General features: G+C 41.9%; 1 protein-coding gene and 1 pseudogene across 2 annotated transcripts; both read right to left on the minus strand.

Annotated features, from left to right (window-relative positions):
- Positions 1-91,260: 91,260 nt before the first annotated feature.
- LOC145347601 (zinc finger protein 644-like) lies at positions 91,261-219,286 on the minus strand. 2 transcript variants are annotated; one of them, XM_080195198.1, is made up of 8 exons: positions 218,972-219,286; positions 159,290-159,400; positions 131,745-131,843; positions 110,466-113,674; positions 99,070-99,681; positions 95,463-95,585; positions 93,844-93,946; positions 91,261-93,524 (listed from the first exon to the last, which is right to left on the minus strand). In XM_080195198.1, exons 3-8 carry the CDS (start codon positions 131,783-131,785, stop codon positions 93,332-93,334), a joined length of 4,281 nt encoding a protein of 1,426 aa, XP_080051324.1. In that variant the 5' UTR covers positions 131,786-131,843; positions 159,290-159,400; positions 218,972-219,286; the 3' UTR covers positions 91,261-93,331. The 2 variants fall into 2 exon arrangements, with proteins under 2 accessions (XP_080051324.1, XP_080051323.1); XM_080195197.1 differs by having other exon boundaries at positions 159,285-159,400.
- Positions 196,263-196,381, minus strand: LOC145348705 (5S ribosomal RNA; annotated as a pseudogene).
- Positions 219,287-269,669: the final 50,383 nt, after the last annotated feature.

Below are 269,669 nucleotides of genomic sequence, written 5' to 3' on the forward strand. Positions count from 1 at the left end.
AGAAAACTGTCTGGCTGCCTGTGTCTGATTGATCCTGCCGCCCAGTTTCTTGGGGAATTTGAGTGTGTGTGTTGGGTAATAAACCAGGGCCGGACTGGGGGGGACAGGGCAGAACCCCCCCCAAAAAAAATCAAAGTTATTCAGAAAGGCGGGTGGGGAGTGAGGGGGCGTGGGAGAGGGAGGGGGAGGTGTGGGGGAGGTGGAGCTGGGGTGAGGGGGAGGTGGGATGAGGGGGTGAGGGGGAGGTGGAGGTGGGATGAGGGGGAGGTGGGATGAGGGGGTGAGGGGGAGGTGGAGGTGGGATGAGGGGGAGGTGGGATGAGGCGGAGGGGGAGGGGGATGAGGCGGAGGGGGAGGTGGGACGAGGGGGAAGGGGACGAGGGGGAGGGGGAGGGGGACAAGGGGGAGGTGGGGGAGGGGGAGGTGGACAAGGGGGAGGGGGAACAGGAGGTGGGGGAGGTGCGGGAAGGGGAGGTGGGGGGAAGGGGAGGTGGGGGGGAGGGGGAAGGGGAGGTGGGGGGGAGGGGGGAAGGGGAGGTGGGACGGGGGAGGGGGGAAGGGGAGGTGGGACGGGGGAGGGGGGACGGGGGGAGGGGGGGGACGGGGGGAGGGGGGGGACGGGGGGAGATGGGATGGGGGGAGGGGGGGGACGGGGGGAGATGGGATGGGGGGAGGTGGGATGAGGGAGAGGTGGGAGGTGAGGGGGAGGTGGGGGGTGAGGGGGGAGTGGGGGGGTTGAGGGGGGAGTGGGGCAGTAAGCAGGAGGTGGGGGGGTGAAGGGTCACTACAAGAGGACACAGGTTTAAGATGCTGGGGAGTAGGTACAGAGGAGATGACGGGGGTGGTGAGTGAATGGAATTGGCTGCCGTAGGTGGTGGTGGAGGAGGTGGGAGACTTCTGGATGAGTACATGGGATTTAGAGTTATAGATCGGCCTGGTAGATATGGATATGATCGGCGCAACTTGTGGGCCGAAGGGCCTGTTTAAGAACATAAGAAATAGGAGCAGGAGTAGGCCATCTAGCCCTTCGAGCCATTCCAGAGATTCACCACCCTTTGAGTGAAGAAGTTCCTCCTCAACTCCGATCTAAACCACCCCCTTATTTTGAGGCTGTGCCCTCTAGTCCTGCTATCCTTTCTGAGCGGGAATCTCTCTACCTCTACCCTATCCATCCCTTTCATTATCATATACATCTCTATAAGATCCCCCCTCATCCTTCTAAACTCCAGCGAGTACAGACCCAGTCTATTTAGTCTCTTCATAGTCCAACCCCCTCATCTCCAGTTTGTGTTGTAGTGTTCTATGTTCTATAAGGGGTGAGGAGGGATGGGGCGTGGGGGGTGAGGAGGGATGGGGGGTGGGGGGGTGAAGAGAGGTGGGGCGGTGAAGAGGGGTAGGGGTGGGGTGGTGAGGAGGGGTAGGGGTGGGTGGGAGAGGTGAGGTGGTGCGGGGGGTGAGGAGGGCTGGGGGTTGGGGGTGAGGAGGGGTGGGGGGGTGAAGAGAGGTGGGGGGGTGAAGAGGGGTAGGGGTGGGGTGGTGAGGAGGGGTAGGGGTGGGTGGGAGAGGTGAGGTGGTGCGGGGGGTGAGGAGGGCTGGGGGTTGGGGGTGAGGAGGGCTGGGGGTTGGGGGTGAGGAGGGGTGGGGGGGTGAGGACAGCTGAGGGGTGGGGGGTGAGGAGGGCTGGGGGTGGGGGGGTGAGGAGGGCTGGGGGGTGAGGGGGGTTGGGGGTGGGGTGTTGGGGGTGAGGAGGGCTGGGGGGTTGAGGAGGGCTGGAGGGGTTGGGGAGGGGTGGGGCGTGAGGAGGGGTGGGGGTGGGGGGGTGAGGAGGGCTGGGGGGTGAGGGGGGTTGGGGGTGGGGTGTTGGGGGTGAGGAGGGCTGGGGGGTTGAGGAGGGCTGGGGGGGTTGGGGAGGGGTGGGGCGTGAGGAGGGGTGGGGGTGGGGGGGTGAGGAGGGCTGGGGGGTGAGGGGGGTTGGGGGTGGGGTGTTGGGGGTGAGGAGGGCTGGGGGGGTTGAGGAGGGGTGGGGGTGGGGGGGTGAGGAGGGCTGGGGGGTGGGGGGGTGAGGAGGGCTGGGGGTGAGGAAGGCTGGGGTGGGGGGGTGAGGAGGGCTGGGGGGTGGGGGGGTGAGGAGGGCTGGGGGTGAGGAAGGCTGGGGATGGGGGATGAGGAGGGCTGGGGAATGGGGATAGGAGGGGTGGGGGGGTTAGGAGGGATGGGGGTGTGGGAGGATCGGGAAAGCAGTGGGGAGAGTGGGGTGAAGGGGATGAGGGGGTGAAGGGCTTGAGAAGGGGGGTGAGGAGGTGGGGGACGAGGGTTAGGGAGATGAGGGTGGGGGATGGAGGGTTAGGGAGATGAGGGGTGGGGGACGGAGGGTTGGGGGACGAGGGGGTTTAGGGGTAGGGGATGGGGGGGTTAGGGGTGAGGGTGGGGTGGGGGAGTGAGGGTGGATTGGGGGGGTGAGGTGGTGTGGGTAATGTGGTGGAGGGGTCAGCTGGAGGGATGGGGGGTGAGGTGGGGGGGTGAGGTGGAGGGGTGGGGGAGGTGAGGTGGAGGGGTGGGGGAGGTGAGGTGGAGGGGTGGGGGAGGTGAGGTGGAGGGGTGGGGGAGGTGAGGTGGAGGGGTGGGGGAGGTGAGGTGGAGGGGTGGGGGGGGTGAGGTGGAGGGGTGGGGGGGTGAGGTGGAGGGGTGGGGGAGGTGGGGTGGGGGGGTGAGGTGGAGGGGGGGAGTGAGATGGAGCAGGGGGTAAGGTGAGGGGGGAGTGGGGAGGTGAGTGTGTGTTTGGTGAGGTGTGGGGGGGAAGGGGGATGGTGGGGAAGGTGTGTGGGAAACGGAGTTGGGTGCGAGGGGAGTTGGGGGTGAGGGGATGGGGCAGCGAGGTGGGGGCAAGGTGTGGGATGGTGGGGTGAGGTAGTTGTGTGTGTGGGGAAGTGAAGGGGTGGGGTTGGAGGCAGCAATGCAAAATGACACAGAGTGCCTTTCATTCACTCTCTACCCCTGACGACCGCTCACTCCCCCTCCTTTTCCTGCCTGCGCCAGGGAGAATTCCACTTGTGCACCTGTTCTGTACAGAGGGAGCGTTCCCAAGGCCCTACAACGACACTGATTACAATAATTAAACATTATTGACGATCTCATTGTGCTTGATTGAGAATTTCATTAACTGCTCTCACTCTGATAAAGCCTCTCCACTCCAGCAGATCAACAAGGGTAACAACAGCCCCTGCCCTGAGCATGCCTCTCCCCATAAGCAATACTGCCGCAACCTTGAATCGACAGCAAGCATTCTGAGTTGCATTGAAACCATGTTACATGGGTTGCAATACACAGGGAGCATGTATTGTTTTCTTTAGAAAAATAAATCTTTACTCCTTAGGATAAAAATTGGCAAATATTCCAAATAACCTGTAAGCATGCAATAAACACTGAAACATTACCTTCCTGGGAGGCTACATTGATGCCTCCATATGCTTCGAAGAATCCATGCTGCACAAGGGAATGATTTGGAATTTTAGAGTCAGCAATGTTTGGCATATACCATGCATTTGTTTTAAAACACTTGTAGGTATTTTAGCCAAAGGAAGTCTAAACATTTGGGGCTAATTTCTAAATTAGCTACAATTTCCCCCGGGTTCCTAAATGACTATTGAACCTTAAAAGGGGGAATATAATGACCATGTCGCTTGTGTACTGTACTGTACTCAACAACAACTGGCAATTATAAAATGCCTTTAGCAGAGTGCTGTGTTCTCATTAAGGCACTTCACAAGAACTCAGCACCAAGCCACTTCAAGAGATAGGAGGACAATTGCTCAAAACCTTGGTCAAAGAGAAGAAAAGAGAAGTGGAGAGGTTTGGGCAGGGAATCCCAGACTGAGGCAGCTGAAGGCATGTCTGTCAGTGGGTGGGGGGAATTAAAACCTATCAGGCTAAAGACAGATAATGCTGGAAAATCGCAGCAGGTCTGACAACATCTGTGGAGAAAGAATGGAGCCAATGTTTCGAGTGTAGATGACTCTTTGTCAAAGCTAACCTATGAGCGACTGGAATTGAAGAACGCTGTGATCTCAGAGCCCTTGTCGCTGGTTAGAGAATGATGAGGTCTGTGGAGAGTCTGCAGAAGGATCTAGATAGGCTGGGCGAATGGGCCAGGAAATGGCAAATGGAATTTAATGTTGGCAAGTGTGAGGTGGTCCACTTTGGTAGGAAGAATGGTAGGAAGGACTATTACTTACGGGGCGAAAAACTGCAGCAGGCGACGGTGCAGAGGGACCTCGGGGTCCTTGTGCATGAGTCGCAAAAACCCAGCTTGCAGGTGGTCAGGAAGGCGAATGGGATGCTGGCCTTCATAGCGAGGGGGATTGAATATAAAAGTAGGGAGGTCTTGCTGCAGCTGTATAGGGCATTGGTGAGGCCGCAGCTGGAGTACTGTGTGCAGTTTTGGGCGCCGCACCTGCGCAAGGATATTTTGGCCCTGGAGGGAGTGCAGAGGAGGTTTACTAGGCTGATACCAGAGTTGAGGGGATTGAGCTATGAGGAGAGGCTGAATAAACTAGGCTTGTACTCGTTAGAGTTTAGAAGAATGAGGGGAGATCTCATTGAGACGTATAAGATGATGAATGGGATGGATAGGATAGAGGTGGAGAGACTCTTCCCGCTCAAAAAAGACAGTAGGACTAGGGGGCACAGCCTCAAGATAAAGGGGAGGCGGTTTAGAACGGAGTTGAGGAGGAACTTCTTCACTCAAAGGGTGGTGAATCTCTGGAATTCTCTGCCCGTTGAAGTGGTGGAGGCTGCCTCGCTAAATATTTTTAAGAAGCGGGTTGATGGGTTCTTGATAAGAGAGGGGATTAAGGGTTATGGGGAGAGGGCGGGAAAGTGGAACTGAGCCACAACAGATCAGCCATGATCTTATTGAATGGCGGGGCAGGCTCGAAGGGCTAGATGGCCTACTCCTGCTCCTATTTCTTATGTTCTTATGTAGGTCTAGGGGTACAGGTTCATAGCTCCTTGAAAGTCGAGTCACAGGTGGACACAGTGGTGAAGAAAGCAGTCAGCATGTTTTGGTCAGAGCATAGATTACACGAATTGGGACATCTTATTGACGTTGTACAAGACATTGGTAAGGCCACACTTGGAATACTGTGCACAGTTCTGGTCACCCTATTATAGAAAGGATATTATTAAACTAGCAAGAGTGCAGAATAGATTTACTAGGATGCTACTGGGACTTGATGGTTTGAGTTATAAGGGGAGGTTGGATAGACTGGGACTTTTTTCCCTGGCGCGTAGGAGGCTTAGGGGTGATCTTATAGAGATCTACAAAATAACGAGGGGCATAGATCAGCTAGATAGTCAACATCTATTCCCAAAATTAGGGAAGTCTAAAACTAGGGCATAGTTTTAAGGTGAGAGGGGAGAAATACAAAAGGGTCCAGAGGGGCAATTTTTTCACATAGAGCATGGTGAGTGTCTGGAACAAGCTGCCAGAGGTAGTGATAGAGGCGGGTACAATTTTGTCTTTTAAAAAGCATTCAGACAGTTACACGGATAAGATGGGTATAGAGAGATATGGGCCAAATGCAGGCAATTGGGACTAGCTTTGGGGCTTAAAAAAAGGACAGCATTGGACAGGTTGGGCCAAAGGGCCTGTTTCCATGCTGTAAACCTTTATGACTCTATGGCCAGTCAGACCTCACCATGCTCCAATACTGATTTGCTAAGTGCTGAAATTGTATCACTGACTAATTCAACTTTACCTGATATGACCTTTCTGTGGTATTTCCCCCCATGTAGAATCCCACTATCCTCCGCCTGGTATCGTCTCCCTGAAACAACTGGCACTTTCTGGAGATTCCTCGGTACCTAACATACCGCACTTTTGCTCCCTCAGCACCGATTAATCCCAGGTAAAACCGCCTACTCCCATTGCAAAAGCAGACTTTAACCCCTCACCCTGCAATGTACACACAAAAAACTATCAGTCTGAGAATAAATGTTATATAAAAGCTTATTCCGGACTGAAATTCAAATGACATTTTAATCACTCCAATTATTTGTGTATTTTTTCCACTAAGCGCCGCTCCCACTCCAAGCTCTCCTCCCACTGCCCCCCAACCCCCGCCTCCCCCACCAACTCATGATACCATCGCCCACAATTGCACTTTCCATTGAATAAAAATCCCACTCACTGATGGCTGCCATATTGTAAATGTTGTTTGTGGCCAAAACCAGACACTCTCTCTCTTTATAAAAGCAAATTACTGCGGGTGTTGGAATCTGTAAACCAAAAGAGAAAATGCTGGAAAATCTCAGCAGGTCTGGCAGCATCTGTTAGGAGAGAAAAGAGCTGACGTTTCGAGTCCAGATGACCCTTTGTCAAAACTAAAAGGCACAGAAAGTGGGAGATATTTATACTGCAGGGGGAGGGAATGTAAGATGAGTCATAGCCACAGAAACCAGAGGAAAAGAGTAATAGCTATCCACAGACAGAATACAGGGTGTGAATGGCCAAACGGCAGAGAAACTGTAAACTGTGCTAGATGGAGATGTTGGGGGCAGGGGAGGGAATGGATGGGACAGAGGTAAAATTTAGAAAAGCAGAAGCAAAGGGGAAGAACAGGTAAGGGAAGGGAGATAAAGTAAGGGGAAAAAGTCAGGGGGAAGAAAAATGAAGAAAGATAATAAAGAAATAAAAGGTAGAGAACAGTAAAATATTAAATAAAATAGAATGAAAACTAAGGGGCCAAGGTGGGATAGAGCAAATCATCTCAAGTTGTTGAATTCAATGTTGAGGCCAAAAGGCTGTAAAGTACCTAGCTGGAAGATGAGATGCTGTTCCTCCAGTTTGTATCAGCTACACTGGAACATTGCACAGGCCAAGGACAGACATGTGGGCATGGGAGCAGGATCGTGTGTTAAAATATCAAGCAACCGGAAGGTCAGTGCCCTAATTGTGCATAGACCGAAGGTGCTCAGCAAAGCGATCTCCCAGTCTATGCTTTGTCTCTCCAATATAGAGGAGACCACATTGGGAGCAGCAAATGCAATACACCAAATTGAAAGAGATGCAAGTGAAACACTACTTAACCTGGAATGAATGTTTTGGACCTTAGACAATATAAGGTCCAGTATAGCCTGCCGTCTGGATTGACTCCAAAATGTGATGTTCTAAGAAAGTGTCCGGAAAACATTCTATGAACTCTCAACTATGCTACCTTTGCCCACGTGTTTTTTTTCAATCTATGTGTAGATTCAAATCCCCGATGGTTATTGTTGTACGTCTCTGAAAAGAACAAAGAACAGCCCGGGAAACAGGCCCTTCAGCCCAACAAAAAGCTTCCATTGTTTCTTCTCTCAAACTCTGCTAGTTCTGCAACTGTCTTCCCCTCTTTATTCTTCCCCAAACCTATCGTGAAGGCTCCTCAAAGTTGAAATTCCAATCTGGGTTTGTTAGTTTCACAGTTCTAATACTGAAAATATCCTGCCCCATGGGATGGTACAGTGGCACAATGGTTAGCACTGCTGCCTCACAGGAAACTTCAGGCCAGTTAGCGTAACATCTGTCAGGTGGAAAATGTCAGAAGCCATTATTGTTATAGTGGGGCATTTGGAAAAAATCAAGAGAATCGGGCATAGTCAACATGAAAGGGAAATCATGTTTATTGGAGTTCTTTGAAGGAGTCACATGTGCTGTGGATAAAGGGGAACTTGGTGGATGTACTGTACTTAGATTTCCAGAAGGCATTTGATAAGGTGCCACATCAAAGATTATTGCAGAACATAAAAGATCACGGTGTGGGGGGGTAACATATTGGCATGGATAGAATATTAGCTCGCTAACCGGAAACAGAGTAGGTATAAATGGGTCTTGTCTGGTTGGCAGGATGTGATGAGTGTTGTGCCACAGAGATCAGTACTGGGGCCTCAACGTTTTACAATTCATATAAATGATGGAGGGGCTGAAGGTAATGTAGTTAAATTTGTTGATGATAGATTGGGGGAAAGGCAAATTGTGCGGAGGGTGTGGAGAGTCTGCAGAAGGATCTAGATAGGCTGGGCGAATGGGCCAGGAAATGGCAAATGGAATTTAATGTTGGCAAGTGTGAGGTGGTCCACTTTGGTAGGAAGAATGGTAGGAAGGACTATTACTTACGTGGCGAAAAACTGCAGCAGGCGACGGTGCAGAGGGACCTCGGGGTCCTTGTGCATGAGTCGCAAAAACCCAGCCTGCAGGTGCAGCAGGTGGTCAGGAAGGCGAATGGGATGCTGGCCTTCATAGCGAGGGGGATTGAATATAAAAGTAGGGAGGTCTTGCTGCAGCTGTATAGGGCATTGGTGAGGCCGCAGCTGGAGTACTGTGTGCAGTTTTGGGCGCCGCACCTGCGCAAGGATATTTTGGCCTTGGAGGGAGTGCAGAGGAGGTTTACTAGGCTGATACCGGAGTTGAGGGGGTTGAGCTATGAGGAGAGGCTGAATAAACTAGGCTTGTACTCGTTAGAGTTTAGAAGAATGAGGGGAGATCTCATTGAGACGTATAAGATGATGAATGGGATGGATAGGATAGAGGTGGAAAGACTCTTCCCGCTCAAAAAAGACAGTAGGACTAGGGGGCACAGCCTCAAGATAAAGGGGGGGCAGTTCAGAACGGAGTTGAGGAGGAACTTCTTCACTCAAAGGGTGGTGAATCTCTGGAATTCTCTGCCCGTTGAAGTGGTGGAGGCTGCCTCGCTAAATATTTTTAAGAAGCGGGTTGATGGGTTTTTGATAAGAGAGGGGATTAAGGGTTATGGGGAGAGGGCGGGAAAGTGGAACTGAGCCACGACAGATCAGCCATGATCTTATTGAATGGCGGGGCAGGCTCGAAGGGCCAGATGGCCTACTCCTGCTCCTATTTCTTATGAAAGTAAATTGTGAAGAGGGCATAAGGAGGCTACAGGGATATAGGTTAAGTGAGTGTGCAAAAATCTGGCAAATGGACTATAATGTGAGCAAATCTGAAATTGTCCATTTTGGCAGGAAGAATAAAAAAACTTATTATTTACTTGGTGAGAGATTGCAAAGCTCTGAAGTGCAGAGGGATCTGGGTGTCCTAGTGCATGAATCACAAAAGGTTAGTATACAGGTACAGCAAGTAATTAGGAAAGCTCATAAAATGTTATTGTTTATTGTGAGGGGAATTGGTTACAAAAGTAAGGCACTAGTGAGACCATATTGTGTACAGTACTTTTGCCCTTATCTAAGCAAAGATGTAAATTCATTAGAAGCAGTTCAGAGAAACTTCATTAGATTAATACCCAGAATAAGTGAGTTATCTCTTAGGGAAAGGGTGGGCAGGTTAGGTTGGTATCCACTAGAGTTTAGAAGAGTAAGAGGCCACTTGATCAAAGCCTTTAAGCTTCTGAGGTGTATTAAGGGTGGATTTGGAGAGGGTGCTTCCTCTTGTCAGAGAATCTAGAACTAGGGGTTACTATTTAAAAATAAGGAGTCACTCATTTAAAACAGAGATGAGGAGAAATTGTTTGGAACTCCCTCAAAAAGCAGTAGAAGCAGAGTCTTGAGTATTTTTAAGGCAGAGCTAAATCGGTTCTTGATTAAAAGGGGGGGGGTGTGGTGGAAGGTTATTGGGCGGAAGGTGGGTTGAAGTTACAAGCAGGTCAGCCATGGTCTTACTGAATGGTGAAGCAGACTCAAGAGGCTGAGTGGCCAACTCAAGCTCCTTATTTGTATGTTTGCACATGTACCCAAATGCTTTGCGTGGTGAGATAGCCAGAGCCATGCAACCAGTTGGACACCCAAACAGCACGGTTTGGGTGGCACAGTGGTTAACACTGCTGCCTCATAGCACCAAGGACCTGAGTTTGATTCCCAGCTTGGGACACTGTCCATATGGAGTCTGCACATTCTCCCCGTGTCTGCGTGGGTTTCCTCCGGGTGCACTGGTTTCCTCCCACAGTCCGAAAGACCTGCTGGTTAGGTGCATTGGCCATGCTAAATTCTCCCTTGGTGTACCGGAACAGGCGCCAGAGTGTGGTGACTAGGGGATTTTCACAGTAACTGCATTGCAGTGTTAATGTAAGCCTACCTGTGGCATGAATAAACAAACTAAAAAAAAACTCCACTTCAAGAATGCTTGCACGGGAGATGTGAAGGCCCTCAACGTCAATTGTCACACATGGGAGACATCACCTGGTGACAGAGGAAAATGGTGACAGCTCCTTTGGGTTGGCACATTCTGCCAATGGCAGGAGCAGTTTGGCAATAGATGCCAGTGTCAAAAACCCACAATGACACGGCACTTGTGGCAAAACATGTGGCTTGAGAACTAGTCTCCTCTGCCATCAGCAAAGGTGCACCATATGGAAATGCCCCACCAGAAATGGATCTGTGTACCGTGGTTCCATCATCTTTCATAGATGGAAGAAGCTGGAACAAAATCATATCAATCCTTAACTCAATAATCACTTTGAGGTCACTGAATCTATCCTGAACAGAAAATGTTTGTTGCCAAAATATAATGATATTTAATTTGGAAAAAAGAAAATTGAAAGCAACTTCAAATAAAAACAACAGATGTTGTGGCATAACCAATCTGCCATAGATTGACAAATTTTCAATTCACTCGCACGGTCACCATGTTGTGTTGTTAACTTATCGAGACCACCGTGACTTAGTGTGAGTCCTGGAGTGAAAATAACTCTCAGTTCTCCAAAAATGTAATTGTCTATTTGCAGATAAGTTCTGATCAACTGTCCACGATTGAAATGTAGGAGGGGATTTTAACCCAAACAAAATGGGTGGGTTGGTATTGGGTTAGATGTTAGAACTTTTCCACAAAATTCTCCAACCTGACCCTAACCAGCTTCCTAGCAGACTACCTCAGGGGTCATAGTTTGAGGATAAGGGGTAAAGCTTTTAGAACTGAGATACTGAGGTGAGGAGAAATTTCTTCACACAGAGGATGGTGAATGCGTGGAATTCATTACTACAGAATGTAGTTGAGGCCACAACATTGTCTGATTTCAGGAGGAAATTAGATATAAGTCTTGGGGCTAAAGGGATCATGGGATATGGGGGAAAGGAGGGCATCAGGATATTGAATTCAATGATCAGCCATGATCAAAATGAATGGCGGAGGAGGCTTGAAGGGCCGAATGGCCTACTCCTGCTTCTAGGTTCTATGTTTAGAGGCAGTGGATTGCCTATGTCAATGTTATACGTGCCTGCAGTCTCAGATTTAACCTGCTTTGCAGGTGTAATCCAGGTCAGCTGAGTTTTCACACCTGGAGTACTTCTCACAGTTTTGGTGTCCAAAGTTATGGAATGTATACTTGCCTTGTTGACGGTACAGTGGAGATTCACTAGATTGTCCCTGGGACTGGAGAGTTGTCCTAGGATCAGAGATTGAGAAAATTGGACCTGTATTCTCTGGAGTTTAGTAAGAAGTCTCACAACATCAGGTTAAGAGTGCAAAAGGTTTATTTGGCAGCTCTAGCTTTCGGAGTCTCAGGCTCCTTCATCAGCTAGTGTTGCCAAATAAACATGTTGGACTTTAACCTGGTGTTGTGAGACTTCTTACTGCGCTTACTCCCAGTCCAACGCCAGCATCTCCACATCGTGTTTAGAAGAATGACAGGTATCTCATTAAAACTTACAAGATTCTGAAGAGATTTGCCACCATCTTGTGTTTTGCTTGAGTATTGCTTTCCTTGTCCTGGAGTCTCCTTGCCCTTTCGCTGCTCTATGAACTGGACTTTTGGGCTACTCTATTTCATGGTTTAACTTCACCACGCAAAATGGATTGGTTTTCCTGGCAGTCGCCCACTTATGTGACGATTTGGATGGCTTTTTCCAAAGATCTGCCTTAGATTGGAGTACAGCTGAAAGAGTATCATCGGCCATTCCCAATACAATTATGTGTTCTAACTCAAGGTCACCATGGTCACAGTCTTTAGCCAATCACTCATTTATGAGAGAACCTTTGGGTTTTCTGGGCTTTTGGACAGTTAAATTTTGCGCACTCCAAAATTTTATTGCTTCTCAGGTTAAAGGACTCCTTGACTACTTCAAAGTTATCAAAAAAGTAATTTATTCCTTGTCCAATAATTGTGTCATTGTCTATTGTTCCTACTGAATACAATAGAATCGTGTATTCATTTGTTCAGCCTCTGTTTTCTTATTCAAATCTGATGCTATCAAATTTCTTTAAATTCGTAGAAACATAGAAGATAGGAGCAGGAGGAGGCCATTCAGTCCTTCAAGCCTGCTTTGCCATTCATCACCATCATGGCTGATCGTCCAATTCAATAGCTTAATCCTTTATGCTTTTTCCCCATAACCTTTGATCCCATTTGCCCCAAGTGCTATATCCAGCTGCCTCTCAAATACATTCAATGTTTTGGTATCAATTACTTCCTGTGGTAATGAATTTCACAGGCTCACCACTGTTTGAGTGAAGAAATGTCTCCTCACCTCCGTCCAAAATGGTCTACCCCGAATCCTTAGCCTGCGACCCTTGGTTCTGGACACCCCCACCATCAGGAACATCCTTCCTGCATCTACCCTATCTAGTCCCATTAGAATTTTATACATCTCTATGAGATCCCTCCCTCAATCATCTGACCTCCAGCGAAAATAATCCTAACCCAGTCAATTTCTCCTAATACATCAGTCCCGCCATGCTTGGACTATGCCTGGTCTGGCCCTTCCATCTGCCTGAATTGATCCAGCAGTGTTGATTTAGCACCCATGACTGTTTACAGTACAAGAGACTGCAGCTTTAATTTCTTTTTAAAATGATGTTGCTGTTATCATTCATTTCTCTTCCAGTGCTTGTTGGCATTTCCCGTCATGGTTACAGAGACATTTTAAAATTCAGCAGTTCTGCAGAAAATCTTTTGAAGAAATAATTTTGACCAGCTGGTTCTCCTGAGCTCAGAGAATTGAATTAAAACCATTGTTTTGCTCTAGCTTCTCTTTAAAAAATATATTTTCGTTCCTACGTGGTCAGCATGTTACGGTGCAGAGTCTGGGTCTGGGCTTTAGTGTCCTTCAAGCTATGTGTGTTAAAACATTCAGTCTGCCAGTGCTGCCTAATTATTGTGTTGAATTTAAAATTCCAGCTTTTCAGCCTATTTTTGGTGTTTTGACTCATCCTTTTGTGATCTGGCTGGGTCCTTTGCTTTCGACTGAGTCTCGTAACAGACCTCCACATGCTCTTTTTATGATGGATTTCCTTCTACCCTTCAGCCTCCAGGCCTGTACTGGAGCTTCTTAGGCAATTTTCAGCTGTGTCTTAGGTCTCCAATTTAGGTGCACCTTTCTCAGACCGCAGTTTCTTTACTTCATCATTCTTAAGGATTTTGGTGTCCTCCACACCTGCTGCCACCACACTGTTCAGGTTGAATGTTGTCTCACAAAGAGGCTTGTTTATTGAACAATAACTGTGTATTATTAACAGATAACTACACACATATGTAGGATGGTAGGAGTTGAGGGCCTGAAAGCAATTACTCTCACTAGAGAGGCAGTGCTTGATAGACTAACGGGACTGATGGTGGACAAGTCCCCAGGACCGGATGGAATGCATCCCAGGGTTCTAAAGGAAATGGCAGAGGTGATAGTGGATGCCTTAGTAATTATTTACCAAAATTCGCTGGATTCCGGGGAAGTGCTGGAAGATTGGAAAACGGCTAATGTTACGCCGCTGTTTAAAAAAGGTAGCAGACAAAAGGCAGGAAATTATAGGCTGGTTAGTTTAACGTCTGTAGTTGGAAAAATGCTTGAATCCGTCATCAAAGAAGAAATAGCGAGGCACCTGGAAAGGAATGGTTTGATAGAACAGACGCAGCATGGATTCGTTAAGGGGAAGTCGTGTTTGACAAATATATTGGATTTCTATAAGGATGTGACTAGGGCAGAAGACAGAGGGGAACCGGTGGATGTGGTGTTTCTAGATTTTCAAAAGGCATTGATAAGGTGCCTCACAAAAGGTTGCTTCAGAAGGTTAGGGTGCATGGAGTTGGGGGTAAGGTGTTAGCGTGGATAGAGGATTGGTTGTCTAATAGGAGGCAGAGAGTTGGTATCAATGGGTGCTATTCTGATTGGCGGTTGGTGGCTAGTGGAGTGCCGCAGGGATCGGTGCTGGGGCCTCAGCTATTTACCATTTTATATAGACGATCTGGAGGAGCGGGCTGAGTGTAGGGTGACGAAATTTGCTGACGACACAAAGATGAGTGGAAAAGCAAATTGCGCGGAGGGTGTGGAAAGTCTGCAGATGGATCTGGATAGGCTGAGTGAGTAGGCGAGGACCTGGCAGATGGAGTACAATGTTAGCAAGTGTGAGGTTATCCACTTTGGCAGAAATAATAGTGGGAGGGATTACTATTTAAAGGGTGAAAAGCTTTTTTGAAAAGCTGCAGCATGCTACGGTGCAGAGGGACCTGGGGGTCCTTGTGCATGAGTCGCAAAAACCCAGTCTGCAGGTGCAGCAGGTGATCAAGAAGGCGAATGGTATGCTTGCCTTTATAGCAAGGGGGATAGAATATAAAAGCAGAGAGGTCTTGCTGCAACTGTACAGGGCAATGGTGAGGCCGCAGCTGGAGTACTGTGTGCAGTTTTAGTCGCCGCACTTGCGCAAGGATATTTTGGCCTTGGAGGGAGTGCAGAGGAGGTTCGCTAGGCTGATACCGGAGATGCGGGGATTGGACTGTGAAGAGAGACCAAATAGACTGGGTCTGTACTCATTGGAGTTTAGGAGGATGAGGGGGGGATCTTTTAGAGACGTATAAGATAATGAAAGGGATGGATAGGGTAGAGGTAGAGAGATTCTTCCTGCTTAGAAAGGATAGCAGGACTAGAGGGCACAGCCTCAAGATAAGTGGGGGGGCAGTTTAGATTGGAGTTGAGGAGGAACTTCTTCACTCAAAGGGTGGTGAATCTCTGGAATTCTCTGCCCGTTGAAGTGGTGGAGGCTACCTCGCTAAATATATTTAAGTCACGGGTAGATAGGTTTTTGACAGACAAGGGAATTAAGGGTTATGGGGAGAAAGCAGGAAAGTGGAACTGATCCACTTCAGATCAGCCATGATCTTATTGAATGGCGGGGCAGGCTCGAAGGGCTAGATGGCCTACTCCTGCTCCTATTTCTTATGTTCTTCTTATGTTCTTATACATAAAGGATGCAGTCCCAACTAGGTGCTAAATCTGACCTCTGACATATACACTACTGTACTTTACTATGCCTGCGCAACTCTCTACAAAATATCATAATGTGAGTGATACTGTTCCCCAGTCCCACATTAATCCTTACAGTCCCGAACATTCTAGTCCTACAATACACACTTAATACACTGGGTTATTTTCACAGAGCAAAGGCTTGAAAAATTAACTGTAAATTGTCATTTTTCCATTTAAACCCATTTCGCAAGCTCAGCCGGATGCAATTTTTTCAAGGTCAGTTAAAACTTTGTTTTTTAACTGTAGTTTTGAGAGATAGGGTTTCGGATGAGGCCATGGAGGTAAACAAGAGTGTGAAATTTAAATTTGGGGTGGCACGGTGGCACAGTGGTTAGCACTGCTGCTTCACAGCTCCAGAGACCCAGGTTCAATTCCAGCCTCGGGTGACTGCCTATGTGGAGTTTGCACATTCTCCCCGTGTCTGTGTGGGTTTCCTCCAGATGCTCCAGTTTCCTCCCTCAGTCCAAAGATGTGCAGGATAGGCTGATTTGCCATGGTAAATTGCCCCTTAGTGTCAGGGAGATCAGCAGGATAAATATGTAGGATTACGGGTATAGGGCCTGGGTGGGATTCTTGTTGGTGCAGGCTTAATGGGCCGAATGGTCTCCTTCTGCATTGTAGGGATTCTATGAAATCATCTATGGAACCATTGCCAGACAGGAGCCAATGTAGGTCTGACAGCACATGGGCAAAGCAGCCTAACTAGCTGCAGCTCTGGAAAAAGGACAGGAATTTTTATTGAGTTCTTGGGAGATGCAGAAGTTTTCCTCTTAGCTCCACAATCACAGTGCGACTTGCTACTGTCCAAAGTCTGAACTGCCCACTGGCTTAACACAGGGGTTCCTCAGCAACCCCCAAACTAAGGTCACCAATAAATAAATAAAAACATATGCTGAGATTCTACTTCAATTGTTTTTATTGAATCGAACTTCAGAGATTTAGAAATGTTGCATGTTTCTGATGTGCATCAACTGCAACCTGTATTGGCCTGAGAGCTTTAACACAGAGAATCATCCCAAGGGAAACCTATCCAAACAAGGTGACGAAAAGCCTGGGGGGACTTAAAGACGGAGTGACAAAGGTATGTTGGGAGGCAAATCCAAGCTGAAGACCCAAGTGGCTGAAGATGTGCCTCTTTACTCATTGAATCATAGAATCCCTACAGTGCAGAAGGGGGCCATTCAGCCCATCAATTCTGCTCCAACCCAGGTCCTATTCCCATAACCTCTTGTATTTATCCCACTAATCCCCCTAACCTACACATTTTGAGGCACTGAAGGGTAATTTTTAGCACGTCCAATTCATCCAATCTGCACAGCTTTGGACTGTAGCAGGAAACCGGAGCACCTGGAGGAAACCCACTCTGACACGGGGAGAACATGCAAATTCCACACAGGGAGTGGCCAAGGCCAGAATTGAACCTGGGTCCCTGGGGCTGTGAGGTGACAGTGCTGGCCATTGTGCTAGCATGCCATTCTTTAATTCAGCAAAAGTCATAAGTTTCCTCTTCTGAGGAAACTTGTGATTTCACGTAAGCTGAATTTGTGGGTGTGAGTATTCACCCCTGAAATGTGGAACGCTTGCAAAATAAGCACGGGTGAAAGCACTTCTTAAAACATTGGTTTTGTCTGTATTGTGGCACTTGGGGAATGGACTGAGCTGGAGCTAGTTTGTTTTATATTAGCAATTTCCTTGTATCTGACAGAAATAAGGCCATCATAGTCAATAGACATAAGTCATCAGTTCCCAGGGTCACTCTTATGGTATAAATTCAATAGCTAGCCTAAGGCCATTGACAGGAACTTTCATTGAAAAAACATTGCAAAGCATTGAGGAAGTAAATATTGAAACTGAGTGGTTTTTCTTCGTTGAAAAGAGAAAGGTTAAGAGGAGATCTAGTAGAGGTCTTCAGAATGAGACAAAGCTGTGATAAGGTAAACCAGAGAGTCAGCATCAGAGTGCATAAATCTAATATAATTGCCCCGAGAATGAAAAGATAGCGGTCAGGAGAGTTTTCTTTGTACACAGAGCTGTTGGTACAAGGAGTGCTCTACCAGAAACAATAGCAAAAGCAAAATCACTGCAAACCTTTTAAAAAAACAAGGGGCAAAATATGTGGAAAAGGAGTCAAACAAGATACAGGGAAAGGGTTGGACTGTGTGATAAAATTGCAAGTTAATTCATAGACTTGGCATAAGCAGGAGCAATTTAACCTCTTAAAATATAAAATATAAATATAAAATTAATATAAAACTGCATATATAAATGTATTTCATATTCTTTAACAGTGCCAAATTCTAAATATTTGAATTAGCTCAACTCCATTGGTACACCATATCTTCATAAAACACTATTCTATTCACATGCAGCCATTATTCATTATGTCTTGTTAAAAACTAATGTGGATTCCCCAGACTAAGAAGTAAAACCAATGTTCTCTGGTCACTGTACAAGGTCATTATTTTAATTCAGCTCCTGCTAATCCCCAAGGGGACTTATACTGGGTGTGGTAAATCCCCGAAGTACATAGTCACCTCCTCAGTTTGAGTGGATTTGCACCATGAGTGTACAAATGAACCCAGATTTGTGATGGGATTAGAAGCACGTATATGGAGCAAGCAGAAATTCCATCACATTCCAAATCAACCCCCATCCCAAAAATCGCCCACCAGAAATCAAGCTCTGTTATAATCGTTCCACCAACATGACACCCACACACCCAGGTTCCAGAGGTTCAAAACTCCCTCCAGACACAAAATTCTAGACTGGCATATCAGGGCAGCGCTAAGGGAGTGTTGCATTGTCTGGAGGAGCCATCTGTCTGATGAGACTTTAGAGAGCAGGCAAGGTTCTATCTTAAAGATCGCATAAGGAGAGAAGGAGAGATTTTCTTCAGTGTCCTGGCCAATACTCACTTCTCAATCAACATCATAAAAAGCAGATTACTGGGCGTATCACATTTCTGGGAGCATGCTGGGTGCTAATTGATTGCTGCGTTTCAAGGGATTACAAGGGATTCCATTGGTGGGGTCCTCAAGTTGGGAGAGGCACTGTATAAATGCAGTTCTTTCTCTCTATCTTTCAGAGTCATGCATGAAGTATGTGCATATACAGGAAGATGTAAAAGATAATGCTGACAGCCAAGGAACCAAACCTGAGTACCTGCCACTGACTGACATGCAAAAGAAGATAGAGGAAACTAGCAATGATTTCTTCAGGATATCTATCTATTATGTTGTGTTGTGTAGAATAAGTTTGTTATTTCTTAGTGTCACAAGTAGGTTTACATTAACACTGCAGTGAAGTTACCGTGAAAATCCCCTAGCTGCCAGACTCCAGCACCTGTTCGGGTACACTGAGGGAGAATTTAGCACGGCCAATCCACCTAACCAGCACATCTTCAGAACTGTGGGAAGAAACCGGAGCAGCTGAAGGAAACCCACGGAGACACAGGGAAAATGTGCAAACTCCACATTGGCAGTGATCCAAGCCAGAAATCGAATCCGGGTCCCTGGCACTGTGAGACAGCAGTGCTAACCACTGTGGCATCATGCCACCCTCTGTCTAGGTAGAATTGGACTTTAGGGATTCAATGTTTCATACAATAACTTTTTTGCACTAGTTTATTTTATTGGTAGATTTACGCAACCTTAAACCTTCCAAAACATTCTCGCATGGTAACCGTTCACGGTTATTTACAAACATACATTTCACAAAGACATGACGCACTTCTTGTGGAATTTGCTTTACCTTTCTAGATTTAAGCTTATAATTAAGAGCGATATGCAGTGGCAGTATAATATTAACCTGATTTGCACTTTTTAAGATGTGCCCTGTTTATTAATCTATGTTTTACACTGTCGTTGTGGATGTTTGTGGGTCCCACAAGATTATAATTGAGAACTAAAACATGGATTGATAAATAACGCGTATGTCGTAAAAATGTAAAGCAGGTTTGGGGCACACTTCCTCTGTTTAATTGTGATGTTTGCCCAATAAAAAATACCGTTCAAAATTCCACATAGGGAAGTGGTAGATTTCATAGTGGTAGGAAAATATGAATATTATAGCAGACACAATTAATTACTACAATTTTTCCCGAGGACAATATATGATTGATTATCTTACTAAGTCTGGTAACTGTGTTGCTTTCTTAACTTCATGTATTTTAAAACTGCTATTGTTTATCAATTTAAAAAGCTACATTACAGTTTAGCCACTCATTCAGTCCCTGCCTTTATGTTTTATATTCATACTGACATCCTCTCAAAAGTGCAGGAATTAGAAATCCTGACAGTTGGTATAAAATAAGTATCATGTCCTGCCCTCACCCAATGTCCCACACATGCAAAGGGCACAGAATAATGCTCAACCCAGTGGCATAGTGGTTAGCATTGCTGCCTCACAGCGCCAGGGACCCAGGTTCAATTCCAGCCCCAGGTCACTGTCTGTGTGGAGTTTGCATGTTCTCCCAGTGTCTGCATGGGTTTCCTCCAGGTGCTCTGGTTTCCTCCCACAGTCCAAAAAACATGCTGGTTAAATAGAACATAGAACATAGAACACTACAGCACAAAAAGGCCCTTCAGCCCACGAGTTGCGCTGATCACATCAACACCTACCAATCTATAGACCTATCTACAACCCCCAATCCCATTAATGCAATGGCCACTCTAAATTCTCCCTCAGTGTACCCGAACAGATGCCGGGAGCGTGGCGACCAGGGGGATTTTCACAGTAATTTCATTGCAGTGTTAATGTCAGCCTACTTGTGACACTAATAAATATACTTTAAATCTTACAGCCCGTTTTCATCGACCAAGCTGATGGAGTCAAGTTTAGTTTTTCACGAGAGCATTTACCTGCAGGATTAAAAAGTTACTTCCAGTTCAGGAAGGGTGTTTGGAAGTAAAAGCCATTGAAGATGAGGAAACGTTTGGAGAATTTTATTTAGTTAATAACGTATCATTGCTTGGCACTGGAGCTGGTTTCCACTTTGAGGACAGTGAGGCAGGATTCCAGTGCAGGTACACAACAGACCGCAGTGGACAGAATGGGCAGTGGTGTATAACAAGTGACCAATCTGTTGGATATCAGGTAGATTCAGATCCTTGCTAAAGGTGTGTCTTCCCGAGTGATCATGTGAATCACTGGTTAGGCAATGCTAAGCTTGGACTTTCAGATCATTCAGCCCCTCAAGCCTATTCCACTATTCGGTTAGATCATGGTTGAACCTTACCTCAGCTCCATCCTTGCTCCATATCTCTTGCCTAATAAAAATGTTTTGACCTCAGTCTCAAACCATCCCACTCACCCAGCTTTTGGAGAAGAGAATTCCAGATATCCACTACCCATTGTGTGAAGAAGTGCTTCTTGATTTCACTCTGAGATAGCCTAGCTATCTTCTAACATCATGGGTGGGATTTTGCATGCTCTTTCGCCTTGAGACTGGAAAATCCTACCCAATGTCAACAGACATTTCCATTATCCATCCCTTGCCAGCTCTGATTCTACAGCAGGCAGGGTGATAGAACTCCGGTGCGTATCTTCTTGTACAGGACTCCCTCACAAGGGGAACTACTTTTTATTCATTCATGGGACTTGGGCATTGCTGGTTGACCAGCATTTACTGCCCATCTCTAAGTGCCCTTGAAGATCAGTTAAGAATCAAAAACATTGCTGTGGCTGTGGAGTCACATGTAGGCCAGAGCAGGTATGGATGGCAAATTTCATAGAAACTTGGAACATAGAAGATAGAAGCAGGAGGAATCCATTTGGCCCTTTAAGGCTGTTCTGCCATTCATTAAGATCATGGCTGATCATCCAACTTAATAGCCTAATCCTGCTTTTTCCGCATAACCTTTGATCCCATTCATCCCAAGTGCCATATCCAGCGTCTTGAATGCATTCAATGTTTTGTCATCAACTACTTCCTGTGGTAATGAATTCCACAGGCTCACCACTCCTTGGGTGAAGAAATGTCTCCTCACCTCTGTCCTAAATGGTTTACCCTGAATCCTCAGGCCGTGTCCTCTGTTCTGGACTCCCTCGCCACTGGGAATATCCTCTCTGTATCTATCCTGTCTAATCCTGTTAGAATTTTATAAGTCTCTATGAGATCCCTCCTCATTCATCTGAACTCCAATGAAAACAATCCTAACGTAACCAATCTCTCCTCATACATCAGTCCCGCCATCCCCAGAATCAGCCTGGTAAACCTTCGCTGCACTCCCTTGAGAGCAAGAACATCGTTCCTCAGAAAAGGAGACCAAAAATGCACACAATACTCTAGGTGTGGCCTCATTAAGGCTCTGTATAATTGCAGCAATACATCCCTGCTCCTGTAGTTGAAACCCCTCACTATGAGGGCCAACACACCACTTGCCTTCTTTACCACCTGCTGCACCTGCATGCTTACCTTCAGTGACTGGTGTACAAGGATACCCAGGTGCCCGCTGCACACTCCCTTCTCCCAATTTATAGCTATTCAGGTAGTAATCTGCCTTTTTGTTTTTGCTTCCAAAATGAATAACCTCACATTTATCCAAATTATACTGCATCTGCCATTCATTTGCCCACTCACCCAACCTGTCCAAACCATTCTGAAGGATTTCTGCATCCGCATCACCGTTCATCCTCCCACCCAACTTGGTATCATTTCCTTCCCTAAAGGACATTAGTGACCCAGATGGGTTTTTCCAACAATGGTTTCTTGGTCATCAGTAGGTTCTTAATTCCAGATATTTACACCATCTGCTGTGGTGGGATTAGAACCCAGGTCCCCAAAACATTAGCTGAGTTTCTGGACTAGCAGTAAGAAGTCTCACAACACCAGGTTAAAGTCCGTCAGATTTATTTGGAATCACGAGCTCTCAGAGCACTGCTCCTTCATCAGGTGAGTGGAGATTAGTTCCCAACATGACATATATAGCCAAAGACACAATTTCAAGATAATTACAAATAAAAATATGAAGAATGGTTGGAATGCGTGTCTTCACAGGTAATCAAGTCTTTACACGTATGAATAGTGTGCGTGGAGTGAGGGATAATCATAGGTTAAAGACATGTGAATTGTCTCAAGCCAGGGTGGGGGGTGCAAACCATGCAGAGGTCCACTGACCTCAGGTGGGATTTTCCAGTTTTGGGGCAAGTGCGGCTGGAAAATCCTGCCCATCAGGTTTAGTGTCTGAGTAAGCAGTCGGGTTCTGTGGGTCCATGCCTCCTATGAATTAAGGTAGGATTGCTGAACGTCATTTCATGTTAGACCTTTATCTCCACCAGGGAGCAGAATTCCATCCATTCATCCAGAATGTAGTCAAACCTAAGCTGTAAAGAACATTGCTCTCTGCCAACTGCTATCCAGTAATCAGATATGAAAACAAACATTGATCAGGCTACATCATTTCAATTTTCAATTCCCTTTTATTATATTAAAAATGCAGGGCCAGGTTTTCAGTGGAGTTCTCGCGAATTAAAATCAATTTCACGGAGATACCTCTGATGTAATTTCAGAAGCAGCGTAACATATGGGTAAATGCCTTGCAAAATTAATAAATACTTAGCAAAATATTAAAAATTAAAAGCAAATACTGCAACAAGACTGGATGGTATTTTGTTTACATACATTATAATAGTTTTCATTCAATTGTTTATGTAAAATTACTACTGTGACCAGCAAGATCTACTCATTAGTGTGGCTGTATTAGCTACGAGCTTTGATGCTCAACTGCCTTCATAACAGCCCATTGTTAACATTTGCACCAGCATTCTCGATCATCTCACCTTGACACATGAGCACAGTGACCTAGTGGTTATAATCCTGGACTAGCAACCAATGAGTTGAGCCTATGACTTAGAACAAAGAACAAAGAAAATTACAGCACAGGAACAGGCCTTTGGCCCTCCAAGCCTGCCCCGACCATGCTGCCTGACTGAACTAAAACCCCTTATCCTTCTGGGGACCATGTCGCTCTATTCCCATCCTATTCATATAGTTATCAAGATGCCCCTTAAAAATCACTATCATATCTGCTTCCACTAGCTTCCCCCCGGCAGCGAGTTCCAGGCACGCTCCACCAGTTGATACGCCTATCACATCAAGTTGTAAATTTAACCCATTTGACCAGGAGAAGTAAGGTTACAAAAGAACAGTTGACTCACTAATGTCCTTCAGGTAAAAGGAACAACAGCCTGCATATCGGACATTTACTGGGGTAATTTGTTCCAAAATGCTTAATGGGAGCGTTGACAAGCAGATTAAAGCAAATTAGTGTGGATGTGGAATCTGAAACCAAAAGAGAAAATGCTGGAAAATCTCAGCAGGTCTGGCAGCATCTGTAAGGAAAGAAAAGAGCTGATGTTTCGAGTCCAGTTGATTCTCCAGCATTTTCTCTTTTGATTAACAAGCAGAAATTGACACTGAGTCACAAAAGGAAGTTATAGAACGGATGATCAAAAGCTTGGTCATAGAATTAGATTTTAAGGACTATGTTAAGGAGAGAGGTATAGGGAGGGAAACCAAGAGTTTGGGGATCTAGCCATGTTGAAGGCACGTCCCAGAATGATGAAAATCAGGGATGTATAAGATGTCAGGGAAAATTCAAAGCCTGCTTGTGACGAAGACAATGAGACTAGGATGCTTTGAATGTATTTAAGAGGTGACCAGATATAGCACTTGAGGCAAATGGGATCAAAGGTTATGGGGAAAAAGCAGGATTAGGCTATTGAGTTGGATGATCAGCCATGATCGTGATGAATGGCGGAGCAGGCTCGAAGGGCCAAATGGCCTCCTCCTGCTCCTATCTTCTATGTTTCTATGCTTTGACAGAGACTGTATATTGTTCACTTATTTGTCAACTGAAACACAATCTCCTCCCCAATTAATTAACTAAACTAATTAATTGTTTAGTTAATTATCTGAGTATAATTCAGCTACTTGGTATTTAACATCCAACGGAACCTATTAGATAACACAAGAGGTCAGAATTGGAGGACTGCAGATACTTCAGCAGGCTGTAGGGATAAAGGACATTACAAAGACAGGAAGAGCAATGCCATGGAGGGATTTGAAAACAAAGCAGTGAATTTTAAAATCAAGGCAATGCCGGAGTGGGAGCCAATATTGGTCAACAAGCAGAGGGCTGATGGGTGAGTGGGGCTTGGGTACAGACAGCAGAGTTTTGGAAGTCCCCAAGTTATGGAGGACGCAAGATGGGAAGGTAGATAGCGAACATTAGAATGGTCAAGTTTAGAGATAAGAAATGGATGGGTGAGGGTTTCAGCAGCAAGTGAGCTGAGGCTGTTTCATGGCTGGGTAATTTTACAAGGCTTGAAGGAGGTGGTCTTGGTTGTGAAGAGGATATGGGATCAGGCGCTGAGCTCAGGATCAATAAAAGACATCAATGTTGCAGATGATCTAGTTTAGCTTCAGACAGAGGAGGAAAGGGTTTGATGGCTATGGGACAGATTTTGTGGTGGTGACCAAAGACTGAGGGCGGGATTTTCCAGCCACGCTTGCCCCAAAGCTAGTAATTCCTGCCAGAGGAACCTGTCCCAACCAGAATGATTCCCGTGGCAGGCGGGACAGGAAAATTCTGCCCAGACACTTCAATCTCCCCAATACCTCGTTGGAGGAAATTTCTGGTCACCCAGTCCTAGATGTCCAGGGTGACAAATCATACAGTGGAGGGGCTAAGATAGCGAGGCAGAGCTGAGCGTCGCCTGAGAACCTGAGGAAGCTGATAATATTGTCAGTGGCCAACACATAAATATAAATAGGAGAGGACCACGGATATATCCTGATGGGACTCCAGAGTTAAGCATGTGGGAGCAAGAAAATAACCATTGCAGATAATTGTCCTGCTATTAGGACAGATGTCAGGGGTAGGTTCTTTACTCAGAGGGTGGTAAGGGATTGGAATGCCCTGCCTGCTGCAGTTGTAAATGCGCCTAGTTTGGGGGCGTTTAAGAGATCCGTGGATAGGTTTATGGACGAAAAGGGATTGGTTTAGGTTAGTGGGTCATTGTTTTGTAACTGGTCGGTGCAACATCGTGGGCCGAAGGGCCTGTTCTGTGCTGTAATGTTCTATGTTCTATGTTCTATATCTAGATATATAGGAAGGAAATCAGGAGGGGACAATCCCACACAGCTAAACAATGATAGAAAACCATTGGGAGGATGGTGTGACCAATCATGCCAAAAGCTGCAGACAGGTCAAGATGAAGGAAGGAAAGTTTACCATGGTCACAGGCACACAGCATATTGCTTCACGTCTACAAGTGGCTCTGGCTGACTCGGATGTTCTTGAAGTAATAAGGGATGAACAACAAGGGATGCCTTTATGGTATTGACCACACCCAGAAACATTTATCTTTTTTTACTTGCTGCCTTTTGTGGACTAGGAGTGACATTGAGTTCTACAGAAATCCATTCTATGTTCTTTCTCTCACCCTCTTCATAAACAATGCAGATGTGAGAACTTCCTTAAATTCTTACTTAATTCATTATTTTATTCATTATTATTTTATTTGACTATTATTGTCATGTGTATACAGTGAAAAGTATTATTTCTTGCATGCTACAGACAAAGCATACCATTCATAGAGTACATAGGGGAGAAGGAAAGGAGAGGGTGCAGAATGTCATGTTACAGGCATAGCTAGGGGTTAGAGAAAGATCAACTTATTATAAGGTAGGTCCATTCAAAAGTCTGATGGCAGCAGGGAAGAAGCTGTTCTTGAGTCGGTTGGTACGTGACCTCAGATTTTTGTATCTTTTTCCCAATGGAAGAAGGTGGAAGAGGGAATGTCCGGGGTGCGTGGGATCTTTAATGATGCTGGCAGTGGGAAGTGTAGACAGAGTCAATGGATGGGGGGCTAGATTGAGTGATGGACTGGTCTATTTTCACAACCCTTTGTAGCTTCTTGTGGTCTTGGCCAGAGAAGGAGCTGTGATACAATCAGGAAGGATGCTTTCTCTGGTGCATCTGTACAAACCTATCTGGGCTCTGGGCAGTGAACTAGGCCGATGTTTTATCACCTCTCTCAGGCGAGGCTCATAAGACCCCGCCAAGGCCAATGGAGAACTCTGTTCTGCGAGCCCCATCCTCCCCAATTCCAGGGCAGGCGTGCCAGTAAAATTTCGGGATAGTATTCAAAAGAACTGAGACCAATTAAGCGGAGGAACTAAAGAATTCCGGATGGATTTTAACATTGATCTCTACAACACAGCAGCTAACGTGAAACATATGTGATCAGAAAGGATTTCCATTAGCAAAGGTGAACATGTAAAAGTTGAATTTGTGATTATTTTAGCCCCTGTTAAAAGCTTTTACATGATGGTTCCTTTGCTGACACAGATTGCAGAGAAACAAACATTGAGCAGATGAGACTGGTACACATTGCAGAATTTCGGTTGATTTCCCAGAGGAATCAGGTAAATTTTTCAGATCTTCCCTTCATCGAGGTAAAGTAAAGATGACAGGAAACATGATGGGAAGATTGTTTCAGGCAGGATTAATAAATTGAATGAGATTTTCTTGCTCCACTTGGTTTATTTCCAGGAAGGTTTGCGTGATAGGAATCAAGGCACCTAATAACATTCCTCCAACCAGTACACTTCTACCTGTCGTATAGAATCCCTACAGTGTAGAAGGAATCCATTTGGTCCATCAGGTCTGCACTGCCCACAATCCCTCCCAGGTCCTCATAACCCCACCTATTTACCCTGCCAATCCTCCTGACACTCAGGGACAATTTAGCATGGCCAATCCACCTAACCCAAATGTGTGAGGAAACTGGAGCACCCGGAGGAAACCCAGGGTGGATATGCAAATTCCACACAGACAGATACCAGAGTCTGGAACTGAACTCGGGTCCCTGGCGCTGCAAAGCGTCAGTGCTAACCACTGTGCCACCGTGCTGCCCATCGAAATGTGAGGATTTTTGTAAATCAGGTCATTTGGCCCTAGCGCTGACAGGGAATCAATACTCATTATTCCAAAGAAGAGAAACAAGGACAGGATTTTTTTAAGAAGCCGAATGTGTGTTAATTTCGGGAATGCGGATTAAAATGATCCAAGACCCAAATTTGTAGACTTTTTATTTAACCTTTCACACAATGTTGGCATTCTTGGCGATGTTGGCATTTGGTGCTGTAATTGCCCTCAAACTGAGTGACTTGCTCAACCGTTTCAGAGGTCAGTTAAGAGTCAACTACATTGCTGTCGGCCTGGAGTTACAAAAATGGCCGATCTCCTTCCCCGAAGGCCATTAATTAACCATGAGTGGATTTTTACCATCAATGGTAATTTCTTGGTCAGTCCATTGTTACTAAAACGAGCTTTTAATTCCAAATTTAATCGATTGTATTTAAATACCACCAGCTGCCATGGTGGGATTTAAACCCATGTTGCCATTAGCCAGGGCCTCTGGGTTACAAACCCCATGAGATTAGCATTATGCCACTGTCACCCACCCACAGCTACCACATGCCTTGCACCCCTCCTCCCCGCCCCCCCGCAACCGTACCCCCATACCCCATCTCCAACACCTGAACTGATCGGAAAAATTTGTGAGCTCATGTATTACTGTTCACCTTAATAAGCGTGCATTTGATGGGCTGAAGCACTCCAGAGGAAACCCACTCCAGGGAAATGCGGTGGTGATGGCGAGTTGGAAAATAGTTAGTGAAAACAGCACTTGGAAAGAGCAGGAAAGTAGGCCTTGGTTCTCATGTGAAACTATCACTAGTAGAGGTGTAGTGACCAGAATAACTTCCTCCCATGCTGAGATTTCTGTGATACTGCATGCAAAGACTTAACGGTGGAATGGATCAGCTAATTATCTTAAAATCTTTGTTACATTCTTATCAACAGTTCTATCAAAGATTCATAGAATCATAGAATCCTACAGTGTAGAAGGAGGCCATTCAGACAATGGAACACAATCCCACCAGGTCCTCTCCCAATAACCCCATACATTTACCCCAGCTAGTCCCCCTGACACTTAAGGGCAATTTAGCACAACCAATCTACCTAACCTGCACATCTTTGGACTGTGGGAGGAAACCAGAACACCCGGAGGAAACTCATGCAGACACCGGGAAAACACGCAAACTCCACACAGACAGTGGCCGGAGATCAGGAATCGAACACAGCTCCCTGGCGCTGTGAGAACATAAGAACATAAGAAATAGGAGCAGGAGTAGGCCAACTAGACCTTCGAGCCTGCCCCGCCATTCAATAAGATCATGGCTGATCCGTCGTGGCTCAGTTCCACATTCCCGCCCTCTCCCCATAACCCTTAATCCCCTCTCTTATCAAAAACCTATCAACCCGTGTCTTAAAAATATTTAGCGAGGCAGCCTCCACCACTTCAACGGGCAGAGAATTCCAGAGATTCACCACCCTTTGAGTGAAGAAGTTCCTCCTCAACTCCGTTCTAAACCGCACCCCCCTTTATCTTGAGGCTGTGCCCCCTAGTCCTACTATCCTTTCTGAGCGGGAACAGTCTCTCCACCTCTATCCTATCCATCCCATTCATCATCTTATACGTCTCAATGAGATCTCCCCTTATTCTTCTAAACTCTAACGAGTACAAGCCTAATTTATTCAGCCTCTCCTCATAGCTCAACCCCCTCAACTCCGGCATCAGCCCAGTAAACCTCCTCTGCACTCCCTCCAAGGCCAAAATATCCTTGCGTAAGTACGGCGCCCAAAACTGCACACAGTACTCCAGCTGCGGCCTCACCAATGCCCTATACAGTCGCAGCAAGACCTCCCTACTTTTATATTCAATCCCCCTCGCGATGGCAGTGCTAACCGCTGTGCTGCCCATTCTGGAGATTGTTGATCTGTGTTATTATTCCACTAAGTGCATAAAAAGTATACATGTGCTGCATTATAGATCACACACTGTTCAACCTATCATAAGCCCAGAATTTCCACTATAAACATTGATACTGATCATTATACTTTAGCGTTCTGTACTGTGGTCACATGTATTTCAAATTCTAATGAGAGGTATCTTCCTCATGTCTACTACAATCTGTCCCTTCACACAATGCTGGCCAACACCAACTAACTGGTGTTTTTTTGACCATTCCACTTCTCACTTGGTGCCCCAGAGCTCTGTCTGCACTGTAGATTTCTGTATTGATCTTATAAACCAACTTAATTCTAATTAATCAACAGACAAGCTGCGGCACACCAGTCATTATCTCTGGAAACTGCACAAACATCCTTTTTTAAAGGCAGTACCATTTTCCATTGTCATTCCAGCAACTGAACTGATGATGTTTTGAATGTTTCAACATGATAAAGAATATTGTTCAATCTGCAACCAGTCTGTGAGTGTGTTCTGTTCTACACACCGATTCATATTCACCCAAAGATGGCAATGAAATGCAGAAATACATCAAAAACCCACTCAGTGGAGCCACCCTATGACCAGAGATTGCAACTGCATGGCAGCCGATATCAAATTGAATGGGAAATATATTGAGATAGCAATTTGCATGAGTAATTATTGAGAGGAAAACATAACTAAAAATTTTGACAACAGGATGGAAATTATGTGGGCAGGAAAATTGAGTCTCCAGTGTAAGATTTTATTGGGAAATAAGAGGAAATTTCAAAGAATGTGATCAATTTTCCAGCAATGCAGTAACATTGGTTATATAGGTTTAAATATAAGTGAATTAGATTCACTCATTTTAGGAAAGCAGCGTTGACAAGGGGTAGACTACTTTCCTCTTAACTTTATGTTGAATACAGCACAAACAAATAGAACAGAATCACAGAATTGTTCAGGTGCAGGGGGCCATTTGGTCCCTCATGTCTGTACTGGCTTTCCAAATGAACAACTCACCATTTCACAGCCTTCTCCCCGTAACCATGCACATTCTTCCTTTTCAGTTAACAGTCTAAGTTCCCTTTTGAATGCTTTGATTGAACCTGCCTCCAGCACACTCTCAGGCAGTGCCTTCCAGATCCTAATCACTTGCTGAGTAAAAATGTTTCTCCTCCGATCGCGTTTGCTTCTTAGGCCAGTTGCTTTAAATCTGTGTCCTCTCGTTCTTGACCCTTTCACGAGTGGGAACAGTTTCTCCCTGCCTACTTTGTCCAGACCCCTCATGATTTTGAACACCTCAATCAAATCTCCACCCAATCTTCATTTTTCAAAGGAAAGCAGTCCTAACTTCTCCAATCTATCTTCATAACTGAAGTTCCTCATCCTTGGAACCATCCTGAGGAATCTTTTCTGCACTGCAATGACTTCATGTCTTCCTGAAGTGTAGCTCCCAGAATTGGGCGGAGGCTGAATTATTGACTGCATTCTTGTGGAGCATTAACACTGGTACAAACCTATAGGACTGAATGGCTTGTTTTTCTGCTGTAAAATTCACTATAAGTCCACATAAATCGTCACCTTGGTAACTGTACTAAGTACACAAGAAATCCCAATACTGTTCCCAAAGGAGATGGGCAAAATTGCCATTCTATTTCCCACATTTGCCCTTAATTTGATCTTTTTAGGACCACACATTTAAACGGATTGGGAAATGAGAATAGGTCGAACATCATATTCATGAATGAAGGGTTATTATGTGAGATTTGATTTCAGGCACATTGTTGCCTCAATCAGGCCAGTGTGACATACGGCCAAGGAGTGTGTGAAGCAGATTATAAAGTAAAAGGTGCTCATTTTCACAGCACCCTCTCCCTGAATGGACATATAGTAATAAAACACTCATGTACAAATCGTTGATTTTTAATTTACTAAAGAACATAATTGATAGGAATGAGATTGGAGCAATCATGCTACCTAATTTGTCTCAGACACAGTGAGTAGTCTCACACACCAGGTTAAAGTCCAACAGGTTTATTTGGTAGCACGAGCTTTCAGAGCATTGCCCCTTCATCAGGTGAGTGACTCCTGGTGCTGTGAGACTACTTACTGTGCCCACCCCAGTCCAACGCCGGCAACTTCACATCTTGCCTCAGACATTATCAATCTCTTTGTAGCAGGTACAAATAATAATCATAAAGGTGATGAATGTCGGTCTTTTTAAAGTTTAAAGTTTTAAAGTTTATTTATTAGTGTCACATGTAGGCTTACATCAACACTGTTATGCAATTACTGTGAAAATCCCCCAGTCGCCACACTCTGGCGCTTGTTCGGGTACACTGAAGGAGAATTTGGCCTGGCCAACGCACCTAACCAGCTTGTCTTTCAGACTCATCTTATCTCATGGGTTAAGAAATATAAAGGAGTCGAGGTAATGATACAGCCGTATGGAGCTCTGGAGAAGACCTCCCCCGCCAACCTCCCCCCACGCACCCCCGTCTGGAGTACGGATTGCGATTCTGTGCACTCCATATCACATATGATAGATTGCACTTGGTGAGGTGCAGCACGGATTCAGCAGAATCAGATTCAACAGGAGTTAAATAATGAGGAGACAATGCATTAAACTGAATATAGAAGATTCAGGGGTGATCCAATTGAGGTTTTTAAGAGATTGAAGAATTTGACAGGTTGATAAAGAGAAACTATTTTTGTATCCCAGCAATGTGTTTCCATGTTAACGCAATTGATTGATTGCTAGATTGATTGATTTATTATTGTCACAGGTATTGGGATACAGTGAAAAGCATTCTTTCTTGCGCTCTAGACAGACAAAGCATACCGTTCATAGAGTACATGGCGGAGAAGGAAAGGAAAGGGCGCAGAATATAGTGTTGCAATTACCAATAGGGTGAAGAGAAAGATCAGCTTTATGTGTGATAGGACCATTCAAAAGACCAATGGCAGCAGAGAAGAAGCTGTTCTTGAGACGGTTGGTTTATTAGTTCATAGTTAAACAAGTTAATATAACTGCAGTTTCTAATATTTTTTAAAGATGCTTCAGCACAATTGAGTGAGATTGGTATTGGAGAAAAAGGGAAAAAGATGGGGATGATGGGAGCCAGAATAAGTTTTTGTTTTCTGGAATTTTTTGGGGAAATAAGGCTTGGACAGCAAAATGGAGTTGAAGCCTTCGATCAGCGATGATTGCAGTGAATGGTGGAACAGACTCAATGGGGCGTATGACAATTATAAAGGGGGGGGCACAAGTTCAAGGAAAGGGTCAGCAGAGATGTGCGGGGGAAGTGGTGGGGGCCTGGAATGCACCGCCAAAGTGAGGTGATTGTGGCAGACAGGTTAGCGACATTCAAGACATATCTGGGTAGGCACGTGAACAGAAAGAAATCCCACAACACCAGCTTAAAGTCCAACAAGTTTATTTGTAGCCAACGCCCCAAGCTTTCGGAACACATTGTTCCTTCGTCAGGTGGCGGGGGAAAACGTGTTCCGAAAGCTTGTGGCATTTGCTACAAATAAACTCGTTGGACTTTAAGCTGGTGTTGTGGGATTTCTTTCTGTTTTACCCCAGTCCAATGCCGGCATCTCCACATCATAGGCACATGAACAGGCAGAGTATAGGGAGATATAGGCAGTTGGTACAGATAGGACAATGCGATTGGTGCAGGCTTGGTGGGCCGAAGGGCTTGTTCCTACGCTGTACTGTTCTTTGGTCTTTGGTCCTATTCCTCCTTTTCAAGTGTTCTTGTACTTATTTCTTACACTTTTTCCAATTAGTCTTAGAGGACGCGCCAACGTAACGTCTCACACATTGCACCTTAATGCCGTGTTGGCATTAGTATTGAATTTAAGGTCCACAGACACAGCTTACAATCATACTTACTATCCAAAAGAGGAGAACTGCCATTTCATTACTTCAGAGCAACAAAAAAAGCAAATTAAAATATGTGTTAACTTTTGTTCATCTGAATCTGCAATAGGGAAAACCTCACTGAAGCAAATGATTTACTGGCACTGTGACTGGGGAGAGAGGGAGCCTCTTCACATATCACTGGTTGCAGGCTCAAGTCCCAGTGGAAAAGAATACTCCAGTTTTCTTAATATACACTGATGAGTTTCATCAGTTCTTATTTAGACTGTGGGCTGGATCTCTTCCAACTGTAGGAAACACAACACTGGCTGGTGGCCAGAGTCTGCCTTTCTCATATCTGCCTTCAGGTAGGCACGTCTCCTAATGGCTTACTCACAGAGAAGCACTGTCAACAGGGTTGTAGAAGCGCCTGTAGTTTGCTGCAAACCTTGATCACAGCTATATGACTGAAAACACCCAAATAAAGAATTGAGGCACAATCTTTTTGAACAAGCTTAGCAAAACTGAAGCAAAATGAAAACTCCACGGTAGGTGTCTCCCTCCACTTTACTGAACTGGCTTGGTATTGACCTCAAATACATTCTCAGTAATTATTTCGCCTCGCAATTTGGATTTAGAAGGACAGAAAGAACATTGTAATTGCAATTTATATTGCTCCACTTGGTCCTGATAGCTGGTGGTCACCATGTTTACTTCCCGCATCAAATCCCATTTGAGCCTCTTTGGTATCTGACATTCTGAACTGCTTAGCATATTTGTAATAAGGAAAGCGAGAACATGCATTTAGATAGCACCTTTCATGACCTCCAACGTCCCGAAGCACTTTACAGCCAATGAATTACTTTTCAAGTGTAGTCGCTGCTGTAATGCAGGAATTAGATTAAAATTAGATGTAGGGTGCTTAAGATTGGTAGTTAGCCGTTGTGGTCTGTTATGCCAGAGCCAACCTTCTCAAATTAACCAATTTGTGGAGAATCACAGGTACCAAAAGCTGCACAAGAATGTTGATCATCTTACTTTGCTATATTGTGTGCTATGGAATAAAAGTTAATTGAACATAGAGAAAACGTTGAGAGGTTAATAAAGGAGAAATATCAAACATTCTCAATGCATAATGTGAAGAAATATGAATTCAAGACATATCTATATCAACCATGAATTAATATTAGTACCAATAATGACAGTGTTCCCCTCAACTTTACCATTATCCTATCACTTAACATTTAGAAAAAAATAAAGCCCCGTGCATGCACAGAATTCATGCATCCAGAATTCCACCCACTAATATCCCGTTTCTAAAAATAAATTGTAATATTAACAAAATGCCTGCAGTACAGAAGGCTGCCTGCTAACAATACACATATATAAAAGTCAGTTTAGAAAGTTCCACTGGTAACTATCCAATGTTTGTTTCATGTCAGTTGCAATTACACTGCAGTTAATGCAAATCAGAACTGCAGTTTAACACTACCGCCTTGGAGGACTCACATTGCTTGCCCAAATTCAATATACTGTGTATTTTACATCTCTGAAGCCAAGACTGCCTTTCAGCAACATAAATGCGCAACAAAAATAGCTTTTTTTTCCCTTAAACAGTCTCCTACTTTACATAAAAAGCCACTTCATAATATTTTAACAAGTAGAATACTCAACAGTTAAAATAACTGTTAAAGTTGCATTAGCATTAATTCCAAAATATAGCCTCTTTAATTCTATGCTTCTTTTAGTCAATTTTACTTTTATTTCTTTGACATATTTTCTCATTGTTGTTTTTCACATGTAGGCACTTGTGCTCCTTTGTAAGCTTGCTGAATTGCAAATAGATAGAACGTCGTACAGTTGTGAAACTGTCAAATTGTGAGAGGCTGTATTAAAAAATCTTTCTTTATTGCCTGCAAAAGCACATATAATTTAGCTGCCTTCACCACTGGTAACAACATTTGCATCAGCATACCCTATTTTACTCTTGTAACATATGGAAAAGCCAAGAATGCTAATAAACTGCAATACCATGAACTATGTGAAACCTCTATTTTATAGAGTGCTGTATATCACTTGCAGGTTGACCATTAAAGATATTATTAAGATTGGGAAGACTCAGAAGATGGCACATTTATGATCCCGAGAACAGATGGAAGAATACATTTTCCTTGCAAATATTTTTGAAATTGCTCTTCTGGTAGCAGTATAAATGTGATGTACAGATGTAAGAGCCAACAAGGCAAGGACAAGAGGTCCAGATTTACACAGTAAAAGCTTCACATCCACCCTGTCATGTTTGATTGATCTGAATGATACCTTAGAAACTTGTTGACTGGTGGGAAACAGTGCAAATAACTCATTGCAGCAACCCAGATAATTCATACGGCCAATCAGTTGGCTTTACTTTCTACATATGACATATGAGCGCTCCTCGAAAAGATGCATCATTTTCCTGTATGAGTGATATTCAATGTCAGTAAAACGTACTGCTACAGGAAAGGAGAGGGAAGCAGACTAGCAAGGCACTGCACAATAATGTTACAATGATGACAGTTATACCTTTTCACTTCCTAAAACACTGCCGGCAGATATCCCAAACCAATTTTGATTATCATATTGATTGAAATAGTTCATCATGGTGTAATTTTAGCTTTAACGCCAACAGATTGGGAAGGAGCACCAGAATTATCTAACAAAAGCACAACATTCTACCACAGGGACGTTTCCCTGTTCCAGTTCATTGATGGAGTTGATTAAGTTTAAATGAAGCAGACAGTGGATAAAAGTAAGGGTATTGACCAGTGGGCACCGTGCTCTGTGCTTGAAAAGGCCTGATACATGCAGAAAAGCAAGATTTACTAAATGCTCTAATCTTCAATCAAATCTTACATCAATACAGACAAAGTTTGGTAATGAGAGATTCAATGAAGCATGCTGGAGAAAGAATTAATCCTCTTGGTCCAAACGGGGTTCAACTTTGAAGCTTGCTCCTAAGGAAAGACAGTTATCTAAATGCTAAATAAGAAACTTATTGTACTTTTCATGGCATGCTAATCTTTTGTCTATTTCATCCCCATTATTTGTACTCTCATAGATTTCAGTCACCATGGTGATTACCAACTCAAGATAGGGCCAGCCAGGGGGACCTTGCTGGAAATCAACCCTGCATGTAAAACAGACCTCAATAAAATCTCACTCAAAGGACAAGGCCTGACAATTAACCACCCTCTATCCAAGGCCTGAGAGTGACCAGTCCCTCAATATTGTCCTGCCGTGGCGGGTCAACCCCTCCTTTTCTTTCGACTGCCATAAAGCTGCTCGTCGCAGGGACCCTGACCGCTGCTTGCATTAAGAGCAGTAATTTCATTTGCTTTGACAGTCAATATGGTTAATGGGATCATTGTTTTGGAAATGCGATCTTCCAATCGGCGCTGTGATTTCTGTTGCTCCTTTTTTCCATTCTGTGTGCGGACCTCAGGCCCCCCTCCCCTCTCTCTCTTTCTCTCTCTCTAAGCGCCGTGTCCTCTTGGAGGCAAAGCCTTAATAAGTTTTTGATGTGTCGAATCAAACGCTCGCCGGGAGGCGGATAATGGGAAGTGTGATCTGTATATTTTTGAACATTGCGGGAAATACTTTGCACAGTCTGGCCCGTAAGATGTTAGCAACGGGCGGGAAGAGTAATCTCATATCGTGTAGCAAGCTCTCATTCTGCACAGGAAATTGCAAAACCCTAAACCCTAAAATCCACCATAACAACAACAACAAAAAAAGCAACAAATCACAAAGAGCTACATGGGATTGAAACAATGCCGTGCTGCAAGCAAATAAAAAGTACTTTTTTAAAAAAAAACCTTTTCAATAATCCGGTTAGCGTTTTCATTAATTCAGAGTGGCAACAACATAAAGTTTCCTGAATGCTGGTGCTTGTCGCAAAGATTTTTTACAAGAGATTAGATCAGGAAAATGTCCAAATTTGGCGCAGAGAATTAACACCTCAGTTGCATTTTATTGTATGTGTGTGTATATGTCTGTTTAACACACATACACACGTGTACATATATATAGACGAATGATATATGTAGGTATCAGGAAAAAGAGACTGGAACTTTTTGACTGCTCAGAACCAAGTGTTCATTAGGAGTAGAGGACAGAATTGAAGAAAACCCGTAAGCCTCTGGTGACAGGTAGTAAGTAGGATATATAACAGGTGACAAATCCCAGGATGATCATGAAATTTACACGCGTTGTCAGCTTAGAGCTTCCGAATGGGCGGCTCGAGCCCCAGTCAAACAGCCTAGCATTAATCGCAAACCATTATAGTCCAGAGGAAAAAACACACACACACACACACAGCCGCTGCCGAGCACACGGCAATTTGTTTTACTTTACTGCCTTGACTTGCCAACTGGTAATTACAAACAGAGTTTGGGAACGTGACTGAGCAGGAATTGTTTACAGCGGATCCAGATCAAACATTGACAGAATGGATTGAGGAGGGAAATATAATGAGGCGAGTACAGTAACGCGAGAGCGTTTTGTCGACCAATTCATATTTTAATGACACGCTGGATATGCAGAGAGATGGCAGGTGCTGCAACTATCCAGGGTCTTTCTTTCAAATCAAGATCATCTTCTGCTAAACCCACAACACTGGAAGTAACAAAAAAAAGGGTGGGTGGCGGGGGGGGGGGGGTGCCGTTACACTCCGCTCTCTTGTCAAAACAAGTCTTTATAAACACGTTTTCTTGGCGAGAGGGGAAATAAAATGCACTTTTCAAAAGTAGCCAAAATAAAACAGATCTGTTTTTAATCCGTGTACCGCCTTGTTTTGGGTTTGATTCAATTAAAAAGTTGCAAACACAAATGATGTATCTTTTTAAAACAAAAGGTATCTGAAGGAGAAAACATATTTATTTTAAAAATAACACGAGCATCGAAGGAAATGCTCAGTTTTTGGACCAGCTAATATTTTATTAATTATAATGTAATAATTCCATATTTAAAAGCGGCCTCACACAGACACATTTGTAGTCATTTGTACAGTGAGTTTGTCTCGTTTTGATTTAGGTTTCATAGCTAGACATTTAATTATAACATTACCGGCAACATGGTAAATAAGAACAATTGGGACTGACACTGCAGATTAATTTAGAAACTGCCTCCCCCTAATTTTGCGAGGGAGAGTTGTCACACACGGGGTGCTGTGGGTGATATTGGGACTTTCCACTGAAATTAGGGAGTAAAAGGAGGGGAGGGGGGAATGCGTAGGGAATGGGGGGGTGGGGACGGAGGGAACGGGGAACAGTCCCTTCAGATAAATCTCGCAGGCGAACTAGCTGGCTGGCCGCTCAGAGATCAGCCCTGGCGGAACGCAAGCTCACGTTGGAACCAGCGTGGAGAAGGGGGCTCTCTCTCTCTCTCTTACCCCCTCCCCCTTCTCTCGATGAAGCGAATTGGCTCCCGCAATTTGGGAAATATTTATATTAAACTGTAGCCAAATTAAAAGCCGCACAATATTGTGGAAGTCAGGCCAGAAATCTCAAAGCAACCCTCCCCACCTTTCAAATGAATATCCGTTACTAAGGGGTAGCTTTCTGAGGGGAAAAAAATGAACACCCTGGGTTTTTTTGTGCTGCTTACCATGTTTACTGTTACAATCCACGACAAGGAAGCAATTACGCGCCCCCATTCCCTGAGGTTTATCCGAAAAGTTCAGCCAAATAATACTGCTGATCCTACCCTGATAAAAAGCTGTTTGCACTGCATTCTTTTTTGTTCTACAGAATAAATCTCATTTGCCATCAATATTTTTTTTTAGGTCCCAGCTGAATTGCTATATTTTAAACATTTTTAAACCTGTCCGAGAGTAGATTGAAATAAGTGTCCCTATGTGTTAATTATTTAACATTGTCTCCGGTGGAAAATACTCTTGACTGCGGAATGTTACCGCAGACATGGGGGGGGGGGAAAACATTTCAATTATTTTCTTAAACAGGGGTAGGGGAGGGTGAGTGGGTTCTTTTAAGATTGACACTGTGTACAAGGAGAAACTGGAAAATAAAACAAGCTACTTGTCTCGAAAGCTGTGTGTGATTTTGTAAAGTGAGGGCTGCGCCTGTTAGCTTCACATCTACAAGGCTCTTTAATGTGTCAGCCTCATCCACCCAGTTGTCTCTTTCTGCCCAGTCACCGGCTTGCCTGGCTGTCTTATCAACAACAACAACATTTTCAAATCCCTCCATGACTTCACCCTTCTCTCGCTTCCCCCCTCCCCCCCCCCCGGACCCCCACCCCCGCTCCCCCCCCCCCACCCCCCACCCCTCCCCACCCCCAGCCTTCCGAGATATCTGGGCTGTAACTAAGACAAAGAGCTGCACAGGTTGTATTTCCCCTTCATGGCCCCGTTTCCACACCGGGGTGTTACGGAGGGGGGGGGGGGTTAGTGGGAGGGGGGATGGGCTACCTTTGTAAACTGACTGGGTGCCCATCCACCAAATGTATCTTTCAGACTGTGTGCATAGGGAAATGTCCCAACTGCTGAGAGTGGGACAGATTCGGCTGCTTGACTCGTCCCTGCTTCCAAATAATGCGCTTAACATTGAATAAAAGCGTTTTTTTGGGGGGGGGGGGGGGCGAGGTGGGTCGAGAAAAAAAAACAAAAGCCATCAGTGGTTCCGAAAACGCCGGCAAGCGCCCAGAGGCGTTTGCTATTTATTTGGTCTCATGAAAACGATCCCATTAAGAATATTACCAATTATAATCATTGTAATCACATATCCATAACATAGCAAAATAAAGACAGCCAAAGTAATTAGTGTGTGATGTGTTCCCCTGCTCTCTGTGTGGTGGAGTGCCCGTACCTAAATCGGGTCTTCCCATTTCAATTACACGGCGATATTTTTTTTTTAGTAACTTCTTCCGAACACGCTGAACTGGGATATTAAATAAAACATAATAAACATCCACGATAAATGGAGAATACACTCATGTTCTCCAAACCTTTCCTCTTTAAATAAACTCTTCATGTTAATGAATTGATCGCACGAATGCCTCTAAAATCTAATTGTTTAATTCTAATTGTTTTGGTAAATAGACAATGGTGTGTGTGTGTGTGCGTACTTTTCTGGGACATTTCGAGTAAATACATTATGTTTTCGCAATAAAAACATAGAGAACAGTCTTTTAAGACTGATTTTACTAATGATAGTTTCTCTTAGTGTCATATGTTTCCATTAAATGCGACAAAATAGAATAGGTTTCTAGAGCGGTTTTTTGATTTTTCTTAGTACGAAATCCTGCCATCACTCCGAGCTGTTCTTGCCCTAAAAATAATCATGCAAAGTGCTTCCAAGGTCCCGGCCGAGTCCAGATATGAAGCATATAATCGACTTTGGAGAGTGTAAACTTCTTCTTTCCTCCTATATTCTTAACTTAAAACCAAAGTATACAAGAGTCCCGTTAAGTTTTGGGGACCAGTCAGGGTTTCTCTCTCACCTGCTGCGTTCCACACTCTGTCACAGACAAATACTGTCGCTGTACACCAGCGACAAGGTGTACATTTAATGTGAAAGGGAGGATACTTGTTCGTTACTTCCCTCAAATAATCGGAGGGTAGTGAATTGTTTGAGGTCCTTGATATTTCAGCTGGCTGCGAAGGGTGAGAGTTTCTGTCCATTGTCATTATCTACCGTACCCACGAATAATCTACAGCTTCAACGCTTACTTTGAAACCCAGCAATTAAAGGTAAGCGTGACAGGCTGATTAAAAACTACTTCTGCCCTGTTGCCTATTTTCCGAATGAGACAGAGTTGACCGATCACGTGTAAGACACATCGTATTCCAAGCTGGAGGTTCCAGCGTTGCATTGGCTTAACCCAGTGTAGGGGCATCTTGGATGTGAAATTTACTAACATGGAGGAACAGGAGGTGGTCACTCGGCCCCTCGAGCTTTCTCAAATTTAGGCAGATGTTTCAGAAAGCATGCTCTAAGTATCGTTATTAATATAGATAGATATACTGAGTTCAATGGACACATACCCGTATCCGGATAAGAACTCTCCTCGCCAAGTGCCCTTCCTTAACTTTATAAGTATTTACGATCTTTAAAAAAAAGTCTGGGCTATTTCCCTAATGTTCCCCAGAAATGCAGTGGACCTTGGAGATAGATTCGGGGTGATTACGAATTCAGGAGACGACCATTCTGCCCACTGAGGACGTGCTAGCTTCCTGGAGAGCAACCTCGTCCGTAGCATTCCACCCTGTTCCCTCTCCCCCCTCCCCTAAGCCTGCGTCCCAACTCCCTTTGAAGTCATTGACCATCTCCTCTGCCGCCATCCTCCCATGCAGAGTCCCAGCTTGCCAGCACTGAGAGAGATCCACCCTCACCTCCTCTCCTACCCAAATCCTGGAGTCTGTGAACCACCCCCCTCCCCAGTCCAGCCCCCTCCCCCAGTACCATCAGCTGATTTAAAGAGGAAAGGCTTGGACAACATGAGTTTATTCTCCATTTATCGTGAATGTTTATTATGGAAGATTTTTTTCCAGGATGTGGGGTTATAATCAAGGAACCCACGCACCCCGGACATTCTCTCTTCCACCTTCTTCCGTTGGGAAAAAGATACAAAAGTCTGAGATCACGCACCAACCGACCCAAGAACAGCTTCTTCCCTGCTGTTGTCAGACTTTTGAATGGACTTACTTTGCATCAAGTTGATCTTTCTCTACACCCTAGCTATGACTGTAACACTACATTCTGCACCCTCTGTCATTTCCTTCCCTATGAACAGTATGCTTTGTCTGTGTAGCGTGCAAGAAACAATACTTTTCACTATGTGTCAATACATGTGACAATAATAAATCAAATCTGAAAAAAACAAATCTATCTTCCTTCCCATGTCATTGTCAGTCAGTGACAGGTGCTCGGGTTTGGTTTCTTGGCTACCAACATTATCTTTTACATCCTATGTAAATGTACTACACTCGGTGGGAATTTCATGTGTTGCTTTGGCTGCAGCTGAAGACACCATCCGCACTGGTAACTCTGAAAGCTGATGAGAGTACTGGGAATTAGTAAACTGAATCCCACAGAGACTACAAGGTAATGATGTTCCAGCTCATTGACTAGAAGGAAGATCCCCCAACATAAAACACAATGTAAATATGTTGTAAATGTAAATGAGCTGACTGAAAGTCATTGCGAACGGGTCTGGGCCGAAAACCCACCGTGGAGTCTCCCTCTTCCTGAACCCCAGATTCAGTACCCGATGCGACACTGCAATTTAGCGCTCGAACCGTCCCTTCCATTCCTGAGCCGGAAATGCTGGTCTTTCTACTGTTCACAACTCAGTCACAGGGACCCAAAGATTGGCGTGTTAAGTGGGGGGGGCGGGCGCTGGGTAACGGGATTGGCAACTTGATTTCCTGCTATGGCACCGCTATCATAACTCTGGATACCAAACACTGAGGACAATTGTGCAGAAACCCGCCCCAACAATATATAATTACATCCCTTGGGATTCACTCCAGCCACAATAACACAGGACGGCTGCAAAGAAACATTCCTCAAGTTTTCTAGTAGAAGGAACATTCTAAAAGCTTTATATAGTGCGTGCCTCTGTATAAGTTCAGTATATATTTACATAAATACATACAGTGCCGGCGAGTGAGACACTCCCTTTATAATTTGTAAACACTAAAATTTACCACCCAATTGTAATTCTCTAGAGAGACAGAAGCTGTATGCGTTGTATTGACCCAAGTTCCACAAACAACTTTAGGCTCACAACATTCCCAACGGCACATTACTCTAAGCAGGTATGACTCACTAATTAGTAACTAGGTGTGACTGCATCGTAAACTTGTTGCAAATAATTTCTATTTAATATTAAAGTACTACAATAGACACATTGTCGAGTCGTCTAGCCTAACATTGCTACTTATAAACGCCATCTTCAAATCAAATGAGTGCATTTGTCTCTTGAGGACGCTGTTACCAGTTCCGTACTTGGTTCCTCCCTCTCAACTCTGTTGCTTGTCCATTCTCAGGCTGTTTTAAAGAAAATCCCTCGGCGCCTTACATTAATAAAACTAAAATATTTCAGTTTCTGATCCTGGAACAAACAGGGCTAGTTTCACCTACTGCAGCCCTTTATTTAACAACAATGTCGTGAATCAGACCCAACAGACGTTATCTTTTTGATTTTATTTTCCCACCATTTGTATCTTCTTTAGACCACATTCCTTTGCCGGAAATGTGAAGCGTTATCAGGCATCTTACCCGTCACATTTTTCATCCAATTTATGACTAGGCGGCATCGTGCAACGCCAATATTCTGAACTTTCCTTGAAAATGTTAAAGAAAGTTTGAACTGGGCCTAAGCATCTCGTCGGGAAGCAGCACTTAAAGTCACAGCGACTCGGGAGAAAGGTTAGAACTGGCAAAAGAGTACAATCCGTGTGCAATATCTGAGCCTGGATTTCAGATTTAAACACCACATTACAATGTGTCCGAATATAATTTCTTCATCTCTACCTACTGCAAGCTGCCTCCAAAACTCGCACTGAGTAACTGGACCATTGACTGATTCTATCCACACTGTCAGACTTGCTGAGTTTATCCAGCAGTTTCTGTTTTTATTTCAGATTACCAACAACCGCAGCGTTTTGCTTTTAACACAAAGTACCAGTTAGTGAGGAGGCGAGAGACAAGAAACCCCTCCACACCCACACTCCCCCCCCAACACACACCCACACTCCCCCCACACACACCCACACTCCGCCCCCCCCACACACCCACACTCCGCCCCCCACACACACACCCACACTCCCCCCCCACACTCCGCCCCCCACACACACACCCACACTCCCCCCCCACACACACACCCACACTCCCCCCCACACACACACCCACACTCCCCCCCCACACACACACCCACACTCCCCCCCCACACACACACACACACTCCCCCCCTACACACCCACACTGCCCCCCCACACACCCACACTCTCCCCCCACACACCCACACTCTCCCCCCACACACTCCCCCCTCACACACACACACACACACCCCGCCCCCCCACGCCCCCCACACCCCCCACACACAGTTACTCCATGCTTTGACTAGTTTTTTTTAGTTTAATTATCATTGTCACAAGTCAGTTTACATTGACACTGCAATGAAATGTTCTCTTTAATCTCGAGTCCCCTGCACTCCAGGCTCGCGGTACACTGAGGGAAGGTGGAACCTGATGGAGTTTCCACCTTTCATTCTGACACTCAGTGAGAATCCTCCAACTCGGGGATGGAGAGAATGGGACTACTGGCAGGACAGGGGGTATCCTGACTAACAAGAACCCCAGCTAGCAGCAACATCCCCTAATCATCACCTCACTGTTGTCTCTGGCAGCTTCCTGTGTGATCCGGTTACTATTGCTCGCTACCTTATCCCAGTAACTGCATTTCACAAAATACTTCAACAAAAGCAGATTGCGAAGACCCAGAAGAAAGATGGAAAATGCTGGCGTTTGTGATTGGGAAAAAGTTTGTAACAAGTAATGTAACACGTTTAAAACCAGTTCCTCCAATTCTGTCCTGGAAGGGTGGCACGGTGACACAGTGGGGTTAGCACTGCTGCCTCGTAGCGCCAGGGTCTCGGGTTCGAATCCCGGTGTGGGTCACTGTCTGTGCTGAGTCTGCATGTTCCCCCCCCGTGTCTGCATGGGTTTCCTCCCACAGTCCAAAGATGTGTCGGCCAAATTGATCGGGTACGCCAAGTTGCCCCTTAGTGATAGGGGGAACTAGCAGTGTAAATATGTGGCTGTTACAGGGATAGGGCCTGGGTGGGATTGTGGTCGGTGCAGACTCGATGGGCCGAACGGACTCCTGCATTGTAAGATTCTATGGCCTGAACACTGTTTCTCTTTCTCTCTCCACAGACGCTGCCAGGCCTGCCGAGAACTTGCAGCCTTTACTTTAAAACCACCTGTACCCCATTGGTTGTGAAGTTTTGGGGAGTCCTGCAGTGATGGAAGGGAGGATTCAGAAATCTCTCTCAAATGTTTGGGGGGGGGGGTGGTGCGGAGTCATACTTTTGTCAATGTTGAGATGGCTACAAAATGTCTTGAAATTGTAACTCAAAACTGTTCATTTCAGTAACCCTGCTATACTAGGATTGCAGAGAATGGGTCCCTCGCTTTAAGAGGTGGTTTAAAATACATTTGAAAAAGAACAAATATCAAACTGGTTGATATCCAGGTGAGTTAATCGCTCTGCTATTACCAATGTTTCCCAATCGCTTTCACACAATGCTATGGTCTGGGTTTTTTTCGCACTGTCATCTCTTTTCCATTGGCTGCTCGGTGGCAGATTTTGCTGTCAGAAGTGGTAAAAACCCACAAGACCCTTTCCTGAAATCTTGGGAGCCCAACTGACATCTTGACTATTCGGGGGAGGGGGAGGGGGACCGGTGCACTTCAGGCCAGAAGCAGTTCAGGACAATAACACCAGCAATGACTTTCTGAACGGCCTCAGATCAGAAATTACCCCCAGTGCAGCGTCGTGTGTTACAGAGGCAGGTCGGATGAAACCCCGAAGTCAGAGAGAAGCTATTTTTAAAAGTAAGCGGCCCAGTGGTCTTTCCCAGCTCCGAATGTGACAAAGAGATGAATTAACTAAAATAGCTCTGTGGTGTCATTTGTACTTTGTAGACACAAACAGATTATGGTGGGGGATACCAATCAATCTTATTGCTAACTCTCTCCTTAATCATGCTTAATGTATTTGTGGTTTGTCCGTCACTCGGCGCTCTGATCTTTTTTATTTAAAAAACTAAAAAAAAGGTCAATACAATTCTGTCGTTGGGGATAAACTGACTATTTCCACTTCTGGATCAAGCACAGCCTGATTCCCCGTTTATAGAGCGGGCGAGAGGCGAACTGCATTCGCTTGCTCTACACCACAGGTAAACCAAATCAGAATAAGTGTCGCCATTAAATTAGTTGCAAACATATTTGTTACTTACTTTGTCCCTAGGTGCAGTTTATTTGCGGTTAGGCCCCTGGGCAGCGCGCAGAGGTGACAGTAAAATATCCGGGAAGGCACGCACAGAATGGGAGGTGAGTTTTTAACAAACCTCGGGGGTTCTCTAACGGAGCAGCCGAAATCGCGATACTGCATTCACCCTACAAGGAAAGGACAATGAAACACCTTTAAGACAACTGGTTTCTGAAGGAAGAATTGCCACGTGTGGGCAGATGAACGCACATTGAACCGTTATATTTATTCGCGTGTTTCTTTCGAAATAAAATATCTAACAGGTTACAAATCACATCCAAAATCTTTCAGCGAAGACTCGGTCACCACACGGTTAATTCAGTGTGTTTTGTTACTGTGTGTGTGTGTTGAAGATGGGAATGTTTCACTGTAACCGAATTTGTTACAATCCGAAAGGTGTTACAACAGAATTCAGAAATAACCCAGAACATGCTCGCCATTTGTATCTTCCGTATCACTTTGTAGAACTCCAGCACGGTGTGTACATTTGCAAATCTCTCTCTATCTCTCCGCCCCCCACCCCCTCTCAAAACATTGCTTAGATACACACACACACACACACACACGCACAGTTCCTTCCGTGTCAATGGAGGGTGTCCCCTGGCGGCCGACTGCAGATTTGCAAGTCTACTGGCGAATCCTTCTGACAAAGAGAAGGCCGAATACATGTGAAAGTGTAGCAAACGCCAACATGGGATCCACAACTAAAGATATAACTGGGGATGGGAGGAAAACAGAGCTGTGGTGAACTGGGTTTGCTTTGGAGTGATAAGTTAGCACCCCCGCTGTGATGTAAATTGACACCCCATTTCTCACAGGATAGATATTTGTGCAATTAACATGTATGGCGATGGTACTACAAACACATATATATACTATACAAGTGAATATTCCACCGAGCACCAAATGCCGTGTATGTTTTACATAGATCTAGTTGGATAATAAATAGGTGGCTATTTAACACGCTGTGAAAAATAAAACTGACTTGGCATTTCACATGAGTGGACTTTGTGTAGAATGTGTAATTTCGCATAAAGCACTCTCCCTTACAATCAAGAAAATGCATATATCACAACGATTTATTTTTACGCACATCATTGGCAAATATAAAATGTAAATTCTACTCTCTCCCCCACCTCGTGTTTTGTTTGACCACCCTTGAAATGAAGGACAGAAAAGGAGGTCAGGCTTTTGCCTCGGGCTATGTGGGGCAGCTGTGTACTGACCAGCACCCTGTCACACCTATCTCCCTTTCTAAAGGCATGCTTTAGCGAGTAATTAATAGGGAATAATAGTCTCTCGCCAGAGGTGCTGCACGGAGCCAGAATCTAACACAACGCAATCTGCAGAAGTAATCATCATCCTTCGTGGGTTATCACTTGGACGCTGTTGTTACAAGGAGCTTGCTATTTCTACCCTTGTTTAAAACCCGGGTTAAGGAAATTGTTGTACAACCCGAGAGAAAAATTCCCCACAGCGTACATCAGGGCACAGCAAGGTTCTTAAGAAGTCCTCAAAAGACTAGGTCTTCATTTATCATTATAGTGCTCGGATATCTGTGAGTCAACTTAACTCCCGTGGAATTAACATCAGCCACACCATACCATCACGGTTTAAATTATGACAATGTGCAGCTTGTTGGCACGAGGGTCTTTTTTTAAAAAACCCCCGCCATAATATAAAGACGCATTAGGGAAGTGTCACCTCACTGCACTGAATCTAATCCAACTTAACGAACGACTTTCCCTGACTGACGTGGCGAGGGTGGAAAAAAGACAGCCATTTGTTCTTGCAATAATTCATTTACACTGAAAATAAAAATAGAAGGTCAGCATTGTGTAGTCGAACAAGCGGTTTGTTTATCCGCTTTTCGCTGTGATGTTGTTGGTAACTATACTAGACATTTGCCAGATCTAAGCCTAAATGCACTGATTCGCATTATCTCTAGGTTAGAGTCCTGTCATGACACAGAATCAAGTCATCGGCATAGGCAGGCAAAAAAAAATGTATGTTAGTGCTTCCCCTCATACAAACCAATCCACCCCACATGCACTGCAAACACTCCCGGCGAACCGCGGTTTGAGGCAAATTAGAATGGTAAACAGTGAGTACGTTTCAACACTTTGTGTGTTTGTTATTTATTTTACCCGAATTTAGTGCATCAGAAAACACCGACAAACCACAAATGTCAATATATTTAGCCCACTACTAGCATTCTTGCACCCATACTTGTAATAAGAATTGACTCTCATTGAATGTACTTGAACTGATGTCACTGGTGAAACGCAGACATTCCTCGTAACAAAAACCTAATCTTTCATTTAATTCACTTGTGAAGACACGGTCGATGTCCTGCCCCTCGCCTGTAATTTGTAATCAAGAGCACAATTTAGTCATTTTGAAATACTAATTATCTAATCGTCCCAGGGTTTAACAATTGCTGGAGAAATACTTGTCTGCCCAATTAGTTAAGACAATTATTAAATTTCTGAGCCTTAATTATGTCTCAATTTTGTACTGGCAAAATTGTCTTTAATGCAGTAATTAAAATCCTATCTGTACCTCTGCCTTTAGGGCACTGGATGATTAGAACCTGTCAGGGGGTTGCACTCAACCAAGCCAGTGATGCGTGTTGTGCAACATGACCCTGGATTGTTAAATCTGTCAACATATTAACCCGAATTCCCTGCAGTCCCTGTGACCACGATTGGTAGATTAAAAGCAGAATGAGACAGAAAGCATTAAAGCCAAATTTTCAGACACCAATCCATTTAATTCTAGCGGAAGTTAACATATTTAAATAGCAGTTAGTTAGCCCTGCACAATCCTCGTGCTAAAACCCATTATAATGATCCTAATAACAACACCCTAACATATGCGAAACATGAACTACATTGAACATGCTATTTGCTTGTGATTCTGGATTAAGTCAATATGACCATTTAAAATTAGGCGGCAATTTTAAGTAACTGACGTCAAGCAGACCTTTAGCTAGAATTATTTCTGAAAATCATTTTTTAAAAAAAAATTGCAAATAGCCTTTAAATAAAAACAGTCTAATCGGGTGCCAGCCTCGGAAAGAGTTGAAGTGAACTTAGACAGCTGACCTTCAGTGCTATCCTGGCGATGTTGAATTGAAATGTAATTCAGGATCATGGTGCAAGATAAATTGGAGATGTAATTCAGCAAAGTAAGTAAATTATTCACGGAATTTCAATGTGTAATGGAATGTGTTCAGAAAATGGGTTTACAGAAAGAGAGAGAGAAATGTTTATAATCTATAGAGGTTTGGGATAATGCAATACATTTCACAATTACATCACCAGAAATGAATAGGAATGGAGTAAAACGATAGATAAACCAATCCATTTGCTTTTTTTTACCCCGATGATTTGCCAGTCCATGTAAATAATTGATGCTGGTTTGGAAAACGCTGTTTATTTCCTGATCGGAAGGCCAACACTGGAGTGGGCCTTCGATCTGCCCAGTTCTCTCTTGGACTGAGTACGCTCAGCCCTTGTAAATGGCCTTGCTCAGAAGTCTCTGGGCAGAAACTGAAAGTGCAAATCTGTGCCCTGACTTGTTCATACCGGCTGTCAGCATATTATCCTCTTGTCAGCACCGATTGACTGGCCAGGTTCACCTCTGTGCACCACCTCTAACAGCTCATTGACAGACCAGTGACCCACCCGAACCTGATAATGGAAACCCATCGATTTCCTGGGCTCAAGGACTGCGAACTGCCCGGCCGGACTTGTGCCATCGCTTGTGCTGATCTCGAGTAACACTGGATTACAATCTGTTCTCCAGATCATAAAAACCTAATGCACTCCGGTAAATCCCTGAAATGAAAAGAATAACCGAGCCGCCCTTCTACTTCACATATGGCGAGCTGGGATAAAACTAATGGATTTTTTTTAGCCCAATCTGAGAAACACATATGTGAAGTATTGAAATTTACATAACCTACACTTGTTTATAAAGGTAATATATATTGAGATGCTTTACGGGAATATGTAAGGGTTTGATCTGTGTCTGTTTGCTGAATTAAATCGCATGCACATTATTGTCATTCGCAGAGTAGGAAAGAGAGTATTTGCAGACAACAATACTTTCCCAGTGCTCCAGCTTCCATTAAATAAGCATAGTGCTGTCAATTGTTAATACTGTCATCCCTTACAACTTTACTTCAGTCAACTTACTTCGGAGGTTTCTTTTGCGATTGAACCTTTGTGTTTTTTTTAAATCTATTTAATCACACTGAACACTTATTTCAATCTTCTATTGTGCAGCCACTGGGGAAAACTGAAATAAATTAACGCATTCTAAAATCACGGCGGAAGTGAACGAATATTGTCAGAACCTTAAAAATCTAACCTAGATATACATTTTGCAAAAGGTGTCCAGACGTTTTGGCCCTTCTCATCTTCGGGGATTTCTTAGATATACAGTTTTGACTACAGTAAGTTCCCTGAGGAGTAATGTCATTATTTACAGACTAGAGTTTTTTCTATAGTGGCTGTAAGGCCAGACTCCGAGCCAGATGGCTGGTGTACTCATTGCTGAGAGAAATACATCTCTTTAGAGATTTGATTTCTTTCGTGTCTCGGTAACCATGCTGCCTTTAATAGAATTTCGTCATGGTACTTAAATCACATTACATGTTCTTTTATTTAGTTTCCATGTGTTGTTGTCTGGTCACAATACGACTTCTACCCTCATCTGGTCTCTGGTCCTGCTGTCATGTCCTGATACACACGATGCAACTAATGAAGCAGCCAAACAAGGCGATCATTCTGCCTGAAAGGAGTCCTGTGTCACTTAATTAACACTTCCTTTTCTCAACAAGGAAGTTAATATCTAGACAGGCTTCAACGCAAACATCACTTGACACATTGTTCATGCAGGCTGTTGTCCAAAGCTAGTCGTTTTACCGGTTGTGGAGCTTTTCAAACCATTTCTCCTATTTAGCCCTTCTGTATATAAAAAAAATGAAACAAACACGGTTAAAGATTGGCATTTCCCAATGCCATGGCTGTTAGCAATCCCCTTAACCAACATCAACCCAGCAACTTTATAAAACAGGAAAATGAACATTAAAAAGTGCAACATTAAAAAGGGCCTACACCAGCAATGGAGTGGGTAATCTACAGGAAGCGGAGGCACGTATCATCTTCTACTAGAAACTGAGATAATCTCAGAATTCCAATTACTTTCACTACCCTAGTTTCTGACAGGAAAAGAGAGTTTCTTTAAAATTCTTCAAATCATCAGCTGACCACAGCAATTAGCTTCCTAACTTAAACTTTGTTAAATCTACAGACATCCTGGAAACTATCCAGTCTGGATCCATTCAGCACATAGAGAGGGGGTAAAACTTGACCTCCTAAGAAATAAGGACGGCAAGTGACAGAAGTGTCAGTGAGGGATCACTTTGGGACCAATGACTATAATTCCATCAGTTTTAAGATAGCTATGGCGAAAGATAGGTCTGGCCCAAAAGTTAAAATTCTAAATTGGGATAAGGCCAATTTTGATGGTATTAGACAGGAACTTTCAAAAGTTGATTTGGGGAGTCTGTTGGCAGGCAAAGAAACGTCTGGTAAGTGGGAGGCTTTCAAAATTGTGTTAACCAGTGTTCTGGGTAAGCACATTATTTTTGGAGTGAAGAATGGTATAAGTAGGGAGTGACTCGGGATATTGAGGCCCTGGTCAAAAAAAAGAGCCATTTGATATGCATAGGCAACTGGGATCAAGTGGATCCCTTGAAGAGTAGAGAGGTTATCAGAGAGAGTTAAAAGAGAAATCGGGGGGGGTGCAAAAGGGAACATGAAATTGTTTTGGTAGATAAGGCAAAGTAGAATCCAAAGAGCATCTACAAATACATAAAGGGCAAAAGGGTAATTAGGGAGAGAGTAGAGCCTCTGAAGGATCAATAAGGTCATCTATGTGCAGATCCACAAGAGATGGATGAGATCCTAAATGAATATTTTTCATCAGTATTTACTATTGAGAAAGACATGGAATTTAGGGAAATAAATAGTGATGTCTTGAGGAGTGTACATATTACAGAGAAGAAGGTGCTGGAAGTCTTAAAGCACATCAAGGTAGATAAATCCCCAAGACATTGTGGGAGGCTAGGGGGGAAATTGTGGGTTGCCTAGCAGAGATATTTGAATCATTGACAGGTGAGGTGCCTGAAGTTTGGAGGCTGGCAAATGTTGTAACTTTGTTTAAGAAGGGCTGCAGTGAAAAGTCTGGGAACATGAGACCGGTGAGCCTAATGTCTGTAGTGGGTAAATTATTAGAAGGTATTCTGAGAGAGAGGATCTACAGGCATTTAGAGAGGCAGCAACTGGTTAGGGACAGCCAGTGTGGCTTTGAGTGGAAAATCATGTCTCATGAGTTTGATTGAGTTTTTTGAAATGGTAACCAAGAAGGTAGATGAGGGCAGCACAGTCAACATTATCTACATGGACTTTAGCAAGGCCATTAACAAGTGATAGGTTGTTACACAAGGTTAAATCTCACAGGATGCAGGGTGAGTAGCCAATTAGATACAAAATGGTATGATGACAGAAGACAGAGGGTGGTTGTAGAGGGTTGTTTTTTTAAATTGGAGGCCTGTAACTAGCAGTGTGCCTTGGGGATCGGTGCTAGGTCCACTGTTATTTATTATTTATATTAGTGATTTAGATAAGCTAGGAGGCATGGTTAGTAAGTTTGCAGATGACACCAAGATTGGTGGCATAGAGGACAGTGAAAAGGGGATTGCAACGGGATCTTGATCAATTGGGCCATGAATGGCAGATGGAGTTTAATTTAGATAAATGTGAGGTGGTGCATTTTGGTAGATCAAATCGGAGGGGACCTATTCAGTTAATGGTGGGGCTTTGGGGAGAGTTATAGAACAAGGAGATCTTGGAGTACAGGTTGATAGCTCCTTGAAAGTGCAGTCACAGGTGGACAGGGTGATGAAGAAGGCATTCAGCACCCTTGGTTTCATTGATCAGAACACTGAATACAGGAGTTGGGACGTTTTGTTGAAGTTGTACAAGATGTTGTTAAGGCCACACTTGGAATTCTGTGTACAGTTCTGGTCACCCCATTATAGAAAGGATATTACTAAACTAGCAAGAGTGCAGAAAGGATTTACTAGGATGCTACTGGGACTTGAGTTTGAGTTATAAGGAGAGGCTGGATGGACTGCAACCTTTTTACATGGAGAGTAGGAGTTTTAGGGTGATTTTATAGAGCTCTATGAAATAATGAGGGGCATAGACCAGGTAGATAGTCAACACCTTTTCCCAAACGTAGGGGAGTCTAAAACTAGAGGGCATAGATTTAAGGAGAGAGGGAAGGGTCAATTCTTTCATTCAGAGGGTGGTGAGTGTCTGGAACAAGCTGCCAGAGGTAGTAATAGAGACAGGTACGATTTTGTCTCTTTTTCTAAAAAAAAATTTCAACAGTTAAATGGATAAATTGGTGTAGAGAGATATGGGCCAAATGCAGGCAAGTGGGACTAGCTTCGTGGTTTAAAAACTGAATGGCATGGACAGGTTGGGCTGAAGGGCCAGTTTCCATGCTGTAAACCTCTATGATTCTATACTAAGACACATGAAAGGGCCTCTGAATGCACCCCAGACTTCAGTGAACTTGGTGACTACAGAGCTACATTGACATGAACTGTGCCCCAAACCAATGACTTAACACAAAAATGTTTTCACTGATCTTTCTGATATTGGCTTCCTACACTATTGCAACCGAACTCAGATTAAAGTTCAAAAGTTCTCTATCCATGGCACTCTGCAATCCTCAAGATCACACAGCAACTCTCGTTAACTGATTCTCCAATCATCTTCCATTTGAGCAGAAAATATGGAAAATCTCAACAGGTCTGACAGCATTTGTGGAAAGAGAATAGATGATGAGTCATCTGGACTCTCAATGTTGGCTCTATTCTCTCTTCACAGATGCTGTCAGGCATGCTGAGATTTTCCAGCATCTTTTGGTTTTGTTAACACTTTGAGTCCACTTTGACCCTTGTTAAGGTCTGTGGTTCCTAAGAAAATTCAGTTTGTTTTCAAAACGTTAATTGTTTCTCTCTTCACAGATGCTGCTAGACCTGCTGAGTTTTTCCAGCACTTCGTTTTGTTTTTGAGAATGTATGAACACCACCTCCCCCGCGGTGCCCATCTGATCAAATGGACACAGGACACAAAATAGAGTCACAAATGTACTGTTCTGTAACATTAAGGAATTCATTCATCACTTTTAAGGTCATGTTTTGCTTTTCTAAAAGAACCTCAATTTTGTTCAGTTTTCCTGGTGGTTTGTAGTTCTGGTATCATTCTTGGTGCATTTCAATATCATTCCCATTGTGTTTCCTACACTGGTTCCTCATATGGAGACCAAACTGCACATTACTCCAAGTTTGGCCCAACCAGCGTTCCAAATGAGTCCAGCAAAATCTCCCTACTTTTGAACTCTACTCCTCTAGAAATGAAACTGCGTGGCTATGGTTATCAATGTTGTCACTTGTCGAGTAACTAAAGGTTGCAAAATCCAGATAGCATTATAACTCGGGTATTACTACCTTTTTAGAAGTTTGATTTATAATTCCCAACCTTCTATAATGAGAGGTTGGGACTAAGAGACCATGAAGTAGGTATCCTTTTTCATGTCAAATCATAGCCCCTCTGCACTATAGAGATTCTATTTGGCCCATTGAACCTGCACTGACAACATTCTCGCCCAGGTCCTATCCTGGTGATCCCAGGTATTTACCCTGCTAATCTCCCGAACACTAAGGTACAATTGAGCATGACCAATCAAACTAACAAGCACATCTTTGGAATATGGGAGGATTACATTGTTCTATTATTTGATCATTTCATCCAGTGCTTGTGCCTCAGTTGGTTGATGGTTTCGTTTTATTCACAATGAGCAGCAAGGGTCCTTGCCTGACCAGCTAGCGATCAAATGATTTCACTTTCTGCTCCTTGTAGATCCATAATTGCCCTGATTGTTGACTATTTCCTAGCTCTTGTGATGTCTTCCCATTGCTGACTGGTGATGTTTTCTCAGCCTTGAGAAAACATTTTGCAAGGTTCCAGTCCATAAAATTTTCCCATCTTCAGATTCAGAATTGAGTGGATGAAATTCAGATATAGCTTTTAAATGCAAATCTTTGTTACATGTTTCTAAGTGATATGGGGGACAATACAAACGTTATTACTTGCCCTTTCAGTTAGTCAACAGGCATTACAGCTGTCATTAATACTGGATTGAGTGTGAGACTAAGTGTCATCCTTAAGAGTTTTCCAACATGAATATAGTAACACTAGGAGGTGATATCAAAAATAAAATTCCTACACCAGCTGTTAATTATACTAAACATCCAGAGCTGGAGCACCAAATTCAGGAAATGTTGGAATCATTTAGAAGCTCGAGCAAAAAGGCTTTACAGTAAAGCAATATTAATTTATTAATTCAGTTTCAGATAAAGGTTGTGGCCATACAGAATAATTGAGAAGCAGCTTCAAAGGTCCATTATTTTCTTATGTTCTTCCTGTAAAGAGTTTTCTATATATAACATGTTTGACAAATAGCTGGCAACACTTCATGTATATGCCTGTTCCACTCTTTCATTCCTACAACAAAACAAAGAATAATAAATCACAGAAACGGACCCTTTGGCCCACCAAGCCTGCACAAATATGACGTTTCTATCCCTTGTTCACCTCCCTTTTTCATGTGTCTATTAAGATACGTCTTGAATGTTGCTAATGTGTCTGCTTCCATCATTTCCACTGGCAGTGCATTCCAGGAATCCACCACCCTCTGTGTGAAAAACATACCCCACACGTATCCCCTAAATCTACCCCCTCTCACCTTGAACCTGTGCCTTCTTGTAGTTGATCTTTTCACCCTGGGAAAAATGCCTGTAACTATCCACCTTATCTTTACCTCTCAATTTTGTAGACATCTATCAGTCACGCCTCAACCTCTGTCTTTCCAGTGAAAGATCTTTTTCTATAAGTTGTGAGAGGAAGAGATTGAAAGAAAAGGGCGAGAGCTTTCCATCCACCTATTTATTTCGTCTCCTTCACAACTGAGGCTTTGGCATGGGATCCAGTTTTTGGTGCTGAAGGGAATACGTTACAAACAAAACAATAGAATGCTCCTTCCACCCAAATATACATCCAATCATCTACAGCACTGCCAGTTGAATACGTTTCTTTAACTCTTAAATAGAAACATTGGGGCTGGAAAGGTAACAGCATGCTAATGGCGTACGCTGTCCTTGCAAACAATTGTCCTACCGCCAACTTCCTTTGCCTCTCCTTAAACATGCTGTCACCTCCCAAATTCAGGAGAGACATCTTCTCTGGTGCTCCATAGAATCCTTACAGTGCAGAAAGAAGCCGTTCGGCCCATGGAGAGTCAGTGCAGACTCAACCGATGGAGGATGCCATCTAGGCTCTTTCCCGTAACTTGACATATTTACCCTGCTAATCCCCCTAATCTACACATCTTGGGACACTAAGGGGCAATTTGCCATGGCCAATCTATCTAACCTGCACAACTTTGGACTGCTGGAGGAAACCGGAACACTTAAAGTAAACCCACTCAGATGTGGGAAGAATGTGCAAACTCCACACACAGTCATCCATGGCTGGAATCGAATCTGGGTCCTTGGCGTTGTGAGGCAGTAGTGCTAACCATTGTGCCACCCATGTTTGAATCCCTCCAATTCAGCTTCTGCTGCTGTAACAATATCAAGAGTGTTTTTATCAAAGTCACAAATGATGTGACTGTCCCTCATCAATCTTCTTGACCTGTCTGTTTTTTGACACAGTTGAATATTCGATCTTTCTCTAATGCTTGTTGCCAGCTGGATGGAATAACACTCATCTGATTCATTTTTATCTGTCTAATCATAGCTAGAGTATCATTTGTAATGGCTTCCCTTCCTGCTCCTATACATTACCTCTGGTATCCCCCAGTGATCTTCCTTGGACCGCTCCTAATTTTCAAAATTTAATGACATCACCCAAAAATACAGCATTAGTTTTCACATGTACACAGCTATACGTCACAACCATTTTGCTCAACACTTGCACAATTGCTGAATTTCACACTTAGAGCACTGCATACAATTCTGATTGCCCTGTTGTAGGAAAGATATTTTCAAACTGGAAAGGGTGCAAAAGAAGATTTACTAGGATGTTCCCAGGACTGAAAGGTTTGAATTATAAGGAGAGGCAGGGACTTCTCTTCTCTGCGAGGCATGAGGGGCGACCTTATAAAGGTTTATAAGATCATATTGAGCGAGGTCTTTTCCCCAGGGTAGGGGAGTCCAAAACTAGGGGGCATAGGTTTAAGATGAGAGGGGAAAGATTTAAAAGGGACCTGAGGGGCAACTTTTTTAACAGTGGCGCATACATGGAATGAGCTGCCGTAGGTTGTGGTAGAGGCAGGTATAATTTACAATATTTAAAAGACGTTTGGACAGGCACATGGATGGAAAATGTTTTGAGGGATATGGGCCGAACTTAGGCAAATGAGATTAGTTCAGTTTGTGTGACTCTAAGGGGGGGGGGGGAGAAGTTTTCTCGTCTCACCCACCATGGGAATTGTAGCAGTCGGGGTGGACCATGCAAAGGTCTGATGTGCAGACTTCCAATAACATTTGATAATGCCCCAACGAAGTTCTCATGCATCCATTTTGAGAGTCACTTGGAGATGGGGTTAAAACATCAGTGGAAGGATAGAAAACCACAGCAAGTGGGAAAGATGTGAGTGAGATATTCCTTGGACAATGATGGCCCCTTATTGCTTCGCATTTATGTTGCCAACACCAATTCAGAAAATCAAAGTTAATTGGCCAAACGTACGGATGGTACCAAACATAAGAGTATTCTCAACTACAAAATGAATTGGAGAAAATACACAACTGGGAAGAAAAGCAGAAGATAACATTTAAAACAAGTGTTATGATCTCCTTAGAGACCAATAACTTTAAAAAGTAAAATTAAATTTGCTTAACTTAAAGAAATTGCACAAAAAGGTTTTAAGGCTTTTTACTAGAAGAAGTAACTTGAAAGCAACATCAACCCACGCAATAGTTTTAGTCAGAGGGATTAGCGGGTAAATGTGTAGGGATATAAGGGTTGGGACTGGGTGGGATTGTGGTCAGTGCAGACTCTGGGCCAAATGGCCTCTTGCTGCACAGTAGGGATTCTATGATGATTCTATTTACAGAAAAATTCCTTTATTAATGTATTAATACGACTCAAAATTTTCCTCCGCTGTCATACATTACCATATTCTTAAGACACTCCATTCTCCTGGAACCTGTACAATGTAATCCTTAGCTCTTGAGGGCTTGCTTCCCTTCCTTTCCTCTTCCAGCTGGATAACTTCTGGACAATCTAAATTGGCTTTTATGATCAGGGTTACTCTGGATATTCTTTCCTCTAGCCAAAGTCAGGTGAATCTTTCAGTCTCATTTAAATGCTCACAAAAACAGTCTTTTCGATCCAACATGAATTCTCACCACATTCTTGCATGGTGAACAACAGAGGTGTGCTGAGTCTAAATCGTAGCACTCTCTCTCTCTTGGATTTTAGCAGACTGAGACTGGGTCAATGAGGTTCATGTTAAGAAAACACAATGTAAACTAATCCCTCAACAGTTTCTTCTGGACTCTCTCCCTCTCAAAGCCCATCTTCATGGAAATCAAATGGATCTTATATTCAAGTGGAGTACTAATTAGCTATCCTTTAAACTCCTAACTTCATTCCATCTTGAAATTAAATTGACTGCTTAAAGTACAACTGTTTACAAAACCTGTCATCTCTAATGGTGGCACAGTGGTTAGCACTGCTGCCTCACAGTGCCAGGGATATGGGTTCAATTCCTGGCTTGGGTCACTGTCTGTGTGGAGTTTGCACATTCTCCCCATGTTAGCATGGGTTTCCTCCGGGTGCTCTGGTTTTATCCCACAGTCCAAAGATATGCTGGTTAGGTGCATTGGCCATGCTAATTTCTCCCTCAGTGTGCCCAAACAGGCACCAGAGTGTGGTGACTCAGGGATTTTCACAGTAACTTTGTTTCAGTGTTAATGTAAGCCTACTTGTGACACTAATAAATAAACTCAAAGCTTTCTGGAACTTAGAATCATTAGAGGTTTACAGCATGGATACAGGCCCTTCGGCTAACTTGTCCATGCAGCCCTTTTGTTTTTTAAACCCCTAAGCTAATCCCAATTGCCTGCATTTGGCCCATATCCTTCTAATCCATCTTACCCATGTAACTGTCTAAATGTTTTGTAAAAGACAAAATTGTACCCACCTCTACTACCTCTGGCAGCTTGTTCCAGACACTCACCACCCTCTGTGTGGAAAAGCAACCTGTGCCCCCTAACTAAGACAGTTAGTGAAACTGGTAGCCAAGTTCCACACACGTGAGGACGGCCTTAACCGGGATCTTGGGTCCATGTCACACTATCTGTAACCTCCACAACTTGCCTGAGCTTGCAAAATCTCACTACCTGTCCTGGCTAGAGACAATACATAATCTTTTTAACCTGTACTTAACCCTGTCTCCACTGACATTGTCTGTATCTTTAAGACTTGATTACCTGTAAAGACTTGCATTCTAACTATTATCTTGTAAATTGAGTTTGATTCTTTATATGCCCTGTTTGTGAACACAACTCCCTCTCACCTGATGAAGGGGCAGTGCTCCGAAAGCTTGTGCTATCAAATAAACCTGTTGGACTTTAACCTGGTGTTGTGAGACTTCTTACTGTGCTTATCCAGTCCAACACCAGCATCTCCACATCACCAGAATTCACAGCAGGTCATACAACCCCTTTCATTTCTCCACTTTACCCTAAATTGAAGATAGTCCCCAAGCATAATGATCTTATAAAGCGTTGTATTTGTAACACGGATAAATGTAAAGTAATGCAAAGAGGGTGGAAATAATATTTAGTACTCATTGAAAGAGTAAAGTTAAAAGAGATGGAGGCATTTTAGGAGATGCTATGACTAATACATCTAACCACAATGAAGCATCAACCAGCACAGCAAAACAAGTCAGAGGAAGCTTTACTCAAAAGTGCATGACACCGATCACACATTGAGTATTGTGCCTAATTCTGATCACCAAGATACAACGGAGACATCTGAGCTTTGGAGCAAAGCAGACAAAAACAACAAGACTGAGCACCTGTGTCAGAAGATTGAGTTATTGAAGGAGTCTGCAGCAGTTAGTGCTTTCAATGTTGAAAGAATGCAACTCAAGGTGACTTTATACCAGTAGATAAAATAGTGAAATGCATGCAAAAGATAGATTAAGTCAGTTACCCAAGTTAAGCTGTGAGGTAGGACAAGGAGGCACAGGTTCAAAGTAGTAAACAGCCAATTTGACACTGATGTTAGGATTTTCTCCAATGAATGACTGACCAACATAGAGTATGGACTTTCTAGTAGAATAATTAGGTGAAATCTCTGGAATCATTTAGGAAACAATTGAAAGTTGTGCCAAACTAAAATGGGCCGAGTGGTCTTTGTTGTTTACAGCTGAGGTAACAGGCCACACTTGGCTGAATGGTGAAAATTTGGTAAAGTATAAGAAACAAATAGTTTGCTGAATAAAATAATGTATGATTAGAGAGAATAATAGTCACAAAAGCTGATATAAATGGTATAAAAGGCTACAGAGTGACTCCAAATCACAACTTAACAAAGACAAAATAAGGGGTATTCAGTGAGGATCGATTTGAGGACTAAAACTAAGAAATATGGATTAGATTTATTTTTCTTTTAGAAAAAAACAGTTGTTTCTCCCTTGTCTGTAGATTTTAACAGCTATCAATCAAACTAGAAGTTGGTCACAATTTTCCTGCAGACAATTTCATAAAACATTAATTCACCCTGAGAAATGACAAGTAAATCAGCAATCTGTCAGTTTAACATCAATTGTTAGGAACTTACTAAAATCTATCACCACAGACAGTGTGACTGAGCACTTGGACAAGTATCAGCTGATCAAAGAAGTCAGAATAGCTTATGTCTGACCAATCTAGTTGAACTTGTTTGAAGAGGACACTGGCAGGCTGGAAAGGGTTGTGCCTATGGATGTTGTCCGAATGGACTTCCAAAAGGCATTTGATAAGATTCCATGCAAGAGCTTAGCAACAGAAATGAGAGCAATGAGAATTCAGGATTGACATATGACAGTGGCCAGCAATTGATTGGGAGGCAGGAGACAGAATAAAGGGTTCAGTCTCTGATTGCCTGAATGTGTCCAGTGCTTTTCCCTCAGGATCTGTACACGTGCTTCTGGATTATAGAATGGTTGGTCACAAGTACATGAACCCGAAAATACCATCTTTATCTGAAGCATAAAACAATGATGAAATGTATAAAGAACATTCAAAATGCCTACACTTATCCAAATACTGTCTTTTCCATGTTTTCACTCTGAAAAGACCATGTGAAAACAATATCTTGCATTGCTTGGGTCTGCATAAAAAAGTTTGGACAACTGGTTCTGAAACTATAGGTTTCCAGACTGGAGAGGTTAAAGTGTTAGTGAAAATTAGAGAGAGCAGTGTTTGTGTTCCACATCGGCCTCATCCTACTCTTTTTACTTCATCAGACCCTATCAATACCCTTTGCATTCCTTATGTACTTATCTAGCTTTCTCAATAGAGATTAACAGGGAGTTATACAGCCAAGTGGCTGGTGAACTGAATTAGCATGCTCCATAAGTTGTGTGGATGGGAGAGGATTGAACAGCAGGGGTACAGGCAGAGTGAGTGGGCAAACATATGGCAGATGGAACTCCATGTTGGAAAATGTGAGGTCTTTCACTTTGGATCTGAGAAAAAATATTGCAATATTTTCTCAATGGCAAGAGACCAGGAGCTGTGGAGGATTTATGTTTTCATTGATACAAATCACTAACAGCTAGTCCATTGGCACAAGTAAGTATCAAAAAGACTACCACCATGTTGGCCTTTATCTCAGACAGTTTGGAATTTAAAAATTAGGAATGATAGAATCCCTACGGTGTAGAAGGCAGCCATTCAGCCCATCAAGTTTGAACCAAATCTCTGGTAGAATATTTTATCCTGACACTCTCCCCTGCCCTGTAAACCCATACATTTACCATGGCTAATCAGGGTAATCTATGTAATCTACACATCTTGGGACATTAAAGAGCAAGTTACAATGGCCAATCCACCTAACCCGCAGTGTGGGAGAAAACTGGAGCACTTGGAGGAAACCCACGCAGACACAGGGAGAACATGTAGACTCCACAGACAGTAACCCAAGGCCAGAATTGAACTTGGGTCCATGGCACTGTGAGGCAGCAGTGCTAATTACTGTGATACTCCAGTCTTCAAGCCATATTCAAACTTCAATTGGAATGCAGTTTTGGGCATCCAATCCCTAGGAAAGACATAGGAGTCTTGGATTCACCAGAGTAATAGCAGAACTTAAAGGGATAAATTCTGAGGGCAGGTTTGATGAAGTTAGCTTGCATTCCCTTGAGTTTGTATGATTGGAGGCTTACCAATCAAAGCAATTAAAACAATAAAGAAACTCAATAGGATAAACACTGGTAAATTATTTCTGTCAGCAGGGAAAATCCAGAGGAAGAGGGTACTATTCTAAACTTAGGAGCAGGCCATTCAGGAGCAAAATCAGGAGGTACTTTTTCCACACAAGGATTCATGGAAATGTGGAACTCTACACCCAAAAAGGCTATGGGTCAGTGGGAATTTTGAAGCCTGAAATTGTAGATTGTTATTAGGGCAGGGTCAATCAATAGGATATAGATCACAGGTGGTGAAATGGATTTGAAGTTGCGTTCAAGCATGATTCCATCGAATGGTGGAATAGACTGGAGAAGCTGGCTAGTTTCCTACTGTACCTATGTTCCCAATTGCAATGCACCATTAATAACCCTCATCTCACGTAAATCACCATTTAACTGTTTGAAACAGGAACATTTCATTCATTCAGCTGTGGAGCAACTGAGTCCAAGTTCACAAAGCAGATTTACTGATTAGCACATCAGTGACAGTGGAAAATGGTCCTGTTAGTGCTGTAAGGCAACTAATTATCATACAATGCCAGACATTGTAATAGGTAGCGGACTTGGTGAACTCGAGTTCATGCAGTCTGCACCAGGAGGGAAAGTAAGTTTCATGTCATGAGCTTGGGTGGCACATTGGCACAGTGGTTAGCACCGTTGCCTCACAGCACCAGGCACCTGGGATCAATTCCCAGCTTGGGTCACTGTCTGTGTGGAGTCTGCATGTTCTCCCAGTGTCTGCGTGGGTTTCCCCCGGGTGCTCCAGTTTCCTCCCATGGTCCAAAAGATGTGCTGATCAGGTGCATTGGCCATGCTAAATTCTCCCTCAGTGTACCTGAACAGGCACCAGAGTGTGGCAGCTTGAGGATTTTCACAGTAACTTTATTGCAGTGTTAATGTAAGCCTATTTGTGACTAGTAAATACATTTTAAACTTTACAAGGCCACTTGTCACAAGGTGGACTGGTGGCACAGCGCTTTGCACTGTTGCCTCACAACGTCAAAGACCCAAGTTCAATCCCAGCTTTGGGTGACTGTGCAGAGTCTGCACGTTCTCGCCATGTCTGCATGGATTTCCTCTGGGTGGTCCAGTTTCTTTCCAAACTCCATTGATGTGCAGGTTAGGTAGGTTGACCGTGCTAAATTGTCCCTTAGTGTTCAAAGATGTGTAGGTTAGGTGGATTAGCCATGGTAAATGCATGGAGTTAAGGCATGTCTGGGGTGGGGGCCTGGGTAAGATGCTGTCTCGGAGAGTTGTTGCAGACTCAATGGGCTGAATGGCCACCTGCACTGTAGGGATTCTATTGTTGCAAAACATCAAGATAGAATTGTGATGGCTCCAAACAGCAATTTGTGAATTTTACATTTTGAAAATTTATGCCTACTTGCTGTGATGTTTGAATGTCAAACTTCCAATTTAGTCTGTATTAATCACTTGGCTCCTGCTGTTGTGGCACAAGTGTCACATAATTAAAGATCTAGGATTGCAACAAGAGTTGGAGATCTAGGATTGCAACAAGTGTTGGAGCTTATTAAGGGTAATGAGTTAAATGAGCTTTGAAGGGTGAGTGGATATAACTCTATTTTAATTAATTTAATATTGAAGTTCGTTGGGTAAAAGAATAGGTAGGACCTGGATATCACATACTGGAGCATCTGCGGAATGTCAGTGCTCCAGATGTTGTGAGAGAAAGACTTGTGTTCACATCACATGTTTCAGAACCACAGGACATCCCAAAAGTGTTTTATAGACACTGCTGACAGCTGTTCCTCAATTCAAGGAACACATCTAAGCAAGGTTGGAAGTTTCTGCTATTAGTCTTGATGTGGATGAACAGATTGATTCCCGATAAATGGAGCAGGATGTCCCATGAGGAAATGGGATCCAGAGTGCAGGATTTGCTTCCTTTTCTTTCCTTCTGCCTCTGTCATTATTAAGACATTGGGATTCAAAGCGTGATGCAGCTTGATGGACAAGTTGTTGCCATTCTGAGTGACTAGCAGCGAACATCTCCTGGTTATTCAGGTTAATGCTGCTGAACTTCAAGAAGAATTTGAGTATCTTTGTCCTCCCATTGAACATTGGTTATTTGAAAATGGGGAGAACAGTATTTGGCATGGGAGATGGGGTTTCAGTCTTCTAAACACAGTGACTAGTCCATTGAAGTTCATTTTGCAGCTTTGCCTGAATGCTCAAGGAGTTGGCTTCAAGGACATTAACATTTGTTCAATGGTCTTCCCAGTGAAGTGGAGATGCCGGCATAGGACTGGGGTAAACACAGTAAGAAGTCTCACAACACCAGGTTAAAGTCCAACAGGTTTATTTGGTAGCAAAAGCCACTAGACTTCCTCCCATTGAATCCAGAGGAATCAATGAACCTTTCTCTGGCACTTGTGTGTGACTGACACACAGTCCAGATCTCACTGTAATATAGGAGTGTGGTGATGGCTATCATTTTGTACACACTGATTCCTGTTGGCTTGAGGAGGTCTTTGGTGTCAAACACCCATGACAGTAGTTTGTCAAAGGCTGAGCTGGTGCAACTAATCAGGTATTGGGTTTTTTTGTCAACTGTGACCTTTTGAGAATGGGCAGCTGCCGAGGTATGGGGAGCTCTCAGTATATTAGAGTCTTTCCTTCAACATATACAGGTGGTGGAATATTTGACTGGCTAGTTTGGGCTGATGTGCAAGTTTTGTTTTGGTGGCATACAAGGACAGGGTGAGTTATTATCTGCAGAATTGAAGAGATCAAGAATGGTTTGCAAATCCAGTGCAGAGTGGGCAATGACACTGCAGTCATCTGCACAATGGGAATAATGTACATGTGTGGTGGACTATATAGTTTTGGCACTGAGGCGACTGAGATTAAAATGTTTTTCATTAATTGGTAGTTAATACTGACACCAGAAGGTAGTTGTTCTTTGAGGTGATTAGCTACCGTCAGGGTTAATTGTAAATGATATGGGAACTAATATACAGCCTCACTTGGCCCCAGATTGGATTTTGAAGGCCTCTGTTTCAGATCTCCCATTCCAGCCAATTGCAGATGTATCATCATGAAGCTGTTGCAGGGTTGTAATCATTTTCTTGGGTGTCCAGATTTTTGGAGAACAATTCACTGAGCTTTGCGATTGAGTCAAACATTTTGGTTGGCCAAAGACCGCAATGGTGTTGGCCTTGACATTATTGGATTTATCTGAGAACTCGGACCGTATAAGTGGTTCTTCTGGAGGGTTTAAAGCAACACTGTCTTTGGGAGTGTTTCCTCAGCCATAGGAAGTAGGCAATTTGGAAAAATGAATGTCGGGATTTTCACCGCTGTGAACAAGAGGGAAATCCCACGATAGTTTCCGCACACGTTTATCTGCTTTGAAAGTTGTTACGATAACCACTTTCCTGAAGTTCGGGTTTGGGGGCAGGATGAGTGGGGGAGTTCTTTTCATTCCCAAAAAGGGCGGCATAGACAAGGTGGGCGGAAGGGCCCATTTCCATGCTGTAAATGTCTATAACTCTAAATCCACAGGATTAATACATGGAATCTAGATGAAAGCAAAGGTCCACCAGTTTTGAAGACCTCAAGCTGAAATACCATCGAGGGCACAGATTAGTTGTTATGGAGAGGAAACACGTTTTGTGAAAATGTAGAGATCTATCACATCACATTCTGGCATTGCTTAGGATTTCTGTAGTTGACAGGAAAAGTGTCAGGACAATCAAGAAAGTCTTGTTTTTATACAGCACCTTTCACAACCTCAGAATGTCTCAAAGCATTTTACAGCAGATGATGTACTATTTGAAGTGTAATCACTCTTGCAATATAGAAAACACAGCAGCCAATTTAGTGTACAGCAAGGTGTCACAAACAATAATGTAATAATGACCAAACACTTAGCTTTAGTGATGTTGGCTGCAGGACAAATATCAACCAGGATATCAGGGAGAATTCTTCAGTTCTTAATGCTGTGGAACCTTTTTAATCTTGTAGAGGGGTCAGGGTGACTTCAGTTTAACATCTCAACCAAACAACTTCTCTGACAGTGCAGCACTCCTTCAGTAACGTACTGGAATTCTACCTCAGATTTTTGCTCAGGTCGTTGCATTGAGCCTTCAGCTCAGCCTGGTTAATCAAGGGTGAGCATGCTACCATCAAGCCACGGGTGACGTCTAGAACAGGAATGAACCAGGAAAGTTCGATCCTACCAACCCATCTCAGTTCTTAATGTGCAACCAAAGGCCACCCAAAAGTGGCTGAAGTATAAGGCACTGGTGTTGTTGGAACAGAGGATTCGACGTCCCTTTGAGGTAATTTGGAATGGGAGGATGTGTGGTGTGTTGTGTATCTCTGCAATTATGTACAGATCTTACTAAGTCTGCTTTCCAACATATAGATAGCATTAACCAATTATGAGCCTTTACTCTACTCTATCATAATTGCACTGAATGATGATATGAACAAGCTGCACCAAGCAGTCATGTTCAGCTTTGGTCCACTTGAAGCACAGACAGTAAGGAGGGATGGATTTGCAGGTCTAATAGCCATCTAAACTTGCATTCAGAGAAATCAGGGCTTTAATGAGGACACTGTAATTGTTAAAACCCTGTTAGGGATCATATGTTCAGAAGAAATTTGAACATCCTTCAATTAACTGACAGAACTAAAACTACACAAGATATTTAACAAAAACTTTATTGCAGAGATAATGAATAATTAAAACAAAGCGGCACCACAAAATTAATACTATGGCTTATACAGACTTAAGCTACAATTTTGATTTTCTATTCACCACCGCACCCCCCTCTCCCCGTCTTACAAAATTGTGAAGGATAATTTGCTTTTCCTGAGACCAACACAAATGTATGCCAGCCCTTTGGAATTTGCTTTAATTCTCCTTCACATTCCAGATACTACTTGATGTACAAATCACAGGGATCCTTCCATTCATTTTTAGATAAGCAGTTCTCCAATTTTTTTTTTTACAGACTTCATGACTGGAATGTTCCTGTCTCGCCCATCATGGGAATCATACCAGGTGGTGGTGGTGTGGATCATACAAAGGTCCATTGACTTTGGGTGGGATTTTCCACCTTAAAGCTTTAAATTAAGGGGTGGTAGTTATAGGATGGATGTCAGGGGTAGGTTCTTTACCCAGAGGGTGGTGAGGGATTGGAATGCCCTGCCTGCTGCAGTTGTAAATGCGCCTAGTTTGGGGGCGTTTAAGAGATCCGTGGATAGGTTTATGGATGGAAAGGGTTTGGTTTAGGTTAGAGGGTCATTGCTTTTTAACTGGTCGGCGCAACATCGTGGGCCGAAGGGCCTGTTCTGCACTGTAATGTTCTATGTTCTAAAGAGGCAAGCGTGGCTGGAAAATTCCACCCCATGAATGTGGACTCCTCAGTTCCTTGTCCTAGCTTTGGACATATGTAGACTGCTTTTTTCCAGTAAGCTCCCAGAGCTTCTGTACAGCTCTTTTTAAGCTAACTAACTGTTCAAGCCAGCTGCTTTGTGTCACAAGGCACTGAGGACCACTGTAGGTTTCTTCCACTAGCTGCAAGCAAATCTTCCAGCTGCTTTTCTCTCCCAAACTCCAACTGAATTGCCTGCTTCTGTCAGCAAACACACACAGACAAATTAAACAACAGAACCTTCTAATCATGATTCCACTTCGAGTCACTATCCCTATGGCAGCATGGCACGCTTTGGGCTTATTCAAACAGAAATGTAAACAAATAATTTTACCTTTAACATAATTCTTTGATTCTGCAATAGATATGGATAATTTATATTTCTAGTGGATGTGATTGCTCTTCTCCTGACTCATGAGCTCCATTACAAGGTTAAAGATGGATCATTCATTGTTCAAGATTTTTCACCATCAACTGTGACCTTGCAAGACAGCTTTTCAATTGTAATTAATTCCTGGCTTAATGGAATTACAATTACTTCAGGATCACTTGTCAGTTCCTTAATAAGGTACCTCCATTCTTCAGCAGTTAAACTTTATTTCCGAAAACTAAAAGTTACATTCTAAAATATATAAACCATGAAGTAGATTTTCATGGCATGCATGAAGAAGAAATAGATATTTGGCACTTGACCATCGTTTTGTGCCATCACGTAGCTCCACATAACTGACTGTAGTTAACAGCATTAAGCCCAAAATAATTCACACAATAGATATTAATAAGGAAGGCACATAAGAGGGCAGTAGGGCCCCTTTGCCCACTGCAGGCACACTGTTGGATGGAAAGCATCCCACCATTTCAACTCACTTAGCTAGAGGAGCAATACGGAAATGGGTCCAGGAGGCAGGATATTGCTCCTTCAAAATTGGTTAAAGAACTGGAAGAGCATGGTGAGACACTTAGTCAAGCAGCATGTGCATGGAAAAATAATAATGACTCACTGTAACATGTACTTGATGAGCCGAAAGGCGTCCTTCTGTGCAGCAATGACTGTATATCTTAGTTTATTACTTTTACTTAACAAAAGAAAAAGTCATGTTGGACTCAAAAGAAAGCAAGTAAAACATCTTGAATTCTCTGCAAATGTATTCAATTTATTTGGCGAATGGTTCACCTCCCACGATTCTGTTCCCGGGCCAACTTCTCCTTCTATAACACGAGATAGAAGGCAATAGCCACTGCACTGTGGGGTTGGAAAAACCTCTGTGCTGTCAATACCGATAGTTCCAAACCCTTGCCCTGAATTCCAATCAGTCACAAGAAACTGAGTATTGCAAACAAAAAAAGGACAAATCAGACAGGCTCTTGAGCATGTCTGAGATCCACAATTTCTGGTAGGCTTACACACTGTTCTGCCAAGAATGCATCACAAACCAAAGCTTCACTTTCATTGCAACATTAAAGGAATATTCTTCAAGCATTCTTATATCCTGTTATATAAAGTTCTTACATCTAACTAATTCTATTTTGAATGGGTGTCTTAGGTGCACTTTTCATATGCTTCACATCCCCTCCCTCTCTGCGCACAATTCAACATTCAATAACTGTTGCGAAGTTTGTTACCACTTCCTAACAGTCTTGATGACTTTTTAAACTTGTACATTTTTGTTCATATTAACAGTAAAAGGGAACATACCCCAAAGTTGTGAATGAAAATAGTTGAGCATTATGCCCATAAAGCACACAAGTATTACCAATGAAAGAATCTTTCAATCCCCACTCTGCAACAATTGTGGAAAGTCATATTACATGAGATTGAAATTCACCATTAGTATGCTATAAAAGTTAAGTTTTGAACTGCCACTTAAGGTAAAACAGGATATCCTGGAATTGGGGAATGGCAATCACACTAATTTTGCATGGAAACAGGCCTATGTGATTTACCATCAAAACTTACTGAAAATCAAGCAAGCTTTCACACCTTGATATGAAAGAGGTAGCTTTTTTTGGGTCGAATACAGCAAGGCAGAGGTACAAAAATGGATTTATTACAGTGGGAGAAGCAGCCTCCATTGCTGTGAAGAGTAGGTTAAAACTGTTTGTGTTAACAGCTAAGCAGGATGATTGTAAAAGTTGGTGTCTGTTGAAAGGAAGGGAACAGAATTGTTGGGACTCCTTGATCAATTTTAAGACACGAGTTGCTGCCAAGGTAGGCCTTGCTGATAGGTCTGTCCGAATGGGCCAGATTTTTAAAAGGACACCAGAATATTTGACCTGGTGTGGCTGGGAGAAGCATGCTTGATGGAAACACCTTGAGACTTATTCTTGCATTGTTATCCATCTATCAGAAGAATGGCATGTGGTTGAAAAAAATATAGTACGATGTATTTTGAGTTAATTCATGCAAAAGTACCTTTTCTGTAAGATGATGTATTACTTCCTTGTTAAATAGTGTTTGGTTTTTGATAGTTTGTTGGAGCGAATCACAGACTTCTACTATGTCGGTCACTGGGAAATTCAACACTTTTGATAAGTTCTGGGGGTCATAACAAGCATCAAAAGTGCACTTTAAGGATAGTGATTTAATCCATTCCAGCTTTTTGTATGTACAATGGTTTCTGTTAATGGCAGCAGAACAAAAGCACACTTGCGGTCATTATTCTCATGACCTTAAAGCTAAATAAAGGATCTAGTGTTTACACCATGAAATATAAGGGCAACTAGTGCCTACAAATGAAAGCAAAAACGTGCTCAATTAAACTGAAGTATTATCACAGCAATACGGCTGGGCATAAAACCTGTAATGCAATCCATTCTCTATTTTTTTGACATTTGCTGATGTCCGACCTGTACTTGGGCTCAAGGAATTTGAAAGAATCAGTGGAAAAAGTTCTGGTTATATTTGTTTAGAAGTGTGTACCTGAAATAAACAGAAACCTCAGCTTAACATTCAGTGACTATGGTCATTTCTTTAAAAGGTTTTGATAACTGCCTGTAACATCAAGTAACAAAATATTTAATCTTTCAGGAATGAGGATGTTGCTGGCAAGGCCAGTAATTGTTGCCCATCACTAATTGCCCATGAATTGAGTAGCATGCTAGGTTATTTTGAAGTGCAGCTAATTCAACCACATTGCTGTGGGTCTGGAGTCACACATAGGCTAGACCAGATAAGAATAGCAGATTTCTTTCTCTAAAGGACATTAGCAAGCCAGAGTGGTTTTTACAACTTGGTTAGAGGTGAAACTGACAAAAAGGTATCATTTGTCTAAGTGCTTCTGAAAAGAGAGATTTTAGCAACTAAACCTTAATCAAGAGGCTTGAATCTTTCACAAACCCAATGAAGTCGATGTAATGTAGGGTCCATGGCTGCCAATTTGTGCACAAGATCCTACAAACAGCAATGTGATAATGGCCAGAGAATCAGTTTTTATGCTGTTGATAAAGGAATAGATGTTGGCCAGGATACCAGGAATAACTCCCCTCCTGTCCCTCAAATTAGTGCCATGGGATCATTTATGTCCACCTGAGACAGCAGAGAGGACCTCGATTTAACATCTCTTCCAAAAGACAAAATTAATGGCAGAATTTTGTTCCTTAAAAGACATGCTTCTGTGTTCCATTGGGAATTTCTAGCATTCAGAGATGTATTATTGCAACTTACATTCTTGTCTCTGTATTTAGAAGGAATTGGCACTAGCACGGATGACATCATTGTTTGAGGATTCACTCAGCAGGAACATATTATCACATTTAGGTGAATGTTAGAAAAGCCAGGAAGAACACAAAATGTCATGAAGTTCAACAAAGGCAAGTGTATGTTCAGTGTGAATTAACGCCTTTTCACGGGAGTTTATTGTCAAAGTCAAGCTTTTTGATTGCTATTTAAAAAAAATACTTAATTGGTCTAGATGTTTCTAGGGACTTGAACCATGTCAGAGATTGTAACAAAAAATCTTATGAAGTGTCTTAAATAGCCATGAAACACAATGGGTACGAAGTCCCAATGGGTGGGAAAATGTGCGGACTTAGTAAAATTAATTTACAGCACTCTATCACACAGGCTGTCAGAGGATTTACGCCTGTGGAGGTGGGAAGGACAGAGGTTAGCATCAGCGTGCTGAGGGGGCTAATGTGCATGCGCCAATCCCCCAGAATACTGGGAGATCAGTTGACATGCACCTCCCCCCAGACATCGTCAGCCTCTCAATCACAATCCCACCAACATTTCCAGCCCTGAACGCCCCCACTCCACAGTGCAGAATGCATTCTCCATTTCTTCCCTTCCTACCTACACACCCAATCTGGCTCTGGCCCCACCTCCCTGGCACTACCTTGTGACTGCTGGGTGGTGCCAATGTGCACAGCAAGCAATACCAGGGTGGCATGCTGACATTGCCCACAGATCCCTCCACCCCACCCCAATCCTTGACCTCCAAAGAGGCCTCAATGGCCCCTGGTTGCACGAGCAAGGCCATCATGCCTGATCTCCATTGTTGGGGACCATCTGTGATCCCCACTGGTGTGGACCTCCACTGGTGAGATCACAGAATTGGGTTCTGGGCTTGCTAAATAGATGGAAATGCTGATTTCCATGTTGTAATCAGTCTTGTGCTGTTCCTTGGCTCGAGGCTGGTTATGTCCAAAATTCCCATTTTTGGCCATTGTGTTTCCTGGCCTGCCGCACTACTCAAGCAGTGCAGCTTGCTGGGAAAATCATGCCCTATTTCTTTCACCCACCAACCTCAAGTCTTGTGGTAACAATGATGGTTCTACCCCCAGTAAAATCAATGGTGATCACAATTTTCTTCCAGATAAGACAGGCACTAAAACTCTTGATTTATAAATACTGCCTCTGGTGACCTGGCAGTGGTGTGTTTTATTGTTCCAATATCCTGCTTAAACCCTCAGTTGCTAAATATGTATTCCTATTATGAAGATTAAACAACTAGGATCTTTGAGTATCCACTTCCTGCACTGGGATTAATATTGTCGGATCCTTTTCCCATTTGATTTAGGAGATAACTTTTAGAATTTAAATGGCCCACATTTTAATTTAATTCTGTTTTCCCTAATGCTCAACCTCATTAAAAACTACCAACACAATATATATTTTCTAATCATTCTAATTTGGTTATTAATCACTATTGTTTCACTTATGAGTAAATTACGTATTTCGTAAATGTCAAGTTCATCTAGTCAGAGGAATGCTTGCATATTATGCCAAGGCTGCTTCATTCAAACCAAATAACGACAAACTTTTCAATATTAATACAGTTAGCTTTAGTTCATTTTATGCCCATCATAATCAAAAGTCAATTATTTTGTTCTGAGTATTTTCAATGTAGTAACTTGAAGATCCTACACCGTTGACAAAAATCTTAGTCAGAAAATGACACCACTGTTTAATAATTGTAGATTAAAGTTTATTACAGGAGTTACATTTTCATTCACTTAAACTCTCCCATGGCTCTGGGTAGAGAATGTGGAATTGCTTCAACTCTTCGACTAACACCCAGTACTTAATGTGGCATATTCTAATTAGAATACCAACAAAAAGTTACCATGAGATCAGACTGACATTTACAGTGCATGTCATTGATCCCCTATGACACCAATGATTGTCCAACAATATAAAGATTTATAAAAGATTGCAGAAACATGGCCCAGTTCCTAGAAAATGAACATTAACAACAGAGTTGATAGCTATGGAAAGTGTGCAGTAAAGAATGTCAGAATTTGAATGTCATTGAAATAAGTGTAAGTGTGCAATGTAATGACAACAGAATCAGTGTTTGTGTGAAAACCTGAACAGAATATTGCTAAGGGCAGAGAGCAATTCTATACAATGGATGGCCACAGCAATCGCTGCTACCTTCTGTGAAGCATGACAATCAAAAAGGCAGCAGAAATACAATTGTTTTAATTTGAATTGAGTAATTTTACATTCACATGACACATACTGGTATTGAAAAATGCAAGAGAAGAATTTGCAAGGGAAGGCAAAGACAAAGACTGAACAAGAGATCAAATAATCTAGTCAAAGATGATATTTTGCACCTCACTTACCAGTTCAAGCAACAAATGGTTACCAAGACGCAAGTTGCTCCAGGTTTCTTTTAATACATAAAAGTACTTGGTAGCAGGAAATTATTCTAATTATACAAAAGGTTGCCTTTCAACAAATAACAATAAATTGGTTATTCAAGCAATTAAATTCATATTCTCCAGAAGTGATATGTCAGAAATCTTCAATGCTAAAAGCTCTTGTTATGATAACACAGGCTTTTAAACACTTGTGGAAGAATCAAAATAAGTGTACAACCCTGACTTAGCATAGAAATAAACTGATCTTGATGGAAGAAGTGTCAGCTGTGGCTCTGTCAGAAGATAGCGCTTTCACCTTTTCAGTCAAAAAGTTCAATTCCCACTCCAGGGATAAAGGCAAGTTTGGATGGGGATATTTATTTGGGCAGGAAGATGCCAGATGGAGAGCCTGCCACATTCCCACTTCTGCCCTGATTAAGTCTAGAGCAGGAACAGTTAGTGGATGGCTTTCCCACTACACTGTCAATCGAATCCCTTAGGTGGCCCACAAAAGGGTCTCATCCTGTCACTGCTGGTACTCAAACTACAGCAGGTGGGGCAGTCACCATGTGGAAAGTCCAGAAGCACACATACCTGATTTGGGGTACCTGGGGTCAGGAAGGTGGAGGAAAGTGGAGAGGTAGTGGGGGGTGGGGGTGGGAGGGCTGCTCAGAGCCTTCACTCAACCCTCACTGCCGACCACCCGCACCGCCACCTTCCTTTCCCTTAATCTATTGTGATTGGGCCCCTCTTTGGTTATTGGCCCCTGGAGGGCGCATTACTAGCAACAGCCACAGCTCCTCCAGTGTGCTGCATGCAATGCACAAATGCTGGCCTGTGATTTGCCAGCAACTCTCAGGGGGTGGGATTTCTGCCGCTGGTGTCTTTGATTCTGGGAATGGCCCGCCATTGCCCATTTAGTGGACCTTCCTCAAAGGAGACAGCAAGATGCCTTCACTGGGCCTCCAGTTAGTGGGCGAGACACTCCTCACCTGCATTAACTATGGCCCCAAGACATGAATATTAAGTTTAAGGCAGACTGCAGTGGTAAGTGTCGCACAATTAGCATTGCCAACTTTCAAATGGAATGTTAAATGGCCCTTTCACAGGTGGTCTTATTCTGGAGGACCATGGGAATGATCTCTGGTGTTCTGATCAAAATTTACCCCTTAATCATCATCACAAAAACAGGTTGTGGTCATCATCTAGTTGCTGCTTTGTGGGAGTTTGCTCTGAATATATTGGCCACTGTATTTTCCACATTACAAAGTGACCACACTTAAAAGGAATCTCATCAGCTGTGAAGTGCTTTAGATGGTCCAGTGATCATGAAAGAAATGGAAGCTGTTCCTCCAAACAAGAAAAATCAATAACATAATGAGAGGTAACAGTGAAATAAGTAAATAAGAAATACACGCATTTAAACAACGGTTTAGTAGCACAGAACTGAATATTGCTAAAAAGAGAAACATTTTGCAAAAGCCTTTAGTCTTGCACTTATTAGGACATTTTAAAATGTCAAATTTCAAATGATTACAACAATTCATATGACAGAAGATGATGCTGATTGGTTGGCAAATCAACTTTGGACAAGGCACTGCTATGGAGAAAGCAAAATGGAACTCTATGCTCCCCAGGCTCCCAGGAAATTCAAAAAATGGCTAGTGTAGTGCCACAATTAGGCAACACTTGCTGAACAATCCTGTGTGCACTAATAGCTATACTAACAATCAATTTAAAATAATTAAACTCATTTAATGGTCATTTACTCTTGTTTTAAATGACACAGGAATCTGTTCTCTGTAAACCATGCGGATTCAACAAATGACCCATAAGCTTGGGTCGCCTGCAGTTCCTCTTTGCTTTCTCCATGGTACTGTGAAGTTGAGTAGAGTAATTGTAGATTGGTGTCTGTAAAATTGTGAATGGTAGGGAAAGGCATTGCAAGATCCCTTTAAAAGGTGGTGCTTTTTGTGCTTAAAGTTTTTTTAAAAATGCAAGTACGTAGAGAGCATCCAAACTGAAACATTTGTATCGTAAGGTCAAGCAGCAGGGTTACCAAGGCAACAGGTTTTTGAATTAGGCACTTAGATATCAAGAGCCTATTAAATTTAAATCTGATGGTTTTGCCAACCTAGGACCAATCCTATTTTGAGGGATATTGATATTGTCATCACAGGTATAAAGAGAGAGGGCAGTGGGACAAAAGCAGAAAGCAATTGGCAACTGCCAGAGTAACAGCTCTTAGCTTCACTTATGTCTCAAGAAAAAGCACCATCTTGATAGCAAAGGAAGAAAGACAGAGGAAAGAAGAATCAATAGAAAAGGCCCAAATATTTTGAAAGACAAAATTCCTGTTTGTAATTTAGAGTGAGTAAAATTATTTTTTTCGTTAAAAAGTGGGAATTGTATTTATCTGAACAGCATTCTGTCAGAATCATATTTTATTTGGTTTAATAGTTAACTTGTTCACAGTTAGATAAATTGTTACTTGTTGACTTTAGAGTGTGTGTAAAGGAGTTATTTTGATTTAACCATTAAAAGTTGCTGATTGCACCACTTCACACTCACTTTTACAGATTATAAGGTGAGATACTCCTCTGCATGGTTACATATTAGTTCTCGGAGTGAGAATCCACCTCCGCTTCGTAACAATGGCAACACTTTGGCCAGTTAACTTGCCAACAAATCGGCACCCTTTTCCTCTGTTGCAATCTTTTGAAATTTTGCACTTGTGTGTTTGTCCTGATGAGTACAAGAGGAAAAGCTTTAGCAGCATATCGCATATTCAAATGCTGTACTACCAGCAATTGTTTTGAAAAATAGTCACCGTGAAAATGTGAGCTGGAAAATGGGATTAGAATAGTTGTCTTTGACCAGCACAGAGTCAGAGGTTTACAGCATAGAAACAGGCCCTTCAGCCCAACTTTTACCATTAAGCTAATCCTATTTAAAGTTTATTTATTAGTGTCACAAGTAGGCTTACATTAACATTGCAATGAAGTTACTGTGAAAATCCCCTAGTCACCACACTCTGGAGCCTGTTCACAAACAATGAGGGAGAATTTAACATGGCCAATGTACCTAACCAACACTTCTTTCAGACTGTGGGAGGAAAACCACGAACACATGGGGAGGACGTTTAGACTCCGCAGTTAGTGACCCAATCTGGGAAACGAACCCAAGTCCCCAGCACTGAGGTAGCACTGCTAACCACTGTGCCACCCCTCAAATGCCAAACAGCCCTTTTTTGTGCTGTATACCTCAATGACTTTGATCAAGATTGAGAGTCCAGAAATGGTAATATCGTCATTAACAATATGCTAAATCTTCACCCTTGTTATAAAAGCAGAGATTAAAGCCTGGAGATTTGTCCATCTTGTCTCAATATTTTTCTCCATTATTACTTTTGAAATTTATATTAAATCTAATACTTTCCTCCTTAACTCATTTTAGTTTTCCTATTGCTGACAGTGACTTTATTGCTCACTGTGATAGTGTACTTATTTCCTTATTCTTCATTATAGTCTTACCTGCATCGGTCTTTAATCAGTTCGTTATTATTCTGCTCTTAAAATATTTGTATAAACTTTTGTTGTTTAGCTTTGATATATCTTGAAATTTTTCACATTCTTTTTCTACACCGCTTATGTTCTTAAGGAAGGAAATTTGATATCCCTACCTTGTCTGACCTACATATGCCCCCAGATTCACAGCAATGTGGTTAACTCTAAACTGCCCTCAAGGTAATCAGAGAGACTGGCCATGCCGGCAATACCCACATCCCATGAATGAACTTTTAAAAAAAGTGATTTAGGAATCAATGCCAAAGAGAGAATTCACCCATCAGTAAGTAACTTGCATCCACTCCTCCGTCCTGCCATTATCATGCATGGAGTGGCATAGTGGTTAGCATTGCCACCTCACAGCACCAGGGACCCGAGTTCAATTCCCGGCTTGGGTCACCATCTGTGCAGAGTTTGCATGTTCTCCCCATGAGTCTGTTTGTGTTTCCTCTAGGTGCGCCGATTTCCTTCCATAGTCTGAAAGACATGCTGGTTAGGTGCACTGGCCATGCTAAATTCTCCTTCAGTGTATCCCAACAGGTGCCAGAGTGAGGCAACTAGGAGATTTTCAGTAACTTCAATGCAGTGTTAATGTAAGCCTATTTGTGACACTAAAACTAAAGAAAGCGTTGGTGCCTGGCTGAAATACTGGTACATAATCGATTATTCTGCCTCTGCCAAAGTTGGTTTGTAACTGACCACTTAAAAGATGCAAAAGGAAGTGGCCAGGGGAATTTAACCTTTTATTTTCCTTCCATCCTTGGGAGAAGCAGCTGTATTACTCATTGCAGTAAACAATATGCAGAAGCTTTGTGACTACTACAATGCTGAAAGTTAAAGTCTCATTACTAGGGCTATCATAGTTACTCAGGCAAATTTAAAAAAATTGAGAAATGCACACTTAAACATGGTGGTGGCCGAAAACTAGGCAGAGAAGGCCTATTTATTTATTGAAACCCTAGTGTTGTCAATGTTATTTTTACAGATGCAGTCAGTTCTGAATTAAAACTGTCTACTACCTACCAGATGACATTTAAAAAGCTTAGATGACCAGAAAAAATAAACAGAAATTTGATATTTGCTCCTTCAACTGTCTCAGGATAGGGAAGGAGGATGGGAGATAATCTTTTGCAAATGGCTGTTCTGAATTCTCAATAAAGCTGTTGGTCCTTTGGCTATGTGCCATAAAACTCCACTAACCTCAAAAAGGTAATCTAATTAATTTGGATTCAGAACCAAGATCTTGCTGAAATATGACGTATTACTCCTTCCCGCTCCAATGGACACACTCACCAAGCACTATTGTTAAGAAGGTTGCTTAAGATCTTCTAGATCTTCCACCCATTTTGGGCCTACAGGATGTAGGGTCCTTATCCATTGGCAGTCTGACCTACTTTCCAGTCCTGTATAGTTGCAAGTTGGCATATTTTCTCAGTTTTCTCTGTGTCCTGCTTCTGAATCTTCTCTGGTGATCTTCCTCACAAGAAAATCTGAACCAATCTCTAGAGTTCCCTTGAGTGAAACAAGTCGCACTACATGGAGACATAAGGAACATATCCCCAGAGCACAGCAATAAATATGGCAGTAACAATCTTGACAAGAGCTAAGAAAAAGAACACGGTCATTTTATAAACAACGTTAATAGTAAAGGCATGGATGTTTAATAGTTTTTTCCAAGTCACTTACATTTATTGTTACTAGATCTATATATCTGTGTCCAAACGTAGGAAGATGTTATTGACAATGCAATGTTTGGATCAAGTCTGGTGGATGCTGTACAAGTCAATAAAGCAAAAACAAGTTAATTACTCTGTGTCCATGTTAACATAACCCTGAAGCAGGGTTTTCTGAGCTAACGTTCTAAACAAATATTGGTATGCAGTTTAGAATATGCAAAAGCTGAGTGAACTAATTACAACCGAAATGTTTGCAGTATCATATCAAACGGTACATCTTAAACATTAATATCAAATCTGACTGACTTAGGGTGGTACAGTGGTTAACACTGCTGCCTCACAGCGCCAGGGACCCAGCTTCAGGTAACTCTGTTTGCACATTCTCCACGTCTTCCCATGGGTTTGCTCCGGGTGCTCAGATTTCCTTCCCTCCCCCATTCCAAAGAGGAGCAGGTTAGGTAGATTGGCCATGCTAAATTGACCCTTGGTGTCAGGGGGATTAGCAGGGTAAATGCGTGGAGTTATGGGGAAAGGGCCTGGCCTGGATGGGCTGAATGGCCACCTCTTGCACTATAGGAATACAATGAAATATGTCGGTTCTAGAAATATGTTGTTCCACATGACGTGAAAATGGAACTGTAGAAGAAAAACAACATAACTATGTAACATTCATAATCTTTGCATTCTGTATCTACAAACCTAATAGTTGCTGAAATGTTTAGTTACCCATTTTAATCAACACTTCTTATTCAATTTTACTACATCAGTGCTCACATTGTAATTACAGTTTCTGGCCACTAGACATTCTGGGCTGTACAAATTAACTTCTTGTTCCTTTCATTTTGTCTTGGATTTTATAATGAAGTATTTTAACTTGAGAAATCCTGTTTTTGTTTGCATTGAGAGTTTATTACTACATTTTTTTTAAACAAGACATATTGCTACTTAATACTGTGAACTCTCCCAACTGTCACCGCCATGTATACAATGAAAGCTTTTATTGATCGATTGTAACGCCACAGGCAGATTATTAATAATAGATTAAATTCTTGCATATAACATGCACTTCCTATAAATGTAACAGGTGCTATAACTATAGCACTTTACTGACATGCTTTTTCCAATCACACTTGTCTGCTACACTTAAACTTAGCTATTTGCTATGATTGTGAGCTCCCTCCGACTCAATCTGCAAGGTTATTTTTCCCAAAGCAACATCCATTTAAGGACTCTACAATTCTGATCTCTTGTTGGATATTCCTGCCTGCTGTTTTGATGTTTATGCTCCTGATTTTCATGCACTTCTCAATCCTGACAGTCTCTCAGAATATTAAAAAAACCTCAGAATGAGTCAAAGTCTTTGAGAGGCAATGCAGTACTTTGATCATTGATAAACTGTAGGAAACACAGTAGTTAATTTGTGCACAGGAAAATGCTACAAACAGCAACGAACAAATGATTTGCTGCCAAGGGGAGGCAGTGGTGTAGTGTTAATGTCACTGGGCTAGAGATCCAGGGTAATGCACTAGGGACTCAAGTTTGAATTTCATTATGACAGATGGTGAAATTTGAATTCAGTAAATATTGGGAATGAAAAAAGTCTAATGATGAACAGTGCCCGAGCTAGGCTAGATCATATGCTTAAAGTGAAGTGGAACTAGGATTCATGATGTTCTAGGTCAGCAGAGTGCCATCACAGAGCCAAGGCCTCAAAAAAAGTTAACACTAAACATTACCCAGAGCACCATGGAGTTTCTAACAGTTAAGGCACACTGATTACTTTAAACTGAAAACCAGTTCTTGAGTCATGGTCAGGAACAAAGTAACAGACTTTAGCTTGCACATAGTTTCCCCAAAGAACTTTCAGCACCAAGCTGAGAAGCCAGTTTTAGTTATTTAGAATACTTAAGTAGTAAAAGCGTCTTTGATGACACAAACAACTTTATTATATTATGAAGATCTAACAGGTTGGGCCGATGCCTATTAGTTTAAATGAATGAGATTATTTTATTGAAACATGCAAGATTCTGAGGGGATTTGATAGGACAGATACCCAGAAGGATAGACTAAAACCAGGGGATACAGTTTAAGATGGAAATTAGATACTTTTTCTGTCATTTGTAGAATTGTCTTCACCTGTAAGCTGAGGAGTCTTGGTCACTGACTTTCTTCAAGGCAAAGTTACAGGTTTTTGATAGAGAGGGAGTCGAGGGTTATAGGGCAGAAGGCAAAGTGTAGTTGAGACACAGCCAGAACAGTCATCTGTTGTGAAGTTACATATGTAAGGTTGAAAGTATGTTTGAAAAATGTAAACAGTGAAAAGAAATGCTAAAACCAAAAAAAGCATCGTCTTTGTGCGTGGATTTTAATTTGGAAATTAAGAGAGCAGGCTGCAGAAGCAGGTTTTTGAACATTAGGTCAAAGCCTAGCAGTCATGATCCAACTTCACAAAAACAGGCTTTTGAATTGGACCAATGAATTTAAAGCAAGCACACAAAGGCACAGATAGAATTCAAATGTCAACAGCTTCAAGCCATTCAGATCGCAAGAATGCTGCGAAGTAACTCCAGGCATATAAATCTGGACCACAAGACATAGGAGCAGATTAGGCCACTCAGCCCATCGTGTCTGCTCCACCTTCAATCACAGCCGGTATTTTTTTTCATCCCCATTCTCCTGCCTTTTCCCCATAACTCCTGATTCCTCCTTATTGATCAAGAACCTATCTTTGTCTTAAAGACATTCAATGACCTGGCCTCCAGTTTTCTGCGGCAAAGAGTTCCACAGATTCACCACTCGCTGGCTGAAGAAATTCTTCCTCATCTCTGTTTTAAAGGAACGTCCCTTTATCCTGAGGTTGTGCCCTCTGGTTCTAATTTTTCTTACTAGTGGAAACATCCTCTCCACATCCATTCGATCCAAGCCTTGCCGTATCCTGCAAGTTTCAATAAGGTCCCCCCCTCATCCTTCTAAACTCCAATGAGTCCAAACCCAGAATCCTCAACTTTTCCTCATACGAGAAGCTCTTCATTCCAGAGATCATTCTAGTGAAGTTCCTCTGGACCCTTTCCAAGTCCAGCAAATCCGTCCTTAGATATGGGGCCCAAAAATGCTCTCAATACTCCAAATGACGTCTGACCAGAGCCTTGTATAGCCCAAGTACATCCTTGCTCTTTTCTAGCCCTTGCGACATGAACGCTAACACTGCATTTGCTTTCCTAATTGCCGACTGAACCTGCACATTAACCTTAACAGAATCTTGAACAAGGACTCCCTTTGTGTTTCTGATTTCCTAAGCATTTTCTCATTTTGAAAATAGTCTATGCCTCCAATCCTCCTTCCAATGTGCATAATTTCACTTTTCCACATTGTACTCCATCTGCCAGTTCTTTGCCCACTCTCTACCAGTCCAAATCCTTCCGCTGACCCCCACTCCCTCAATGCTACCTGTGCCTCTACATATCTTTGTATCATCTGCAAACTTAGTAACAGTGCCTTCAGTTCCTTCTTCCAAATTAATATATATTGTGCAAAGTTGTGATCCCAGCACTGACCCCCGAGGCACACCACTAGTCACCGGCTGCCATCCTGAAATAGACCCCTTTATCCCCACTCTCTGCCTTCTGCCAGTCAGCCAATCCTCTATCCATGCCAAGATCTTACCCTTAACACCATGGGCTCTTAACTTATTTAACAGTCTCCTACATGGCACCTTGTCAAAAGCGGTCTGGAAATCTAAAGTCACATCCACTGGTTCTCCTTTATCTAACTTTCTTGTTACCTCCTCAAAGAACTCTAACAGATTTGTCAGACATGACCTCCACTTGATGAAGCCATGCTGACTCAATCCTATTTTACCATGCACTTCCAAGTATTCTGTATTCGCATCTTTAATAATGGACTCTAAAATCTTGCCAATGACTGAAGTCAGGTTAACTGGCCTATAATTTGCCACTTGCTGTTTCCCTCCCTTCTTAAACAGCGGTCTTACATTAGCTACTTTCCAGTCCTCTGGAATCCTCCCTGCTTCCAGAGATTCCTGAAAGATCATCACCAATGCCTCCACAATTTCCTCAGCTATCTCTTTTAGAATCTTGGGAGTGTAGTCCATCTAGTCCGGGTGATGGGGCGGGGTAACTGTCAAAGTACACTTGCTACTTCTTGAATCAGGAGAGAGGCTCTCATGTAAATCCTGCACGCTCATGTACATCTTCATAAAATCACCATCAAAATAGAGAGAGAAATCAACTCATCCAGACAAGAACATTACCGAAGAAAGTTCATACTTCCAAAAGACACCAGATTGTATAATAGTTGAGTGGTTGAATTCTGTAATGATTTATTTCATTATTCCTGAAGGAGTATTGTATTATTTGAACAGTATTTCATTGGGATTTTATTCAGTTTAACTGTTTTAATAAGTTGTCACCAATTTAAAAATAAAAACCCGTTAATTGTTCATGATGGTGTGTCAGATCCTGCTTTAATTTACCAACACTAATAACTTCCTACTACCTCACACACACTCATAAGATTATAAGGCATGGTATGTCCCTCTGAGTGGTTCCAAAATCAAGCAGAAGGAAAAATCACCTCTGCATCGTAACACATCATTTTGATCCCAGTTGATGTTACTATAGAACATAGAACATTACAGCACAGTACAGGCCCTTCGGCCCTCGATGTTGCGCCGACCAGTGGAACCAATCTAATGGCCCTCTAACCTAAACTATTCCGATATTATCCATAATACCTATCCAATGACCATTTGAATGCCCTTAAAGTTGGCTAACTTCAGACACATCACTATAGGTTGGGAAGATTCCAGAACGGAAACCTGGCTCAAAAAAACGTGGCCGACATTCTCTGATGTTGCATGTCCTGTCACTGCTATGAGTAAGAACGGAGAATTTGGTGCTCAACGAAATCTTCATTCACAGCAGTAGGACCAGAGAATCCCAGCCTTAAGAAAAGATGGATGAACAGAAACACAGGAATGCCAATAAACTTAAGTCGTCACAAATGTACACATTACAAAATATATCTTCTATTATAATGGTGACTGTAAACACACAGTCCATTTAAACCAACAGGCTGACTGTGTTCAGACCCATCACTCTAAAACCAAGTGGTAGTTACCACTCAATCGATATTCTAAAGATTTGTCCTCAAATGCCCCCTAGATGATTGTCATGAGTCTTTAGAAACTCCACTCTGAAAAAAGACATGCTTTGAAATCTTCTTTCAAACAACACTTTCTCTCAGCCGTTTTCTTCAACAATCCAGGTTTTCTATCCTTCCAAAAGAAACTCTCAGCTGTTTAGCAAAGATTCTCCTGCAGATTTTTCCAGCTCCCATTTCAATATTCCTTTGCCTTGAATTGCCCCAGCATCTGAACTTCAACTCAAAACTTAAGTACTCAGTCTCCAACCAAACACTATCATTTCCTAAGGCTGGAAATAAAGACACTAAACTTGCATTTGTTTCAGAACTGTGGCTTTTCTCTTGCCATTTTCACCAAGGTCTGCACTTCCAGCGTTGTTTTTAGTTAAATTTCTCTTAGTTCCTTTAAATTCAAACATCCTGGAAACTTCTCGTTTCTAGAACTTTTTCTCTGGGGCTTGCTTTTGTGACCAGTACTTCATTGTATAGCTTTCCTACTTCTAGCAGAGCTGAGATCTGTTCCCCCTCTAGCTTCCTATCTCCAACTGCCTGTAATTTCAGTTTGAAACAGACTCAAAAATCTTTCTATCCTAAAAGTGCCCTGGGTTGCCAAGCAGCACCTCATTCTTTCTCCAAGCTTGTATTTACTTTCCCTGTCATATATCCTCTCTCAACACAACAGAAACACAATTGAACTGAAACAAATTCCACACATGCAAACATGAATCTAAGAGTCTTTTCCTACATAAAATACTAAATTAACCCACTTAAGTCTATACATTTTTTCTAATACTTAACAATACAATTATTGGTCAGTTAAACCTACCTCTATTTCCTGACATCATGATCTTATTGTATGGTAGTGCAGGGTCCAAGAGCTGAATGGCCTATTCTTGCTCCTAAGTCCTATGTTCTTCATTCTTAGCCCAAAATAATCAAGTCCCCAGACCACTCAAAAGAAATGCCCCCCTCAAACCAGCACATCATCCTCTGCTTCCAACCAATATCCAGTGTTCCCAGATTCTGACACCACTTGCAGTTCTCAGATTCTGTAACCTCATCACAAATTAATCCATTTTCTACTGTGGGTTATGGAAGATGGGAGAATGACCACAGGTGAATTGCTCTTTCAGAGAGCTGATGCAGACACAATGGATTGAATGGTCTCCTTCAGCACTAACACTTCTGTGACTCAGGAAACTTTCCCAACGTTTCTACACTCTCACCCACAGCTCCATTCATTCTCTCCCCATGACTACTCTACGTTCACTGCTACCCTCCAATATCAACATTTCCAGAATCACAGTACACTTCTCCCAGTTGTCAAAAACTTTTGCTTCCAATATTTCCCATATCCTAAAGTTCTCTGAAGGCTTCCATCTGATTACATCAGTCCTCACACAACTGGACCCCTAGATTCCCAAATTGGCAGAAAAGCAGCGAAAAGATGGAAGGCTGTTGCGTTTCCACCACAACCCTGATTTTGCCTCCCTGCTCCAATTAAAGACAAGTGCCCAGTGGTACAAATACTAAAAATATCTGCCTCAAACTTTTGTGCTCTTCCATCTCATTTAGTCACCTGCTCTTCAAGTACTATAGCAGCAATGCTCAACTACCACAATACTGCATGATCTCCAATCCATCGTTCCCATATGGTGCACAGCATGTTAACTTTGCAAGGATTATAGACTGCCCCATGGTACTATGTGTCATCCATCGACTGTAATTACATTGCTGGTCAAATCCGAGCTTACTGGCAACAATCATGATGCATTATGTAGCAGTTCACTGTCCTATCTGCATCTGAACCACAGCGGCAAACTAGAAGGTGGCCACTGGGCTTCAAGGGCTTATCACATGGCTCAGGACTCGGGTGCAGAACCCATGCATGAGAGCAACTAGAGGGCTGCTGAGTGGGATTTCCACCCAAGGAGCCATCCTAAAAACCTTGGCCCAAATTCTTTTCCATGTCATGCAACTTCCTAATTTGGATATGGATTGCCATGTCAGCATCATCACAGGATCAAAATCCTGGACAAGACCAACAATGCCAGAGACTCAAAGCAATGAGGGATGGCAATAAATGCAGCCATAGCACCCACATTCTATTGAAAAACCAGATCAGATCACATTTCAAATTGATCCACTAGTATTTTATTTCATGGAATGGTAGCTTTCCAATTTCACATTTTCAGTTGTCCACATTATTGGAAGATTTTTCCAGCTATCCATGAAGGAAGGTTCTATGGCTCTAATTGCTCATTGTCATTGCAATGTGTCAACCATGTTTTTTCAGGCCTACAGATCGCGCTAATCTTTAATAACAAGTTGTAAATGCTCAGAATTTAGAGCAGCTTTGGAATCTGTTTTCGAAAAGCAGATTCCAAAGTTGCAGTTATGTATCTAGCTAATACTATTCAACCTAGTAATTGATTCTGGCATTCTTTCAATGCAACCAAACTGTTGCTAGATTAATAGTACCAGCATATCGATTACCCGTGCACACAATCTCTATTAATGAATCAGTAATGTTCCAATAAGCCCGCTCCCAGAAGTATCTATACCGTAATTTCCTATAGGGAGGTCAGTGGCAGCCATCTTTGGCAGCATTTCCTCAGAGTCATTAGTTTCTGTCTTGGGTCTTCATGTGAATGAACAGTTGGTTCTTTTCCCACAGATCTTGGGACACATGGGGCAGAATTTTCCACAAGGTATTGGGATTTGGAGTGCTGGCTTACTGATCCTTTCTTTCCTTCTCTGCCTCATCACTAAGATGTTGCAACTTAGAGGGTGATGCAGTTTGATGGTCAATTGGTAGCAAGTTCTTCTCAGTCAATGTCAATGCTGCTGCACTCCAAGAAGAGATTAAGTATGTCTTTGAAGTGCTTTTTTTGCCTTCCCCAGCAGCCACTTGAGAATTGCGATAGCAAGAGAATTCCAGCTATCCGAAAAAGGGAAATGAGGCATGGTTAAATAAGCTATATTCATATGTCTACTTTTGATCACATTGCTATACCACTAAATTTTAAACCTCTGGTCCATCAATATTTTCTCCCATGAGTTCTCAGAACAGCTTTATAGAAGGAAAACTTTTGACTGTCATTCTGTACCACACAGATCCCAGCAGAATCATGTTATTTTGATTGGCTTTGAGAATTGTAAAAAAATATAGATTTGGCAGTGAGATGCTCTCTCAATCTACTGGGAAAGAATCCTGCAAGATCACCTCGCAAATATGCACTGGTAATCTTACTTAAAAGCTAGGTGCCAGTAATCCAGTGCCTCCTCCCCTTCAGCAGTTTCAGTATCAATGGATTTTATTATACTAACCTTTTCATGATAAGCTGTACCAGTCCCCATAGAGCTAGTCAAACATCTCTTGATCAAGTGAAGCTTCTATTTTAACACGAATTCTACTGCTCGCAATTATTTTGGTGCTGAACTAATTCCATCATGGCAACAAGTTGTACAAGTCACAAACGAGGTGGATATTTATACACTGAAATCCTTTCTCGTTGACATATATAGTAGCACATATGGCCATGTGGGTGCAATCAATGACTTCTTGGAACTTGGTTGTTTATGGAAAATTGGTTGAAATGGCTCAGTCAAGCAAATACTGTCTATTTGGCTTTCTTAATACTTCTGTGCACAGCTGATTGACAAAAGTTGTCTGGAACTAAAGCTGAAAGTTGTGACCTTCCAGACAAAGGTGATGCCAATGACGGAGATGGGCTATAAGATTAGCTTACAGAAAGCTGTATACTTCATTCATGACTTTCTTCATGAAGCATAAAATGTCCACAAATAATGCTTTTCAGAAGGTTGGAAGTAGAGTATCTCAACCTATTCACTCTGATCTGGGGTGAGGGCTCTTTGACAGCATGTTGCTTATTAGTCTCCTCCTCCAAAAAAATTGCAGGCAATTGCCAATGGAAGATCTTTGGGGCCAATCTAGAACTGGGGAAAGTGCACATTGTGAGTGGGGGTGAGGGGAAGGGCGTAACTACACTTCCACAAGAGAAGAAGTTTCAAATTAAGCAGCTGTCATCACCTACCACTGCAATTGCCTGTGAAACAAGAGATTTCTGTGAATCCATACATAATACTCAGTCACCTGAACTATATTCTATGTGTAAAATAAGCACGGTGGTTCTTTTTGTTTGGCTGCTCAATTCATCATATTCCAATTTTTCGTCAATATCCTTGCACAGTGAAGTAGGACAGTAGAACAAAGCCTGTCAACGATCTACAAGATGCAAATCAAGATTGTCATTGAATACTCTTGCAGTTCCAACTGCACAAGAATTTTGACACCGTTCAGAACAAAGCAGCCCATTTGACCAGCACTCCATTCATTACTGATGTAGAAAAGCAGTAGTGCACATCATATACAAGATGTAATACAGCAAATTGTCAAGACTTCTTTGACAGCACCTTCTAAACTTTGGAGCTCTAACATGCTAGCAGAACAAGGGCAACAACTGAATGAGAACATCATTACCTGCAAGCTTCCCTCTAAGTCACACAGCATTGTGACTTGGAAATATGTCACTTTTTCTGTATGGCACTGGGTCAAAATCCATTATGGGTGTACCAGCAATACCATGGTTCAAGAAAACAACCACGATCTTCCCAAGGGTGATTTGGGATGGGCAATAAATTTTGTTCTTGTCAGAAACTCACATCCCAAGAACAAATTAAAAACAAAATCGCTATCCAAGAGTAGATGCATCATTGTGGTTTCTTTAAAACTTCAGCAATTTAGATTTTCCACCACCAAAACATTGGCCAATAATTTTTGCATCAATATAGGTGACACTGAAAATCAGTCTTTAATTTTAGCTGTTCTGCCAAACACAAATGAAAGTGAAAGTGCCAAGACACACTCTAATAAAGTAAAAGCCTGTTTGGCTCCAATAATGAAAGAGAGCATCATGTCAAAGATATCCAAGAAAGGTTGCAGAATGCCAGGACACTGTTCATATGGATTGCCAGAAATGATACTCCTTTATCTCAATGTGCCTTCAAATTTCCTTGGTTCTGCTTTGGGGAAACATTCAATGCATAACCAACATAGAACAGTTAAAACTGGAATTATGAATGCAAGTTCAAGAGTATGTTCTTGAAATACTTGGTAGGATTAGAAGCCTTTGCTTTTGGTTCCAGTACAGGATTTTCTTTTAAAAATCCTGTTGCGGGTAAGTAGTTTACAGGTAAATAGATCACTGAAGCCCAGTTTATGTCTGCATCTAGAATTTCACCACTCTTCTTCTGTAGTTAGGAGTTTTCCCAACAGCAATTCTAAAGAAATTCCCATGACTATGTTCATATTACTAGTTGGGAGGGGAAAAAAAAGATCGTGGGTGTTAAATATACAAATAGTAATTATACTAACACATTTTACACACACTCTGGCACTAATGAGATACTGCTCCTCATAAAGAAGGAGGGCAAAAGGAAGTAGAAACTGTCAGATAAATAAAGATCAGTGTCCAACTAGTTCATCTATCAACTTGATAGTCACAATGATAATGGGGTTGGTGACTAACCACAGTCATCAATTTCTATTAAACAGATGAAGAAAAGTTGGCAGTGGAAGACTTTGGGAACCATAGGTGCTAGGTCACTCATTTAAGAACATAAGAACATAAGAAATAGGAGCAGGAGTAGGCCATCTAGCCCTTCGAGCCTGCCCCGCCATTCAATAAGATCATGGCTGATCTGTCGTGGCTCAGTTCCACTTTCCCGCCCTCTCCCCATAACCCACACACTTACTGTCATGTCTTGGATTATTCTGTATTGCAAAATGCTATTTTCTGAAAATGTTTGTTGCATTTAAATACCAACAACTTTCACCATCTTCCAATGGCGCCTGTGCTGCAGGTTAACCACATGTTCATTGAAATACTGTTTCTACAAATTAGTTTTGAATTTAGCCTCCTTCGAGCACAGGTCACATCCTCTGTTCTACTGCCTTGAAGCAGCTGGTCACGGTCTTGATCATCAACTCCTCTTCAAATCCTGAAGATAGCAATCATAATCACATCTCAACCATTTCTATTCCAATAAGGACAATAGACAATATTTTAAAAGAAGAAAGATAAAATTCTGAGCATCAATACTCTAAAGTTAAAGGTCAGAGGCTACAGCCTAGACACAACAGAGCTTCCAATTTTAGACAAAGTGTACAATCAAACTGCAAGCTTGCTATATTTTCATGCACAAGAGAAAAGGGATAACATGAGGAGGAATAGCTCTATTACAGTACTCATGACAGATGAAAAAAGTTAAAGGTAGATGCTTGGAAGCAAGCCTTTCATTCAGGTGAGATGTATCTATGGCTGGAGGGACAGCATCATGGGGGCAAGGAGGGCAGTGTGGAGAAAGAAGGGTGCAAGATTTCAATAGAGGGTAAATTGTTAGCATTACATCTGAATCATAATGGCGAGCTTTAAGGGAGCTCACTTTGTGCACCTCAACATCAATATCATGTAATTAACTTGCAAAGAAGTCAATAAGAGTCAGCAGGATTGCAAAATTAGAAGAACTAAATCAAAGGACAATTAGATACATCAGAGAAATAAAGCAGTTACATAATTCTCATTGTTCACATTTAAAATTTGATGTCCAACATTGGATACTATTACTAAGACACTATCATTTGAATATATTCATCTTTTTAAGTTGACTGAATAAAGTAACTGCTAGACAATAAGGACACAAAACCTTCAACCATCATTATGTATGACTGTACATTTTATTTCTGCCACTAAATAAGTAGACTTGTAGTAATAGCACATTTTCACATAGTGTTTACACAGTATACTTACAAATATGAGCCTGCACAATCACGTCTGAGCACTTGATATCATGTACCAGTGTACTTGTTCCATATACAGTAATTGTATCACCAATTTCAAATGCTTAAAGGATACAACAGTTAAATTTCGGGAAACTTGTAACTGTATGGAAACCTCTGAGTTGTAAAGAACATGCTTTTCTTTACTGTTGAGCTAAAATTGTCGAGAAAAAATATAATTTTACATTATCCAATTATTGAAATATAGGGAGCCCAGAAAAAAAAAATTAGGCAGGAAGAATTAATTTTAGCAAACCAAGAGCTACACTGAATTAGTACCTGTAAACCTATTTCTCCAAATAACTCAACTGGTTAAATACTATTTCAGCCTATTTTAGAAAATACAAATATAAAATCCAATAATATCCATTTTAATAGCAATGCACCCTGATATTTCTGTACGTGCTATATCTAGTAAAAGACAAATACATACATTTTGTTGCGGTGTTCTCAGTGAATATTGACCTTTGTTGGGAACAAAATTTATATGTAAAGGTCTGTTTCTAAGAACATGACAATTCTAAAACATTAGTATGCTAAATGTACAGCAATACAATAATCACTAAACTTGGGGAACTATCCACACACTACCATATTCAAAAATGGTGCGGCTACTAGAAAACCTGCTACTGACTTTTAAATGTATTGTTATAGGGTTTTAATTACTAGCAATTGCTTAATAGCAAATAGCCACCTATATATTTCAATTTCAACTAAACAGGTGAAAACAATATCAGAAACAAATTGAGAACAAATATGAAAATAATAATATTGCTACTTAAAAAGCACGCTTAGGACATTTAGACCAGTAGAAAACTGTTTATTGTCAAAAATCAATGTTGAACCGTGCACTAAATGTATTTTTAGACTGGTTGCATTCTGGGTTTTTTTGCAAGGGAGTAAACACTGTAGGCATCATGCTTTACAATACTATCAGTGTTAATTTCTTCACATATTTGAAGTGGTCTGGAAGGTGAAGTGGTTGAGTGCTCGACGTTCAATGAGGCTAAAAGTTTGAGTCCATGAAAAGCCAATCAGTAACACACTTGCTTCAATTGGGCAAGTTTTCATTCTGCCTATCACTCCGACAGATGGCATTATGTCCTGCGCCCCTCACTTGAATCGTGCCTCCTGCAGCCTATCACAGGGCAGCACTCATGGCGGCTGTGGAAGAAGTGTACAGCTGGGTCGTTCTGCCCTCCTGGCTAGAAAAGAATGTGTATTTGCAAGCAGCTTGCAATGGGAGAAAAATAGGATAGGGATGGAACAACAGTATAACAATTAATTCTCTTTTTCATTCCCAAAAGGTACAATGCTACAACAATGTGTAGAAAACAAATTCAATTAAGTGACGATCCTGTGCAAATTTATATTTGGGACTAAATTTTTTTTAAAATTATACAGCCAGATCACTTCTTGTGCAACCAAAGATAACTATCCACAGTTGATATACACAATGGTAAACAAGAATGTTGCTTCCTTACAAAATTGGAAGTTAGAATAGTGTTCGTAAATGTGTCAATGAAATTGTATGCTTCATTTCCTGCTGCCATAAGGTTCCTCAGGCGAAAGGACTATCTTTCTGAAATGATTAGGGAAACATCTGACTAGCTGCATATGTAAATTCCTAGCAATAGCAATTGTAAAATATGTTCTTCATAGTATCTACAACTTTGACCAAATTGTGACAAATTTAAACACAATTTCTAAAGCTGATTGACTGCTGGTGATCTATTTATTGATTTGCAATTCTGAATATATGCATAATTATTTGCTTTTTTTTAAGGAAATCAAGACTTTTCAAATAATTTCAAGGTTATAAATAGCTTATATTGTTGCACTGATCTATCAAGCTTTGTAATGGGAGGACAGAATGTACTTTCACTAGGCGCTTATGGCAAACACCATATCAAATTTACAGCAGATTAATTCATCACAATTCAGAGAATTTTAGGATGCTGCCTGTGCCATTAGCAGGGAGAATGATGATTCAGTTACTGGGAAATTTTCTTTTGATGGCAATGGGATTTCCACCATTCCAGCACCTGTGCGAGGAAGATTCGCATTAACAACATGCCTCTGCAAGTGCTTGATCCAATCTTCTTGCACAGAAAGTGGACCTCGGAAGACCAGATCACAGAACCTGTACAGAAGTAACAGAACAATACTTGAGATGAATTTAGCATAATTACATTTATGCTCGACACCACCCCCCCAAATCCCCCAGCCCCATTATGTCTTCCAAATTCACGACAACAAACAAACATCCTGTAAAACTACCTGAGTAAAACTGCAAAGCAAGTGACAGAAAGGAACTAGCCATTTAAGGTTCAATCTATCAATTATAACTGATTATGAAACCATAAGTATTTTAAGTCACTTGTCAGCCTCACCATTGGATTACAATGTAACAAATATATAAATCTACAAACTGAGCCTGAAATGGCAGTCCAAATGTTTACCTGCATTTGAGTACATAAGCATCATCCAGAGAAGGAACAAATAGGGAAGACTTCTTTTTGGTCCCTGACCGCGAACGCGACCTCTTTTGCTTGCAGTCAAAAGCTGGAAAAAGATAGCTTTGGAATGGATTTTATTGTCCATGCAAACAATAACCAATTTAAACAGAAAAGGCTTTATTTAGCCAGTGTTTACTGAAATTATATTACTGAATACTATTATATTACTAAATACCATTATTAAACCACGTTTGTGCAAAAAACACCAAAAGAACTTCGTCAGTCGTTCAGAGTCGTAAGGTTTCCTTGGAACACAGCTCTCAAAAATACAACCAGCATCCTGGATTTGGAAAGTCTTTAATACTAAAAGGTGTTGCCACCTTTGGATAATTCCTGTTCCAGCTCGAAAGAGAGAAATACGTTATTAATATTGGATATGTATGTATACATGTGGAACAGTCCAAGGTCGATCTCTCATCAGTACTGACCTAAATCATGTCAGTTGGGATGGGGACAGAGCAGCAACCAGCTTTACTGTATACCCTCGATGATAAAAAGGAAAAAATATAACTAGAATGCATTTGTCCAACTTGCCTTTTTGGAAATGTGTGGATTGCAGGTGAGAACAGGGTTTGTCTCAACTCTGATGATCCATTAGTCTCACATGAAGGTTACAATATACCAGAGGGCTATTGTGAACCATGGGACTACACCCTACCATCATACTCCTATTAGGTGATGAACAGAGAGGATGGAATATATTTGTGAGGGGCAATCACATCAACATCATCTATTAGCAAATCTACGATCATCATGCCAATACCATTGTACGCTTTGCTTATCTTAATTGCATATTTTTTAAAAGAAATAAGATGCAGATTTTAAAACTTAGAGAAAAGATCAATTAAAATCATAGAACTGTTACAGCACTGAAAGATACCATTCGGCCCATTCAAGTATAAATAACCTCAAATACACAATAAAAAAGCAATTTCAAATCTACAATTTCAATACATCAAGATAACTGAGGCAACATTTTGTCTGTGCTTGTGAGCATAACTACCAATAATTCAAAAGATTTTGCATTACAATTACATTGCAAAGAGCTGCAATTATCCTCCTATTAACTGGTTCAGTGAAGTAAAAGCTTCTGAATTGGAACTTGCTGGGCCACAATTTCCAAGCCAGATCTTAAATGTGCATTTTGCTGCCAAATCTGTGTATTGGACTACAAATTGTGATCATGAAAAGCTGGGCTTCATGTTGAGCCAAGGAATCAAGAATTTAATCCACTTTGGGGCAATTTATATGGCTGGGTTAAAAAGTGATAGGTTGGTTAGTATCATGAAATTAGAGAGTGACAGCTACCAATTTGCAATTATCTAATAATCTTCTTTACCTACCTCATGGAACAGAATTTCCTTCATTATTCCTGCAATTGGGCAACTCACTTTACACAGATTTACTATAGAGTCATAATTAACTACTTATATCAACAAGCCAAGGGCTCAATAGTGAAAACGTATATTTGACATATTTTGTTGTTGCTAGCTCAAAAACATTTTATGTCCAATTTTTAAACCATACCAAAGCTAGGAAATGAAAATAATATTAAGACTTACGTGTGCCAGTCAGATCCCCAGCTTGTTTTCTTCTTGCATAGACTCTGAGATGGTTTGCCAGGCTAACTGCACTTGTAAAGGTTGCATGGCAATGGACACAAGTTCTTAATTTCACAGGATGTCCTTTAGTCAAGAATGGAAAGTAAAAATTTGAATTACAGTTAGATTAATGTAATTAATTATATTTTTGGACAGCAAAATTAATTAAAGTTTTTGAAAGATTGCAAAAGCTACCATAGCTTCAGCATATGTAAAACAACACTTGCCAGGAATCCCTACATTGCAGGAGGTGGCTGTTCAGCCCATCAATTCTGCGCCGACGCTCTGAAAGAGCACCTTACCCAGGCACACGCCCCACCCCCCCAATCTATCGCTGTAACCCTGTGCATTTACCATTGCAAATACACCTAACCTACACACTAGAGATAATTTAGCATGGCCAATCCACCCAACCTGCATATGTGGACTGAGAGAGGAAACTGGAGCACCCAGAAAATACCCATGCAAACATGGGGAAAATGTGCAAACACCACACAGTCACCTAAGGCCAGAATTGAACCCAGGTCCCTGGCACTGTGAGGTAGCAGTGCTAACCACTGTGCCATCATGTTGCCCACAACACAAGTACTTTTTTTTTACATTTATTCAAACATGCTGCAGCAAGATTATAGTTGACGTTTTTTTGTTTGAAATTCACAGATTCCAATTTTCATTCCTAAATTAATATTCATTAAGAACACCTAATAGATACAATTTCTAGCATGCTCAAGGAAAAGTGATTAAAAGCCTTGATAGTTGAATCATATAAAAATTAATTTTAAACACAATGTTTATTCACAATCACTTACAAGTTTTGATTCTGATTCAGTGCACACAATAAGGTGGCAGGACATTTTAAAAAAAGACACAATATATGATCCATCATAGACAAATGGACTGCACAGCAAGACTTTGGGGGCACTGAGCACATTGGAAATAAAGCAGAATTACCCAAGTACCAACAAAGCTGTAAATTCAGTGGTTATTCAAGTATTGTGAAAAACTATTCAGGGAATGGGGGAGACTGTAAATGGCTCTTTTACTTCACGTGAAATAGCTGATGAAGGCATGGGAGGTAAGGTGGTAAAAAAAAAAATAGACTGGTGAACAGCTGTTAAATACAACACTTAAATTAGTGTTTTGTACAGTCATCACTTTGCATGTGCAGTCAATAATGAAAGCTAATGATTTGTAATTCTGATGCTTGTGCTCAAATCATTACATCGAACTAAACAATGGACAAGCAAACCTTTAAGTACATCGGATTACATAGGAAATACAGCATGGAAACATGCCATTTGACCAACCAGTCCACGTTGTAGAAACAAACTGAATAGGCTACAGTATGAATGTATGTAAAATATCCCACAAGATTTTTTATTAATGTTCATTATTACATGATAATTTCAATTTATATGTGTAGTTGTAATGGAGAAATCTTTACCCTGAAGTGTTTATAGAATCATGTATCCAATTTCAGGTACGTCCAGAAACACAGCAAAACAAAAAGAGAACCTAATTAATTTGTGCTTAGCACACATCAAATAAATATAGTAGGGGTGTGTTTTTTCTAATTGTATTCTTCAAAAGTGACCAAATTTATAATTTTCGCTTATGCAAAAATAGATTTAAAAATTTTCACAGACAGCATGCCAAGAATCACTAGCCTAATGACATTTGCAAGACATGTGCTATTTTCAGGCTGTCCGTAATAATGGGAAAGCATAATGTGAAAGCTGATAGAACAGATTGCTGGTCACTGGACAACTCAGGATTCAGGTATTGTTCCGTACTCTTACACGGGAGGTATAGTGTGAATTGGGGAGTGCCAGAGGTGCAGTTGGCAGTACTGGAATAAACTGACTATTGGCAGAATGTCCCAGTTGTCCTAAAGTTCATCGGAGGTACTAGTGAGATAACCAGGAGAAACAAAATCATCTTCCCCACCAGACAGCTATGGTCAGACAGCATGTGACTGATCAAAGTATAGCACTTTTACACCTGGAGGCAATACCAAAAGATGTTCAATGGCTAGTTTGGGCTGCTAAGACTACTAGTCATAGTTTATTTTTAATTGCTTGCAGTCTTCTATAACATCAGCAATTAGAAGTATTACCTCCCAATGTGCAGAGTTTCTTTGTGCAAATTTCTTTAGAGAGAATACTTGCAAATGGAATCCCGCCTTGTTAACATATATGCCAACCTGCTCCTCCCTGAATACACAGCTATGAAGTACCTGGCTCATACACTCAACTGTTGATAATCCCTGATGTAACTTTCTCTCCCTCTGCTTCTTTCAGCAGCAGTGGAACTCCAGAACATCTGCCTGCTTCTGCTCTTCCTCAACCTCCAGCCATAATGATGATGTCCCAATTAACAGACCTCATAAAAGTGAGCCAGAATTTGCCAGAAGCACCTGATCAAAATACCACTATAGACTCAGCTAGATAACTTCCGGAAAAGTCTGGGGTCAACGGGCAGCATGGTGGTATAGTGGTTAGCATTGTCGTCTCACAACATCAGGGACACTGGTTTGATTCTAAGCTTGGGTCACAGTCTGTGTGCATTTTGCACATTCTCCTAGTATCTGCGTGGGTTTCCTCTGGGTGCTCCAGTTTCTTCCCATAGTCCAAAGATGTGCGGGACATGCAATGGACATGCTAAAGTGCCTTTTAGTGTCCCGACATGTATTGATTAGGGGGATTAGTGGGGTAAATATGTGGAGTTACGGGGATAGGGCCTGGGTAGGATTGTTATTTGTGCAGACTCAGCGGGCTGAATGGCCTTTTTCTGCACTATGATTCCAATTCCAGTAGCCAATGTAGCCAAAACAGCAAATTCAGCATACTACCAACCAAAAATCAACTAGTAATAGGTTCAACAGTAGCTGACAGCTCCTTTAAATAGAACTGCAGATAGAAATATCCTGACTACTCTCAAAACAGATGACCACAAGGCTACAGCTGTTATGGCATTTAGGTCCTTAATAAGAACATGGTCCCATCTTAGATCAAGCCCAAGATGGGGTGCAATGCATTTTCTTGTCAGCTTGGATCTTGTATGTCTCTCTTGTGGGGGTCATCAATTGGAATCAGTTTGAATTGGCTTATGGAGATGGATTTGGGTCTGCACGTTGGCTTTGTAACTTTAAGAATGGAATAAACATTTTTAAAAATGATCTTAATTTATTTTAAGTAGGGATCCTCTAATTTCAGGTGGTAACTGGATGCCTCAAAGGAGGTCACATCCAAAATTGCATTGTGCACATTTCTGCAAGGGAACGAGTGGGCAAAACTGTGACCAATGTTTTGGATCTTAAGTCATATTATCCCATTGAAAATTAACCCTCGTCTTCAAATAGTATGTGGTGAAATGTCTCACACAATCGAGAAGTCTTCAACATCAACCATGACATAAAGAATGGATAGACCAAGAACAAGATTTAATGCACATTAGTTCCAAATAGCTCACTTGCAAGTGCATGTAAATTAAAAATTTACTTGCACATTCCATCTTCTCAATTCCTATGTTTCTGTATACAATACAACTCAAGACAAATAAATCTCACCTGCTTGATAGGATACATCCGTACTGGTCACTGTTTGCGATGACATACTAGGCTGCAGAGGTGAACTACCAAACGGCAACTGAAAGGGACGTCTGTGGTTTGGCAGTCGCTTTTTTGCAGTTTGAGCATAACTTCTTCCTGGCTGAGTTTTTATTAGCGGTGACGTTTCCTCTCCAAATTTATTCTTTAAAATTTGCATCAGAGAACTTGACTGTACGTCTGTCTCATTATATTTTTTTGGCTGCAGGTCTGGGAGATCATGCAAGTCTGTTGGTGGTGAGGGAAAGGGTTTTGCTTTCGATTCATTTTGCTGCAGTTTTATTGTTATACCATTTGGAGCAAGAAACAGGCCATCACTTGTCGCAAATTTCTGCGACACAAATGGCTTGTACCTAAATTGTTTGCTACTCAACAATTTTGCAATATTTTCAGCCTCTGCTTCATTTTGCATCATTTCAGTCAAGATACTGAGTGGAGATTTATGTGCTTCCAACTCAGTCTTCCCCAATCTTTTCAAATGACCACGGACATGATTCGATAGCCCAACCTTTGTGTCAAACCAACCACCACACAAAGGACAGGTGTTTTCAGTTGACGAACCAGATTTTACTTCTGTTGAAACAAAACGTGAATAAAGATTACCCAAACAATTTTAATTGTAGAAAAATATGGTCTTGAGGATTCTGAAATGCAAATATGGTTAGCCAACATGTCTGAATCAATAATCTCCGAATAAATGCCAGTTTTAATTTTTTTTATTGAATTACAGAAGATTCAGATAAATTAAACAAATGGTAGAAATATACATCAATAAATACTGAAGATCATATCTATTTCAAATATGCACTATTACACAAAAGAAAATCAGTTTATTTTGCATTCAGTTCAACAGATATAACTCACTATATACAGCCAATATTGTCAAGATACGGCAGAGTTACCTGTAAAAAAAACAATCTATACAGTGTAAGGATCTTTGCTTGGCTTTCCACAAGTTTCCCTGAAAGCAGATGAAACACAATTGATTTCAAGATTCTGGGACAAAATTATGCTGATTTCAAGTGTTCCAAATCAGGATGATGTGCGGCTCTGACGGGAACTTATTATTCTTGTTGTTCTGGGTGGCAGAGGTGATGGGTTTGGAAGGTCCTGTCAAAGAAAGCTTGACAAGTGTTGCAGGCTATTTACTAAAATAACTTATATCCAAATGCTGGGAACCAAAAGTGTGACAATAATTGTACTAAGATCTGTATTTTAATAGAAATATATTTTTCAGCCTTCTCTTCCTGTATTCCCAAATTTCATTATTTCCTGTCCTAATTTTCCTGTCAGTTTTGCTTTCTATCCTCCAGAATTTCAATTCCTTCTCCCTGCTTACAATTTATTTTTCCCAGTGCTTCTTTGACACTTCCATTACAATCTTGCTTGATCAGTTCTTTCTCAGTCTCTCCAAGAACTTGATATGTTAAAGCTTTACGAATCAATTTGACTTAGCTACTTGACACTAGGACTAAATTTTTCCTTCTGAAAGCAGCAGAAAAACAGAAACAGACATTAAGAAGCTTGGCTGTGTTCATTCAAGTGACAGTATTATCATGGATGATGACTAAAAACAAGCTACTGTAACAGTTAGATATTTGAAGTTAAAACAACATGAAAACACAAGAATACTATACACAAATGCAGCATAAATAGAAACATCTTATTCTTGCAACTTTTTACAGATGGAGAGGATGGTTGAGAGCAGTTCTTTTAAAATGATTACATTTGGAACACCAATGTAACAGTACTATGCCATTTGCACCTGATATACTCTTTTCCCACATGTACACCTAAATAAATTACACAACTCCAGAAGCTCTGAAAAAAATCCACCTGCTTCAGAACTAAGACTTCAAACACCAAAATATTTTGAAAGCCAACACTACAGGAGATGATTCTATGGATAATGATTTCGGAAGCACTGCTGCCATCGAAAATATGTTTCAATGTCTGCCAGAGAAGTTGTTGCAGCAGGATAAACAGTTTACCTGGAAAGGGTTATACTAGTTATCATAGGCCTATGGTAGCTTTTCAACTGATGCCCCAAGAACAAGTACATGGAGGGTGTTTGTTTGGCAGGGGGTTGGGGATGGGAGGGAGTTGGTGGTGGCGGTGAGGAGGGAGAGAAAAGAGGAAAATGACAACTTGTGCAGGATGATGCTGACAAATTCTAGGACCATGTATCAGAACAACACCAACTGCTATTCAGTCAATGGATCTTTCAAGGGGCAATATGAATGATCTTTACTTCCAAGTCTATTCTCCATCCAACGTGAAGCCAGGTTTAAGGAGGGAATTCCAGATCTTAGGGCTTTAGTGGTCATGCCTTCAGCTGCCAAAGACAAAAGTATTATAAATTAGGGATGATCAAAAAAGTCAGTTAGATGAACTCCAGTTTCCGAACAGCACTGCAGAATTGGAGGAGGTTACAGAGATCGGGAGGGCAAAGTCATTAAGTGATGTGATAACAAGTGAGAACCTTAAATTCAGAATACTGCATTAACCAGAAGCCAACGTGGGGGGGAGGGGGAGACTCTGCAACTTAGGACATTAGCAGCAGAATTTGGATGACCTCAATTTTACAGTGGGTAGAAAGTGGGAGGCCCAACGTAAATGAAATAATCATCAAGTCTTGAGGTAACATAGGCATAGATGAAGATTTCAGCAGCAGACAAGTTACAGCAGTGACTAAATCACCTGTTCTGCTGTGTCATCACAGCCTTTACTACTTTGGCAAGTTCAATTTTACCAAGTCATCATTGTACCTTATTTGAATATTTCTCAAAATAAGGTTAACTTACACAATTTCAAGCATCTAAGCTCAATAAAAATATAGCTACTTACTATGTTTAAGTAGGAGCAGCCAGTACTATTTTGCTCCAACAAATTCACTTTGGTCTCTAACAAAAGAAGAAGAAATTAAGTGAATGCCAGTTGGGCAATTCTATTTGTGTCTCATTGTCTGAAAATCGGAGACAAGTCATGGTACCGCAAGAAGTCATTTAGCACATTGTGTGTTGGCCAAAAGGAAGGAAGCTAACCATTCATTTCAGTCCCACTTTCTAGCACCTGGCCCATTGCTTTGCAGGGTACAACATTTCAGTGCAGATCCAGGCACCTTTTAAACAAGTCAAGTATTTTTGTCCCAACCACCAACTCAGATAGTGAATTCCAGGCACCCACCAACCGTGGGTAAAGAAGGTTTTCCACATGGCCCCTCTAATCATTCTACCTCAAATCTAGGCCCTCCGGTAATTGACTCCTCAGTTAGGGGAAATAAGTCTTTTCTGGCTATCTGATCTAGGTCCCTCAATTAGGTCACCCCTTTGCTCTAAAAAAGGCATGACTCAATGAGTATGACTATGTCCCAGTCCTATGTACCATCCTTGGTATATCCTGTCCCACCAGTAGGACTGACCCACAAAAGATTGGGTGCAGCTAGGAGGAAGTTGCACTGGGAATTCTTAACAGTGACTCTGAACCACATGAAGTGTCATGGTAGCTATCAAATGAAGGCAAGGAAACCTCTTGCTGGTTTCCACTACTGCTTCCCCTCAGCTAGTGAACTAGTAATCCTTCATGTGGAAGCATCAAGGGAGATAAGGGTACAGAATGTACATTGGGAGGGGGCTTCAATGTCCATCACCTACAGTGGCTCAGTGGCACCACTACTGACCAGGCTGGCTGAGTGCTGAAGAATATAGCTGCAAGTCTGAACTTACAGCACATGGTGAGTGAATCACCAAGAGGTGAAACCCCACTTGATCTCATCCTCACTAATGTGTCGCAAATGTATCTGCCCAATGCAGTATTGGTAGGAGTAACCACTGCACAATCCATGTGGAGACAAAGTCCAGGCTTTGCACTGAGAATACCTTCCATTGTGTTGTAATGCATTACCATAGTGCTAAATAGATCTTGCAACTCAAAACGGGGCATCAGTAGCAGAACGGTACTCAACCACAATCTGTAACTTCATGGTCTGGCATATCCCTCAGTCTACCATTACTATCAAGCCAGTTCAAATGACAAGTGCAGGCAGGCATGCTGGGAGCAGCACCAGGCATATCTAAACATTATACCTGGTGAAGCTACAACACAGAATTACTTGAGACAAACAGTGGAAGCAGCATACAATGGACATCCAGTCGTGAATTAAACTGCCAGAAGCGGTGGTTCAACAAATATCCCCATCCTCAAATGATTGAGAAGTTCAGCACATTAGTTCAAAAGACAAGGCTGAAGAATTTATAACCCTCTCCAGACAGATGACCGTAGCATAACAGATGACAGTCTTCAACCAATTCAACTGACTCCATATAATATTAGGAAACAGCTGAAGATAAAGGCTGCAAACCCTGGCAAAATCTCAGCAATAACCGGTGTCCCTAGTGAAGCTGTTCCAGTACAATACCAGCATCTACGCACCAATGTGGAAGATTTCTCAGCTATGTCATATACACAAAAACAGGACAAATCCAACCCAATCAATTACTGCCCCATCAGTCCACAAGCAATCAGAAGAGAGGGAAAGGTGTTGCCCCCAGTACAATCAAGTAGCAATTATACAGCAATAACCTGCTCACTAATGTTCAGTTTGAGGCTCCTGATCTCAATACAGCTTTAGTCCAAACATGGACAAAGGAATTGAGGTGAAAGTGACTGTCCTTGAATTTGACCATTTGCTAGGGCATCAAGAAGTCCTAACAAAATAGAAGTAAATGGGAATCAGGTGGGCAAGGGGAGAGAAGACACAGAACAAGAGAGAATGTTCCACTTGTTATGGTAGAATGATATAATCCCTACAGTGCAGAAGGAAGCCATTCGGCTCATTGAGTCTGCACCAATTCTCTGAAACAAAAACAGCCTACCCAAACCAACACCTCCAACCCATAACCATGCTAATCCATCTAACCTGCATACCTTTGGACTGTGGGAGGAAATTGGAGCACCCAAAGGAAACCCACGCAGACATGGGAAGAACATGCAAATTCGACATAATCACCCAAAGCTGGAATCAAACTCGGGCCCATGGCACAGAGAGGCAGTAGTGTTAATCACTCTGCCGCCACTAATATAAACAAAGATAGTATTGTTGTTGGAGGCCAATGTACCCAGTCCCAGGACACTACTGTAATGTGTCCTAGGCCCAACCATCTTCAGCTCTATCAAGGGCTTTCCCTCCACAAGGTTAAAAGTGGGGAGGTTCACTGAGGATTGCACAATATTCAGTGCCATTCATTACCAGTCAGGTACTGAAGCAGTCTGTATCCACATGTTGCAACAGCTGGACAACATTCAGAATTGGGCTGATAAATAGCAAGTAACATTTCCACCATTAAAAGTGCCTTGACATTCAAAGGCATTATCATTACTGAATCCCCCACTAATTAACATCCTGGGAGAGTGGGGTTACCATTGATCAGAATGATAACTGGACCAGCTTTCTAAATAACGTGGTTACAAAAGCAGGTTGGAAGCCAGGAATTCCAAGATGAACGACTCACTTTCTGACTCCCAAAGCCTGTCCACCATTTACAAAGCACATATCAGGATTACGATGGAAATTTCTCCAGTGGCATAGCTGAATGCAGCTCCAACACCACTCAAGAAGCTCAACACCATCCAGAACAAAGCAAACAACTTGACTGGCACCCCATCCACCAGCTTAAAAATTCATTCCCTCCACCACCAATCTACAATGGCAGCAGTGTGTACCATCTGTAAGATGCACTGCAGAAGCACCCAAAGGCTCCTTAGACAGCATCTTCCAAATCTACAACACAGTAGGACAAGAACAGCAAATTCATGGGAAGACCACCACCTGTGTGTTCCCATCCAAGTCACACACCATCCTAACTTGGAACTATATTGCCATTCTGTCACTATCAATTCAAAATTCTGGAACTCCTGAACAGCACTGTGGGAGGACCTACACCACATGGATATCAGCAGTTCAAGGCAGTGGCAGTTCACCACTACACCACTACCTTCTCAAGAGCAATTAAAGAGAGGCAACAAGGCTTATTTTTTTAATCAATTTTCTGGATGTGAACATCTCTATCTAGATCAATATTTATTGTCCACCCATAGTAGCCCTTCAAAATGCAGTGGTGAGCTGTGCTCTTGAACTGCTGCAGTGAGGTAATAGGTACATCCAGAGTACGAGGGGGAATTCCATGATTTTGTCCCAGTGACAGTGAAGGAACGGTGATTTATTTCCAAGTCAGGATGGTGAGTGACTTGGAAGGGGGCCTCCAGGTGGTGGTGTTCCCAAGTATCTGTGACTCTTGTCTTCTAGATGATAGTGGTCATGGTTTTCAAGGTCCTATCTAAGGAACCTTGATGTGTTCCTGCATTCCTTCACTGTCATCTTATAGACACTATATATGGTGCAGAGCCACTGTTCAACAACGGTAGAGGGACTGAATGTTTGTGGAAGGGATAGCAATCAAGAAGAATGCTTTGATCTGGATGGTGTCGAGCTTCAAGAGCATTGTTGGAGGCACACCCATCTTGGCAAGTGGCAAGTATCCCACTACACTCCTGCCTTGTGCCTTATTAGATGGTGGACAGGCTTTGGCAGTGGGTCAGCAGGTGAGTTACTCATCACAGAATTCCTAGCTTTTGACCTGCTATACTATTTATATGACTATTCCACTTCAGTTCTGGTCAACAGTAACCCCCAGAATGTTGATAGTGGGGAATTCAGTGATGGTAGCGCCATTGAATGTCAAAGGGCAATGGTTAGATCCTCCCTTGTTGGAGATGGTCATTGCCTGGCACTTGTGGGGTGTAGATATTACTTGCCACATGTAAGCCTCAGCCAGGGTACTGTCATGGACCTGATGTACTTGGACATGAACTGCTTCAGTTTTTTTGAGATGTAATGGTGCTGAACATTGTGCAGTCATCAAACATCCCCACCTCTGACCTTATGACAGAGGGAAGGTCATTGATGAAGCAGCTGAAGATGGTTGGGCCTGGAACACTATCCTGGGGAACTCCCACACTGATGTCCTGGAGGTGAGATGATTGACCATCTTGCTTTGTGCCAGGTATAACTCCAACCAGCACAGATTTTTTCCTCCAATTTCAATTGATGCCAGTTTTGCTAAGGTTTCTTGATACTCAGTCAAGGCCTTGATGTCAAGGCCAGTCACTCTCACCTCACCTCTGACATTCAGCTCTTTTGTCCATGTTTGACCCAAGACTGTACTGAGGTCTGGGCTGAGTGACCCTGTCAGAATCCAAACTGAGCATCCCCGAGCAGGTTATTGCTGAGTAAGTGCTGCTTGATAACACTATTGGTGACCCCTTTCATCACTTTGCTGGCCTAACCAGTCATGTCCACATCCCATGATAGAAAAAGTCAAATTTCAAGGATGCGTTGTGATCTTCACCTGCAGAATTGTTATTGCATTCCCTCCAAGTAGAGATTTTTTTTTCTCCACTGGGTACAAGCAGTCTGATTTCTCAGCAGTGCACAAGGCTGGGGTTGGTGTCTGCAAGTCTGGAAATTTTATTTTCAATTCTGATATTCACAACTCAAGGTACATTTTGTACCTTTCACACCCTTTTCCCAATAGTTTAATCACATTTAGTATATAGAAACATATGCAGAAAATAGGAGTAGGCCATTTGGCCCTTCAAGCCTGTTCATTATCATGGTTGATCAAATTCAAAACCCTCATCCCACTTTCCCTCATATCCTCGATCCCTTTTGCCCCAAGAGCTACATCTAATTTCTTCTCAAAATCACACAACATTTTTGCCTCAACTATTTTGTGGTAGTGAATTCTACAGATCCACCACTCTCTGGTTGAAGAGATTTCTCAATCCTAAAAGGTTTACCCCTTATCCTCAAACTTTGACCCCCAGTTCTGGAGTCTCCCACCATTGGGAACGTTTATGTCTGAATCTATCCCGAGTCTAATCCTGTTAGAATTTTACAAGTTTCTACGAGATCCCCTCTCACTCTTCTAAACGCCAATGAATAGAATCCTAATCAATTTAGTCTTTCATATGACAGTCCTGCCATCCCAGGAATCAGCCTGGTAAACCTTTGCTGCACTCACTCTGCAGCAAGAACATCCTTCCTCAGACGAAGACACAAAGACTGTATCCAATACTCCAGGTATGGTTTCACCAACACCCCATATAACTCCAGTAAAACATCCCTATTCCTATACTCAAATCTTCTTGCTATGAAGGCCAACATACCATTCACCTTCTTTTCTGTCAGTTGTACCTATGTGCTCACTTCCAGCGACTGGTGCACTAGGTTGCACGAAGGTCTCGCTGAGTATCCACTTCTCTCAACTTACCCATTCAAATAATCATCAGTCTTCCTATTCTTGGTTTCAAAGTGTACAACCTCACATTTATCTATATTATACTTCATCTGCCATGCATATGCCCATTCATTCAGCCTGCCCAACACAGGCAAAAGCATCTCTGCATCCTCCCCACAGCTCATCCTCCCACCCAACTTTGTATCATTTGTAAATTTGGAGATAATACATTTAGTTCCCTCATCCAGATCATTCAGATATATGAACAGTTGAGGTCCTAGCACAGAATCCTGCAGTACTCCATTAATCACTGCCTGCCAATCAGAAAAAGGCCCATTTATTCCAACTTTTTGCTTCCTGTCTGCTAATCAGTTTTCTATTTCAAGACACTACCCGCAATCCCACGTGCTTTAACTTTACATTGTAATCGGCTATGTGAGACTTTGTTGAAAGCCTTCTGAAAGTCTAAATAAACCACATCAACCGGTTCTCTCTGGTCAACTCTACTGGTTACATCCTCAAAGAAATCCGATAGATTTATCAAGCATGACTTCCCTTTCATAAATCAATGCTGACTTAGCCTGATTATAGCACTGCTTTCCAAATGCTGTGCAATGAAATCATTGATAATGGACTCAAGCAATTTCCCTCCTACTGATGTTAGGCTCACTGGTCTCTGGTTCCCTGTTTTCTCTCCCTTTCTGAACAGTGGGCTTACATCAGCTACCCTCTAATTTTTTGGAGGGAGTCCATTGTCCAAAGAATTTTGGAAAATGATCACTAATGGATCTACTCTTTCTAGGCCACTTCCTTAAGTACTGTGATGAAGACTATCAAGTCCTGGAGATTTATCCACCTTCAATCCCATTCATTTCTCTACTAATAACAATTACCTTTGGGTCCTGACTAAAACTTGTATTTCTCAGAACTTCTGGTACGTTATTCATGAATTTGTGAAGACACAAGCAACAAATGAATTTAGTTTCTCAGCCATTTCTTTGTTCCCTGTTACAATAACTATAATGTCGACTGATGCTTTACAACACTCGACGTGTTTTCTGATTTGCCAAAAAGAACGAATCTCCAGCAGCACAGCATTCCTCTTCACAAAATTACACATTTTGCCTCCAGAAGACTTTTAATTATCTTTATGAAGTTGAAAGGGCTGTAAGGAAATTGTTTTACCATTTTAGCTTTACTGCCTTTTGACGGGAAAACCATTCACAACAAGGAGGAAATGGTTACAGCCAACAATTTTCTACCCTTTTTGTGCATCTTTTGCCTCTTCTCCTTCTTGGCTCATGGTTCCAGTTGGTCTCAAATTCTTGACACAAACAGCTAATGGGCACTCCTCAGGGAGCCTGGCAGTGCTACTACAGCCAGCATTATAGTTGAACACAATTTTGTTCTTGTATGTTTATACTCACACACTTCCACTAAGAGTGGCTGGATACTGATTAGAAAAAAGGAGCTCTTGGCTTACTCTCCTTCTTAAGAAGCAGTGGAATCAACTATAGTGCTCAAACTGCTGTCCCAGCTGAGACTACAAACAAGACAATCCAGTGATTCAACTTAGAATTTCTTTGATCTGTGTGACTTCAGAATTGCTGGGTTATCCAGCTAGGTCAACGAGACCCACATCTTTGGTTATCAGATCCCTCTCAATATCCTTCCTGAACATCAATAATATTTTACATGTTTTGAATTTTAAGCATTTTTTTTAAAAAAGGAATCAGACAATCAGATCTGCAAACAGGTGCGCAGCAGTTAATAAGTACATGGTAAATTACAAAAAATTCATGAAACAAATTGACAAAATTAATTCAGAGAAATTGTTTAGTATAGTAAAACAGACTCATGTAAACTTCCAGATGGCAAGAGAATTGTAGAAAGAAAGCCACTGATGAAGACTGTACCAATAGACTGAAGAGATGTTTCTAAAGAAAAGTTAGGACCAAAAAGGGACACACTTGTAAAACTTTTCTTATTCTTAACTGTTGCTTTGTTTCAAGTACTGCCACTTTTCTAAAAAGAAATGGATACAGGTCATGGTCACGTTGTTAATTACTGGATGGTTCTAGTTTGCTGTGTGCCAGAATGAATCTCTATTGGCGTACATGAGATGAAACATAGAAGATGAATGTTGTCCATCTTTCAGTTCCTTTTTATTTCAAAAGGGATATGTTGACCCATTTGTAGTCTCACCAACTAACTGAAGCCATTGCCAAACATATTAACTGCCTTCAATACATATTTTGACACTAGATACTTTGTATAAGTTCTCAATGTTTTTGATAAGAGAGGGGATTAAGGGTTATGGGGAGAGGGCGGGAAAGTGGAACTGAGCAGCGACAGATCAGCCATGATCTTATTGAATGGCGGGGCAGGCTCGAAGGGCTAGATGGCCTACTCCTGCTCCTATTTCTTATGTTCTTATGTTCAATGTGCATTTAGAAGATTGACATACTCTCTTTTCACGTCTATCCCTTTGTGCTATCTGAACAGACATCAATATATCAACAGGGTCAAAAAAGTTCTCAGTGCCAGTTAATCACAGCCTTTTCCAAAGGTACCTTATAATCTCAAGATTAATAGATCTGTTATTTCATGTAACTCAATGTTACATTTCAGCATTCCAGCACAATGCTCCAGGTACTAACGTGCAACATTGCAAGTCATGTTGAATAACACATTTTGGAGGGTTATTGCAAGGAAGGTCATTCTGCATATTATGAAATCAGGAGTGGACTCATGGTGTCTTCAAAAGGTCAATCAAATTCCAGGGGGAATTTGGTTGGCTGCTATTGCAGGGGCAGAGCGTATACACATCTTTTATTTAATTAACTAATATTTCTTTTATTGCAGCTTTTCTCAACAGATACTTATACTTCAATTGTTGTGTGTTCTTCACTGATCTTCTTGGCTTGACAACTTTTTTCTACTTGTTTTCTTGATATAGTTAACAATATATCTCTAATATGTTGCACTTCAGTCAAAAAATTCATAAAAGCTTACCAACTCCTACGAATTGTACTATATACAGAAATAAATTAAGCTTACCTTTCTTTATTCTCCTAACAGGAGCATCATTTTTTTTGATACGACGTCTCTTGTCACTGGATGCTATTTGCTCTGGTGGAACCAGATGACGAGCATCATAAGTTAAGCCAACTCTATAAAGATGTCCTCGCACATGATTTGACAAGCCAACTCCAGTGTCAAATACAGCTGGACAGTAAGGGCACGGTCTCTTCTCAGTATGAAAATCAGTCCAATTATAGGTTATATTAAGCGGAGCATCATGTTGATAAAGAACTGGATCCATAACATCTATACATCTAGCATCATTATTAAAATGAAAATCTTCATTAATAAAATGGTTGTGGGCAGCATCTTGATACTCTGTAGAGTAAAGGCTTTGGTTACCATAGTCATTGTTGCCATAATCATGAATGCCATTATCAAAATCATCAAAATCATCGTCGTCATCACTCTCATCGTAAGTATCAAAATCATCATCAATGCCATTTTCGTCAAGTATTTGTACTTCAGTACTGCTGAAGTAATGAGTTTGTTTATCAACATTAAAATCATTTTCAGTAATAGTCACTGGCGTAGCATCATCCACACAGTTACTAGTTTCAAAAATATCACTTTCAGGTACGTTTCCTTCATCATCACATTCTAATGCATTTACACATGGTTCAAGTTTATTTAAAACCACAACAGGCGCTTTGTGAAACACATCTGGATATTGATCCAAAATATCATTGTCTACGGAGACACTACCCATGATATCCTTAACAGATTTTCTAACCGAAATAGCTCCAGCATCACTAAGTTCTGTTTCTTCTGATATTTCTTCATCAAGATCCAAGGTATGTTCTACATCTGTGTGGTTAGTTTCTGTTAATGTAGATACGGGACTCAAGTCTTTTACTATCCCTACAATACTTTTAGATTTCCCATAAATCTGATGATCTTTCAACAACGGGATTGCATTGTTTCTTTCAACATCAGTCTCTTCCTGCTTTCTAAAATGCACTTGCTGTAGGAAGCTATTCTTTTCATTACCAGCGTTTAATCCTGTCACAATCTTTGTTGAAGATTTACTATAATCCAGCACAGAATCAGATGAGTAATGTATCTTTTTTGTGGCTATATAGCATGGCTTCTGTGTACCAGCATTATCACAGACCTTGCTGTACAATGCGGAGGAATTCCCCAGGGTGTCAGGTATTTCAAAATCCCTCTTTACATCTCGCCTTATGACAAATTTGTTCAGATATTCAGATTGCTGTGATGTAGTCTTATTGCTCCTCACCAAATTAAATGGTTTTGAGCTGAAGCCAGGTACCTTTGTTCCGTGTTCATTTTTATGCTGAACGTGGTAAAGTCGCTGATGTAAGTATTTGACATGCTTTTTAAAAATGCTCCGAGCTGGTGTAGTAAAAGGGCATTTGCTGCACACATATACACCTCCTGATTTACAGTGATTTAATAAATTTTCTAATGATACACCTTTTAAAGCTTTTTGACTGGACTTGTTAATAACTGCATCATGAATGTAAATTTGATGACCTTCGAGTTCATCCACTGATGCTGCCATGAAGTTGCATTTATCACAGCAGTAATATCTTTTGTCCTTTTCATGTGTCTTAGCATGCTGCACAAATGTTTTAGGACAGTTTGTTCCAAAAACACACTGCGGACACTGTAATTTTGCATTCCGGCCTTCATCCTGAAAAGTGCGGAGCTCACGGATCTCCTCCATCAACCTCTCCCTTTTTTCTTGATGAAGGCTCCTGTGCTTTTGGAGTGGTGCACGGTCACGAAATGCAATTCCACACTCTTTACATATATATGGTCTTGGCATATTTGTTTTACTGTGTCCTTCTAAGTGGTAAATCATGTGCCTCTGCAAATGTTTCTTTTCTCTGAAATTCACATTGCATTTTGTGCAGGGGTAAAATGATGGTTCTGTTTCAGCTTCATCATCTGACGGTGATTCAGACCCGGTTTGTACATCATCTATCTGCATAACACTTCCTGGTGGGAAAACTGTTGAACCAAATGGTGAAGCTTCTTCTACGTAAGTGGCTGTAGGTGCACTTGTTCTAGCTGCTTCTAAGTTTTTGACTGGAAGCTTATAATCACTAAAGATTAACTGTTTAATCGCTTCCACTGTTTCTTTGGGAAGATTTGATCCTGTCTCGCCAACGAGGTTCTTTTTTGCAGGAAAGTATTTTGGTTTGACAACTGAAACTTTTGTTTCACTGTTTTCCATCCCATCTAAAGTAACAGCAGTCTTTTTCGATGCAAGGTGTGTATCTGCATTTTCTAACTCAGAGAAATCTACCATCTGAACAATGTCCATTTTTCGTTTTCTTTTTCTTCCAAAGGGCAGATTTGATTGGATTTGGGAACTTCTATCAACGTTAACAGTCCGATCATCATCCTTTTCTTTTGTAAGCAAAAACTGCATGAATTCTTTTTCAGGGTCCCAGTTTAAGCCATCATTTAAAGTTTCTGATTCACCCCCATGAATTTCTGAAGAACTTAAACCACCTTTTCTCTTCATTTGTCCTCGATTATCTCTTGTATTTTCATTTTTTGTACAATATAACAACTGACTTGTAGAAGCACCATTCGACTGAACTATACATTTGGGATCCACTATTGGCAAAGGACTCAGCATTTTAGGCTGTGTATTAACTTGGCCCTGAAAAGGCACTAAATTGGGGACCAGTAACAGAACTGGGGCTGGTGCTAATGTCTGAACTTTATTTGATGTACCAGACAATGTCGGAACCTGAACAGATTGAACAAAGCGAGATGATGAGCTAGAAGCTGCAACTGACTGGCACAAGGATTGAGAAATACTTAAAGAAACATCAGGCTGCTTTGCAATGGAAGATTTAGTTGTAGAGAGCTGTAGAACTGGCTCCCTCACAGCAGTTCCTATAGGCAAGGTAAATTTTGCATTTGAAACAGTAGGAGCACCAGTTTGTATAAATGCAGTCTGCTGGGCTCCACTTAAGGCTTTTACAGGACTATCCCTGGACAGATGTTTAGACAAGCTTAAAGTATTGCTTTTTGGAGCTGACATTTGATTCTCTGTTAAGGTCTGAGGTATACTAGTAGTAACAGCAGTTGATGAGATTTTGTTCTCATCTCCAAATTCGCCTTTAGCACCGTGAGAATTAATATGGGTCTTCCCACTATCTGCATTAAGCATCTTGGATTCAGAGCCTTCAATTTTGTTAATCCTGAAAGTCATAAAGAGAGAAATTAAGTTATAACATTTGTACATTATACAAAGTATAACCTAATAATTTAAACATCAATTTTAATAACAATGATTCTATTGAAATCCAACACCATTTAAAATTAGAGTGGCTACTGCTGGCATAGAAAAATACAATCATAAGTTTATTAGTAATAAAATTATGCGTACATGCAGGTTGTCTTAATTTAACTTGAGGTTACAGCATTGTAGAGGCTCAAGGTAGGCCCTTTCTGGAAGGATATAATAAAATATATCTACAATGCAGGTTACTAGAATAAAGTGTACAGCCTAAAGGCTTTGACCATCCCTGGTGTCCAATCTACACCATAAATATAAATGTTAACTAAAACACTAAGAGCTGGTTAAACTTTTAATTCCATTTGTATATTTCTACATGCATCTAAAAAGAGAACATATTTTGAAGGAAAAAAATGCCAACCACGTTAAACAAAGTCAGGTACAAATTAAATGAATTTAAACTGCAGATTTCTACTTGCTATGAAATGAACACCATGTACGATATGAAATAAGTACTTGTGAATTATGAAACAAATTTAACCTTTACAACTCCACGGTTAGCAAATCATTCTAAATCTCTAGAATAAACTCAATTATATTATTCAAACACAGCTCAACTGAATACTTAAAATAGACAATTATATTTTATTTACAGTATTTTTACTTAAGATTAACTGCACGACTGAAATTATTATAAAGATCTAAATCAACTTTGAATTAAAGGTGCAACTGCTTCATCAACCAAGAGATTAGTGGTTTCAACATCTATTACATCTACATCTTGTCTGTTGCTGAAGAAAAACGATTCCTGCTGTCTTTCTCAAATACTGGGAACTTTAATTATGTGTGAAGAATCAAGATTCCACACATTTTAGTTACAACCTTCCTGTTTCCCCTTCAAAACTCTCAGCTGCTGCTAAAATTGACCAATTTCCATGGGAACAAAATACACTTCCAATGAGATCATATTCAATGTTATCACTCTAAAATGGTGCTAAAACAGTTCCCAGCATGAGTCTCTGTGTTAAATACGCAGCAGAAGCTAAGGGGTGGGCACGTACAAACAGGTGCTAAGAATCACGACTGAAAATGTCAATGAATAGGAAAACAAGCCTGGAAATGCTATAATGTTTGTCTCATTTACCTTAACTGATTTTAATCAATATGAGCAACCTGTACAGAACAAGTGCTGTAAAATTAATTGCTGTGACAGTGAGCACTGGGAGTTTTATAACACATCCTTCCTTCCAAAAGCTCTCATTTAATTTGTAATCAAACAGACAAAAAATAACAAGCATTTAAAACCAGCTGCAACACTCAGAAATGGTGAAAGCTTTAATTTCAAAATGACTCTGGTGTCCAAGATCCATAGCCAAATGTATGCTCAGTTAATTTAATATGCTGTACCTGTACTAGCTTTTCTCAACAGGAAGCAACGTTGCTAACGAAGTGGTAAATTCAGTGTTAATGAGTGGTGGCTTCACTGTTACCACCTCAGAGGTAAAACCTTCCGTGCTCCATATTCTACCCATCTGTTCTGGTGTTAGGGGTTCAAAGAAAGAACAGACGTTTCCCATTTAAAGCAAACTTCAATGGTACCCACTGAACAGCAGGATAGCAAACCCTTACAATATCACGAATGGTCTCAAATTGTGGTTCTAATTATTAAAAGTATTCTATTAAGAACCCTCTCTACAAGTTACATAGAAACAGCACATCCAAATCCTTTAACTGCACAGCCTTATGTGCTTATAGTTCAATGTCCTAAACGAAAACACCACCCGATTAAATTTTGCAAGCTCAGCAAAATTGACAAAATTAAAGATTCTGGTGCCATTTAAGTATAAAACAGTTATACCCTCATTATTAGGAGTGTTTGACAAGCCTTTAAATGTACAAATTAAAACGTAAAAGTATTGTTTAAAACAATGAACATAGATGAACATTGTGCATCGTCATGTAGCTTCCTAATGGAAGTGTTTTTTTATTCTCAGGATAGAAAAACTGTTGTTTTGTCATGATCTCGCTAACATAATGAACATTATATTGTGAAGCTTAATCCAGATTTTAAAAATCATTTTGTAAAATTCTATATAGTATTGCATGTGGATACCTTGCTTTAAAGCTGTATTATATTCTCTAATACAAAAATCATATCCAGGAACAAAACATGTACATAAAAGGTCAGACATTTTCTTTCATTATGATAAAAGACCATAATGAAGCTATCCTTATTGACTTTCCTTAGAAATCTCAAATGTCAGTATTTTTGCAAACTATCAGCACTTGCTATAACACCCATATTGCACTACATCTTGAGGTTACTGCAGAAAAAATGAGGTGATAATTGCATATTAACATAATTATTCTGTAATCCCTTTGAGCAAGCTTCCTGGGTCATTTAGTAATACAGATTAAGTACAACCTTTCTGTCATCAGTGCTATGCTGCCCATTTTTTGTTCTGTAATCATCATTTATGATGGAATATTCCTCTAATATTAAATTGATAATGTGTAAATAAGGAACATTGTGCTCACTGTTGGCTACCATTTTTGAATTAGAACCCCAACAAAAAAAGCTTACATAAAATAATTCAACAAAACTAAAGACAATAAATGTAAACACTTCAAAAAACCTCAACAAGTCAATGTTGCATAGATAATTAGAAAAAACATTGCATTTCAAAAAGTTTGTTATTCAATATTGCACATATTTTTAATGATGTTTAAAAAAGATCAGGATTAAACTGCACATTACAATGCTCATGACAAAACAAAAACTTTCATATCCTGAGGAATAAATTAAAAATTAAGAAGCTACATGATAAGCACAATTCTCATCTTCTCTGATGATCATTAAAACTCATCTTTGTCCTGAAAAATGTTCCAACCTGCCACAACAATCCTCTCAAAGACACCAAGACATGGTGGGACAAAAGTGCACTGAGCTATCTTTATTAAAAGCCTTTGTAACAAAGTAGTTTGGATTATCATGAATTTATAGCTCTGACTAAAACCAAGGACAAGTTCAAACACTATGGTTGTTGAAGTTAGTATTTTTCTTTCTGCTTCTCTCCCCATCAGCCTTTACCAAAATAACAGCAGGATATTTGTAGAGCATAAATAATCAAATTGACATTACTATGAACAGTAGATTGCAGCTGGTGTCTCAAAGAGCCAATGAGGTGAAGAACGGGTCCCATCTATACACAGCAAAAACAAACTGCCTCAAGCTGAACGAGATAATCAGGAGAATATGGCGAGTTGGAAGACTCTTCAATTAATTACAAGGTGAAACAACTGAATTCTACCATTGCTGGAACAAAGTATTTGACCAAAGGAGGATAATTAAAGAAAATGAACTGAAACAAACAGGAGCAATAGGAAGGCTAAAAGAGTTGAAGACCAACTGGCAGTCAACATTAAATGAAATATCACGGGTTTCTTTAAAAAAGAACTAAGGGCAGCCAAAGATGGTACAGACCCCTTTGTTTGGAAGCAAGAAACTTTATTCATCAAAGTGTAAGAATTGCAGGCACCTCAGTTCAGTTTTTACAGAGAAAGGTGACTGCAGAATTGTAGGGGTATCTGTGGAGGCTATAGAAGAGCCATGAAGCAAGGTAAATATTCAACAGGAAATGGTATTGAAAGTCAGGTGGTACAGGTGATGTGCACCCCAGAATATTGAGGGATGAGTCAACAGCCATAATTTTCCAAGGCCACAAATTCAATAATCTCCCAAAATGGAGCTCAGGGATCATGATGTTCAATTAACGTGCATCCATTACTTCCGATACAGGCTGCATGCCAACTTCACGCTGCCTGTACAGACAGCAATTTGGCAATTCTCAGTAGGGGGCCCAAAATTGCGAGAGATTAGCATCAGTTAAAAGAAGCTAGCTTGCATTAGTTACAACATCTCTTAAAACAGGAGGGGCATTATGGCTGGAGCAGAGGCTGAGAAGTCAATTGACAACTGATTCTGACCTGGAAATCTTGAGGTCACACAAATCACAAGCTTCTGGGCCGCTGCTCCTTCATCAGGTGAGATGGAGAGGGGTGTGCAGGCGCAGGATATATAGGTAGAGTGACGAAAGGCCAACACTCTCAAGTAATCAAGAGTATCAAAAGAATAAGTACAGACAGTGCAGGCCAGCAGAATAACAAATCTTTACAGATAATCACAAGTGCTAATAGATAAATGCAAGCATTTGAGTACAATCAGTATACGTAAAGTGCCTTTAGGCTTTGTAACAAATGAAGGGAAGATTTAAGAACCAATAATTTACAAATAATCAGAGTAGGCTTGAGCTAAACACTATGCAAACTAATTCAGACAGAGAGATCATCATATGTAATCATGGTGTCAAAACAGGACAGTCAGGAAGAAAGGTTGTGTGACCTCCCAGCTTGTCCACACCAGTCCAACACCAGCTTCTCCACACATGATCTGGAAACGACACACCATAGGAGAAGACAGGCTTCTGAACGCTTGCTCAGTCATATGTGATTAAGAAACCATCTTAGTTGGAGACTTGAACTCCAAAGTGGCAGTAGTGACACCTTGATTTTTAAAAAAATTATTTTGGGAGACATGGGCATTGCTGGCTGGCCAGCACTTATTGCCCATTCCTAGTTGCCTGAGGCAGTTGAGAGTCAACTACATTGCTGTGGCTCTGGAGTCACATAGGCCAGATTAGGTGAGGATGGCAGATTTCCTTCCCTAAAGGACATTAGTGAACCAGATGGGCTTTTCTGACAATCGGCAATGGTTTTGTGGTCATCAGTAGGTTCTTAATTCCAGATATTTTTTATTGAATTCAAATTCCACCAGCTGCCATGGTGGGATTTGAACCCGGGACCCAGAACATTAGCTGAGTTTCTGGATTAATAATCTAGTGATCATACCACTAGGCCATCGTTGCCCCATTTGCCATTCCGAATACTTCCACTGAAATCAAGTGCATGTATGCGAACAGCCTCACCAATTTGGCATGACAATAAACATCACACACCAGTCACCATTTTGGATCTCTCAGAGACTGAGAGCACCCTTAACAGTGATGCTGCAGATTCAAATTTTGTGCCTGAAATATAAAGAATTGAAAGATGGCAACCACTGGTAATAAATCTGGATATTGGTTAGTTTGTCTTATTTCCATTATGAGATTTTGTATGTTGGCAGAATCTTGCAGTATCTATGGTAAGTTGACCATGAGTTGACCTTGACTGCCTGCAGTAAATGTCAAGATAATCCACCCAGCCCCCTCTACCATCTCAGGGGCTTTACTTGAGGGCTATTTTTCGATTTTCTAGGGCTGCCTTGTGGCTTCCAGGACTCATTGACAGTAAAGTCTCCATTACAGGACATGAAACAAAAGAGACTCAATGCTGGGCAGGCAAGAAAGAGCCTAGCAACAATTAAACAATTTTCCTTCATCCACCCGCACCCCTGCCTGTTATCTTCCTCCAGTGTCAGATATTAAAGTAAACTCAAGGCCTGAAAGGTTAGGCTTTTCTGGATTGGCCGGACTCGCAACCGTTCCTACACACCCCAAAAGCAACATGTATACTGACAAAAATCTTGCATACAGGCCTACACCTCTACAGTAGGAGCATAAAAATCTCAAGGGGAGTAAAAGAAAACTGGAAAATCCCAGCAGGTCTGACAGTGTCTGTAAGGAGAGAAAACAGCTGACGTCGAGTTCAGATGACTTTTTGTCAAAGCTTCAACAAGAGATTTTCCATCATTTTCTCCTTTGGTTTCAGATTCCAGCATTCTCTGTAATTTGCTTTTATTTAAAAGAAAACTGGATTTCTCCACAATATCTTTTCTCTCTCCGCTCCAGATCACTTAACCTTAAACCTACTAAATAATTTGTTGGACAAATATAAAAAAAAGAGAGAAAGCCAATGGAAAGGATGTAACCCTTTCCTTTTTTGTTAGGTTGTTGTTTGAGTTTGTAAGCTTAAAAGTGAGGCCTAGGGGGAAGAGTTTTAGAAGGAAAAATAAAGATTAAAAAGAGAGTTGGGAAATCAAAGACATAAATAAAATAAGCTGCAAGAATGAGAGCAAAAAATGTTGCTGTTGCCCATATCCGCTCTCTCTTCCTCACTTGCAAATCTATAGCATTGTGAAATAAATTCAGGCTGAATACTGAAGAATGTCAGAAATTAGACTTTTCTCCCACTGAGATTTATTAGAACATCAAAGCTTTACCACTTTCATTTATGTAGCACATTTAACAGCAAAACTCTCCAAAACACTTCAGAGATATAATCTTAAAGAGTACTGAAGCAAAAGAGGAGATATTAGGAAGGGTGACTAAGGGGTGGGGGTCTTAAGAAGGGAATGGCGAGGTGGAGGGGTTTAGAAAGGGAACTTAGGAGCACGAGGCCTAAGCTGCTGAGGGAATAGTGTGATAAAGGGATAGGAGACACTGAAGAAGCCAAAATTAGAGAATTGAGAATTTTAGTAGGATTGTGGAGCTCTTGGTGATTACAGCAACAAAGAGAACAGTGAAGCCACAAGGGGAATTGAACAGGAGGATGAAGATTTTATAGAGCATGGTAGTACTGGGAGCAAAGGTAGGTCAGCAAGATGATGATGATGCATGGAACAGGACATGGGCTGAAGATGTAAGCTGAAATTTATGCTGCTACAGGACGGGAGGCTAGCCAAGTGGATACTAAGCCAGTGACTATAACAGCAAATGAAAGAAAATAAGCGAATTATCTTAAAAGGAAGAATAAAAAAGGCTTAGAATTAGCTTTTGAGTAGGCATCTCTAGTTGACGAACTAGCACTGGCACAGGTACAATGCAATGAGTGCCCCCCTTCCTGCAATTCGAGAAGTGATTGAAATTGAGAAATCACAGAATTTTAACAACAGGATCAAAAGAAGAACTATGATTAACAAATTTCAAGTACTGTAGATTAAGTACCATCAATATATCTTCTCATGAACACATTTCCGAGTGAGGTGGGGGAACATTACCAGAATTTCTCCACAATGCTCTGGTTTATTAGGTACAAATCTAACAAAATGAAAAAGTAAACTTTGGGAAATGAATTATCCTTGGATGATGCTCCACTAAACCACTCCAACAGCTACTCTCACCTGCAGACTCCCAAACTTGCTGCTACATGAGTAATTGGGAATTTTGGTTAGATGGAATAATTAGATAATAATCAGGCAATTTTTTTATTTGCAGTTAAGTTAAATATCTTTTATGTTTCTAAATTGTCAGTTAAAGATAATATTCCATTACTACAGGATACTTGAAACATAATAGATATCATTCTGTATTATAGTTGCAGGAGTTCCTCACTTCATTTTAAATTATCCAAGCCTGGTCAGTGGCACCATCAACATATACATGCTAATCTTGGGGTAATCCCAAATTCTCCAGCTGTACAGTCAAAATTCTTAGAGTCAATTGTTGTTTTTCTATAAAACATTCCTTTTTCCCTGCTTTTTGTTCATGAGGACCATATAGGCTGTGAGACGTGGTGATCCTCATGCTAAAATCACTACTAGTCAGCTCTCTTCCTCAAAAGGGAGGGCAGCCAAGTCACCTGGGACTATGGCAATTTTACCTTTATTTAGTTTTTTAAAAAACTGGCTGCGCTCAATAGGCTATCGAAAAGGGTTGACATGTATTAGTGGAAAACATGATCATCAATTTTAGTATCTAGATGCTCTTATAAGCCTTTAAAAGGTGAGCAAATAAGGTGTAGTTTTAGAAATGCTAAATATTTTGTTGAAGACTGCTGCGTAAAAAAACAGCCATTAATACTGGAGATAAATCACCGTGAAGAAGAATTATCAATGCTTTCTTGCCAAATAGTAGCAATTCTAGGCAAAATTGTGGTTTTGGAGCATTGCCATTCAATTGAAAAATAGATAGACTGCAATATGCGAAATGCACAGCTAAATTCTGTAAATCCTGTGAAAAGTAACAATTTATACAGAATTGCTATATTGGCGCTACTCATCATACAAGTATACACTACTTTTTTTTAAGCTAAATATTGTAATTCAGCTTTGAATTGTTAGATCAAACAATGTTCTAACTGTACACAAGGTAATTAAAATTAATCTTTTTCTAGACTAAGTGATGAAAGATCTTAATACAAACTACAAAAAAGGGACACTCCAAGTGATTATTTCAATCAATGCGTGTTAGGGTAACAGAAATTACATCTCTTAACTAAAGTGTTTCACTTCCTAAGAATATCAAGTATATTAATTTAAAATTCAAATTTCATGCAAGTTCGAACTATCTAGCCTTTTTGAGAGGTTTTCTGATTACAATTATAACAGATTCCTTTTTACTAGTACAGCAGACTTGTTTTATTGCACTAATCACATATTCTGGCAATAGGACAAACATACGTCTGCCTGTTAATTTTGCAGTCAAGAAAAACAATGAACCAATATAAAAGGTAAGCAACAAGAATTAAATTGCTTTTATAAGGTGTTTATTTATCATTTGTTTTTAAACCTTTGTATTATTTCATTATCAAATAATAAATTATGGCTGTATTAAACCAGTCTCATGAATAAATATTCAAAAATAACACAATTTTGCAACTCTCTTTTTGTATTGATGCCAAGCAGAAGCAAACCTGGCAAAATTTCTTCAAGGATCATAAAGATAGTGGCTCTCCATTACCATTGGAACAAGACAAGTGAGGCAGCCAACATAGAAAGAACCATAGATTTGCTGTACTTTTTAAAATGTGAAAACAATACATCAGTGTAATGGAAAATAAGTCAAGGTTTCTAAAAGAAAACAAATTTACAACTCAAAATTCTCAAGCGAGTGGCTCATCTCTTTACCATCTACATGCTTCAATTCTGAAGAATGATGGAATACTCACTTCCTGCCTGCATGAGTGCAACCAGAGCTGCACTAAAAAAGTCAAGATCGTACAGAGTTTGATTGGCAAACTTAGTACTCAATTCATTTGTTCCATTGTCAGTGCAATGTGGCTGCAGTATTAACCACCAGGTGCACTGCTGCACATCACTAGTGACTGCGACACTATCTCCCTCCCGATTACCCTCCGCTACCAAGGAGGAAAAGTGTTGAAATGCTCTGCAAATATCACCAAGGCTTCCTCCAAGCTACACATAATTTGGGCATGTATTTGTCATTGAATAAATTATCCAAGAATTCCCTGCCTAAGACTGCCACATTTTAAAGAAAAGACCTACCATGACCTACTCAGGGTAATTAGGATGGTCAATTGATGTACCTTTGCCAGTATCATCTACATATTCAAATAAAACAGAGGTGACAGAAAAAATTGATAAAACCAAAGGAAAAAACATTTGGGATCCTTGGCTTTATAAATCAAGGCAAAGTACAAGAGGAAGGAATACTAAATCATAATCAAAGATTGGTGAGACCTCAGCTGGAATACTGTGGCCAATTCTGGACACCACACATTAAGAAGGAAGTCAAGGCCATACAGAGGGTGCAAAGGTGATTTGCTGGGTTGCAGATCAGAAAAAAAAACTTGGGATTGTTCTCCTTACAGCACAAGAAGTACAAGAGAAGCATTAACAGAGGTGATCACAATAGGTTTGGTTAGTACGATCACATGGAAATTGGTGTTGTGGTAAACTGTCAGAGGAGCCTTCTCCAGGGTCAACCCAAGGAAAGCGACTAGCCTGGATGAGGTACCTGGATGAGCACAGAGACCCTGCATGGATCAGTTGACAGGGCATTCGCAGGTATCTTCAATCTGAGATCCCTATTTGCTTCAAGAAGACTACCATCATCCCAGTAACAAAGAAAAACCAGGCAGCATGCCATAATGACTATCATGTGGTGGCTCTGACATCCATCACTATGAAGTACTTCAAAAAGGTTAGTCACGGCACAAATCAATTCCAGCCTCCCGGACTACCTGGATCCACTACAGTTTGCCTATCACCGCAATAGGTCTATAGCAGATGCCATCTCCCTGACCGTGCACAGAACCCTGGAACACTTAGATAACAAGGCATTTATGTCAGACTCCTATTTATTGACTACAGCTGTGCCTTCAACACCATTATTTCTACAAAACTCATATCCAAACTCCGTGGCTTAGGCCACGGCTCCTCCCTCTGTAATTGGATCCTGAACTTCCTAACTCTCAGACTGCAATCAGCAAAGATAGTTAACAACAGCTCCTCCATGATCATCTTCAAAACCGATGCCCCATAGGACTGTGTCCTCAGCCCCCTATATACTCCTTATACATCGAGGACTGTGTGACCAAATTCCCTTCCAACTCGATTTTCAAGTTCGCTGCTGACACCACCGTAATGGGTCCGATCTCAAACAATGACGAGACAGAGCGCAGGAAAGAGACAGAGAGAGAATCTGGTGAACTGCAGCAACAAAAACAATCTCTTCCTCAATGACAACAAAACGGAGGAGGTAGTCATCGACTTCAGGAAGCATGGTACAGTCATATATTCTAAGCCTTGGCGAGTATCCCATAAGTGCAGAGAAGTTATGGTGGAATGAAAACGCAAAATGCTAGATAAACTCAGTGGGTCTGGCAGCATCTGTGAAGAGAAACAGTTAACATTTTGGATCTAAAAGACCTTTCTACTGCTTTCTGTTTTTATTTCAGATTTCCAGCATCCTCAGTATTTTGTGTTTATTTGAGTTCTGTAGACAGGTCATTTAGGTCTGAAACATGAACTTGGTTTCTCTACAGATACTGCCAGACCTGCTGAGCATATCCAGTATTACCTGTTTTTACTTCATATTTCCAGCTTCCGAGTATTTTGCTTTTATTTGAGGTTATGATGCAACTGTGTAAAACGCTCATTAGCTCAGAGCTAGAGCACTGTGTGCAGTTCTGTTCACCACACAGTAGGAAGGGTGAGTTTGCATCAGAGTGCAAAGGAGATTCACCAGAATGTTACCTGAACTGGAGAGTTTCAGCTATGAAGAGAGGCTGGGATTGTTTTCTTTAGAGCAGAGAAGGCTGAGGGCAGACCTGATTGAGATGTACAAAATTATGAGGGGCACAGATAAGGTGGATAAGAAGGTAGAGGAGTCAATGATCAGGAGGCACAGATTTAAAGGTAAGGGCAGTAGGATTAGGGAAAATCTGAAAAAAATCCTTTTCAATCATAGGATGGTGGGAACCTGGAATTCATTGGCTCAAAGGGTGGTAGATGGGGGAAACCCTCATAATATTTAAGAAGCATTTAGATGAGCACTTGAAATTCCATAGCATACAAGGGTATGGAAATGGACTCAGAATATGTAGGTGTTTGGCACAGATACGATGGGCCGAAAGGTCTCTGTGTGCTGTAAAACCGCATGACTCTTGTGAAGGATTTTGACTGGGTAAATAAGCAAAAACTGCTTTGTGTGTGCGTGTGCATGTGACCAGAGGATACAAATTTGAGATATTTGGCAAAAGAAGCAAAGGAACGACGAGGAGAAACTTTTTGAGGCAGCAAATTATGATGACCTGGAACGCAGAACCTGAAAGGGTGTTATTAGCAGTTTCAATAGTAATTTTAATTAGACATAAGCTTGAAAAGGATAGTTTTGCAAAGCTCTGGAGGAATAAGCAGGCCATTGACTGGACAGTTCTCTCAAAGAGCCAACATCGGCATTTCTAAAGAACAAAATCCCAGGAAAAAACAATTATCATAATGATTCAGATTGTAGAATTCTCTCTTGCTAGTTAGCAGGTTGTGGGCACCATTCTTCATATGAGATGTTAAGCTAAGCTTTTGTCTGCCTGTTTCAGTAAATGTTAAAGATCTCATGGCTGTGAAAAACAAGGAGTTCTAACATTACTCTCTCATGCAGCACCAGAAAAATAAGGGATTTCATTCCATTGTTATGGGGTATTGTTTACATGATTGCTGCATTTGACTTGATAACAACAGTCATTGCACTTGAAAGTAATTTGTTGTGTGTGAACTGCTCTGTGACATTTGGAAGAGAAAGAGGGAGACATGCTAAGACACTAACTAAATGCAATTCTTCATTTCTGTATATAATTTAAGATTTTGATTGAATCTCAGGGCTCAAGAGGTGTTTATAAAAATCTTAAAAATGCAATACAGCTGACAATATAATAAAAGAAGTACATTTGAGGACAATTTTCTCTGCTTAGATTATTTCAATTTGTTCAGTGTTTTTCAGGAAGCCACCATCACATCAACCACAGATAGTGCTAACCTTTTGAGCTAGAAATTTCTTTCAACAACCAGGCTATCAATAGAATCTTGCTGAATCTGTATAGAAGCTGGCCCCTGAGTTGAGAAAGAACACCAAGATCAGGCTAGTATTACTCAGCAGTATAGTGTACTCAGTAGTAGATAACAAAGACATCTATGTCAGACTACTATTTATTGACTACAGCTCAGGCTTCAACAACATTATTCCCATGAAACTCATCTCCAAACTCCATGGCCTGGGCCTCGGTGCCTCTCTCTGCAACTGGATCCTGAATTTCCTAATTCACAGACTATAATCAGTAAGGATAGGCAACAACATCTCCTCCACTATCATCCTCAGCACAAATGCTCCATAAGGCTGTGTTCTCAGCTCCCTATTATACTCCTTATACACCCATGACTAAGTGGCCAAATTCCCCTCCAAATTGATTTTCAAGTTTGCTAGCGACACGACCGTAGTCGCACAGATCTCAAACAATGACGAGACAGAGTACAGGAATGAGATAGAGAATCTGGTGAACTACTGCAGCAACAATAATCTCTCCCTCAACGTCAAAACGAAGGAGATTGTCATCGACTTCAGGAAGCGTAGAGGAGAACATGCCATTGGGATCTACATCAATGGCAACGAAATAGAAAGGGTCGAGAGCTTCAGGTTTTCAGGTGCCCAGATCACAAACAAACTGACCTAGTACCCCCATGCCGACACTATAGTTAAAGGAAGTCCACTAAACTCTATTTTCTCAGAAGACTAAAGAAATTGGGCATGTCAGCTATGATTTTCACCAACCTTTCCAGATGCACCATAGAAAGCATTCTTTCTGGTTATATCACAGCTTGGTATGGCTCCTGCTCTGCCCAAGACAGCAAGGAACTACAAAAGGTCATGAATGTAGCCCAATCCATCACGCAAGCCAGCCTCCCATCCATTAACCATCTACACTTCCTTATGCCTCGCCAAAGCAGCCAGCATAATTAAGGACCCCTCACACAGCAGACATTCTCTCTTCCTTCAGGAAAAAGATACAAAAGTCTGAGGTCAAGTACCAACCGACTCAAGAACAACTTCTTCCCTGCTGCCATTACTTTTGAATGGAACTACCTTGCATTAAGTTGATCTTTCTCTACACCCTAGCTCTGACTGTAACACTACGTTCTGCATTCTCTTGTTTTCTTCTCTATGAATGGTATGCCTTGCCTTGTAGCGTGTAAGAAACAGTACTTTCACAGCATAGTAATACGTAGACAATAATAAATCAAACACCGATGAGAAATATTTATTTAGAATCTCACCCATCTCTTGTGGATCTGCACATGGATGACCTCGTTGATCCTTCAGAGGCCCTACTCTCTCTACTTACTCTTTTGCCCTTTATGTATTTGTAGAAGCTCTTTGGATTCTCCTTTATCTGCCAAAGCAATCTCATGCCAACTTTCTGCCCTCCTGATTTCTCTCTTAATGCTACTCCAACAACCTCTATACTCTTCAAGGGATCCACTTAATCCCAGCTGCCTATGCATGTCATATGGCTCCTTCTTTTTGACCAGGGCCTCAATACCCCAAGTCATCCAAGGTTGCTACTTCTACCAGCCCTGTCCTCCACTCTAAAAGGAATGTACTTATCCTGAACAGTGGTTAACACGCTTTTGAAAGCCTTCCACTTACCAGCCTTTCCTTTGCCTGCCAACAGATTCCCCCAATCAACTTCTGAATTGTCCCAATTTAGAATTTCAACTTTTGGGTCAGGCCTATCATTCTCCACAGCTATCTTAAAACTGATGGAATTATGGTCACTGGTCCCAAAGTGAGCCCTTATAACACTTTTGTCACTTGCACTTCCTTAGTTCCCAAGTGGGAGTCAAGTTTTGCCCCCTCTCTAGTCAGGCCATCCACATACTGAATAAGAAATTCCTCCCAAATACACTCAACAAATTTCTCTCCACCCAAGCTCCTAATGCAGTGGCTGCCCCAGTCAATGTTGCGAAAGTTAAAGTCCCCTACTATTACCATCCTGTTTTTCTTGGAGCCATCTTTAATCTCTTTATATATTTGCTCAATTTCCCACTGACAATTTGGGGGCCTGTACAATCCAATCAAAGTGATCTCTCCCTTCTTGATTTTCAGTTCCACCTATACAGACTCAGTGGGCAAACCCTCGGATATATCCCCTCTCAGTACTGCCATGATGTTTTCCCCAATCAAAAACACAACTCCCCCCCTCCTCTTACCTTCTGTTCTATCTTTCCTGTATCTGTACCCCAGAACATTGAGCTGCCAAGTCCTGACCCTCCCTTGGTCACTTTTCAGTAATAGCTATATCATCCCAATCCCATGTACTGAGTTCATCTGCCTTGCCTCTTGCATTGAAATAAATGCAGTTTAATCTACACTTCCCTTGCTCTCTGCCCTGCTTCTCGGACCATCTTTCCAGTCATGTTTTGTACTGTGTTTTATTTCTCTTAGCCTTACTGGACCCACTGAGTTCTCCATTGTCTCTGCACTGTGTACAGTGGCCCTTTTTGACTTTTGTCTTTGGTTTCTCTGCTTTTCACTTTCCCCCTTACTGCCTTTTGTTCCTGTCCCCACTTTTCTTCCCTCTGAGTTCCTGCATTGGTTCCCATCCAGCTGCCACGTTAGTTTAAACCCTCTCCAACAGCACCAGCAAACACTACCCCGAGGACATTGGTTCCAGTCCTGCCCAGGTGCAGACTGCTTGATTTGTACTGGTCCCGCGTCCTCCAGAACCGGTTCCAATGTTCTAGGGATTTGAATCCCTTCCTTTTGCAACATCGCTCAAGTCACATAATCATCTTAGCTATCCTGACATTCCTACTCTGACTAGCACATGGCACTGGTAGCAATCCTGAGATTACTACCTTTGAGGTACTACTTTTTAGTTTAACTCCCAACTCCCTAAATTCAGTTTGTAGGACCTCATCCCATTTTTACCTATATTGTTGGTGCTTATATGCATGACAGCTGGCAGTTCACCCTCCCCCTCCAGAATGTCCTGCAGCTGCTCCAAAACACCCTTGCACCAGAGAGGCAGCATACCATCCTGGAGTTTCGTTTGCATCTACAGAAACGCCTGTCTGTGGAGAATGCAAGTTCAAATTACTGCGGATGCTGGAATCTGAAATCAAAAAGAGAAAACGCTGGAAAATCTCAGCAGGTCTGGCAGCATCTGTAAGGAGAGAAATGCTTTGAGCTTTGGCAAAGGGTCATCTGGACTCGAAACGTCAGCGCCTTTCTCTCCTTCAAGATGCCGCTAGACCTGCTGAGATTTTCCAGTGTTTTCTCTTTTGGTTTCACGTTGATCTTATCCTAAACCACGTGCAGGAAGCTGAAACAAGGAACTCTGTTTTGCCATTAGATATGTTGCCATTGAAAAATGTGGGAAACCACTGAAAACCTAAAATAAAAATATTTCCACCGAATTATGTCAAGTTACTGTTATTGCTAAAGTCTTCAAATTAATTTTGATATTGTCATAAAATGTTTAGTTTCATGAATGTTTTAGGAGTAAAACTTTTAGTCTGGGGATTCAAGTTTTAAAATACAGTGTAATGGAAACCCTTTACTTGGGAGACTGGAAAACAGGTCTAATATGATTACAATTCAAAGGGTGGTCTACGTTTACTAAATAAGGTCACAGTCGTAAGTGGGGAAATAGCAAACAATGGGTGGCCCCTTTGACTTTCTTGGTGGAGATGACAGGCCTGCAGTTGTCTTCATAAGCGATTTAAATTATTCATATAGCTTCCCAAAACAAAGGGAAGGTTTGTGAATTGGAGTAACTTGGTTTGAATCTCTATCTGGGAATCCTAATTGTGCCACGGTGCCGTAGGGATAGATCATAGATGGCTCATTTTCTTGTTGGGTTTTAACCTGTGATTTTCTTCTAATGGAAACAGGCAGTTGCAGTTGGAGCCTTGGAAGTAGCTTTGAGACAAGTAGCGAGAGACATGTCTATCAGCAGCTGTAGACCAGTAGCACAAGGTTATAAGAAACTAAACACATTTTCTGATTTCAGAGTCACTAAGCACTGTGATTACTGAAGTACTGTGTGCAGTTTTGATCTCCTTACTTGAGAAACCACTGGAGGGGGTGAAAAGGAGATTCACTAGGTTGATTCTGGAGTTAAGAGGGTTGGCTTATGAGGAGAAACTGAGTAGACTGGGGCTATACTCATTGGAATTTAGAAAAATGAGGGGAGATCTTATAGAAACATATGAGATTATGAGGAGAATAGATAAGATGGAAGGAAGTTGTTTCCATTGGCAGGTGAAACTAGAACTAGGCAGGATGGCCTCAAGATAAGTGCGAGGAGATTTAGGACTGAGTGGAGGAGGAACTCAGAAGGTTGTGAATCTGTGGAATTCTCTGCCCAGTGAAGCAGTTCACGCTCCTCATCGAATGTAATCTGCTGCTGAAACTCTCATCCGTGCCTGTGGCATGTCCAGACTTGACCAACCACATGCTATCCTGTCTGGATTTCATCCCCCACTTTCCATGAATCCCAGCTTATGAGATGCTGCTGCATGTACAGTAACCTGTACCTGATGTTGCTTAGCCATCACCCCTGACCTTGCTGATCTACGTGGGTCCTTGGTACTTCAATATCTCAGTTTAAAAGCAAAATACTGCAGATGATGAAATCTGAAGCATAAACAGAAAGTATTGGATTTTCAGCAAGTCAGGATGCATCTGTGAAGAGAAACAGAATTGATGTTTCAGACTGATGACCTGAAACCATCAGTTCTGACAAAGGGTCATTAACCTGAAATATTAGCTGTTCCTCTCCACAGATGCTGCCTGATCTGCTGCAAATTTTTAACATTTTCTGTTTCTATCTCAATTTACAATTTGGATTGGCGGCACCTGGTTACAGAAACAAGGTTTTCTGTAAGACAAGGAAATCGGCTGTTTTTGGCAGCTCACTTTACACATGTCCACTTTCAGTAATACTCGAAACTTGAGAAGTCAATTACTGAAATAAGGTCGATCAGAGTAGTTACCAAGACAGTATTCTAGCAGAGAATTTTATGCAGTAACAGTGAACTATACTTTCAACTAGTGCAGCTGAATGGCACTTAGCCCAGCACGCAAATAGATTTTTTTGTCCTTCCCACTAATGTTATTTTGAGGGCACGAATGGCCCAATAGTCTAGACACACTGAATTGCCGCAAAGCAAGCTATATGAATGCTGCTTCCAACAACGCACTTCAGCATGATGCGGCGGCTTCTACAAGTTATTAAGCATGACCTGTTAAAAGATCAAAACTAGCAGTAATGACATTTAAGTAAATGTTTGCCAAATTTAAATTGGTCTAAATTAAAATATTTTAATCACATTAAGCACTTCATGTGAAATAATTACTTTTTTACTTTTCCAATATTTTCAAATATTCTTCTATTTTATTTTTGGACGGAACCTCAAATATGGGGTCTTGATAGTCTTGTCTAAATAGGTTCATCTTCCCTTACATGTTTACCTATTTCCCTGTTTAATTCCAAATCACTAGAATTTCAGTAACATGAATTTCTGAAACCCTTAAACACACCAAGGGCAATGGAAAAATGTAATCATCAGCTTCCTGTGTTCACAGGTATCACATGCTGAAACCAAACTAAACTGTGATTCCTTTAGTCAGACACTTTGCTTTTTTAATAATGACAAAATGTTTTATGGACAGTTGAAGTCAAAGTTCTATGTTTCTAAAAGTATTAAGGTACAATTGTAAAATACTCTAAAATCTAGACTTTAGATATTCCATCACTTTTTAAAATAATTAACCAAAATAGTAAATACTTACTCCTTACACTCCTCATCCATATCTGCATCATTCAAGGCCATGATAAATCTCCTTGCAATTGGAGCAAAGGGGTTCAAACGCTGACAATGATTTTGTATCCTGTTAAAAAATTACAAAAATGTACATCATTTTTAGAATTGTTAAAACATAAAAAGATGGGCAATACTTTTCAAATGAAAGTTTATTTTTATTATAAGTTTTTAAAGTTTGACCAAACCAATCCTATATTGTTGATACATTTACAGATTTAAGACAATGCTTTTTTTTGAAAATAAATACGGACAGCCAAAAAAATCTGAATACCAAGAACACCAACAATGCAGATGCAATCAAACTTCACACATGGGGAGCTGGATCTGCAATTTGTTCAAAAATGTAGGTGTCAATGATATTCAAACAGTATGGTGTCATCAGCAGCAATCAATAGAATGTCTGAATTTTCAGAAACCTTGTTTCACATCAATGCGTTAATCATTCTGTAACTGTCATGATTGACTAATGCAATGACACTCAAAATAGCTTTTGTTTGAAACTTAGCCGTAAAATTTAAACCTAATTATCCTCAGTGGTTTGTGGCCTCACAATGGCAAAGTGTGCAGGAGTAGTTCTTAGAGTACATCTCCCATAAACTGACATGGAATCGTGCTGATGGTGGCTGCAAATAAGTTAAGGGTACTTTTCTTAATGCCACTTCCCAATGGCAGGCTAGTAGATTGCGCTCTTGATCTACCTTTGTGGTTGCAATCAGGTCAGGTACCTTTGTTTTTCTCCTCACTTACCATCCTGACTAAACAACTATCATTGCAGCAGAACTACCTAGGATGAAATTAGTGCAATCCCGAAAACAAGACAAGTATTCTCTTTTGAAGAGATCACTGGATTTGCAGTGTTATCTTTCTCTGGTGAAAAAGGAATTAAGTGAAAGGGAAACTAGATGTGCAAGAAAAATGCACTTTTCAAAATAATAAGCTTGTAAATGACAATATTGTCAGAAACACCACCTTATATGGTACCATTTAACAGAACAGATTGCCAACCTCATTGTAACCATGTGCAAGTCCTTCATACAAGTCCTCCTAACAGACAGGAACACAAACATCACCAAAAAAAAAGTCAGCATCAATCCTTACATGCTAAAGAATTTTCCAGAACTCCTGATCATTCCGAGACTCGATGACAGCTTTGAAAGCTCAGACAAGTACTCATTTTATTGTTCTGAAACCTAGTTCCAAAAAAAGTCATACATCAAAATAGTTACAGCTCTGATTTCTCAGTTAGTGAAGAGATCGAGCTGAACTAATACCTTGAGCTGCTTCACTCTGGGTTGAACTTTGAGACCAAGTTTGTACCCTACAGACAGTTACATATTCTACTCTGAATGCTTTGATATTATAAGTAAACCTTGCAAAGTAATAGACTTCCAATCTTATTTTCCATCTGCCAGAAAAATCAGTTACCTGAACAGATTGTAACCACAAATAGCACATTCTAGTTGGTCAAGAGAACAATTGGCCCAGCATTTGGCTGGGGCATTGTGCAAGATGAAACAGAATAAGTGCAAGGAGAAAAACTGAAGTCACCTTTTACTGAAAAAATACACAGTAAGAACGAAAGGTACATTTAACAAATGGCCTATTGTATAACAACTGCAAAATACAAGAACATACAACATAGGAGCAGAAGCACGCCACACACCCCTCAAGCCTGGTCCACCATTCAATAAGATCATGGTTGAATTGATCTTGGCCACAACTCCATTTTTTGCAAGGCCCCAATAACCCACGTCATGCCAATGTTTCAAAGATCTGTTTATTTCAGCCTCAAATGTCTCTTAACCCCCACAGCCCTCTGGAATAAAGAATTCCAAAGATCTATGACCCTCAGAAGAAATCCCCCCACAACTTCATCTTAAATGGGATACCCCTCTTCTAAAACTACGTAACCTCATTCTGGATTTCCCCATGGGGGGAAACATGCTCTCAGCATTTGCGCCATTAAGTCCCCGCAGAGTCCTTTATGTTTCAAAAATATTACCTCTCATTCTTTTGAACTCAATGATTGAGTATAGACCCAAAATGCTCAAACACTTTCATAAAACAACGCCTTCATTCCAGGAATCGGCCTTCTTCAAACAATTTCCAGTGCGAGTATATCCATCCTAAGTAAGACCACCGAAACTGTACACAGTACTCTAGGTGTGGTCTCATTAAAGCTCTGTACAGTTTTAGGATAACATCCATACTTTTACACTCCATCGCCCTTTTCACAAAAGGTAAATATTCTATCTGCCTTGTGGTTCGCTCCACAATATATTCTGAGAAAATGTTTCAAATATGCTCTATGAACTCAGCCTCAAGTCTATTTTTATCTATTAGATTTGATCAATTTAAATGGAGATTAAAATCACCCAATTACTGCAGTGCCATCTTAGAAGCACCCATGTTTCTTGATTTACATCCTTTCAACAATACAGTTACTATGAGGGGATCTACTGACTACTCCCACAAGCAATTCCCCCAACCCTCCACTATATCTCGAGTGGGATTTTCCAGCCACGCTCGCCCCAAAACTGGAGAATCCTGCCTGAGGTTAGTGGACCATCGAGGTTAGTGGTCTGACCCCACCACCACCCACTTCAATTCCCATGGCTGGTGGGATGGGAGAATTACCTCGCCCCCCTCATCTTCACTCAAACTGATTCCACATCTCGATCTTCCGAGCCAAGATAATTTCTTATTATTGCACTGATCTGCTCAATATTAATTGTGCTTCCCTGGCTTCCTTTCATTTCTGTCCACCATTCTGATATCAAGAATAATCTGTTTGCAGCCTTAGCCACCTTGTTTTCTCCACCCCCCCTCCCATTTTCTCACACCAAACTGCCTTCTACACTGTCATGCCTTCCTCTCTGTTCTTGCTAACCCTATATCAATTTGCTCATGCGCAAGGTAGTAATTCAGACATTATCATATTTGTGCTTTTGTTTTTTTTATTTTACTCAACTGCTCATTCACACAAACAATTCTTAGTCTTGCCTGTGTCACTGATACATACATGGGCCACTAATGGATCCTTTCTCTCTTGCCCCAATATCCTCTCCAGTCAAGAAGAAATGTCCTCAATCCTGACACTAGACAGGCAATGATGTGGATGTGCCGGTGTTGGACTGGGGTAAACATAGTAAAACGTCTGACAGCACCAGGTTTAAGTCCAACCCATTTATTTGATAGTACACTCACTAGCTTTTGGGTTAGCCCCTTCGTCAGGTGAATGGAGGGTTCTGGCCTCAGACACAGCATATAAAGCACAGACAGTTTACAGATTACTGATTAGAATGCGAATCTTTACACCTAACCTGCTGTTCAAGTCTTAAAGTGGCTGACAATGTGAGTGGAAGGAGCACTGATCACAGGTTAAAGAGATGTGTATTGTCTCCAGACAGTACATCAAGTGAGGTTTTGCAAACCCAGGCAAGTCACGGGGGTTACAGATAGTGCGACATGAACCCAAGATCCTTGTTGAGTCCGTCCTCATGTGTGCGGAACTTGGCTATCAGTCTCTGCTCAGCGATTCTGCGCTGTCGTGTGTCGTGAAGGCCGCCTTGGAGAATGCTTACCCGAAGGTCAGAGGCTGAATGCCCGTGACCACTGAAGTGTTCGCCAACAGGAAGGGAACAGTCTTGCCTGGTGATAGTCGAGCAATGTTCATTCATCCGTTGTCGTAGCGTCTGCATGGTCTCCCCAATGTACCATGCTTCGGGACATCCTTTCTTGCAACGTATCAGGTAGACAACATTGGCCGAGTTGCAAGAGTATTCACCGAGTACCTGGTGGATGGTATTCTCACGTGTGATGATGTCATCCGTGTCGATGATCCGGCATGTCTTGCAGAGGTTGCTGCGGCAGGGTTGTGTGGTATTGTGGTCACTGTTCTCCTGAAGGCTGGGTAGTTTGCTGCGAACAATGGTCTGTTTGAGGTTGAGTGGTTGTCTGAAAGCAAGAAGTGGGGGTGTGGGGATGGCCCTGGCGAGATGTTCGTCTTCATCAATGATATGTTGAAGACTCCGGAGAAGATGTCGTAGCTTCTCCGCTCCGGGGAAGTACTGGATGACAAAAGGTACTCTGTCCACCGTGTCCCGTGTCTCTGCCCACCGTGTCGCCAGGGCCATCCCCACATCCCCACTTCTTGCTTTCAGACAACCACTCAACCTCAAACAGACCATTGTTTGCAGCAAACTACCCAGCCTTCAGGAGAACAATGACCACAATACCACACAACCCTGCCACAGCAACCTCTGCAAGACATGCCGGATCATCGACACGGATGACATCATCACACGTGAGAATACCATCCACCAGGTACACGGTAAATACTCTTGCAACTCGGCCAATGTTGTCTACCTGATACGTTGCAAGAAAGGATGTCCCGAAGCATGGTACATTGGGGAGACCATGCAGACGCTACAACAACGGATGAATGAACATCGCTTGACAATCACCAGGCAAGACTGTTCCCTTCCTGTTGGCGAACACTTCAGTGGTAACGGGCATTCAGTCTCTGACCTTCGGGTAAGCATTCTCCAAGGCGGCCTTCACGACACACGACAGCACAGAGTCACTGAGCAGAGACTGATAGCCAAGTTCTGCACACGAGGACGGTCTCAACAAGGATCTTGGGTTCACGCCGCACTACCTGTAACCCCCTTGACTTGCCTGGGTTTGCAAAACCTCACTTAATGTACTGTCTGGAGACAATACACATCTCTTTAACCTGTGATTAGTGCTCCTTCCACTCACATTGTCAGCCACTTTAAGACTTGAACAGCAGGTTAGGTGTAGAGATTCGCATTCTAATCAGTAATCTGTAAACTGTCTGTGCTTTATATGCTCTGTCTGAGGCCAGAACCCTCCATTCACCTGACGAAGGGGCTAACCCGAAAGCTAGTGAGTGTACTATCAAATAAATCGGTTCGACTTAAACCTGGTGTTGTCAGACTTTTTACTAAACAGGCAATACAGCCTTTGGGACTTGTTCTCAGCTACAGAAAAGAATCTACCCTACTAAATTGCCCCTTCCACCACTACATTCATTTTTACTGCTCCAAATATGGGTGCCCCCATACCAGAGTGCTGGAGTCAGTTTATCATCTGGCTAGTAGTTCCTGTTCTCATTCATATAGGGTGCAAGAACATGTTGGACAAGTGCAAAGGCTAAGCATACTCCTGGATCCTCATATCTGCCTCAGTTGGAATCACAAACCCTCTGTCCCCGCCTACAAATCAAATCTGAAATACTTAATTTAAGGTGCATGGTTATCACCTGGAATGTTGTCCAGGCAACTTTCTCTCTCCCTGATACACCGGAGTGTCTGAAGCTCAGGCTCCAGAGCCAACTCCCTGAGCCAAAGATCCTTGAGCTGCAGTCACATTTGATGTGGCTGCTGTGGATCAAACTGGTGTCCACCATGTCCACATTCAACAGCTGCAACACATTCTACCCTGCCATCTTCACTGCATTACATTTAACTAGTTAGGTTTTGAAGTTGTAAAATGGCATTCAGTTGTCTACTTCCAATTCATAATCTAGAAAACAGATTTGCTTAATTTATTAAATTTAACTACATGCTTTAGATTTTTACCATAACTTAACCCAGAGTCTTAATATAACCCTATCCTGCACTCTGATCAAATCTGCACTCAGCTGAAGTTGCTTGATGTTATTGTTATTAATTACAGTCTTACTTGGTCTGATTGAAACTTTTCATTTCCTGGCTCTTGGTTTAGAAGGGGAAAAAAATGATATAAAAAGAAAGAAAAGAGAAATACTCACCCACAAATTACTTACCAGCTTTCCTCTAATGTCACATTTGGATTTTTTCATTCAAATGTGGTCCATTTGTTCCAGTCTCCTTTACATCCCACTCCTCCTGGTCTGAGGCCTCTTCTGTCACTGCTCCAGATATCCATTCCAGTCTTGCTCAACTCCCACTCCTCCTGGATTTTGCTTCTAATTCTGTTTTCTCTCCACATGTTGTTGACTCCTCACCAGGGCACTGGCTCATAGGCGCTCTTCAACACTCACCCGCTAGTAATTATTCATGTGAAAGTCTCAACAGTGAATACTGGTAAGCTAGTCAACTAAGGGAGTCAACATGATGGTATCCTATGCTATCCTCAACTGACATCTCAGAACTTACGACAGGAGTCAGTTGGTAACAATCAGAAGCAGACCACGTTGTTGAAACTACTCTCCCTAATCTGGAGCTATCAAAGCCAATCTCAATAGCCCAACAAACAATTCCAACTGAGATTAGTTAACTAGGCAAAGGACCTAAATCAAACACTGGGATCTCTTGGCTCAAATGGATAAAGTTCTTGTTGCATTGCAGGAACTGTGTGGCAAAGATATTTAAATTGTCTCTTATTGACATGACATTCATCATTCTAGTGAGTTCAGCATAATGTTAGTTACAAAGGTACAATGACTACTGCACTCCGAGACCAGTGGTTTTTAATCTGAGGGTCCCTATGCAGCCATCAATTGTTGACCTGAAAAATTTAGGACTGATGCAAACCAGCAGCACTTAAAGAATGGAGGTGATAAAGGAGAATATAGAGGGAGAAGAAAGGTCAATGGAGTAATAATTCATTTTCTTAAATAACTGTAGGGTTGTTTCATTAAGGTATCCGGACTGTTTGGAGAGTGTAATGGATAAAGACAGAGCGAGTGTAAGAAAAAGGAAGGAGCCAGCATGGACAGAAAGACAACAGCAGTGAAATGTTGTGAAGAAACGGATGCTCAGAATGCCAGGAAGTAAAGAGACGTATAATGAAATCAGCCTCACATCAAGTTTTAAGCATTCTGATTTGAAGCAGATCAATCTTCAGAAACTAAGGCAATGTCAGCACCATCTAGTGGTCATCTTCTCCTCCTGCGTTTGGTACCCAGTTACAATTTACATCACTAGATGTCACTATTATTAACAGTAAATTCACAAAAACATGTTAATTTTGTGCTGTAAGTATCACATAGTTATTTCACAGCAAACAAATTGTAAATATTGTGGCCACAACTTCTGTTGTTTCAATGACAATTATTTAAAAACACATTTTCATAAACTTGCCAGATTTATTCAGTTTTGTGCCAACTGTGAACTGTAATGGTGTTTTGGTCTTCATCTGTTGGGAATTGGGTATGGGCTGCCCAAACACATTTCATTTAGAACCCTTAGAGAGACTTTAGTCCCATCTGTCTCAGATCAGTATTCCAACTCACACCACCACAATAATTTGAATTTGCCAATTTAAAAAATAAACAAATACATTTTTAAAGCCCTCATAACTATAAAAACATAAATCGCTTATTTCTTCTGTACAAACTGTACAATGAGACAAACACTCATTTTCTAGTTCATAAACAAACTGGGAGCTTGTTAACTGTGATTTGTGTTAAATCAGGCAAGACCTAGCTTGTCAATTGTGATGAAGTGCTGCCATCCACAGGCTGGTGTTTTCACTTTTTTTCCCCTTTAAATAAATTACATATTGATTCAAAAATAACAGCAAAGATGGCAATTCTTTAATTTTAGGAACATAATTTCAATAACCATAGAACTCCCAAATTTCAAGTCTTCATATTTGTTTTAATAATTCACAGGCCATTATTTCATGGTAAATGCCAAATTGTCTTTTGTATCATGAGATTCTGGGACTTACACCACTATTTGGAGTTGCATTCTGTTTATAATTTGTTCCATGGACCAGTGGCAACTAAATAAATCACATTCCATTCTTATTACTTGGAATTAGATGTCATGCCTGTTAATTCAGTTCCAAATACTAATGATATTGTTTCTTAAATTCACAGCGCCAGGAACCCAGGTTCGATTCTGGCCTTGAGCGCACCGTTCTCCCCGGATCTGAGCGACCTTTCTCCAGGTGCCCCAGTTTTCTCTCTCAATTCAAAGATTTGCAAGTCAGGTAAATGAGCCATGCTAAATTTGTCCCTTAGTGCTCAAAGATGTGCAGGTTAGGTGGATTAGCCATGGTAAATGGCATTCATGAGGACGTGGGGGGGGCCGGGGGGTGTGCGTGTTTGGCTGGGTAAGATGTTCTTCGGAGTGTCACTGCAGACTTGGTGGGCCAAATGGCCTCCTTCTGTAATGTAGAGATTCTAGGTTACATTATTTTTGAGTAAACAATTTCCAGTTATGTTACTAAACAGATTCATAGCCATTATATCACAGATGAAGGCTTTGTAGTGCAGTGGTAGCGTAACTACCGCTAGACCAGAAGCTCCGGATTACACTCCAACGCCAGGGCTTGTTGGCCACAGAAGCAGAGCTCAATGCTCAATTGACAATCAGCTCATAAATCCTTCCACCGCTTCCTCCATTATTTCCCAGAGGACGAAAACAGTATGGGTGTGACGATACGCTAACAGCACAGAAGGCTAGTTGACCTATTGAATCCATGCCCTCAGCTCTCTGTAGAGCACTCCAGTTATGTTTTCCTATTCTACCCTTGTAGCCCTACAATCTTACTTCCTTCAAGTTTCCATCCAAATTCCATTTGAAATAATTTACTGTCACCACTTCCATTACCCTCATAGCCAGCAAGGTTATTCCTCACTAATCATAGAACATAGAACATAGAACACTACAGCACAAACAGGCCCTTCGGCCCACAAGTTGCGCCGACCACTTCACCTACCAACCTACAGACCTATCTATAACCCTCAATCTCATTAAACCCCATATACTCATCCAGAAGTCTTTTAAAAGACCCCAGCGAGTTCGCCTCCACCACCACTGACGGCAGCCGATTCCATTCACTCACCACCCTCTGAGTGAAAAACTTACCCCTAACATCACTTCTGAACCTCCCTCCCCGCACCTTAAATCTGTGTCCTCTCGTAGCGACCATTTCAAACCGGGGAAATAGCCTCTGAGAGTCCACCCTATCTATTCCTCTCAACATTTTGTAAACTTCTATCAGGTCGCCTCTCAACCTTCGTCTCTCCAGGGAAAAGAGTCCCAGCTCCCTCAACCTAACTTCATAAGGCATGCCTCCCAGTCCAGGCAACATCCTTGTAAATCTCCTCTGCACCCTTTCAATAGCTTCTACATCTTTCCTATAGTGAGGCGACCAGAACTGCGCACAATACTCCAAATGAGGCCTGACAAGGGTCTTATAAAGTTCCAGCATTACCACCCGACTCCTAAACTCAATCCCTCGATTAATGAAGGCCAGTACACCATACGCCTTCTTGACCACCTCCTCCACCTGCGAGGCCGATTTAAGAGTCCTGTGGACCCGGACCCCAAGATCCTTCTGCTCCTCAACACTACTCAGACTTCTGCCCTTAATAGTGTACTCGTTCATCCCGTTGGTTCTGCCAAAATGGACGACAACACATTTATCCGCGTTGAAGTCCATCTGCCACTTCTCCGCCCAGTCCTGCATCCTATCTATGTCCTGCTGCAACTTTTGCCATCCTTCCAGATCATCCACAACACCACCGACCTTCGTGTCATCAGCGAACTTACTTACCCATCCCTCCACTTCCTCATCCAGGTCATTTATGAAAATGACAAACAACAAGGGTCCCAGAACAGATCCTTGAGGCACTCCGCTGGTGACTGACCTCCATTCAGAAAAAGCCCCATCCACAACCACTCTCTGCCTTCTGCAGGCAAGCCAGTTCTGGATCCACAAGGCCAAAGGCCCTTGGATCCCATGCCCTCTCACCTTCTCAAGAAGTCTTGCATGGGGGACCTTATCAAACGCCTTGCTGAAGTCCATGTACACTACGTCCACGGCACTTCCTTCGTCAATGTGTTCAGTCACATTATCGAAGAACTCAACTAGGCTTGTAAGGCACGACCTGCCCTTGACAAATCCATGCTGACTATTCCTGATCATGTCAAACCTCTCCAAATGTTCGTAAATCCTCTGCATTTCTTGTCCAAAACTTTAAATCTCTGTCCCCTAGTTTCTGTACCATCATAAATGGAAATAGGCTTTCTTTGCCTAGCTTATCTAGGTGTCATAATCTTATACAGCTTCATCAAATTACCTTAAATTTCCTTTGATTTAAGGGATACAACCTCAGCTCTACAAACTAAACTTGTAGCTACCCCTGGAACCATTCTAATAAATCTCCTCTGCAACTTTTCATGGACCTCACATCCTTCCTGAACTGGACACAATGTCTTAGTTGTGGCCTAACCAGAGCTTCATAAAGGCTCAGCATAACTTCCTTGCTTTTGCACTCAATAGCTCTATTTATGAAGCTCAAGATTCCATGTGCTTTTCTAACTACACAATCAAAATGCCCTGCCACCTTCAAAGATCTACAGACTTGCATCCCAAGTCCTTTTGCTCCGTCATACTCTTCAGAACAGTACCATTATTTATATATTGCATTTCCCTATCCCTTTTGCCAAAATACATTAGCTTACACTTCTCCACAATCAAACGTAATCTGCCCCTTGCCTGCCCATTCTTCCAGCCTACTTTCTTGTGCAGTCTATTGGTATCATCTTCATTGTGTGTCCTACCTCCCAGTTGGTATGATTAGCACATTTTTAAACTTTACACTTATATTGCAATATCCAAGTCATACATATGTGAAAAGATACAGCCAGGGCTGAACCCTGGAGAATACCACTGTTTAACTATCCTTTAGTCTGAAAAATATGGCTGCCAACGGTGAAACAGTAACAACTAGGGATGCACTAGGAGGTGGAAACTGGAGGAATAAAACGTTGTAGAGCTGAAAGAGGTTATGGAGACAGGATGGGGTAATGCCATGGGGAATTTGGAAAAGAGAGTGTTACAGAGGTTTTGCAAGACCAGGACCAATGAAGGCCAACAACTACAAGGGTTGGGTGCATGGGGCTTAGTACAAGTTAGGATTTGTTTTTTTCTTTAATTCTTACATGGGATGTGGTTGTTGCTGGTTAGGCCAGCATTTGTTGCCCAGCCTTAATTGCCCTTGAAAAGATGGTGGTGGTGCAGCGCCTTCTTGAACCATTGCAGCTCATTGGGTGTAGTAAGAGCCACAGTGCTGTTAGGGAGTGAGTTCCAAGACTTTGACCTCGCGCCATCAAAGGAACAGTGATATTGTCCCAAGTCAGGATGGTGTGTGGTTTGGAGGGAAACTTGCAAGTAAGTTGTTTCCATAAATCTGTTGTCTTGTCCTTTCAGGCGGTAAATGTCATAGATTTGGAAGGTGTTTTCAAAGGAAACTTGGTGAGTTGCTGCCACTATGTTGGTGAAGAGAGTGGATGTTAAAAGGTGGTGGGTAGGGTGCTATTCAGGCAAGTTGCTTTCTCCTGGATGGTACCAAGGTTAAGTGTTGTTGGAGCTGCACGCATCCAGCAAAGTGGAGAGTATTCAATCACACTCCTGACTTGAACAAAAAAAAAGAACAACACAGCACGGGAAACAGGCCCTTCGGCCCAACGAGCCCGCGCCGCCGTCCTACTATCTCAGTGACCTATTCATGATTTTAGTCTACGCCTAACGTGCGAGGATCAGGGAGGTCCAATTTAGGGACAATTTTAGTACCCAATCAATCAGCCTAAAAGCACATCTTTGGGGGATGTGGGAGGAAACCGGAGCACCCGGAGGAAACCCACGCAACCACGGGGAGAACGTGCAAACTCCCACAGACACAGGCCCAAATCCATGTGTCCGCACAGCAACAGAGATAGTCTCTGAGCTGTCATGTTGCCCTCGAGATGGTCCAGTTTAAGCACACTAACGACATGAAGCAATAGGCAACTCCCGAAGCAACATCCAAGAGCAGCCCACTACAACCTGCCGCCTGCATGCCCCTTGCTGGACTTAAATGCCTGTGGAGACAAAAAAATTCATTATTAAACAGGCAAAGACTAACATTCCTGAGGCAAAACGTATTCCCAAGCCTACAATGTTCAGTAAGGCCTACTATATCCCCCTATATGTAGCCCGCTCATATGGCTGTCTAAGTGACTCTTAAACAACCCTAGCGTGCCTGCTTCCACCACCTTACTCGGCAGTGCATTCCACACCCCCACTACCCTTTGCGTGAAAAACTGCCCTCTAATATTTGTCTTATACCTAGCCCCCCTCACCCTAAGCCCGTGACCCCTCGTTCTATCCATTTCTAATAGCGGAAAAAGCTTACCACCATTTACTCTATCTATCCCCTTCATAATCTTATAAACCTCTATTAGATCCCCCCTCAGCCGACGTCTCTCAAGGGAAAACAGCCCAAGTTCATTCAATCTTTCCTCGTAAGACAGCCCTTCCATACCAGGCAACATCCTGGTAAATCTCCTCTGCACTCTCTCCAGGATCTCTACATCCTTCCGGTAGTACGGCGACCAGAACTGGACGCAGTACTCCAAGTGAGGCCTAACCAACGTTCTATACAACTGCAACATCAGACTCCTACTCTTATATTCTATACCTCTTCCTATGAAGGCTAACATACCATACGCTTTCCTCATCACATTCTGCACCTGTACCGACACCTTCAGGGACTTGTGCACTTGCACCCCCAGGTCTCTCTGCGTATCTATACTCCGGATAGTTCTACCTTTTATCGTATAACTCCCCTCCACATTATTCCGGCCAAAGTGCATCACCTCGCATTTCTCCGGATTAAATTCCATTTGCCATCTATCTGTCCAATCTACCAGCCTGTCTATGTCCTGTTGCATTGCCAGGCACTGCTCCTCAGTACCCGCCAATCCAACCATCTTGGTGTCATCAGCAAATTTGCTGATCACACCACCTACCCCCTCTTCCAAGTCATTAATATATACCACAAATAGAAGAGGTCCAAGTACCGAGCCCTGCGGCACACCACTGGTGACCGGCCTCCAATTGGAAAAGGAGCCTTCCACTACTACTCGCTGTCTCCTCCTCCCAAGCCAGTTCTCCACCCATCTACATACCTGGCCTTGTATCCCATGAGCCTTCACCTTTTCTATCAGCCTACCATGAGGGACCTTGTCAAACACCTTACTGAAATCCATATAGACAACATCAACGGCTTGTCCTTCGTCAACCGTTTTTGTCACCTCTTCAAAAAATTCCACTAGATTCGTAAGGCACGACCTCCCTGTAACGAAGCCATGCTGCGTATCCCTGATCAGATTGCAGCGCTCCAGATGTTCATACATCCTATCCTTGAGGATCCTCTCCATTAGCTTGCCTATAACTGAAGTCAAGCTCACCGGCCTATAATTCCCTGGGTTATCCCTCTGACCCTTCTTAAACAACGGTACTACATTTGCAATGCGCCAATCCTCTGGGACCTCACCTGTGTCCAAAGAAGAGACAAAGATTTGCGTCAGAGGCCCAGCAATTTCATCCCTCACCTCCCTTAACAGCCTGGGATAGATGCCATCAGGCCCCGGAGATTTATCCGTCTTTATACTGTCTAAAAGTCCCAACACCTCTTCCCTCGTGATGACTATTTCCCTCAACGGATCCTCAAACTCCTCAAGCACAGCACCAGACATCAGGCCCCTCTCCTGCGTGAATACCGACGCAAAGTACTCATTCAGGATCTCCCCCATTCCCCCAGGCTCCAAGCATAGTTCCCCTCCTCTGTCCCTGAGAGGACCAATCTTCCCTCTAACCATCCTTTTATTTCTAACATAGGAGTAAAATGCCTTAGGATTTTCTTTAATCCTACCCGCCAAAGCCATTTCATGGCCCCTTTTTGTCTTTCTGATGCCCCTTTTAAGTTCTCTCCTACATTCTCTGTATTCTTCTAACGCTATCTCTGTCCTCAAATGCCTAGATCTAATGTACGCCTCTCTCTTCCTCCTGACCAGGTCCTCAATATCCCTAGTTACTTGTGCCTTGAAGATGGAGGAGAGACTTTGGGGATTCAAAAACTGTATTACTCTCTGCAGGATTCTCAGCCTCTGACCTGCTCTTTTAGCCAGTGTTTATATAGTTAGTCCAGTTCAGCTTCTGGTGAATGATAATTCCAAAAGTTGAGAGTGGGGGATTCAGCATTGGCAACATCATTTATTGTCATGTTAGAGATGGTTGCCTGGCACTTGTTTGGCACAAATGGTACTCGCCACTTATCAACTTAAGCCTGAATGTTGTCCAGGTGTCGCTGCATATGGGACAGGAAATGAGAACAATTTTGCACGAATTCAAACATATCAAGTGTACAACATAAGAAGCCCGCCAAGAGAATACTGTTACTTTGATAGGTTAGCACAGCTGCCTCACAACGCCAGGGATCCAGGTTCGATTCTCAACTTGGATCACTGTCTGTGTGAAATCTGCACCTTCTCCTGTGTCTGCATGAGTTTCCTCCGGGTACTCCAGTTTCCTCCCATAGTCCAAAATACTTGCTGGTTAGGTGCATTGCCTATGTTTGATTCTCCCACAGTGTAGCCGAATAGGTGCCGGAGTGTGGCGATTAGGGGATTTGCACAGTACCTTCACTGCAATGTTAATGTAAGCCTACTTGTCACACAAATAAATAAAAACTTAACATTCTTGGAGGGCCGAAGGGCCTGTTTCCTGTACTGTATTGCTCTTTATTCCAAACTCTCATGACTGACAATTTCAGCAGCAGATGAGGAGATGGAACAGGAAATTTGCAATTAAGTGAATTTAACATTTGCAGAGATTCTTCACACTATGATCTGGAGGTGGGGCGGGCTGTTAACACGCAAATAAGTGCGGCGTGCAGGAATGGGACGGCAGTAGTTATGGGAGATTTCAATCTGCATATTGATTGGTCGACCCATGTTGGACGAGGTGGGCTCGAGGAGGAGTTCTTGGAATGCTGCCGGGATAATTTCCTTGAACTGTGTGTTGGAGCCGACGAGGGAGCGAGCTATCTTGGATCTGGTGCTATGTAATGAGGCGGGTAGAATTAGGGACCTTGTGGTGAAGGATCCTCTTGGAGACAGTGATCATTGTATGGTGGAGTTTCTGGTGCAGATGGAGGAGGACAAAGTGGGTTCCCGGACACGCGTCCTTTGTTTGAATAGAGGGGAGTATGGTAGGATGAGAGAAGAATTGGCGAATGTGGACTGGGGGAGTGCGTTGGAAGGTAGGTCTGCTGAGGAGCAGTGGAGGATCTTTAAGGAGATCTTTCTTGGTGCTCAGCAGAAATTTATTCCGATGGTTAAAAAGGACAGTAGGAAGAGAGGTAATAAGCCGTGGATAATGAAGGAGGTGAAGGAAAGTGTTAAATTAAAAGCGGAGGAATTTAGAGTAGCTAAGAGCAGTGGGCGAGAAGAGGATTGGGAAAGGTTTAAATGTCAACAAAGATTGACAAAGAAGTTGATAAAGGAGGGTAGGAGAAGCTATGAGGCTGGGCTAGCACTTAATATAAAAAAGGATAGCAAGAGTTTTTATAAATATATAAAAAGGAAGAGGCTGGCTAGGGTGAACGTTGGTCCTTTAGAGGATGAGAAAGGGGACCTAGTGGTAGGGGATGGGGATATGGCTAAGGTCTTGAATAACTTTTTTGTTTCTGTCTTCACGGAGGAGGACGTGAATAATTTGCCGGGTGTTAGCGATGGAAAGGTGGTAGGAATGGAGGGTCTTAATGACATTACTGTTACTAGAGAGGTGGTGCTCGACAGACTGGAGGGGCTGATTGTGGACAAGTCCCCAGGACCGGATGGAATGCATCCGAGGGTTCTGAAAGAAATGGCGGAGGTGATAGTGGATGCCTTGGTGGTTATTTTCCAGACGTCGCTGGATTCCGGGGAAGTGCCGGAAGATTGGAAAATGGCTAATGTTATGCTGTTGTTTAAGAAGGGTGCCAGGCAAAAGGCGGGGAATTATAGGCCGGTTAGTTTAACGTCTGTGGTAGGTAAAATGTTAGAATCCGTCATTAAGGAGGAAATTGCGAGGCATCTTGAAGGAATTGCTTGATAGGGCGGACGCAACACGGTTTCATTAAAGGGAAGTCGTGTCTGACAAATTTACTGGAGTTCTATGAGGATGTGTCTAGGGCAGTGGATAGAGGAGAGCCGGTGGATGTGGTCTTTCTGGATTTTCAGAAGGCGTTTGACAAGGTACCTCACAAGAGGTTATTGCAGAAGGTCAGGGGACATGGAGTTGGGGGTAGGGTGTTAGCGTGGATAGAGGATTGGTTGTCAAATAGGAGGCAGAGAGTGGGGGTCAATGGGTGCTATTCGGATTGGCGGTTGGTGACTAGTGGGGTGCCCCAGGGGTCGGTGCTGGGGCCTCAGCTATTTACCATTTATATAGATGATCTGGAGGAGGGAACCGAGTGTAGGGTGTCGAAATTTGCTGATGACACCAAGATTGGGGGAAAGGCAAATTGTGCGGAGGGTGTGGAGAGTCTGCAGAAGGATCTAGATAGGCTGGGCGAATGGGCCAGGAAATGGCAAATGGAATTTAATGTTGGCAAGTGTGAGGTGGTCCACTTTGGTAGGAAGAATGGTAGGAAGGACTATTACTTACGTGGCGAAAAACTGCAGCAGGCGACGGTGCAGAGGGACCTCGGGGTCCTTGTGCATGAGTCGCAAAAACCCAGCTTGCAGGTGCAGCAGGTGGTCAGGAAGGCGAATGGGATGCTGGCCTTCATAGCGAGGGGGATTGAATATAAAAGTAGGGAGGTCTTGCTGCAGCTGTATAGGGCATTGGTGAGGCCGCAGCTGGAGTACTGTGTGCAGTTTTGGGCGCCGCACCTGCGCAAGGATATTTTGGCCCTGGAGGGAGTGCAGAGGAGGTTTACTAGGCTGATACCGGAGTTGAGGGGATTGAGCTATGAGGAGAGGCTGAATAAACTAGGCTTGTACTCGTTAGAGTTTAGAAGAATGAGGGGAGATCTCATTGAGACGTATAAGATGATGAATGGGATGGATAGGATAGAGGTGGAGAGACTCTTCCCGCTCAAAAAAGACAGTAGGACTAGGGGGCACAGCCTCAAGATAAAGGGGAGGCGGTTTAGAACGGAGTTGAGGAGGAACTTCTTCACTCAAAGGGTGGTGAATCTCTGGAATTCTCTGCCCGTTGAAGTGGTGGAGGCTGCCTCGCTAAATATTTTTAAGAAGCGGGTTGATGGGTTCTTGATAAGAGAGGGGATTAAGGGTTATGGGGAGAGGGCGGGAAAGTGGAACTGAGCCACAACAGATCAGCCATGATCTTATTGAATGGCGGGGCAGGCTCGAAGGGCTAGATGGCCTACTCCTGCTCCTATTTCTTATGTTCTTATGTTCTTATGTTCTTATGTAACCTAATAGGACAGTTCAAATGACAGCCAAAGACTCCTCTGTTTCAAACTTTGTAAACGCTCCTATGAAGTGCGCTGGGTGTTTTAATTCATTAAAGCCACTATAGAAATTCAACTTGTTATTCTATAATTTGACAGAGGGTTAGTGTTTTGTTATTATTGTTGATCTGTAGGTAGTGAGATAATAGTTCTGTTCAATTTTTTTTACTAAATGTGGCTGAAAGTGCTCATAATACAGAGAAACCCAGCAACAAGATTTTATGAGAAGTTTAAACGGAAATTTCACTACATTGAATGATTAGAGATTTTTGGGGCATGTCCAGGGTCAATCTAAAATTATGCCTCACTGTGATGAAATTAAGCAAAAAAATACTAATATCTGATTTTTTTTGCATGGTGTATTTTCATTCCAGTGAATTTACTCAAAAGGTACTTCTAAAAATTGAGAAAATTGATGTCACTTCCTTTCACATTTTGTTGGCTACGGCTTGCGTATGATTAAATACTAATAAAACACAAAATATCAATTCACTTAGTTTGCAGAACTGCACGAAAGAAGAATGGGAAAATAAAAGCAAAATACTGGAATTTAAAACAACAGAAAATGCTGAAAAATTTCAGCAAATCTGACAGCATCTCTGGGGGTAGAATAGAACCAACATATCAAGTTGGCTCAACATATCACATTGACTCTACTCTCTCCCCACAGATGTTGCCAGATCTGCTGAGATTTTCCAGTATTTTCTGTTGAATGGACAAATAAACATAATTTGGTTACCAAAAGACGTTTTGGTTTAGGACATTCACTATTATTTCTATTACTTTTGGCATTTTGACATGATTTTCCAAAAAGTTAGCAGCACAAAATTACATCATCATAACAAAACTAAAAGCTGGTTTAGCAACAGGACGCATGAGGTGAACATTAACGTGAGATAGAGTTCCAGAAGACTATGACAGATCCTACATTGCTCACTTCCATCTTAAATAGAAAGAATAGAAATTCCTGCATCCGCTATGAAATTTGCCAGTGGTGCAAAACTTTGCAACTAGTTGATCAATGTAAATAGCATTAGAAGCAATTAAAGCAGGTTGGTTAAGAAATAATACATGAATTTGAATGAAGGTTCAATGTAATATTCATTAGATTGTTACATTGAACCTACATTCAAATTCATGTATTATTTCTTAACCAACCTGCTTTAATTCATTAGAATGTTACTGCATGTGCATGATAACTAAGGTGGTCACTAGCAAAGGTTGTCTGTGATTATTGATCATAAACTTAAACATGTTGCAAAATAAATCAATACCAAATACTAGATTAGAGTTGAACGACAAATTAAAATGGTTATCTTAATGTTATAAAGTGCACGGTTAGGTCCACATAACACTTTCAACTCTGGGTTCCCTATCTTCATGGGAGAAGATTCTGTGATTGATAACTTGTAAAATTTTGATACAAAATTCAAAAAATTGATATTGGTTTATTTGAAGAAACAATTAAGTGGAGACACAATCTAGATTTCCTGCAAGTTGAAAGATATCGTTAATATAAATATAAGCGGGACATTTGACTTGTGTATGCACGAGAAGACAGGTTTAAAAATGCATCAGGGCAAGGGCGATTAAAATAAGCTATTTTTCTTTACAAAGTACAGTTACATGGAACTGATCTACAGTAAAAGTAGCTGCAGCGAAGGATTAACTTCTTCAAAATGAATAAATATCACATTTTTGGGCTGGTTATAATATGGTCAAATACTGCAAGAGGACCACTATCCCTGACTTATTCAGGGAAGATGGGAAACATTTTTAAAGGGAAGCACGCCAGCGTGGAACAGCTGATCAAAATTTTGGACTTATGCATATTATTACTCGGTGATCAAGAATACATTTGGGGAGGCTTTCCTCAAAAGATTAGGTGAGAGAGCCCATATTAGAATATGCTGTGCATCATCTGTGTTCGTGACTTTGACAAGCTCTTATTTCTTATTCCATATTTAATACCTCAACACAGAGCTTGCTTCTGTTCAAAAAACAAATGAGGCCTCAGAAGGCAGGAAATCTACTGTTTCTACAAATAAAATAGCAAGGGATCTTAGTCTTGATGTGCAGAATAATCTGGTTACTTTAAGGCAGGCAAATAAATTTTTTTGTAGCTGTTGTTTCGTCATGACAAATTCCTTTCATATTTCTTTGTCCTTACCAGGTTCTTCCTTTGGTTGGGAGAATGGACAAGTAAAATGACCAACTTTTTTAGCTGTTCTGTTTTAGTCTAAATTGTTTTGCATCCAGGATTTGTTCTTCAAATTGCCCCACGGAGATACAAATCCTATTACCAAATGCATGCAGGTTTTGAAGGACATTAAGACTGCTGTTTCCCAAAGAGTAGGGCAAACAATACCTACTTTTTCAGGAATCAAAAAGCAACACTCATAGCCACGTGTATTCTAATACAATGCTGCTCCTGTTGTTTAATTATACAGAAGATACAATTACAATATGATCTATCATATGTGCAGAAGAAATTTGCTTTTTAGTTGACCATCAGAAGGCAAATCATTTCCATCTAACAGACACCTTTCTCTCTGGATTTTCTCGTCATAATGGTTATGATCAATGAAAGAACATACAAGGCCTACAGCATTTTTTGCCAATAGCCCAGCTTAGTGCAAGGGACGGAAGCACAGAATATTATAGCACACAATTAGGACATTAGGTCCATCATAATTGGCACTGTTTTATTTTTGCAAAACCAAGTTGCTTTAAAAGCATAACAGATAAATGAAAAAATACCAAAAACATAAAATAATAAATGCAAAATGCTAGCAATGCACTGGTAGCATGTAATCAGGGTGGAAGAAAGCCTGCTCAACCATTATCATAAGCAAAGTTGAAGTGGTACTTACAGAAGCAGTAATGCCCAATTCATCCTCCCCTCTAGTGTATTCATAGCATTAAAATTATACGCTACGCATTTCCCTCTCCACAAATGCAGTAACATTGTCCCATAAATATTTGATAAAAATCAGGCTTTACAATTTTGCTGCACAATCATAATGATTAGAATTAATGCAAGAGTAAATAATTACAGGAATGGACTCTCATGGAAGATGTCTTTTAATTAGTGGCCATTAGAACACATAATTCTTTTGATGCAAGTTAATTAGCTGACATTTACAATGTTATTCAAATTGGTTTCAGCTCTTTTAAAAAAATATGCAAATACAAAAAAAATGCATATCCTCCAGTAAATATGCTGACAATATTGGCAGTTTTGCTTAGCACTTACTGTTTTTTCACAAGTCGTCATTCAACCTCCATAACATACTGGTGTGTTTAGATTTAACTTAAGACTTTTAAGATTGCTCAATTCCCATCCAGAGGTCACTGTCCAAATCTATACGTTACTCATTCTAGCTAGTAGTACTTTTGAGGACAACGAGGAGTGAAAATGGTAATCAGTTTTTAAATGTGTTTGTGATCCAGTGCTAAATGAAAGTAGGCTTCCTCAAACACAGGTTTCACTGGGTAGAAACCCAAGGAGCAAACATAGCCAATTTTGTTCTGTTCTGTGTTCCAAGTAACTTTATAAAAATTAATTTGAGTTGTGAACACAGCTGCTAAAGTCCACATTTATTGTCCATCCCCGATTGTCCTTGGACAAAGTGATTATGAGCCATTTTCTTGAGCCATTGCAATCCATCTAGTGTAGTTACGCTCAATATCATTAGGGAGGGATTATCAGGATTTTGAACCAACAACAGCGAAGGAGCAACAATACAGTTCCAATTCAGGGTGGTGTGCAACTTAGAGGAGGAACTTTCCAATTGTGGTGTTCCCTGTTGTCTGCTGGTCTTCTTCTATGTAGCAGAGTACACAAGTTGTGAAGGTGCTACAGAAAGGAGCTTCAGCAAGGTGCCGCAGTGAACTGTGTCTTTGTGCACTGTTAACGGAGAAAGTGAACGCTTCAGGAAATGGATGGGATGTCAGCTAACTGGGTTGCTTCATTCAGAATGGTATCAAGGTTCGTGAGTGTTGCTGGGGCAGCACTCAGCCAGGCAAGTGGAGAGAGCAACCACTTTTCCCCCAAACCAGCCTCCATGGCTCTTGGCTTAATAGTTGCAGGAAGTCCACATACTGCCCAGCAGCTGGAAATTAATTACATGCCCATCTGCCTCTGTTCCTGCCCCATCTCTCTTGCACAGTCTCTTTTTCTCTTAGTAGGAAATCTTTTCAAAATTTCTTCACTAGGTTTTCTTCAAATACACAGTCAGATAGACATTAAATAAACCCTGGAAGGAAACAGTTCCCTGGGAAATTTTCCCCCATCTTACCTGCAGACAGCAGAATCTGCAACAACCAACCATCAGATTTGGACAAAAACGTTGAACCCAAGCACATGGGAAAGCCTATAACAATACTTCAGTGTTGCCTCATTTTGTAGAGTACAAAAAGTGTTTTTGACTGACTCAATTGGACAGAGGTGTATGTGGTCAACTGCCATTTTGCCCAGGTCATTTCCCCAATCCAAAGTCTGCTTGTCTGTTCTATTCTGCATGCACAAACCACTCAAAAGTCCTTCCACAACATTAGCTAGGTCCCTACCATTTACTAGCTAGCTAACTACATGACTATGCATGGTTCCTATCAACATCCAATAAGCATCCCACACCAGCCACTGGAAATGCAGCTTGCAACTCTCAACAGCTTTGACCCTTACCCTAACTCTCTACTTGCCAACTGCCCTTCCTTAGCAAGAATGAGAAATAAGAAGCAGAAAATCAAAAGACACAGAGGAGGCAGGACAAAACAGGAGGAAGACCAAGACATAAAAAGCAACGTGATATTTATAAAATCAAGTACGAGATTTTATAATTGGATGTTGTCTGAGCAAAGGAGATCTACTAAATGTAGAAATATTACATCAAGTGTGTGTTTTGTAAGTTACATTTCAAGCATTAAAGTCCACACACACAAAACAAATGAACAAGAGTTGTTCAATATTACATGGAGATTTACAGGGAAAATGAACTGAATTTGTCAAAACCACTTATTAACTTGCACAAAAGTTAGTAGATTAACTACTCAGTCTCCTTCTCTAAAGCAAACTGAATGTTCACTAATTTGCTAGTAGAAAAAACGATTGCATTTAAGTTCTATTCAGTATTCTTCTCTAAAATTAGTGCAATCAGAATAATTTGAACAAGGGTAATATTAATTTTTAAAACTTTTAATATTCAAGAATATTCAAAAAGGTTAATAAGGGCTCTTGAAGTAACATTAAATGATTTCACTCCAAAAACTTCAACTCACACTTTAAATGATCTGCCTGCAGCCTGATCTTTCTTGTAAGAAAACAAAGGGGCAGTATGGTGCCACAGTAGTTAGTACTGCTGCCTCTTAGCACCAGGGACCGGGTTTGATTCCTGGCTTCAGAGACTGTCTGCACTTTTTCCCCATGTCTGGATGGGTTTCCTCTGGGTGCTCTAGTTTCCTCTCACAGTCCGAAAGATGTGATTTGGTGCACTGGCAATGCTAAGTTCTCCCTTAATGTGCCCGAACAGGTGTCAGAATGTGGCGACTAGGGGATTTTCACAGTAACTTCATTACAGTGAAAATGTAAGCCTACTTGCGACACTAATAAATAAACTTTAGACCTGTTTTGAGATTTTTGATTCATTTTCAAAAGCTATCCTGATCCAAGGCAAGTATGATTTGGCCTCTGGAGGCTATTTTTTTTAAACAAGTGTATTTCCACAAATCAGAAAATAATTTAAAATGAATTGCAGATTGGATTGCCTAAAGATAAATTTTAATTTGTAATAACACAAACTTTAGGAATATGTATTTAAAGATTGCAAAAGACAATCTGATTGACCAATTTACCAATAAGCCACCAAAACAACCATGAGTCCAAACCTTCTACGACTTCAACATATTTGATTTTGATTTATTGTCACGTGTATTAACATTCAGTGAAAAGTATTGTTTCTTGCACTCTAAACAAAGCATACCATTTATAGACAAGGAAACGAGAGAGTGCAGAATGTAGCTTTAGAGTCATTGCTAGGGTGTAGAGCAAGATCAACTTAATGCAAGATAAGTTCATTCAAAAGTCTGACAGCAGCAGGGAAGAAGCTGTTGTTGAATCGGTTGGTACATGACCTCAAGCTTTTGTATCATTTTCCCAACAGAAGGTGGAAGACAGAACGTTTGTGGTGCGTGGGGTCTTTAATTATGCTGGCTGCTTTGCCGAGGCAGCAGGAAGTGTAGACAGAATCAATAGATGGGAGGCTGATTTGCGTGATGATTGACATAGAAAACAACAACTCAACCTTCACAAAATCTCAGCAAATTTAGATAAATACCGAAGGACACATAGCTATTTCATCCAAAAAAGCACATTACTGTTTCAAAACTCTCGTATTTTGTTGCCTGAATTCTCTACTCACGAAAGATCAACATCTTTTCCTTTTCACCATGCCATTTACTTTGGTTTGCTTTTTACCATTACTAGTTTTCTCAATTTGTTCTTTATAATATTTTCTGGCGGCACGGCGGCTAGCACTGATGCCTCAGCGCCAGGGACCCGGGTTCAATTCTGGCCTCGGGTGCCTGTGTATGGAGTTTGCACGTTTTCCCCGTGTCTATGTGGGTATCTTCCAGGTGCTCCAGTTTCTTCCCACAGTCCAAAAGTGTGTGGGTTAGGTTGATTGGCCATGCTAAATTGCCCCTTAGCATCAGATTAGAAGGGTAACTGTGGGGGTTGTGGGGATAGGGCCTGGATAGGATTGTGGTCAGTGCAGACTCGATGGGCTGAACGGTCTCCTTCTGCACTGTAGGATTCGATAAAAAAAAGGTACTTTTTAAAGACACTAAAATCAGCAGCAAAGGAGCAGAACAGAAAAAGTGGCTCAAAAGTTTCATATAATTGGATTGACCTAAAAATTATCCAACCAAAAATGAATCATTGGTACATTTAAATACCATAGAACATTTCAGTGAAGCAATTGGTGCAATTTTCCATTCTTGGAGAAAAGAATTGCTCTGAGCAGTGCTTTTATCCACCCAGAATAGCCAGTGGAACTTCTACACATTATTGAGCTCATAGTATCTAAGGCTATAAGTCCCTCTTCAACTTTAAAGTACATTCTTAGTACAGCCTTCTTTTACTCATATTTCTGAAATTTATTTGGCTCTTTCTCCAAATAATTCATAATTTATGTGGGATCTCAACAATGATTATTACTATCAATTCATCAGGTCAAATGCAACAGAGGGACATGGAAAAACAAAATTCTACCAGGAAGCCAACAAAGTAGCAAACAATCCAAACAAAGAATCCCATGGGAGTCAGCAAGCTGATTCAAAAATTAATTATGCTTGATGGTTCTGAAATACAACAAAATACTTTATTGTTGAATTTGTACGAAATTAAATCAGTATGCCAATAAGACGAAAGCCAAAATATTCACACCTGCCGTTATATCAGTAGCCGTATTGAGGACCAAGACACACTTACCTGGCTCCTCATGGTTACTGAACTGTCATTCAAGTTGTAAAGGCTTTGGGGAGAGAGATCCTACACAGCATGGCTAGTTCAGTTGGTAAACAGTGGGGTTCTGAATCACCAGCCCAACTACTGTGTGGTGATTTTCCTCTTAGTTCTTTTTAATATCTCTTAATATTTAACAGATTTCTGGGAAAATATTATTCTCAGGCATCTTGCATTCACTACTAGAACAAGTTATTTAAAATATAGGATTGCTTTACTTAATAATCTACAAGCTTTCCCCTAAATAAATATCTTCACCATAAATAAAACTCGAAAATAAAGCTGGAAAATAAGGTTCAACATAATTGTGAACGCGGCAGTTATAAGGCACCAACTTGCAAAAAAAATTCACAGAAAGCACAACTTCACTTGAAACCATCTCCCACTTTAAAGTCTCAGGCTGACACTACATTTGCGCATGTGCAGGAAGTGGTCCCCCTGGTGTTGCAGCACAATAAACTCAGCCTTGGTCTTACACGAACACACAAATCAACCAGTGCACAATTCACAGGACATATTTACAAAATATCACCTTTTAAAATGCATCATTTAGCAACCATCACCATCCTCAGCACATGTATTTACATAGTACTTTTCATGACATTAGGATGTCCCAAAGTGCTTTATAGCAAATTAAGTACTTTTTGAAGTACAGTCACTCTTGTAGGAAGCACAGCAGCCAAACTGCAAATTCTTACAAACAGCAGTGATACCTGCATGCGATTCTCAATCGTGACTCAGGCAGCAGCTTATGTAGATTTATCTCTTGCCTACTTTCGTTCAATTTTCCTAAACATATAAACTTTCAGAGTTTTCTTGTCCTCAAACTACATTTGCCAGTTACTTGTCTTTGCTAAATTATCTGGGTCGTCTTATTGTCTCCAACACTCCCCATCTCAGTTTACTATGTTTGTAGACAATATATAAAGATGCCACAGGCAACTAAAGCACCGAACCTCAAAAGTAAGTTCAAGTGAATGTGAACCAAAGATGTGCAAGTTAGGTGGATTGGCCATGCTAAATTGCCCCTCAGAGCCACAAGATGAACAAGTTGGATGGATTTATCATAATAACCGTGTGGAGTTATGGGGAAAGGGACTGACGCAGACTCGATAGGCTGAATGGTCACCTCCTGCACTGTAGAGATTATATGGAATCACAAATACACAGTAAGACATTAAGGCACCAGAAAATATCTTCATAACCCTGTACATTTTTTGCTCTCATCAATACATACCAATATTAAGAATGACGATCTCTAACAAACATTTAAAAATGTTACTGCATTCAAAATATACAAGTACAATGTTATTCTGTTAATTAAAACAATGAAAAGGGGTGGACATGGAGATTTGTTTCCACTTGTTAGGCATTAAAAAGACCAGACACCATCAATTCTCCAGCCGTTCACACCCTGCCACTGCTAACAGCAAGAATAGAGAATTGGATGCTCAGGCAAATCCCCATTTGCTGCAGCAGGATTAGAGAATCCCAGCTGCAGATGAGGCCGCCCCAATAATTCCAGCCAGGAATTCAGGAGAACCATTGTTACCCAAAGGGTACAATGTAGGACTTATTACCAGGAGTAATTCAGGCTCAGATGTCTATCAAGGGAAAATAATAAAACATACTGAACGGGTTAAATGGGTGGGGTAAGGATCAAGCAGCGGGCCTGAATAGCCTGTATCTATGTTGTCATATATAGTATCATTTATGTTACAGGAGGTAATCATTCAACCCATCTAGTCCATGCAGGCTGCCATGGTGCTATCCAGTCAGTCCCACACCTTGCTCAGTCCCCATGACCCTGCAAATTTATTCCTTTCAACTGCTTTAAATGCTTCAAGTGTGTAGTTATAATTGGAAAATTTGGAGATAGAATTAAATGCAGGGGGCAAGCAAAATTGGGGAAAAGTGCATCATGCCAATTTCCAAATTTGTTCCTGTCAACATCCATTTTTCCCAGAGGCAGCTTTGGTGCATTAGCAGCAAGCTGCCCAAAAGTGCCAGGAAGTCAGCTAAATGGGCAATTAACAGCAAATTTAAAAGGGTCACATGAAGACCCCAAGCTGCACCAGAACTTTGGCTACACATAAAGGAGGCAGTTGTAAAGTGGGAGATTGGAACAGCATGAAAATAAGCTGCAATCTGACTGTTTAATGGAGCAAATGGCAAACCCAAAGGACATCTGCAGGTTGGGGCTTGACATTGTAAGAGCAGCACCCACTGTAGAGATGGTTGCCAGCTCCTTCAGCCTTTACACACAGCCATTTTGTTCTGCCGTCCTTTGAAGCTTTCACCTCAGCAGCCTCCCGCCATCTGTAATTGAATGGCAAACCCTGTGCCAGCTTACTAATTGATCACTTTCCAGAAAAATGACCCAGAAGCACGCTGCTCTGACAGCCAGGTTATGTATCAGTAAATAAATAGTCCCATCAGCCAAAAATATTCTGCAGCCAAAAAATTCAGCCCAATGTAACAATTAAATCCTCTTAAGGTATCATAAGAGTATCAGATAAGTATTCCACTTGAATATTATAATACAAATTGATTAATAACATTCAACTCTGGAAACAATTTTCACAAAAATAAACATGAGTTAAACACAAATAGAAACATGAAACACCATGGTAAATAAATGTTAAGCAAGCTTCTCACAAATGCTCAATGTCAAAAATACAGGCATACTGAAAATAAAAGATGAAAACTTAATAAAAAAGTGTTATATTTCTTACTTTACTTTTAAATTCGTTTTCCCTTGCTATTTCCGTCTCCCAGTCTCTTGCGATCGTGTACAATCTCTAGATGCACACAGCTGTCTTTTTCCTGATTCCGATGAATTTATCTGCAACTAAAATGATAAATCTTACAGCATTTCAACTAAATTCACCTTTGAGTAACAACTTTTTTCCATAGTAAAACTTCTATTTTCACATGAACCATCAGCTTTGGGAACATTTCTTCTGCCACCCGATTCACATTACTAATAGAACTTTGCTTTAACAAGGAATACATAAAATTCTTAATCATGCCTTAAAGTCAGAAAATGATACATCAGCTTCAGAATTTAAAATTAATATTAGCTCTCTTAGAAACAAGGTTCTTGTTTGATGTTTTGAACGGTTTGTTGCTATATTATGCAGAAATCCAGTGTGTAATGCTGCAGACATTTGTTTGCATACTGACTGCACTGGAATAATAATAATAATAATAATAACAATAATAATCCCAAAAGCATTGTCGTACTCAAGTACTTAAAGTACCACATCCTATCTGGGACTTCAACTGTGAAAAATAAAGTCAGCTTACAAGCAGAAAGACAGCAAACTGTTGCTATCAGTGGGAATACACCAAATGCACACCAGACAAAGGATTCACATCAACCTGTCAAGTTTCAAGTTTCCCTTGCAGTTTTGATGACAATCAGTGCACTGCAAAACAAAATCATGTACCCACTAATCGGTAAGTTTGAAATGGTGAACTTAAAATTATTTTGTTTTGGATGGCATAAATTACTTCACAGCAATGGTGTGCCTGTTGTTGTAAAGTTGCGAACACTAATTAAGTGGAATATCTGCAATATCAAACCTTGATAGTGAAGGACTAATGTCAATATATTGGGAATATCTAAAATAGATATAGATTAGCTCTTCTGTTTGCTAACCAGCTTTGTGATACTTACGAATTCAATATGGTTCCACATCAAAAATGAAAGCATAAATTATCTGGAGTCACAAGCACAGCTATATGAAACTCATCAACCAAAAAGTCAGGGGACAGGAAAGGCTTCTGAAGCTCCAGCTCTCCAATCCTAATGTGGAACATATTTTTAATACGTTCATTTTGATTATCTCTACCACACTACCTGAATGAAGAATTTCTTCTCAATATTGGTTTAAAATTACTTCTTACTCATTTCTGTTTATACTTTCTGCTTCCCCAACTTGCTCTGAAGTTATATTCTTAATTGAATGTAACTTATCCTCACTAATATGATACTAGAAGATTTCTGGTAGCATTGCTCAAAGGTAATCTGGGGCCAGGAATGTGGTTTTCATGCTGCAAGTGGTTCTTCTGCACCCCAAAACTCTTTTACCCAGAAGTTTAAAGAGCAAATTTCACACGACAAACTAGATCATGTTACTACATTAGAGACCTGCAAAGAATAAAAGGATACTTAGCCTGGAATAATTGTATTATTATTTACCTAACACTTCTGAAAACTCCCTCATGATTTTTTAATTCAGTAATTCATTATGATCAGTTGTTTTTCCCTATTCATTAGTTCTCATAATGGATTTGCAGATTTTGCTGGAGGACTAATGCACCGGAAAGGCCTTTCCAAACTCGCTTTCAGTGACTAAGATCTTGAAAATGTGATCCTCTGCCACAGGCCGTAGTTGCTATGCTGCTTGGCTGACACAACTCGTTTATTTAATTAACTAGCTGATTTAAACGCATAGAATCCTAGAATTCCTGCTGTGCAGAGGAGGCCATTCAGCCCATCAATTCTGCACCGGCATCTCAGAGAATGTTTTATCCAGGCCCATCACCATCCCCACCCTGCCCAGCTAATCCTGTGACCCTGCACATTTTACTGTGGGTAATTCACCTAATTCAGACACCTTGGAACACTATGGGAAATTTAGAATTGTCAGTCCACCTAACCTGCACATCTTTGGATCATGGGAGGAAACCCGAGCCCCTGAACTCCACAGTCACCCAAGACCGGGATTGAACACATGTCTCCAGGTCATTAATCTAAGGCAGTAATGTAACCACCATGCTACAGTACTTCACTATAAAGCAACTGGCTCAACCTTATAAAACTCTCTGGCTTGGCTTGATAGAATGCTGTTGCGCACTCACAGGCCTCATAGCAGATCTATGGATAACTATCAAGCAGATTACTAGTCTCAGTGATGAAACCAGAAGTAGATAGAATGCCTTAAGCAGGCACAAATGAGTCTGCTATCTTCGATGATTACACCATATTCGGTAATCTTGTACAACTGACGGCACAAGTGGCAGAAAGCAATAGGTTCAGTCAGCCACCACAGCAGATGTGACAGAATCAGTTCTAAAACCATGACATGAAATACATCAAGAGGAAACACAACACAAATCTTAACTAGCCTCACTGAGGTTAGATCACTCCCCTTGACATCGAGGCAGCAAATTGGCAGAGGATAGAATCGCTTCTTGGCCTTTTGGCTAAGGTCAAGTGTAGTATCGACATGCTGCACTCGGTTGAAGTCATTAGGTTCCATTTTAGCTTCATTAGAAGCAATTTTTAAAAGCAGCAACTCGGCCTTTTGGTTAAGATACAAATAAGATCAGCCTTGGATGAGGAGCTATGCCTACTCCAATCACCTTGGATCATGTAGATCAAGCCCAAGACAGGTGGTGAGAGCCCTGTCTTGTCAATTTGGATCAGGAATGTCTCAACTTGTTGAGACTCTGAATGGAGCTTGGTTTGATTGATTTGGAATAAAAACCAAAAAAAAGGCACCAAGGCGACCTTCTAAAACTGAAGTCAATGGGAATAAGGACAGACACTCTCCAATGGTTGGAGTCATCCCTGGCACAAAATGAGGGTGGTTTTGGTTGTTGGAGGCTAATCATCTCAGTCCTAGGACAAAATTGCAGGAGTTCCTTAGGGCAATGTCCAAGGTCCAATTGCTTTCAACTGTTTCAATGACCCTCATTTCATCACAAGGTCAGGAGTGGGAATGTTTGCTGATTGCACCATCAGCTCCATCAACAACTCCATAGATAATCTGTGCCCACATGCAGAAAAAACTGGGACATGATTCAGGCTTGGGAGGATAAGTATCCATAGATCCCTGAATGCAACCGGATATGGTGGTTAAGGCAGCCTACGGATACTCGCCTTTATTAGCCTAGACAAAGAATACACAGGCAGGGAGATGACGATGGAGCTGTATAAAACGTTTGTTAAGCCACGGCTAGAGTACTGTGTGAAGTACTGGTCACCACAATATAGGAAGGATGTGATTGCACTGGAGAGGGTGCAGAGGAGATTCACTAGAATGCTGTCTAAGCTAGGTTAGACTGGGGTTGTTTTCTTTAGAGCAAAGAAGATTGAGGGGGGAACGTGATTGTTGTGTATAAAATTAGAAGGGACAGCAATAGGATAGAGTAGAAGGAATTTTGCCCCTTAGTAGAGGGGTCAATAACCAGGGCTGAGTATTAAGGTAAGGAGCAGGAGATTTAGAGGGGATTTGAGGAAAATCTTCCAGAGGATGGTGGGAATCTGGAACTCTAAAACTCTGGAAATTGCCTGCTGGGAGACTACAGAGGAAGGTCTTAGCAAGTATTACCAAGAGAGAGCTGAAAGGGCCTTGATTTAAAAGTCCTATTTGAAAGGTGGCGGCTCTAACCGTGCAGCACTCTCACACTCGCTCCTTTGGAAAATAATACGGGCGAGCTGACCAACGTTTATCGCTCAAGCACTAAAAAAAAAATCAAGTTTTGATCACATTACTGTCTGTGTTGTGTACAAGTTGGCTGTTGTAGTTCTTGCATTACAACAGTAATTACACTTCAAGAAAGTAATTAATTGGCTGGAAAGCATTTTGAGACAGCTTTCAGTTGTGAAAGGAGCTATATAAATACAACTTTTTCTTTCTATTGTATTGTGATGTATGGTTAACAAGGACTAAATCAGATGATATGAGAAAGCCTTTAGCTGATTAGTCATCTTCAAAGAAGGGGAGTTGTTAGCTCAGTTGACCGGATGGTTGGTTTATGATGCAGAGTGATGTCAAGTGCAATTTGATTTAATCTTTGATTCAATTTGTCACATGTATTGGGTGAAATACAGTGAAAGGTATTGTTTCTTGGGCGTTATACAGTCAAAACATATCATTCAGAAAGTAGAGACAGAAGGTGCAGAATAGTGTTGCAGTTACTGATAGGGTGTAGAGAAAAATCAGCTTAATATATGGTAGGTCCATTCAAAAGTCTGACAGAAGCAGGAAAGAAGCAGTTTAAGTCAGTTGGTACGCATTCTCAGACTTTTGTATCTTTTTCCCAACGGAAGAGAGCATGTCTGGCGTGCGTGGGCCCTTTGTTATGCAGACTGCTTTTCCAAGGCAGCAGGAAGTGTAGACAGTGTCAATGAATGGGAGACTAGTTTGCATGATGGACTGGGTTTCATTCACTACCCTGCGTAGTTTCTTGCAGTCTTAATCAGAGCAGGAGCTATACCAAGCTCCTGATACATCTGGAAAGGATACTTTCTCTGTGCATCTGTAAAAATTGGTGCGAGTCATAGTGGAAATGCCAAATTTCCTTAGCCTCCTGAGAAAGTGGAGGCAATAGCTTTCTGAACGAAAGCACTGGCGTGGAGGAGCCAGTACAGGTTGCTGGTGATCTGAACACCCAGAAGCCTGAAGCTTTCGACCATTTCCACTTCTTCATCATTGATGTAGACACGGACATGTTCTCGATGATGTTTCCTAAAATCAATGACTATCTCCTTCATTTTACTGACATTGAGGGAGAGATTGTCACTCCATCCTATTCTCCATCTCTTTCCACCTTGTCATTGTTTGAGATCTGACCCACTACGGTGGTGTCATCAACAAACTTGAAAATGGAGCTGGAGTGGAATTTGGCCACAGTCATAAGTGTATAAGGAGTATAGTAATGGGCTGAGTACACAGCCTTGCAGGGCACCGGTGTTGAAGATAATTGTGGAGGAGGTGTCATTACCTATCCTTACAGATTGCGGTCTGTGGGTTAGGAAGTCTAGGGTCCAGTCACAGAGGGAGTAGCCGAGTGATAACGGCCGAGGGTATTCACAAAGGCCCACCTTTTCAACCTTGCCCCTTGACTGATGTGTGGTAATCCTTGGTTTAAACCATCACGAGTCAGCTACTCCCCTCAAAAAATGAAAGCAACCTATAGTCATCTAGGACTGCAGCAACTTTACCATCTTCAGAGAATGACGTAGAAACCTGTGATCCCAGATATAATCTTTGGCAATTTTACATACTTATTAGAAAGTGCAAATTGGATAGAAAAATCAAGCACAAACAACTCCAATCCAAACATGATTACTTAATTCTGGTCCATATGAGTATTTCAAGGAACGCAGAAGCCCTATCATAAGGAGCAGAATTAGATGGTCAAATATAGGTAGTACACTGACTGGAAGCTTAAACTCTCAGCTGTCCAGGGATGTAAAGAATTTGTGCTGATTTTAGTACTTAATTTGAAACCCCAATATGTCACTTTATAACAATTCTACTTTTATCTGGCCAACAGGATCGTGATGACCCAAACCAAATGAAACTTCACAGAATTAAAGTTTATAAAATGGCCTTAATTATACTCAAAATAGCTCAAATTTAAAATATCTGAAATCAAATGAAGACCATAGCCTGACATTTCTGTCTTGTCTAACTTTAGAGGAAAAGTGAACACAAATAAACCAGTAAAAACCCAAATGTAGAATCTTTACTAAAAACAGTTGTGATGGAATTTCAACCCTTAGTATTAACACAATAGTCTTGTGTCATGATTTTATCTAACAAGGTTTTGGCTTACATCATTTCAGTTTCATACAGGATTATCACACTGCTGTGCACCAATACATTTAATAGATGTAATATTTCATCCTGGCCTTGGAGGGAGTCCAGTTGAAATTTTCTCAAATGGTCGGCACGGTAGCCCAGCAGTTAGCACTGCTGCTTCACAGCTCCAGGGACCTGAGTTCAATTCCCGGCTTGGGTCACTGTCTGTGTGGAGTTTGCACATTCTCCTCGTGTCTGCGTGGGTTTCCTCCAGGTGCTCCGGTTTCCTCCCACAATCCAAAGATGTGCGGTTTAGATTGATTGGCCATGCTAAATTGACTGTAAATGCATAGGTTAGTGAGTAAAATATGTATGGATATCGGGGTAGGGCTGGGTGGGATTGTGGTCGGTGTAGACTCGATGGGCTGAATGGCCTCCTTCTGTACTGTAGGGTTTCTATGGTACCCTGACTCCAACATTGCAGGAACAAATTACAAAAAATTAAATATTAAGTGGCACTAATAGAGTAGATAGAGAGAAAACTATTTCCACTGAATAGGGAGTCTATGGTGAACACATCTTAAAATTTAAAACCAGGGCATTGGAGGTGGAGAAGAACAATCATCTTGTATTTATTTAGCATAATAAAATATCCTAAGGTGGTGCTTTACAGCAAAATTTGACACTGAGCCATAAAGAAATATTAAAGCAGATGACTGGTTAGGTGGCCGTTTTTGGAGGAGGAAAGAGATAGAAAGGTTTAGGAAATGAATTTCAAAGAGCTGAGGTGTCATTGGTATGTTAATTGCATTATTACAGTTAAGGATGCAGGTGAAGGGCATTGATCAAGTACCATGAACATATAAGGAAAGACTTGCCCTTTTAAAGGGATAATTAGTTAATTTGTTCATTAGTTTATCTTCGCTGGCTTTCAAAAGAGAGGTTTACAAGGAGACATCTGCAGATGCAACGTCCTTCAGCATTTTTGAGATCTTCAGCAACCAATGAACAGTGCAGGGGCTGGTGTGCATCAACAACTCCCCAATCATGGTTTTAATTTCCTCTTCTTATTACAGTGCCCCTATAAGACTTTGCTAGTTTATTTACTAGTTAATTTATTTTATTGGTTTTTAAAGAGCATGCAAGGAGAGACTTGATCAACCCCAGTCTGTTTTTTTTTCCATGGTTATAGCAGTGCCCAGTGTCCTCAGAGGGAGCATGTGGTGTCAGCCGTTATACTGGAGATCTTCCACAACTGGTGAGAGCTACAAGGACTGGAATGCATCAGACCTGGGAACTTGATTTTACTTTAATAAGTTTCCTTCATGTGTAGTTTTAGTTATAGTACCCCTTTTAAGGGGCTGTCAATTAGTTTATTTAGTAGTTATGAACAGAATATGTAAAAAGAATTTTTTGATTGCTTTCTGTTGGTATCCCTTTAAAAGGGCTGTTGATTAGCATTTGTTTAGTTGTTACATTCGACTATATTGAGAGACTTTAGGACTTCTTCTTTATTAGTCTGCTCCTGCACCTCGCCAATGTGACCATTAACATATCTGGGCAGTGGGAGGTCATTTGACCTGACTGTCTGCCCCTCTAGATCATAGAATCTCTAAAGTGTAGGAGGCGGCCATTTGGCCAGAGTCTGAACCGAATCTCCGACTGAGCATCCCAACCTCTTGAGCATTTAGAAGAATGACAGAAGATCTAACTGAGGCATACACAATGATAAAAAGGTATTGACAAAGTAAATGTAGTGCGGATGCTTCCTCTTGTGAGGAAATCTAGAATAAGAGATCATAGTTTTAGGATTAGGTGCAGCAGATTTAAAATCAGGGATGAGGAGAAACAACTTTGTTCAAGGGTCATGTGGAATTCACTGGGGGTGCCAGGGCATGAGTGTAAATTTGAGGAGATGGACAGATGTTTCATTAGCAATGGGTTAAAGGGTTATGGAGAACAGGCAGAAAAGTGGAGTGAGGCAGAGATGAAATCAGCCATGACCTTACCGAATGGTGGCGCAAGCTCGATGGACTGAATTACCTACTCCTGTTCCTAGTTCTTCTTCTTCCTCCTACGTCTAGCTACATGTAAAGGGGGGTAGAAATTTGAAATTCTCTTTTGTAACTGACAGTTGATGCTGTCAATTGTTAATTTGATTTGGAAAATTATGATTTTTTTTGGGTTTTTTTTTCAAAATAGTATTTGGGAAAAGGGGAAAGAGCAGATATGTATTTAGGTCAGAGATCAGCCATGGACTGGTTTGAATGGTAGAACAGGCTCAAGGGGCTTCATGACCTCTTACTAATCCCAGATCCCTATAACAAATGCAATTGCACAGAATTAATCTAAGCCAGTTGTCAGTGCAAACCTAATTATAATTCTCTAGAATGTTTTAGGAGGAAGGATGCAAAATAAAAGACTACTCGGCTGGATTGTGTTGTGAAAATAAAAGCTGAGATTAACTGTTAAGTAAATTGGATGGCAATTTTCAGCAAGCATTGTTAAACTCAAAATTTGCTGGGTCACCTGATTGAACTGCATGAAGTTCTTGTTGTGTTGTCATAGATACAGACTAAATTCACCACAAAAAAAATTAAATTCAAGTAATTCCAGTCTAAGTACTGTTTAATAGCGTGGCAAGCCTTAATTACTACCAAACTATCTCACTGCCACTGAAAATGAACTTTAGCAGTAGTACTCCAATTTCAAGCCTGTCAAGTCTCACTGGGGACTTGATCATTTTGTTGTAATAAAGTCACTTATTTAGATTTACTTCACTTTTAAATCAGAAAACATGTCCACTTATTGGGGAATCCAAAACAAGGGGACATAAACAGAAGTTAGTCACAAGTAAATCCAATATGGAAATCAGGAGAAATTTCTTTGCCAGAAGTGTGGTTAAAATGTAGAATACACAACCACACAGTGGTTAAAGTAAATAACATTATGCATTTAAGAGAATGCTCAAAAGGTAGAGAGGAGTAGATGAGGAAAGAGCTTCATGTGATAGAAATCACTGGCATAGAACCGTTGGGCCGAATAGCCTATTTCTATGCTGTAATATTTACTCACTTGTATGCAAGTGCAGCATTTCATATTTTTAGAATGTAATTAGTATTGGAGACTTTTTCTATTAAATTATATCGTTAAAATGTTTGACTCTTCTGTCTTTACCTTTCTGATTTGCACTTCCTGGTTTAGACTCTGCACTGCTCATTAATCTGAATGAAGAATTACAAAAGAAATACACAGCTGCTAACCCAATTCACATGTTTCAGATGCCCTGTGGCTGGCACTGCGCCATTTCAGTGCTCTGCTGACAGCAACATGTTGTGTAAAACCCACAAAGTTTACAAGCAAGTGCAAATCTAACAAACACCTGGTGCTGTTCATCGCTCACAACAAAATCTGGTCCATCAAGTAATTTAATAGCTAATTTATGCCATAATGTTTTGCTGAAACCAACAAATGTCAAAATTACATTTTTTTAAAAAAGGATCAACATCAATTTGAGTACAAAGTTAAATATTGATCTAGAAAATAACTAAATAGTGAGAATAGTGGATTTTGTTATGGTAAACAATTTTGTCATGTCATGACCCAAGTGTCTATCACTGAAAATGTACTGGAATTCTATCAGTCATACATTCATGCTGAAGATCAACTAATGTCTTTATCTCTATAAAGAAAATACAAAGTGAAATACACAATGCATACTCTTTTTGTATGGAATGTGTAATGATTTTAAGTTGTGACATTACACTGAGACTGTCAAAATAATAGCAGAATTCAACTTCATCCCTCAACCACTGAACCAATTGGGAAGAAGAAAATTGTAATACACTGAATTATGTCAGCTCAAAATGACAGGATGTCTCATGCAGCATAAAAAGCAGTCTGGTTTATCTGCAAAGTTAAAAGACATTAGAGGATTGGAAGTTAGTTACAGTAGTAAAAAGCATTGATGAAGCGACATAAGAATTAGGAAGAGAGCAGTGGAGTTCAGGTTGACAATTTAGACAGCAATTCTGTGTCCCGAGATATTTATGCTATATACTGGTCTAGAATCAACTCAAGATCTAAGCCACACTTGTTATATATGCAAATTACAGCTATCAATTATATTTGGATAAAGAGCAGGCAGCAAGAATGGATAATAAATGTCACTTTCATAAAGTGATGCACTTAAGCGGACATGACATCTGTGCAAAATGTCACGCAATCAACTGCTGTATACTGCTGCTTGTAGCTACTCCTACCATGAGGTCTGCTGTCATGGTGTGTGTCATACTCTGTCTTGCACCATTCTCACACATTTACCTAACTCCTCTGCAACTGCTCTGTGTTGTCCACAATCCAAATACCCCTCCTTCTGCTTCCCTCCCTTTTGCCCACTCAAGGGATTCCTTATTGCTTTTGGGTTCTCATCAAAAAGCTGATTATGCTGACACTTTTGTTTCTGGAAGTCATTTTGAGAAATTTGTTATTGAAATTTCAAGCACCTCTTCATTTGTCTTCTGGTGTGTATATGAAATTTTTAGCATTTTTTTTGCATTCAGATTTCAAAGCTTTCTATTTTCTTCCAAACACCTTTACATATTGTCCAAGTTTTTGAAGCATATTGGCAAGTGGATTGAATGTAGTTACGAGTGTTTTTAAAAACTAGTTACAAGAACAAATTTACTTGCTAACACATCCTTTAGCTTCACAAACTTACTTTTGGCTATCTCCATTCATCTGATTTGAGCATTGTATCCAGCATCTTCAGTTATACTTTGTGAATAGAAAGCTTATCTACTTGTTCCACTGTGATATAATCCATTTTAATCTTCACTTTAGTCTCTTCCAATGCATTCTTCATAACTTCCACTGTTTTTGTCTTTTAATGTTCATACTCAATCCATATTCTAAACTTCTCGAATTTACATGATCTATGATATTTTGTAGGGCCTCTTCTGATTCTACAAGTAGTGCTGCATCATCAGCATTACACAAGTTTATGCCTCTAATTTCTGTCCTGGAAGTGCATCTAATTTCCTGAATATTTGTTGTTTACAGATTGCATCATTTTGACTAGATTATATAGCATCACATTCGTCTCTTCACCTGAATTATGTCTGATTGTCTATCTTCTAGCCTGATTTGGTCCCAATATAGGCTCTGGATAAATCTTGCATCTTTACTATCAATGTTATATTTGTCGATTAGTTTTTGTTGATAAATATGTTTTCATTGCCTATTATCTCTAGGTATGTATTGAATATTGTTCTTAGGTTAAATATTCCCTTTATTGTTCCTACTCCAGGTTTAAATCCAGACTTTTACCAATTTGCTTCAAATATGTTATTATTTATTATGATTTTCAAGATCAGTTTAATGAGATGACTTGTTGAGCTCGTAAGTGCTAACCCTGGTGGAAGAGAGATTAGCACTGCTGCCTCATAGCACTAGGCACCTGTGTTCAATTCCAGTCTCAGGTGACTGAATATGTAGAGTTTGCACGCCTGCGTGGGTTTCCTCCAGATGCTCCAGTTTCCTGTCAGTCCAAAGATGTGTAGGTTAGGAGGATTGACCTTGAATAATGTGTGTAATTATAGGTAAAGGGCCAGAGAGAGGGCCTGGTTAAGACACTGTCAGAAAGAGTCAGTGCAGACTCAATGTCCAAACGGCCTCCTTCTGTACTGTAGGGATTCTATGATTTTAGTACTAAAATTACTTTTAAGTTTCTTTGTTAAAATAATGAATGTTTCAAAGTCACTTGGAATTAAGGGTTATGGGGAGAAAGCGGGTAAGTGGAACTGATCCACTTCAGATCAGCCATGATCTTATTGAATGGCGGGGCAGGCTCGAAGGGCTAGATGGCCTACTCCTGCTCTTATTTCTTATGTTCTTATGTATCCTTTGGCATATATTTGATCACAAATTTCTGTTACTGCTTCCAATTTTGTTTTCCCAAGGGCTTTTAGATGTTCTGTTGTTCCTTCATCTATACCTGCAGCTTTTCCTGTGCTCGATTGCAAAACATTATTCATCCCTGATATAAATGTTGGTCCTTAATTTGCCTCTATATTTGGAGGACTCTCAATCCACTTAAATATTCTGCCTGTCTTTTTGCTACTCCATTCTTCTCTTCATAAGATGGAGCAAATAAAGTTAGCTACCTGGAACCAATGACTCATACCAGCAACTTATGTCAATTCAATGGCAGTTTTTCTGCAAAATGCTCCCAAAATTTAAATTACATATCAGTTAATTTATAGAAGGTTAATCCAGAAACATCAACATTGCAGTACTGGAACATACAGGCAGTTTGCATGCGAAGCTCCACAAACAGCAAATGAGATATATGGCCAGATAATCTGTTTTCTTTAGTAATATTGGTTATGAGGGATACGTATCTGATGGGAAATTATAGTTGTAACTTTGAATTTTGGACATGCAAAAAATCTTATGTAATACTAACTTGGAAATAGGAGTCAATAAGGATTTCATCTGGCTGTAGCATCCGCCAGTATCAAATCCATTCCCAGCTCAAATTTCTCAAAGCTCCTCAGGATATCCTCAGCTCAGCTTACCTGGGTGGCAGCAGCCAACTCTAATCTCGCCTTAGTGGCTATTTTTCAATTTAGACAGTACGTGCAGGCAGTCTTGCTGATAGTGAGGCCCATCAATGCTTCACCCAATTGCAACATCAGCACATTACTAAAGACCGGGCAGGGTCGGGTAGACTTGTGTATAGCAGGGGCCACTAGCAGTGACTATAAATGAGAAATGTGTCCGGGGAAGAGAAAAAGGAGTGCCTGCATGAAACAGATATACTGGAAAAGGGAAATGCCAGAGTGGAAGTGGAAGGCGAGGGGAGAGTTGTCAATATGTGACAGGATAGGAGAAAAATCAATGTCAGGGAATGGAGAATCAGCGCCAGGTTTAAAAGGAGGCCTGGTGTAGACAGCGGGCAGCGTCTGAGCGGGCAGCGGAGTGAGAGGGAAGCAGAGTGAGTTAATAGGGCTTAATATCAAAAAGGGCTGGAAGGAAAAAAGGCCAGGTGAGTTTGTTTGAAAAAACAAGGAAAAAAATTTTTCTCAAACCTACCACAGTGAATAATGGAGGGGCATGTGATGTGTGGTTTCTGTATGATGTGGGAACTGGTGGACTCCAGGGTCCATCCCAGTGACCACGTCTGCAGTAAGTGCAGGTTGCTGGAGGAGCTCCAGCTCAGGGTAAATGAGCTGGCCTCTGAGCTACAGACACTGAGGCTCATCAGGGGGAGAAAGGGTGCCATTGTCAATGGGGTGCAAGTGACATCCACCCCCCCTAGACTGGCTAACTCTAAGGGTCAGGAACAAGAGGGGGCTGCTGGGAGGAGGAAGGGGGGTGAGGAGCAGAGGCCTCAGCCTCTTAATCTGCAAAACAGGTTTGAGGTTCTTGCTGCCAGTCTGGAAGAGGACGAGGCAGGTGAGGTTGGTGAGCAAATTGCACACGGTACAGTGATGCAGCAGGACATAGGCAAAAAGAAGGGGAAAAGGAACGCAGTAGTAATTGGGGACAGTGGGTTGAAGGGTATTGACACTGTCCTTTGTCACAATGACAAAGTGCACAGAAGGGTGTGTTGTCTGCCTGGTGCTCGGGTACAGGATGTCGCAGCTGGGCTGCAGAGGAACCTGGAGTGGGAGGGTGAGAATCCGGTCGTTGTGGTACATGTGGGTGCCAACGACGTAGGCAAAGTGCAGACTGAGGATCTGGGGAGGGAGTATGAGAAGCTGGGAATGGAATTAAAAAGTAGAACCGACAAGGTGGTCATCTCTGGGCTACTGCCTGAACAGTGTGCAGATGGGCGTAGGGTTGACAGGATTAAGGAAGTGAATGGGTGGCTCAGAGATTGGTGTGGGAGGAAAGGGTTTGAATTTATGGGGCATTGGCACCAGTATTGGGGTAGGTGGGACCTGTTCGGGCGGGATGGGGTTGGTCTGAACCGTGCTGGGACCAGAGCGCTGGCGAATCGAGTAAAGAGGACTGTAGACAGGGCTTTAAACTAATTGGGGGGGGGTAGGTGACCTTACGAGGCCTAAAGTTAAGGAGAGGGTACAGGTAAGGGAAGAGGCCGAGGATGTCCCAATAATAGAGGGAGTAGGGGGCGTGAGTATGGTTGGTGGCGTTACGGCAAATAGGGTCCAGGTGAAGGCTGGGATGAAGGCGCTGTATCTGAATGCACGAAGCATTCGGAATAAAGTGGATGAGCTGGTGGCGCAGATCAACACAAATGGATATGATCTGGTGGCCATTACAGAGACGTGGCTGCAAGGTGACAGGGACTGGGAGCTGAATGTCCAGGGGTATCAAGTGTTTAGGAAGGATAGGCAGGAGGAAGGGGGGGGGGGGGCGTAGCTCTGCTGATTAAGGACAGCATCAAGGTGGTAGCAAGGGATGATATTGGAGCCAAGGAGCAGAACGTGGAATCGTTGTGGGTGGAGATTAGGAACAGCAAAGGGAGGAAGACGCTGGTGGGTGTCGTCTATAGGCCCCTGAATAATGATCTAGAGGTGGGGCGGGCTGTTAACGCGCAAATAAGTGCGGCGTGCAGGAATGGGACGGCCGTAGTTATGGGGGATTTCAATCTGCATATTGATTGGTCGACCCATGTTGGACACGGTGGGCTCGAGGAGGAGTTCTTGGAATGCTGCCGGGATAATTTCCTTGAACAGTGTGTGTTGGAGCCGACGAGGGAGCGAGCTATCTTGGATTTGGTGCTATGTAATGAGGCAGGTAGAATTAGGGACCTTGCGGTGAAGGATCCTCTTGGAGAGAGTGATCATTGTATGGTGGAGTTTCTGGTGCAGATGGAGGAGGACAAAGTGGGTTCCCGGACACGCGTCCTTTGTTTGAATAGAGGAGAGTACGGTAGGATGAGAGAAGAATTGGCGAATGTGGACTGGGGGAGTGCATTGGAGGGAGGGTCTGCTGAGGAGCAGTGGAGAATCTTTAAGAAGATCTTTCTTGGTGCTCAGCAGAAATTTATTCCGATGGTCAAAAAGGACTGTAGGAGGAGAGGTAATAAGCCATGGATAACGAAGGAGGTGAAGGAAAGTGTTAAATTAAAAGCAGAGGAATTTAGAGTAGCTAAGAGTAGTGGGCGAGAAGAGGATTGGGAGAGGTTTAAATGTCAACAAAGATTGACAAAGAAGCTGATAAAGGAGGGTAGGAGAAACTATGAAGCTGGGCTAGCGCTTAATATAAAAAAGGATAGCAAGAGTTTTTATAAATATATAAAAAGGAAGAGGCTGGCTAGGGTGAACGTTGGTCCTTTAGAGGATGAGAAAGGGGACCTAGTGGTAGGGGATGGGGATATGGCTAAGGTATTGAATAACTTTTTTGTTTCTGTCTTCACGGAGGAGGACGTGAATAATTTGCCGGGTGTTAGCGATGGAAAGGTGGTAGGACTGGAGGGTCTTAATGACATTACTGTTACTAGAGAGGCGGTGCTCAACAGACTGGAGGGGCTGATTGTGGACAAGTCCCCAGGACCGGATGGAATGCATCCGAGGGTTCTGAAAGAAATGGCGGAGGTGATAGTGGATGCATTGGTGGTTATTTTCCAGACGTCGCTGGATTCCGGGGAAGTGCCGGAGGATTGGAAAACGGCTAATGTTACGCCGTTGTTTAAGAAGGGTGCCAGGCAAAAGGCGGGGAATTATAGGCCGGTTAGTTTAACGTCTGTGGTAGGTAAAATGTTAGAATCCGTCATTAAGGAGGAAATTGCGAGGCATCTTGAAGGGAATTGCTTGATAGAGCAGACGCAGCACGGTTTCATGAAAGGGAAGTCGTGTCTGACAAATTTACTGGAGTTCTATGAGGATGTGTCTAGGGTGGTCGATAGAGGAGAGCTGGTGGATGTGGTCTTTCTGGATTTTCAGAAGGCGTTTGACAAAGTACCTCACAAGAGGTTATTGCAGAACGTCAGGGGACTTGGAGTTGGGGGTAGGGTGTTAGCGTGGATAGAGGATTGGTTGTCAAATAGGAGGCAGAGAGTGGGGGTCAACGGGTGCTATTCGGATTGGCGGATGGTGACTAGTGGAGTGCCCCAGGGGTCGGTGCTGGGGCCTCAGCTTTTTACCATTTATATAGATGATCTGGAGGAGGGAACCGAGTGTAGGGTGTCGAAATTTGCTGATGACACCAAGATTGGGGGAACGACAAATTGTGCGGAGGGTGTGGAGAGTCTGCAGAAGGATCTAGATAGGCTGGGCGAATGGGCCAGGAAATGGCAAATGGAATTTAATGTTGGCAAGTGTGAGGTGGTCCACTTTGGTAGGAAGAATGGTAGGAAGGACTATTACTTACGTGGCGAAAAACTGCAGCAGGCGACGGTGTAGAGGGACCTCGGGGTCCTTGTGCATGAGTCGCAAAAACCCAGCTTGCAGGTGCAGCAGGTGGTCAGGAAGGCGAATGGGATGCTGGCCTTCATAGCGAGGGGGATTGAATATAAAAGTAGGGAGGTCTTGCTGCAGCTGTATAGGGCATTAGTGAGGCCGCAGCTGGAGTACTGTGTGCAGTTTTGGGCGCCGCACCTGCGCAAAGATATTTTGGCCTTGGAGGGAGTGCAGAGGAGGTTTACTAGGCTGATACCGGAGTTGAGGGGGTTGAGCTATGAGGAGAGGCTGAATAAACTAGGCTTGTACTCGTTAGAGTTTAGAAGAATGAGGGGAGATCTCATTGAGACGTATAAGATGATGAATGGGATGGATAGGATAGAGGTGGAGAGACTCTTCCCGCTCAAAAAAGACACTAGGACTAGGGGGCACAGCCTCAAGATAAAGGGGGGGCGTTTTAGAACGGAGTTGAGGAGGAACTTCTTCACTCAAAGGGTGGTGAATCTCTGGAATTCTCTACCCGTTGAAGTGGTGGAGGCTGCCTCGCTAAATATTTTCAAGAAGCGGGTTGATGGGTTTTTGATAAGAGAGGGGATTAAGGGTTATGGGGAGAGGGCCGGAAAGTGGAACTGAGCCACGACAGATCAGCCATGATCTTGTTGAGTGGCGGGGCAGGCTCGAGGGGCTGGATGGCCTACTCCTGCTCCTATTTCTTATGAGATAGGAACGAAAGTAAATGTGCCATTCTGAGCATAAGGCACAAGAACAATATGAACTGGTGTGGGGAGAGATGTTTGTCATTTAAATTAGATGAGATGAGGAGTGAAAAAAGGTGCACAGTTGGATGGGCTAAATGCCCTGAAAAGTCCTGAGGGTATAGTGTATTTGTGAACTGAAACAGGGTAGTTGGATATGAGAGACTGAAGTTAAACTGATAAATTTTCAATCAATTAATCAAGTTAAATATCACTTGCATTTTAAAAAAGAAAGAAATAATCACGTGTGATGAATAGACTTATGACTATGTTTAATGAATTTCTTGTGTTTTGGTGCCAACCCAATTTGTACAAGTGTGGAATATGCCCGTGATTCACATCAAAATACATTGCTAGTTTCTGCTAAAGCTACTTTACATACACCAACTCAAACAAGCAGATTGCCCAACTTTCAAATTAGCAGAAAATTGACAAAATGCACACATACTATACAGTTTTAAAAGCCCTTCCACACACTAGCTCAACTGGCATAATTACACTGTTTTAGCAGCAGTACGCAACAGCCAAAAGTAGTGAGAGCTGAAATATTTCACTGAAGGGCACATTTAGTTATTTTAAATTCATAGTGTTCAAATCCAATGCTCAGCCTGACAAAAAGCTTTGCATCAGCAATGGGCAACCTGCGGCCCAGGGTTCACATGCAGCTCATTTGGGTTCTCAGTGCGGCCCACGAGTCATTTTGTCGACTGTTGCACATGCGCAGAGTTGCCACATTCCACTGATTTCTGTCCACTTAGTTTTTTTCCCTACCAGTATGACTGGAGTGATGTGCATGATTACGCTGAAGTGGTATGCAGATTACACATGCTGACTGAAAGCTCTGCATCCAAGTGTTTTTTTTATTTTTAACGATTTAAAGTTGACAGTTCTATCAATAACTTAAATTTATTGACTGTCTGATTTCAAGAAGAAATTAGATACACCTCTTGGGGGTAAATCAATTAAGGGATATGGGAGGAAGGTGGGGGAGGAGAAATAGGATATTGAATTCGATGATCAACCACGATCAAGATGAGTGGCGGAGCAGGCTCCAAGGGCCAAGTGAGCTACTCCTGCTTCTAGTTCCTATTCATGGGTTATCGTTAGCAAACAAGTCTGATTTCCATCATATGGCCCACTCACTCACTGCTTTAGAGAAAAGGTGTTGTATGTAAACATGCAGGTACAAAGAAGCTCCATTGTGGGTAGCAGAATTCAAGTTTCACCAAAGCAATGTAAAAAGAGCAATGCCTGGCTGAAATCAGAACTTGTGTCTTTAGCCTTCCTCCAATTTTCATTTAACAATCACAGTATCTTACAAATATCTACCCAACTTCTAAAACATTTTTGGACTAAGGCCAAGATTGATAAAGAACATTTATTGCAAATTTTACTATGTTACTGTGCAGTACAAATTTAAAAGTGCTCTTAGGTCATCCCAGAAAATAATTTGGCATCCATGATTAACCAGACACTTTCATGAACCACTGGACTGAAATATCCATTTTCCAACTTGACATTTGAAAAATGGAGCAGACAGAGGGGCAGGATTTTGGGTCAAATGACGGCAGGAATTGAGGCAGGCAGACAATTTCAGAATGCCATTCTGACAGTTCCGCATTTTGACGAAAGGAAAGTTGGGACCCCGAAACACAGCCAATTTGGAGCAATGTCCAATTAAATCTGCTAACTAGCTTCAGCTTAAGGGCTCGTCCACACTTTTGAAGTGTCTGCTACTCCATTTCAGCTCAGCTGTCACAGATGCCCTATTTGCAAAAGCTAGGCAATACATACAATTTCAAACAGATGGGACAATGCAGGCAGGGCAGCAGGAATTGCCCCTGAATCCTTGCAAGTTCAGGGCATCTAGTGGACCCAAATGACTATCAAGGAACTGAACGGTCAACAGGAATGATTCCTACTCACTAAACATTCAGCTGGTCTGCAATCAGTTCTTTCTGCCTGTATGCCACTCAAAGAACAAAGACAATTACAGCAGAGGAACAGGCCTTTCAAGGCTGCATTAACCATGCTGCCAGTCTGAACTAAAACGCCCTACCCTTCCGGGGACCATATCCCATCCTATTCATGTATTTGCCAAGTTGCCCCTTAAAACTCACTATTGTAGCTGCTTCCATTACCTCCCCCAGCAGCGAATTCCAGGCACCTAACACCTTCTGTGCAAAAAAAAACTTGCCCTGTACATTTCCTTTAAACCTTGTCTCTTGCACCTTAACCTATTCCCCCTAGTAATTGACTCTTCCACCCTAAGAAAAAGCTTCTAACTATCCACTCTGTCCATGCCCCTCATAATCTTGAAGACCTATCAGGTTGCCCCTCAACCGCTGTTGCTCCAGTGAGAATAAACCAAGTTTCTCCAACCTCTCATAGCTAATGCCCTCCATACCAGGCAATATCTTGGTAAATCTTTTCTGTATCCTCTCCAAAGCCTCCACATCCTTCTGGTAGTGTGGCAACCACTGTTGAACATTATTATTCCAAGTGAGGCCTAACTAAGGTTCTATAAAGCTGCAACATGACTTGCCAATTTTTAAACTCAATGCCCCAGCCAAATGCAAGCATGCTGAATGCCTTCTTGACCATCTTCTCCACCTGCATTGTCACTTTGTGACCTGTGTACCTGTATACCCAGATCCCTCTGCCTATCATAAGGGTTCTTCCGTTAACTGTATATTTCCCATCAGTATTAGACCTTCCAAAATGAATTACCTCACATTTATCCGAATTAAACTTGCAACTGCCACCTCTCCGTCCAAGTCTCCAACCAACCAATCCTACTGTATTCTCTGAAGGTCCTCATCACTATCCACAATTCCACCAACTTTTGGTTTGAGTAGTAAGTTTGCAGACGACACAGTTACATTTCCCTCCAAACCATTTATATATATTACAAACAAAGGTTCCACCCTTCGAGGAATGCCACTGGTCACAGCACTCCATTCAGAAATGCACCCTTCCACTGCTATCTTTCTTTGGCCAAGCCAGTTCTACGTCTATCTTGCCAGCTCATTTACGATCTTGCGGTTATGCCGGTAGCTGCCAAAATGCTTCCGTCCTCCGGCAGTCCAAGGTGCTGTCACTACTGGGTCTCAGGATAGCTTCTAGGAGGCAAGGGCAATGTCTTGAGATAGTTACTCATACCTTTACATGACCCTGCTGTGCAGCACTACAACCAAAGTTAATCACTCACAAGAACAATGGCAAAGCAGGCCATTGAGCCTCAAAAAGGTGCAGTTCTGACGTCAGGACTGGTCAGGCTGCATTCTCCATAGCGTGACCCCAAGAGAGATATACAATTTGCAAAAGAGGGTTGAAGCACTTAGTCAAAGTTCATCAGATGAGGAAGGAGAAGTAGGAAAATGCAGGGTAGAACGGTGCCCAGGCAGAGCAGGGAAGTGGCCAATGCCACACTGTACTCCCCTTGCTTCCTCAGAAAAGGAAGGTAGCTCTCATGTGTCCATTTGTGGCCAAGACACATATGGCAGTTGTTCACATCTTGGAAGTATCAGTGGGACCACCTCTAGAAGCTGCAGCAGCGTCAATGCAGGGCCCAATTGCATAGGGGCCCTTGGAGACTGATGGCATTCTTTTAAGAGTGGCATGCTCACTCATTGCTCACTGCCTCAGTCCTTTTATGGCACTGTTGATCACTGGACGGGACAATCAGCTGGGCGCATAATTGGCATCAACTCCAGACATCTTTGCGCCATTAGTGCCCAGCCAAGAAAATGCTACAGGGTGTAGCATACATCCTGTTCAGTAAGTGCAGTCTTCATCAATTCACTCAGTACTGTTGCGTATGGCTCTCCACAAGGTTTGCACTCTCTCAATGCAAGAGTTCAAGTGTGCAAAACCCTAAGCCATAATGATGCACGAGCGTGATGGTCTCCTGAACACTGAAGCCACTGCACTGCCTCAAGGATCTCAAATGCGCAGGCACACAGCACATTCTGTTGACACAAGTAGGAGCCCATCTGCACCCAGCTAAGCATGTCTGGGTTTCTCCATCATCTTCCAAGAGGACAGGCGACAGCCGCATCATTCACACTGACCTCCTCCTGGTCTTCGATCCGTGCCATCCTTTCATACCGATGTCAGCATATCCATGTTGAATGTGACCATGCTGAATCTATGGGTTGTATCTTGAGAGAGAACACAGTAAGAAGTCTAACAACACCAGGTTTAAGTCCAACCAATTTATTTGATAGTAAACTCTCAAGCTTTTGGGGTTTGCCCTTTGTTAGGCGAATGCAGTGTTCTGGCCTCAGACAGAGCATATAACAGCACACACAGTTTGCTGACTTTCTAATCAGTAACATGTAAACTGTCTGTGCTGTTATATGCTCTGTCTGAGGCCAGAACTCTCCATTCACCTGACGAAGGGCAAACCCCGAAAGCTTGTGAGTTTACTATCAAATAAATTGGTTGGGCTTAAACCTGGTGTTGTCAGACTTCTTACTCTGTTTACCCCAGTCCAATGCTGCCAGCTCCACATCTCGAGAGAACCCAGGCGATACTGCAGCAGCACAGACATGTTTCCCCTACACAACTTTCCCTACGGGAGACATACAGGGAGAATGTGGAAACTCATCTTTACAGGGCTGAGCTTATGGCATGATGTCATATGGAAAGAGTACATTTCATTCCTTTCAGCTACAGAATTCATTTTTTAAAATCTTTTCCATCAGGTATCTCATCTCTCATATCACCCACATCCTCATAGGGCATCATCCTCACAAAATGAAGTGTTGGCTCCTGCATTACAATCGGGTCAGCCAGCTGGGCTACTCCTGTTCCATGCTGTCTCTTGTGACAGGGTGGCCAACAGCAATATCAAGTGACAATGAGAGTCTAGCATGCTAGGGATTTTAGTCAAGTTATAATTAAACACAGATGCAGGTCAGAAAGGCTGCAATCCTGTGAGATGTGACCTGACACTGCCTATGTTGACCAAATAAGGATGATTGTTTGGACTATATCATTAGCTGACTGCCAGGGAATTTTCTGGAAGAATGTGAGAATTTAAGCTACAGGACATGCTCAAAATCTTAGTTTTCAATAAAAATTCTTTTGTAAAATGTTCACCAAAGACATCTTCACAGAACCACGAGAGAAGATCTATAATGGAGAGCAGCCTGGCCAGTTTGCTCAAACCAGGTAGTATTTGTTTTCAGTCAGAAGATTTGTTAGAATTAAAGGGCTAGAATTAAATGAGTTAAAGGATTGTAACTAACATGTTGAATATTGGTATAAAAGAACACAAGAGAGACTGAGCACTGAATTGGGAGGATAAAAGTGCATGACACAGTAGAAATGGGAAGGTAAAAGAATGCAAGACAGAGTGGAGCCTGGAGGTTAAAACGGTCAAAGCAGAGCATGGAGTCCAGAGATAAGACTGAGTGTGGAACTGAGGGGATAAAAAGAGCTGATGCGGATTTCAGCATTAAATCGACCAGATTTGGAGAAAATCTAAAAGGACAAATGGCAGTTCAGAGTGACAATAATTAACTGGGGGAGAACCAGCTTCAACAGGGCAAGATCACAGCTGGGCTGGATAGACTGGAACCAAAGATTGGCAGGAAAAACTGTAGCAGAACAATGAGCTATTTTCAAAAGAAAAAAATGGTTTGGGCACAGTCAAGTTATAGTCCCTCAAAAGGGAAAAGCAAGGCAAACAAATGCAGAGCTCCCTCAGTGAAAAAGACAGAAAAGTGTGTTTCTGACAGATATAGCAAAGTTATAGCTCATGGAATAAAGCAACAGGAATATCAAAATGGGCTTGAGTGATAGAAAACAGAGAATAACAGTTAATTGATATTTCTCAGGCTGGAGAAAGTTTCTAGTGGGGCTTTCAAAGAGTTAATATTGGATCTCCTTGCTCTTCTGATATTTAATAATGATCTAAATCTTGGTGTGCAAGGGGCAATTTTAAAGGTTACAAATGATACATGACTTGGAAGCATTGTTAAATGAGGACAACAGAGAAGGTGGTTGATTGGGCAGATAGATGGCCAATGAAGTTTAATTAGGAGAAATAGATTTGGAGAGAATATAGAACATAGAACATAACAGCGCAGTACAGGCCCTTCGGCCCTCGATGTTGCGCCGACCAGTGGAAACAATCTAATGACCCTCTAACCTAAACTATTCCAATGTTATCCATATGCCTATCCACTGACCATTAAGGAATATAACTCCAAGGGTTCAAGAACTCAGTGTATACGTACATAAATCATTAAAAGATGGCAGGACTGGGGGAGAGAGCAATTAATATAGCATGCAGTATTTCAGGCTTTATTGACAATGGCATACAGGACATGAGAAAGGAGGTTTTGCTGAACTTTCATAAGACAAGAGTTAGGCCTCAAGTGGAGTACTGTATACAGTTCTGGGTTCCACATTTTAGGAAGGATTCAAACACATTGGAGACAGTGCAGAAGAGGTTTGCAAGAATGGCTCCAGGGATGAGAAACTTCAGTTATGAAGAGAGATTGGAGAAGTCGTGACTGTTCTCCTTAGAGAGAAGGTTAAGAGGAGGTTTGATAGGACTGAAGAGAGTAGATAGGGGGAAACTGGTCCCATTTATAAAAGGATAGAGAATGAGAGCACATTAGATTCAACGATTAGCAAAAGGAACAAATGCAGTGAGAAAAGAACCCAGCGAATTCACTGCCTAAAAGTGTGGTGGAGGCAGGTTCAATTGCAGCATTCAAGGGGACATTCAATGATCATCTGAAATAGAAACAATGTGCAGGATTATGAGGAAAAGACAGGAGAATGGCACTAAGTCATAATGCTTATTTGAAAAGCAAGATCTGGCAATATAGGCTAAAAGGCCTCCTTCTGCATGAAAACAATTCACTAAGGTGATTGGTTGATGAGAATTTTACTTGTTTTTCTTATTTATCTTTTAATTTTGGTAAAATTTATTGCTAACTGTATGGTTGTCTTCATAAGGTTACTTTATACCAAGTAGTGTTTAAAATACAAGTAATGTTCTGAGTATATATTTAGTATTCTTTAAATGAGAGGAAACAAAAGTAGGAAATAATTTAATGGGCAAGTCACAGCAGGGCAGTTCAGCCACATGGAATGCTCCCCCTGCGCAATATGTGAAATCGGGGCATTTCCAGAGTCCATGGCAGGAAATGTCTCCAGCTGTAGCCATTCAAAATCCATGTTTCAGAATTAGAGGCATTGTCGAGCATCCACAAGAGTGAGATGTTCATAGATAGCATGTGAAGTGAACACACTGCAGGCAAAACGTGCACAAGCAGAAAGGGAATGGGTAACCAGAAAGTAAAACACTAGTCAGGTAGCTCAAGAGTCCCGCGTCCATTTCTCTATCCCCACGCAGCTGAGCCACTCGTGGTGCCATAGATTTATTCTGTTTCTCACTAACAGATTTTCCGTGTCGGATACTGTCAGGAGAGATTGTTTTGTCAGGGAATAAACCTGTGGCACCACCAATGGCTCAGCTGCACGGGAATAGAATGGGAGCATAATAGTGATAGGGATAATAGTGATTGACAGTTCTGCGACTGCAGACTAGGATGGTCTGTTGCCTCCCTTTATCTAGCCTCCTATTCTTCCTAAATGTCATATATTGCTCAACAGTCAGGACCAAATCCCTGTCATCCTGCAGGCATATATCCATAATGGCTATCGAATCACATTTACTTACTTCAATGTGCACTATTAATTCACTTGCTATGTTCTGAATGCTACACACTCATTTAGATAAAAGCATTTAGTTTTGGCTCATCTTTATAGCATCTGATCTTAATTGTCGGTGTATTCTTAGGTTTTGTTCTCTGTCCCTTGCTCCAACCCTCATTTCCCAGATTATTATTTCCCTCTCTCACCTTATCTCTACTCTTTGATGTACCATATCTTTTCGCATTTAAACCTCTGCCTCCATATTTTGTTTAAACCCCTCACTACTTCCCAAATTCACAAGAACACCGATCCCAGTGTGGTTCAGATGTAGACAGCCCAAGGTTACAAGCCTTGCTTTTTCCACTACTGCTGCCAGTGCCCCACAAACCAGAACCCATTTCTCACACAATCTTTTAGCTACGTATTACTCTCTGCCAAATTGCATGCAGCTCAGGTAATAATCCAGAGATAATAACATTTGAGGTTCTGCTTTTAAAATTTAGTGCCCAGCTCCTCATACACTCAATGCAGAATGTCTTTCCTAAGTCTACACGTCATCAGACCTACATGTACCATGACAATTGAATCATTCTCTCCTGCCATGAGCACCCCAAATGCTGGCACCAGGCAGAAAATACATCCGTTAGGAGTTTCACTCTTTGCTATAGAGAATGCTGTGTTAATCCAGCTGACCGTACTGTGCTCTTCACGGAACTTCAAAGCGTCTTAAAGGGGATGATTAGTGAGAGAGTTTGTGTTGGCTGTAATTTTCCAAAATTCCCTAGTTACAGGGAGGATACCTTTAGATTGGAAAAATCGCGAACTTAACTCCTTCATTCAAAATAAGATGGAGATTGATTGTAGGAAACTACAGGCCAGTTAGCTTAACGTCGGTCGTAGGGAATTTTAAAATAAGTTATGAAAGGGCACTTCGAAAAATTCAAGGCAATAAAGCAGCTAACATGGCTTTATGAAAGGAAAATCACATTTAACCAATTTATTAGAGTTCTCTGAAGGACTCGTGCTGTGGTAAAGGGGCACTAGCGGACGTATTGTACTTAGAAGGCATTTGACAGGGTGCCACGTCAAAGGTCATGGTTTACAGGCAACATTTTGGCATGGATAGAAGACTGGTTAGAAACAGGAAATAGATGGCAACTATACAGGGGTTTTTATCTGATTGTACAGTGGGGTGGGGAGATATGGAAGGAGGAGTGCAAGAAGTGTGTGCCACAGGGATCAGTTCTGAGGTCTTTTTAGAATTTAGATACTTGACTTGGTTGAAAGTCAGAGAATGGTTACTAAATTTGTTGAAGATACAAAGATAGGTAGGAAGTAAATTATGTAGTGGACATAAGAAGAGTACTCTGATGGGGTGAGTGGGCAAAGATCTGGCAAATTAAGTCAAATGTAAAAAAAATAAAAATTATCCATTTTGGTCGAAAAACTATATCTAAATGGTGAGAGAGTGTGCAAAACTCTGGGATTCAGAGATCTGGGTATACTACTGCAGGAATCACAAAAGGCTAATATGCAGGTACAGCAAGTAATTAAGAAAGCTAATGTGTTATCATTAATTGCAAGGGGAGTTAAATATAAAAGCAGAGGGGTTATATTTCACTTGTATAGGTCACAAGTGAGACCACATCTGGAGTACAGTACACAGTATTGGTCTTACTTAAGGAAAGATGTAAACCCATTAAAAGCAGCTCAGAGAAGGTTTATTAATTTAATACCACGGAGGGAATGGATTGTCTTCTGAGGAAAGATTGAATAAACTTGGCTTGTATCTACATAGAACACTACAGCACAAACAGGCCCTTCGGCCCACAAGTTGCGCCGATCATTTCCATACCTATCTGGAGTTTTGTATAAGGGTAAAAGGCAACTTGACTGAAAAACATACAAAGAACCTGAGGGTCTTGACGAGTGGATATGGAGAAGATGTTTCCTCTTGTGGGAGCATATAGAACTAAGGGTCTGTTATATATTTAAGTGGTTGCATGATTACCAAGATCGTGTCACATTATATGATGATGTCATTGGGATATTTCAGTTTCTACTCTGTGCAAGCAACAGCTCCTTTAATAAATCCCTTGTAATTTTGAATTTACATGCAAACCACACCTTATGTTCATGGAAAACCCACAGCACCTAACATTGTTAGAACATGGACCAGCAACAAGTCAGGATTTTGTTTCATCGAGAAAAGTAGGAAAAAAATCATTGGTCCTCACACTTTAAATATTAGAAGGCTAGGGAAAAAAAGTGGCTGAGTTAAAAGATTGAAGTATCAATGTAAGATCAAGAAAGAAAAATGCATTTCTCATCAGAACAAAAATCAGGTCGACTTCTGTAAGCTGCAGGGTCTGCGAATGTGTTGTAGTGTGTAGTAGCAGAATGGAAAAATCATCATACAATTAAAAAAGGCTGGAAGCTTTCTCTGGTTATAAAAGAGGGTTTTGTTTCCAATCAGAGAAGGGTGAGATGCTGGGCAGCATATTTGAAGAGAAGAGATGCTTTGCTGCATGGCTAAGGCCGAGGCCATTTGAAAAAAAATCAAGTCAAGAGCGTCCAGGTTAAAATGGGGGGTACTGGGATGACAGCAAAAAAAAACACACTCAGCAGTCTCAAGTTGCCAATGCCTGCAAGAGAAAAAGGTGGGTTAATGAGGATCCACAGGACCTTTCAACGAATTATGAGGTTCCAATGCAGAACATCTTCAGTAGTTTCTACCAGCAAATAAAATTGCAGAAGAGTTGCTCACACCAGCTTTTCTCAGTACATCGGAAGTAAAATCTTCAAACTGCTCAAGCTTGATTCATCCAGTATACACAGTGAGAAGTCTCACAACACCAAGTTAAAAGTCCAACAGGTTTATTTGGTAGCAAAAGTCACTAACTTTTGGAGTGCTCGCTGCTCCTTTGTCAGATGAGTGGGAGTTCTGTTCACAAACAGGGCCTATAAAGACACAAACTCAATTTACAAAATAATGCTTGGAATGCGAGTCTTTACAGCTAATCAAGTCTTAAGGCACAGACAATATGAATGGAGAGAGCATTAAGCACAGGTTAAAGAGGTGTATGTATTGTCTCCAGCCAGGACAGTGAGATTTTGCAAACTCAGGCAAGTCGTAAGGATAACAAAAATAGTGTCACATGAACCCAAGATCCCAGTTAAGGCTGTCCTCATCTGTGCAAAACTTGGCTATCAGTCTCTGCTCAGTGACTGAGTCATCTGTTCATATCACAGAAAAATCCAGTATTGCGTACTGATCAATATCTACTTCCTTTAGTTGAAGGTCTGCTGGATTATCAGGTGGGCACAAGTTCAGCAAGACTGATTGTTGGGCAGCATGGTGGCACAGTGGTTAGCACCAGGAATCGAGGCTCCATTCCAGCCTTGAATGACTATCTTTGTGGAGGTTGCATGTTTTCCTAGTGTCTGCATGACGTTTCCTCCTGGTGCTCCGGTTTCCTCCCACAGTCCAAGTATATTCAGATTAGGTGGATTGTTCACGCTAAATTGTCTCAATCTCCAAAAAGATGTGTAGGTTAGGTGGCTCACCCATAGTAAATGCACAGGATTACATGGTAGGGTGGAGAGGAGGGCCTGGGTGGGGTGTCCTTTTGGAGAGGTGGTGCAGACAAATGGATCAAATGGCCTGTTTTTGCACTGTAGGGATATTGTGGATTCACAAGCATATTTATAGATAAAACTGCTGAATCTCGACCATCGCTTACCATTGTTACTCAAAAGGTCTTTTATGTTGTAAAAGATTGCCTTTTGGAACAACATCTACATGAGCCCTATTCCAAAGATCAATGGATCAGATTTTAAAATGGTCCCTCTGGTATACAATGTTACCTGGACAATATTCTAATTACGGGGTCAAGTGAACAAGAGGACTTGAATAATTTAGAAGCAACATTGAAACATCTTCAAGCATATGATCTGCTTATCAAGAAAGGTGTTTTTTTTCCAGGTGTCAGTCCAGTATTTGGGTCACATTACTGATGATAAAGACCTACACAATGCATCCAAAATGATGGACACTATTTTAGAAGCATCATCTGATGAACATAACGCTACTGAGGTCCCTTCTAGGGTTAGTAAGTTATGGCAAATTTGTTGCTAACTTAGCTACAAGGATGTCACAGATACTTGCAGAAGTCTGAAGTATTGGCTCATTTAAATCCGAAGCTATTACTAATGCTTGCGACACTTCACCTTAGAGCATGGTTTCACATATACCTTCGGGAGAAAAACAACCAACGGCATTTGCTTTGATAACTTTGGACGAGTGTTGAACCTAACTATGCTCAGCTAGAAAAAGCACAGCATATAATTTTTGGCGTATGAAAGTTTCATCATTATTTATATGTTATCATTTCACATTAATCTACTGATCATCAACACTTTACCACCATTTTTGAACCATATGTAGGCATACCTTGGTTAGCCGATTGCAAAGATGGTCATTTATCTTATCTGCACACTCCTATGATATAAAGTATCAGTCAGAGTGCCATGCTAATACATTATCACATTGATTTTGACCCGTTGAGCAGAAGCCACCAACTGGGTTTTATTAATATTCTTTGTCACGAGATAATTTGCTTGTGACAGCTTCTCAGGTTTTGAGATATACCATTAATAATCCTCTGATGGGGATGATGATAGGTGTGGAATTGAAAAGAACAATAGATGGAATGAATCATCTGCATCCTGATCTGAAACCATTTATGTCAAGAAAGCTCAAGTTGACAGTCCAAGGTAGATGTCTATAGTGGGGAATCAGAGTGATCCTTCTCCCTTGTCTGTGTAGAATTCTTGAACAACTACATGAAGGACATCCTGGTATGGTCCAGATGAAGGAATTAGCATGCAGTTATTTTTGGTGGCCAGGTCCAGATACTCAGATCGGAATAAAAAGTAGGACAGTATCAATCTTCTGCAGGATTAAGAAATATATCACCATTGTCTCCTTTACATCCTCGGAAGAGGCCTAAAATTTCATGGCAATGATATCAGGTAGACTTTGCTGGTCCATTTGATGGTTACACGTTCGTAGTCATAACTAATGCACAAAGTGGTAAGAGATTTTGAGATCTACTACAGCTGAAGAAGCCATTGAGAAACTTGACCAATTTTTTTTAAAAACAAGATTTGGCAAACCAGGACTGATTGTTAACGATAATGGCTCATAATTTTATCTTAAAGAAAATAGTATTCAGCATATACCTGTACTTTGTCATCTATCAACCAAAAGGATTAGCTGAAAGAAGTGTACAATCCTTGAGACATTCTTTAAAAGCTTCAAAAGAGCAAGATTCATTGTCACATCACATTTTATAGAAACACTTCTCATACTACCAAAGTTCACCTACATTACTGTTAAAGAAAATGTAGTTCTCAACTTTCGATTTGTTATTACCTCCAGAAACTTCATTGATAGAATTACAGAATTCATATGGTGCACAAATTCATTCAGCCCATCGAGGCTGCACTGACAACAATCCCACCCAGGCTCTACCCCCAAAATTCCACGTATTTACCCCGCCAATCCCCTGACACTAATTTAGCATGGCCAATCCACCTAACTCTCACACTTTTGGAGTGTGGGGGAGAAACAAACACCCGGAGGAAATCCACCCAATCACCCGAGGCTGGACATGAACCCAGATCATTGGCACTGTGAGACAGCGCTAACCACTGTGCCACCCAGTGTCAATCATCTCACGTTAATAGAGTGAGGACAAAAGAATGTTCATTTCAATAAGAAAATCAAATGTTATGCCACAAATGAGCAATGGGTACCAGCCATAGTTTTAGCAAAACAGGTCCAATTTCTGACACAGTTCAAACCAAAGGTAAACTAGTTTGGTGACCCCAAGCCGACCAACTGTTATCATTTCAATGATTTCACAATCATCTCCAGAAGACCAACCTCTAATCTCTCATATGTGAATACTACTACTGAAGACTTAGTTCAATCAGAGGTAAGAAAATATTAGATTAGAGAAGCATGTGTCGGCACAGACTTGGTGGGCCGAAGGGCCTGTTCCTGTGTGCTACTGTTCTTTGAATAGGAGTTACCTGATAATTGTGTCTGTGGTACTATACCACATGAGGATGATGCAGAATTATTTCCAAGAGAAGAAGTGTCTATTGAGGTTCCAAACTACACTTCTGGGGTCAAGGACAGGCAAATTCCAGAATATTGCATACAGCCAAGGAGGAAGACATCCTCCTGACTGACTGTGCATAATGATTAATGGTGCATTGTACCACATCTAGAGTATTATTGATCCTTTGTATAATTTGTCATCATGACCACAGAAGTAAAAGGGTGGGGATGTTATATATTTAGAAAGATTGCAGGCAACAGATCCTTCAATAAACCTCTTCTTATTTTGAAACTCTGTGCAAATCACATCTTTTTCTTTTTGTGTAAAACCCACAATCCCTAACATAGCAAGGACATTAGAGTTACTTTTAAAAATAAGGGATCACCCATTTAAAATGGAGATGAGAATTTTCTTTGAGGGCAGTGAATCTTTAGAACTCCTTTCTCAGTAGGAATGTTTGAGACAGAGGTAGATACATTCTCGATAAACGGGGGAAACTGACAAGTTATCAGGGTAGGCAGAAGTTACAGTCAGATCAGCTATGATCTTACTGAAAGGCAGCAGAGCTGGTGTGAAGGATTGAGTGAGCAGAAATTCCTGTTCCTAACTTATATGTTAGTACAGTAGCAGTTTACATTCTTGCTTTTTCTAAAATGAGAGATATGCAACACACTAAAGGTTAAACACCAGTCTTGGCGTCTTTCTCACTTCCTCTATCCTCCACTCATTCCTGCTGCTGGCAATTCTGCAGAAGTTGCATCAACTTGCTGCAAGGGGAAAGAGAGAGCGGTGATCTGCCGTAAGTGGCGATGCACTGATCAACAAGTCTCATTCACCGACTTGGGGTTCTCCTGACCTCCTAACTGCAGCTGCTGAAATGCCACCTCCAGCCATATCTGCTTCATTCAGCTGGCTGGCTTTGCTCTGCCACCCTCCGGGAGCTAGGTCCCCATCCCATCTTACACACTTCCAGCATGACCTCAAGGGCAATATTACTAAGCCTTGCAGCAACTTGCTAAGGGTGCCAGGCCCCCACCCTCTTCTCCTCACTTCTGCCTCCATTGCATTGAAAAAGACAGCAACCGTTGTTGTGCCTTTAAATCAGGTCCACATTTTGAGCATCTTGTCTCCTTCCTGCACCTGCTGCTACTCAGCCATCTGCAAACTGGCCCTTGGAGAAAAATCAGGACCTATGATTGCTTTCACCTTGGAGTGGGTTGGAGTTTGTAAATGGTTCCAATCCCTAATGGAAAGTCCTGCTTCTGTATTTAATCCTGTAACTTCAATATCCACAGCACAATTCTAAATTCCCACAGGGGCTTTTATTGCTGGTAAAACTGGTTACATGAAGTTTTTCCTCTGTAGCATACACTATGTCACATGATTTTAGGGGTCCTTTCAACAAATCTGAATCTCATTAAAACACAATAGGAATTTACTATTGCAACCAAGTTAGTGGCCAAGTAATGCCAATATAATCAAAAATAAGTGGGGTATATCACTATAAACTTTTGCATCAAAAGGAGATTACAAGAATTGTCAAACTACTAGTAAATGTAAACTGTTGTAAAAGGTTTCTTATCTGTCATTACAGTGCATGACTAAATCCAGTGTGTAGTAGTATAGGATAGAAATGAAGCAGCCAAATGTGGAACTCAAAACAATACAAATAACGTTTTTCAGTTTAGGTACGAGGTCACCATCTGAAACACTAAATTATTTTTCTCCCTGCATATGCGATGACACCTGAGTATTTCAAACATTTTGTTTTAACTATAGATATGCAAATTTGATCATTTCCACATTTCATACTCTTGGTATTAATCACATCTGAACTTTCCTGTAGCTCTATGCATCTGGCACTAAAGCTGCCGAATTTGAAGTTCTCATCAGTTACTGACCCTTTTCAGCATCAATCTGGCCTTAGAGGGAAATTTTGTATTTGTTCCTGTATGAAGAGGGCACCAAAAAAAACACATCTCCTTGCTGATTTCACTCACCATACCAACAGATTTGTTACCACACACTCCAAGCCAGCCTCCCATATTCTACTTTCCACATATTTGAGGTCAGCCAATTCTTTGCTGCCTGAAGCCTTACACACAGCAAGTTCTATTCACTCTTTACCCGTGTTTGTTGACCTACAGGTTTGCACTTAGGCAACACCTGCATTTAAAATTCTCATCCTCATTTTCAAATCCCTCTACAGCCTTGTTTCTCCCTATCCCTGTAATCTTTTCCAGCCCTACAACACTCAAGATAATTGTACTCATCTAATTCTGGCCTCTAACGCATCTCTACTTTAATGCTCCACCAATAATGGTCATGCTGACAGCTGCCTGGGCCCAAGCTCAGGAATCCACACCCCTAGCCCCTCTCTCAAAATTCCATTTCTATGCGACCTGTATAAAGATGCTCAAGTTTTTGGTCCCACCCCCAGTATCAACTTATGGATTTAGGTGTCAAATTTCATTTTACAACAGTCTTATGAAGCGACTTGGAATGTTTTACGTAAAAGGCACTACATAAATACAAATTTCAGTTATTCATGGAATGTGGGCACCACTTAGAGAAGGTGGTGGCGAGGTGACTTCTTGAACTGCTGCAGCCAACATGGCAAAGCTATTCCCACAGTGTTGTTATGCGAGTAGTCCCAAGATTTTGAAGCAGCAACAACGAAGGAACAAAATTATATTTCCAAGTCAGCTTGGTGCAGAACTTGGAGAAATGGCTAGGGTTTCCAATGATCCTGAAGCCCTTTTCCTTCTAGGTGTTAGAGATGAAGGGTTTGGTTGGTGCAGTTGAAGCAGGCTTGGTGAATCACTAAAATGCATCCTGTGTGTGGGACACACCGAAGTCGGATTAGTGATCAAGAACGCGACACCAATAAAGTTTGATGCAGGTAGCTCCTTGGGTGACTTTCGAGCTGAACTCATCCAGTTAAGTGAAGAGTGTTTATGGCATCACATTCCTGCCTTGTGCCTTACAAATATTCAAAAGATTTAGGGGAGTCAGGAAACGTGTCACTCACTACACTCTACTTAATGTTCGACCTGTTTCTAGCCACAGTACTTATGTGGCTGGTTCAATTAGATTTCTGGTCAACGATGATCCCCAGGGTGTTGATGGAGGGAGATTCAGAAATGAACATGCAATTGAATGTCATATTCTCTGTTGAAGATGGTCTTTGCCTGGTATTTGTGTAACACAAATGTAACTCACCACTTATCAGCCCAAGCCTGAATGTTGTCTGGATCTTGTTGTAAGTGGGTACAGTCTGCTTCATCATCTGATGAATTGTGAACCGAACCAAACATCACACTTCCAATTTTATGATATGAAGGTTATTGATTAGGCAGCTGAAGGTGGTTGGGCCTCAGACACTACCCTGAGGAATACCTAGAGTAATGTCTTGGGGGTGGAAATATGATATGATTAGCCTCCTACAATTTTTTTGTTGCTAGTAATGACTCCAGTATTGGAATTTTTCTCTGGAAGCCAGGCTCTTTGAAGCTTCACCCAAAACTGGTATAATGAGGTCTAAAGTTAAGAGGCTCAAATGAAACCCAAACCTAAGAAGAAGAAAAAAAGTCGGTAAGCACTTTATTAGCAAGCAATTGCTACTTGTCAGTCCTTTGTCACCTTGCTCACTGAGACTAAAGTGATGTGGCAGTAACTGGGCAAGTTGAATTTGTCCTGCTTTTTATTAACAGGACGTACCTAGGCAATTACTCACACAGTCAGATGCCAGCATTGTAGCTGGATTAGAACAACTGGACTAGAAGCACAACTAGTTCAGGAACACACCATTTTTGATTTGATTTGTTATCACATGTACTAGTGTACAGTGAAAAGTATTGTTTCTTCCGTGCTGTACAGACAAAGCATACCATTCATACAGAAGGAAACGAGAGAGTGCAGAATGTCGTGTTACAGTGGGTGTACAGAAAGATCAACTTAATGCAAGGTAGGTCCATTCAAAAGTCTGATGGCAGCAGGGAAGAAGCAGATCTTGAATCGGTTGGTACATGACCTCAGGCTTTCTTTTTCCCCAATGGAAGGGGGTGGAAAAGAGAATGTTAGGCGTGGGTGAGGTCCTTAATTATGCTGAATACTTTGCCAACACAGCAGGAATGTAGACAGAGTCAATGAATGAGAGGTTGGTTCATGTGATAGATTGGACGACATTCACAACCTTTTGTAGTTTCTTATTCATTGTCACAAGTAAGAACATAAGAACATAAGAAATAGGAGCAGGAGTAGGCCATCTGGCCCTTCGAGCCTGCCCCGCCATTCAATAAGATCATGGCTGATCTGTCGTGGCTCAGTTCCACTTTCCCGCCCTCTCCCCATAACCCTTAATCCCCTCTCTTATCAAAGGCTTGCATCCACACTGCAATGAGGTTACAGTGAAAATCCCCTAGTCGCCAGATACCAGCACCTGTTCGGGTACACTGGAGGGAGAATTTAGCATGGCTAATTCACCTAACTTGCACATGTTGTTGTTGTTGTTGATTTATTTATTAGTCACAAGTAAAGCTTATATTAACACTGAGAAGTTCTCCAAGATGCCACACTCTGGCATCTGTTTGGATCAATGCTCCTAACCAGCACGTCTTTCAGAACATGAGGGGAAACCTAGTACCCAGAGGAAACCTATGTAGACTCAGGGAAAACATGCAAACTCCACACAGACAGTGACCCAAGCTGGGAATCAAACCCAGGTCCCTAGTGCTGTGAAGCAGCAGCAGCATCTTTTGGACTGCAGGAGGAAATCAGAGTACCTGGAGGAAACCCACGCAGACACAGGGAGAATGTGTAAACTCCACATGGACAGTGATCCAAGCCAGGAATTGAACCTTGGTACCTGGCACTGTGAAGCAGCAGTGCTAACCACTATGCCATCGTACTGCCCCATGCAATCTTTGGCAGATCAGAAGCCATATCACATATGCATGAAAGCTGTGAATGTTTTCTATGGTGCATCTGTAAAAGTTGGAGAGAGTTGTAGATGACATGCCAAATTTCCTTAGTCTTCTGAGAAAGTAGAGGCATTTTGGTAGGAAGAATTGGGAGTGGCATACATGCTAATTTCATAGAATCATACAGAAATTTTTAAATGTGCACAAATCTTTGAAAATGGCAGGACAGGTTAATAAGATAATTAACAAAACATTTAGGATTCTAGCCTTTATAAATAGGACAGAAAAGGAAGGAAGTTATGATGGCTGTGATGAAAATATTGGTTTGGTCTCGACTCGAGTATTATATCTAATTCTGGGCACCACACTGTAGGAAGATGTGAAGTCATTTAAGATGATGCTGAAAAGATTCATCTCAATGAATTACTATAGTGATTCATTTCTTAACTATCATGTCAGCACAGGGAGCAAGGGAGCAAACCAGGACAGTGATCTGAACATCTAAAAACTTGAAGCTCTCCACCCTTGCTACTTTGTCCCCATTGATGTAGACAGGGGCATGTTCTCCTCTAAGCTCCCTGAAGTCGATGACCATCTTCTTTGTTTTGTTGACATTACAGCCAGGCTATTGTCAAGGCCAATAAACTTTGTTGTAACCTCATGACTGAACACCCCCATCAAATCTAATCTTCTCTAAGAGCAGCCCCAGCTTCTCCAATATATCCATGTAACCAAAGTTCCTCATGCACAAAACCATCCCTGTGAATCTTTTCAGCATCATCTCAAATGACTTCACATCTTTCTACAGTGTGCTGCCCAGAATTAGACATAATACTCAAGTCGAGACCAAACCAATGTTTTCATCACAGCCATCATAACTTCCTTACTTTTCTGCCCTATTTATAAAGGCTAGAATTCTAAATGTTTTGTTAATTATTTTATTAACCTGTCCTTCTATTTTCAAAGATTTGTGCACATTTAAAAATTTCTGTTATGATTCTATGAAATTAGCATGTATGCCACTCCTAATTCTTCCTACCAAAATGCAAAGACCACACAGACACCAGATCTTCCGCTTCCCACTTCTTGGTGGATATTGCTGGTCTGACTTCCCAGAATGCACCAGTGAAGTCCCTCAGCCACCTTTACCAGCCACATGGCAGTATTTCACCTGAGCCAACACCCAAGGGGCATGGCTGTAGCAACTGAATGTCCTGGTAAAGCCAGGCTGAGGGAGCAGCCAAAAGATTGGCCGCCTGTGGGCCGACAGCATGGGAACTGTGTGTTGTGGGCAGCCTCTGCTGGCAGCAAAAGCCTACTGCACCTGACATTCCCAGGCAGTCTCCCATCCAAGTACTAAACAGGCCCAAGTCTGATTAGCTTCCGAGATCAGATGACATCAGGCATTTTCAGCCTAGTGTGGCCGTAGGCATTCATTTGGCTGCTTTCTGGCCAATTCAAGCCTGATAGTTCAGCTGCTTCTTTGCCGTTCTTTTGAATTCTTTTCCCTCTCTCCTCCTCCTCCTTTGTGCAGTCTTTCCCTCTAACCGCTTTTGGCAGTCTGCATATTTACCCTACCCCACAATTGTGTCAAATTTCATTTGCCATGTGGCCCATTCCATGACATCATCTTGAAGTGTTACTATCTTTCTTACTGCACGCTTCCCAGTTTCACATCATCTGCAAATTTCAAAATTGTATCCCATATTTCCAAAGTCCAGGTCAATAATACATACCAAAACAGTGGTTCAAGTACTGGAACATAGAACAGTGCAGCACAGTACAGGCCCTTTGGCCCACAATGTTGTGCCAAGCTACGTCTAGACCCAAGATCAAGCTATCTCACGCCCTATAATTCTGGTGTGCTCCATGTGTCTATCCAATAACCGCTTGAAAGTTCCTAAAGTGTCTGACTCCACTATCACAGCAGGCAGTGTATTCCACACCCCAAACCACTGAGTGAAGAATCTACCTTGGGCACCCTTCCTATATCTCCCACCATAAACCTTATAGTTATGTCCCCAAGTAACAACTACATCCACCCAAGGAAACAGTCTATCCCCCTCATCATCTTAAGTTGCCTCTCATCCTCCTCCACTCCAAAGAGGAAAGCCCCAGCTCCCTCAACCTTTCCTTATAAGACCTACACTCCAAACCAGACAGCATCCTGGTAAATCTCCTCTGCACTCTCTCCAATGCTTCCACATCCTTCTTATAGTGAAGTGACCAGAATTGAACACAATATTCCAAATGTGGTCTCACCAATGTCCAGTATAGTTGCAGCATAACCCCACAGCTCTTAAACTCAAACCTGTTAATAAAGGCTAAAACACTATTAGCCTTCTTCACAGCTCTATCCACTTGAATGGCAACCTTCAGAGATCTGTGGATATGAACCCCAAGATCTCTCTGCTCCTCCACATTCCTCAGAACCTTGCCGTTGACCCTGTAATCTGCATTCAAGTTTGTCCTACCAAAATGAATCACCTCGCACTTATCAGGGTTAAACTTCATCTGCCACTTTTCTGCCCAGCTCTGCATCTTATCAATGTCTCTTTGCAGCCTGCAAGAGCCCTCCACATCATCCAATACTCCACCAACCTTGGTGTCATCAACAAATTTACTAAGCCACCCTTCAGCCCCCTCTTCCAAGTCATTGATAAAAATCACAAATAGCAGAGGACCCAGCGCTGACCCTTGTGGTACACCACTGGTAACTGGCCTCCAGTCTGAAAATTTTCTTTCCACCACCACCCTCTGCTTTCTAATGACACAGCCAGTTACTTATCCAATTGGCCAAATTTCTTTCTCTCCCACACCTCCTCACTTTCTTCATGATCTTACCATAGGGAACCTTATCAAATGCCTTACTACAATCCATGTATAGGACATCAACTGCTCTACCTTTGTCTACACACTTAGTTACCTCCTCAAAGAATTCAATCAAATTGGAGAGGCAGAACTTGCCCCTCACGAAACCATGCTGACTATCCCGGATTAAGCTGCATCTTTCCAAATGGTCCCTTTCCATTAACATACTGACCACCGAAGAAAGACTAACTGGCCTATAATTACCAGGGTCATTCCTATTTCCTTTCTCGAAGAGAGGAACAACATTCCCCACTCTCCAGTCCTCTGGCACAATCCCCATAGACAGTGAGGACCCAAAGATCAAAGCTAAAGGCTTGCGATCTCGTCACTTGCCTCCCAAAGTATCCTAGAATGTATCCCATCTGGCCCAGGGGACTTATCGACCCTCAGGTTTTTCAAAATTGCTAATACATCTTCCCTCAGAACATCTACCTCCTCCATCCTATCAGCCTGTATTATGCACTCATCCTCAAAAACATGGCCCTCTCCTTAGTGAGCACTAAAGAATTCATTTAATGCCTCACCTATCTCTTCTGACTCCATGCACAAGTTCCCACTACTATCCTTGACTGGCCCTAACCTCACTGTGGTCATTCTTTTATTTCTCACATAAGAGTAAAAGTCTAGGGAAAACCACCACGAGCCTTCCTCGGATCTGAAAAACAACCATTCACTATAACATGCTGTTTTCTTTCCCTCAACCAAGTTTGCATCTATGCTACTACCGTTTAATCCCACGTATTTCAATTTTGTTAACAAGCCTATTATGTCATAGTTAGTCGAACATCCTCTAAAAATCTAAAAAAAATCAAGTTAGCCAAATATGATTTTCCCTAAAAAATCCCACTTTCGTAGAATACAATCATAGAATCTCTACAGTGGAGAAGGAGGCCATTCAGCCCATCACCTCTGCACCGATCTCACCCAGACCCTATTCCCATAACCCCTCATATTTACACAAGAAGCACAAAGGAGAACATGCCCCTGTCTACATCAACAGGGACAAAGTAGAAAAGGTTGAGCACTTCAAGTTTTTAGGTGTCCAGATCACCATCCTGTCCTGGTCCCCCCCATGCCGACACTATATAGTTAAGAATGCCCACCAATGCCTCCACTTTCTCAAAAGACTAAGGAAATTTGGCATGTCAGCTACGACTCTCACCAACTTTTATAGATGCTCCACAGAAAGCATTCTTTCTGGTTGTATCACAATTTGATGCAGGTCCTGCTCTGCCCAAGACTGCAAGGAACAACAAAAGGTCATGAATGTAGCCCAATCCATCACTCAAACCAGCCTTCCATCCATTTACTGTCTACACTTCCCACTGCCCTGACAAAGCAGCCAACATAATTAAGGACACTCCACACCCCGAACATTTTCTTTTGCCTTCTTCAGTCAGGAAAAAGATACAAAGGTCTGATGTCACGTACCAACCCACTCAAGAACAGCTTCTTCCCTGCTGCTATTAGACTCTTGAATGGACTTACCTTGCATTAAGTTGATCTTTCACTACACCCTAGCTATGACTGTAACACTACATTCTGCAATCTCTCTTTTCCTTCTCAATGAATGGTACTCTTTGTGCGTACAGTGCCAAGAAACAATACTTTTCACTGTATGTTAATACACGTGTCAATAATAAATAAAATCAAAATGCTAATCCCCGACAGTAGAGTTAATTTAGCATGGCCAATCAACCTAACCTATGTTTGGAGTGTGGGAGGAAACCGGAGCAGCCGAAGGAAATCCACGCAGACATGGAGAGAATGTGCACACAGACAGTGACTCAAGACTGGAATTGAACTTGGGTCCCTGGCATTGAGAGGCAGCAATGCTAACCACTGTGCCACCTCTGACAATTCTGTTTATATGCCCATAAAAGACCTTAGAATTTCCCTTTTGTTGTTAGCTGCTGATCAAGTGCCTATTTGTCCCTTTTTTGCTTCTCTATACATTCTGCATTCAGTCTGATTTTTCATTTTTCCAAGCTGGATCTCTCTTTTATTTTCTCAAAGTAGCCCTTGCTTTTTTTAAAAAACAACTCTGGATTGCTCATCTTTCTCCATATTAAATATAGGTTTTATGACACCACAATCACTACTCTAAAGAAGCTTGCCTACTGAGGTGACAGCAATTGCACTTGACATCAAGACAAGGTTGACTGAGTGTGGCCTGCACCAGATGGACAGTAGCAGTTCGAGGCAACGCACCACCTCTTTCTCAAGGGCAGTTAGAGATGAGCAAAATATGCTGGTCTTGCCAGCAATGTCCACATATCATGCGAGAATGAAAAAAATACTTTACATATGACCTACATAATTCCCCAAGACTACATTCACCAAAGCTTCAAAACAAAAAAAAACAGAAAAAGAGAACTCATTTTATAGCCTAAATATGGTAGAGGCGCAAAGGAAACAGAGACAGATACACAAATCATTAAAGTAACAGCATTGATTGACTAAACTATAACGAAAACTGCAAAAAGCAGGAGTTTAAATTTTTGAAACCTGCTCTGTAAGAAATGTTAAACAAATAGACCATTGGTTCAATTACACTTGAAAGATTACTGTGCACAATTCTGGACTTTGTATTATAAAACAGACAGAAACACTATATATAAATTTATTTATTTACAAGGATGACAGCTGCAATCGGTAAACTCAGCTAACAGGTGGCACCAAACAGGTTAGGGCTCTTTAGATAGAATCTTCTCCAAGATGAAAGATGACTTAATGGAGGCTTTTAAAACCATGAAAACATTTGATGGCGTAGATGTAGAGAAAGTATGTGGGAGCTGGAGGAAGAGGTGGGATGTGGGGAAACAAGAGTCCAAAATTAGCAGCTATGAATATAAGCTAGTCAATAATAAGGAATTCGGGAAAAAAATTTAAACTGGAAAGAACAAATGTGCACTCACTCACAGAAGTGAAGATGAATACTGTAGATACATTTAAAGGGAAAGCTAGGTATGCACAAGCGAGAAAGAATGAAGGAGGTAAGAGGCTCTTGAGGAACAATGGTCTGCTGTGCTAAATGACATGTTCTTGTATTATTACTGAGAATTTACACCACATGTCCATTGCCCTTTGTATTTTAGAGTTTGTTATAATTTGTAGTTTAATTGTCTATGGTAACAAGGTTTTTTAATCATCTTTCCTTTTATTACTGATCTTCCTCTCTCCCTTCAACTCAGTCCAGATCTAATGTAGGGGGGGACCTATACAATAAATGGCAGAACCATCAGGAGTATGGACACACAGAGGGACCTAGGGGTGCAAGTCCACAGGTCCCTAAAGGTGGCAGCACAGGTGGAGAGGGTGGTGAAGGCGGCATATGGAATGCTTGTCTTTACTGGACGCGGCATAGAGTATAAATGTTGCAGCTATATAGAACGTTGGTTAGGCCGCATTTGGAATATTGCGTCCAGTTCTGGTCGCCACACTACCAGAAGGACGTGGAGGCTTTGGAGAAAGTACAGAAAAAGTTTACTAGGATGTTGCCTTGCATGAAAGGTCTTAGCTATGGAGGAGAGATTGGGCAAACTGGGGTTCTTCTCCCTGGAAAGACGGAGGATGAGGGGTGACCCAATAGAGGTGTATAAAATTATGAAGGGCATAGATAGGGTGAACAGTGGGAAGCTTTTTCCTAGGTCAGAGGTGACGAACACAGGGGGTCACATGTTCAAGGTGAGGGGGGCAAGGTTCAACACAGATGTTGGGGGACGTATTTTACACAAGCAAGGTGGTTGAGGTGGACACGCTGGGATCGTTTAAAGACTTATCTTGATAGCCACATGAACAGACTGGGAATAGAGGGATACAAACGAATGGTCTAGTTGGGTGCATGAGCAGCACAGGCTTGGAGGGCTGAAGAGCCTGTTCCTGTGCTGTACTGTTCTTTGTTCTTTTGTTCTTTGAAGAGGCTATGTAAATGCCTGGGTTTTGTGATGACTGTAACAGAACTGAGCTAAAAGCACAAAAAACAACTTCTAGTGCACTAAAAGTATATATTCTGAACATAACAAAAAGGATTCCCAAAAAATTTCAATATACTTCGTTTTTTTTTTAAAAATTAGTACTTTGTAGTTTTGTGGATATTTTGAATTGCACAGGTATAGCACAGGCAAATAAAAATTTCCATTAGAATACCATAACTACATATGCAGATATCAAAAGTAAAGTCTACAAATAGTTCATTTTCAATCATGGTTGAATACAGCTGCAACAATGCTCAAGAAGCTTGACACCATCATGAACAAAGCAACCCACTTGATTGGCATCTCCCCCACAAACATTCACTTCCTCCACCACCATGGGAAAGGTTCCAGTGAATTGGAAAAATGCTAATGTAGTGCTCTTATTCAAAAAAGGGAGGGGGCAAAATGTGGGAAATTATAGAGCAGTTAGTTTAACATTTGTTGTTGGGGAAGTGTTAGAATCAATCAAGGAAGCAATATCAGGAAATTTGGAAAGTCAAGTCAAAACGTTATCCATCAGTCAGTGTGGTTTTAGGAAGGGCAAATCACATTTGGCTAATTTACTAGAGTTCTTCAAAGATGTAACAAGCAAAGTGAATAATAGAGATCCTGTAGATGTAGTACATCTGATGAGGTGCAGCACAAAAGGTTAATTCACAAGGTTAGATCACATGGATTTGGGGTAATTTATTACCTTGGATAGATGGACTGACTAATGAACAGAAGTAACAAATGAGGTGTCCCTGCTATTTACAATCTATATTAACGACTGCGATACGGGATAGAAGGCTCTGTAGCCAAATTTGCAGATGACACAAAAACAGGAGGGTCAGTAAGTAGCAACAGGGAAATAAGAACCTTACCAAATGGATATAGATAGCTTAGGAGAGTGGGCCAAATGTGGCAGATGGAGTTTAACATGGATAAGTGTGAGGTCATGCATTCTGGTCGCAAAAATAGGAAGATGAATTATCTAAATAGGGAGAATCTTCAGGGTGCCCAGTGCAGAGGGATCTAGATGTCCTCACTCATGAATCACAGAAAACTAGCATGCAGGTACAGCAGATAATAAAGAAAGCAAATGGAATGTTGGCATTTATAGCTAAAGGAATAGAATATAAAGGTAAGGAAGCATTATTGAACTATACAAGGCATTGGTGGAGGCCGTACCTGCAGTATTGTGCACACTTTTGGTCCCCTTATTTGAGGAGAGATGTAGTGGCATTGGAGGCGGTTCAGAGGAGATTCCCTAAGTTGATTCCAGAGATGAGGGGCTTGTCAAATGAACAGAGACTGAACAGTTTAGGCCTATACTCTCTGAAATTTAGAAGAATGAGGGGAGATCAAATCGAGGTGTACAAGATGAAAAAAGGTACAGATAAAATAGACAAGGAGCAGATGCTTCCTCTTATGGGGCTTTCTAGGACAAGAGGTCATAGTCTTAAGGGGTAGCAAATCTGAAACACGAGTTGAGGGAAACTACTTCTCTTGAAGGGTTGTGAATCTGTGGAATTCACTACTCCAAAGTGTGATGGATGCTGGGACAGTGATTTAGTGAGAAGTTAGATAGATTTTTAACCAGTAATGAGTTGGAAGGTCATGGGAAGAAGCAGCAAATCAGCCATGATCGAATGGTGAAGCTGACTCAATGGGCCAAATGGCCTAATCATGCTCCTATATCTTGTACGTACACGTATTAACAGTGAAAAATATCGTTTCTTGTGCACTATTACAAACAAGGCATACCATTTGTTGAGAAGGAAACGGGAGCACAGAATGTTGTGTTTTATACAAGGAAGGTGGTTGAGGTGGACACGCTGGGAGTCAAAGCTAGGGTGTAGAGAAAGATCAACTTAATGCAAGTCCATTCTGACAGCAGCAGGGAAGAAGCTGTTCTCAAGTCAATCGATACGCGACCTCAGACCTAATGCAAGTCCATTCTGACAGCAGCAGGGAAGAAGCTGTTCTCAAGTCAATCGATACGCGACCTCAGACCTTATATCTATTTCCTGAAGGAAAAAGGTGGGAGAGAGAATGACTGGAGTGCGTGGGGTCCTTAAATTATGCTGGCTGCTTTGCCGAGGCAGCGGGAAGCATAGACAGAGTCAACGGATGGGAGACTGGTTTGTGTGATGTATTGGGCTACATTCATGACCTTTTGTAGTTTCTTACGGTCTTGGGCAGAGCAGGAGCCATACCAATCTGTGATACAACCAGAAAGAATGCTTTCTATGGTGTATGTGTAAAAGTTGGTGAGAGTTTGGGGGGTGGGGGAAGAGAGAGAGAGAGAGAGAGAAAGAGAGAAAGAGAGAAAGAGAGAAAGAGAGAAAGAGAGAAAGAGAGAAAGAGAGAAAGAGAGAAAGAGAGAAAGAGAGAAAGAGAGAAAGAGAGAAAGAGAGAAAGAGAGAAAGAGAGAAAGAGGACACAGATTGTTGGTGATCTGGACACCAAAAAACTTGAAGCTCTCAACCTTTTCTACTTCAGCCCCATTGATGAAGACAGGGGCATGTTCTCCTTTACGCTTCCTAAAGTCAATGATTATCTCCTTTGTTTTGTTGATGTTGAGGGAAGTTCATAAGATATGGGAGCATAATTAGGCCATTCAGCCCACTGTGAAAATCTGCCACACTCTGGCACCTGTTCAGGTACACCGAGGAAGAATTTAGCATGGCCAATACACTCAACCAGCACGTCCTTTGGACTGTGGGAGGAAATTGAAGCACCTAGAGGAAATCCATACAGACAAAGGGAGAACGTGCAAACTCCACACAAAGTGCCCCAAGCCGGGAACTGAACCCAGGTCCCTGGATCCGTGAGGCAGCAGTGCTAACTACTGTGCCACACACCACCCATGAAATGACTGACAGCAATAATGCTTTGCTTAAATTCAAACCAGGCTGGTTGGTTCTGATGGGTCAAGGCATTGCCCTGGGGAATGAACAGAGAATGGTTGTCACCTATTTTGTTCAGTTGAAACAATGCCGTTTGTGTACGTGCTCTCTCTCATGTAAAAAAAAGGGCTCAGTGTATTTGTAACTTCGAGGCATAGGCGTGCCACAACATGAGCCCGATTGATGATCTTAAATCATCAATGTAATTCTTGAAACACTCAGGACTGTGAGACAAATGTTGTTCAACTGCAAAATTAAATTTAACGCTGGACACTGGTTTTTGCAAACACAGGCTATTTGTGTACAGTCAGTATCTCGCCTGTTGTGAACCACTGAAAGGGCACATTATGTGATATGATCCACCAGTCTTTCAGGCGTACGGCCTACATAACTTGCTGACCGTATAAGCTTGATTCCGAAATAAAGTGCATCAAAGCCATCCTCCAAGATAATAGCAATCCTGTGGGAAAACTCATGAACGGGCCTAAGGGCTGCCACTTTTGGTCCTGAAAAGTGCCTAGTCTACCAAAATTACCCTGGTAAGGCATCTCAAAAATTTGAGCAACAAGTAAAACTAGCCATTTCACACAGCAACTATGTGGCAGCAACATGTGTGGTGTTCACCACTAAGTGGGTGTTGCTATCAAGTCAAAAAGATGTTTTGCCCTTCATACAGGCAGCATAGTGGTTAGCACTACTGCCTCAGTGCCAGGGACCCTGACTTGATTCCCAGCTTGGACCACTGTCTGTGCGGATTCTATACATTCTCTGAGTCCGCGTGGGTTTCCTCTGGGTGCTCTGGTTTTCTCCGACAGTCTGAAAGATGTGCCAGTTAGGTGCATTGGCCACACTAAATTCTGCCTCAGTGTACCCAAACAAACACTGGAGTGCGCACCTAGGGGATTTTCACAAGTGACTTCATTGCAGTGTTAATGTAAGCCTACTTGCGGCTAATAAGTAAGCTTAAAAAAATACAAATTATTACATTGATAAGTGAATCTCAGGCCATATGATGCTGGGTATGCAAGCATACATCCCAAACACAAGCAGACCATTTGATATAGCACATGTCTTTGGTTATTTGCAACTGGCAAAGTATAGAAAATACCTACACAGTCTTTTAAAACAGCTCCAACATTAGATGCAATTCCAGGATTGGACAACATTTGCTAAACAATCCTGAGTGTTCCAAGCGTCACACTGACAATCAGTTGAAGATTGTCAGCCTCCAAATCATTGCACATTTATGCATGCTAGAAGCTGCATTAATTATTAGAGAGCCCTATATATTGTAGGCTGAAAGAATATGTATACACTTTATACCCATTTCAACTAAACAGAGTTGACTACAGCCATGCTTGGCTTCATTGTTCAAGGCATTGCCCTGGAAAATCAAGAGTCTATCTGCCTGGTTTGAACTTAAACAAATCCCAATAATCAAACTACTAGTCATCAGTTAACTGGTATTCACCATGGCAATGCCCAACTTGCCAACCAATCAGCACTCTCTTATACAATATATTTGGCATTCTCACAAATGTCCTGATGAGTGCACAACAAAAAGCTTCAACCTGTCTCTTCTTTCAGTGATACTTAGGAATGAATGTACTCAATACTATTATAATGCAGTAAACTCCCACCATTCACAGGGGTTCCCTTCCTGTGAAATCTCTCAATGCGTGAAACCACAAATGGCTTCCTTTGTGAGAACAATGTGAAGAAAGTAATTTAAACTGTGATGAGTGGATCCTGAGGCCATGAACTGAGATTACATGTACAAATACATTTGTACAAGTAAACAAATTTGTGATGGGCGGGGTGTCACAAATGACAGAGGTTTACTGTATAGAACTTAAAGTACTAGTGAAATTAATTTTAGCAGCTATTTCATATGCTTGGTTTAAAGATATTTGAGATTCACAATACTCCAGTGATGTACAATTTTAAATATGCACTTCAGCAGTATTACACAGTGCACAGTCCATTCACTAAAGAAGCTTGGTAGTAATATGATCCTGAAAACTTTCAACTACATTTTTAAGAAACTGACACTAAAAGTGCTGCCTGAAAATTGTCTGAATAGTTGTCAGTTGTCATAACTTTGTCCAGCTAGATTCTTGCTTGTTTGATCAAGATTTGGCAATATTCTAAAGGACTACCTTGATGTTTTTGGCTTCTTTCCCCTTGATTTTCTCCCTTATGCTAAAAATAGATCAACTAAAGGAAATAAAGCTCTTGCATGTATTTCTAGGACATTGCTGTACAGAGTGCTATTGTGTTTGCCCATCTAACAACAGCAATTATACTGCAAAAGTGATCCTTTAGTTGTAAAAAACCATTTTTAGTCTTCCCGAGAGCATGATTGAAGTGTGAAAGAAACAACTCATGCCCAACGAAAGAAAGAAAAGTTCACAAGGTTTGACTTTTGAAGGTTTTTACAGTCAAATGAACTGCATGGGTGGGTGGGGATTGGGGGGGGGGGGGGGTGGTGAAGGAGGAGGGGTAGAAGAGATGGCAAGGAGAAACTACAAATCAAAGTCCATCCTTTACCGTCTCCAATCATTTTTCAACTACAGAAAAATAGAAGACAGGATTAAATAAAAGTATGTAGTGCTAAGTCCTTGTCAACAGCCATTGCAATATACATTCCAGTGAATAGATTTAAAATTCAGGAGGAAATAGGATTCTAAAAGTCATATAAAAGCAATCTAAAATAAAAACCAAAGTACTGGAACCATTCAGCAGGTCTGGCTGCATCTGTGTGAGAGAGAGAGAAAATGAATGGCCTGAGCCGAACACTCGCGAATCCTTTGAGTCAGTGGGGAATGCATCCTATCAATTCCAACAGGCTTGCTGCCATTTCATACTCAATTGAGCAATAAGTGACAACAAGTGGGACTTAGGTCCACCCTTGTAAGCAGCCCTGCCTTGGAGGGCCCTCAGCCAATCACTCCAGGCCCAAAACATCAATGGCTACAAGTAGTACTGCAGTGGCTAGAAGTGATACTGCAGTGTCATGCCTGAGGCTAAGTGCTATGACTTACGTTAAGTACCAGGTGCGGGAGGGTGAGCCAGAACTGTCCCAAGTGGCCTAAAAATTGAGATGGGAGGCGGTGGTGGTGGCGGGGGGGGAGGGGGGGGGGTGTGTGTGTGTGTGTGTGTGTGTGTGTGTGTGTGTGTGTGTGTGTCATAGTGGCACATGTGGGCTTCAGGTCTGAGACCCTGTCCACCCTACCATGAAACTACATCTGAGGTGGGCACGATCCCCAGACGGGAAGCTCATCCGTGCAATTTTACACCATCCCAACCCCACTCAGAGCAGAATCCCTAACAGTGCAGAATGAGATCATTCAGCCCATCAAGCCTACACAGACAACAATCCCACACAAGCACTAGCCCTTTAATCCCACGTATTTACCCTGCTAATCCCCCAATACCAAAGGGGCAATTTATCATCACCAATCAACCTAGCCCACACATCTTTGGACTGTGGGAGAAAACCAGAGCTCCCAGAGGAAACCCACACAGACACAGGTAGAATGTTTAAATTCCACACAGACAGCAACCCGAGGCCGGAATTGAACCAGGTCCCCTGTCGCTGTGAGGCAGCAGTGTGCCTCACTATTGCCACCATGCCACTCATGTCAGAACCCACCAGGGTAGAGTTAAAACTCTGGCCAATGTTTCAAGTCAAGCCTTACATTTCTTCAGAACTGGAGCAGAATTCAGTCCTAAAAATCATATTGAACTCAAAACTGAACTCGTTTCTCTCTCCACAGATGCTGCCAGACCTTGTGAGTTCGTCCAGCACCAATTTCATTTGTCAAAGTAGCAGTTTGAAAATCGTGGAAAAGATAATGGCTTACAGGAAAGCAGATTCCTTTTCCAAATGCTTTTCTCATGTTACTGCTTGAATCAATAAGCTGAAAAGAAATATAGAATGGTTATAGCACAGGAGGCTATTTGATCCATCGTGTCTGTACCAGCTCTCAAAGATCAACTCAGCTAGTCCCACTCCCCCGTTTCCTGTGACCCTTGCCTGCAATTTCTTTTCTCGTCAGATAATTATCCAATACTTTTTTGAGCCATGACTAAATCTGCCACAATTCCCTGACAGCGTGTTCCAGATTTTAACCACCCACTGCATAAATAAGTTTTGCCTTAAGTATTAATATTGATTCTTGGGAGCTGCACTATATCAATATATTCATGTATTCACTGGAAGTGATGTCACAGGTCGCTAGCACATGATAACTGCCAGACAGAAGAAGCAACCATGTAGTGAACACCACCGTAAATAAAGCTGTTATTTTTAACACTGTGCTTTTTAGCACCAATTCTCCAATATACAGTGCATCACCTTTGATTCTTTTCCTCCATTCACCCTAAATCAGAGTTTTCTAGTTTTCAATTTTTTTTTCCAATGGGACCAGCTTCTCCCCATCTATTCTTTCCAGTTCTCTCATGATTAAATCTCCCTCAACCTTCCTTCTGAGAACAGCCCAGTTTGCTCAATGTATCTTGTCACTGAAAATCTCTTACCTGGGACCATCCTTGTAAGTCTGCACCTCCCTAGTGCCATCACATCTTTCCTAAACTGGAATCATAGAATCACCAGACACTCATCTGAAGGAGCAGCACTCCGAAAGCCTGTGGTTCCAAAAAAGCCTATGGGATTTTAACCCAGTATTGTGAGACTTCTTTCTATTTATATAGCCTACATCCCATATATTTTATTTACTTATTCCTCGACTTCCCCCACCAACTTCAAAGATTTGTGCACAGATGCCTCTGGGGCCCTCTGCCACTGCATCGCCATTAGAAAACAACCCATGCTTGTTTTCTTAATTTACTCACATTTGTCCAAGTGACTTAATTTTCATTATGTAGTTCTGGGTCCTGCCCTTTATCGAGCCGGGTCTCAATTTTCATCACAACATCAGATCCCATTTGGCTATCTGTACCTGCAGCTCATCAACCTACTTACCATTCTGTTTTCACATATACACAGAACACCTAATATAAATGTTATTGCATTCTCTCACACCAAACTCACTTAATGCCTTACTATTTCTTACTCCAGTGTTGTTTCTCCCAATTCTTGTTGCACATCTTTTTTCCTTCTCTAATCTCAGATCTGCTTCCCATCCCCTTAGCAAGTTAGTTTCAACCCTCCCTAAAAGCACCAGGAATTCATCTTTTCAATTAATTGGTCCCAATTCTCTTTGGATACAATGTACAAGTTCCATCTTCCCCAGAATCAATTCCAACATCTCAGAAATCTGAAGCTCTCCTTCATGCACCATCTCTCCAGCCACTCATTCAATTGTTCTTTTCCCCCTATTTTGTATCCACTACAGATAGTAATCTAGAAATTTTTGAGGTCCTATTTACTAGTTACTTTTCTGGTTCCCCAAAATCCTGTGGAGCCTCATATCCCTATTCATTCTATTTTCTCACACATTTCCTTTGCCTCACCCCCACCCCCCCCCCCCCCCAACAAATGAAACTTCATTGCTGTGTTAATGTAAGCCTACTTGTGAGACTAATAAACTTAAAACTTCATATCCATCATCTGGGGTGTACGGTCGCATTCCATTGGGTACATAGGTGACTATCAAGACAAACCTGCACCCAGAAGGTTCGATATACAGGACAGGATGCTGTAGATGATTGAATTTTGGATGAGCTGCTGGCTTGAGACTTCCTTTCCTTGTACCTTCTGACTCTGAAACACTTGTACTAGTGTAGTACTGTGAAGAATGCTAATTTGCAATGCCCATCCACAGGGAGACTGCATTTTAAGTGGTACTGCCCACTGGCAGTTTAACATCTAGAAGAATCAAGTCTATGGGACTGAGCTTTTGAAGCTCATTGATTTGATTTTGAGTGTTGTTAGTAGATTTCAGTTCATTTGAAATGCTATAATTTTGGCACTAACACAGGGTTTACCACCTCCAGAACTGGTTCAGTAGAAAAGGGAAAGCATCAGAGTTTTCACTTCAAAAAACTGTCCCAGAACTTCAGCTGGAAAATGGATTGGGCTTTGTTACCATAACAAAGTGAACAGTCTGCCATCACAGGTCGCATCTGAAGAATGGCTGCTGGGCAAGGTCTCTAAGGCCTGTTGACGTTAACAGACACATAAGCGAATAAGAGTCACTAACTTTAGGAGAGCAGAAAAGGACAGATAGACAGTGGTTAGTGAAGAAACTGATGTTGTGTTTAAAAAGGTTAATACAGAAACTTGCACATATTATTATTAGAAATTAGAGTTCGTCATACATTCCTTTGAACCTGCCCACCAATAAGAACAGAGCTGATCTGGTTTTTAAACTCAGCTAGCTTCACTTTTCCACCATGTCAATTCATCAAATAAAAACGCCTTTAAAACACGTAGTTGACTTCCCAGTCAAGGCTGAATGCCATCTTCTTGTCACGTTTAACTTATTTTTCTGTGCAATGTCACACCTCTCACCAAGCAAGTACAGTGCCCATTGCAGATAAGTATGGATGCTGCAGTTATCGTGTTTCAGTGGGTTAGGCTTGGAATAGAAAAAAAACACAACAGAAATACAGCACATTTTGTTCAGAGAACTCTATGCTACTGATGTTGCACTAGCCACGAACGGGGAAACCCATCTACAAAGACTCATGGGGTGTCTCTCACACACCAGAAACTAGTTCTCCATTAAACTATAAATGTCAAGAAAACTATGGTTATTGGACAGGGTGACATGGCTCCAACCCAATCACATGAGATAGCACCCCACTGGAAGAGATTAGAAAATTCAGCTTTTGGTCCATATGACAGACAATCCATCTCAAGGCAGAACTCAATACACCACATTGGGAAAGCAGCCACCTAATTCACAAAATGTGCATGGAATATCATTAAGCCGAATCTTAGGGCCAAGCGCTGGTGTTCTCAGCACTTCATTGTATGGCTGTGAAAAATGGGCAGCTTACAGCTATCAAGAAAGAAGCTCAACAGCATTCAACTTTGCTGTTTGTAGTGCATTCTGGACATCTCATGAAAAGATATCACAAATACAGTAGTCCTCTGAGAGGCAAGTCTCCAAAGTATGGTGACAATCAAGCAGGGGTAACTTCACTAGCTCAGGTAAATTTATAGATAAGCAACCATGTTTCCACTCAAAGGATTTTCTGTATGGCAAGGTAGCCAGAGCCAGATGGCCAGCTGGACGCCCAAAGCTCTGCTGCAAGGATGCTTGCATGCCTGACATGAAGACCCTAAAGATCTCTTCTTGTGCCCAGGAAGACACTAACCAATGAAAATATCACCTATGGGCCAGCACTTGCAACCACGATGATTAGTGGCTATAACGGTTTGACAATAGGCAACACCAAGAACGAGCTAGTGACACCCAGTAACGACTTCAGATGCCGCACTTCGGCAGAACTTGCTTCAAACAGATCGATTTCTTCAGCCATCAAAGATGTACCATATGAAGTTACCAAAGCTCCAGTGGATTTAATTTACTACATATCCTTCAATCTACACAAGATAATGGAAATCAACAGGTTTAGAATGACAAGATGGTGGCCAAATTGGTAGACCACATTCAGCCGTTTAAAACATCACTTAAGTAAAATGTATACAACTTCATAATGATGCATATTAATCTGCTGAGTTGTTTAAGTAGGACTATCCCTTTAAGGTTACAATGTTTCATTTCTGGATAGAAGCATAACCCCAGTAAATCAAAGATTAATAATTGTAAGAGTGCATTGTTAAGGTAAAGAAAAGAATATTTTTTGTCCCTTATAAAAGCTTTTGACATTCCCAAAGTACAATATGTCCAATAGTATCCTCATACATTAAAAAAGGAGAGAAGAGTGCTGCATTGGTTTCTCAGTAAAAAAAACACTCAAGCCAAGGGAAATATTAGAAAAACCTGAGATAACTCCCTTCATGCTGCACAGTTCCAGGAAGTTGCATAAAATTTAAATTCTATCAATGGCACCCAAATCAGCAAGTGCTCTCTCTTTGAAATGATGGTAGCATATATTTCCAATACACAAGCCCTCTGGGCCACTTATCCACGTGGCTGGAAACAGACTACAATTTACACAAAGAGAAGTTAGAATCATATTGTAATAAGGCATAGCGTTCTCACCTCAGTGCTAAATGATTGGTCCTTATCAAGAGACTATGCCCCCATTTCTCATTTCCCCGCCCAGGTGAAAACATCTCAGAGTTTACACTGTTAAACTCTTTCTTTCAATGAGATCACGTCTCATTCTTCTAAAACCCAGAAAGCATAGGCCCAATATGTTCAACCAATCTGGTATTCTTTTGTTGTATCACCTCAAATGCAAATAAAGCCTTTCTTAAATACAAAAGGTCAACTGCACACAATATTCCAGATGTGGTCTTATCAAAGCTCTGTAACAATTATAGAAAGACTTTTGTTCTTGTACTTCAGTATTCTTAATTGTTTGCTGTACCTGCATATTAACTTTGCGTTCCTTGTTCGAATACATCAAAGTCTCTCTGAGCATCAACATTTAGAGGTTTTGTGTCTTTTTAAAAGTATTGCTTTTCAGACACCTAGATAGGCTGGCGCTATAGTTAGCCAACAGGTGGAAGTAGTTTTAATTCTAACTTTTCCTGGGCAACCATTTTGTGCGTATAAATCCCAAGACTCTGTTTCAACACTTCTTTAGAATTTCGCACAGTGGCTAGCACTACTGCCTCACAGTTCCAGGGACCTGGGTTCAATTCTGGCCTTGCTGACTGTGTGGAATTTGCACATTCTCCTTCTCTCTGTGGGGGTTTCCTCTGGATGCTCCAGTTTCCTCCCACAGTCCAAAGCAGTACAGGTTAGGTGGATTGGCCATACTAAATTGGCCCTTAGTATCACAAGATATGTAGGTTAGATGGATTAGCCATGGTGAATGTGTGGGGTTACAGGGATAAGGCCCAAGTAAGATATTCAGTCAGAGAGTCATTGCAAATGCAATGGCCTGAATAACCTCTTCTGCCCTGTAGGGATTCTATGATTCTGATATGAAAATTATCCTTACGTTAGAGTTGAGAACAGGGATGGAATCTTCAACTCCCAATGTACTTGGGAGTGTTTGGACATGCACAGACTGGGAGTGGGCTGCACTTGTACAGTTTTGCAGTGTAAGTTCTGTATTCTGCACATAAAATAAGAGCAAATAAAGATGTGAAAACTCAGGTGAGGTATCCAGGAGTAGAGTGCCACAAAAGACCAGTGTCCCAGGCAAAGGACAGGAAGAGGTCTCAAAGGAAGAGTCCCAGAAAGGCGACAGGGACAGGAAACAGTCCCAGTTCATTTAAAATGAGAGGAGCAGAGACACAGGCTCCCAATAGCAAAAGAGCTCTGGGATGCAGACTTTAAATGAATAAGACAGCCAAAGATGATCCCAATTCTACACTGCAAGCCTTTAGAACAAAAGTACACATTTAAGTGGCCACGTCCTGCTCAGGGCAGCTGAAAATCTAAAGTTGTGCTTGTTTATTAGTGTCTAAGTGTGCACTCAGAAATTCAGGGGAGCAGAATCTCAGGAGACAAGATCTGAAAACTGCAAATTGGTCCATTGATGATGCTGCCTGAATTACGGCATTGATGAGGGCTCAGGGGAAGCCTTAAAGATCCAAGAACGTAGCCAAAGTTTGGTGACCCCATGTTGCAGGCCATTAAGGCAAAGGTACCCCTTTTGAGCAATAGTATTCTACTTCGTATGACCTAGGAGTTGAATCTGTGTTTGTGGGTTGGTGCTCGAGTGCAGATTTTGGAATCCAGGGAATTGAGACTAAAACCCTGTGAGGTGGACATTGTTGATGCTGTCAAGTTGGAGTGGCTTTGTGAGAATTGTACGGTTAGGTCTTTAAAAGGTGAAGGCTGGAACCTCTCATAATAGAGACGGAGTTTCTATGAGATTGGTTTACTTAGCGTTACTGACATCTGGGTGGGTTGTTGATAATTTGCGGACTCTGTCTTGATTGCATCTGTCATTTATTGTGGAATGCATTCAGCCATAGTTTACCTAATTATCCTTCCCGGAATGTTCAAGAATGTTCATATATCTTTGTGGTTTCTTTTTTTCCTGACCCCATATAGTCAAGTTTATTTTTGCTTTTTTAAAACCAGTGGAATCTTTTGGCTTTATTCCATGAGTAAGTGTCTTGAATCTCAATCTGCATCTACTTTAAACAAAAAATTATGGTCCCTAACCAGATCTTAGCAACAGTTTGGAGGTTTGGCCAAGGATCATAATCCTTTACTATATATTGCCTCTTCTCATTCTTCTGACCAAAATCCATTTCTTCACACCTCTCAGCATTAAATTTTATCAAGTATGTGTGCCCATTCTATCGGACCGTCTATGGTCTCCTGAAGTCTGTCACCCCCCTCAGTTCACGATGTCCCCAAGTTTTATGTCATCTGCAAATTTTGAAATTGTGTCGTGCCGACATACCGAAGTCATTAATATAACAAGCAATGAATCTGGTACCAATCCATGGTTAACTCTACAATCTATACCACCCTCCAGGTCAAAAATATGCTATCACTATTTCCTGTCACTTATCCAATTCTACATCCGTGCTCCCACCATCCCTTTTAGTCCATGAACATCAACTTTGTTGGCAAGTCTACATGATCTTTCAAATGACATTTGAAGTTCCATGTACATCATAGCAACCACATAACCCTCATCAGCACTCTCTACCTCTCGGAAAGCTCAGGTTAAACACAACGTTCCCTTGACAAATCCATGCTAGGTTTTCCTTATAATGCACTATCCATTACCTTTGACATTTAATATCATTTTACAGACAGCAAAATAATTGGTTGGGACATGCACGCACGTTTTGGAATTATGATTTCAAAGAGAAAAAGAAGAAGTTTTTTTTGAAGAGCCAGAGAAATTCATTACAGAATTAGTCCATCACTAAAAATCAAATTATACCTCAATCACTGTTTAACATTCCAATGGCTTTGAAAATGAAACAAACTCTTTATAAGGGGAAGTTCTCATCATTTCAATTTCTGGCTGGATTTCTGCCTTTAACTGTGCATACATAGACGCTAGGAATTGTTGTCAGTTTCAAGCATGACAACGAACACTGAGTTTCTCTATCATCACCAATAGCAAAATCCAAGCCATTAAAGAAACATCTATCCCATGGGCAAAGTAACTTATGTTCCTACAAAAAAGTTTATTTATTACAAGTAAGGTTTACATTAACACTGCAATGAAGTTACTGTGAAGTTCCCCTAGTTGCCACACTCCAGCACCATTTTGGATTAATGCACCTAACCAGCACATCTTTCAGATTGTGGGAGGAAACGCATGCAGAAACAGGAAAAAACCTCTGCACACAAGACAGTGCAAATATGGGCCAAATTACTTTCAAGTAAATCAAATCCAAAAGGCAATGAAGTTTAATTATGCTAAAAGGTTTTAAATCATAGATTCAGCTTCACAAGATTCTTCCCAACTTCTGATTATAAACTAGAAAAAAAACTGTTCCATACACCATATAATAGCTTTCCACCACAGTGTAATGTGTGAATGTTTATGTTAATCTTTGCAGGTCATTGCATCACGTCTGAACCAATACAACTTTGATAGATGTGCACAACTGCCAAGTCTTTGTATCATTTTTGGTTGAATAATTTGGGCATTCCTTACTTCTGCAACTTTGCTCGCTTACCAAAGTGAAGCGTCTATGGATAGTTTGAGTCTAGGGTGCACTCTCATGGCAATCAAGGAAGTTTTACAAGGACACTAAAGGCTTCACTTAGAGGAATTTGAGTCCTGAGAGAAGCTAGCTCAGGATCATTACACCTAGTACAAGCAATTTTTTTTTGAAAAAAGTATGGCCTCCTTCAAAAGTATGCACATTTCAGAGGAAAAGGGAAACTCAGGCAGAGCAAAACACAAGAAATCCCAAGCCAGTAACTCACCTAAAACTCAAAATCTGTGATATCCTACTTGTAGCAGAACTTTCCCAGCACATATCAGCATTGGCTATCTACCTATCAGAACCTTATCAAACACCCCAGTTACAGGCGTGGGATTTTTTAAAAAAATTGCTTGTACTAGGTGTAATGATCCCAAGCTAGCTTCTCTCAGGACTCAAATTCCTCTAAGTGAAGCCTTTAGTGTCCTTGTAAAACTTCCTTGATTGCCATGAGAGTGCACCCTAGGCTCAAGCTATCCATAGACGATTGACTTTGGTAAGTGAGCAAAGTTACAGAAGTAAGGAATGCCCAAATTATTCAACTAAAAATGATACAGATTTGGCAGTTGTGCATACCTATCAAAGTTGTTTTGGTTTAGACCTGATGCAATAACCTGCAAAGATTCACATAAACATTCACACATTACTAATGGAAAGCTATTTTATGATGTATAGAACAGTTCTTTCTAGTTCTCTATAATCAGAAGTTGGGAAGAATCTTGGTCATTTTCACCTTGAAGAACTTTGCTATCAACGTTCATGAAGCAAATCAGTTAATTTAGCTAAATGGTGAAATTGTGCATTATTCATGGAAGCAATCCAGCTCGCAACTTTTAATGACAAGATTAGAATTTTAACTAAATATTAGCTGAAAGAGCTACAAAATTGCACACTAAGGAAGTGTGCAAGACTTGTATTGGAAACCAATCATCATTGGGGCTTTTAAATGAGTATTTGCCCAACTCTCTGGCCAAACATTGCTTGCAAATATTTGAAGTATTCTATGGTGAATGTAATTGTGATTACTTCATCAACTACAAACAAGGTGCCACATCAAGCAGGTGAAGTATCCCTAGTTGGCTTCAAAAAGAATCTTGCTCTAGTAAGTGAAATTCAAGTAGATCAGACCAGACAACGCACATAAAATGAAACATTGAAAAGCAATGCCGATCCAAGACAGGTTGAATTTGTTCCACAATACAATGCAGAATGACCAAGAATTCTCTCTCAACCATCAGACAAATTAAACAGTCATTCATTCATTTTGTGGGACCTTGCTCTGTACAACTGGAGGCTGCATTTGCCTATATGACAGGTACTGCAATTCAAAGACAGATCATTGGATAGGTGTAAACAGACTTAAGAGAACTGCAAGTTTGCTCTAAACTGTTAAGGGCATTCTGAAACATTATCAAGCACACATTTTGGATCAAACCAGTAAAAATAAACAGCATGCAGCACCCATTCTCAGCAACCAAGACAAGAGAGTTTCACACCTTTGTTTTTGATTTGATGTTCTATAATCTCAATTAAAACTTGGAAACGACATCATTCTGCAGCCATTGTCATGCAACCATCTTAATACTGGTTGCAAACTTTTTAGCACTCTGCATTTCAAGGACCAAATTATAAATTATTGTTGATTAAGTAAACCAAAAAGAAAATAGCATCAATGCATAATTTACAACAGTTTAGAAATTGTAAGGACTTAAAAACAAATTTCTGACAAGATGCTTCATATCTTCTAGACAGATCCATTTGTAGGTTAATGGCTGTTCAATGGCATTTTAAAAATAACTTCAATTGTCTTACATAAAAGAATCCAAAGATTAATGGTATTGTACATCACTGGACTTTGAATCTACTCTTTGGTGACAAAAGCCACCAAACACCATGCAGATTAAATATTCGGGCAAATTTCAAGACCAGCAGTCCATGCTGGAGGCAGAGTAGGAGCTTTGAAGTACACTGCAGTTCCTTTCAATTCCTACAACACTGCTGGCATGCTTTCCCCCATTTTGCCTAGAATCAGTGCCAGTGTTCACTTTAAGTGTGTGTGTGTGTGTGCAGAGTTGCAGTGCAGAACCTATTCAAAAAAATAAAGAACTGCACAAAGCTCAAAGAAATTACACTGGGGGAGAGGAAAAAAGGGGAAACCCAACTTTTCTGCTGTTGCTGTTGGGGGGTGGTGGGAAAGAGAATGATAAAACCCACCCAAGACTTGGAGGGAGGGGGGGAGCAAGAATTGGTCGGAGATGTCATGTTGCGTGGCAGAGGAAGACATGGAAGCAGAGTGTGCTGTGCCGTCCCGCCTGAATTGCCTGTCACGCTGTCGAGCTGGCTGGGTCCAAACCACAACCCAACAGCCAACAAGCTGGAGAGAGGGGAAGGAATTGGGAATGGATGGCAGGCAAAATACAAGACAAAACTCCAACCGATCACCACCCACCTCAACATTACTATCACCACACAAACACCTCCCCCCCGCCACCACACCACACCACACTCTCGGTGAGCTTTACTGCGACACGCAACGTACCTTTATTTATTTTTTGGCACAAGGGAAGTGCGCGGATGAGCGGCGGGCCGGGTTTTATTGTCAGCGCTCGTCCTCCATCCATCCAGCCACCGCCGCCATTTTGCTCGCTATTGTGCCCGGAGATGGTTGAAGGCGGGAGGGAGTGAGTGAGGGGGTGGGAGGAGAGAGTGAGTGAAAGAGGAAGGGGGGGAGTGAGTGATACAGAGGAGAGAGAGAGAGAGAAAGATGGTGGTGGTGGTGTGGAAAGAATGGGCAGCGAGGGGCCGGCCGTCGGGATGCCCTCCTCTCCGGCACCGGCCGGGCTGGGTGGTTGATTGGAAAGTGGGGTCCGGGGAGGGGGGGGGCGCCGGTTTCCTGTCACAAATGCGGGAGGCGGAATCCTTTGTCCCCCGCCAAGTGCGTGCTTTCCAAACACCCCCCCCCCCTCCGGCCGCCAGTGGAAGCGCCCTCCCTCGCGGACGCCTTCTCTCGGCCGTTTGTTTTTAAAGTGGCAGCTGGGGAAGCATGGAAATGGTGGCGGCTTCCTGACCAGGTGAGAGAGAGAGAGAGTAGAGAGAACAGAATCCTCTGGCTTTCCACTGGTGCACACCCACGTTTATACACACACACACACACAATACCCCTGGGGGCTTGGGCTTTTTCTGTCCAAAGGAAAATGGCAATAAACACTACCAAATCAGGTGTCAAAATGGAAGGCAACTCGACGCTGCGAGGAAAATAATGTGTGGTGGCCAACTGGGCCAGTTCCCCATGGGACGCTGAGGGGAACCAGGCCTTCAGGAGAAGAGGCCACATCAAATTTTAAGCTCATACATAATAAACATCCAGCTCTGGCATGACCCGCGTTCTTTTAAACAAATCAATCTGACATCATTACACATGGGAAGGTCGTTGCTTTTCTGCTGCCAGTGGTGTGCACATTTTGTATAGAAGCGGTGACAAAGAGCACCTTAATTAATATGCAGGGAACTATTTACTGCTGACTCAATGACTTCTGTCTTTGTAGCTGCTGGACAGGACATCTTCAAGAATTGTCAGCTGCCCATCTACAATTTAGGGAAGGTTTCTCTCAAAATTCCATAACTTCTCCATTCTCATGGCAACTCTATCTCAAACACAATTCGTATTGATCGGTTCAGCATCTTTCATTAATTTTTTTATGGGTTATTTTTAAGCCTTGCCTTGGTTATTGTGTTTTTACAGAACATATCCCATTAAAGGATGATACTGTTGTCCTTTTTTTTAAGAAAATGGATGAATTGCTTCCATGCTTAGCATTTTACATAATGGAAGCAGCAAATGACTTCATAGACGTTGACCATGTTTCAGCAGTGAGGATCAGCACTGTTATTTTAAATGGAAATTTCTAGAACTAAAATAATTCAAACATATCTCCAAATCATCACTAAAATCAGCTAAAAGGTAAATGGAAAAGAAGATTGTGGTCAACTGTGGTGGTAATGGGAAAAGTTTTTCCAGTATGAAGAGTCTATCATATTGTTACATTGAAAGAAACTGAGGACAGGTTACAAAGGCATCTTGGGATGATAGAAGTATTAAATTAGTACCTTTCATCAGTCTTCATCTTGAAGATGTTGCTCAATCAGCAGAATTTAATGATGTTAACAATAAAAAATAGTATTGTTTTAGAGTTAGGAACCTTAAATTTTGTTGGGTAGCTAATCAAAATGATCTCCATCCAACAGTTCTCAAGGAAATGGAAAAGGTGCTGTGTGAGCCACTTGCTAGAGGAACAGGTTTTTTCTTCCAGCCTCTAGTATTCCCCAAATCATCCCCCCACCCCAAGACTGGAAGAAGGCTAACATGGTTCCCATCTTTAATAAGGGAGAATAAGATATTTCTGGGTATCTACAGGTCATTAGTCTGACATCAGTAATAAGGAAGATGCTTGAGGGATGATTAGGCATAACTTCAGAAGAGGAGGTGCTGTCTTAATAATTTGATTGTATTTTTTGAAGAAGTTGTTAAGATAGCGAATGAGGTAAACATCAAGCTTTGGAGAAGGTAATTTATAAGAAGCTTCTCAAAATGGTTGATGCTTTGGGTTGAGTGGCAATCCACTGCCCTCTGAGTTGAAAACCAGCTGAAAGCCATTGGCAAAAAGTGGTTATAGATTTATTGGGATCTGGCTGGAGACCTGTCACCAATCACAGAAATCAGTATTAGGACAATTGCTATTTACTATTTTTATTAATGATCCAGACGTAGTTATGGTGGGATGATCTGCAGATTTGCAGATGATAAATCCGTACATACAAAAGTAGAAAATTTAGATGCTGCTTGACTTTGAAATGTTGCTTGATTTTGAAAAGTGCAGTGTTATGCCCGTGAGCAGAGTAGATGCTAAATGTGCAAAAAAGCTTTCAGGGAAAAGGAGTAAAGCAAGCAGAGAAAAAGATCTGGCCATTCTGTTACAAATTAAGTGCATGGATTTTAGAATTCCTATTGTGTAGAAGGTCATTCAGCCCATTGAGTCTGCACTTAATCTCTAACAGTGTTTTATCCAGCTCCTATCCCCTGCCCTATCCCTGTAACCCTGCACATTCACCATGGCTAATCCATCTAATCTACACACCTTGGAACACCAAGGGACAATTTAGCATGGCCAATCCAGTGGACAGTGGGAGGAAACCCAAGCACCTGGAATAAACCCCACACAGACATGGGAAGGAAGTAGAAATTCCACATAGACAGTTATCCAAGGCTGGAATTGTACTTGGACCCTGGTGCTGTGAGACAGCAGTGCTAACCACTGTGCCACCATGGCACCCTTTCCTGAGGTTGATGACAAATGCTATCTTTTATAGCTAGAGTTTAGGGAGTACGTTTACAGCACAACAGGGTATGGTGACAATAATGATTATGCTACCAGATTAGTAATCCAGACTAATGATCTGGAGACATGAGTTCAAATCACACCATGATGGCTGGGGAATCTAAATTCAGTTAATTAATTAAATCTGGGGGGAAAACCTGGTATTAGTAATAGTGACTATGAAACTCTGGGATTGTTGTAAAAATCTCATCTGGTTCTCCAATATCCATTGGAGAAGAAAATCTGTTCTCCTATTTACTCTGGCCTGTATATGACTCCAGACCCAGATGTGTTGACCCTTAACGGTCCTCTGAAATTGCTTAGCAACGTACTCAGTTGTATCTTAAAGGCAATTAGGGATGGACAATAACTGCTTATCTTGCTAGTGATGCCAACATCCTGTGAATGAATTTTTAAAAATACAAGATTTAAAAGCCGATTATTTTGTCCATGTAAATGACCTTAGGCTTCAGCTAGAATGCTGTGATTACTTTTCTCTTCGTATGGTGGAAGATATTGAGGCTTTGGAAATGGTGTATTGTGGTTAAATAGGCCTTTTACTTTCATGATAAATTGTAGTAAATACATTAAAGTACACAAAGGCAGTAAGCACTTTAAAGTAAAACAACAGTTCCCAGATTGAAGCCAGGAATTTGACAACATAGCCTTTCTCTGGGCAGAGGTAAACTTAAAGCAAAAAGAGGACATCAACTTTCAGGTTGCAGTAAAATTGATAGTGGAAGTAGCTCTTTGGATTGTAGAAGGTTGAGAGAAGGAAGATGTTGCTGCCTATCAGAGCTAGTAACTGAAACAGATTTGGAATGGAGGCACAGTGGTCAGCACTGTTGCCTTACAGCACCAGGGACCTGGGGTTCCAATTCCCAGCCTGGGTCACTGCCTGTGTGGAGTTTTGCACATTCTCCCCATGTCTGTGTGGGTTTCTTCCAGGTATTCCAGTTTCCTCCCACAGTCCACAGATGTGTAGGTTAGGTGGATTGGCCATGCTAAATTGCCCTTACTATCAGGGGACTAGCTAGGCTAAATGCATGAAGTTATGGGATAGGGCCTGGCTGGGATTGTGGTCGGTGCAGACTCGATGGGCTGTGTGGCCTCCTTCTGCACTGTATGATTCTACTACAATGAGAGTGGAGTGGAAAGAGGCAGTGGGAGAAATGAAAAAATGGTGGATGCTGGAGCTGTAAAATGACACAAAAAGTTGGTGGGGGTGAAAATTACAAGATCAAACAGCATCAGTGGAGAGAGAAGCAATTAACATTTCAGATCAATTACTTTTTGTGTTGTTTTGGCAGTTATGGTGTCGTCAATAGATTTCAGGCTTTGTTAAGAACAAAAGATATTTATTGATAAGAGAACTTTATGCAGCACAAAGGCTGCCCTGGGTCAGAGCCCAATTCTACATGCATACTACACAGTTCAGAGTAAAATGCCTGCAGGAGGGACACTTTTCATCAGAAGTTAGGAAGGTAACAGGTTTTAGAGCCATAGAGGTATGCAGTGCAGAAAAGGCCTTTTGGCCCACTTGCCTGGCTTTGTTACCTAAAATTAAGTTCACGCTGCCCCCTGTCTCATAGTACCTTCTACATTCTAGATTAAAAAGTTATCCTGGGGCACTTTTTAAGATTTCCGCTCCCTCTAAACTTTTTACATTATGGTTACTCCAGTTAATGTGGGAATGTTGAAATCCCCTAAAATCACTACCCTATTACTTTTACATTTCTCTGAAATTCGCCAACATATCTGCTCTTCTATTTCTCTCGGACTGTTAGGGGGCCTATAGGACCATCCCAGCAATGTGATTGTTCCTTTTTGGTTTTTACATTCTACCCATATGGTTTCATTTGAAGAGCCTTCTAAGATGTCATCCCTCCTTACTGCTGTAAGTGATTCCCTGATTAAAACAGTGCCAATGTTCCAGAAATCTACAGTCCTGCGTCCTGCACCATCTCTCCAGCCATGCACTCATTTGAACTAATCTCATATTTCTATACTCACTGTGGCACCAGAAGTAATCCAGAGATTACTACCTTCTGGGTCCTGTTTTTTAATCTACTTCCTAACTTCCTAAATTCTGCTGGCAGGACCTCATTCTTTTTGTACCTATATCATTGATGCTTATCTGTGCCACAATATCTTATCTGTTTGCCTTCTCCCTTTAGAATGTCCTGCAGCCATTCAGTGACATCCCTGACCCTGACACCAGGGAGGCAAAATACCATCCTGTAGTGTCTTTCGCAGCCCCAGAGATGCCTGTCTTTTCCCGTAACAATTGAGTCCCCTACCACTATAGCCGTCTTGTGCAGTAGACCCACCATGGTACCATGAACTAGCCTGCCACTGCTTTCCCTTGCTCAATCATCTCCCGCAACAGTATCCAAAACAATATATTTTGAATAGGTACACAAGCGGAAAAAGGACAGTGAAGACAAGAACACAGGGGATGCCTGTGATAGGATGGAAAGCAGAACTGATTAAGTATCAAAAGGAAGGATGGTGGAAGGCAAAAGAGGCAGTAATCGGACAGGTAAAAAAAAAGGTGGTTCAAGAGCAGCTGTAAATAACAATAGAAGAATCATTATCTGCCATTTGAAAAGTGGTTATAACCTGAAGTTATTGAAATCAAAGTTAAGTATGGAACATTGTAAAATACCTAACTGAAAGACATTACAATGTTCCTGAAGCTTCCATTGAGCTGCTTTAGAACAGTGTATGGAGCCAAGGACAGAGAGGATATGGAGCGGAGGATTAGTATGAGCTGGACTGAAAGCTCAGGATCAGGCATGCAGACTGACTGGAGGTGTTCAGCATCATCCAATCTGCATTTGGTCTCACCAGTTTACAGGAGACACCATTGTGAACAGCAACTACAGTAAACTTAATTGAAAGAAATCTCACAGCATCAGGATAAAGTCCAACAGGTTTATCTGGAATCACAAGCTTTTGGAGCACTGTTCCTTCATCAGATGAGTCACCTGATGAAGGAGCAGCATTCCGAAAGCTCATGATTCCGAACAAACCTGTTGGATTTTAACCTGGTGTTGTGAGACTTCTTACTGCGCCAACTCCAGTCCAATGTCAGCATCTACATATCTTAATTGAAAGAAGTATATTCAATCACAGTTTCACCTGGAAGAAGTGTCTGGGCTCCTGAATGGTAGGAGGGGAGGGAGTGAAAGAGAACATTAGAACAGAAGTAAGCTATTCAATGCCTGGAACCTGTTTTGTTATTCAGTGAAATCAAGGCTGATCAATGACAACTTCATTCACCCAATTTTGCTACATCCTCCTGAGAACATAACATAAGAACTAGGAGCAGGAGTAGGCCATCTGGCCCCTTGAGCCTGCTCCGCCATTCAATAAGGTCATGGCTGATCTTTTCGTGGACTCAGCTCCACTTACCTGCCTGCTCACATAACCATTAATTCTTTTACTGTTCAAAAATGTATCTATCCTTGCCTTAAAAACATTCAATGAGGTAGCCTCAACTGCTTGAATTCCACAGATTCACAACCCTCTGTGTGAAGAAATTCTTCCTCAATTCAGCCCTAAATCTGCTCCCTCTTATTTTGAGGCCATGCCCCCTACTTCTAGTTCCACCCACCAGTGGAAACAACTTCCCTGCTTCTAATCTATTCCCTTCATAATCTTATATGTTTCGAAGAAAAGATCTCCCCTCATTCTTCTGAATTCCAATGAATATAACCCCAGTCTACTTTGTCTCTCCTCATAAGCCAACCCTCTCAACTCCGAAATCAACCTAGTGAATCTCCTCTGCACCCCTCCAGTGCCAGTATATCCTTTCTCGAGTAAGGAGACCAAAACTATACTCCAGGTGTGGCCTCACCAGCACCCTATACAGCTGCAACATAACCTCACTGTTTTTAAACATCATCCCTCTAGCAATGAAGGACAACATTCAGTTTGCCTTCTTAATTGCCTGCTGCACCTGCAAACCAACTCCTTGTGATTCTTGCACAAGGACATCCAGGTCCCTTCACACAGCAGCATGCTGCAGTTTTTTACCATTTAAATAATAGTCCATTTTGTGTTATTCTTGCCAAAATGGATGACTTCACATTTACCAACATTGTACTCCATCTGCCAGACCCTCGCCCACTCACTTAAACTATTTTTATCCCTCTGCAGACTTTCAGCGTCCTCTGCACACTTTGCTCTGCACTCATCTTCAAATTTTGACACACTACACTAGGTCCCCAATTCTTGGCTAGCAAAAGTCAATTGATCTCAGGTTTAAAATTATTACTGGTATTAACATCTTTTTTTTCTGGGAGAGAGATCACATGTTCTATCTTTCGCATGAAGGAGTGTTTCCTAATTTCTCTCCTGAGTGGACTGGTTCTAATTTGAAGTCCTTGGTACCCCTACCAGCAGAAAGAAAAATCTTCCAATTCTTTCAGTTCCTTTCAGAACTGTAAACGCCTCAGTCAAATCACTCCTCTATCTTCTTTATTTCGAGGAATACAAGTCTATGATTTACATCAGAAAGACGTGCTGGTTAGGTGTATTGGCCATGCTAAATTCTCCCTCAGTGTACCCGGCCAGGCGCCGGAGTGTAGCGACTAAGAAATTTTCACTAACTTCATTGCAATGTTAATGTAAGCCTACTTGTCATACTAATAAATACATTTTAAAAACATAATCTGGCTTCATATTCTAACCCTTGGAGCCCTTATAACATTCTGGTGAATTCGTAGTGCAAATGTTGCATCTTAAGTACTGGTACAGAAAGGTGCCAGGGTAAAAGAAGCAAATGTTGGTTGGAAACAGAAGGAACAGTATGCTGAAATATTTGGGGAGGAGAAGATGTGTTTGGTGGTGGCATCATGTTGGAGAGGACAGTGATGATGGAGACCAATCCGATTCAGGAGACAAATATTCAGTAAAATATTTCAATTGTGGACAAATCAGTGTTTTATAATGGCTCGTCATAACTTCCATGCTTTTGTACTCTGTGGGCTAGCTTTAACAGTTTTTGGCAGGGTGAGGTAGGCAGAGTGAAATGTGAGTGGTCAGCCTGCTCCTGCTCCACTGCTTTAGCACAACAAGTCGAACAGATGACCAATTAACAACATGAAGGAGGGCTTTATTGCACCCAATAGAGTGCCTCAGGCAGGACATCATACGGTAGCGGGGTTGTGTTGTGAGTAGGAAATAGGTCAAATACAAATTTAAAGGGCACCTGCTTTCTCAAACTCTCCCCATTTCTTATGGCAGGCATAAAACAGTTAATAAATGAAGTGAAAATGACATACAAATGTTACCACCTTCATCAGCAGACTCCAGTGCTAGATGCAGCCATGGTCCAATTGGAACACCTTTTCTTCCACTGTTCTGCCACCTCTTCTTACCTGGCATACCTGTATGGGCAAATATCCATCATTATCCCAAGCCACTACTCAGACTGCTAAAGGAGGACAGGCTGGTGTCGCCCATAGCATTCGCTCAAATCCAGCGGTGGACTTTATTACTGGATGCCTACAATTATCGATCAGACCATTGTCCAGGAGGCTGAGTAGCCAACGCAGATACCTTGAGTTGGCTACCGTTAGCAGACACATCATCAGTGGTACCCCCAATTGAAGAGACAGTGATGACAATGAATATTTTAGAAACTCTCCCAGTGGCAGTAAATAATATTCAGCTGTGGACCCAAAAGACCCAGTTAGTACTGACCAAAAACAAAAAAGCCATTACAGCCCACATTTTACCCATACTAAAGTCGCAGAGAGCAGCTGGAATTTGCATATTCCTGTGGTATTCCAGCGTGGTCATCCTGAGTTAGGGCCACTGTCTCATCCTAGCCAAACTTCACCATGGCCACGCAGGAGTGAAAAAAATGAAAGTGCTCGCAAGGAGCTATGGTTCACCATGGTAGGCTTCTGCAGAAAATGCAGATGTATGGGATTGGGGGTGATCTAGGTAATTGGATCAGGAATTGGCTAGCAGATAGGAGACAGAGGGTGGTGGTTGATGGTAAATATTCGTCATGGAGTTCGGTTACGAGTGGTGTGCCTCAGGGATCTGTTTTGGGGCCACTGCTGTTTGTAATTTTTATTAATGATCTGGATGAGGGTATAGTTGGGTGGATTAGTAAGTTTGCTGATGACACCAAAGTCGGAGGTGTGGTAGATTGTGAGGAAGGGTGTCATAGTTTGCAGGGTGACTTAGAAAGGTTGCAGAGCTGGGCCGCGAGGTGGCGGATGGAGTTTAATGTGGAGAAGTGTGAGGTAATTCATTTCGGTAGGAATAACAGATGTGTTGAGTATAGGGCTAACGGGAGGACTTTGAATAGTGTGGAGGAGCAGAGGGATCTAGGTGTATGTGTACATAGATCCCTGAAAGTTGGGAATCAAGTAGATAAGGTTGTTGAGAAGGCATACGGTGTCTTGGCGTTTATTGGTAGGGGGATTGAATTTAGGAGTCGCAGCGTCATGATGCAACTGTACACAACTCTGGTGCGGCCGCACTTGGAGTATTGTGTGCAGTTCTGGTCCCCACATTACAGGAAGGATGTAGAGGCTTTGGAGAGGGTGCAGAGGAGGTTTACCAGGATGTTGCCTGGTATGGAGGGGAGATCCTATGAGGAGAGACTGAGAGATTTGGGGTTGTTTTCGCTGGAAAGAAGGCAGCTAAGAGGGGACCTTATTGAAACATATAAGATGATTAGAGGTTTAGACAGGGTAGATAGTGTTAGCCTTTTTCCTAGGATGGAGAAAGCTAGCACGAGGGGGCACGACTTTAAATTAAGGGGGGGTAGTTATAGGACTGATGTCAGGGGTAGGTTCTTTACCCAGAGGGTGGTGAGGGACTGGAATGCCCTGCCAGCTGCAGTTGTAAATGCGCCTCGTTTGGGGGCGTTTAAGAGATCTGTGGATAGGTTTATGGACGAAATGGGATTGGTTTAGATTAGTGGGTTAGTGTTGTTTTTTTTTAAAAGCTGGTCGGCGCAACATCGTGGGCCGAAGGGCCTGTTCTGCGCTGTAATGTTCTATGTTCTATGTCTGGTGACCAGGCATGGATACAGATATAGCTGGACTCGTGGGTAAGTGTCGGCATTGCCAACAAGGGCAGAAGCTATTACCAGCAACTCCTCTGCACCCCTTGGGAACGGCCAGGAAGGCCGTGGACTTGGCTACACATTGTCTGTGCAGGTCCGTTCATGAGTTTAATGTTCCTAGTAATGATGCCCATTAAAAATGGATGCACATACACAGGGTGAATTCATCAAACACAAGAACAGCAGTGGAGAAACCTCATGCCTCTTTCGTGACACACGGGACCCAGTTGTGCTGGTTTCTAACAATGGACCATCCTTTACCAGCCAGGAATTTGCTGATTTTATAAAGTCAACTGGTATTCAGCACATTAGGACAACACCATATCACCCATCATCTAACAGTCTGGCAGAAAGAACAGTCCAAACATTAAAGGCAAGTTTAAAGAAACAGCCCACAGCCTCCTTGGACATCAAACTGTCCAAATTCCTCTTCGATGACTTGACAACAGCCCCCCCGCCATGCAACTACTAGAATAGCCCAAGCCCAGTTGCTCATGGGCAGACCGCACCAGATTGAGCCTGATCTTCCCAAACTTGGAGGCAGGGTGCAAAGGCATCAGGAAGCACAGTGCCGAGCTCAGAACAACTCCAGCTGGGAGAGACTCGTAAAGGTGGGTGATCAAGTGTTATTAAAGAATCATGAAACTGGCCCTGCCTCATTACAAAGCACATTCGACTCAAGGATAGGACCTACAATGTCCGTGTGGAAGATACTATCCTACAAAAACACCCAGACCATTTAAAAGCTGTTAAGCCCCAGACCATGCTGGAACAATCTAAACCCAGCATATTGGAAGCCTCGGAAGAAATTCTGGGATCTGCTGGTTCCCACTCTCCATCTCCAGTCATTGGAACCTCGGAGTCAGAACTAGACACGGTGGACTTAGTCACATCGACTCTTGCCACCCGATGAAGAAAGTGAACCCATGCTTCGACGCTCGAGACAAAAGACGCGAGTTCCAGTCCGTTACTACTCACCTACATCTCACTAGAGCTGGAGGATCTGGACCCGGTGTTGAAATGCCGCAAAAGGCTCGCAAAGCAAATGACCCACTGAGGTTCCTTGGACCTGGAAGGGGAGGGATTTTAACTTGTTGGAATATGAGCCCCTTGATTGAGACAATTAATGCTGCCTAATCCTGGAGTCCTGTAATGGTATATAATGTGGAGTGGCCTGGTTATCAGCACTCAGAGTGTATACTGTGTACTGGGAAGTACCTGTCTAAGAATTACTACCTATTGTAAATAAATCTGGATTTAGTGAAGGGACAATGGCCTTGTGGGAGTTATTTCACAATGCATCTTATATACACTGCTGCTACTGTTCACTGGTGGTGGAAGGAGTGAATATTTGTGGAAGCTGTGCCAATCAAGTGAGCTGCTTTGTCTTGGATGGTGTCAAGTTTCGTGACGGTTGTTGGAGCTGCACTCATCCAGCTGCCTGTCTCTCATTTCCAGCAAATAGAAGGGATGGCTCTGGATAGCTACATGAGTTCTTGTTATTCCTGTCTTTTTGTGGGGTATGTGGAACATTCCTTGTTTCAGTTCAATTCAAACCTCCTCCCACAATTCTTTTTCAGGTACATTAATGAATGTATCAGTGCCACATCATATGTTATCTGGACCTGGAAAAATTTATCAATTTTCCTTCCAATTTCCACTCTGTCTCACCTTCACATAGTCCATCTCCAACACTTCCCTTCCCTTCCTCAACCTCTCTGTTTCCATTTTTGATGATAGACTGTTTACCAATATTCATTACAAATCCACTGACTCTCAGCTACCTTGACTACAGTTCCTCCCACCCCACTTTCTGTAAGAACTTCATCCTATTCTCCCAGTTTCTCCACCTCCGTTGTATCTGTTCCAAAGATGCTACCTCACAAAATGGCACTCCTTTTTCCAGAACCAAGCGCCCCGCACCCTCCCCACTGTGATTGACAACTTCACTGCTCATCTGTTCCAACCCATCTCCTGCACTCCTGCCCTCACCCCTTTCCCTCTCTCCCTATGATGGAGGCTCCCTTGTGCTCACTTTTCACCCCAGCAACTCAATAATTTATTAATTGCTTATTTTGAAATGAAGGACAGGCTGCTGATTTCCATGCCGTCTCACCTTTCGTAATATCAGAAACTGGCATGATGACATTATATTCCAGAGCTGATATCATCAAGCCTGTGACAAGTAGCCTACCTAATTTGCGGCCATAACATACACCACAGACCTTCATCAATCTAAAATGATTCTTAGCTCCTGAAGGTTTATTCTTTTTTATCTTTCTCAGCCTGGTAACTTGCAATCTTGTTCTTTCACAGTGAGGTTTTCTTTTAGGGTATTAGGGAAGTTGAAATCTACCAGTATTACTGTTATTTGCATACATATGTTCTCTTCTATCTCCCTGAGTGGTTGATTGTGTGATTAGTGTGATTGCTATTTTTTGTTCCTCAATTAAATACATATGGTCTCATTAATGATCATTCGAGCATATCATCTGTCCTCACAGCTGTGATTCTTTCTATAAATGGAACCTGCCCACCTTTTCTGTCCCCTCTATTCCGTCTGAAAACCCTGCAACCAAAAACTGTGGAACTGCCATTCCTCTCCCTCTCCAAGCCATGAAGCTATCTTTCTCATTCATCCTTTCAAATGGCTTTAGGAGCAGAAGCTGTCATCAAAGCCAAGTTCCCTAACCATCCAATGGCCTGACAGAGAGTAAGTGTAAATCCAGGATGTTGCCCTTGAATGTGAGACGGAAGCAAGATGTTATGCTGTGCTTCGTGGTTTGTTTAGAGTTTCTGCAGTCACAGCTGGGGGGAGACTTTAAGGTGTCACTTGTCCTTTAGATGGCCACATCAGCCAAGTCCAGTCTGTATTCTATTGAGAGTTCCCATGTACCCCAGGGAAAATTGAAACCTGATAGTTGAGATGTTGGGTCAGAGAAAGTGACCTCCCCTCCTGCCACGGGAATCGGAGCAGGCAAAGGGCAGACAGTGGGAAGATCCATTGACCTCGGATGGGATTTTAAGGTTTTGGGATGAGCGAGACCAGATGAGGAGATCCAAATTGTTGCTGATATGAGTTATTTCTCTGTGTGTAACTGTGTCTCATCAAATAGGTGGACAATATTTGAGAAGACCACTGGACTGGAGTTGATCTCAAAATTTCAGAGATTATCTCATCACAAAGTGAAGTTGTGTGTTAGTGAGTTTGGTGTGACGTCTTGAGGCCCCTTTAGGTACACAGTACTTAGCAGTCAAAAAAACCAGAGCTATGACAGAAGTACAAGGGACTATGCATTTTGCACCGAAGCTTCTGCTGATATGTTGCGAATGATGTTCACTCAGATCTTGGTGTTTCTGAGGTGGTGATAGTAAGGTAGGGACTGATTTTGCTCAGTGACTATCACTGTTTGCTGTGCAGACACATGGATTTGGGCCAGTGTCTGTGGGAGTTTGCGCATTCTTCCCGTGCTTGCGTGAGTTTTCTCCGGGTGCGCCAGTTTCCTCCCACACGCCAAAGATGTGCTATTAGGCTGTTTGGTGGTAATAAATTGTCCCTAAATTAGTTTTCCCTCAATATGGAATGTCATAAGCATAGATAAGGGTCATGGGTGGAGGGGGGACTCATAATGTTAAAATGGCGGCGTGGGCTTGTTGGGCCGAAGGGCCTGTTTCCCGGGCTGTTTTTGTTCTTTGATTAGCAATCACTCCAAAGTAGGTGGGAGTCAGGTCATGCCCACTTATTCTCCATGTAAAGTGACATTTACGATGTTCTGTACCTTGTAATTTTCAAGATGGAATGCAGAGACAATGAACTTGGCTGGGTTTGGTTGCAGTCTCCATTTGTAGAAATACTCAACCAATTGTTTTGATAGGCCAGAGTTTATTGTGGCTTCCATGTCCTGGAAAGATTTTGCCTGAGTTGTCAAGGCAATATTGCCAGCGTAAATAAATTTTTATGATGATATGGTGGCCATGTTTCTTATGTAGATGTTAAAAAGTGTTGGTCATGGAACATGGCCCAGTGAGAGTCAATTGTTGAGTGTTCCTGGAGTGCTGATCTTTTCATTCATGGGATATGGGCACTGTTCACCACTCTGCAGGGGCACTGGTCCTTGCCCTCCATCATCGTGCTACTGAACCTGTGGACTCTCCAGTATCATAGTCTTGGATTAGTACTGCACCTCAGATTAGGGAGTACAGGGGTCTCCTTCCCTCTGGTGTCACACATCAGTATCAGTCCCTCTGGTGCCACACAACTGGACAGGCTGAGTGAGTGGGCATATGCATGGCATATGCAGTATGATGTGGATAAATGTGGCCAGCAAATGTAAGAGGTAGATTATTATTTGAATGGGTGTAAATTGAGAGGGGTGGATATTCAGCAGGAACTTGGTGTCGTAGAGTCATATAAGTTTACAGTGTTGAAACAGGCCCTTCAGCCCAACTTGTCCATGCTGCCCTTTTTTTAAGCACTAAGATAGTCCAAATTGCCTGCATTTGGCCCATATCCCTCTATACCCATCTTACTCGTGTAACTGTCTAAATACATCTTAAAAGACAAAATTGTACCTGCCTCCACTACTACCTCTGGCAGCTTGTTACAGACATTCAGCACTCTGTGTGTGAAAAAGTTGCCCCTCTGGACCCTTTTGTATTTCTTCCCTCTCACCTTAAACCTATGCCCTCTTGTTTTACACTCCCCTACCTTTGGGAAAAGATATTGACTATCTAGCTGGTCTATGGCCCTCATTATTTTATAGACTTCTATAAGATCACCCCTAAGTCTCCTACGCTCCAGGGAAAAGAGTTCCAGTCTCCCCAGCCTCTCCTTATATCTCAAACCATCAAGTCCTGGCAGCATTCTAGTAAATCTTTTCTGCGCTCTTTCTAGTTTAATAATATTCTTTCTGTAGTAGGGTGACCAAAACTGTGCACAGTATTCCAAGTGTGACCTTACCAAAGATAATCCAGTGTCCTGACCAATGAAACCAAGCATGCCAAATGCCTTCTTCACCACTCTATTTACCTTTGACCCCACTTTCAAGGAGCTATGAACCTACACTTCTAGATCTCTTTGTTCTATAACTCTCCCCAACACTCCACCATTAATTGAGTAAGTCCTGCTCTGGTTCAATCTACCAAAATGCATTTATCTAAATTAAACTCCATGTACCATTCATCAGCCCAATGGCCCAATTGATCAAGATCCCATTGCAATCCTAGATAACCTTCATCACTGTCCAATTTTGGTGACATCTGCAAACTTAATAATCATGCCTCCTAAATTCTCATCCATATCATTAATATAAATTACAAATAACAGAGGACCCAACATCAGTCCCTGAGGCACACCACTGGTCACAGGCCTCCAGTTTGAAAGACAACCCTCTTCAACCCCTTCTGCCTTCTGTCATCAAGCCAATTTTATATCCATTAAGCTACCTCACCCTGGATCCCCTGAGATTTAACCTTATGCAACAACTTACCTTGTGGCACCTTGTCAAAGGCCTTGCTAAAATCCTTATAGGCAACATCAACTGCACTGCCCTCATCTACCTACTTGGTTACCCTTTCAAAAAACTCAAATCAAATTTGTGAGACATGATTTTCCACTCACAAAGCCATGTTGACTGTCTCTAATCAATCCTTGCATCTCTAAATGCTTATAGATCCTGTCTTCCTCAAAATACCTTCCAACAACTTGCCCACTACAGATATTAAGCTCACCAGCCTGTAGTTCCTACGCCTTTCCCTGCAGCCTTTCTTAAACAAAGGCACAACATTTGCCACCCTACAATCTTCAGACACCTCACCTGTGATTGTTAATGTTTCAAATATCTCTGCTAAGGGGCCCACAATTCCTTCCCTAGCCTCCCACAAAGTCCTGGGATACTTTTCACCAGCACCCAGGGATTTATTTACCTTGATGCACTTTAAGACTTCCAGCACCTCTTTCTCTATAATATGTACGTTCCTCAAGACAGCAGTATTTATTTCCCCAAGTTCCGTAACATCCATCCTCATGCATTAGTTGCTGAAAGTAAGTGTAGGCAATAAAGAAGATAAATGGTATGTTGGCCTTCATAGCAAGAGGATATGAGTAGGAATATTTTACTGTACTTGTACAGAGCATTTGGTGAGGCCACACCTGGAGTATTGTTTGCGCTTTTGGTGTCCTTACCAGAGGAAGGATGTCCTTGCTATAAAGGGAGGGCATTAAAGGTTTACAAAGCTGATTCCTGGGATTGCAGGTCTGTTATTTGAGGAGAGACTAAGTCAGTTAGGATTATATTCATTGGATTTTAGAAGAATGAGAGGGGATCTCATAGAAACATATAAAATTCTAACAGGATTAGACAGTAGATTCAGAAAAAATATTCCTATTGGTGGGAAGTTCAAACTGGTCATAGTTTGAGGATAATGAGTAAATCTTTAAGACTGTGGTGTGAAGAAATTTCTTTACCCAGTGGGTAGTGAATCTGTGGAATTTACTACCACAGAAAGTAGCTGAGGCCAAAATGTTGGGTGATTTCAAGAATAAATTAGATATAGCTCTTGGGCTAAAGGGATTGGGGGAAGGGGGATATTGAATTTCACCATCAGCCATGAACAAAATGAATGGATTTTGTGGAACCTTATGCAAAGGCCATTGCAAGGGTAGAGACTTGTGACAGTCTGATAGTTAACAGATTCCAGGCAAACTAAGTTGCTGAGACATTTAGGGGGCAGTGATCATTATATCACTCCCAATTCCAATTCTCCTCCCATACCGAGCAGTGCACTAAGACAGACTTTTGTCTGTTTCCATAGCTAGTTATTCCTGGAAAATGTTACTAATCTGTTACCAGAGGCTTATAACTTAAGGGGCACCACTTTTCATCAAGCATGACTCACCAAGAGTCTCTCCCACTCTTACCCCCTGCCGTTTGGCATGTTAGAATAATTTTGCAAGTTGACACTCAACGGGGACAATTCTTCCAGCCTGCTACACTGCTCAAGCAGCACAGTGGGCCGGGAGACATAAGCGATGGCCGTTTTACAGGATTCAGGCTGGGCAGCACAGCCTCCGTGCATCTCCCAAAGTCAATTTTTCAGTATCATCAGCTACCCATATTTTTGAGCATAATTTCTCCAAACCTATATAGGTCTTAGTTAGGGTTTCCCAAACATTTTGTCTGTTTCCAGATCCTTTTTCTATTGTGTCCAAATGTGAACCCCTCCCTTGTTGCATTTCCTGCAGCATCCCCATCGGTCTAACTCTCTGTCGCTGTAAAAAGGAGAAGTCCTCCTTCTGCCCTGTTCACTTGCACTTCCTTTAACCACATCCCTTTTCTTCCAAATATTGTACTTCCAATATTGGTCTAGTATATAATGTCCTGTATACTTTCAAGGCAGAACAACAGGCCTGTACTAGATTTGCTACTTGCTGGATATCTTTCCCTGTCCAGCTGCTGCATTCACTGTGGCACTGCCAATCTATGCAGGGAATGAATGTAAAACACGGAAATGACTGAATCTTGACATACTGCCAGATCAGCAATTAGCAACATGCACTTGCAACACTGCTACTATGACAGGGCCATACTCGAGATAATGCCAGTGACATCACAGTATTTCAAGTAACCATGATGTCAGCCTCATTAAATTGGAGGATGATGTTAAAGTGTTCAAAAAGGAAGCACTGAAACAAATGATACTCAACTTAAGGTTGACCATTCTCTACTGAGGTCCATTTGTTTGTTTTACAGGTTCAGTTTGGTGACTCTGCACTCCCAGTATGGAACTGCACTCACAGGGAGCTGCAATTAGGCAACACCACTAGAGAGCTGATCTTCCAATTCACACTTCAGTTGAGGATGACTTCCCATGAGAATGCCTAAATTAATTTTAAATATAGAGCACCCATGCAAGAAAGTAAACAAAGGATTATAATGTCTTATAACACAACAATGAGTTGGTCCCATTTGGAAGGATCAAAAAAATTGCACATGAGATGGCCTTTGTCAACACTTATGTCAGCTGTGACAGGCAGAAATAATAGTGGAAACAACAGCTGGATTGCAGTGTGGACGCACAATCTCTGTGAGAATGAGGGAAGTGCTGTCCATTATTTCTTTTGGAATCATTAGACATTAAATTTGAAAATAAAAATACTCATTTTAATGTAGAATGTACCAGACCATATTTGCTAAAAACTTATAGAGATATCGAGAAAAACCCTAATGTACTTTTTGCTGTTTTCCCTCCTTCAGTAGTACAGTCTGTGTTTTGGTGCCTAGCAACCATTTCCATGAGTAGACTTGAGAGGTTAGTGTGAGAGTTTTTTTTATTTGACAAAATAAAATGATGGTTGAATTGCTTTAGTTGTAGTCATAATTAGAGAGTTAGTGAATGTGTTTCTCTATAATAAAGCAAACAAAAGATTAGATTGCTACAGTCTTGGCTGAAAAAGAAATATGTTGGAGAGATGATAGACACGGGCTACACTTATGCAACATGTTAGTTAAAAGATAAAATGAAAAAGTGATTCAAAGGCAGTTGCTCAGAAAATCTACTAACCGCATTAACTACCATTCTGGAACAGATGAAACATTATCCCAACCTAATATATTTTTGGTATAAATAGAATAATTAGTTGACTTCCTTAAATGAAAATCAACAACAATTTGCATCTATTATGGTGTTTTTAATGAGGGTGCCACGGTGGTTAGCATTCTGCCTCATAGTGCCAGGGACCTGGGTTTGATTCCTGGCTTGGGTCACTGTCTGAAGTTTGCACATTCTCCCCATGTCTGCGTGCGTTTCCTCCAGGTGCTCCAGTTTTCTCCCACAGTCCAAAGATGTGCGAGTTAGGTTGATTGGCTTTGCTAAATTGCCCCTTACTGTCAGGCAGATTAGCAGGGTAAATATGTGGGGTTACGGGTGCAGACTCGATGGGCTGAATAGCCTCCTTCTGCACTGTAGGGTTACAATGTATTTCAATTCTATGTGGAAAACTTCCTGAAATGTTTCACAGATACTTAACCATTGGAGGGAAATGGTTTTTGTGTTGGATATAATAGGGAGTCATAAGCTCAGCTCAGAGACAAACAAGATGCCAGTTATGCTAACAATCTGCCTATATCCGCTGCCAATGATGTACTCCCCCCACCCAACAAACTGCAACTATTGGATTGTTCTGTTCAGAAGTTGGTTGATTTTGCTTCGTGCAAAACTGACCAGATGGCATTGGAGCACCTATTTACCATCCACAGCTTGCAATCCAGATAAGTCTCATAGTATGCCTGAGCCTGTTTTATCCAGTTAGTACTCAACCAATGTTTTATCCTAGTAAGATGCAATGAAACATCTACTTATGAAAGCATATTTGATGCCTGGTTTGACAAATAACAAATATACTGCCTTCAGTGCTGTTATAGAGAGTTATAGTGGGTACACTAAGCATATTCCTATTCAATATGTATACTAATGTACGTAGTAAGAATAAGAATGCTTACCCACTGCTGCAGATGGATGATCTGTTTTCAATGTTTGCAGGAGGCAAGATGTTGCCAAAACTTGACATGAGCCATGCCTACCAGCAGCTCTTATTAGAGGAGGATATAACACTCTCAAGAGTTTGTTCAAATTCAACTCTAAAAAATTCTTAGAGATTAGAAATGGATGCGAACAGTGCAGAAGATATTCAAAAGATCGTGCGCAGGTAGGCGCAGTGCTTCAAATGAGAAAAGAGGCAGCAAACGAAAAGGCAAGAGCAGTGGAGTGTTTCAGCTGAATGTGGAGTCACCATGCAAATAATCGCAAATTCATGGACACCGTCTGTCACTGTTGCAACAATAAAGAACGTATAGCTAAAAAGTGCAGGAGCGCTAAAAGCAAGTCGAAGGCTGGGCTGGAAGATTCAAATTCAAAAAAGCCTCTGTCAGCTGCACATCACCTGGAAAGCACAGAGCAGGTAGAGGAGTGTTCCTACATCGTGTTCAATGTGAGTGAGGTGCCCGCAGAACCTATCAGTGCTCCAGTGGGGGTCGATGGAAGGGAAATTAAGGTGGAAATGGACATGGGAGCCTCTACATCTGTTTTCAGTGAGGAGACTTACAAAAAACTTAGGCTCTGAACAGGTACCGCCCTTACTCAGGAAGGGATGAAATGACCGACGTACACCAGAGAAACTATACCATTGCCTGGGGCATTAGAGGTGGATATTGCATAAAACAGCCAAGAAGCAAGAGCATGGTGGTAAAAGGGAAAGGACCTAGTCTACTGAGGTGTGACTGGCTCAGTAAAATTCCGTTGAAATGGAGTGAGATAAAGCACACACAAGACACAGAGGATGTCATTCAGAAATATTCTGAGGTTTTCAAAGATGTACAGGGTACATTGCATGGCACCACAGTTAAGTTTTTTGTAGATTCTCAGGTTACTCTTCACTTTTTAAAACCCAGGGTAGTGCCCCATGCCATGCAAGGCAAAGTGGAAGAGGAGATGGTGCAGCTGCATTGCTCATCTGTAATTCCATTCGACATTGAGCCCATTCAGTTCTCACATTGAGAAGCTCCGATTGCTGTTGTTTTTAAAGATGTTGGTAGGGTGCGCATTTGTGGGGATTATAAACAATATCAATCAGGCCTCCAAGCTGGATGCTTACCCACTGATGCAGATGGATGATCTGTTTGTAATGTTTGCAGGAGGCAAGATGTTGTCAAAACTTGACATGAGCCACGCCTAACAGCAGCTTTTATTAGAGGAGGACATAACACTCTCAAGAATCTGTTCAAATTCAACCGTCTGCTTTTGGGATGTCTTCCAGTCTGGCGATATTTCAAAGGACAATGGATAATCTGTTGTAGGGAATTGCTCATGTAGCAGTTAACTTGGATGATATCTTAATCACAGGGAAAACTGAGGAGGCACACGTCAGCAACTTGGATGCAAAGTTGAAGGGATTTCTACCTAAAGCATAGAGGTGCATCTTCCCGGCATAGAGTCTGGAATATTTGAGTCATAAAATCACAGAGTAGAGTCTATCCCCGGCAGAGGACAAAGTCAGAACTCTCAAAGAATCTTCAAACCCCTGAAGTGTGTCCGAGCTTATTTCTGGGCATGGTAAATTACACAGAAAGTCTCTGCCTGACCTTTCAACAGTGTTGGTGCCACTCTTCACAGAGAAACTCAATGGAAGTAGGGGCATGCACAGAAGAAAGCTACAGAAGAAAGTACAGACGACAAGACACTGATGAGCCTTTTTAGTGAAGCCAGGTGCGTTCCTCTCATATCCTCGGTGAGAATACAGTGCTGGCTCTTACACTGTTAGCCTACCAGTATAACATTGTATACAGGGCAGGGAAGGGAAGGACAACGCAAACACAGATGTGCTGAGTCGTCACCCTTTCCATACTTGCCTACCAAGAAATCTGTTCCTCCAGAGACAATTTTATTGGTCGAAAGGCTTTCAATTTCTGTGATAACACGAGCCCCACAGGGAGATCAGTCATTGATTCTCCATGGACCAAGTGAGGGTTATCACAAATGCCAAACAAATTAAGCAGTGGACGGACCAGGATCCTGTTGTATCCCAGGTGAGGATATTATTGCAGCGACAAGGGGCCTATGCATAGCTGCTGCCAGGTTATGTGTCCATGCTGTGCTATTCATTATATATTTTTGTAAGTAAAGAAGATTAAGCATCAAAACATGTCCGTCTACTTTTGTCAAGTTACCATAAATGCAATAAAATGTCTCAAGGCATTTCAAAGGAGAAATATAAAATGAAATATGACACCAAGCCAGATAAGCAGATACAAGTTCAGATTACTCAAAGCTTGCTCAAAGAGCCAGATGTTATAGCGTGTCTTAAAGAATAAGAGAGGTGGGATGGTGCAGAGAAGAAATTTCAGATCATTATGAAAACAAAATATAATAAAATATGAATAAAATAAACATTTCATTGATGTGTATCCGATTTATTAATGTGCATTGCCTTAAAGGTATTGCAATAGAAATAACATTTGTAGTTCAATGGTAGCACTGTCATCTCTCAGTCAAAGAAAATGGCCAGAACTCTACCACTTCACCTGCCGTGGAATTGGCACAGGAGAGGGTCCGACAACAGAAATCTCCACTGACTCGGGTAGGAATTTCTAGTCTCACCCAAGCAAGACCATAAAATCGCACCCAATGAATCAGGTCACACTTCAAAGACTTGACTGATGAATAGATCCAAGCCAGATCTACAAAATGTACAAAACAAGACACAGATCATTTCCTTGATTCACAGGATGCAGCATTATAGGTTTCTACCTCTTAACTATCCACCCAGTGTCCCAGCAGACTCTCATTATATGTGCTCTCAGTCCTGATAATGCTCATCACATGAAGCTGCATCAAGCATACCTAAAAATGAGACAATCAATCTGCAAAACAAGACTACTTGCAAGCCAAAGAGCAGAGGCAGCATACAATAGACATAGCAAAGTAATCCCACAACCAATTGATTAGAACTAAGCTCTACTGTCCTCCCACATCCAGTAGTGAATCATAAAATCCCTACTGTGCAGAAGGAGGCCATTTGGCCCATCAAATCTGCAATGATTCTCCGACAGAACATCCATCCAGGCCTAATCCCTGTAACCCCTAACCTACACATTTTTGGACACTAAGGGGCAATTTAGCATGGCCAGTCCATCTAACCTGCATATCTTTGTACTGTGGGTAGAAACTGGAGTACCCAGAGGAAACCCATTCAGACACGGGGAGAGTGTGTAAACTCCATACAGTCATCCAAGGCTGGAATTGAACCTGAGTCCCTGGCGCTGTAAGGCAGCAGTGTTAGCCACTATGCCACCCTTGGTGGACAATTAACTCACTGGAGGAGGTGGATCCACAAATATCACCATTCTCAATGATGGGGGAGCCCAGTACATCAGTGCAAAAGATAAGGCTGAAGCATTTACAACCACCTTCAGCCAGAAATGCTGAGTAAATGATCCATTTTAGCCTCCTCCAGAGATCCCCAGCATCATAGATGCGAGTCTTCAGCCAATTAGATTCACTCCACGCGATATCAAGAAACAGTTAAAGGCACTGGATACTACAAAGGCTATGGACCATGACAACATTCTAGAAATAGTATGAAAGACTTGTGCTCAAGAATGTGCCATGTTCCTCATTAAGCTGTTCCAGTACAGCTACAACACTGGCACCAACCCGGAAATGTGGAAATTGCCCAGGTATGGCCTGTACACCAGAAACAGCACAAATCCAACCTGGCCAATTATCAGCCCACCAGTCTACTGTAATCATCAAAATGATGGAAGGCAGTGAGCAGAGTGAGCAAGCAGCACTTATTCAGCAATAACTTGGTCACTGACACTTAGGTCCCACAAGGGCCAGCTCCTGACATCATTACAGCCTTGGTGCAAACATGGACAAAAGAGCTGAACCCAAGAGATGAGGTGAGAGTGATTGCCCTTGATAAATAGCAAGTAACATTCACACCACACAAAACCAGTTCCAACAAGACAAAATTCAACCATCCCCCAGTGACATACAATGGCATAACCATTGCTGAATCCTCTTGAATAACATGCTGAGCTTACCATTGCTTAGAAATTGAATGGACCAGTCATTAAAATACTATGGCAACAACAGCAGATAAAAGAATAGGGATTCTGCAGAGTGTAACCCACGACCTGACTATCTAAATGCAGTCCACCTTCAACAAGGCCCTAGTCAAGAGTGTGATGGAATATTCCACTTGCCTGGATGATTGTGACTCCAACAAAACTCAAGAAGTTTGATACCGTCCAGGACAAGGCAACCATTTGATTGACACCCTATCACGTGAAACATTCACTCCTTTCACCACAGGGACAGTAATGTATTTCACCTACAAGATACACCGCAGCAACTCAAGGCTCATCCAACGGCACCTTCCAAACTCATACCCCAATCACTTCAAAGGTCAATGGCAGCAGTCAGAAAGGAATACCACCACCTACCATTTCCCCTCCAAGCAATCCACCATCCTGACTTTGATTTGATTTGATCTGATTTATTATTGTCACATGTATTAGCACACAGTAAAAGTATTGTTTTTTGTGCACTATACAAAGCATACCATTCATAGAGAAGGAAACGAGACAGTGCAGAATGTAATGTTACAGTCATTGCTAGGGTGTAAAGAAAGATCAATTTAATGCAAGGGAAGTCCATTCAAAAGTCTGACAGCTGCAGAGGAGAAGCTGTTCTTGAGTCAGTTGATACGTGACCTCAGACTTTTGTATCTTTTTCCCAACGCAAGAAGGTGGAAGCGAGAATGTCTGGGGAGCATGGAGTCCTTACTTATGCTGGTTGCTTTGCCGAGGCAGCGGGAAGTGTAGACAGAGTCAATGGATGGGATGGGAGGCTGGTTTGTGTGATAGATGGCTACATTCACAAACTTTTGTAGTTTCTTGCAATCTTGGGCAGAGCAGGAGACATACCAAGCTGTGTTACAACCAGAAAGAATGCTTTCTATGGTGCATCTGTAAAAGTTGGTGAGAGTTGTAGCTGACATCCCAAATTTCCTTAGTCTTCTGGGAAAGTGGAACTGAGCCACGACAGATCAGCCATGATCTTATTGAATGGCGGGGCAGGCTCGAAGGGCTAGATGGCCTACTCCTGCTCCCATTTCTTATGTTCTGAGAAAGTAGAGGCGTTGGTGGGCCTACTTAATTATGGTGTTGGCATGGGGGGACCAGTGTAGGTTGTTGGTGATCTGGACACCTAAACCTTGAAGCTCCTGACCCTTTTCTTCCCATTGTTGTGGACAGGCATGTTCTCTTCTATGCTTCCTGAAGTCAATGACAATCTCTTTCATTTTGTTGACGTTGAGGGAGAGTTTATTGTTGTCGCACCAGTTCACCAGATTCTCTATCTCATTCCTGTACTCTGTCTCGTTACTGTTTGAGATCCAACTCACTACAGTGGTGGCGTCAGCAAACTTGAAAACTGAGTTGGAGGGGAATTTCGCCACACAGTCATAGGTATATAAGGTGTATAGTAGGAAGCTGAGAACACAGCCTTGTGGGCACAGTTTTGAGGATAATTGTACAGGAGATGTTGTTGCCTATCCTTAATGATTATGGTCTATGGGTTAGGAAGTTCAGGATCTAGTCGCAGAGGAAGGAGCCAAGGCCCAGGTCAAGGAATTTGGAGGTGCGTTTCATAGGAATAATGGTGTTAAAGGCTGAGCTCCAGTCAATAAGTAGGAATCTGACACTTGGAACAATACTGCTGTTCCTTCATTGTCACTAGGTCAAAATCAAGGACCTCCCCTCACCGTTGATGTGCCATCACCACACGGACTGCAGTGGTTCATGACGTTGGTTCACCACCTCAAGGGGCATTAGGTATTGGCAATAAATGCAGTTCTAACTGGCAATGCCCTCATCCCATGAATAAATTAAAAAAATCCCTTGAGAGAATTTTTTAAACTTGTGTACCTTTAGCAACATAATCAACCAAACATTAACAGATTCCCTTTCTTTCTTTAAACAAAATATTTATATCACACCAAAACGCAATCAAATAAAAAAATTGAATTTCCATATTTCTTACAATTCATCAGAACACAAGACCTCTTATAGGGTCTCTTATGATTTCTGGGAGCATGCATTTCTCTTTGTAGAACAGTCTGGTCGTTGGTGATTTGCACCAATTGCATTTTATTTAAAAAATCTCTTTTCTTGCCAAAATTCTCTTTTATCTAGCAAGGTCAACTTTTTCTCAATGACACTGTTGAATGAACATCATCCCAAGAGAGTAGTCATCATGCAGCATTCAATGGGTAAATTTTTCTCAAAATGCCCTTTGAAAAGGATTTCCTTCAGAATGTTAGTTAATTATAATACCATTTCAGTTGTGATTATGCAGCTGAGTACTTTTTTCTTCATTTTTCAGGTCAGGGAACAACACTTTCCACTTTTCCCCACTAAGAAAATAATAAACCTACCTGCATTCGAATATCCATCTGGAAGATTGGCATGGGAAATATTGTTAAAAAGAATAATTTCATATCTTTTGGATCACCGAAGTCTGTGTCATTCTCCAGAATTGATTTCTTTAATATTTTTACATTCAATTGCCCAGAAAAGGTAGAACTAATTGTAGCCCCTTCCAAGGGCAAAGGATGATCACACATCACAGAAGATATTTTTGGATTACTCTCATAGACCAATAGATAGGCACTATAGCTCCCAACCATATGAAGCAAATTCTTTGCATGGGTTGTTCAGATCAGCAAACGTTAGCTTACAATTTGGTTGGTCAGCTGAGATCTAATGGAGCATCTCATTAATCACCGTGTGATTTATTTCACAAAGCCAATTAATTACCGAAGGGATTTTCAGCCACATTGTTCAGCATTACAATGTTCATATTTTCACACATGCCTCTAAGTTGGTCATTGGGCCCATTTCCCCCATTGTCAATCGGGAATAAAGCCAATGCCCCCAGTTTGGTCCCTATCAATTTTTCCATGATTTTATCTACAATCACTCTTATACCTTTACCACATATTACTGCAGTCAGACTGAATCTTGTTGCAATGTCGATGAAATGAAAGAGTGGGATTTTCCCAAAAAAAATTGTAAGTGCCAAATTCACATAACAACTGAAGTAATTCCTGCTGGTTTTTTCAGCGGGATTTTCAAAATTAATCTCCCACAGTGTGCATCACAGAGATCCCTAATGTGAATCTCATTAAAAAGCTGCGGGCAAGGCCTATTCCCACTGGAGAGGCTGGCAGCATAACGCTGAGTAGGCCGCTGCACGTGCACCAATCTGTCAGTGCTGAGATTGGTGCATGTGCAGTAGCCCCACACTGCCAGACTGCCAACCGCTGGCCAAATCAATCGCTAGACAGCCCCGTGACCCCACATTGCTGGCTATGCAATCCCCCCCTCCCCCTGGGCTGCCTTAATCCCTACTCCCACCCAATATTCAGCCCCAATTGCTGGCCTCCCTTTGTTGCCAAATCTGTGCAGAGTGGCAGCAGGACCCCCCCGTGCCCACTGATCTCCGTCCAGAGCCACCCCCCCTCCCCCTGCTCCATTAGCCATTGTCCCCTCTGATTCCTCCCTTGGTACTGCCCAAGGGCACCTTACCATTACCCCCGACCTCCTGGGGGGGGGCTTCCATGGCTCCTCTTCACTCCAGCGGGGTTGGGGCACAAGCTCTCCACTAGTGGGGAGCTATTGTAAACCCCGCAGGAGTGAAACACTCCTGGCGGGGGGCAGAAGGGAGGCTAGCTGGGCTGGAGATTTCAGTCCTGGGTCGCTAATGACATGTAAATGAATATTAGCATAATTTATACAGTCTGCGCCGATTCTTGGCACAGAGCTGAAGACACCAAAAATCTGGGGGCCGGGGAGAAGCCTGTTACACGGCCTCCATTTGAGTTTCCCAGCCTGCCAAGCTGCTAAAGCAGTGAGCAGGGAGGATTGTCCCCAAAACATTTCCGTCCTTGTCCAATGCCTTTAAATTCATAGCTATTGCTTCATTAAAGCCTCGTGCTAATACAAGACATACAATAAGTCATGATTGTGTCCTTTGATACTTCTTTCATATATCACGTTTTTCACTAATCTCTTCAATGAGTTTTGCGTACTCATTATCAACTGCCCCTGTATCCTTCAGTAGGATTTTTAATCTGTGACAAGAGGGATGAACAAATTGCCGATGCAATTTAATGTCAATTTGCTTTTTTCTCTCAAATTCCTGTCACCTGATGCCATTAATACCTCTTTAACATTCTGATTAGAGATGCTAGGTGTTGTTAAAAGGATGCAATAATGTCCTAATTGGGAAAATTACAAATCTACTGATTTAACAAAGACATTTGCTTTATCATATTCCAAGTCAAATTTCATTTGTGCCTTTTTCATGGATGATTTGCTCAGTTGCAAGGTTTCTTCACTAGATATTCCAGCTCTGCAAATAAAGTGGCTCACCCCATTAGTCAAATGGAATCACCACTCTTTTCAATGAGTTTACCATGTTGTCATCCTGAGCCTGAACCCAGTAGAACTTTCATATTCCTTGACCTTACTTTGACCCTTACTGCTGAGTGAATCTAAATAACATTTCCAACAACTTATTCCACATACTGTGGATGTGCAACCACTGTCCAATATAGTGTATTTAAATGAATCCATTACTATGACACTCTTTGCTGGACTGAAGGTTCTTATGATCAATCTAATTCCCTCAATATCTTCTTCCACTTTTGAACCTTCCATATCATGCTTTTGCTCAAAAATCCTGTTATTCCATTTTGGATAATTTAGTGCATAATGGTATTTCAAATCATATCTGAAACACCAGTTCATAATTCCCTGGGAATTCCTGCAGTTCATTCTTCTGTTATTACTGTATTCCTGTTGTTTGCCACATCTGCCAAACAGGTCTCCACCCTCATGTGTTCATCTGTGAATCTTCTGTTGTAGTGGTGCCACACCCCCTATCTGAACAGTTTTGAAATGTTGTGAGCATTGCATCCTCCATGTCTTGTGACACTCCTGATTGTACTATTTGTGTACGAAGACTATTGGAAATTATGGTTTTCCCTTTTAAAACCTCAAACATCAGACCCAAAGCATGTCACTTTCTGGAAATCTCACTGGAAATCTAAGACCTGGATCAACAAATTTGCATAATGCAACAGTTCAAAAGCAAGCAATGAATCGAGAGTTTCCAGATAAAATTTCTGCAATCTTGCATATAGTCTGTTAAACTCCATTATATGGTCCTCTTGAGAATAGACATCCATTTTTCTAAATTTATTAAAGTCCAACCTGGGGCTGCAGACGGACTTGGACAGGTTAGGAGAGTGGGCAAAGAAGTGCAGATGGAGTACAATGTGGAAAAGTGCGAGGTTATGCACTTTGGAAGGAGGAATGGAGGCATCGACTATTTTCTAAATGAAAAAATGCTTAGGAAATAAGAAACACAAAAGAATTTGAAGTAATTGTTCAAGATTCTCTTAAGATTAATATGCACGTTCAGTTGGCACTTAGGAAGGCAACTGCAATGTTAGCATTCATGTCGAGAGGGCTAGAATACAAGAGCAGGGATGTACTCCTGAAGCTGTATAAGGCTCTGGTCAGACCCCATTTGGAGGATTGTGAGCAGTTTTGGGCCCATATGTAAGGAAGGATATGCTGGCCTTGGAAAAGGTCCAGAGAAGGTTCACAAGAATGATCCCTAGAATGAAGAGCTTGTCGTATGAGGAACAGTTGAGGACTCTCAGTCTGTACTCGTTGGAGTTTAGAAGAATGGGGGGATCTTATTGAAACTTACTGGATACTTTGAGGCCTGGATAGAGTGGACATGGAGAGGATATTTCCACTGGTCAGAAAAACTAGAACCAGAGGGCACAACCTCAGGCTAAAGGGATAATCCTTTAAATCAGTGATGAGAAGGAATTTCTTCAGCCAGAGAGTGGTGAATCTGTGGAACTCTTTGCTGCAGAAGGCTGTGGAGACCAGGTCATTGAGCATCTTTAAGACAGACATAGATAGGTTCTAGATTAATAATGGGATTAGTGGTTAAGGGGAAAAGGCAGGAGAATGGGGATGAGAAAAAATTCAGTCATGATTGAATGGTGGAGCAGATTCGATGGGCTTAGGGGTCTAATTCTGCTCCTATATCTTATGATCTTATGGTCTAACCTTGCCTTGTATGCATTTAATAGATCATCCCTCTTATAAATCTTAACCATAAATTTCAATAGAATATTAAAACTTTCCTTAGAGTCTAACTGACAGCTCCTAGCTCCAAAAATATATTGAGAAAAGCAAGTTTCTCTGGATGCTGTATTCATAATTAACCAACCATTAACACTGAGCGCATAATTCAATCTGACACTTTAGTAGACTAGTAAGGGAGTGCTGCACTGTTGGAGGTACCATTTCTCAAATAACATATTAGACTAAGGTCTCATCTGCCCTCTCAGGTGGATGCAAAATAACCCACAGTATTATTCACTGAAGAGCCGAGGAACTTACTTTGTGACCTGATCAACATTTATTTCTCAACATTACCTGAAACAGGTAATCTGGACATTTATTTCATTACTGCTTGTCATAAAATCCCATTGAATCCCAACAATACAGAAGGAGGCCATATGGCCCACAAGTCTGTACTGACCCTCCAACAGAATATCTTACTCAGGCCCCATCTTGGGACACTAAGGGACAACTTAGCACGGCCAATCCACTTAACCTGCACACCTTCGGGATGTGAATGGAAACTGGACCACCTGGAGGAAACCCATGCAGACACAAGGAGAATGTGCAAACTCCACAGAGTCAGCCAAGACTAGAGTGGAACACAGGTGCCTGGCAAGGTATTGCTGCCCCACCTGTGAGGCAGCAGTGCTAACCACTGTTCAACCATGCCATCCGTTTGTGGGAGTTTCCTCTGCCCAGATGGGTTGCGGACTTTCCTACATTATAATAGTGATGGTACTTCTAAAGTACTTCAGGGCACACAGCTCTTTGGAATTTCTGAAGGTCATGACGGCATTATATAAATGCAGGTCTTCTTTCTAATATGTTTTATCTATCCTCCTTTTCTGTTTCATATGAAAAAAATGTTGTCTGTCTCGTGCTTCATTTCTAGCAGGTTCCCTCATTGTGACTGTCTGAAAAGCCTTCAGTTGAATCTTCCTTGGTTGGTATAAAATAAAACTTCATTGGTTTGCCTTGTGTGGTCTACACAGTGACTGATAGTTACCCATCCATTAGTGTATAATATGTCCTTGCACCATCCCCATTCCCCATCCACATGAGATACAAGTGCCAGAGGCTATGAACCAATTTTTGTGTCTGTTGGGAGACCAATCCTACAAGAACTCTGATCTTCCAGAATAAACGTTCTATAATGTCTACACAATCCAAACTCAAACAGAGTATGTACCAATGAAAAGGAAAATTGGGAGGTTTGAAGTACAGCTAGGCAATCCAAGAGAACCAATTTTTTGGTGTTGCTCTGCCAACGATTCTGTCTTTGATTGCCCTGTATTCGCTCATATTTCTCAATATCTAAATGATGTTTTACACAAGGGTGTGTTTTGTAAGTGGGTTGGTGCTTTCTGTCGTGGGGTATAGTGACATGTAACACTGCTACCCTGCTCTCTTCTGCAGAGTTGTGCATGGAATCTTTTTGTAAACGGAAATGGGTAGCGTATGAGCGGTGCAATTTTTTGCATAAGTGAAATAATTTGTTTCGCACAGAAAAGATGCAAATTTAAATCACTTTTGCAAAGGATATAGTTTCATATCATAATAAGACTAATCAGCATTAGAGACAAGGCCTCCAACCTCTGTTTCACCACCCCCTCAATTAACCCAGTGCCAATATGTTCTTAAGGGTTTCATCCTAAGGAATGAGAACATTGTCAACACTTGTCTTCCATTATTCAGCATTATCAAGGGTTGATTTTTATGGAAGAATTATAAGGTTTATGTTAAGTAGTAATCATATATTTCGTGAAAGCAAATTTTAATAACTGTATTTTGTACTATAGACTGTGAGGTGCACAAGCATTTCTGATGTTCTGCAACCAAAGTAGAAAAAATGCATAATATAGCAATTTTCACATCCTCTGCACATTCCAAAGTGTTTCACATTTAAAATGTCACAGTCATTACCTAATAATCTAGAGAAAGCGATCAAATTCCACTTTGGCAAGTTGAGAATTTGAATTCAGCTTAAGTAAAAAGCTAGTACTAGTAAAAGTGATTACGAAGCTGTCAGATTGCTGTAAAAGTCTTTTAATGGAAGACAATCTACTGGTCTTATCGGGCGGAATTTTACGGCCACTTTATGCCCATTTTGCGGAGGGAAAAGGCCATAAAATCGGGTGTAAAGCGGCTGGCTCGAATGATGCCTGCTTTCGCGCTTGTCGTGATTTTACGACATGCGGATTTCTGGCAGGACCAGCCTCTCGCTGGAAATGGGTGACAGGCTGATTAATTTATTTGAATTTATGTGTTTGTTCATTTCATTGTTTATAGTGAGCCCAGTGCTAAATTGTCCGGGCTCACATGCCCTTATAACCTTGCTGGGAGAGATTCTTTCTGGCAAGAACACCTACTCCCCATGAATGGTGAACAGTTGTGCTGGCCTGGCCGATGTAACCAGAGGCCCCCCCAGGGAGGCCAAATGCAGGGCAGTGCCAAACTAACACCTGGGCAATGCCCACCAGGCAATGCCGGGGGCAGGGCCAATGGGAGGGCAGAGGATGTGCCTGTGGAGGCAGTGCTGAGGGCAGGGCCAATCGGTCTGGGTGGCAGGACTACAATCAGCCTGGGCTGCAGGGCTGCAGTCAGTTTGGGTGGCGGGGGCTTTATCTTGGGCCGTGGGCCCCCACAATTAGGAGGGGTTATTGCTTGAGGCTGCCTGTAGTATCAGGGGCCTGACAGCTCTCTGTCTGTGAGACCCCTGCCACTGTTAATGCGCTTGTGCAGTATCAAAGATCTGCACATGCGCAATACCTCCATCTACTGGCTGTCCCACCCACAGTCTCTCTGACTAGAAACTGACTAGCCCATCTTTTTAGAGACACAGTGCATAAGATTGGGTGTGAAAACTTGCCCAAAAAATGGATTTAGAATTCTCCCATTTTCAGTCTTGCTGGACACCTAGAAAAAAAACTCGTAAATCTCCACCCATCAAGTCTGGACTGTTGTTGTCATCAGCTGACCCTTGATTTAAACATGATGTCTGCTCAGGGTCACAAGTTACTTCCATGGGTCTTCATTAACTGAACAAACTGACTCTCAACCTACAGATCTTTGGCCTATGGGGCAGGATGCCTTATGAGTGGAATCCAGAAAGCAGGATGTGTTTCTTTTCCTTTCCTGCTCTGCCATCAACTGCTTCATGGTTAAGATGGTGTGACTCAAAGCATGATGCAGCCTAATGGACAAATTGCTACACTCTGAATGTTTAGTGGCAAGCTCCTCCCAGTCATGAAGGTCACTTCAAAGAAGCCTTCAGAGTGTCAGTGAAGTCTTTTTTGTCCTATCCTGGAAAGCAGGACCTTGCGGAGGAAATTGTTTTTGGCCATCCGGACACAATGTCCAGTTCACAGGCAGTTTTCCTGAATGCATGGGGAGCTAGCTTTGAGAGAGACATTAGTTTGTTTGATGGTCCACCAGTTGAATGTCCAGGATTTGAGGGCAGCACGGTGGCACAGTGGTTGGTGCTGCTGCCTAACAGTGCCGGGAACCAGATTCAATTCCTGGCTTGGATTATTGTCTGTCTGCAGTTTGCACATTCTCCCCATGTCTGCGTGGGTTTTCTCTGCATGTTCAGGTTTCCTCCCACACTCCAAAGATGTGTGGGTTAGGTTGATTGGCTATGGTAAATTGTGCCTTCGTGTCAGAGGGTCTAGCTAGGGTAAATGCATGGGGTTATGGGAATAGGGCCTGGGTGGGATTGTGGTCGGTGAAGACTCATTGGGACGAATGGCCTCCTCCTGCACTGTTAGAGATTCTATGGTTCTATGTGGTAGAAGGATTGCTGATGGAATTTCTCTAGTGCTCTTATGCAAAGTTGATTCACAGTCCAAGTCTCAGTGCAGTACAGGTGTGGTGATGACAACTGTCCTGTACAATGGGACTTTTGTTGACTAGTGAAGGCTTTTGTTGTTAAATACTTACAATGTAATTAGTAGAAGGCTGGACTGGGGCAGCTGATCCAGTGTTAGATCTCCTCGTCAATTGTGGCCTTGTGAGGTAAGGACTGCTAAGGTAAGAGTATTGCTCCCTTTTGATGAATGAAGCCTTGCAGCACAGTTTGTCAGCACCCCTATTATATTTCACAAGCTGTGCAAAGTCTTGGTTATGACCCAGTGTTTCAAAAGGCAGCTAGTTCCTCACTCCGAGCATCAGGTTGAATCTGAAGTTGCCCCACATGAGTCTCTGCCATTGTTCCACGGAGGTCAACACTTTACCCACTTTGGCATAGAAGGAGCTGTTCCAACTCTTGATCACAAATGTGTACATTACAGAAACACCGCTCCACAACCTGTTTCCATGTCAGGTTTGATGTGTTGTTTTACTTTCTACTAATTTGATACAACTTGTTAGGCTACAGCAGATGGCAGTTAAGACTCAGCCATGTAGATGTGGGAAAGGAGTCACATATAGGCCATATGCTTTCTGCATAGGAGAAACTCGGACTGTCCTTGAATGTTGTATCTATCTGCATCTGGTCAGACAAAATATTCCATTCCCCCATTGAACAAGAGACTCTGGAATATGTTCCCTTTGATACTCAGGCTGCTATCCAAGCACCAAATCAGGAACGCAGCAAAAATGCACTCAGCCTAATCAGCTCTGCAATGCCCTCCTCACTTAAATTTGGAGACCGGTGCCCACGTTGTGTGAGCTGCTCTGCAGAGTGGTCAAACAACAACCTGACCTACTGATAATCCTGGGCTCTCCCATTACCATCCTTGCAGAAATCCCACGGGTAGACTAGATAAGGTAAGGATGGCAGATTTCCTTCTCTAAATGACATTAGTGGTCCAGATGGGGTTTACAACAGTCATGGCCCAGGTTCCTAGAGGATTACCCTGGGTCTCTGGATTAATAGTCTGGTGACAATACCACTATGCCACCACCTTCCATACAACATGGCATAGCATACAACACATTCTTTGTAGAGGCAATGTCCCATTGTGCCCCTGCTATATGTCTGCGAATGCACAGGTTTGTAAACTCCCCATAGCAACTAAGCCCTTTTTACATGTAAACTGGTACTTATTCTGGAGAATAATGTTGTGGTTGTTCTGAAGATTAAGAGCCAAATTTTAATGGCTTGCCCTGCCCATTGATGAGCAAGAACTGAGAAATCAGGATCATGCCTGATTTCTTGGCTCTCGTGATTTTATGAGACCCGGATTTGCGGCGTGGTCAGCTTCTCACCGGAAAAGGGCATGAGGCTGATTAATTTATTTAAATGCTGTTTAGCGAGCCTGCGCTTAATCGTCCCGGCTCACTTGCCTTTACGGCTTTGTCTGGAGAGGTTCTCTCCGATGAGGAAAACACCTGCTCCCCATGAATGGGGAACAGTTGTGTTGGCTTTGCCGGTGGAACTGGAGTTCATTTAGGCCCCCTGGGGAGGCTGAGGGTAAGGCGGAGGTGCCCCTTGGGCAGTGCCAGACTTTCAGTGCCACCCTGGCACCATGACACTGCCAGCTTGGCACTTGGGCAATGCCTACTGTGCAACTTAGCAGTCATGATGTAGAGATGCTGGTGTTGGACTGGGTAAACACAGTAAGAAGTCTCACAACACCAGGTTAGAGTCCAACCAGTTTATTGATAGTAATCTTACTAGCTTTCGGAAACAGAAACGGTGTTCCTTCGTCAGGTGTGTGGAAGGTTCTCACACACCTTCCACGTACCTGATGAAGGAACACCATTTCCAAAAGCTTGTAAGATTATTATCAAATACACTGATTGGACTCTAACCTGGTGTTGTGAGACTTCTTACTGTGTTCACCTTAGCAGTGCCAGTTGATGGGGCCACTGGGAAGGGTTGGGGACTGTAGGGTTGGGACTAAGAAGGCAGGGCCAATGTGGGAGTTGGGGACTGTGGGGGTAGGGCCAATGGGGGTAGGCCAATGTGGGTAGAGCCAGTGAAGGGTGAGGGGGCCCGCAGCCACTCTGCCTATGATCGGTGGGGGAGGAAAGGTGTGCCTGCAGCCATTCTGCGTGTGATCAGAGAGGGACAGAGGGGCACCGTCACTCTGCTTGCGATCAGTGAGGAAGGGAATGGGGACGCATTCAGTTTGGGCAGTGGAGATGTGGCAAGGACTGCATCTCAGGCTGCAGGCCCCTGTGATTGGTGGGCAGTTGCTGGTTAATGCTGCCAGCAGTAGCAAGAGCCTGACAGCTCTCTCTCTTGTGTGTCAGACCCCTGCTGTTGCATTTGCCATGTGCAGCATCAGAGGTCCACACGTGTGCAATACCTCCCTCTACAGACTAGCTCGCAAATTAAGCCCAGCCCACAGCCTCGAGTGGCTAGAAACTGACTAGCCCATCTTTTCAGAGACTAAGTGCAGAAGATTGGGTGTAAAATCACCTGATGAAGGAGCAACGCTCCAAAAGCTCGTGCTACCAAATAAACCTGTTGGACTTTAACCTGGTGTTATGAGACTACTTACTGACATTAACACTGCAATGAAGTTACTGTGAAAATCCCCCAGTCACCACACTCCGGCACCTGTTCGGGCACCCTGAGGGAGAACTTAGCAAGGCCAATGCACCTGACCAGCAATTCTTTTGGACTATAGACGGGAACCGGAGCACCCGGAGGAAACCCACATGGACACAGGGAGAATGTGCAGACTCCTCACAGACAGTGACCCAAGCTGGGAATTGAAACTGGGTCCCTGGTGCTAAGCAGTGTTAACCACTGTGCCACCATACAGCCCCAGGTGCTCTCTACAGTGCATTAATAACAATGAAAGCCAAACAAATCTTCTTACGTGACAAGCGTGCCATGTAAGAAGCATAAAAGCGTCCAATGTTTTCCTTTTAATACAACTGTCTTCCCTCAATTTGTTCACTTCCAAACACTTTTCAATCTGTCACCTCTGTTCGCCTTCTTGGTTAGATGCATTTACCCGAACAGGCACCAGAGTGTGGTGACGCAGAAATTTCACAGTAACTTCACAAGCCTTACTGGTGACTAATAGTTTTTTTTTACTTTTTCCTCGAGGACCCATAAAAACAGATTACAATGTCACCTAGAATTTTCATGTTTTACTGTAGCTCCAAATTTAAGAAATACATTTATTATAAGATCATCCAGCAGTGAAAATTTATTGTTTCTTTTGGCCTGCTCCCTTCCCCTTTGTGGTTCACTTGAGACCAAAAAAAAACTCACTACACATGTCTGAAATTACCACCAATCTTTTTCATTAGTTCTTCCCACCTCATTAAATTAACTAGATCCTGATATATAAACCACACTGTACCAAATACAAGTGCCAAAATAAACGACCAGTCCACGAGAAAGTGTTACACTTAGCATGGATCAGCTTCTATTTTCAACTGTTACAAATTTACATTCAACAAACAGCGTTAGATTTACAAATAGTTTATTTTCTCAATTAACTCAATGCCTCTCACATAACTGAGAACTATTTCACTGAAGTCAGATTTTCAATTATGTGGAAAAACATGAGAAGTTAGAACTGTCCTCCTTAGACCAGTGAAGTTTAAAAGGAGATTTATTAGAAGTGTTCAAGATTATGAGAGATTTTGATGGAGGAAATAAGGAGTAACTGTTTCCATTAACATCCATGGTGGGAGGATGTCAGTGTATGTTGGAAATGGAGATTGAAACTGTATAAAATGTCAGTGTGCAAGTAAATCGTCAAGAACTTGTTGACTTCTGCATCTTAAGTCAAGTGTGTTCGTGACTGTATAGGAAAGCTTTTATTGAGACAGGCAGGCTTGCTTTAATGTATACGCAGAACCTTTAACCATGAATTCTGGCTTTAACTGTCAGTACACAGATTTCCCAGGCATCAATAAGATGCCACATAAAAGGTTAGTAAGCAAAGTTTTAAAGCACAGAGTAAGGGGTAAGATACTAGCATAAACTGAGAATTGGTTAAAGGAGAGAAAACAGTAGGAATAAATAGGTCATTCTCAAGTTGGTAACTTGTGTCCAATGAGGTACTTGGGCCCCAGCTATTCACAATTTATGTTAATGATTTGGATTTGGGGACCAAATACCTTTTCGAATTTGCTTAAACACACAACTAGGTGGTACATGATTTGTGAGGAGCATGCAAAGAGACTTCAAAGGATTTAGGCAAGATTAGTGAGTGGGCAGCAAGAATGTGACAGAGCATAGAATCCTACAGTGCAGAAGGAGACCATTCAGCCCATTGAGTCTGCACCAACCATAATCCCATCCAGGCCCGAAGCCCATAATCCTATGCATTTACTCTAACTAGTCCCTCTGACACCAAGGGGCAATTTAGCATGGCCAATCCAACTAACCTGCACACCTTTGGACTGTGGGAAGAAGCTGGGGTGCCCAGAGGAAACCCATGCAGACACGGGGAGAATGTGCAAACTCCACACAAACAGTGACCCAAGCTGGGAATCGAACCCTGGTCCCTAGCGCTGTGAGGCAGTACTAAGCACTGTGTCACCATGCTGCCTGATGGATTATAATGTGGAGAAACATGAAGTCATCCACTTTGGTAGGAAAAACAAAAATGCAGACTATTTGTTAAATGCTAAGAGATTGGGAAATGTTGGTGTCAAAAGCAAGGGAAAGAAGATATTGGCACGAGCATATAGACCGCAAATCAGCAAATAATAGGAGCATGTAAAAAGAATAGAGCAATAATTATGGGCAACTTTCATCTTCATGTTGATTGGGTTAATCAAATTGGGAAATATAGCTACAACAACAAATTCAAAGAGTGTACAAAGAACAAAGAACAACACAGCACGGGAAACAGGCCCTTCGGCCCAACGAGCCCGCGCCACCGTCCCATTGTCTCAATGACCTATTCATGATTTTAGTCTACGCCTAATGTGCGAGGATCAGGGAGGTCCAATATAGGGACAATTTGTTACCCAATCAATCAGCCTAAAAGCGCATCTTTGGGATGTGGGAGGAAACCGGAGCACCCGGAGGAAACCCACGCAACCACGGGGAGAACGCGCAAACTCCCACAGACACAGGCCCAAATCCATGTGTCCGCACAGCAACAGAGATAGTCTCTGAGCTGTCATGTTGCCCTCGAGATGGTCCAGTTTAAGCACACTAACGACATGAAGCAATAGGCAACTCCCGAAGCAACATCCAAGAGCAGCCCACTACAACCTGCCGCATGCATGCCCCTTGCTGGTCAACAAGGTGGACTTAAATGCCTGTGGAGACAAAAAATTCATTATTAAACAGGCAAAGACTGTAACATCCCTGAGGCAAAAACGGAATCCCAAGCCTACAATGTTTAGTAAGGCCTGCTATATCCCCCTATATGTAGACCGCTCATGTGGCTGTCTAAGTGACTCTTAAACAACCCTAGCGTGCCTGCTTCCACCACCTTACTCGGCAGTGCATTCCACACCCCCACTACCCTTTGCGTGAAAAACTGCCCTCTAATATTTGTCTTATACCTAGCCCCCCTCACCCTAAGCCCGTGACCCCTCGTTCTATCCATTTCTAATAGCGGAAAAAGCTTACCACCATTTACTCTATCTATCCCCTTCATAATCTTATAAACCTCTATTAGATCCCCCCTCAGCCGACGTCTCTCAAGGGAAAACAGCCCAAGTTCGTTCAATCTTTCCTCGTAAGACAGCTCTTCCATACCAGGCAGCATCCTGGTAAATCTCCTCTGCACTCTCTCCAGGATCTCTACATCCTTCCGGTAGTACGGCGACCAGAACTGGACGCAGTACTCCAAGTGAGGCCTAACCAACGTTCTATACAACTGCAACATCAAACTCCTACTCTTATATTCTATACCCCTTCCTATGAAGGCTAACATACCATACGCTTTCCTCATCATATTCTGCACCTGCACCGACACCTTCAGGGACTTGTGCACTTGCACCCCCAGGTCTCTCTGCGTATCTATACTCCGGATAGTTCTACCTTTTATCGTATAACTCCCCTCCACATTATTCCGGCCAAAGTGCATCACCTCGCATTTCTCCAGATTAAATTCCATTTGCCATCTATCTGCCCAGTCTACCAGCCTGTCTATGTCCTGTTGCATTGCCAGGCACTGCTCCTCAGTACCCGCCAATCCAACCATCTTAGTGTCATCAGCAAATTTGCTGATCACACCACCTACCCCCTCTTCCAAGTCATTAATATATACTACAAATAGAAGAGGTCCTAGTACCGAGCCCTGCGGCACACCACTGGTGACAGACCTCCAATTGGAAAAGGAGCCTTCCACTACTACCCGCTGTCTCTTCCTCCCAAGCCAGTTCTCCACCCATCTACATACCTGGCCTTGTATCCCATGAGCCTTCACCTTTTCTATCAGCCTACCATGAGGGACCTTGTCAAACGCCTTACTGAAATCCATATAGACGACATCAACGGCTTGTCCTTCGTCAACCGTTTTTGTCACCTCTTCAAAAAATTCCACTAGATTCTTAAGGCACGACCTCCCTGTAACGAAGCCATGCTGCGTATCCCTGATCAGATTGCAGCGCTCCAGATGTTCATACATCCTATCCTTGAGGATCCTCTCCATTAGCTTGCCTATAACTGAAGCAAGCTCACCGGCCTATAATTCCCTGGGTTATCCCTCTGACCCTTTTTAAACAACGGTACTACATTTGCAATCCGCCAATCCTCTGGGACCTCACCTGTGTCCAAAGAAGAGACAAAGATTTGCGTCAGAGGCCCAGCAATTTCATCCCTCACCTCCCTTAGCAGCCTGGGATAGATGCCATCAGGCCCCGGAGATTTATCCGTCTTTATACTGTCTAAAAGTCCCAACACCTCTTCCCTCGTGATGACTATTTCCCTCAACGGATCCTCAAACTCCTCTAGCACAGCACCAGACATCAGGCCCCTCTCCTGCGTGAATACCGACGCAAAGTATTCATTCAAGATCTCCCCCATTCCCCCAGGCTCCAAGCATAGTTCCCCTCCTCTGTCCCTGAGAGGACCAATCTTCCCTCTAACCATCCTTTTGTTTCTAACATAGGAGTAAAATGCCTTAGGATTTTCCTTAATCCTACCCGCCAAAGCCATTTCGTGGCCCCTTTTTGCCTTTCTGATGCCCCTTTTAAGCTCTCTCCTACATTCTCTGTATTCTTCTAACGCTATCTCTGTCCTCAAATGCCTAGATCTAATGTACGCCTCCCTCTTCCTCCTGACCAGGTCCTCAATATCCCTAGTTACCCACGGCTCTCTAATCCTACCCTTCCCATCCTTACTCTTGACCGGCACATGTCTTTCCTGCAAAGATTTTAGTTTTCCCTTGAGAGACTCCCACATACCCAGCGTCGACCTGCCATCAAACAGCTTACCCCAGTCCGTATCTTTAAGATCCTGCCTAATCCGGTTGTATCTAGCCCTCCCCCAGTTTAACACCCTCCCCTTAGGACAGGCTTCATCTTTATCCATTAATATCTTAAACCAGACAGAGTTGTGGTCACTGTTAGCCACATGCTCTCCTACTTCAACGTCAACCACCTGCCCAGGCTCATTCCCCAGAACCAAGTCCAGTATAGCCCCCTCTCTGGTCGGGCTATCCACATACTGCTCCAGGGATCCTTCCATTACACACTGTACAAATTCCTCCCCATCAGCACCCTCTGATCTCGGCACCTTCCAATCTACCCCGGGGAGATTAAAATCTCCCACTACCACCACCCTATTCTTCCTGCACTTATCTAGAATGTCCCTGCTTATCCCTTCTTCCACAGCCCTCGGGCTGTTGGGCGGTCTGTAGTACACACCCAACATAGTAACATCTCCCTTCCTATTCCTCAACTCCACCCATAGCGACTCGATTCCTATATCCTCTATACCTCCCTCCCTCTGCACTGCTATGATGCAATCCTTAACTAACAACGCCACTCCCCCACCTCTCAGCGACCCACCCCTATCACGCCTGAAGCACTTATACCCAGGAACATTCAACTGCCAGTCCTGCCCTTCCTTTAACCAAGTCTCTGTCACCGCCACCACTTCCAACTTCCTTTCGAACATTAATGCCTTCAGTTCATCTGTTTTGCCAGTCACACTCCTAGCATTGAAACACATGCACCGAAGACCCTCAGAAACAATCCGATCCTTCTTCCTACCCTCCGGGCTTACCCTATCCCCAATCCCAGTTCCGTCCACCTCCCCACCCCCCCTCCATATTAGTTTAAACCCTGCCGAAACACTCCAGCTAACCTTCCAGCTAAGATATGCATGCCCTTCCCAGTTAACTGTACCCCATCCCTCTTGTATATTTGCCCCTCTTTCATAAAGACTTCCCAGTGGTCTACGAATCTAAAACCCTCTGCCCTACACCAATCCTTCAACCACGCATTTAGTTGGAGTATCTCATTATTTCTAGCCCTGCTAGCCCCAGGCACCGGCAGCAGCCCAGAGAACGCCACCCTGGAGGCCCTACATTTCAGCCTAGCCCCCAACTCCCTGAACTGCCTACGTATGTCCCCCCTGCACTTTGTTCCTACATCCTTCTCTCCTACGTGCACTATCACATCAGACTCAGTCCCTCCACCCTTCAAAATTCCCTCTACCCTTTCTGAAACATCCTGTACCCCTGCTCCAGGGAGGCAGACTACCATCCTGGAGTCCCGCTTTTGCCCACAGAACCGCCTGTCAATCCCTTTGACTTTCCCATCCCCCACCACTATCTCACACCCTGCACTCTTCCCTTCCTCCGAGGTATTCTGATCTCCCTCCCTTGCCTTCTCTACCCCACCTGTCACCCCACCCTTGATATTCCGGGGTAATGTATATTAGGGAATTAGGGAAGAGCAATATATCTTGGAATCAATCATAGAACAGGCTGTCTTGGATCTGGTATGGGTAATGAGAAATGTTTAATAAATGACATCAGAGTAAAAGATCCCTTAGGAAGTAGTGATCATAATATGATAGAATTTAATATTCAGTTTGTGAGGGAGAAACTTGGGTCTGAAACAACTGTGTTTAACTTAAATAAAGGAAATCACAATGACATGAGGATAGAGTTAGCTAAAGTGGATTAGGTGGATAATTAGCAGGAAAGACAGTAACCAAGCAGGCATTTAAGGAGGTAATTCATGACTCACAGCAAAAATATATTCCAATAAGGAGTGGAGATTCTAAGAGAGAGATAAACCAACCATGGCTAACCAAGGAAGTTAAGGGGAATATTAAATTGAAAGAAAAAGCATATAAATTGGCATCAGTCAGTGATAGTCCCAATGACTGAGGTTAATTCAGAATCCAGCAAAGAAGGACTAGGAAGGTAATAAAGAAAGAGAAAATAGACTACAAGGGCCAACTGGTGAGGAATATAAAAACAAACAGTAAGAACATCTATAAATATATAAAGAGGAAGAGAAAGGTCAAAGTGAGTATAGGCCCCTTGGAAAATTAATCTGGGGCGATGGTTATAGGGAAAAAGGAAATGGCAGAGGACTTAAACAGATATTTTGCATCAGTCTTTATGATGGAAGATATTTTGAATATCCCATTTATACTAAAGAAAATGGGGGCAGGATTAAGTGTCACAAGAGAAGTAGCAATAGACAAACTAATGAAGCTAAAGGCAGATAAATTCCCTAGCCCCAAGGGCTTGCATGCTAGGCTCCTAAAAGATGTAGCTAGAGATAGTGGATGTATTGATTGTAATTTTCCAAAAATTCTTGGATTCTGGCAAAGCGCCAGAGGATTGGAAAGCTGCCAATGTGACACCCCTAACTATGAATGGAGAAATCGGAGGGGATCTGTGAGGATTGTTCCATTTGGAAAATCATAATCTAATCAGGCAGAGTTAGCGTGGCTTCATGAAAGGAAAGCTGTGTCTGAATATTTATTGGAGTTTTACGAGGAGGTCTCAACCAGACTGGATAGAGGAGAATCAGTAGGTGTGTTGTATTTGCATTTCCAGAAGGTGTTTGACAAGATACCTCACAAAAGGTTAAGTCATAAGATAAAAGCCTGTGGTTTTGGAAGCAGTATAACGACATGGATAGATTATTGGTTAATGGGCAGGAAACAGTGAGTGGGGATAAGGGTTTTTTTTCCCCCAGGTTGGTGACCTGTAACCACTGTGGTTCCACAGGGATCAGTGCTAGGACCATAACTATTTACAATGTATATTAATAACTTGGAGGAAGGAAGTGAATGTACTTAAGCCAAATTGCAGATGACACAAAAATAGGTGGAAAAGCAAGTTACAAGATGGATACAAACAGTTTAAAAAGAGATAAAAGAATATTTCTGCAAATGCTGGAATCTAAAATAAAAACAGAAATGCTGAGAAGTCTCAGCATGTCTGACAGCATCTGTGGAGAGAGAATAGAGCCAATGTTTCAAGTCTGGATGACCCTTTGTGAGAGCTGAAAACAATAGAAAATAGAATGAGATTGATATAGTTTGGGTAAAAGGGACAAAGATGTCATAGACAAAAGGACAAAAGGAATGTAAATGGTGGTGAACCTGGCTGAGGAGGGTATGGATAGTGACCATTAAGAGATCAGAATGTGTAAATGGCACTACAAAGGTAAGCAGAGTACCAAAGGACAAGCTGAAACAGGTAACAGATTTTAAGCAAGATTTTAAAAGTGGAAAAATGAAATGACGAATAAATATGAATAAATAAAATTAAGTAAAATAACCTCATCTCTAACTTCATTGGGATATCTTTTAAAGCTGCTCTATCAGGCCCTGCCCCACCAGACTGATGGCCAAAACCCCGCCCATTCATGGGATGGGATGGTGGCACAGTGATTAGCACTGCTGCCTCACAGCGCCAGGGACCCGGGTTCAATTTCCGACTTGGGTCACTATCTGTGTTGAATCTGCACATTCTCCACGTGTCTGCATGGGTTTCCTCCCATTGTCCAAAAAACGTGCTGGTTAGGTGCATTGGCCGTGCTAAATTCTACCTCAGTGTACCCGAACAGGTGCCAGAATGTGGCGACTAGGGGATAATTGCAGTGTTAATGTAAGCCTACTTTTGACACTAATAAATAAACTTTAACATTAACATTTTCTTCTCTGACTGTCTGAAAATCTGGGCTAAAAACTCAGCAGTGAAGTTGGAGAGCTACCTGCCAGATTCCTGTCAGAGCCTGACACTTTGAACAATATGGTAAGATTCCACCCACATGTTCCAATCTTGATCCAGCAGTTATTTATTGCGACATTGATGAACAACTTACCCAAACGTCTTGGATCACCCCCTCACCACAAATTACCTGATTGACAGTATGGGAACACATATTTGATATGTACATATTGTTCAAACCTACTATACTGTACCAGCTACTGTACTGTGTATCTGATAATCATCAATCTATCTGAGTCTGCCTTTATCCTATTACAATGTAACATAATCTGCTGATTTGGAAGGTGGTATTCCAGAGGTCACATTGTGGTTGGTGTCCTTCAAGTATCACTAAACATTCTGCTTGCTGAATTATGGACTCAGGAAATAAAGACAGGAATTCCATCAGCCCATCAGTTCATAGAAACATAGAAATTAAAAGCAGGAGTAGGCCATTCGAACCTGTTCCGCCATTTCATTTCAGATGGGGGGGGGCAGCTTAGAACGGAGTTGAGGAGGAACTTCTTCACTCAAAGGGTGGTGAATCTCTGGAATTCTCTGCCCGCTGAAGTGGTGGAGGCTGCCTCGCTAAATATATTTAAGACGCGGTTAGATAGGTTTTTGATAGGGGGATTAAGGGTTATGGGGAGAAGGCGGGAAAGTGGAACTGAGCCACGACAGTTCAGCCATGATCTTGTTGAATGGCGGGGCGGGCTCGAAAGGCTGGATGGCCTGCTCCTGCTCCTATTTCTTATGTTCTTATGTTCTTATGATTATGGTTGATCATCAAATTTAATAACCTGATCCCCCCTTTCTCCCATATCCCTTGATCCTTTAGTCCTGAGAGTGACATCTAATTTCTTCTTGAAATCAGACAATATGTTTTAGCCTCAACTACATTTTGTGGTAGTGAATTCCACACATTCACCATCCTCCGGGTGAAGAAATTTCTCCTCACTGCAGTTCTAAAAGGTTAACCCCTTATCCTCAACTATCACCCCGAGCTCTGGAGTCCACCACAAATTGGAGGAGTGTTCAGTTGAGTATTTCTGTTACTATTATTCTTGTCTCCAATTTAGATAAGCTTATTTTCCTGTAAATTACAGCAGTTTCTGCAGAACTGCAAGTACTGTGACAGGTCAGTTGGTATGAAAAGTGGAATAGGAGAGCTTATTAATTCCCCAAGATGGCCATTGCTGCACCTGCAGGGGACAAATCAAAAGATCAAATAAAGCAGCTCTAACAAAGAGTCATCCAGACTCGAAACATTAGCTCTATTCTCTCTTCACAGATGCTGTTTCTCCAGCATTTTCTGTTTTTGTTGTGATCATATACTGTCTTGACAGAAACACTTTTAAGAGAGGTTGAAGTGTACAGTTATATAGTTATTTCCACCATCCAGTTACTTGATTTACCTATCATTATACAACACATTTTCCACGTTAAATTTTTTTTTCTGACATTTTCTGTTTTTGTTGAAAACATATTTATTTCAGTCTGGGCAATGAGTAACTTGCAAAATATTTGACACAATGCAGAAACTATTAAACTTGATCCAGTTCTCACCTGACATCCAACTTCCAACATTTCAAGAAGGGTAAAAAAGACGAGCAAGAACTTTTCACTGCCAGATTTGGCATTCTCAGGCCACGAGGGAATAAATCTCAAATCTGTTAGAAGGCACAGCTCAGTGTCATAATAACTGATACCATTACTCACTCAGCCATCAGAGTAGCTTTGGCAAGTCATTTCAATATAGATTTAGGAAAACTATTCCACTTATCATTTGTCAGATTGCACAACATTCCAGTATGTCAATGCAAAGCACAAATACAGGGAGGAGTGATGAGATGCAAAGTTCAATTCAACACCAGTGAGTTGCTGATCATAAATGCACTGCTCTGGGAATGGCAAATGAAGGGAATTCTTGCTAAAATGATATTGCACAACTTCTGGCAACCAGCTGTAAGATGGAGCCTTAAAAACAGAATGGCTATACCTGGTGCCCACATTAGGGAGATGCAGAAGGCCTGAGGAATAGAAAGAACTGCATCCTCAGAAATGTTAGAATTAATCAAATGATTGTGCATATTTAGAAAGAAATAAAGACTTGCATTTCCATTATGCCTTTCATGGCCTCAGGGTATTCCAAAGTGCTGTTCCCCAATCAATTACTTCCTTATGGCATAATCGCTGTTGCAATGTGAGAAGCATGGAAGCCAATTTATGCACAACAAGCTCCCACAAAACTGCAATGTGATAATGACCATATAATCTGAATTTTTAAGTGGTGTTAACTAAGGGATAAATATTTGCCAGGAGGCTAAGGATAATTCTTCTGCTTTTCACTGAAATAGTACCATAAGAAACTTTTCTGTCTACCTTAAAGGGCAGACAAGATATCTCAGTTGAAAGAGGGCATCTCCAGTTACAGACTCTAATCCAAATTACATCTTCCTCCTTTTGCCTCATTTCTCTGTCTACAATCTCATCAATGAAATACCTGCCATTTATTTTCTGTAATCTAATGCTACAGCACATGTGTTTAGATCATCTTTACACTTATTTTCCAGGTACATGTTGACAACAGGGAACCTCATTCGCTGTTGGCACATTTTGTATCAGAAAATCACAGGCATGCTGCTTGCAATTTACTATCCATTAATCTCCTCGAAGGAAAATTGATAGCATTTTTTCTATAAGAGCTGGAGGCTGGTGAAATTCCCTGCTTTGGAGATGCCAGTGCTGGACTGGGATAAACACATTAAGATGTCCCACAACACCAAGTTAAAGTCCAACAGGTTTATTTGGTAGCAAAAGCCATTAGCTTTCGGAGTGCTGCTCCTTCGTCAGGTAAGTTACCTCTGACTTAAGTTACCTCTAACTTACCTGATGAAGGAGCAGTGCTCCGAAAGCTAATGGCTTTTGCTCCCAAATAAACCTGTTGGACTTTAACCTGCTGTTGTGAGATGTCTTAGGAAATTCCCTGCTGCCAGTCTGTGCTCAAAAAATGTAAACTCCAATCTTATGAACACATATAACTTGTAAATTAAAATGAAAGAAAAATAATTGCACAGGTTAATGATTTAATCCAGTCATTAAATTAAAATAATTATTAATAATAATCATTGTTAATAATAATTATTATTAATTATTAGGGCAGCACAGTCACACAGCGGTTAGCACTGGTGCCTCACAGTGCCAGGGGCCCGGGTTTGATACCCGGCTTGGGTCACTTGTCTGTGTGGAGTTTGCACATTCTCCTCATTTATGCGTGGGTTTCCTACAGCTGTTCTGGTTTTCTTCCACAGTCCAAAGATGTGTGGGTTAGGTGGTTTGGCCATGCTAAATTACACCCTTAGTGAGGGGGACTAGTTAGGGTAAATGCATAGGGTTATGGGGATAGGGCCTGGGTGGGATTATGGTCAGTGTATACTCAGTGGGCCAAATGACCTCCTTCTGCACTGTAGGACTGTATAAATTCTCTATGGGATTTAACGCTGACATCCAATCATTAATTAGCAAAATGGTTAAAATGAAAACATACGATCAAAATGATGTTAACCTTTCAGCCTCTGACAATATGCTTTTGAGCATTCACAATTAATTTAAGTTGATCGCTGTGGAAGTGAATAGTAGAAAACAACTACACAAATAAGAATCTGATCAAATTACAAAAGTATGCCCCAGGAAACCCAACTTCATCCACACTGTCAAACAACTGTGAAGGACTGCAAACATTCAGACATGCTACCACTGGGTCCTACAAATGATGTGATATTCCAATAGAAGCCAATACTTAACAACAGTACAAAGGCCAGTGCAGGCATGCTCAGGCAAGCTTTGAATACCGAATGCAATGTCTCAGGTGCCGAAGGAAAAATGTAAACAATGGGTTATATCAATCAAAAAACTGAATCTTTGGGATTGTAATATAAATTGAGCGTTAAGATCCATTTTAAAAATTCCTTGAATGACATTGAATTCCAATGAGCTTGCTCAAACTTTCCTTATCAAACAACCCTTCATCCCAGGAATCTATGTAGTGAATCTTCTCTGAACTATCTCTAATGCAAATATATCTTTCCTTAAATAAGGGGGCTAAAACTGTATGTAGTACTCTAGATTGGTCACACCAATGCCCTGTACAATTGTAGCAAGCCAATTTTATACTCTATCCCTCTGATAATAAAGGCCAACATTCCATTTGTCTTCAATTTATTTGCTTACCTACAGGTCTGATTCATGTATGAGGACCACAGCATTCTGTAGCCTCTCTCCATTTAAATAATGTTCTATTTTTGATTTTTTTAATTCATTCATGGGACATGGATGTCACTGGGTGGTCAACATTTATTGGTCATCCCTAGTTGCCCTTCGATGAGGCCATTTTAGAGGACTGTTGAGAGTCAGCCACATTGCTGTGAATCTGGAGTCACGTGTCAGCCAGACCAGATAAGGCTGGCAGATTTCCTTCCCTGAAGGACATTAGTGAACCAGATGGATTTTTCCGACAATTGACAATGGTTTTGTGATCATCAATAGATTCTTAATTCCAGATTTTCTTTTATTGCATTCAAATTCCACCATCTGTCATGGCAAGATACAAACCCAGGGCCCCAGAGTAGTAGGTGAGTTTCTGGATTAAGAGTCTAGTGATAATACCAGTTGGCCATCGCCTACCTTCCACGCAGAAGTTCTTCCTACCAAAGTGAACAACCTCGCATTTTCCCACATTTACTTAGTAAATGCTGAATTCTTCCTATGAGTAATCATTAAGTTACATATGTCAAAGGGATGACATTAATTGAAAACTGGGTGGACCACATGAAGGTTGTCCTCTCCCACCCCAGGTTCTGGATCAAACAGAGATGAAATGCATTAAGGAGAAAGGACCTGCCAACTGCCATCTAATTTTCAATTAAACCTAGGATGCCAGTGGAGACAGTCAGGATGAGATTGTGTACAGGAAGAGTTTTGTTTGCAAAGGAATGGCCATTCTGGAAGCGGCACATGGAAATTCTGAAAGAACAGGTGAGGTAGATCATCAGAGTGTTCTTCCAATAAAAGAGATTAAGCGATTGAGTTTGCTGGTTTAGGGAAATGTGGTATAGGGAAACTGCATTGGTGCTATAATGGCTTTGGGAGGTGAAATTTCAGTGTGTAACTTTTAATAGTAACTTCTACTTTGTGAAGAGAAAGTGAAGAGAAGGTTGGAAGAGATTTCATAATGTTCAAAATCAGGAGGGGCCTGGACAGAGTGGACAGGGTGAAACAGTTCCTGTTGACAGAAGGGTTGAGACCCAGAGGGCATTAATTTAAGATGATTGGCAAAAGAAGCAATGCTGAAATAAGGAAAAACCTTTGTTTGGCATACAGAACTTGAGTATTCCTGAACAACGAAACACTTATTATCAAAGCTTTTCGTCTTGCACTCATCAGGACAGCATAACCATGCAAGACAACCCAACTGTAAAAGGAACGCCAATTTATACTTCATAAGGAGAGTGCTGATTGGTTAGCAAGTGAACTCTGATTGGTAGAAGAGTTGCAGTAGAGAACACACCAGTTAACTACCTAGCATTTGTTTAAAATTTAAACCAGGCTGATTGACTCTGATTGGTCAAGGCATTGCCATGGAAAATGAATCAAATAATGGAGGTCCCCAGGTTTTGATCAGTTCAAACAGGTAGGATCGTAGTGAGGCTCAATTACATACTGAGTGAAAATCCTTACATGACTAGACCAATACAGTTTTTGGTCAATGGTAACCCCCAGGATGTTGATAGTGGGGGATTCAGCAATGGTAATGCCATTAAATGTCAAGGAGCGATGGTTAGATCCTCTCTTATTGGAGATGATCATTGCCTGGCACTTGTGTGGCACAAATGTTATTTGCCACTTGTCAGCCCAAGCTTGGATGTTGCCC

This window comes from Carcharhinus amblyrhynchos, chromosome 9 (genome assembly GCF_965287045.1).
Source record: "Carcharhinus amblyrhynchos chromosome 9, sCarAmb.v2.hapA, whole genome shotgun sequence".
Lineage (NCBI taxonomy): Eukaryota > Metazoa > Chordata > Chondrichthyes > Carcharhiniformes > Carcharhinidae > Carcharhinus > Carcharhinus amblyrhynchos.

Bases quoted from the DNA above. Each gene is read 5' to 3' on its own strand.
- LOC145347601 (XM_080195198.1), bottom strand. From the start codon at position 131,785: ATGGCCTTGAATGATGCAGATATGGATGAGGAGTGTAAGGA. The intron at 113,675-131,744 runs GTAAGTATTTAC...TATGACTTTCAG, and splicing joins ATGGATGAGGAGTGTAAGGA to GATTAACAAAATTGAAGGCT. The intron at 93,947-95,462 runs GTAAGTCTTAAT...ATCTTTTTCCAG, and splicing joins TGGGGATCTGACTGGCACAC to CTTTTGACTGCAAGCAAAAG.